The 226475-nt window shown below is 49.8% G+C and overlaps 58 protein-coding genes across 58 annotated transcripts; 29 read left to right on the top strand and 29 right to left on the bottom strand.

Annotated features, from left to right (window-relative positions):
* Positions 1-228: 228 nt before the first annotated feature.
* Positions 229-1216, bottom strand: LTR84_002432 (uncharacterized protein; the record flags this gene model as incomplete). The annotated part of the gene is made up of 2 exons (XM_064846042.1): positions 229-900; positions 959-1216. 2 exons carry the CDS (start codon positions 1214-1216, stop codon positions 229-231), a joined length of 930 nt encoding a protein of 309 aa, XP_064706267.1.
* Positions 1217-8733: 7517 nt separating this feature from the next.
* Positions 8734-10026, top strand: LTR84_002431 (uncharacterized protein; the record flags this gene model as incomplete). Its single annotated transcript, XM_064846041.1, has 1 exon — positions 8734-10026. The coding sequence occupies one exon, from the start codon at positions 8734-8736 to the stop codon at positions 10024-10026; it is 1293 nt and encodes a 430-aa protein (XP_064706266.1).
* Positions 10027-17377: 7351 nt separating this feature from the next.
* On the bottom strand, positions 17378-24115 carry POL2 (DNA polymerase epsilon catalytic subunit; the record flags this gene model as incomplete). The annotated part of the gene is made up of 1 exon (XM_064846040.1): positions 17378-24115. One exon carries the CDS (start codon positions 24113-24115, stop codon positions 17378-17380), a length of 6738 nt encoding a protein of 2245 aa, XP_064706265.1.
* Positions 24116-24859: 744 nt separating this feature from the next.
* Positions 24860-27937, bottom strand: LTR84_002429 (uncharacterized protein; the record flags this gene model as incomplete). The annotated part of the gene is made up of 2 exons (XM_064846039.1): positions 24860-27735; positions 27784-27937. 2 exons carry the CDS (start codon positions 27935-27937, stop codon positions 24860-24862), a joined length of 3030 nt encoding a protein of 1009 aa, XP_064706264.1.
* A 1073-nt stretch (positions 27938-29010) lies between these two features.
* RPL30 (60S ribosomal protein L30) lies at positions 29011-29484 on the top strand (the record flags this gene model as incomplete). Its single annotated transcript, XM_064846038.1, has 3 exons — positions 29011-29086; positions 29148-29302; positions 29386-29484. The coding sequence occupies 3 exons, from the start codon at positions 29011-29013 to the stop codon at positions 29482-29484; spliced, it is 330 nt and encodes a 109-aa protein (XP_064706263.1).
* Positions 29485-32716: 3232 nt separating this feature from the next.
* On the top strand, positions 32717-34345 carry LTR84_002427 (uncharacterized protein; the record flags this gene model as incomplete). The annotated part of the gene is made up of 1 exon (XM_064846037.1): positions 32717-34345. The coding sequence occupies one exon, from the start codon at positions 32717-32719 to the stop codon at positions 34343-34345; it is 1629 nt and encodes a 542-aa protein (XP_064706262.1).
* Positions 34346-34983: 638 nt separating this feature from the next.
* LTR84_002426 (uncharacterized protein) lies at positions 34984-37242 on the top strand (the record flags this gene model as incomplete). Its single annotated transcript, XM_064846036.1, has 2 exons — positions 34984-36533; positions 36771-37242. 2 exons carry the CDS (start codon positions 34984-34986, stop codon positions 37240-37242), a joined length of 2022 nt encoding a protein of 673 aa, XP_064706261.1.
* A 762-nt stretch (positions 37243-38004) lies between these two features.
* On the top strand, positions 38005-39153 carry LTR84_002425 (uncharacterized protein; the record flags this gene model as incomplete). Its single annotated transcript, XM_064846035.1, has 1 exon — positions 38005-39153. The coding sequence occupies one exon, from the start codon at positions 38005-38007 to the stop codon at positions 39151-39153; it is 1149 nt and encodes a 382-aa protein (XP_064706260.1).
* A 52-nt stretch (positions 39154-39205) lies between these two features.
* LTR84_002424 (uncharacterized protein) lies at positions 39206-43003 on the top strand (the record flags this gene model as incomplete). The annotated part of the gene is made up of 1 exon (XM_064846034.1): positions 39206-43003. One exon carries the CDS (start codon positions 39206-39208, stop codon positions 43001-43003), a length of 3798 nt encoding a protein of 1265 aa, XP_064706259.1.
* A 741-nt stretch (positions 43004-43744) lies between these two features.
* LTR84_002423 (uncharacterized protein) lies at positions 43745-44779 on the bottom strand (the record flags this gene model as incomplete). Its single annotated transcript, XM_064846033.1, has 3 exons — positions 43745-44101; positions 44197-44578; positions 44631-44779. 3 exons carry the CDS (start codon positions 44777-44779, stop codon positions 43745-43747), a joined length of 888 nt encoding a protein of 295 aa, XP_064706258.1.
* A 2588-nt stretch (positions 44780-47367) lies between these two features.
* Positions 47368-49113, bottom strand: LTR84_002422 (uncharacterized protein; the record flags this gene model as incomplete). The annotated part of the gene is made up of 5 exons (XM_064846032.1): positions 47368-47741; positions 47792-48191; positions 48246-48505; positions 48680-49046; positions 49111-49113. 5 exons carry the CDS (start codon positions 49111-49113, stop codon positions 47368-47370), a joined length of 1404 nt encoding a protein of 467 aa, XP_064706257.1.
* A 2031-nt stretch (positions 49114-51144) lies between these two features.
* Positions 51145-52722, top strand: LTR84_002421 (uncharacterized protein; the record flags this gene model as incomplete). Its single annotated transcript, XM_064846031.1, has 2 exons — positions 51145-52316; positions 52374-52722. The coding sequence occupies 2 exons, from the start codon at positions 51145-51147 to the stop codon at positions 52720-52722; spliced, it is 1521 nt and encodes a 506-aa protein (XP_064706256.1).
* A 394-nt stretch (positions 52723-53116) lies between these two features.
* LTR84_002420 (uncharacterized protein) lies at positions 53117-54082 on the top strand (the record flags this gene model as incomplete). Its single annotated transcript, XM_064846030.1, has 3 exons — positions 53117-53129; positions 53184-53396; positions 53460-54082. The coding sequence occupies 3 exons, from the start codon at positions 53117-53119 to the stop codon at positions 54080-54082; spliced, it is 849 nt and encodes a 282-aa protein (XP_064706255.1).
* Positions 54083-61443: 7361 nt separating this feature from the next.
* LTR84_002419 (uncharacterized protein) lies at positions 61444-62563 on the top strand (the record flags this gene model as incomplete). Its single annotated transcript, XM_064846029.1, has 2 exons — positions 61444-61957; positions 62040-62563. 2 exons carry the CDS (start codon positions 61444-61446, stop codon positions 62561-62563), a joined length of 1038 nt encoding a protein of 345 aa, XP_064706254.1.
* A 3974-nt stretch (positions 62564-66537) lies between these two features.
* Positions 66538-67182, bottom strand: LTR84_002418 (uncharacterized protein; the record flags this gene model as incomplete). Its single annotated transcript, XM_064846028.1, has 1 exon — positions 66538-67182. One exon carries the CDS (start codon positions 67180-67182, stop codon positions 66538-66540), a length of 645 nt encoding a protein of 214 aa, XP_064706253.1.
* A 1590-nt stretch (positions 67183-68772) lies between these two features.
* Positions 68773-72238, top strand: LTR84_002417 (uncharacterized protein; the record flags this gene model as incomplete). The annotated part of the gene is made up of 2 exons (XM_064846027.1): positions 68773-71150; positions 71350-72238. The coding sequence occupies 2 exons, from the start codon at positions 68773-68775 to the stop codon at positions 72236-72238; spliced, it is 3267 nt and encodes a 1088-aa protein (XP_064706252.1).
* A 5799-nt stretch (positions 72239-78037) lies between these two features.
* On the top strand, positions 78038-79752 carry LTR84_002416 (uncharacterized protein; the record flags this gene model as incomplete). The annotated part of the gene is made up of 3 exons (XM_064846026.1): positions 78038-78247; positions 78348-78918; positions 78974-79752. 3 exons carry the CDS (start codon positions 78038-78040, stop codon positions 79750-79752), a joined length of 1560 nt encoding a protein of 519 aa, XP_064706251.1.
* Positions 79753-80326: 574 nt separating this feature from the next.
* On the top strand, positions 80327-82509 carry LTR84_002415 (uncharacterized protein; the record flags this gene model as incomplete). Its single annotated transcript, XM_064846025.1, has 6 exons — positions 80327-80330; positions 80378-80762; positions 80810-81008; positions 81062-82323; positions 82376-82428; positions 82496-82509. 6 exons carry the CDS (start codon positions 80327-80329, stop codon positions 82507-82509), a joined length of 1917 nt encoding a protein of 638 aa, XP_064706250.1.
* A 1140-nt stretch (positions 82510-83649) lies between these two features.
* Positions 83650-85807, top strand: LTR84_002414 (uncharacterized protein; the record flags this gene model as incomplete). The annotated part of the gene is made up of 5 exons (XM_064846024.1): positions 83650-83787; positions 83873-84195; positions 84254-85061; positions 85115-85250; positions 85308-85807. The coding sequence occupies 5 exons, from the start codon at positions 83650-83652 to the stop codon at positions 85805-85807; spliced, it is 1905 nt and encodes a 634-aa protein (XP_064706249.1).
* A 688-nt stretch (positions 85808-86495) lies between these two features.
* Positions 86496-87425, top strand: LTR84_002413 (uncharacterized protein; the record flags this gene model as incomplete). The annotated part of the gene is made up of 1 exon (XM_064846023.1): positions 86496-87425. One exon carries the CDS (start codon positions 86496-86498, stop codon positions 87423-87425), a length of 930 nt encoding a protein of 309 aa, XP_064706248.1.
* Positions 87426-88972: 1547 nt separating this feature from the next.
* On the top strand, positions 88973-89461 carry LTR84_002412 (uncharacterized protein; the record flags this gene model as incomplete). The annotated part of the gene is made up of 2 exons (XM_064846022.1): positions 88973-89263; positions 89348-89461. 2 exons carry the CDS (start codon positions 88973-88975, stop codon positions 89459-89461), a joined length of 405 nt encoding a protein of 134 aa, XP_064706247.1.
* A 927-nt stretch (positions 89462-90388) lies between these two features.
* LTR84_002411 (uncharacterized protein) lies at positions 90389-92371 on the bottom strand (the record flags this gene model as incomplete). The annotated part of the gene is made up of 8 exons (XM_064846021.1): positions 90389-91036; positions 91131-91188; positions 91246-91290; positions 91403-91421; positions 91501-91607; positions 91681-91850; positions 92059-92130; positions 92183-92371. 8 exons carry the CDS (start codon positions 92369-92371, stop codon positions 90389-90391), a joined length of 1308 nt encoding a protein of 435 aa, XP_064706246.1.
* Positions 92372-95206: 2835 nt separating this feature from the next.
* On the bottom strand, positions 95207-102259 carry CUT6 (Acetyl-CoA carboxylase; the record flags this gene model as incomplete). Its single annotated transcript, XM_064846020.1, has 4 exons — positions 95207-95950; positions 96001-101760; positions 101833-102003; positions 102068-102259. The coding sequence occupies 4 exons, from the start codon at positions 102257-102259 to the stop codon at positions 95207-95209; spliced, it is 6867 nt and encodes a 2288-aa protein (XP_064706245.1).
* Positions 102260-104641: 2382 nt separating this feature from the next.
* On the bottom strand, positions 104642-111262 carry LTR84_002409 (uncharacterized protein; the record flags this gene model as incomplete). The annotated part of the gene is made up of 1 exon (XM_064846019.1): positions 104642-111262. The coding sequence occupies one exon, from the start codon at positions 111260-111262 to the stop codon at positions 104642-104644; it is 6621 nt and encodes a 2206-aa protein (XP_064706244.1).
* A 3899-nt stretch (positions 111263-115161) lies between these two features.
* Positions 115162-115926, bottom strand: LTR84_002408 (uncharacterized protein; the record flags this gene model as incomplete). Its single annotated transcript, XM_064846018.1, has 1 exon — positions 115162-115926. The coding sequence occupies one exon, from the start codon at positions 115924-115926 to the stop codon at positions 115162-115164; it is 765 nt and encodes a 254-aa protein (XP_064706243.1).
* A 707-nt stretch (positions 115927-116633) lies between these two features.
* On the top strand, positions 116634-117619 carry LTR84_002407 (uncharacterized protein; the record flags this gene model as incomplete). Its single annotated transcript, XM_064846017.1, has 2 exons — positions 116634-116750; positions 116807-117619. 2 exons carry the CDS (start codon positions 116634-116636, stop codon positions 117617-117619), a joined length of 930 nt encoding a protein of 309 aa, XP_064706242.1.
* Positions 117620-117950: 331 nt separating this feature from the next.
* On the bottom strand, positions 117951-118979 carry PHB2 (Prohibitin-2, subunit of the prohibitin complex (Phb1p-Phb2p); the record flags this gene model as incomplete). The annotated part of the gene is made up of 3 exons (XM_064846016.1): positions 117951-118639; positions 118689-118757; positions 118811-118979. 3 exons carry the CDS (start codon positions 118977-118979, stop codon positions 117951-117953), a joined length of 927 nt encoding a protein of 308 aa, XP_064706241.1.
* Positions 118980-119441: 462 nt separating this feature from the next.
* LTR84_002405 (uncharacterized protein) lies at positions 119442-120377 on the top strand (the record flags this gene model as incomplete). Its single annotated transcript, XM_064846015.1, has 2 exons — positions 119442-119490; positions 119551-120377. 2 exons carry the CDS (start codon positions 119442-119444, stop codon positions 120375-120377), a joined length of 876 nt encoding a protein of 291 aa, XP_064706240.1.
* A 903-nt stretch (positions 120378-121280) lies between these two features.
* On the bottom strand, positions 121281-123551 carry LTR84_002404 (uncharacterized protein; the record flags this gene model as incomplete). Its single annotated transcript, XM_064846014.1, has 1 exon — positions 121281-123551. One exon carries the CDS (start codon positions 123549-123551, stop codon positions 121281-121283), a length of 2271 nt encoding a protein of 756 aa, XP_064706239.1.
* A 509-nt stretch (positions 123552-124060) lies between these two features.
* SUP35 (translation termination factor GTPase eRF3) lies at positions 124061-126172 on the top strand (the record flags this gene model as incomplete). Its single annotated transcript, XM_064846013.1, has 1 exon — positions 124061-126172. The coding sequence occupies one exon, from the start codon at positions 124061-124063 to the stop codon at positions 126170-126172; it is 2112 nt and encodes a 703-aa protein (XP_064706238.1).
* Positions 126173-127581: 1409 nt separating this feature from the next.
* On the bottom strand, positions 127582-129570 carry LTR84_002402 (uncharacterized protein; the record flags this gene model as incomplete). Its single annotated transcript, XM_064846012.1, has 6 exons — positions 127582-127608; positions 127669-127880; positions 127940-128201; positions 128252-129222; positions 129276-129409; positions 129464-129570. The coding sequence occupies 6 exons, from the start codon at positions 129568-129570 to the stop codon at positions 127582-127584; spliced, it is 1713 nt and encodes a 570-aa protein (XP_064706237.1).
* Positions 129571-130165: 595 nt separating this feature from the next.
* Positions 130166-132094, bottom strand: LTR84_002401 (uncharacterized protein; the record flags this gene model as incomplete). The annotated part of the gene is made up of 7 exons (XM_064846011.1): positions 130166-130356; positions 130412-130750; positions 130841-131095; positions 131146-131290; positions 131345-131632; positions 131689-131794; positions 131850-132094. The coding sequence occupies 7 exons, from the start codon at positions 132092-132094 to the stop codon at positions 130166-130168; spliced, it is 1569 nt and encodes a 522-aa protein (XP_064706236.1).
* A 1446-nt stretch (positions 132095-133540) lies between these two features.
* Positions 133541-134951, bottom strand: LTR84_002400 (uncharacterized protein; the record flags this gene model as incomplete). Its single annotated transcript, XM_064846010.1, has 2 exons — positions 133541-134825; positions 134902-134951. The coding sequence occupies 2 exons, from the start codon at positions 134949-134951 to the stop codon at positions 133541-133543; spliced, it is 1335 nt and encodes a 444-aa protein (XP_064706235.1).
* A 1370-nt stretch (positions 134952-136321) lies between these two features.
* On the top strand, positions 136322-138350 carry LTR84_002399 (uncharacterized protein; the record flags this gene model as incomplete). The annotated part of the gene is made up of 9 exons (XM_064846009.1): positions 136322-136427; positions 136483-136585; positions 136634-136745; positions 136794-136949; positions 137006-137222; positions 137348-137385; positions 137437-137556; positions 137613-137687; positions 137736-138350. 9 exons carry the CDS (start codon positions 136322-136324, stop codon positions 138348-138350), a joined length of 1542 nt encoding a protein of 513 aa, XP_064706234.1.
* A 498-nt stretch (positions 138351-138848) lies between these two features.
* Positions 138849-140147, top strand: LTR84_002398 (uncharacterized protein; the record flags this gene model as incomplete). The annotated part of the gene is made up of 1 exon (XM_064846008.1): positions 138849-140147. One exon carries the CDS (start codon positions 138849-138851, stop codon positions 140145-140147), a length of 1299 nt encoding a protein of 432 aa, XP_064706233.1.
* Positions 140148-153740: 13593 nt separating this feature from the next.
* On the bottom strand, positions 153741-154817 carry LTR84_002396 (uncharacterized protein; the record flags this gene model as incomplete). The annotated part of the gene is made up of 1 exon (XM_064846007.1): positions 153741-154817. One exon carries the CDS (start codon positions 154815-154817, stop codon positions 153741-153743), a length of 1077 nt encoding a protein of 358 aa, XP_064706232.1.
* Positions 154818-159108: 4291 nt separating this feature from the next.
* LTR84_002395 (uncharacterized protein) lies at positions 159109-160654 on the bottom strand (the record flags this gene model as incomplete). The annotated part of the gene is made up of 2 exons (XM_064846006.1): positions 159109-160481; positions 160600-160654. The coding sequence occupies 2 exons, from the start codon at positions 160652-160654 to the stop codon at positions 159109-159111; spliced, it is 1428 nt and encodes a 475-aa protein (XP_064706231.1).
* Positions 160655-161622: 968 nt separating this feature from the next.
* Positions 161623-166236, bottom strand: LTR84_002394 (uncharacterized protein; the record flags this gene model as incomplete). The annotated part of the gene is made up of 2 exons (XM_064846005.1): positions 161623-162452; positions 162501-166236. The coding sequence occupies 2 exons, from the start codon at positions 166234-166236 to the stop codon at positions 161623-161625; spliced, it is 4566 nt and encodes a 1521-aa protein (XP_064706230.1).
* Positions 166237-167186: 950 nt separating this feature from the next.
* SNX41 (Sorting nexin-41) lies at positions 167187-169334 on the bottom strand (the record flags this gene model as incomplete). Its single annotated transcript, XM_064846004.1, has 5 exons — positions 167187-167282; positions 167340-168536; positions 168598-168864; positions 168916-169187; positions 169253-169334. The coding sequence occupies 5 exons, from the start codon at positions 169332-169334 to the stop codon at positions 167187-167189; spliced, it is 1914 nt and encodes a 637-aa protein (XP_064706229.1).
* Positions 169335-169773: 439 nt separating this feature from the next.
* On the bottom strand, positions 169774-170457 carry LTR84_002392 (uncharacterized protein; the record flags this gene model as incomplete). Its single annotated transcript, XM_064846003.1, has 1 exon — positions 169774-170457. One exon carries the CDS (start codon positions 170455-170457, stop codon positions 169774-169776), a length of 684 nt encoding a protein of 227 aa, XP_064706228.1.
* Positions 170458-171204: 747 nt separating this feature from the next.
* Positions 171205-176058, bottom strand: LTR84_002391 (uncharacterized protein; the record flags this gene model as incomplete). The annotated part of the gene is made up of 3 exons (XM_064846002.1): positions 171205-173616; positions 173667-175015; positions 175068-176058. 3 exons carry the CDS (start codon positions 176056-176058, stop codon positions 171205-171207), a joined length of 4752 nt encoding a protein of 1583 aa, XP_064706227.1.
* Positions 176059-176369: 311 nt separating this feature from the next.
* LTR84_002390 (uncharacterized protein) lies at positions 176370-177152 on the top strand (the record flags this gene model as incomplete). The annotated part of the gene is made up of 2 exons (XM_064846001.1): positions 176370-177035; positions 177087-177152. The coding sequence occupies 2 exons, from the start codon at positions 176370-176372 to the stop codon at positions 177150-177152; spliced, it is 732 nt and encodes a 243-aa protein (XP_064706226.1).
* A 591-nt stretch (positions 177153-177743) lies between these two features.
* On the bottom strand, positions 177744-178683 carry LTR84_002389 (uncharacterized protein; the record flags this gene model as incomplete). Its single annotated transcript, XM_064846000.1, has 2 exons — positions 177744-178512; positions 178574-178683. The coding sequence occupies 2 exons, from the start codon at positions 178681-178683 to the stop codon at positions 177744-177746; spliced, it is 879 nt and encodes a 292-aa protein (XP_064706225.1).
* A 277-nt stretch (positions 178684-178960) lies between these two features.
* LTR84_002388 (uncharacterized protein) lies at positions 178961-179950 on the top strand (the record flags this gene model as incomplete). Its single annotated transcript, XM_064845999.1, has 1 exon — positions 178961-179950. The coding sequence occupies one exon, from the start codon at positions 178961-178963 to the stop codon at positions 179948-179950; it is 990 nt and encodes a 329-aa protein (XP_064706224.1).
* A 1176-nt stretch (positions 179951-181126) lies between these two features.
* LTR84_002387 (uncharacterized protein) lies at positions 181127-182194 on the top strand (the record flags this gene model as incomplete). The annotated part of the gene is made up of 1 exon (XM_064845998.1): positions 181127-182194. The coding sequence occupies one exon, from the start codon at positions 181127-181129 to the stop codon at positions 182192-182194; it is 1068 nt and encodes a 355-aa protein (XP_064706223.1).
* A 52-nt stretch (positions 182195-182246) lies between these two features.
* Positions 182247-182978, bottom strand: LTR84_002386 (uncharacterized protein; the record flags this gene model as incomplete). Its single annotated transcript, XM_064845997.1, has 1 exon — positions 182247-182978. The coding sequence occupies one exon, from the start codon at positions 182976-182978 to the stop codon at positions 182247-182249; it is 732 nt and encodes a 243-aa protein (XP_064706222.1).
* Positions 182979-183572: 594 nt separating this feature from the next.
* On the top strand, positions 183573-185041 carry LTR84_002385 (uncharacterized protein; the record flags this gene model as incomplete). Its single annotated transcript, XM_064845996.1, has 2 exons — positions 183573-183579; positions 183642-185041. 2 exons carry the CDS (start codon positions 183573-183575, stop codon positions 185039-185041), a joined length of 1407 nt encoding a protein of 468 aa, XP_064706221.1.
* A 6452-nt stretch (positions 185042-191493) lies between these two features.
* On the bottom strand, positions 191494-192896 carry LTR84_002384 (uncharacterized protein; the record flags this gene model as incomplete). Its single annotated transcript, XM_064845995.1, has 3 exons — positions 191494-192196; positions 192245-192490; positions 192538-192896. The coding sequence occupies 3 exons, from the start codon at positions 192894-192896 to the stop codon at positions 191494-191496; spliced, it is 1308 nt and encodes a 435-aa protein (XP_064706220.1).
* A 5453-nt stretch (positions 192897-198349) lies between these two features.
* LTR84_002383 (uncharacterized protein) lies at positions 198350-198751 on the bottom strand (the record flags this gene model as incomplete). The annotated part of the gene is made up of 1 exon (XM_064845994.1): positions 198350-198751. One exon carries the CDS (start codon positions 198749-198751, stop codon positions 198350-198352), a length of 402 nt encoding a protein of 133 aa, XP_064706219.1.
* A 691-nt stretch (positions 198752-199442) lies between these two features.
* Positions 199443-200996, top strand: LTR84_002382 (uncharacterized protein; the record flags this gene model as incomplete). The annotated part of the gene is made up of 1 exon (XM_064845993.1): positions 199443-200996. The coding sequence occupies one exon, from the start codon at positions 199443-199445 to the stop codon at positions 200994-200996; it is 1554 nt and encodes a 517-aa protein (XP_064706218.1).
* A 2163-nt stretch (positions 200997-203159) lies between these two features.
* LTR84_002381 (uncharacterized protein) lies at positions 203160-204863 on the bottom strand (the record flags this gene model as incomplete). The annotated part of the gene is made up of 1 exon (XM_064845992.1): positions 203160-204863. One exon carries the CDS (start codon positions 204861-204863, stop codon positions 203160-203162), a length of 1704 nt encoding a protein of 567 aa, XP_064706217.1.
* Positions 204864-205956: 1093 nt separating this feature from the next.
* LTR84_002380 (uncharacterized protein) lies at positions 205957-210135 on the top strand (the record flags this gene model as incomplete). The annotated part of the gene is made up of 4 exons (XM_064845991.1): positions 205957-206408; positions 206457-207933; positions 207989-208088; positions 208142-210135. 4 exons carry the CDS (start codon positions 205957-205959, stop codon positions 210133-210135), a joined length of 4023 nt encoding a protein of 1340 aa, XP_064706216.1.
* Positions 210136-211081: 946 nt separating this feature from the next.
* On the bottom strand, positions 211082-211651 carry NIP7 (ribosome biosynthesis protein nip7; the record flags this gene model as incomplete). Its single annotated transcript, XM_064845990.1, has 1 exon — positions 211082-211651. The coding sequence occupies one exon, from the start codon at positions 211649-211651 to the stop codon at positions 211082-211084; it is 570 nt and encodes a 189-aa protein (XP_064706215.1).
* A 243-nt stretch (positions 211652-211894) lies between these two features.
* LTR84_002378 (uncharacterized protein) lies at positions 211895-213964 on the top strand (the record flags this gene model as incomplete). Its single annotated transcript, XM_064845989.1, has 1 exon — positions 211895-213964. The coding sequence occupies one exon, from the start codon at positions 211895-211897 to the stop codon at positions 213962-213964; it is 2070 nt and encodes a 689-aa protein (XP_064706214.1).
* Positions 213965-215796: 1832 nt separating this feature from the next.
* On the top strand, positions 215797-216722 carry LTR84_002377 (uncharacterized protein; the record flags this gene model as incomplete). The annotated part of the gene is made up of 3 exons (XM_064845988.1): positions 215797-216025; positions 216093-216606; positions 216659-216722. 3 exons carry the CDS (start codon positions 215797-215799, stop codon positions 216720-216722), a joined length of 807 nt encoding a protein of 268 aa, XP_064706213.1.
* Positions 216723-218050: 1328 nt separating this feature from the next.
* LTR84_002376 (uncharacterized protein) lies at positions 218051-219479 on the bottom strand (the record flags this gene model as incomplete). Its single annotated transcript, XM_064845987.1, has 2 exons — positions 218051-218544; positions 219458-219479. 2 exons carry the CDS (start codon positions 219477-219479, stop codon positions 218051-218053), a joined length of 516 nt encoding a protein of 171 aa, XP_064706212.1.
* A 712-nt stretch (positions 219480-220191) lies between these two features.
* Positions 220192-221781, bottom strand: LTR84_002375 (uncharacterized protein; the record flags this gene model as incomplete). The annotated part of the gene is made up of 2 exons (XM_064845986.1): positions 220192-221711; positions 221763-221781. The coding sequence occupies 2 exons, from the start codon at positions 221779-221781 to the stop codon at positions 220192-220194; spliced, it is 1539 nt and encodes a 512-aa protein (XP_064706211.1).
* Positions 221782-223345: 1564 nt separating this feature from the next.
* On the top strand, positions 223346-224297 carry LTR84_002374 (uncharacterized protein; the record flags this gene model as incomplete). The annotated part of the gene is made up of 4 exons (XM_064845985.1): positions 223346-223388; positions 223445-223650; positions 223709-224018; positions 224095-224297. The coding sequence occupies 4 exons, from the start codon at positions 223346-223348 to the stop codon at positions 224295-224297; spliced, it is 762 nt and encodes a 253-aa protein (XP_064706210.1).
* Between the last annotated feature and the right edge of the window lie 2178 nt (positions 224298-226475).

Here is a 226475-nt window from a genome sequence, read left to right as displayed (position 1 = left end):
CGCCTTCCGTCTCCGTTGGCCATTTACATGATATCCCAGAACACCCCGTAATGTACAAATATGCGTTCTGTAATTGGTGCCATAGCTAGATAATATCTGAAGTATCATCTCAAACATGGCATCTGACTCCATCCAGCCAGTCCGAGTCCAGCCTCGTAGCATGCAGAGGCAGCGAACGCCTCGCACAACCTTGAGTGATAACATTGACAACTGAACCGAAAATTCAAATCAAGGCCTGAATCGTAATCGAAAGCCGACTTCGCCTCCAGGGCCATCGGCTTTCCTGATCTCACGGCCATGACTTCCCATCCAGGAGCCCGCGCCGTCACCCTCACAGCCTTCAGTCCACACCGACCGGCCTGCTTGCTGGACAACATACGTAAAACGTGCAATGGTGTCGGCCTCGCTGACCTGTTGTGCATTGAAGTGTTTGCGCACCGAGACAGCCAACTGGGAGGATGGCTCACGTGGGCCGAGGTATGTTGTAGAGGTTGAAGAAGGGGAAGACGGCGGGTGAGGCTGAGAGGGATCTGTACTTTGTGTACCATCAGGAGGCTCGATGGACTGGGCCAACGCAGAGCCCACTGTGCTTGACGTCTCTAGGGAGTTTACATCTTTTGACTTGTCCTTGTCCTTCTTCTTGTTCTTAGACTTGGCGACTTTGTTGTTGGTGGCGACGGAGGACCCGTTCAGTTGTTGGAGATCGACTTTCCTTCGTCGATGCTTCTCTTCACGAAGTCTACGACGAGCAAGGACTGCTGAGGGCGATCGGAGGGCTATTGACGAGGATTTGTGAATTATGTCGGCATGAGGATGGCAGAATGTGGAGGGGGCTTGAAGCCGGTACGCAATTCGATAAGTGCGGAGAACGGAGTTGGGAGTTGAGGTCCAATCTGCTTGCTGTGAAGAATGGCTGTCAGCTTGCTGGACCGAGCCAAAATGGAACTTTTGAACATACACGAGGAACCTTAGGGTCTTTATCAGCCACTACTGGAGCAGCTTGGGCAAGTGCTGTAGCAGCCGCAGCCGCAGCCACGGCAGCCCCGTTCAGAGAGGCTTTCGTGGTTGAGCCGTTGACTGCGCGATTGTTCTTGGAGGTCCCTGAAATGTTGGTGGGGACCAAATGATTCTTTCCGTCCTTATGGTTCGGCACTGTACTCGAGGTTTCGGACCTCGAGTCGTCGATGTTCAAGTTTCGTTTGTGAGCAGGAGCCATGATTTCGCGTGATGGGAATTAATCAGAGAACTTTGAGAATCGTGCAGAATTACCGCAGAGAGAGCATGTAGAAGAGGTCTTAATTCATTGCATATATTGGTATCGTTGTACACACGTGTGAGTCTGTCGTTGAGATACTTGCAGTATTCGAGCGTTGATGGTCATTGTCGGTCGTCCTTCAGCGTCACGGTGTGTCAGGGACACGCGCACCGGACTGCAGGCGGAGAACTTTAGCAGGTATGATATCATCGGCATTGTAAACTTTCCAAGTGAGGTCTTGGCAGGTACTCAGAGCATGACTCGACGTCGCCGGAGGGTACCGAGTTCTGGAGGCAGGTCTATGATTGCGATATGTGTAAGAAATGCAAGTCATTGAGCAGAAAGATCACCAATCTTTGTTCACAGTTCAAGTAAACGATTGAAGTCAGAAGCGGAAATTCAGCCATGGCGTCTCCGTCAATGGGTTCGTGGGTTCGTGCAAAACAGCGTGAATTACAAAGGTAACTGAGCGCGCAGACACTGCTTATCAGATTGAGAATTAATCCTCTACCATACTACGTGAAGTAGAAGAAATGCCGAGCATGAAGAGTTGCGGTGCAGTTATTGTCTTGATACGTTGCACATGATTACGTAGGTAACTAAAGAAGGTATAATTAAATTCAATTCGAACTTGCCTAGATATTTAGTTATACACTGGGCATCTCTATGCTATCTTCCCACTGCACTTATATCCCAGGCCATGCTGTATAACTCGGGTGATTTTGGAGAAAAAGAGCGCCTCAAAGCCTCGCAACTCACCTGAACTCAACTCTGGACCTTAAGTGAATGAAAAGATATGTAACTGGATGAAAACTCCCTCCCAAACAATCACTGCACTACAAACACGTCATTGAGGCAACACGGGGAGGCGGATATCATCTCCTAAAGCATGAAAATTTAATTCACACCATTCGACCATTCCCGAGATGCACCCGACCTATGTCCACCACATGTTTCGATTCACGACGTGGTGATGGCCATTGCAAAGTTAGCAGTAGCATCGAGAAGCATTGTTGGGTTCACGTCTTTGTCATGCTGATGCAATACTTGACGGCAATGAAGCCTGATGCGTAAACGTTGAATTTATCCCAGAGGCGGGCCTCAGGGGGATAGAGATTTCGCAAAGTCGTTATTCAACATGGCCACTGTCAATAAAACGTGTTCATCGGGCGGAAGGAGGATTCCTGGTCTCCATCTCAGGCTCCGCCGTCTCGGGGTGTGATGACCGAGCTCTGATTTGATTCTTGACTTTCACATGCAGCGGTCTGCGAAATCGCAGCGTCGTATATCCGTGTATCCCATGATAAGCTGACGGGCGAGGGAAGATAACGCGATTCACACTCCATATCAATATGGTGCGATATGGGATCTTACGAGTAGGTGGCCATGCGGGTCCTTGACTGGATGATACTGCGGGTACATCCGCGGGATTTGATTTCTAGAAAAAATTTTAATATTTTGGTCAGGCTGGGAAATTTGTTCGCATTTCCACGACCGCCACATTTCATCTCTAGTAGTGGTCAAGCCCAAAGAGGTCAACCGGAACGATGGAATGCTGCATATGGATATTGTGCTAGCAAGAAAGTCCTGCCCGCTGAGGAAAGTCGGACTCAGTCTCGCCTCGATTTGAAAATGTCGCAGAAAGTCGGCCAACTGCGCCGATAACACCAATACAATAGACAGAGCGAATAGTCACCTCGTAGCCTGACATGTGATATGAACCGGCAGGAGAGGTTCGTTCCTAGCTGTTTGCTGTATCAAACACCACCCAGATGCCCAGGAGTGTTTTGTTTGAGTTTCGGATAGAAACCTGTTCGAAACGCGAAGTCGCTTCGGTTCCGACGCAAGTCCGATCTGTTTTTTGGTATGAGCAAGCTGAACACGTGCTGAAGTAACGGTTGTCTTCCGTGGTCAAGGGATAGTTAGCAATCGATGCCTGCTGTGCAGTCACATTACGAGTTTTGGTGCAAGCTTGCAATGGTTACAATGCAAAGTTCGTGTTCGGAGCATGAGGAGAGGGCTGCTTTCGAACCGTTCATCGTCAAAGTCACCCACAAGGCGGGAACCCGATCCACGAGGAACGAGGCATCGGTTTAAAAGGGGCTTCTCGGAAAGGTCCCGGTGCAGAGCCTGATACTTTTGATGGCCAGGTCACTATTAGTCGCAAGCAACGACATCTCTCAACTGCGAGAGACACCGACAATGTTGTCCGTATAAATAGTCACTTGATTTCGTGACAGACCTGAAGCGTAGTTGTGTTGGAAGGTTTTCAGCTTCGTTCTCGGCCATGGTTGGCAAGACAATCTCGCAAGCCTCGGTGCCTTGTAGATAGCTTGGTACACCGTACGTGGGTAACTGGGTACCTAGCTCGAGTCGCCAACTTGCCACAGTATGTCTCCAGCCAGCAGGCTTGCCTCGGGTGAACCATTATGATCATCATTATTGTCTCGAGTTTGGGGGTGATTTTTGAGCTTTTCACACTATGATCTGACATGAGATTTCGGGCCGTCGGTTCCGCGTCTTATCGAGACCATTCTGTCCCGAAGACAAACCGAAAATGTACCTCCGGAGCACCTGCTTACCTAGGTACCTAGATGCGAGGTACGCAGTCCATGGGTATCTGATTGATACGGATATATCTGCTCCGTAACTCCAGGTCTGCTTATCTCTGCGCCGGGCCAAGGTGGGTAGGTCGATTCTTCAATGATTGTCGCAGAGGTGTAGCCTTAGGTACTTCCTACTCCGTACTTACTCCGGGGGTAAAGTCGCCGCAACTTGCAAGACTATCAAGCCCACTGGTCTCGCCCCATAATTCAACCATCAATGTGATCTCCGATCATGTAACAAATCGCAATCCCACGCTCTGAGCATGAGCTGATTGACTGATCCACCGATGCGAGAGTCAGACAAAGCAATTTGAAGCAGACGCCAGGTATCAGAATCTAGGCCTTCAGTTGAAGACAATCGGAAGACGGGTGGTCAAACTTTGCTGTGCTCCAGAAGCTTGGGAGGACTCTCCCCACAAAGCTGCCCCTGTGGGGAAACAAGCCACAACATCAGGCTGAATTCAATTCCAGGCCCCACTGGCGTGCTTATCAAGATTTGTCTCCTTGCCCTGAGATTGTGCATTGCGTGACTGCCTTCAGGGTGCTCGGACTTTGTCAGGCCACGCCCGGCTGCTGGTGGAAGAATGAAATTGTTGTGGGATGGCCGAGTTCCATGTCCCGCAACTTGAACAGTGGGCAATCGGGGCGTGGATGAGCAGTTGGCTGTGGCATATCTATAGCTCGTACTCTTACTTCATAAGGTTACTTGGAAGTCGAGCTTTTTGAAGGCGAGTTTTAGCCAGGACTCAAAGGACCGATTGTAGGCACAGGTCTCGATAACGATAGATCTAGTCTTGCTTGTAGATCACTAGGCGTACTACGGGGTTCTAGGTAATGTAAGAGCCTGATAAGACCATTATTCGAGGTGAAGTACGCCGATCCAGCGACCGATACAGAGTATGATTCGCCAATTGGCAATCAGTAGCTTGCCGCTTTTCTGCTATCAGGCAACAACCGTGGGGAAGACATAAACAGTTACGATTGCTGGACGCATCCATCCAACGCCATGTCTACGAGTAGGCAGCAGAAAGTGGGAGATCTCGATTCTGTCATGTGTCGAGGGTGTTCACTGGACGGAGGACTTTACGAGCGCCCTGGTTTCCGAGAGCATATTCGAATCGATAGGTAAACATGTCGCCATTGATGTGGCTTATCACGATCAACCGCCCTTTCATTTCGATTGCCAAACGCATCATGGATGAGACAACCTCCTGAAAAAGATTGGCAAAATTGGTTGGTCCGGTCATCGCCTGCGTCACCTTTTTTTTGGAGAAGAAAGCACCCATCAGCAAAGCCTATCGATCACGCATGCCTGGGAAAGATGAGTCTGAATAAGAGTAGCTGAGTCAGGTCGTGCCTCAGGCTTGATCACTGGAGCAGACCCAAGGGGCATCATCCCACGGAGTCGACAGGTATTTTTGGGGCCGAAACTTCCGACTCAGGCCGGATCTGTTTTGATTACAGCGTGGGATACTTCGGATGCTGGTCTTCTTTTGTTTTTGGAGGCGGGCTACTACGAAGTCATCAACTAGCATAACGAGGTACTGGTTTCAGGTCAGGCATTTTATTCCGGATGGGAGTTGGGGTGTGCTGATGAACACATGGAATAGTCTTGTACTTTTAGAACCCTCGTGCATTGTACACTCTAACAGCGAGCAGCCGGGGGTGAAAACAGCATGTCATAACGATGTTACATTCCTCTATGTTGATCAGCGGGAGAACAAAAACTGCGTTTTGGATAATCGATCGTGATGACCATACGTTTATTTTGGATGACTCGAAAGCCGATGCAAACCATGATGACAGCGATGATAAATACCAGCGTGGGGATCGTCTTATAACTGTCAAAGACCCAAGGGGACAAGGCGCCCGCGGAGGATTGCGGCAAAGGACATTCGGGGTGGCTTGCTGATGCATGCCACCTCGGGTCGCATCATTGTTTAGTGACTTGGCGAAGGGGTAACCGAAAGCGTTTCTAGATTTTACCCCAGACCCAGTTTGCAGTTCAATGCCTTTGCTTTAGATATAGGTTTGTGCCCAACAAAAACTCCTTTTGCTGTTGATCTGGATCATGACGAGGCGTCTGACCATGAGCCCAGCGCTCAACGGATCAAAAGCGTGAGTCGTGTCTAGAATGTCATAGACTTTGTTGGCTCGTGACGGAGACGGTAAAGGCCAGGTCACGGTGTCGCAATCCCAAAATTTTTTAATCTGTGACATTTGGCGATGGCTGAGCTAGGTACGCCAGATTAACGTTCCATTCCAAAGTGTCGGCAACCCACCAAGGTGACGGACTGGGGCCGCCCCATCCACATGCATCTGAGCAGGAATGCTATCACCCAATAATAGGCTTCCGCAGGGCCGCGTGTGAAAGCCTCATCCCACAAGGAATTTTTTCAAAGACTTGGATATTAGAGTCGTCCGTGATGATAGACTCGAGGGACTCCCGGTCTCGGTCACTAGGGAATGTTCACAGACCATTCCTCCGGTCGGTAGAGGGATGGCATTTTTCCTTTTAAGCGCTTCTGGTCCGAGATGTCTGTGGCGTGTAGAATTAAACATTTACTGTGGCACAGCAGGAGGCTCGGTCTGAATCTCAGAGGCGCATTCTGACATGCATGGGCTTTCTTTCCTTTGCTTTCTCATCGATTACCTTCAGGGCCGTGGCGTGGCGGATTGAAGGGCATCGTTTCCATGTGAAAGTTTCTGGCCTCTTGGCTGGATATGAATATACCCGCAGTCGTCATCATTATTCTATTTCGTACCATGGACTCCATAGCCTGAGGAGTGTCGTGATTTGAGCTTGGACGTGCCCGTCCTATTCCGAGTCGTTTTCGTGAGCTGGAAAAGGCCGGGTTTTCAATTGATTTTGTCTGACAAGAGACATGCGCCTCTCCACATGTCACTCAAACCCCGAAATCAGGCCCGTATTTGCCCATGGGTCGCCAAAACGGTACTTGTTCGGCTGCGTTTTGATGCCCTCAGCTTTACTCCTTTTCAAAGGTTTCAACATTCCAAGAGAGTCCCACACTAAAGTCAAGCACATGCATCTTGCGGTGAGTGTCCGTATATACTCCTATTGAGCGAGTTGGCTCAATCAGACCTTGGGAGCGAGGTATTAATTATTTTTCTCCCCGGGAGTGGCCCATCCAGCTCCATAAGCCTCAACGCCAACACCGAGCATCACGTCATTCAAGCACTGGGAAAGAACATTCAGGCACCGCCGCACCACACCCCTTGGAACACTATCCGTCCGGGATAATCGCACCTAGGCAGCCTAGTAGGGCACAGGGCGCCCCACGCCGAACAAGGCCCTTCCCCATATTATTTGTTGGATTGGCGTCCTTCCACTATCGCCATTGCCCGTATTTGCAAGTCACCGCCTGTGTCATTCTACTGATTTTATTGCGGACCAGCAGTGTCATCTCATTTGCCAGGTACCTATGTAGGTACTGTACGTACGCAGAACGAGTAGGGTGCCAGCCAGGGTTGGTACGAGTCCTGTATGGCAGTAGAAATCCACCGTGGACTGACTGGCGTTGGAGGTGGGCGAGGTATCACTTATATCAAGACCCGGTTGACCTGGGGAGAGGCCGCGAAGCAATAATGAGATCAATTGAATTACTAAGTACCTGAGTAGTAGTGCTAACAAGCCTATGCACCTCGCACCATCACTTACGTGTGACGGCTTTCCAAAAGAGCGACCTCGGCCACACTCGGCACTGGCTCTGGCACACCTGTCTCAAGGGCGTTCAAGGTACTCGTAGAGACATCCGACGCGCGGTACAAGTGACCCAAAGTCTCATTCTGTTCCTCGGCCCTGTTCTCCGACCGAGTTGAGCTCTGACTTCGGAACCAAGGCCTTTCAAGTTCTCAGAGTTACAACTTACAGCATCCTTGTCCCAGGATCTGTCAATAGACTCCGAGCCACTTCTCCATCTCTCGCACTGGCAGTAAACGACGGGTATCCCTTTCAGCTGAACCGATAAGGATTACGCTAGCTGTTCCCACTCAATTTGCCCTGGCCCAACCCAATCCATCCCCAAGCCTGGGAATACCCCAACCTTACGAAACCGTCACATCAGGGCCTAAGGGGAGGAGCGCTGAGCCTGGAGCCTGGAGCCTGAGCCTGAACCTGAGCCTGCCTTGCCCCGAAAAGCCGCACGGTCAGGTACCTACTTAGGTATCTCCCTTAACCGCGGGCATTCTTCGTACCTCGTACTCGGTATTATTGGTACCAGTCAATCCCGCCCACACTTGGTTCGGCACCCCCAGACTTCCCGTCAGACCTCAGCCTTCACTTCACCCTCACTCAGCATTTTGGACCCTCGCCTCTTTCTGCTTCTGCATCCTTCCGTCAGAATCCAAAGGAAAAGCAAAGACAGCCACCCACCTTGTCTCATCAGCACCCACCCCTGCTCCCCCCGGTCTCCAGTTTCCAGTCCGCATTGCCGGATAATTTCCATTTGCATTTCCTTTGCGCACAAACTGCCTGGACTTTTCCCTCCGAGATTCCAATCACCAGAACGCCCGACCGGCTCATCCCTCTCTCAGCCCAAAATCTCGCAGACCTAACTTGGGGAGTACTCTGTTCGTACCTACCTCATCTCTTCGTCACCTTCTTTCCAACCCCCCGACACATTCAATTCTCTGACCACACCTTACCACCACCGTCTGCACACCACACCACTGTCCACTCCAACCTGCCCACACTATTAGTCCACCTTCCGCATCATTTGCGCCTTCCCTCCCTTTCCGACCCCAGGTTGGCCAGACATTTGCATGCGTCACGTCGACTGCCCCTAGGGTAAAGTGGATGATTCACCCCACGATAAGCGATCTTCTCGGGGAACAATTTGTCTCCTCGCTCGAATGCAACGCTCTTCGTCTGCAGTAGACTTTACTGCTCTTCTCAACCCTTCTCCTCCACCTTCTTCCATTCCTGCTCCCATCTCTCCCCCTTCAGCAGACTTCGCCGCAGCCTCCTTGGACAACAACGCCTCCACCTCGACCCAGACAGACGTCGACATGGCTACCGCCGTCAGCCTGATGCCTACTGCTTTGGCCAACCCGAACAACGGCGAAGAGAGGCAGGACCTTCCTCGACCCTACAAATGCCCCTTGTGCGACAGAGCCTTTCATCGACTTGAACATCAGACGAGACACATTCGTACCCACACAGGAGAGAAGCCTCACGCTTGTCAATTCCCAGGATGCAGCAAGAGATTTAGCCGCTCCGACGAGTTGACTCGACACTCGCGCATTCACAACAATCCCAATTCCCGCAGGAATCAGAAAACTCACCAGGTTGCCGCCGCTGCCGCCCTGGCCGGCCTTCAGGACGGTTCCAACCCCAACTTTGCAGCCCAAGCACAAATGTTGCCCCCTCCCAACAAGGCCAACATGCCACGGTCGGCACCCACCTCAGTCGCTGGTTCTCCCAATGTTTCACCGCCTCATACTTTCGCCATGCATACTGGCCATAGCTCTCATCTTCCATCTCATCTGACTCCCTTTGGCCGAATCGACGACAGAGGAAATTCGATGGATATCAACCTTCTGGCCACTGCTGCTTCTCAAGTGGAGCGAGATGAGCATGTCACCAGAGTGCCCTATCAGCATCAGCACCATCTATTCAGTCACCGAAACTACAACAGCAATGGGCGTTTACCGTCTCTGTCGGCCTACGCTATCTCTCACTCCATGTCAAGATCCCACTCTCAAGAGAACCATGACGAGGATCATCGAACGAAGAGATCCAGACCCAACTCGCCTCATTCTACGGCTCCATCGTCTCCAACATTCTCACACGAGTCAATATCGCCAACGCCAGATCATACGCCACTTGCCACTCCAGGTCACTCTCCGCGTCTTCGCCCACATGGTAGCGATCTCCAGCTCCCTGGGCTTCGACACTTGTCTTTGGGCCACACTCCATTGTTGGCCCCAATGGAACCTCAAGCAGATGGGTCTTATGCTCACATCCCCCCTCCTCAGCATAGCGGCCCTTCCATCGCCGACATCGTTACTGGCACTCAGCGAAAACTCCCGGTGCCGCAACTTCCCAAAATCGGCCTCTCAGATATGTTGAACCCGCCAAGCGGTCTGAGTTCAGGCGAATCCAGCAAAGCGCCATCCGTTAACGGAGACATTATGACAAGATGACCACTTTATTCGAAAACGAACACATGAAGGCTTCAAGGCTTCCCAGTATTGCTTTACGCTACGCAGAGTTGTATCGGTTTCTTCACTCAGAATTTTATTTCTCTTTGTTGGAGTTTACAAGACGGTGTCTATTGTATCGATTTGGACGATCAAGCCCCATGAGCTGATCAGGTATTCAATTACGGTAGAATAACAGCAAGGAGCGAGGTATAGACGGATCAGGATTATCATGGAATGCGCCACACGATTGCGCGAAATAGATGGTGTTTATTGGTGATTTTTTTGGCAGAGATATTGGTTTTCGAGTCAGGCAACAGGCACTCGCATTCTGCAGAGCAGCCAATCCCACGTTTACATGTGTAATTTCAGATAGCCCAATTCAAAGCTTTACAAGCCAGATGCTGTGCCCAGCCAAAATTAGTGTCCCCTGGGTTTGTACTTTCATGTGAGGGTCAGGCAGGCACTGTGATCAATCACATGGAGCACTCTTGCTTGGTGAGTTGTGACCGTTGCCGTTCATTGTCCACTTTCAGGCTTATCGCGCCATATACTCCTCGGACTGCAAACCCAGCACCACCCAATCGAACAGTTATCAGAGTTCGAGTCATGGCAGTCTGCTAATTCCTTGTTCGGAAAACTGGAAATTTCCTTGACTTTTGACAGCTGAGTCACATTGCATCACTGGCGCCCGTTCAAAAAGCCTCTTCAACACAGTTCAACCGAACCCCGGACTCGCTTGGGACGGAGAGGCTGTCACTTTGGGGCACGGTCAATCCTGGCGATCCAAGGCAACATTTTGCGGTCGGCCTTTTCACACAAGAACAGGATGTCAAACATGGGGGGCCAACGACTAATCCTCAGATCACCTGCAGTACAGAGTACCACTAGGGATGTTCAGCTTATCAGCCTGTGCAACTAATCCCCCACACTATGCAGGGCTCAGATGATGCATCACTACACAATCACTATGAGGAAAGACCGCAATGGCCCAATCTTGCGCATGCATTACGATACTGGAATGACACGAGGCAATCCGGCGGTCAGAGGCTTGGAAGTTACTGCGTATTCGCGCTCGCACTGTCTTTGTCCTTTCTCGTGGCAAGATGATTGTCGCAAATTAGAGCGAGGTTTCCCCAGACGAAGAATCATCCAACATTTCTGCCGACCTCTGAAAGGCACCCAAGACGGGGTAATCGCGGAGCCCCGAGCTCTCGTGCCGAAGATCTTTGTGGAGTCAGAAATGCGAGGCTTGCTGGATACGAGAAGTCCTCGGGAGCATTCGAGTATCCGTGCCATGGACAGAAACTCCAGCAGCAAATTCCGTCAACCACTCCGTATTTCGTACGGCGCGAGGAGCATGTCTAATTATTCCTGGTCGATGATGCCAAAGGATGACAATGTCTCGTCATGGATAAAATTCTAGGCAGACAGCTCCGCTACATCATTGATCAATTTTAACGAGTGAGAGTGAGACACCGCAATATTGAATCCATCCCCGTGCTCATTTGGGCAAATGAATACAACGGCTTCTCCGATCATGCTGTGAGCATCTGTTCAACTACATCGGACTGTTTCCGTGCCTCGCAAAAGGGAGCGGGAGCATGGGCCATTCTGTGTTGTCACTATTACATGTGTTTCAAAGACTATTGACCGCCAGTGGGGACAAGGTTGCAAAGACATTTCTGATCGACACTTGGACTTATTAAAGCTGCTGGCCAGCAATACTCCATCTTTCCGGGGCGCCCATCCGGCATGACTATTGTATTGGCCAAGTCTCCATCATCCTCGACTCGACCTCGAGTCGGTAATGCTCGGATGACATGCTGATTGCCTGGTAGCTACCTCGGGACCGTCTCAGCACTACTAGAGACCCGGCTAGGGCCATGGTACTCATCATTACGGTTACGTTCCTCATGGGGGACCGGGTGAACTCTCCCTTGGTGCGTTCCATAGGCAGTTCGCGGCAATATCGGCATAGATACCTTCTCGATGCTCCCCAGCGAGCTACTTTCTGTGCTGGGCTCTAGTCGGGGACATGTCGATCTTCCTTATCAGGTGTTCTATGGATCCAAAAGCCTTATCTGTATCAACCTTTGGAATAGTCTTTCTCAATTACTCATGGTTTCAGGGGCCTCCATGAAAGACGAACCAGGTGTACTGTCGGCCTTGGTCTGTGGTGCAGTACGTCAAAAAAGCAGATTGCAAGTGCGTGATTGTGGACACAAGGTTACTGTCCCTTGGCCGTAGGACAATTCTTCGGACTTACTCTAATCCGTGCAGGCTGCAGCTTGCCTTAGCCCCATCTTTTTAACAAGTAATGGTGGGGTATGTAAGTACGATACATTCTGCGGAGAACCTTGATGGAAATGAACTGATGCAATCCATCATTGATTCTAGGTAGGTTGTTTCCATCCATCCATCCATTCATCCATCAGCATGAGATTCTCACAAGTTGTCCTGCTCACACGTCGTAAGTCATGACTCCCAGCTGGTCTAAGCAGTGGAACTCATCGAGCTACGACATTAATGACCATGGCGAAACACTTGGAACAATACCTTGTCGAGTTCAAAGTTCGTCTCCACTTCTGGAGTCACATCTCCGTCCTAGTTACATGAGTTTTATCTCTTGGCTATGCAAATAACGGCTAGGTTCGTCTCCGAGTTGACGGACAATCGAAGCAATTGTTGGCGAGGCCACCGATGAAGTTCAATATCAGTTGTCACGAAGATAAACAAAACTTAATAGTCTTTGCGAGGTTGCCTCTCGAATCATATGCACGCCCAGAACGGATCTCCAGGTCAATGTCTTGCTTGGACCTTAGCGTTCAAGTAATTATTACCCCAGTCAGGCTTTTTTTACATGGAACATTACCACTCGCACCCTTCAGATTCTCCTTCACAAAAGGTCACTCGGTCCGAAGAGTCAAGCCGTCGCTCGGGAAACCCTTCTTCCCACACCAAGGTTGGCTGCTCGAGCCATGCTACGAGTAAGTCCCAGGTGCAAGCAACGACCTAAACCTCAAACTATTTATCTAGGAAATGCTTATTCAACCCGCTTACTGATATTGACGTGCTCTTGTCAAATCCGAACCTCATGCGGTGGAGACGGTCACTCGTGGGCGAGTGGTCCAACATGATTTCTCTTGAGCAAAGTCCAGCGATCGGCTGATTTATCTCTCGGCCTTGAATATGGAGAAAGTCACAATACTGTCAAGTGTGGATCTTCGCGTACGAATGCGAACGGTCTTCTTGGTGTGAACGACCGCAACAAGAACGATCAAATGTTCGACAAGTCAAGTGTTTTGTACAGCCAGGAAAGGTTCAATTCTGTGTTTATTATCACACAATAGACGCTCCCCATCAAAATGCAAGCTGAGTAGTGCAAGGAAACTGGAATCCGTTATGATGTTTCCCCTGCATGACGAGCCGGCCCATGTGTAACGTTCTCTTTGACTGATCCATTTATTCGACATGTCACACTCATCCTATGGAGTACTGGACAGATTGTTTTGGAACTCACGTACGACGTGCTAGAAATCAGTCCTGGCTCTGCCCTTTACAAATATTTCAGTCTTTGACTGAACCGTGATGAGCAAAGTCTATCTCATTTACATGTCCTTGTCATGCAAGTGTGAAGATTTCAAGGCACACAGACTTTCATACACTCTGATTTCATGAAGACTGTACCTCCTGGGGTCTCCTGTCCTGTCCAACACAGTTTTGATAACCCTTCGCGACTGACTCTGACAACTGCAAGAATTGAAAATCCTGTCGATAGACTGAACTTACACCATGCTAGTGAAATTCTGGTATTGTATCAAAGTTCTTCCCTCGCGGGGAAGCGGCGGACAAAAGCTTTTCGTCAGCCCAGGCAGCTTAGGCAGCTGTTTCCCCCTGGAAGTTCAGTTGCCGAGGATTGAGGGGTGCCGAGGGCCCTAAACAGATGAATCAACGTCTACTGTTTACCCCGGATATGCGGGAGGAAATGGCTTCCGCCAGTTAGTTACTCTCTAGTTGACGTTATTGCGGGGGAAATGCCTCCCTCAACATTTGGACGTCAGAGTCAACCTTTTCAACACTTCCTCTCAGAGAACGACAAGTCGGCAAGAAGGGTACCACTGAACCAAGGGCCGAATCATTACATCGACCATTTCCCGTATCATCATCAAGACCCCACTACAAGAAACTTCAGGAAGATGAGTTCACTCTCGGCTGGTTCAATTGATACGCTCTTTGACTTTTTGTTGCTATCTAGCGTGTGTGTCTCGTTTCGAGCATGAAGTCACCAAACCTTAACAGAGTACTTTGTGCGCAGATCTGTCATCCCAAGTAAGACACGGAACAACTCCGTTGTCATATTTCAAACCCGCGTCTTTGGACGTCTTATCTCAAACCAGTCACTCGAAATTGCTTCACCGAAGAACGGAGGAAAGCTAATCCCGCAAGCGATCGAATGGGAGGATCCTAACTGCCAACCTCAAGTTTCCAGTGAACGAAAAACTGCGGATAATGCACAATGCTACGGACAATGAAAGCGCCCCTCTGAGGGTTTTCCGCAACTGAAGGATGCTTTCCGTACTCTGTTGATCCCCTACGCAGCAGTTGCGGCGTTGATCTGATCGTGCAAAATCGGACTGGGTTACGTGTGATTAGGTTCGACAGAACCCCCGCCTTGCCCTTTGGAGAACCAAAGAACATGTTACGATCGACGACTCTTCGGGCGGTAGCAACATGGCCAAACCCCGAACCTGGATATGGTCGTTGACCCTTCAATAATGATCAGTGTCAAGAGGACTATTATCAGCTGAGATGTTCAAGTTAAGGTCGGAAAACGCCTCAGCACATTCCCAGAAATCGCGAGATTTGTCTGACTGAAAATGCAAGAAGCTGAAATGCTCGCCCATCAAGGCGCGCATAGCTTAGAGGTACACCAACAGGTACTGTCGTGGTAGCAGCACATGGCTTCTGTTGACTAGCATTAATGTTCAAAGATGACATGATACGTTCTTTGCTAACCGAATCCCGATTGTCGCTTGGGGAAAGTTCAGGGCAGTGTTCTGATATTCGGAATCTAAGTTGCCGATGAGTAAGTACTGTCGGACTAGGTCAACCGTACGACAAGATACTTGTCCAATACTGTCTCAGCATACTACTCAGCTGGAGGTTGACGTTCTACAATTTTCCGCACAAAGCTTGATCTTGAAGGATGCCACGGTAGGTGTTGATTACTTTGAATTATACGCGTCGAATGCTTGCTCTGACCAGAACACTGGTCAGACACTGGCGTGGCTCGGTCAGATGTTCATCCCTCGGAAGGAATGTGCCTCCTACGAACCAATTCGATCGTGAACCTTTGATTATGAAACAATCAGATGCTCTGTGAATAGCCCAGATATCTCAGAACACAGTAAGTCAACCCAGGCCAGCATGATGGCACATGGCACATCTCCATTCTGCAAGCGTCTCCCTTGCATAGTTGCCATCTCTCCCAGTGTTACCCATCGACACTGCTTTTCGAGACAGAAGGGTCATTGGTCTTGAGAAGGCACGCTCCTACTCAACAGATCTTTGGGCATGCAAGTGTATGTGCTAGCACACAGCTGCTTGCTCTCCCCATTTCTCATATCAGAAGCATGACTGGATGAGTTTCAGTCAAGCCTATGCAAAGCACAACCACTCATCCTCCAAATCAAGACACCAGATAATTACTCGGGCTCTGGTTCTGTAACACATCCCACAGATGACATGGATCATGGTCTAGCATTATCCTGTGGTGTGGAGCCTCGACTGCATTCCTTGCACTTTGAGACAATCAGCTCAATGGCGCTGCGCTGGTCGAGGCGGTGTGGCGTACTCATCGCTGTTTTTCCTCTTTGAGGCGGTCAAGAACATTGGTCCGGACGAGTGGACAGTCGGGTTGCAGGGAGATCTGGTATCTCAACTGAATCGCACATCAGAGATATGTTGGGCAGTGAAATTGTTCTGACTTCAACATGCAGTTGGTGACCACCGGTAAATTGTTGCTGTCCGAGTCGGTTGAAAATGAGCTCGCTGCATATCGGCATTTAACCGTTGTCTGCAGTCCCACGCATTCGCCAACTACGATCCCGAGGGTTCGACCGCCGACCGGGCAAACGACTGGCACTCTCCTGAGTTTTCAGCCATGACTCTTGTCCGACAGGTAAGGTTTCAGAAATCGCTGCAATCGACTTGGCTATCCGCGAATCTCGACGCGCAATGTATTGAACTCACAACTAAAGCGGACTTCAATGTTGGATGTTGGATGTGGAAAGTGGGAATTACGAAACACTGCCTCTAGGCTCTGAGCACTTTTTGACAAGGCTCCGTCACGAGGCACTCGGCCTAGACTTAGGAGACTGCTCCGTATGTAGTCTGACTAACCCCACGAGAAGGATGATGATCAACACCAGAAAACTATATTTGCGGATTTGACGCTTGGCCCTTACCCCACGATCCGCGGATGCTTGCACTGGTGATGTTTGCTTTCATGTGACAGCTCCATTTCCCAACTCAACGACATGGTCGAGTGTACACAGGATCGAATTTTCTATTGGAATTGCCTTTTAACCATGGCAGAGGTAATTTTACTAACTGATACGCCAAATGATTCTGGCTTGCGAAAATGAAGCAGAAGCTCTGCATCGCCCAGTTTTAAGACCCAAACATACTGAGTCCAAATCGTCGACACTCACTGCCTCTAGCGAAACCTCCTACGGGCACATTTTCCTTCATGCTGTTAGTTTTGAGATTAGCGAATGCATATACCAGCCAGAGTCGCCGGCCGCTCATCGTGCGGCTGTTTGCACACTCAGGTCAACCATGTAAAGTTGACCATTTTTATTTTATTTTATGAGCTGCCCCATGGCTTCGGGCTAGAACGAGGCTGCCGAAGAGTAAACACCAGGATTCTTGATGTGGGTTCAGCACGGCGAAACATATAATCTCAGGGTCGAAGTTCGCACAAAAGTGACCGTGTGCGTTCAGTGCGGCAGGATGTACAATCCACCACACCACGGGTTTAGACTATCGACAAATTCAGACGCATTTGGGATTAATGTAGTTATCAAGACACGTTTATTTACACCTGTGCCACTCTCTCTTCCGGGGTCGTACGAGATGCACCGAGACCTCGGCGCTGAACGAACAACACACCCAAGAGACGCCCGAGAATGCAACAATGCAACGCAAACATGTTTTTGAAATCATCGAACATCAATGCTGTCATCACTACGCAGACATGACATGCCTCATGACTTATATCTCATGCAATGCCCACTCCCACTCCCAGTTCATTTCATCCACCACTCTAGTCCCTCACATGGTGCTACCATCATAACACAGACATGGTCTTCACGCCGTCCACAACGCCCTGCAGCATCCGCAGTCCATACGCGGAGGCGACCCTCTCCATGACCCTCAAAGTATTGGCGATGTCCTTGCGATCTGCGACGCCGGCCCACTCGCCACCGCACGTACAGTGGTCGGCGAACAGGCAATCGTCGCCCTGCAGGACGCCGCACTTCTTGCACTTGAGGTCCTGGGTCTGCCAGCCGAGCAGCGACGCCTGGATACGGCCGATCAGGGACTCCTCGAGATGGATCTTGTTGAATTCACTGTGGCAGCTGGTGCAGCGCCAGGGTCGGTTGACGGCGTCGTCTTCGCCGCCGTTGTCCTGGCCGCGTGTGGTGTCCGGGAGGATGTCTTCGTCGCGGCAGAGGTCGAGGTCGCGCGTCATGGTGCAGTTGTCGCAGACGAGAAGGTCGAAGCGGAGACTCGTGCTCGGGTTCTCGAAGCGGCTTTCTGCAGAGAACTCCTTGACGTCGAAGAGGGCCAGTAGGTCTTTGCGCAGGAGCCGTGCTTCCAGCTGTAGAGGCTTTGACAGTGAGATGATCTGCATTAGGCTTTTGACCAGTTCGAGGACTGGATCGCGAGCGTGTCGTTGGTCCGTAGCCTCCAATGAGCCGCCTGGCAGTGATGGGAAAGACCAGTCGCTGGCCAGCTCATGATGGAGTAGTTCCTCACGCTGACGACGGATTAGGCTCGTAATCTTTTTCTTCAATGGCTTGGAGAAGTCGTCTTGGAGAACCGTCGTAACCTCCATGCTTGTTGGATCCTCTGTCAGACTGATGAAACCAGAAACCAGTTGTGTTGGCCGAGGAGTTGCGGAGGCATCGTCAGGATTATTTGCCGGTCTCTTCAAATTCTGCATCAGATCGATGAAAGTCACGACCCAGTCGTCAAAGACAGGTTGAAGTGGCTGAGGTAGGAACTGAGATATTTGCCAGTGTACCACCGTTTCTAGATTGGAATTGTTCGTCTCTTCCGTTACGGTAGATGTACCCTTCCCGCCATAGTTATACTGGTCATACCAAATGAGTATATCCCAGTAGTCCTTGATCTCAAGCCCTAAGAAATGAAATAGAGGCTTCTGTTGAATTGACTTGAGAATGTACTGAGAATAAGCATAGGCATTGCCTACCTCCTGCTTTGAGGTCTGCAGAAGTAAGCGGGTTGGACTAGCAAAGACAACTTGCGAGCCAACGCGTCTGAAATCAGTGATGAGTTGTTGCATTGCCTTCTTCGACATCATCTGGACGTAGTAATGGAGATGTCTGTCGTACAAACAAGATGCGGGCGCCTCCACCCAGCGAACCAAGTGCGATACCATGGCATCTGCGAGTCGGTTTCCCCGGCAGGCTTCAGCCCACCATGATTTGACCATCTCACGGAGAACTTCCAATGCGGCCTGGGCGAACCCTGCATTTGTTTTGGTCGTGCTTGAATTCAGGGAAGATTCCTCATCTGCAGCAGGGTTGAAAGCGACGGAATCAGTAGATCCTTCAAGGTCATTAATAATGGACGAGGTCAGGATCGTGTTGATGGCCAAATTCTGTATGGATACATCGACGCACACAGATGTATAAGCACTGGGATTGTTGATCGAGGGCATTTCCACAACCTCAGTCAGAGGCCCCAGTACATCATCTCGTTCATGCCCAGCATGGTCGGGCCTCGGGTTGTCAGACCACCAAAGCACAACATTGTTTTTCTTGAGCCTCCTCGCGTACGCCAGATCAATGAGAAACCGGGTGTCATCCTTTTCCAGATTGCAGACTGGGACATCGCCGTATCTCGCAAGTTCCATCAAATGTGACAACCAATGGTTTACTGTGAAATAATGTGTAATCAGGCGCTTAAAGACGAAAGATTGCCAGCCAAGGGAAGGCATATCTGTGTCGGCCCGCTCGCTTGGTAGACACAAAATCGGATAATCTTTGGTGATGCGGATGTCATGAATGAGTTGTTTGCTGGAGCTTGTCTGAAGTAATAGCATAGTTGGCTTCGTCTCATCTGATCGCCACCTCTTGAGAGTCTCACTGATCTCTAAATGAGCTTTTCGTTTCGTTGTGACTTGAGAGACCTTAAAGTGTATGGATGCTTGATAATCGAACAAGTTAGATAACAGTGCATCTTCTTGCTGCCTCTGACGATACTGCTCAGCATACAGCTTGTCGGCGTTTGGCAGTTGAGCATCTCGACTTCGGTTCAGAACAACAATATGGCCTTCCGCTTTTGTGGATGAGAAGAGAGCGAACACTGTCCGATCGCCTGTAGTGACTTGATAGAGGTAGATATAACCCATCGAACTCGGGTCTTCAAGGTATGTGGACTGCGCATCGCTTCTCATCAAAGAAGAAAGATCAAACCCATGCTCTAACCCTTTGCCGAGTACACCTTTCTGGCTTTCATCGAACGAACACATGTTGCCTAATTTTAGCAAAGCTCGCGTGGCAAGAGGCAACTCTCGTTCATAGACCCCTTCCACACTATAGTGGTTGCATAGAAGAGCCACAGAATCAGCCTCGTGGAGATATGTGTCTTCAGACATTGTGAGTTGAAACAAGTGTGTGGAAGGATGACCATTTGGAAGAACATGGTTGACCTTCTCAACTTCGCAACCAGGGACTTCAACGTTTGGTATCTCGTCTCCTTTAAGATTGAGATAAAGTGTACGAGGAACTTTTATGTTGAGGCTATGAATCTTCTTTCCGATCAACACGAAAGCAGTGACTTCGCCGGGAAGATCACCTTGACGTAGTTGCAGGACGTGCCATGTGTTGATGAAAAGAAGTTCAGCCTGGTTGCGGAAAAAGGCACTGATTGAATCGGTGGCAATATTGGGACGTTCGCCAAATAATTGTCGTCGTCGAGCACGAGCCTGCTTCTGGACCTTCCACTTTCGCTTCTGGTAGTCTAACCAACCGCTGTAGTCCTCGTCGATTTCAGGGATGTCCGCAGGTAGATCAGCATAAGGGTCGACAAGAACTTTTGTCGTTTCATCATCAGCTTTTCTTTTGGTAGGTTTGAGGAGCTGCGTCTCAGGCTTCAACTCGGCATTCAGCGCATCTTCAATGTCTCCAGTGTCAGGGATTCGATGGTCAAGAAGATTGACAGACCGCTCGCCAAGAGGTTTTTTCTCGAAGATATCAGTCATCTTCTTCTGCTTGAATCTATCATCCTTTGCATTGATCCGCTTCTGTAGCCAGTCGGGATGGGCGACCCGTGGAACAGGATTTCTGACCTTCTGAAGAGCAGCGGGAATCGTGATCAGCTTCTGAATTACAGATCCGAGGCGTTCTAAATAATAGTCCCAATCTATTACCGTTCTTGGATCCATGTCAGCAGGGTCATCTTTCAACCATTTGCGAAGGAAATATCGTTTCACACTCTCTTCAGCGGAAAAGATTGCGACCGGTATGGCTCGTTCCGTAACTGGGGTATTTCGGGGTCTTGACGAGATGATGTACTTGCAATTAAGACCTTTATCTTTGGTCATTTGGTCACCTAGAAATTCTGCCAATCGTTTTGCAGTAGTAATAGAGGTCGATTTTTGGGATCCGTATTCCTCGAGTGTCTTAGCCATGCTTTTGTTTTCGCAAATGAGGTCGATCAGTTCTTCGTCTGCCAAAGTGGAGCCTCGCTGGTGTAGGACATCTAACCATCTATTTGCAACACGTGCAACGGCTCCGTATGTTTCTGCAAGCGTTGTACCTTCAAGAAAGAACTTGAAGATCTGGGTTTGGAAGATTTTGATGAGTTTCAGTTCTCCACGTCTCTTGACCTCGAACCCTTTCAATTCAGCTAAACTGCCATCGTGGTTGAAGACAGCATATCGTTTTTTTAAGTTCTTGTCTTCTTCTTTTGACGTGGGTAGAATCATGGCCTTGTAGGGTCCGTCAACTTCAAAGAAGATTGAGTTGTCGCTGTGTGTCTCATATTTGAATGACGCAGGCTCAACCAGAGTTTGATATTGGTGATTTGTGAACTTCGCGTGAACGAGATGATTCAACATCACACACGGGTATGAGATCGCCATCTTCTTGCCATTCTTCAGTGTGAAGACAACATTTTCGGGGAAAGTGGCTGGTAGCATGCACCAGATACCATCCGTGTCCAGTTCCAGTGGGCGTCCTATGCGCTCGACAAGCTCTCTAGCCATCTGGATAATATGTGCACCAGTCAAGCAAGTTACACCCGCCATCTCCATCGAATACCATCTTGAACCTTTTCGCATAACATAGCCATAAAAGGAGTTCAAAATGACTTTGTGCGCAAGCTGCAATGAGTCGTAGAGAATAATCATTTTCTTTGCCTCATCAACTTCGCTGGCCGGTGCCCCTGAAGATTTAAGTGCTTCAGTTTTCCCTTTCCACACCTTTTGTTGTCCCTTGAAATCATATCGACGATCCCGAAAATCTCGAACGGTGTTGACGTAGAAGGGATTCTCTCGTTGGCATATGATGGCTTCACGTTCTATGGTTTTCGAGTCATGAATCTTGTGATAGATCTTTTTGGAGTACTCCTGAAGTCGCTTTCGAACAGTCGCCGCCTGCTCGTCCAGACTCAAATCCTGGAAATTTCTCCTAGGGGCGCTGGGAAATTTGCCAGGGAACGTTTCGTTGACAACCGCTCTTCGAATCATGTTGTATTCATCTCGTTTCGTAGGAAGGAACTCGCCTCTCCACGCCCACGGCATCCGTCGGTCACAGGTCTTGCCAGGTCGGTTGAAATCGCATGCCGCACAATCTGATTCAGATATCATCGAGTCGGGTTGTAGTCGGTTCGTAGTCATAATATTAGGATACATAGATGCCACGTCCAGGTGGTAGATTAGAGGGCGTTCGCTTCTGTTGGGTGTTGCTTTCAAGTTGTTTAGTTTTTCAATAATTTGTGCTCGGACTTCGTCATAATTCGTCACATCGTCAACGGATTTCTTTTCTTCAACAGTTATACAAAACTTCAATGCTGCATCGAGATCCCCGATAAGCTCATCAATCGCTGTGGGGTCAATCGCAAAATTGACAGGTATGTCAGCTCGAAAAACACCGGCTTCGATGCTTTCTACATGCCCACCAACGTATGTTTCCGAGTCGAGCAGATGTCCTTCCCAAAAAGCTTCTCTCGGCTCTTTATGCTTATTTGGTAGCACTATATTCTTTTGATATGCTTGCACCATCAACAGCATTTCACAGAGAGTGCCTGTACCTTTCCGTAGGGTGTCGTCTGGACTGAGTGGGATGATAGTACAGAGAGAGAAGATGAAGGGATGTACATATTTCATGTACAAATAATACGTGGCAACGGCATCAGATACCGAATATTCTGCCAGTATTTGTGGGTGTTCACTGGCATAAGGTGTCATCAGTTCTGGGTCGAGTTCGTCAGGATCGTAGCCCAGCTTCGCGACTGTCACCGCTTTCAGACCGCGACTTCCCTGAGGTAAGTAACTGTCCCTGTTGACCCAAGCAAAGCAATCCATGTGGACACAATAGTCACTTTGATATACGTCTTCGCTGTTCTTTCGAAATCCAATCTCTGCGTACATGTCAATTCCGTTGACGCTCGCTCGGGCTTCCACAAAGGGCCAGTCGAAGAAATCGCCGTTGTATGTGGCAATCACCGTTGGTCTCGCCTCCTTAATCATGGAGAAGAACCGTTCGATGACTCTCCGCTCGTTAGGCTCATTGAAGACAAGGAAAGGTCCCTCGTATTCCGCTTTGGGTGTGTAATCGAAATCCGATATATCCTCCGAAACAATCTCTCGATTGGTAATGAGGAATCCCTGGCCATCTATCATGTAAGAAATCATCATGATTTGGTCAATGGCAGCATCGGGGAACTTGAGAGGTAACTTTGTGGTTTCAATATCATAGGCAAGCACCACTGGATCCGCTCTGGTAAGACGCTCCTCGAGGCAAGCAAGACTGACGGATCCATGTTTGGCCTCCACGGAATACCACTTTCCGATGCGTATATCTTTGTCGATGATGAGACGTACGTGATAGGGAACATCATACTCCCGAATGTCGACTATCGAATCGCTGGCCTCGACGATGCCATTTGTTCTTGGGTCGTTTGCTTGTTCTTCATCATATACGTCAAATCCAGCGCTGGCGCTGGCAACTTCAGCGTAGGTATCCATAGCATTGACCTTCTCTTTATTCTGCTCTGCAATAGGCATGACGACCTTGCGGACTGATAGGAGGTCAGACACATTCGCGAAGGTGAGCTGTAAGAATGTTCGTCTATAACCGAGAAGGTGATTGGGCATTTGTAGGTCTTCTTTCGAGAGGCGATTGACGGTTTTGACTAGCCCCTCAAACATTCTTTTGCACCATTCCTCCACTTCGGCTTCCCTTCCACGCTTGACAGCTAGCAGAAAGTATGGATCGTATTCCACGGTCGCTTTGAAGTTGTCCCCATCCTCGCCGATGAAGTAGAAATCAACACCAGCTCGACCTCCTGGCACTTTTGAGTCCTCTATAGAAGTACTGTGCATGTTGTAAAGCCATCCAACTCGTTTCTTGCCGGAATCATATCTGCCAAATCCCATGGATTCGTCGATGCTGTTGGCCAGCCGTATGGCTTGGAACTTTTCATCTTGAGATGTACCCTCTGTGGCACGCAAGGAGGATGAGGTTATTGTCTTCGTTCGTTGTTTGAACCGGGAGTTGTCTTTGGCAAATCTGACATTGGACCCGTATCTGCTGGGTTTCCTGACAGGCATTGTTATTCGACAATGTGCAGGGCATAAGATGTAAATGGCATGCAGTCGGTCGCGATTAGATTGTCATATTCAGGCTATCTCGCAAAGCCACGACTACGAATAGCAAAAGGCGTATTGTTTTCGTGTCCGCACCGTGAGATGGTAAAGTTGGTGGTAGAATCGCGAACAATCAATCTGCCCGCAATCCACTCTGTCGACGCGTTGGAACGCGTTAAGTGGTTCGGCACCTAGTCTGTATTTGGGCTAGGCTGTGCAGTGGGAAAACTTCGGCGTACTTGCCCTTCAAGTTGATGAAGGCCACCAACCTTGTTCTACTCCTTCAAGTCCAAGCCGGATTCAACTCTGGGTATCTACCATATTTGCTTCCAAGACATGGGACCCTGAGGTTCTGGGACTAGAGAAGGCTATATACATGCGTGAGTCGTGTGCTAATCGGTCACTTGTGCAGAAGAATTGGTTCAATAGCTATGGCCTGACGATTTGAGCTCCACAATAATTACACGGGCTATGTAAAACTGTCCCAGTTGCCCAAAGCGACTTCAGAGACTCCAGAGGGCTGGGAATCTTTCTAGGACGATGAATCTGTGTTGGTTATTGCTCAATCACCAAACACTTCTATGCGCACTACCTCGGGCCTGGCCCATGGAGAAAAAGGACTTGTAAGGAATTCGACCGAGAGCAAACAGCTGAAGAGCAAACAGATGGACTGGGAAGTCTTCGTATTATCATTATATAAACGAGCTTCTAAGCCGCTACGGTGGTCGGAGGAAGAGTCTCTGGTGCAGAGTCGTTTTCATCGAGCGTAGCTGCTGTGAAGCGCAAACAATTCAGCCAATACTTCCTGCATCCATTGACGATCATGTGACAAAATGCATTTCTGCACTGATCAGTCCCATACTTAACCATGTCCACTCCATTCAGCCAGTCTGTATCATCGTCTTTATTGCAACCAGTCTTGTCGAGGGCAATACCAAGGCTGAGTGGGTCCTTGTCGTTCTTCCCAACGTAAATTCGCCCGCATTCGCCCGGGGTGTAATGCTCACCACCCTCCTCGGGCAGTATGAGCTTTTTGTTCACTAACTCTTGACAGAACCCCTCGTAGACATCAACAGCCTGTTCGGAAATCTTGAGGTCGGCCGTGATAAGACCGCAACTCCCAACACCATTGCCAACGGGGTCCCACGTTGCGCAGCGTTTGCGCACCTCGCTGAATGAAGAGATCGAGGCTGCCGCTGTCTTCTGCGTCGTGTGGGTGGCGCTGACAGGCGTTTTGAAGGGCACTGTGGTCGTCGGCGTCTTGTTGTCTTCTGTCAACCTTGAATGTGTGCTCTTTGATGTTGCGGGCACTGACGCCTGGGAGACCTGACCAGAAGTCGATGATTGACTAACCAGCGGCGTGGAAGAGTTGGTGGTAGAGATTGAGACTGGGGGGAAAGGAGATGGACTCGGAGGTGCTGACAAGCTTGTTGATGCACTTAGACTTGAAGACAGGCTGATCGATGACCACACAGTTGTGTTTGGCACAATCTCAGGTATCGTAAGAATAGGGAACTGTGTGACCCATGACGCAATTCGAGGCGACAGGCCTGCATCATTCCACCATGGGCTGGGAGAACAAACTTTTGCTGTAGTGCTGATTGTGATTATTGTCGTGTCAGTACCAGAGCACTGTGTGAAAACCGAGCAAGACGTCCCGCATGTTCGAGAGGTGGTTGTATCAATCGAATGAGTACAAGCAACATAACAGGTAGAATAAGTTGACCCAGAACAACTCGACGAACTCGACGAAGAATCCGAGGAATTTGTTGTTAGTGATGACTCCACTGATGTTGTCTTCGAAGAATGGTCGTTAGTGCCAATGCCCATTTCAGTGCCAGTCATGGACTTAGGTTCAGTCATCCATGACAATGTTGATGGTGGGATGGGAGTTATCACAGGCACTGGTGGCCATTCCCAGCCCCCATTGTCTGGTTTGTGGCACTTCGAAGACAGTAGACATTTGATTGAATCCACTGCAAACTCAGTAAGTCCATTGAGACCTACTGGCTTACAGAATGGGCCTATGCACAGCCAGGTCCAAGACGGGAACTCCACACGAACTCCGTTCTGCAGGTATTGAGTGCTTGTTGATAGTGTCGCTGTCCATGTTACATGAGTCGCCTTTGAGCTGCTGTCTGTACGGGTGATCATCTCATACGTAGAGTTCCATATGCTGGGGGAGATGGTGGCGTAGGTGAGCTCCTTTGGGAGACTGAATGCCACACTGGTGGAAACTCCTGGAGGTGTAGTAACCGAGCATAACCAGCCCAGAGGACAGATTGTGCCTTCTGGTTTTGACTCCTTACAAGCCTGCATGCCATCATAGCAAACTGGACATAAGCAATAAAGGGTACTCTCAGCCAGTGTTGTAGGCATCGGACCACACCACGGGTTCACGTCGAACACGCAGGACATCCGAGATCCAGTCAGCATTGGAAAGACAGACACAGTGCCAGATACAGGAGGAACAAGTGTCGTGGGAGTTGTTCCACCTGGCACTAGAGAAGATCCACTTGAAGATGGAGTACTTTCAGCCAATTCAGACAAGCCGGAATCTGCCTGGGAATGTTCCAAGGTTGCAGTTGACTGGGAGCTACTCAATTGCGAAGACACCTGGACAATACTTGTTGTGACAGTCTTCACAAAGACGGTGACGAAAGTTGAGTCACTACGCAGAACCGTACTCGTGCTCGAGGTTGTGAAAGTTAGAGGCAAAAGTTGCTGGGATGATGAGGATGCGGATGGGTTAGTGAGACTCTGAGTTGATGAAGAAGGCTCACTAGGAGTTTCTGTCCCGATCGAAGCTTCGGAAATGGTTGGTGATGATGAACTTCCGTCACTGGCCTGGGTCTGGAGGGTTGTGGATGATTGTGCCGAAGTAGAATTGCCATTGCCCGTCACAAGAGTAGAGGCAATTTGTGCTGAGGAGGCCACCGTGCCATCCGTTGGCATACTAACTGAGTTTGTATTCATTGCAGTAGGGGTCTTAACCGAACTGGATTCTAGAAGAGAACTGCTTGAAGCACCTTCTGTGGCGCTAGCGCTGTTCTTACTCCCAGGTGTAGACATGGAGACAATAGACTCATGGTTGGGAATCGAAGTTTGAGAAGTGTCTCCCATCGGGGTTTGGCTCGAAGTTGTGGAACCAGCCGTATCAGAGGCCAGAGACGTATTTGTTGCCTCGGAGGCCTTGGTATCTGTATAAGTTTTAGGTGAAGAACTTTCGCTGCTCGAAGACGATCTTCCTGCCGAGTCTGAGAAGGAAGCAGAAGTGAACGACGAGGGAGAGCGGCTCAGTGTAAATGTAAACTTGTCACTCGTGAGAATAACCGTGGTGAGTATCTGAATGGATGTCGAGACATCCTGGTCTTCTGTAGAGGAGGAAGTCACCGAAACTGGAGCTAAGGGGGTAGACAGGTGCCCAGGGTTCGTAGTTGTAGAAGGCGATGAGGAGCTGGATGGGACATTTGGACTGGCGACAGAGCCTGTACTCGTTGACGATGCAAAGTATGTGCTGAAAAGTAGACCACTCGTCAAGCTACTCGAGGCTCCAGTGGCGTTCCAGTCTCTCATTTCTGTACCTGTTGGGCTGTTAACCCTAATTTTGGTTTCATAAGTCGAAGGCATACCTATTGGAGACGCTGACAAAGAGCATGTTGGGCATTCTGCAGTATCGCGCTGTTGAGGCACGAAACGCTTAAACCATGACGCGCCTGAGACGGTGATAAGGTGCAGAATCATGAATAGAAGGAGAAGAGGTCTCCAGAACGAGGTGGAAGACATGTTGGTACTTTTTCTTTGGAGTACGACCGGATATTGTTGGTTTCAGCAGGTGGATCTCCACTAAGATGGGACACCCTTTCAAGATATAGATATATGAGAAAGGTGGAGGTAGACAGGATCAAAATCTGCGAAGATATAAGCAGAGTAACCCAAGGCAGTGACATGGAAAGATTGCCGTTAATTGTGCCCGTTTAAAGTGTAGAGGAACTTCACAAGAAGTTGATAGGCAGCTAGAGTGAACGGGTGGTGACAGCTTTTCGTGCATATCGACCTTGTGACATTCTTATCCGGCTTGAAGGGACAGCCACTGTCACTGGAAAGGAGGGTTCAAGTGTTTGCTAACACTGCTCATATCCCTCGCACGTGGATCCCTAGAACTGGCACTTCTGGCACTATTCATGTGAATGTTCTTGCGTGAAGAAGACACGGCGGCCATCGGCATCATCAATAAAATGATCAAATCAAACAGGACTGTGATCACATGGTTATTGAGGGAGGGTTAGAGGAGTGTTAGACATTGTGTCTTCACAGGGCGTAGGTGGTCCCAGGGCTGGCACGTCACAATAGCGGCAACCTCTTGAATCTGATCCAATTCTTCTTAGTACTGCCGCCTACCTGTATCTTCTTTGTCCTGGAGGTAGAGACATTGGAAACGTAAAAAGCAAGCTGAGTTTTTCCATGGGACTATCAGGACAAGCTGGGGAATGATGAAAAGCTTGAACGGTGTTTGTGTTCAAACCAGACCATTCAGGCAATGCTGTAATTTGTTACCTAGGTACAAACACCATCACAATGATTAATTAGACATATAGGCAGGTCAACAATTGGTCCCAATGATCAAGCTTGTCCACTTCCCATTGAGTTGTGGTTCAAAGTTGAGGGAACTTGGATGCCATCCCCACTGAAGGCTTGCCAAGCAATCACGTGTGCCAAGATTTCTCATCACACTGCAGCGTCCAGAGAATTTTGTGATTGATTTTAGGTATTTTCTCCCTGTTCCCAACCACACCACTATCATTCCGCCGGAGCGCATTCAATTAATCCAAATCTACTGAAAAAAGTAGAGCGCAGCGATGGCCCCAAAGAAGGCAAAGAAGACAGCCGACAGCATCAACTCGCGCCTGGCGCTTGTGATGAAGTCTGGCAAAGGTAAGCATGCAAGCCGTCATCCAAACTTGAGCCAGCCGTCTAATTCATATTTTCTTCGCAGTCACTCTCGGCTACAAATCTACCCTCAAGACTCTCCGTTCTGGCAAGGCCAAGCTGGTCATCATTGCCGGCAACACCCCTCCTCTGCGCAAGAGTGAACTTGAGTACTACTCTATGTTGTCCAAGACAAATGTCCATCACTTCGCTGGAAACAACGTAAGTGATAAAACGAACAGGCCCTGCGAAGAAGCCTATCCAGGCTTTGGAGGGATCAAGAGCTAACTTTTGTAAAATTGCAGATTGAATTGGGCACTGCTTGCGGAAAACTTTACCGTTGCTCAACCATGGCTGTGCTCGATGCTGGTGACTCTGACATTCTCGGTGCCAGCACTGCATAAGTCTCTCAGCCTTCATGAACGGGTTAGACAGTTCAGTCCATTGCTTGGTTACTGCATGCAGAGCCATTCTTGAATTAAGTCAAGCAAAGCTCTGAAGGAAGGGGAAGCAACATCTGGGGACTCTCACCCTTTACGAAAGGATCAGGTTGCAGGCCAGAAGGGGGCCTTTCACTGTATTACACCGATAGATCAATGGATGAATTCTATGCCGTCTCACACCCAATTCTTAGCCTTGTCGCGTTGACTCATGTCCATTCGGTAGCAATCGATTCCGGGCACCGAGAGTTTTGGTCCTGCTTACGGATATGTACAGACTCACTCCACAGCAAATGCCGAACTCTACTTGTAACATCACGGTGAAACTCATACATTGGGGACGTAGAGCCAGGTGACCCGTACCTGAAACTTGCTGTCAGTGCCACGAAGATTGCATCTGAACCTCGCCAAATAGAACTTGAAGGAGCCCGAAAGAGAGCCAAAGAAGTCCTTTAGGGGCCAGTCCCGGCGGGTGGGATACCTAAAACGTAAAGAGTGACTCAGTCAGACTCGCCACATTGAATCTTGCCTCTGGTCACGTGAAGCCAAGACTTGTCTGCGCCTGCCCACACTGCGCTCCAATTTGTCAGCCCGATCTTGCCCTCACGATAAATTACCACTTCGCCCATTCATTCCAACTTCATCATCGACATCATATCTCTACTCTTGCTTCTGGAATACCGTCAAAATGGCCAGAAGACCAGCAAGATGTTACCGCTACTGCAAGAACAAGGTGTGTACTTTTCAGACAACCGCATAACCACATCCGACTAACATTCCCAGCCATACCCCAAGTCACGATTCAACCGTGGTGTCCCCGATCCTAAGATCCGAATTTTCGATCTCGGACGAAAGCGTGCCAATGTCGACGAGTTCCCTCTTTGCGTTCACATGGTCTCCAACGAGTATGAACAATTGAGCTCCGAAGCCCTCGAAGCTGCCCGCATTTGCGCCAACAAGTATGTATTACAAATCACATGAAACATTGAAAGAAAGAAAGCAATTCTAACCCTTACACCAGATACCTCGTCAAAATTGCCGGCAAAGAAGGTTTCCATCTCCGCGTGCGTGCTCACCCATACCATGTCGTCCGAATCAACAAGATGTTGTCTTGTGCCGGTGCCGATAGACTGCAAACTGGAATGAGAGGAGCGTGGGGCAAGCCCAACGGAACTGTTGCTCGTGTCAACATTGGTCAAATTCTCCTGTCCGTTCGCACTCGTGACAACCACCGCGCTACCGCTATCGAGGCTCTTCGACGATCGATGTACAAGTTCCCTGGTCGCCAGAAGATCATTGTCAGCAAGAACTGGGGTTTCACGCCACTCAGACGCGATGAGTATGTCAAGCTCAAGCAGGAAGGTCGTGTGTTACAGGATGGTGCATATGTCCAATTCTTGAGAAACAAGGGTAGCATTCAGGACAACATCAAGCGATTCCCAGGTGCCTACGAAACCGCCAGTGAGGCATAAATGTCTGTTTTCCGATTTACGACCAAGATACTCAAGGCGACTCGGATAAACGAGCAGCGGGCATGTGTATTTCAAGGACCAGGGATGAGTTACGGAGTAGCTAGCATTTTAGAGACGAGAGCGAGTTCGTGGAGATGACTGGGTTTAGTCATACACTTCGAACTAACCTTATCACAATGAAAATGCAGAATTCTACCGTACAGTGTTGCTCATCGCGGTAAAACTTCCCTTGTCTGGACGCCTTGTTGATCTAAAGGAAAGAAAGACCTTTTGGGTGGGCTCGGATTTGATAAAGCTCTTTGGCTAATTGTCGGATTTTGGTAAGAAGGGAAAAGCGCTGAGTCAAGGCGCATGCCGTACCATGGCATGCCACAATTGCTATGCCAGATTGCGTGCATCCGAAGATGGTGACTGCCACCATTAGGAGCCTTAATCAGCTCGCCGCTGGTAGGAGGATTGGTCACGGACGGGTAATATGTCCTAACAGGTAGAATATATCTAGCTGGGAGACGAGTGGAGAGAAGACACAATTTGAATGCGTGATAATGAAGTCATACGTTTTTGCGGCATTAAATTAGTACTGATTGTGGCCTGAATGAATAAACAATACATCGATCAATAATCGTTCCATCCGAATCACTCAGGAAACATATACTTAGTAGACGAGAGGCGAGAACAAGGGGACTCCTCCGGTGAGATAGGATAAATTCTGGGTAAGGAGGCAGGGCTAACTAGTAGAGGGACAAAGCGCCTGAAGCTTAACCCTACGGAGAAGAATTGCAACGCTCCTTTAACCAGGTACTCACCTAAAGTTGGAGGGCATTGGGGCCCAAGAGGGCTTTGAACCTCTTGTAGCCTCTGAAGTTTACCCCCGTGGAAGTGCTCCCCCATCGGTAAAGACTGGTCCACAGCCATCTATGATCTATCCGAGCTCGTCATGCATCATCCGCATCACCCCATCATTCTTGAAAGTGACATCCCATATCAATGACCCACGCTTGTTATCTCACGGGTGTGTAACCCGACGTGCCCAACCCTGTTGATGATGCGCAAATAATTTGGTCACAGGTCAAATGGTTTCCCAAGAACAGGTTAATCCTGCCGGGCCCTGTTTTCGCGCCCTGTTCACCCGGGGCCAGCTCGCCAGCATCTCGCTGCTTGTTGCTGCATCTCATCAACCGATTACGAGACGTGTCACCATTTTGATCCCCGTCTATCAGCTCAACCTTGAACCGATACGAGTCCAGGGATAAGAGCGTCGACTTTCATATCCCCTTTACGAAGGATCTGTACATCCAACATCTGCATCTCACCTTTACGCCCCTTGACACATCTCTTTTTCCAACAACCTACCTGGGATCTCTTTGTTCTCTTGAGAAAGAATATCGGGTCATAATTTTAGATTTCCTGTTTGTCTTTCTCCCCCGCCAAATGTAAAAATCGTCCGTGTGACTTCTATTTATCCAATCCGAACCCGATACCCACTGGCAATCGACAACACTACGGATAACTTCCCTCCTCCCTGCGTTGATCTCCTGAACCGGAGCTGGACCTCCCACTGCACCCGCCTCAACGCTTGAGCCACACCACCCCAGGCCTCTCGAAGCGTCCGGACATCTCTGAGATCAATCTCATCACAATCTCGACGCCATTGACAGAGTCCAACTTATCTTCATTCCTACAGCCTGCCTCATCCTGCGCCTTCTCTGGCGGGGCGGCTCAACATGGCGTTCCAACAATCCGCTGCTCCACGTCCTATTGTCATCAACAATACCCCTCGATCTCAAGATGCCATATCTCAAATTCACCAAAGACCAGCCATAGAGGATTCGCAAGAGTGGATTCTCTTCACTCCTTCCACTGCAGACTCAACCATCACTCGGACACATACTACTCATACTATTGGGGCTTCGAGGATTAGCGATGTATCATTAAATACTGCAGCAAGATCATCTTCGATCCTTGACGAAGATGCTACGGAGGACGGTGACCTTGACAGTCTCGATGATGGGTTACATGCCTTCAGAGAGCCTCCCTTATATCCCTCACTTTCCAACCAGACTCAGAACCCACTCCTACCGGCCCACGATGGTCTAGGGACTTTTCAGGCTTCGAGTCCGCCCGTTTTGGAACAGTTATGGCAGCATGAACAATACAACCCCAAGAGAAAACATGATGGGCAGCATCGAAGGCCGTCAAGCATTCAAAGACGGCTTGACACCATTGATGAAATGGAAGCTCAAGCGAATGAAGAAAAACGTATGCGAATAGAGAAGTGGCGTATGGAACAAAGTCAGGCTTTGATAGAGGAAGTGGAGCGAGAAACTCGGAGACGACTACGGCGGGGTTCACGCCTGTCCTCATTTCAAGATACGATGCTCTCCGTCAATGACGATGTACTCGGATCCACGCCCAAGCAAAGTGACTATCTCCCTGAGACTGCACCAGACGCTGAAGAATCGGAACCTTTTTGGCGGAGGATCACTAAGAGGTTTATTCGCGATGTCATCGGCATCGACGAGCCACTGTTATCAGTCATCTTTGGCGAAAGTCTTCCAGACGAGGCAGAAAGCTTACCGCTCTCTGCCAGTGGTCAATTGCCAACAATTCCAGAGCAATCATCAGACCTTCAAGCTGCGGGTGATGCTTGGAGAGATCGCCTTCTCCAACGAATAGCACGCGAACTGGGTGTCTTTGTCCATCAGCTATCTCCACACCCCGGTGCATTTGGCACTTACTCTAGTAGTCCCGATTATGCGGGCATGCCGGTTTCAATGCCTCTACCGAAATCCACAGAGACCACCAGTGTTCCTATGGCTCAGGTTCATATGAAGGACACGACGACGTCAACGTTATCTCCCAACTTTCCCCCGACATTGCGAGATCGTGCCCATGCTGAGAGTTGGGGTTTTGAAGAGGAACCAACAGCCTCGTCTTCATCAGCATTGGACTCATCACGACATCTTCAGAGGGAACGGGAGTACTGGGAAAGGGAATTAGACTTGAAGATGGTCTTCCGATACCTGCGCGACCGATTTGCCACCAGAGCCCCAGGTGTGTCTTTACCGCAAGTGACCAGACAGCCGGTGGAAGATGCCGCGACCCGCGCTGCAATTATACGGCAGCATCACCCGCTCGTAGCTAGAGCGCATCAGTCTCCTGTAAGGGCGAGGAGGGATTCACGAACAAGTCTCCGAAGGCCACAAAGTAGCTGTGCAAGCGAAAGTGTACGAAGCAGCAGGAAAGCATCGATAGCAAGGAGCGGATCAAGTCGGAATTTCTGGGACATTGGAGGAAGCATTGGGAGTGGGACCAGTCTTGTGGCAAGCGGTGGCGCTTGGGGTGAGGTGTAAAGACTTGATTTATCTTTCAACGGGCGAAGCATCATGGGCGTCTGAACGACCAGACAAAGTTTACGAACTGTATGAGTACGATTATGGAACATGATTTTGCATTGTGGGTGGTCAAATACTGGGTACATACATCTCATTTCCTGGCCGAACTGGCCATTTTTATAGTGGAGAAAGACGATAATACTGCATATCTCTCGGGAGAATTCAGCCAAATTCAATCCCTTCTCTCTTGGTTCAACATCCGCCCATATGAAACTATCGCCTCTCCCATCTCCATGACTTCTTTTGATGGTTGGAAGGCATTGCAGTGTCCAGTAACAGCCGCACTTCAATTTCGCCACCGTCTTTGTCCACGATAGTCAGGTGACCGTTGTTGAGTCACATGATCGCACTCTGATTGGACATCAGCCTAGCTGGTGGGGTATGTTTGGAGTTTGTTTACAATCAGTTCCCTTCTTTGCTGAGGTTTGTCGCACCTGCATCCGTTTTTTAAGTTGACTCAACTCGTCCATTCCTTTCCTCCTTCCTATTCTTGTGCTGGTCACCTCCTGGTCGCATTGTGATCGTCGCATCCACCATCGGTCTCGTTCGACGCCCTGAATCCTGACCTTGAAACCAACCACCCTGTTCTCATCACCATGGCGGACGACGACGATCTCTTCTACCTGCAACCGGGCTTTGATTTTAATAGTCTCACTGTCCCGAGATTGCGCAACATATTGGTCGAGCACAGCATTGTCTACCCGTCTGGTGCGAAGAAAGGCCAACTAATAGAGATAGTTGAGCAAGACTTACTTCCACAAGCCAAGAAACTCCTTCAGCGGCAAGCCAGAGTTCGTCGAACGAGCAAAGGTATTACGGATGTTCCCAGCAGTCAAGACAGCACCTTGGATGACGAGGGTGAAGATGAAAGACAACTTATGCCTCCTCCACCAGCACCAAAGACTCCCCGCAGCAGGAAGAGCAAATCCGACCTAACATCCGGTTCAGTCGCAGCGGCGGCGGTACCCACACCTTCTACCTCCCGAAGATCCAAGACACCCAGCCGCAGGAGCACCACCAGAACCCCTCGTGCGTCGGATACAGAGCCGGAAGTGGAAAACACAGTACGCAGATCTCGCAAGAGCGCTCCAGCACAAGCCGTCTTGCAGCCCTCAGTCAAACTTGAAGAGCCCGATCGGCGACTGAAGCGACAATCCCGGGAAATGGAAACCAGCCCATTTTCCGATGACAACCCTTTTCAATCAGGTTCCAGTCCACCATCTGGGTCGAAGCGATTGTCCTCAGTATCCCGAAATCGTAAGTCACTTGCGTCTGCCAGTGAAAAGAAAAGCCCGACAAAGCGGAGACAAACTACATCCCCACCCATCAAACAAGAAGAGTTCTCCCCACAGAGGACTGCGATAGAATTTCCAGTTTCCAGATTGACTGCGAATTCGCCTGATGGAATTCCGCTTACAGAAGAGTTCACCCCTGATGCGGCTCGAGAGCTAGCAGAGCAAGAGAGGAATGGACAGGTGGCTCCTGTCAGGACCTCCGCCCTCGTACGCCGGAAGAAGCAAACACCTCCTAGCACAGCGGCAAAGTTGGCACCATGGACTGTCCTTACTAGTATCCTTGCAGTGGTGGGTGGACTCTATCGGCAGGAAAAAGTCAACATAGGATACTGCGGTGTTGGTCAACCCCATTGGTCGCTAGCCGAAAATCCGCGAATTCCAGCTTGGGTCCACGAAAACTTTGAGCCACAGTGTGAACCATGCCCTCAACACGCAATCTGCAGTTCCAATATGGAAGTTGAATGCGAGCATGATTACGTTCTCAAGCAACATCCACTCAGTCTCAACGGTCTAGTCCCGGTACCGCCCACGTGCGAGCCTGACAGCGAAAAGGAGAGACGCATCAATAACGTTGCCGAGCGAGTGACCACCGTGCTTCGAGACCATCGTGCTGCTTACGAATGCGGCGATAAGATCAGTAGCTCAACATTGACTGGCGTGACTGATAGCACGGACACGAAAGAAGTCTCGACGCTGTCAACATCTCAACCGTATGTCTCTGAGGAAGAACTCAAGAGTGTGATCTCGAAACAACGACGGAAGGCGATGGGTGATCAAGCCTTTGATGACCTCTGGCAAGGAGCCATTGGCCTCATTATGGGCAAAGATGAAGTCGAGGTGACTCGTGATGGGTGAGTTTCATTATATCTGAATATCTCCCTTTCTCATATACTTTTCCTATCATACGTCTTTGCGATTCACTGACTGACCAAGCGTCCCTGGTTCCTCTAATGCAGATCCGGCAACCTCCTCCTCTCAAGCACCTCCCTCGCCAGACTCCCCCTCCTCTGCTCCATCCGAAGATCGCTTTTGGGGGCCATACATGAACGCCGTAAATCAATTGTAGCATTGATATCCCTGGTTTTCAGTCTTCTGTATGCACGAAGCAAATTGGTCGCTCATCAGCAGGCCACCGCTCAAATACCAACCTTGGTGGCAACTACACTGGATCGACTTGCCACGCAAGCGGCTTTGAAGGAAGATGGACGCGCCTCTGAACCGTACATTAGTGTTGGCCAGTTGAGAGACGATGTGCTCAGGAACGTCTTCAGCGCCTCTGAGCGAGAACGGGTGTGGCAAAATGTCAGGAAAGTGGTCGAGGGCAACTCTAACGTCAGAGCTTCAACCAGAGAAGGAGGCAAAACTGGCGAGTGGAGCCGTGTCTGGGAATGGATCGGTCCGGTCGACTTGGCACCGGGCCTGGAGGGAAGGCGCTCGGGCGGTCTTATTCGAGATTCCAGTGCAAATGCCAGCGCCAGGGCAAGCCCTGATAATGCGGAGGGGAGAAGCGGCTTGGGTACAGAGTTCAGACGCTGGGATGAAGGGCGAGCGATTTATTGAGTTTTTGTGTTGCTTGACGAGAGGACCATGACCCTTTTCTTCTCTACACTTTTTCTTTTGTTCTTACATATTTTATCCTGATTGCAGAATAAGGGGCAGTGAGCTTTCTTTTTTTCAAGCTAATAGCTCGAAAAGGGACCGAATGCTCTCCATGTCCACGAGCTGGGTATGTTCCTCGTCTGCTTCCTCTATTTGGACACTATGTACAAGGTCTTAGAGGAATTTGTGCATATTCAAGTGATGTGCGATCACTATTCTCCTTCTACTACTATAGCTGAATGCTCATAAGATGGCCCTTTACTGCTCACCACCATTCCTTGCTCCTGCCCCCAAATAGCCATTGATACATACAACGAGTCGTCTGTAGAATCTCGATCTTTCAAGCTTAGCCTAACTGAGGTAGGCGTGATTTCGTCGAACCCAGCCACGTGAGCTCCAAACCACAGCCACCCTGGGCATCTGAAACACATATTGCCGCTCCACTACTTTTCAGCCTCACTATCATCGGAAATCCATGATTGATCACACTCCTATGGAGCAGTATTGTCTCCATGCTGTCTAATTGAGTTGATTTCGACCACTGTTTCTGTCGCGCAGTTCTATAGACCCGAGCGCAAACTGTGATCCACTGATGCTTCCGATCCAACGACGGCAACTGCCACGACGCTACCTCGATCTACCTTTTAATCAGGCTGGCCAAATGCCTATTTCTCAGTAACCCTGCTAGACGGTCATTGCTGCCAGGATCACTTGATCCGCAAGATGTCAGCCCACGACTATCATGTGGGCTGGATAGCAGCACTGCCACTTGAGGGTGCTGCTGCAATGGACATGTTTGACGAAATGCATGAGCATATCTTGCAAGGGGCTCAGGACGACAACAATTATATTTTGGGACGAATCGGTGCGCATAATGTTGTAGTCACCATACTACCCTATATGGGGGCCGTCCCTGCAGCCGTCGTTGCGGCGCAGATGCGAAACAGTTTTCCATCGCTTCGATTTGTTCTCCTAGTAGGTATTGGTGGCGGCGCCCCAACAGAATCCCACGACATCCGCCTTGGAGATGTGGTCGTGAGTCGCCCGACTGGGTCATATGGCGGTGTGATTCAATATGACTATGGGAAAACTCTACACGATGGTCGATTCAAGATTACGGGTTCGCTCAACCGCCCCTCTGCCACACTATTGAATGCAACCTCGAGTCTGGAAGCACGCCATCGACGTCGAGGAGCATCTCAAATCAGCGCCATTCTTGAAGAAGTATCTCGGAATGACAAGAATCGTTATAAAGTCTGCCACCCCCCACACAATAGTTTCGATCTACTGTTTGAGCCATCATATGCTCATACGCCCCCAACCGCTCGAACCTGCGACGAGTGTGACCAGTACCGTCTCGTACTCAACCGACCTTTTCGCACTACATCCCAGCCCGTGATTCACTATGGTTTAATCGCATCGGCTAATCAGGTCATGCGAGATGCATTGACAAGAGACCGCCTCAGCGCAGAACTGGATGTTCTCTGCTTCGAAATGGAGGCTGCTGGTCTGATGAACTATTTTGAATGCTTAGTTATTCGAGGTATTTGTGACTATTCAGACTCCCACAAGAACAAAAACTGGCAGGAGTACGCAGCAGCCACCGCCGCTGCTTATGCTAAAGAACTGTTGACAATCATCACACCAACTCCTTCGTTCCAAGCGAACATGGTTCACAGGACCTCTGACCTTGGTATGGCGGACGGTGTGCAAATAAATCCAGCGCTAAGTCAATCGCAGCCGCCTCACCCACTTGCAGGTTCAGTCGCGGCTATGTTCAAGAGCAGAGCTCTGGATGCAACATATGCACCTGGACCCAGAGTCACCCAAGTCGCTGCACAGTCAGGTAAGGGCGTACGTTCATGGGCCTAGAAAGTGGTGACTAACTACCCCAGCTTGCCTCAAGTCGCTATGGTTCACTGAGATGGACACTCGCCGGGACAATATCGAACGCGCCGCGGAGGGAACATGTGCTTGGCTAACAGAGCATGTCGAGTTCCAAAAATGGTTTACCGAAAACTGTGGTCTACTTTGGGTGACCGGAAAACCTGGAGCTGGCAAATCTGTCCTCATGGATAAGTTAGTGACCACTGTCAGCAAGAGGACGGACGACACGGTCATTGTAGCATCGTTTTTCGTCCATGGACGTGGTACACAAATGCAGCGGTCACCCATCGGGCTGTACCGCTCTATCTTGCACCAGATATTGGCCCAGTCTGAGATCCTCAGAACCCAACTAACCGAGCTTTATCTACTAAAGCTAGAAACTCAAGGAGAGTGTGGAAAGTCTTGGAACTGGCATGAGAAAGAGTTGTACGATTTTCTTGACTCTCGAGTCAAGGAGTTCACCTCGAAAACAATCACCATCTTCATTGATGGTTTGGATGAGTTTGGCGAAGAGATGGCGAGGAAGCTTTCGAAAGAGCTCTGGAGCCTGACGAAACCCGGCCGTGGAGTTTTCTCAGCAATCAGGTTGTGTATAGCCTGCCGTCACTATCCTGTCATGGACTTCTTTGGTTCACCACAGATCTGTGTCGAAAATCAGAATTCAGAGGATATCTCCAAATTTGTTCAAGCCACTCTCGCAACAGTCTTCACCGAAACAAACGCCCAAACTCATATCGAGACTGAAATTTTGCACAAGGCTGCGGGTAACTTCCTCTGGACATCACTTATTCTTCCACAGATTGCACGCAAGGGACTGAGTGGATACGGCCTCGAGACACTTCGAAAAGAAATTCAAAATAGCTCTCCCGAGCTCCGGCAGATCTATAAGGAAGCAGTGGATAAAATCCCCAATTCTGATAAGATATATGCCTTGCACCTCTTCCAGTGGGTTTGCCTTGCGGAGGAGCCTCTGTCTCCAGTCCAAATGCGGTATGTCCTATCGTTTGATGCTTCGGCGCCCGCGAAAGATCTTGTGGCTTGGGCAGCGTCAGAAAACTATGTTGGCACAGATGAGCAACTCTTGAAATTGATTAAAGCGCTGTCAGGTGGTTTGGTTGAGATCACTGGAGGTGCCGATATGCAGACTGCCACTATTCAATGTATCCATCAGTCTGTCAAGGACTACTTCCTACAACAAGGTCTACAAGACTTGGAGCAATCTATGGGACAAGAACAATCCAAGCTTGGGTCAGAGTTTAGTCTCGCACGAGCTCATGAACTCATGTTCAAGTGTTGCATGCATTACATTCTTACCAAGGAAATCATCCAGCTTGCCGCCTACGAGGCAAGAGAGAAAAAGGCTGCATACCCCCTTCTTCAATACGCTGTCACTAGATGGCCATCACACTTGAAAAAGGGCGATCTTGACGGCACCCTGGAGAAGAGTCTATTGAAATACTTTCAATGGCCTAGCACAATCCGTTTACACAAGTGGCTTCAACTATGTTCACTAGATGCTCGGGCTTGCGGACTTCAAGAAGGAGCACATATGTTGCATGTCGCAGGCTATTATGGATACTCTCACCTCATTGATGCACTTGTTGCTCACAGGACTTACAAAAATAGCAATCCAGATGACCGGGAATGCCGCACTCCACTCATTTATGCGGCAGCTAACGGACATGTTGATGCCGCAAAATCGCTTATCCGCCAGGGAGCAAACGTCAATTCCATAGACAATCAGCGACTAACACCATTGTGGTGGGCTGCAACCGGAGCACATCTCGAATTGATGGAAGTCCTTATTGAACACAAAGCAGATCTGGACATTCAAGATATTTGGGGTCGTACGGTTTTGCTATGCGTTGCAGCTAATCTGAATGAAGATGCAGTGGATACTCTGCTATTCAATGGAGCTGATCCTAGTCTTCAGGATGATATGGGCCGATCACCACTGTACAGAACACTCTATAATCTTTTCGGAGAGGATCCCAAGGAGGCCGCTGCTGCCAGCAGTATTGTCGAGAAGTTGCTCGAGCATGGTGCACAGCCAAGCAAGAAGATGTCGGAGGACGACACCATGCTGCGATTTGCGATACAGCAAGACTTGCATACCATTCTCGATCTCACTTTGCAACTTGATCAATTTGTAAACGACATCGGACGACGAACATTAGCTTTCTTACACGCTTTGTATATATGGAACCTCCCAGTCGCCATCAAAATTATGAAAACAGGAATCAGCGAACAGAAATTCATTGACACTACCGGCTACACTCTCATTAACTACACTCTCTTAATCAACTGCCAGACTATTACAGAGGCACTAATTGAAGAGAAGGCCTGCGATCCGAACGGGCGAGGGCTACTGGGGATCACACCACTAATTGCAACTACACAATTGGGACTTATCGAGATGATGAGATCTTTGATTCAAATAGGGGCCTTGGTGGACAAGGCCGACTCGGATGGCAGAACGCCTCTTTCATATGCGGCAGAACTTGGCCAGATAAATGCTGCCCGATTACTGCTTGAATATCGTGCCAACTTGAACATCAAGGACAACACGGGAAAGACTCCATTGATGTGGGCAGCCGAGTACAAATCTCCGCTTATGGTCGACCTACTCCTCTCGCATGGCGCGGATTCCCGACAGTTAGACAACTTGAAGCGGTCGGCACTATTTTGGGCGGCGAAAGGTGGCAGTGACAGTGTAATCCGATCATTAATCCAAACTGGCCTGAACCCGGAGCACCGGTGCGTACTTGGTAAAACAGCACTCTCCTGGGCTATTATGCATCATCAGCTAGATGCCGCAAAGATTTTGATTGATACTGGCGGAGTTCTTGATGCCGTTGATGCCACAGGGCAGAGTCCACTCTTGTGGGCCGTTGCTGCCGATTACTTTGCCGAAGTCGAACTACTTCTCGAACAGGGTGCAAATGTCGAAATCAAAGACAATAAGCATCAGACCGCACTACTAATCGCTGCCAACAAGGGCCATACCAACGTTATGAGGATTCTTCGAAAGTATGGAGCCGATCCCGACGTACGGGACACTGAAGGTTTCACTCCATTGTTGATTGCTATCAGGAATGGTTTAACTGATGCCATCGAGAGTCTTTGCAGCGCCAGTCAATTGGATGCCAAGGATCCCACTGGGCGCACAGCTCTTTTGTATGCTGTGATGACTGGAAACGAAGCGGTGGCCAAGTGTTTATTGAATAATGGAGCGGCTGCTGATGATAAAAGCTATCAAGGAAGAAGCGCACTTTCCTTCGCAAGTCAGTATGGCTACGAAGGCTTAGTAAAATTGCTGGTGGATCATGGTGTCAACATCAACGGCCAAGATAACAGCGGCCGCACTGCGCTCTGGTGGGCTGCTGCTTATGGCAGGGACGAAGTCTTGAAGCTGTTGCTCGAGAAAGGCGCCGATGTTACAATTCCCAGCAATTCCGGTGATTCTCCATTGACAAAAGCTGTTAGTGGTGGCAATACGAACACGGCATCTTTCCTCCTGAGGCACGGATCTACAGTAAATCTCTCGGACGTGGAACTGAGCTCTTCACTTTTTGGATTGGCGACAGACAACGGCGATGCTAAGATGGTCACGATGTTGATTGACGAAAGCCTTAATTGCTCCTCGGTAGTTTTGCCTACTGGTCGAACGCTTCTAGCATGGGCTGTTAGATACGGCTTTCTTGAGGTTGTTATGGCTTTGGCTAAACACGGAATTGATCTCGAGGCTCCTTGTGACGATCAAGGTCTGACCGCCATTGACATGGCATTCGAACGTGGCCACAAGAACATTATAAATTACCTCCTAGGACTATGAGCCAGGAGCGCTGTTGTACCATTCATATTCGGAGACATTCATTGTGGCTATCTGCAGTATAACGGGGATACGACTGGTTTTCGGACAAAGCATGTCTGGCCCTAGTGAAAGCCACCAAGATAACACGGCGCATTAAGTCAGTGAATAATAACTCTCCTCCTTCTCGATGTCTGTCCCCGCCATCCGAACAATCTGCCGTTAGCAACTGCCAGCGAGAGACCTCTGTGTCACCTTTACCGGGAGCCGTCACCCAATGAAAATCGCGTCCCATCTCAAGTCAATCAACACCATCTTTCCTGTTGGCGGTTAAATGCTATGCAGATCTTCGATCACCATATCTAGGTGTGGTGTGCTGCATCTGACACGGAATTAAGGCTTTCCAGTGACTTGGAGTTCTGCTTCTCTGCCAGCACGCCCTGCCCCTGACTTTGGCGATTGGGACTGAGTACATGACCTTTGAGGGATGCGGATTGACCTGTTCCTCAGTGGAGACTAGTTGTTCCACTCGTTCTTTGATTTTGAAGCTCAAAATTCCAAAGCTAGGCTAAGACACAAAATTCGTTTGGTACATAAAAACTTCAGACAAAATCTTGGAATTCATCTTCGACATAAATCGTCATCAACTTCGTCCAACGAGGGGAACGCTTCAGAGAGACTAAGGTGCCAACACAAGGAGTGATGCAGGCATGCGCATATTGCGTGCTATACTAGTAAACAGGGAAATCCCATCACATGGTCAATTCATGCGTCGAAGATAAAAGGGACATCTCGCTTGGCAGCCGCAGTTGAGTTGCCAGTACTGGCAGTGGCTGCACCTTCCTGGGTAAAGACAGCTGAGCCTCCAAAGGGGCCTGCTGGCGTTGAGTTCTTGACGCGAACCACACAAACATTCTTCACGCCTGCCACGGTGCCCGAGCAAGTCATACCAGCCGGCATCTGTACCTTGATGGGGAAATCGGTCGTGGTCGTGCCGCTAATGCCGGCAATTGCACCTGGGACGTCTGCGATCATCTGTGCTGGCTGGAAAGCTGCTTCGCTTGTCCCGCCCGATGTGGGATCGATGGCGGCTGTCATGGGGCCTGCTCCATCTTGATTTACCTATAAAAGAACTTTGGTTAGAGAAAGAACGATGATGCGAGCTGGGAGCTGGGGAAGGCTCGAAAGGAATGTCTGAGGAATTTAGAGCGGCTTACCTGATGCATGACCATGTCGATGACACCATCGGCACCGACCGTAGGAAGGCCTGATGTTGCGCCTTTTCCAGCAGCCTTGGCAACACCATCCTCGACAGTGCCCTTGGGAGTCTTTGTCCCGGATGCTTCACTGGCTTTACCACCACCGCTGGCCCCACCTCCACCCAAAAGATCGCTCAGGCCATCAAGAAGAGCGCGACGTTTGCTGCCATATCTGCTTCCTAGAAGGTTGCGCTTGAATCTCGCGGCAGCATTTGCTCCGTTACCCATGAATTTGGCAACTGCTGCGGCAGCATCAACTTCACCACCGCCACTCGTCTTGCCTAGAGGAGGTCCATTCCTCCGGATGACTGATGTGTCAGCCTCCGATCCACATAACGGGCTGTTCCGGTTAGCCACTGCTACGTATTCAAATGCCTCTCGAGGTGGCATACCTTGCACAATCACGAGGCGTGCCATCAATGACACTCAGTCCAGGCATGGTCACACCATTGGCCCCAGTGATGGAAGTTAGAACGCAATGGGAAAATGCCTGAGAGACAATTGTCGCCAGGACAACAGCTGTAGATGTTCTGAAATGCATCGTGAACAGGAATGTATAGCGAAAAAGGGCAACGATTGCCTTATGTGAGATCTGTGAGAAGAAAAGCAAACTTTTGAACGACCTATGACCTGTGACCTGCACTGGGATAAACAATGACTGGATGTACTGGTGAAAGAAACTGGGCTGAAGAGACTGGAAGAGCTGTTGATGATCGATCGAAAAGCTTGGATGAGGTCAAGCCTTTTAAACGATAACCCGAGAGCTTAGCGTCGTCGAAGCCTCTTCAACAGACTTCCGATTTTTCTAGCACTGGTTCCAACTGGAAACAATCTCAGACACTCGAAACAGAAGATCTCCTCGTCCAGCCTCGACGAATGTACAATCACACACCACGGATGCAAGCCAACACTGCCACAGAAGTCAATGAAGCCATGAGGCTCTGGACTTAGTTGAGTCTATGCTTCTCGATGCCTCCTGATGGTGTGCCAGGTTCGCTAATCGTCGGCTTCGCCTCGCTCGCCCGCCCAGGCAAGACGATGCTCAACAATACGAAGTATAACATGTGTCACACCATAACGGAAGATAGCGAATGGGAAGGCTAAATAAAATCCGACAACCGAGGTCCATGACAAAACTGTGTTGTTCGAGACATTACTGTAGACCTGATACCCCAAATCAGGGGTAGATGTAGCAGGTCCACACCGAGCCTACGAGATCGACCAGTGCCGTGTTCGAATCGAGTACATATACTAAACTCTTCGGGAAACAGTTATTGCCCCCTGGTCAGTAGTGTGTTGTTATTCCCAGTGGATTATTCTCGTTATCAGGAACACAATCAGGCGAGAAAGCTTGAATGTTAGTCGGGGGTGGAGACGAGCCGTTAAGCGAGAAAGTGAGACCGGGGACTAAAATATGACGTCTGAGTAGTGTTTCTCCCCTCGACGCTAGGGGTTGGAGCTTCAGCGTGGGTTTGAAAGCGTTCCAACGACTAGTTGATCACCAATCTGGAAGCAGTCGGCATGGCAGTCAGAGAAGGAGACACCGGACACCGGGATAAAGTAAGTGGAGCATCGCGAGGCAGTGTATTATGAGACGAGATGGTTACTCCGTAGAAGCCCCCATATTCTGGCTAGCCTCGTTGACAAGGCTTAATCTTTCGCTAGACGTAACGAATACGAGGCATCGAGTGGTGGTCTAGAAGTGAGAAAGCACGACTTGTGACTTGATGTAGCTCTGTTCACATATGAACAATGTCATGAAGAGCGTACACTGGGCGGAGAGAGCCCCGCGCACTGCTAGGAATCTCTCCATGGTTAACTTGAGTACAAGGGCCAACGAAGAACAGGCAGGGCCTCGGTTTCTCGCATCTCCCGTCCAAGGCTTTCGTCAAGAGCGCTGCCTCGGCGGGTTTCTGACACTGCGTACACTTTACCTATCTAGTTAGATATCCGCACTCTCCATTGACTGACTCGCCTCCTCAACATAGCGAAGCTTCTAAAAATAATCGAATTCTGGTGGATCGGATCGCCATCACGGAGAATTTCGTGCCTAGGTATCTAGTTAACCCAGTTGTAACAAGCTTTTGTTTCAGCGGAGCCCCGGTGGCTGTCCCGTGCTCCTTCGGGCTCGCCCCCTGCCGCCGCCAGCCTTTCTTAGGCGAAACAACACGAGACGATCCCCGCGAACTTTATTCTGGGCGGGCAAGAAAATGCTGGGCTTGGTGAGGCTTGGGTGAACTCAGACGTAGTCAATGGTGTGGATATCTATGAGAAATCGGTTCGCGTTCGCCGAACTCGCGATGTCGGACATACCACGTATGGTTTACGAGCTATGCTTTTTTTGTGACTATCACTAGCCTATCTGTAGTACGAAGTACTCAGCTCGGCCGTCCACTCCTATCATCAACGAGGAATAGCTCAGTGTTCGAGCTTGCTACTTCGCGAGGCTTACTCTTTCTCGTCTTATTCCTGTCTTCTTTGGGACACGTTCGCGACGGCGAGTCTGGCTAATAGTCTTCCAATCGGGAAAAAGTGAAACGATACCTTGTCATGGCCGTCAGATAGCTGTTCCTTGTTTGCCGGATTGATATCACGAGGTATATTGATGTGACGAAGCCAAGTCTCATTAGAAATGTTGTATTCTTCTTGGTGTTCTTCTTGCTGGTCGATCTGTGTGCATACTGGTTCAAGTGCCCTTGCATCCATGTCAGCTCACTTGTGCGACAAACCTCGAGTCGGTAACTCTCTCATAAGACTCAGAATCTGCTGCAGGTCTTGTGATCATGTACAAGACCAAGTTGGATACACCACATAGTCTGGTACTATTGACTCGTCTTGCTGTATGTCTTCATGTGAGCCATACAAACAAAATCCAATCTGGTGCAAAACAAACGTCGGAAGATAGATGTTGCGTTGAACCAATGACTTGGATGAAAGAGAGAGGGAGGTGGTCTGGGGATCATCAAGGCACGTCGTGCTTTGCCCTCCAGAGAATTATGTCTCTGGCGATCTTCTTCATCTTTCCATCGTACATCGCGTCGCTTCTGGCGAATGTTGTGGCTGCCTGGCGTCCCCGAGGCTCGCCACCCAGAATATATCCACGCAGATTTGATGCTACCAGACGTCTGATTATGTATGAATGAGGGTGCTGGTCCATTTCCATTCCGTGGTCGAATCAGTTGCGACATCATGCCACCAGCACTCAGTGACGGCACCTCCAACGTCGTAGACAAACATCTGGCTCGTTCCATAAACATCATCGAGGTAGCCGACTGCAGCAATGGCACCACCGGGACTGTCGCCGTGGGGGCAATCGCTCATTGGCTTTGTGTAATATGCACCGGTTTCGGCCGCGCCTCGGTAGGCTTCCACAACTTCACCACTTTCCGAGATTTGCTTCACTGAAACGAACAAGTCAGATTCCTCGGTGTTCCAATGTAGGCAAGACGCGAAGCTGGAGGGTCGTGTTAGGTTGTACTCCTCACTGAACTCGACGTCGTAGCCTGTGCGATTGTTAGCTTCAAAAGCAGGCGAATGGAGGCTGATTATTTACTCGTGAGTTCCTCTTCTCCCACAAGGCAACCCATATCCCCACTTTCATCGATCGAGAAGACGCGTTGCAAAGGATTATCGACATCGATCGGCACCACACTAGAAAGCCCTGTTCCCTCGCTGATGGTAGCTTTCAATAGAGTTGCATTCGCCCAACCTCCCAGCACTGTACTATAGGCTTGCTCATAAAGCGAGTTCTTCTTACTTCCGAAATAAAGACGAATTTGATCTCCATCCGCACTGGATGCATTTCCCCAGTGCACGGCAGTCAATCCAGCAGTTTTTGAAACATCCGAGCTTTGTATCACTCTGCGGCCGAGCCACTCACATGCAGTGGCGCTTGTGCATCGGCCAGTCAATTCGATGATCTGACTATCTTCATCTATATAATAAAGTCGAATCTGGAGAACTTGTATTAGCATGTGGAGGTCCGTGGCCATTAGTCAACAACACACCTCATCAGCATTCGAATATCTCCATGAGATGGCTGTCAATGATGTCGTGGTAGCCGGTAAGTTGGAGAGATTGAGGGCTCCGTGTACAGTCCAGGTTGACTGGGCCAAGACGTAATGGGCGATACTGTTGTTATCGCTCCGCAGTGAGAACATATGCGTATTGTTGCCAGTATGAGTGACAGCCAAGCTAGGAAACTTTAGAGCACCTCTGTCCACCACGATAGCGGCTGTTGGCGAAGCTGTAGCCGTAGATCTTGAGGCTGAAGATGTCAATAGCGTTGTCGTCGAAGAAAGAGGAGCACTTGAAGAAGACGAAGCACTCGATGATCCTCCAACGGATGCACTGGGTCGTATGGAAGTGAGCTGGAGTTAATGACCAAGCATGAACGACATGAAGAAGGCTTACGGGGATGACTGCGTCACGTCAGACTTACTGGCAGCTCTACTGCCGAATATACCTCCGAGGACCGCGGCCAATACAACCAGCACTAATAATATCAGAAATATGAAAAATGTCTGCCACCGAAGGCCCAGGATTCTGGTAGATCTATTTCCCACAGAATCGTCCGCGTAGACGGCGTGGATGTTGAATTTTCCTGTCAGATTCTGGTCATTGGGATGCACGTAGGTGGCATGAGCTGCTGGCCAGGACTTTCGTTGATCAGGTGTTTGATGGGCTGAAGGCAGGAATTGCGACCACTCATTTTGATCCTGCTGTGAAGCATAATGTTCGGGCAAAGTGGCGTCATATCTCGAGTGATATGAGCTGGTAACATTCAGTAAGATGTCGCTACTGTGAGCCTGGAGAATTCTTTCAGTAAAAGTCAACTGTTCGCGTTGAAGCTGAAGAAAACACTACACATACCATTACTGGAGCTCAAATCTGCGTTTCAGCCTTGCAGATCGTTTGATTTTGGCTATCGAGCTAGACAACAATTTCAATGCCGATACTTCACTATTCTCCAAATTCCAGATAATGTACCAGGCAGCATGCGGATAGTCACAGGACCTGGAAAATTTGAGGGAAACCCGAAACCTGCGATGCCATGTGATTGATATAGGGAAGTCGAGGTCGGTGAGGGGCAAGCAAGTCTGGGGCCAGGACTCGACATTCTCAGAGCCGCAGTGGCATGGCAAGCTCTAGCAAGATGCTAAAAAGACTAGTCAGGTTGCCAATCATGGGAAACAATCCGTGGCTTGCTTCGTAGTCGTTGAAGTCCCAGTTGACGGTCTGCATAGAACACAACGACGGATGGGGTATGGACAGTGACTAAGATTTGGACTACGCAAGTGGAGCCAATATCCTATGTTCTTGAGTTGAGCTTGGACTGTACGACAGCTGGCGAAGTTCTGGAGTCCGGGTACTTTCGCAGCAATGGTGCTATCGCCAGCCGTGTTGAATATTCGAGCAGGCGCTTTTAGGCGGCTTGCCGAGTGAACTGGTGAGCAGATGCAAGAACTTTTGTTATACTATTTTGCTTGGCCTTCAGCCTCCAGTCCAATATTAGACTGAGAATGTAGCCCACACCCTGCACATTGTGTCGGGAGCGATGCCACTCTTTGCCTAGGTCTGTCTCAAATCTCGACTATTCGCCAGACAGCATGTTTAGATCCAATCACGAACCTAGACTATCAATTCGAACAGCACCAAGCGGGGGCTGGTTTAGATCGTGATCAGACTCAGCCTTGCGGAAACCGTTGAGAAGCACGGCAAGCAATGTCATGCGCAGAACGAGCAGTGCAACTCGTCTGAAGGGTCGATTGAAAGGCGCGATACTGCGAGAAGTCGAACGGTTTATCTTCTGTACATGATATTGGAATTTCGCCGTCATGGACGTGAGAAGTTGGGAGTTGATCGAAGATAGCAGAGCGGGAGGCAAGGGGGCTCTTGCTGCCCTGGGAGTTCCCGCGCTTGCATGGGAACAGGGGCCAAAATGTTCGTGGGCAACCCCAGCCTGTTTGCGCATGGAGAGTGCTTTTCTTTATCTCCCTGTGGCCATGCGCATCCATTTTCCATGGATACCTTTCAGAGCTGTGAAGGTTGAACGGATATTCCAACAGCTCGCGAAGTTCGATGGTTTATGACTCTTGTCGCAGATCTATGTGATGGATTCCTGGCATCCAGAAAGGTATCAGATAGATGTAGTTGATGTGCAGATGAACCATGGGGTACTTCCCTCTTCTCCTCTGTGTCTAAGTACCTAACTAATTAGGTGCGGACCCGAGGCATCGAGTTATGAACTTATTGTTAGTTAAGCAGAGGCCCGAGCGGAATGCAGCTAGGGTTGATGACCCTGCCGCATCGAGCCGATGGGGCCCCGGGCCGCGCGCGCTGGTTGTGCCGCGACCAAGAAGCAGAGGCAAAAAGTCTCTTTGCCCGCTAGTTTTGGATTGTTATTGTGATTGACGCAACGTGCCTCTCAAAGTTTATGCATCTCAAAAATAAATTTCACTTGACCGTCATGAGTATTTTCTTTACTGCTAAATAATGATCAAACAGACTGTTGGCAATCAGCAGATTCTGACTTAGCATGCCCTGAATGGAGCGAGGCCTCTCTCAACATTCAGTCGGGTAGGCTTTGTTGATCTACACTGGGGTCACTGAGAAGAACCCCGTATAACATTTTCATCATCATGGTAGGCGTTCAGTCGATGCTGATTACAGTACCTGGGGAGTTTTCTGGCTCAGAGATAGATATGCCAACGTACCTGGACCTTGCCAAACATTTCTATCGAGATTCGGAACTAATGTCCGCACGGGTCCTACGGGCTGACATGTGAAGGAAAACTGAGACTGTGGTACCTGCATAATGACGTTTCAATTTGTGAGAAACATATTTATGCTGCCAGTCCTCGTTCCTTTGAAATTCATCAAGGTCAATCACTTTCACATGTGAGGATGGCGTTCACTCCGATTCTGTGGCTCTACAATTTGCTGCAGTGGTTCCTGGACAAGATTTTCTCGCCCACACCACCAGCACCGGGAATACGCCTACGTCGTCCTAAGATCGCCGTCATTGGAGCAGGCCTGACTGGTGTCTCGGCCGCTGCTCATTGTGTTGGCCATGGATTTGATGTCACGTTATTTGAGGCCGGAGACGAGTCACATCTGGGTGGTATCTGGTCACTAGTCAACTCGACGTCCGGTCTTCAGATTCATAGTCTCATGTACAGGTTTCATCCCTCGATCAAATGGGAAGGCGGCTATCCGAAGCAAAACCAGATAGTGGACCAAGTTCGACAGGTGTGGCAACGCTACCGTATTGCAGAAAAGACAAAATTCAACACTCGGGTGGAGAAGATATACAAGGATAAGTCAGGGCGTTGGATCGTCAACGACAGCTCCCAAGGCCGCTTCGATGGTATTATACCCGCCATAGGAACATGTGGTGATCCGAAGATGGCTGGCCTACCTGGCCAAGAGGCTTTTCATGGAGAGATCTATCACTCTTCGGACCTCGACAACAAAGATGCCAGGGGGAAGAAGATTCTCATCATCGGAGGAGGGGCGAGCGCAGTGGAGGCTCTGGAATGGGCAGTTCAGACCGGGGCTTCCAAGATCAGCGTTCTTGCTCGCTCTGAAAAATGGATAATTCCTAGGAACGCCTTTATTGACACGCTTCTTGCTTTCAACATATTCGGTCAAGAGACTTTTCTCTCATGGATCCCAGAGAACCTGCTCCGGCTTCTGTTTTATCGCGATCTGAAGGATATCGCGCCTCCTGGAGGGGGTCTTTTCACCGAAACACCTATGGTCAACTCGGAGATCTTTGATCAAATTCGAGCGGGAAAAGCAGATTGGCTTCGCGGAGATATTGAAGAAGTTCGTGAGAATGGCATTTACTTCAATCATCGAGCTCAGGGCGTTCCAAAAGGTGGCGTTGGGAGGCACCGCGTCATTGAAGGCGACATAATCATTATGGCAACTGGCTACAAGAGGCCAAGTCTGGATTTCCTGCCAGACGAGGCCTTTCAGGAAGGCTTTCTCCCGCCACGATGGTTTGTACAATGCTTCCCACCCAATGCACCTTCTATCTGCGCAATCAACTCGACGTATGTTGCGGCGATCGGGTAGGTCTCCCATGGGAACAATATTTTCCGTAGGGTTAGAACTAACAGTGCTTGCAGAACTGTGGGATCATACCATATAGGGATCTACACTCGGATGTTATTGATGTTCCTCGTCGATCCCTTAACAACTCCACGGCCATGGTGGATGAAACGATGGGTGGAATTCACCAGCACTGTCAAATCACTGGCTCCGACCGACGCGTTTGACTTTTTCACGTACTCGGAGCTGATCTATTGGTTTTTGTTCATTACGTTGATCAATCCTTTTCGGTGGAAGTGGTTCTTGTTTGTGTTCTTTGGGATTGGGAAGAGTCTACCTTGGAAGATTGTGGAACAGGAGGATCGGCTGCGGAATGGTCTTGGTTATGAACGTAGCTACTTGGATGCCTCGAAGGATCCTAGCTGATAGTCTGAGCTCTTCCAGCGCGCAGTGGCCAAATAGATAGGTCCTCAGCCTACTGTGTCCGGAGAGGGACTTCGCGCCTTGTGTCCTCCCTACAAGCATTTACGATGGAGCTCGAGGTGATGACGAGCGATTGCCACGTCCAGAAAACATGTGAAGGAATAAATAAAGTGACGTCATCCTTACTCGCACGACGAAGTTCTATCTCGAGATTTGCTCTTTCCATAAGTCAAATGCCCAAACGTGAGGAAGGTACGATTGGATAGACATACACAAATCACTGCGGCAAATTCATCTTCTGCTCATTCAGCACCTCCATTTCAATTTCAAGCCTCGAAAACCAAACACTTTCTTGACCTCTGCCCATTAGAGGCACCGACTTGACAGTCTTCTCATCATGGATGATCCAGGTAATCTCGGGCTTTTGGACCGACGTACAACCATGGACTGACACACTGCACCAGTTGCGGAAATTCCAGATATCATCCGAACCTTATGCACGGCACCCTCAGATATTCAACGAGATACCATAGAATCTTACTTCACATCCACGGCTTCTTTTACCCACCCGTTCTGCCGGACAGGCAGTAGCCCATGGTCAAGATGGCTCATCACCCAGATCTATCGCTGGTACAAGATTCTCAGTCCCGAGATTGATGTTTCGGTCGACAGTGTCGGTAAGTCCTGAACCATCGGCATCTAAACCTTCAGAGCAACACGACTGACAGGACTGACGCCAGCATTTGATCCGGAGAAGCTACTGCTTTACGTTTCCATTCATCAGAATTTCAAACTCTGGGTTGTTCCATTTTACAATGCACCCGTCAAGCTGGTCACAGTTCTGCAGCTGGTCAAGGGTTCGACCGAGCCTGGCCCAGAGCCAAGCGTGGTCTATGATCCCGTCCTCTCGAAGGGGAACAACCTTGATAGCATCACGAATTCAGCGATGTTGCCGGACTACGAGCGAGCAGACACCACCCTCAACAAGACTAGGAAGAAAGTGGTCATCATTAGTCCCCTGAATGCCCAGAAAAAGGCGACCGCCATACCAACTCACAACAGATTCAGCGTTCTTACCTCTCCTCCATCTCCATCTCCTACTCTCGCAAGCTCAATCTCTGGGGGCGACACCTCAGGCGAGCAGTATTATATCCAATCACAAAACGACCTCTACCAGACGAGTGAATGGATCAAGTTCCTCGTGCCCTGGGGTATTGGGGATTTGCTCATGGTTCTCTGGCAGTTTTTGGCCACTTTCATGTGTGTCCTTGGTGCGCTGGCCTATGATCTGATCGATACCCCACGAAGGGCATATGGTGGAATACTTGACCTTGGCAAAGAGACCACGCCAGACACTGACTAGTCTTATGTAGTCGTCCTTACTAGCGAGGTTGGAACACGCTTGAAATACCTTTATCACACACCTCCTGACACGGCAAGGCGGTAGGACTCACATTATCATTGGGACTAGCGCCGTTCAGCCGCAAGCCAAAAGCTGGATGGTTTCAAAGTATTGGTACATGGCTTTGGAGCCCTGGAACATTGTGCAAAAGAGGAAGGGAGGTTAGACCACTTACATATGATACCCACGAATTGTGATAGGACTGATAGACTTTAATGCGTAAGCATTGTGCTGTACAATGATGACATTGAATATGAACAATCTTCCTCAATTGATCATATGCCTGTAAGAAAGAGAGCCCAGAGGATAGAAAATAAAGCGCAGTTGTGCTTGAGTTGCGCTACAAGCCATGCCGCCCTGTCGAAGAGAGGAGACAGCAAGTCGTTTCTCATGCCTCCAACTCATTTACCCGCCTCCACTAGAAACTCATTCGATAACTCCAGAGGAGTGCAAGATAAGGAGATGGAGCCCACCACTTCAGAACGTCTCATGTCGCCCTCAAGATTCCCTAGATCTTGGTCAAGAGACAAAGAAATGCCAACGGCGGCCACGTCTCGACTCTGCGTTTCTGCCTTGCTTCCGGTGTGTACATGGACCGTGATGCTCCCGTTTCAAGTTTTTGTATCAGGCTCCGCCAGGGCTTTTTTCCAGCTTCTCAGTTCTCAGGTGTGTCATGGGTACGAGTCCTTCGCTTGCTGGGGCTTCCAATGCTGGATGGGGATGTGAGTTGGTGGCTACGCTTGTGTGTTCCAACCCACAGTCTCAAGTTTGAAGGGCTGCTTCACTTCAAATTTAACTTCGAGCGGGCCGAGGAAGGGGAAGGAGATGATGAGGACGAAAGAGGCAGCCTTGCATGCGGGAATGCATGTGGACGGAGATTTTGTCGATGACTCTAGAGGCGGCATTTTGAGAGGAGCCAAGAGTAGCAAACACACTGCCGCCCTAGAACTGCAGTATTCATGCGAACAAAAGACAAAACCTCCAGAGGGGATGCAAAGAAGACGCAATACCGTGGAGATCGCAGGCGCTCTTTCAGGTGCAACGACGAGCGGATCAAGAACAGCGGGTTCTAGGTTTTGAGGTGGGTTTCGGGGACACTGGAAAAGCGGTGTGATAGGCGAGAAGTAACATTCATCCCATCGCATAACGAGAAGGACTGAGAAGGATCGCGAGGAAACATGCTCTGACTTGGGACGAGAACCAACTTCAGTCCAGCAGACGACGGCAGATGTGCTCATGCTACTAAACGACAGGAGTTTAGTGCGATTGTAGACAACGTACGGCGACCAAAGCTGACTCCGACACTTGTTGGCCGGAGAGAGGGCCCGGCATCGGGGTGACGCTACCGCAATGCTTTGGATGTGGACTGTATGGCTCAGTGATAGTCCACAGCAAACCTGATCGTGGCTGTGCAGCGGTGTCATTGGTAAGGCGGGAAACCCACAAGCTCATTTTTCAGCGAATAAATAGGATTTGTTCCAGCAACCCCGAGATGTTGTGATTGGACTGTGACGACGTAGTTCAACTTCTGAATTTATACTTAGGGAGCTGGCAGCAGGGAGGCTCGGCTTGACCAGGAACAATGTAGTGTTCGCAGAAATCGTTAACGCCAGGAAGCAAGATGTCAGTGGTTGTTTTGCTCAACCGAAAGCCTCCAACAGTTGCCGCACAATACCAAGCGAAGAAAGGTGCCAAAGACACAACAGACTGGTGCGAAGCTCAGAGCGGATCGAAGACATACCGTTGCCGTCCCAAGGACCGCGGCGGTGGCGTTTGGTGCAAACACACCCATGACACGATCAATCATCATCACTCGGTGGTCAAACCAAGTAAATTGAGAGCTGGGTATGACAGCACGCTAAAATGACCCAGATGGATTTCAGGTACTGACCAATGTGTTTGAGAGACGATTGCCAGGCCTCGTCATTGATTCATGGAGAAAACGAGCAGTACCTAAGTAGATTGGGCAGCCATGCAGGACACGCGGAGCCAGAGTGACACAACCCATGCAGAAGAAGATGATCATGTGAATAGTGATCAAGAGACGACTGCATTAGGTCCAGAACACTCACACCGCCATGCAGACCTGCTGTTGTCGAGAGAGAAGAATTGGCCAGCGGTGAGCATGAGGAAAGTGATAAGGACTGTGGTTGCTCTCGGTTGGGCCACGAGAACAACAAGAAGCCGCCTCGCTTTTGGAGAGTCCCCATAAGAAGCGCAGTCAACTGGAGAGATCCATCCAATGCTGATGTATCCATGGCCGAATTGCATCGAAAGGAACGACAGGTCTGATGTCCCCTCTTGGGAAAGATTCTGGTGGTACTTCGCATCGGAATCATTGAGGGAAGTGACTTGGAGTGCATCCTGGGCGGCAGGGGCGGCAGGCAGGGGCAACTGGCAAGAGCGACCAACAGGGGATACCTTTTTCCGAGCCAGCTCTTGCACCTCAAAAGTTACCAACACCCGAATTCCGCCCTGTGAGACTGCTACCTAGTCAGTCAAAGGCTGATTCCGCAGCCCGTTCTGTTTTATCACTGCCACCCGCTGGCAGAAACACAAGGCGCACCCCTTGGCTCCTTTGAGCGAGCCCTAGGGCGACTGGCAGGCAATGGCCTCGACTCCTTCATCACCAATTAACTAAATTCACCCAGTTTAGCACGAGCAAACCCCAGATGTACGAGTTGTGTCCTCCGTCTGCAGTGGGCGCCTCACTCCCCATCCACTTTCCATCTTGCATCCTCTCCTTCTCGTGCAACAGGCAACCTCCAGCACCTATGAGCCACACTGGGCTTTGGTGCATTTGCCACGATCCCAACCTTCTCGCGCCATGTTGATTCGAGGATTACAAGTCCAAATCTCAGCTGCGCCGGTGTGAAAAATCTGCCCTGGTTTGCCTAGTATTGAAACAAAGCAACCACTTACGAGCTGTGAGATTTTTAAGAGCCACACATACACAGCTGATCCGGACCTTGGGATGTACACCGCCGTATTGTCATGAGGCAGTCAACCAGATCCTGTGGTAAGTCGTTGGTGAGTCAAGCTGGTCAGTCATAAAGAAGGGACAGGAGCCAAAATGGTCGTGACAGACCCAAGTTCGATGTTCCATGTGATTTGCAGCCCATCAATGCTACCTATTTAAGAAGCAAAACCCTCTGTATCTCTCGGGTGGGAGTCTTACAAGCAATCATCTTCCAAAATGTCTTGCCGTCCACAAATGACACACATGCGAGTGAAGACGTTGCACGGTATACCGATGGACGACTTTATCGACACACCTTCAAGCTCAGAGTTCGTGGGGTTGAACCTCTGCCAAACCCCATTTTCTGACTCTTGCTTAGAAAGTCCTCCTCCAGAAGAATTTCAACTCCAGCTTCACAATCGTTGGCTGCCGAAAGCATTGCGGGAAATGAGCCATCACCAATAGATTCAAGACGGGCCTCTCAGGGTTCCACACAAGGTACAATGAACCGGGTACCGAGCGATAGTAAGAGAAACATCCCTGAGAATTCATTGGACACCAACTGATCTGGGGCAAAGGCCAATCCATGCGGAATTATCCTTCTAGCAATAGAATTGGTGTTGGACAGAGAAATCCCAGGTTTCCATCTAGTCACATGGCAACTCAATCTGGACATGCCCACAATGTTTCTCACGATCTTCTCCATACAACTGGCGGCCGCTCCGATACTCCCGTGTCTCTTCCATCCACCCTCGATGATGCTGATCTTGATGACGCTGACCCAGCCGATGACGCCGCATACGAGGGCAGTGGCCAACAACATATCAACCATAATCGAGGTCGATAAATGCAGACTTGCCTGGTCTGCCGGAACAAACCCGAGAAGCGATGCACATCCATCTCGGCGATCTTCTTTTATGCACACATGTTACCTGGTGTTGTTGATAAATCTCTTGCCATCAATAGGTCACAGAACTAAGGACAATTGCATATCAACAGGATCACTGGACAGAATTAGAAATATCCCCATTGACAGGAGACGATTATGGCTGTACCAAGAATGTTTTTATACGCCATTTCTGATTCAAAGTTTTAGACCCTCGTGCTCTTTTTCGCGTATGGTTCTTGGTCCAATGTTTGTTTTCGAATTTGTTTTCTTCACAGGCGTTTTCGATTTGGTTGACAAGCAGGGAATTCATTTCACGCACAGAATTGTTGGTGGGAATGCTCTGGATTTTGGCCCTTCACTAGTACAAGACTGAAAATGGAAACATCCTGTTCACCTCGCGTTCCTTCATTGTGATGCCTGAAATCCAACCCAGATTTTTGGTGACTGACGAGTTGACCCTCCAGAGCAGATCGAATCACGTGATCGACAAACAAATGACAATTAGTTGAAGAACGCCTACAAGGCAGCAAGAGGAGCAGAACTCGGGAATGCATAACGAATGAAAGTTGGTATGGCCTTCAGATACACATTGAATGCATCCCTGCCAGGTACCCTTAGGTAGCCAACTGTCTAGCAAGCCGTCACTGTAATTCACGCACCTCGGGTTCTGCCACCTCGATCATGTCACACCATGACATAATCTCAGTTGCAAAAAAGAACACAAGGCTGTCCTGCAATAGGGGAACGGCCGATCGCTGCCTTTGAGCAACAGTGTCGTCGAGTATGATGGCTGGTGCAGAAAAAGAGGTCTGCCTGACGGCCCAATTTTGCATGTCATTACGCCGTACGGTTCCGCGGGAAACAGAATCTCGTGACTTCCTCAACGAACGAGACGCTTCTTCATCGTGAACACTGAACAAGACAACCCACCTTGTGCCATCGATCATGTCGTTCCCAAGCGCATGTATCGCATCATGGTATCAATCATACGTCTCTTGACAGATCACCGAATTAGCCCAGGCCATGATTGCTCAGACTCTGAACCGCCAGCGTCTGGCCTGCAAAGGTGATCGAATCCTGTGTAGACATTCGAGGAGCCTGGCCCATCACTAGATAAGCTGTACTTCCCCCACCTTGAGCATGAGACAAGGGTTGTTTTTGTTCTGTGCGAATAAGAGAGAAAAAGTGTTGAATTATTGCAAACAGCTTTTTTGGCGCCGATCATGTCTCTGCGCTGCCTGCAATACATCTGAGTTTTGCACCGTGGTTGACATGACCGGGTCGTGACTTTCACCCTGACTCTGATAGATCGTTTGAGATTCGCGCTCTCTCCTTAAGGTGGCCGGTATGAGTGGCAGAGGCTTGAGGATGGACGGGAAGTGGTGTATTAAAGGTCAGCAAGACTCCTACGGTCTCGGTCTTCGCTCGTGGTTAATACATTTGTAGTTTCCCACTTTCTTCCTCTTAGATTTGAACTCGCCCTGCGCTTACCTGCTCGCAAGGCAAGCCGACACTTGTATCTCTGTAAGTTCCGCCGACCTTTAGTCCTATTTACGTCGGGAAGTGTCGATTCGGGCTCTGAAGTCGATGAGGGAAGGCATCAGGTAGGTTGTACACCAGGAATTCATCGCGTGGACCGGTCATGAGCCCTAAGATGTCAGCTTGTCGAGCTTCAGATGGTCAGCTGGTATGGACAAGAAAAAGAGTGACTGTTTATCTCTGAGTGGTCGCACCACGAAACGAATACCACCTTTCCTGCGCGCCGGATACCTTTTCCAAGAATCCAGAGGACGACTTGTCCATGGTTTGGCAGCGATTCGCTCCACAGATCTCAAGCAATACACTGAGGATATACAGAAAACTGCTGCCGAAAATTCGCAACATCAAGCTACGAACGCGTATGCGACGAGGCGTCAAGTTGAACCAAGTTGAAAGCTCTTCTATCCGGGGTGAGAAAAAGTGGGCGGAATCTTGCTACTTTTCCCAGCCTTGCGACGCTAGTTGGAAGGGGGTTGTGCCCCGGATATTCTAGCCGGGGGATCACTACCTGCGCCTTTCCAGACTTTTGCGTGACTCTCCAGGCTTATACTGGTCTTTGTAGTACTTTGTTTTGTTCAGAAGCATTTGGGCTTCGTGTCGCGTTGTTTTGAGACCCCTTTTCCCAATTTACAATACACAGTGGTACTTCGCAGTGCCTTCGTAGTATCGAAGTGCTGAATACTCCAGATCCAGCGAACCCTCACAGCTACGTTGAAAACGCTGGAACTCCAACCATGCCTCTTAATGAGTCTCAACTTTTTCAATAGGCTTGCAGTAGGCCTTGCTCTTTGATGGAACCTGCTTTTCGTGACAGAAACAGCCCGTTTAAACAACCTGCGACACTCAAGCTAGAACACAGGGAGGACACACATCCATCTTTTTCAAAATCGTTTGGAATAGATCGAACCAGTCCCAAAGTCGAAATTTTACGACCCTTACGCTTTGAATGTCGACTCGAGGCCTGAGATTTGCCCTCCGAACTATAACGTGATGCTGGCAGCAGCCGCAGGAACGGAACAAAAGACCATCCATCGAAATACTAGAGCTTGGTCAAATGAAGCGTAGAAGCACTGCCCACCACGGAACCAGAAAACATGCTCACGACCGCTCATCTTTCTCAGGAAATCCATTACCATTACCTTGGACTGAAAACTGGCGCAGCACTATCCTCAACAAACTGACGAAATCGAGAGGAATTCGCTCACGCATTTCAGGCTGGCTGAAGAGAAAAGAGACTGACAGATCTTGGGGGGAACTATCGTCCTTTGCATGCTGGAGCCTGACTGAAAAGGACTCAGTACCAGACATCGGGGTGAAATCGACCCCTGATAAAAGAGCCGGTATGCTGCGCTAAGTGACGATCAATGTGTCTATTGAGCGCGATGTCGTCTGGATCTTTCTCCATTCTCCATTCCCTCGTTGCTTCAGATCCCACTTTGATTCTGGTACGATATCTCCTCGTCATGTAATAGGATTTGGCATTGAGTTGTGTTCGACTTCATTTTTCCAATGCCCTTGATCTTGACTGTGACAGTCTACTAACCTCCCGTTGCTAAGTACTGCCCTCTTTCGAAAACATTCTTCCTGTATAAACAACAAATATAATTGGTGGTGAGAAGCTTATTTTTTTTTCCAACAGACCGAAGAGGATCGTCCAATACAATATTTTGTTCTGGAAGGTTCATTTGTTATTAATGTATGGCATGAGGCGGAAATGCTTGACCTCGGTCGATGGTTGATGTCATGTCGTCACGACTCTATCGGGACGAGAACAAGCGATCCACCACAAGGCGTTGCGTGGTTTACCACAGATATCTTGAAGTAATAAGGCAAACTTTGAGGCATAATTTGCTGACTTCAGTTGTTCTGTTCTTCGTCAGACCGATGAACCTTTCAACTTGAGGGTTTCTAGCGGTTGGGCGTTCCTCAACAACTATGCCTTCGAACGCATCACGACCCAAAATTTCCCACGAACAGGACATCAACAACGTAGTCGGTGCGTCTATCTTCTTCGCGTATATTGTGGCTGCCTTAGCCTTGACGACATTTTTGACGTGGGATCTGATTGTCGCCCACCGACGATGGAACACTTGCAGCCCATCACGACGCGGAAACGGACAGAACCATGCTCGCGAACTCGATAGGAAAATCAAGACAGCAACCTCTTTAGCGGTCTTGAGCTTCACGACACTGTCCTATCACATGCTGCATTTCCTGATCCGGTCTCATCAACAGTGGACACTGAGACAGGAGCCAATTTTCTCCAATATCGTTACAACCGACAGTGTTTTCAGTACAATGACAAACCTTCGTATCTGGGAATGGGCAAAAGGATCAACACTGTTCGAAGATTTCGCACGAGTCATCTGTTGTGACCCTCGGCGGTTCTGGTGGACTCATCTCGTTCTACTGTACTCATTTGGTTGGAATTTGTACATGAGTGTGAAAGGTCAGTCACACAGAATTGCTATTGATGCTTTGGAGGTACGGTCGAAACATCAGATAACACTGACAGTCACGGTGGCATCCAGGGACCCGACTCCAGATTCCTCATCTATGGGCATACCTCCTGCTTGATCAGATCTTACCGGTCTCCTTCACTCAAAATCTCTTCGTCGTCGCCACAGCACTACAGGTGCAGCCTTCCTCTCCGAGTCAAAACTGGCAAGCGCCCGGGTCAAAGACCCAAGCGATAATCACTCTTGCTTATCTAGCGAGTCTAACTGCTGCGCGCTTCTCCGTCGACATACCATATTTCCTGCCAAACTTGGTTGTCAGTCGCCTTCTACTCTTCGCCCCATTTCTGCTTCTCCGGCCCGCACTCCAGGCTCGAAACCCGCAGCAAACTGAAATCGTGGTCAGTATGTGGTCAAAGTACCGCCATTCAATCCTTGCGCTGGTCATCGGTGGTATCGTCATGCAAATCGTCCACACCGCCATGATACTCCCGGTTGTTACTCCGCTGGCCGCCGTCAACGATGACCCAGCGACTAGTGCGCTCAGCTACGACTTCCTCCTTGGGCTTTTCAGTCTCATTCTGTGCAACGTCGTCTGACTTATTGATTTGGCGAGACGCCTCCCCGAAGAGAACACTGGCTTTTTCTTCTGTCAGTTGTTGACGAATGGCTCCTTGGCTTTGGATTTTGTGGGTGAAGTGTCTCCTTGATACTCCTTTGCGCTAATGCCAATATTGCAATGAGCACATGATCTCCTGGCAAGAAGACTACTTATAGGCCTGGTCATTGGCGTGATGCAGCAATGAATGGGGTGGAACTTGACAAGGTTGTGGTGGATGTCCATCGTCTTGCTAGCAAACGTTGCTGCTTCTGGCCGTGAGTCAGTCTGAAATGGACTTTCATTCACCAGCACCGGATATAGCAAGCAGAAAGAAGGAAGTCAGCCTAGCACAACAGGCACAACGCTACCTAGCGTACTATTCACGGGGATTTCCTCCAGGTGTATTTCGTAACTACTGGATATTTCCACAAACGGCAAACATTTTTTCCAAAAGCAACAGATTCATCGCCCAGCAACGGAAATGCAAAACCACACGGCTGTCATCTAACTGGGCCCGGGCTAAATCATTGGTGGACCCCTGTAGTAACACCGCTTGTCATTCGATAAGAGACCATGGGGAATTCGACATGCGGTTTGTGGAATCCAGTAAGGCCGGACTTGGATGTTCTTCCCAATGATTGCACATGGAACGCGCAGACACATTTGTTTGTACTCTGGCATTTCTTCGCAAGCGATTAATATGGAACGATCACTTGCATGGCTGGCAACGTTTACACCAATCATATTGGCCATGACTTCACCTCTTAAACGGAGGTTCAGAAAGTTGGTTTGCTGCCCAGTACTCAAGTCATTCACCAAATGAGACTGGAGTCTAGAATCAACTCGTAGCATCCAATCACCTGGGCCGGCCCCGAATATGTTGGAGATCTACAGACATTCGAAGACTTTGATCATAAGGAAGATGCAGTTGCAGTTTTCGGTTTTCCAGGACCCTTTGCCTGCAAATCTGGTTACCGTACTCCGAGGAACATGGTTCTGCTCTCAACAATGCAACTAGTGAGTAACCCTTATGCAAAAGGTAGTTTTTTCAGCTCACATCTTTTACTAACCATTCCCTCAAGACTAAATAACTCGGTTTGCCAAAACTGTGACCAAAATGTTCTCAAACAGTGTGGTTGCATGCTGGCGAATGATTTTCGGTTCATGGCAATACGTCCGATTGGTTTGGAGAAGGACTCCGCACATCGCTAGCCTTGCATGATGGCGATGCCCCTCGGTGACCCTGACACTCGACCACTTGCTCTAGGCAAACCATTCCTGTTTGCCAGTTTTGATCGCGATCAAGTCTCGCATACTGATCATCTCTCTCGAGTCACATGTTTGTATTCCGCAGAGGACAACGGAGCGTGGCCCATTTCTGTATCTTTGCGGTTGGTGGAATCCTGCTGAAATCTGCTCACTGGTTACGACGTTTTCGCGACAACCGAAATAGGCCTTTGGGAACCTAGGTATGCTGCATGCATGGGCGCTACTTCGCGCCAGAATTCAGAATTGGGATAGCTTGGTGAGAGAATCTTAACCCCAGTCCGCGAGCAAGAAATCTGGGTTTCGGTAAAGTCTAGTTGGCTGAAATTTCTGCTGGTAGAAACTCGCTGTAAATTTGGTCAGAATAACACTAGTCATCATTCGCTGTCACCGCATACCGGAACTGTTTTCCCAGATCTCGTGGGGCGCATAGCGCAAAGTGTTCAAACACCCCGGGGCTCCAAGGCGTTTGTCCGTGATCTGGAAGTGCCAGCGAGCTAGCAATACGAAAGCTTCGGAATCGAAAATGTTATGAGACTGTCCAATTGGACTAAGAGCCCTCAGTATTTCTGCGGTCGCGCGCATTAGGAATGGTAGGAAATCACCTGCCAATCTAGGAGAAATAATTCCGATTCACGATCTCCCTGACAGTCCTCACTCAGCCCAATCATATGAATTTTCTCCACGCGGCTTCGCATTCGAGGTTCGTGAGTATGCCTCGACATCCTGAGGCGTCACTGACACATTGGTTGCGATACTTGTCGATCGTGCTCGGTGTGTTTGTTACATGCCTGGTCAAGAATCCTTATCTCCATTCGCACAGTTCTTATTAGCCAGTGCACATGAATCACAATCCAGGATGATGCAGCAAACATGCAATCCAGTCGCAGGTCTCGAGGCGGATCTTGGCTGAAGAAACCAACTCATGGCCTGTGAAAGAATAACATCAATGCAATGCGTTCGCATCAGATTCTCACACCCCAGCCATGGAAATCAGATAGTTTGGAAAAGCTTCCAGGTGAGAGCCTCAGTACCAGTCAAGCTCGATAAGGCCTTGGGAATTAGGAAACAAATTTCTTGATGCTGTTGTGGCCTTTTTGGAGGCGACCGGCTCTGATTAGCTAGTCGTGGCTGACGGTGTCTGTGCAATGGAGTCCTTGACCGTGTCAGGGTGAGACATAATAAGAGAACATTGTGATCCGGTAGGCTGCTCTTATGCACTTCACAGAGCCCTGTGCGCGAGTGGAAGGAGCCATATCACGTTGGATCAAGGATCGCTATACACTGCGGACAAGAGCAAAGTATCTAGGCATTTGCAGCTTGAATCTAGTTGAAGCTGACGCGGGGGGATATGCATATAGATTAGGCCCAACGCTGTTTGTGGCAAATCGAGGAGCCGTAGATAATGCTTGGATGTTATGTCTCGGCCGTGCGACCACTCAAGCGACTATTGCTCTACATGCCTACCCAGGGCATACAAATTCAATGAGAGATAAGGTGAAAGAGTCAAATGACATACATAGTGCTGATACCGGTTGGAATCTCCGGTTTTGACGTAATGTCATCGCTAAACACAGTGATCGTCGATATAGAATGACGGGTTTGCTGGGGCAAATAAAACAAGGATGGCTCGTCTAATACTGGTGTGGCAATATTCCTAGTTGCGACTGCTGGCACTGCTGGCTAGGTAGGTGCCCTGATTGACACGGACAGCATCAAAAAAACTGGGGTTGAGGGGTCATGCCAAATTGGCAGTCTTTTTAGCTCCTGATTAAAAATAAAAACAGGTAATGAGCGGTAATGAGCGGTAATCACCAAAGCCCGCAGCAGCACCACCTGGTTGTCATTTTCAATGACTACCTAGGTATTGATTCAACATTGTAGTAGCGGTACGGGAACAGATTACTCCAGTTTCTGCACCTGTCAAAATCAATCTCATCAGATACTTCGTCACGCGGAAAACGGTAATATGGGCATCCATAGTCGCTCGTCGATAGATTCAGCAACTGTTGGGCGAGGTATGACTGGTACATCATCTATGATCTGAGATAGACCGAAAGGGACCATCAGAAAGAACGGAGGAGTTTTATCTTCCGAACATCTATCTAGAGTTTGGAAGCGTGCTTACTTCATGTGCCTTTCGAAATGGGATACTTGGTGGCACATTCCAAGTCATGGCCCGGAACTTTTCTCCACGCCACTTGTAACGATAAGTTTGACACCGTCGCAAACGAAGCAACTGTGGATATGGCAAGCGCGGTCGATTCGTCATTCCTTATCCTTGCAGAAATGATCAGTCTGGGTTGAAATTTCAGTGCGTGGGTTGGTCATACCTCGTAATCGGCCATAACGAAATTCATTCAATGGCTCCCTGGCCATGCAGTGAACGACCTCACGATATGTCCTGGGGTGTGATATCGGCAAAAGTGATCGGATTCTTGCCGTATCTGAAATATGGCGCCAAAAACCAAGGTCGCACTCTGAGGACCATTCAAACAGCCGAAGGCGAATATGCGCTCAGCTGATCACTGGGTGCCACATCGCGCAAACCACAAGACCTTGCAGCCGAAAATAAAGACTGGAATATGGAAAATTGAGTCTCTCCAAATTTCCGGGGACACTTTGCATCCGGTGATACGTTCGCAATTTGTGAGCTTCGGTCTCCATACCGTCTTTCGCGTTCCCCTTCTCTTCTCTGTCCGATTGTTACGCATTTGGCTGCTTGTCAACGAGAAACATACTTCCGCTCGCTTCGCTTGATTCTGACTCTAGTGATGCCGGTGCAAATGTGTCTTCCCTGGAAGGAATCTCGGAAAGTAATTGGGTGGGCGAGGGAAGTCCGCGTGGACCGTCGATCACAAAATTGATCTCATCGTATGCTTGTTGTATTTCTATGTTTGCCCGACATTCGTTTCGTACGTGAGCAGCGATTTGCGACAAATCAACCCCGCTTCGAATGACACGGTACAAATCTCTGTTGGCCTCGTCGTCGCCGACTCTGATGGTGGCAATGATGCCTCCAAGTAATTGTCTGTGCCGTTCGAGGTCTAGTTGTGTTTCCGCCAGGTCTTGCACATTGCGTTGATTTGCGATTTTTCTCCTCTGGTCGGAGCTTGCATCGTATACACACGGGCTTCTTCTAGTCGCACACGCCTCGCACGGGTTGCCACCAGTGCACTGTAGATGATCAGCTTGGTGGATGGAGATGGGTCTGTTGGGGAGTGCTACCCTCGTTTTCCGTTGTTTGCATGCGCCACATGCTGTGGAGATTTTCCGGGGTTTTTGTGAAGATTGGTGAGTCGGTGAGCTAGCGCCACCCTGGGAAGGTCGAGGTGCCAGTGGTTGAGACATACGGTGGTTTATCGTGCTAGTTGATTCATCGATTTCGTTTAGTCGTACCCCGTGAGGCCAGCTATTGGGATCGTAAGGTCGTTGAATAGATGAGAATGGTCGAAAACCGAACAAGGTGGTACAGAACGCAGAAGAATGAAGCGGTAGAATGGAAGAGAAAGAAGTGAACAAGAACCCCTACATGCAGGCAGGTTTTGAGGGGGTTCACAGAGAGAGAATGCCCCAGCGAGTGGACAGCAGGGAGGGTAATGGTGGACGGACGAGATATCCGGTTAGGGATTAAAAACAGGTGCGAGCGGCGCATATATAGCATATCCCAAGTGCGTCGTAGGCGGATGGTACCCACAAAATAGCCCATGTTGGAGGCAAACCCGACCACGCGAGGTCGATCCGCGAACCAGAAACCAACAATATGGTCTCGTTCTAGTGCTCGTCTGTGTATCCTCACGCAAAGGGGCATCTGGGCACTGATGGCTAGAGTGACATGATTGAATGCATCTTGGGATGAAGCTGAATCGCCACCCTGGCCCATACCATATCGCTCCAGACCCTCACCAGTTTTGAATTTGAATAGAGAGGCCTCTAACGGGCGGGACTAAGAACATCTGGATTGCGGGTCTGGCCATGGGGGCTCGGGCCTGGACAGGGAGATGTTGAGTTCATTCTCGAATAGTCTCCGAAACTATGCAGGATTGGGTTCTAGAATCTATGCTTTCTATTATGTTGAGGGCAGGTTTTCTAACGAGTGTATACATAGTCATTAGGTACAATTCTACTCGGGAAGAAGAAGGTATTTCAGCCCCAAACATTTGCGTATGTCATGCAGTTGTGCTCCTGTCGTAGCCGCTGGTGAGACGGCCGATGGGTGTTACCTTGAGCGACCCATTCCCGTTTCTAACGACGACGAAGATATGTACTTATCGCCTGGACATCTTCAGATGGCGATTGTTTGGGACAATGGTCGGGGCGAACCTGTGACAGGACATGGATGGCCTCGGCAGTATCAGAATTCCTGGTCAGACGAACTGTATGAGTAAGGACGTCAGTCACATCCGCGGAGACAGGATACACTCCTTAGGCACCTAGGGTAGCCGTGGTGGGGAGACGGCCGGGGACCATGCCTAACATACACGAGGGACAAACTTGAATGCCCATCTTCAGATTTTGAGGGGCTTGGCGTGTTTGTCGTGCTTTTCTACGGTGGAACATAACGCCATCCTGGTGCAGCCGTCTAAACTTGAATCTCAATCCCGTGATTCAAGCCCAAGCTTACGAGTACGGGTAGACTTGTGGAGGGCACCAATTATATGCACAATGATGCAGCCTAATGACTTGAACCACTAGTTACTAGCACTTAATATTTTTTCTGTTTGCTCTTCCACATGCAACGTCAATCTTCCTTGGACATCTTTCGAGTGGAAAAAAAAATCAATCTCCTCTCATCAACCATCGATAACGGTCAAAGGGTCTGCAAGACCCTGCTTTGACCACTCTCTCATCCATCTTCCATTGAGCCTCCAATTTTGCTCTCAATCTATTGCTCCCTTATTGTGAACCCTCTAGCAGCCCCACGCGCGGTCCATCTGCACCATGGATCAGCAGAAATTTCTCCAGCAGTTGGCCATTGTTCTTGATCCCAAGAAAGGCAATGTCAAAACTGCAACCAATATCCTCCAGAATGAATTTTACAAGCAGCCCGAGTCCCTACTCTTCCTAGTCCAACTCATCATCTCCCACGACAGCACCGAACTCAAGCAACTCGCTGCTACCCAAGCCAAACCTCTAGTCTCCAAGCACTGGACCAAGATTTCCCCCGAGCAGCGGGAACATGCACGCAATCAACTTTTCCAGGCAACATTGTCCGAGTCCTCTTCCCTCGTTCGACACTCTGCCTCTCGTTTAATCAGTGCTATTGCAAAGATTGACCTGGATGACGGCGAATGGCCAGAGTTACCAGGATTACTACAACAGGCCGCAACGAGCACAAAAGCAGCCGAACGTGCAGTGGGTGTCTATGTTCTATACAGCATTCTCGAGACCATTGGCGATGGTTTCAGTTCCAAATTCAAAGAACTCTTTGCCCTCTTCAGTAAAACCATAAGAGATCCTGAGAGCTTGGAGGTTCGAGTCAACACCATGCTCGCAATTTCCAAAATGGCCATGGTGGTTGACGCAGAGGAAGACCACTCTTCGATCAAATCGTTTCAGAACATCTTCCCTGATATGGTTGCAGTGCTCAAAGACACCATTGACTCGGGAAAAGATGACTACATCATGTTGACCTTTGAGGTTTTCAACACTCTATTGACAGCCGAGTATCAATTACTCTCCAAACATTTCCAAGATCTCGTGGCTTTCATGACTCAACTAGCCACCAACACTGAAGCGGCAGACGAAACAAGAACTCAAGCCATTAGCTTTCTCATGCAGTGCGTGGTGTACAGACGACTTCGAGTCCAGGGTGCCAAGATGGGCGAGCCACTGACCAAGAGCATGCTTCAAGTCATTACCGAGATCGATGATGCTTCGGCTGATGACGATGATATCACTCCAGCCCGCTCAGCCTTGGGTTTGATTGATACCATGGCACAGAGCCTACCCGCAAGTCAAGTTGTCGTCCCCATCCTCGATGTTCTACCACAGTACTCCAAGAGTCAAAATCCTAAATACCGTCAAGCTGGTATTCTAGCCCTCGGATTCGTTGTTGAGGGCGCTCCCGACTTTTTAAGTACACAACTGAGTTCGGTGCTTCCACTTCTGTTCACCTTGCTCGAGGATTCCGAAGTCACCGTCCGACAAGCAGCTCTTCAAACGACAGCCCGACTCGCTGATGACCTGCCCGACGACATCACAAAACAACACGAAAGACTCATACCCCTTTTGGTGAAGAACCTAACAGCAGCTATGAGCATCTATAATGGCGAGGAAGAAGGACCCGCCATCGACATCATGAAGTCCGCTACAAGTGCCATTGATGCAGTTGTTGATGGCATGGATGCTGGTGATGCCGTCTCATACTTGGACCAGATCGCACCACTGTTGCAAAAGTTGTTCAAGCACCCGGATTCCAAAATCAAGGCTCTGGCCGCTGGCGCGCTTGGGTCATTGGCCTCTACAGTGGAGGCACCTTTCCTGCCATACCTTGCCGATTCCATGAACGCAATGCAGGAGTTCATCACAAAGAAAGAAAGCGAAGAGGAACTCGAACTACGTGCCAGCTGCACAGACGCCATGGGCGAGTTTGCCGTGGCTGTTGGTGCGGCTGAATTCAAAAACTATGTTCATCCTCTGATGCAAACTAGTGACGAAGCCCTACAATTAGACCATTCCAGATTGAAAGAGAGCACTTACATTCTCTGGGGATCTCTCGCCAAGGTGTATGAGGAAGATTTCTCTCCATTCCTCGGAGGCGTCGTCAAAGGTCTTTTTGACTGTGTCGATCAAGAAGAAGCCGATCTCGAAGTTGAACTTGGTGACAGTGCAAAAGATCTCCTTGGAAAGGAGGTCACCATCGCTGGACGCAAAGTCAAGGTCGCTGCCGCCGATAGTGACAGTGATGACGATGCCGAAGATGGTGATATTGAAGATGTGGATATTGATGAGGACGATGACAGTGACTGGGGCGATCTTGCAACCGTCACCCCGATTGCGCTCGAGAAAGAGATTGCTATAGAGGTCATTGGTGATGTCGTTTCCAACACAAAGACTGCATTCTTGCCCTACTTCGAAAAGACGGTCGAAAAGCTCCTTCCACTGGTTGAGCACAATTACGAAAACGTGCGCAAAGCAACTCTCAGCACTTTACATCGAGCTTATGCCGCGCTCTACGATATTTCTGAAGAATCTGGGCAGCTACCAAAATGGAAAGCTGGTCTACCACTCCAGGTTGAGCCAACACAAGAACTGCAGAAGTTTGGTGAAATTCTGATGGCTGCTACCCTAAATGTGTGGCCAGAAGAAGAAGACGCGTAAGTGTTCCAATTTGTTCCCCCTTGCAAATGCAACCATTTACACCTCAACATGATGAAGCTATTTCGTTAACCCAGCTCACTCCGACACAAAATTGTGCATGAAGCGAAAGCGATCTTCAACCCTCTGACTTCTTTACCTCACTTTGTCAATCTTAGAGAATTACTTTCTGTGAATATAGCTGACAAAGAACTGCAGAGCCACTGTTACCGAAATATCGCGAGCCCTTTCCGAGAACCTCAAGATGACCGGACCTGCACTACTCTCCTGTCCTGATGTCCTGACCAAGATCGTTCAAACCGTCACTGATCTTATCACGAAGCAACATGCATGCCAAATTGATGCAGCAGAAGGTGCTATGGACGAGGAGGATCTTGAAGGCACAGAGATGGAGTGGGTCATCGTCGACAGTGCAATGGATGTCATTTCTGGTCTCGCCGCTGCTTTGGGACCAAACTTTGGTGAGCTGTGGAAGATCTTCGAGAAACAAGTCCTCCGATATGCTAGTGGTGCTGAATCTCTCGGCCGAGCTTCAGCCTGTGGCGTCTTAGCAGAGACCATCACCGGCATGGAGGGCGCAGTTACCCCATACACATCATCGATCATGACCATTCTGTTGAAGCGCTTGGGTGACGAAGACAACCAGACAAAGTCAAATGCTGCATACGCCATAGGCCGATTGGTAGAAAAGTCGAATGACGATGCGACCGTTCTCAAAGCATACCCGCAGATCCTCTCGAAACTCGAGGGCGTTCTTCATGTCACAGAAGCACGGTGTATGGATAACGCTGCAGGCTGCGTCTCACGGTTGATTCTCAAGCATAAGAATAAGGTTCCTGTTTCTCAAGTTCTGCCAGTCCTGGTCGAAAGCGGTATCCTTCCCCTGAAGGACGATTACCAGGAGAATGAGCCTGTATGGAAGATGATTATCCAGTTATACCGTGATCAAGATGAAACGGTCCAGCGACTGACACCCAAGTTGGCACCTATCATGGTCAGCGTGCTAGGCGAGCCCGAGGAGCAATTGACCGAAGAAGTTCGTGAGCAATTACAAGCCTTGGTTGAGCATCTGAAGAGCATCCACTGAGTTGGCTTACACTTTCAAGGAGGAGCATCAGAGGTCGGTTACAGGTTTTCTTTCATGACGAATTAATGGTTTCATACGACGAGACGTCCATGAGACGATAGAGCCTTGTTAGAGGTATGTGATATGAGAATTTAGGTATGAGTATGCCATGCGGTAGAAAGAGGGAGGATACCGAGATAGATGCTGCATACCCGTTGTGGATACCCCCCAAATGGCTTGAAAAATGATATTTCTTCTATTCCTTCATTCCATCACAAACATGGCTCTCTTCTAGACGATCCAATCCCCTCACCCACTTGTGACGAACGCACATCAAAAGTCGACATGCAGCCATCCAGTGCTCTTGCCGTCCCTCGTCCACGTAGTTATTTACGCCCGACTCGTCGGATCCGACCTTTTTAGGCATACCTGCCTGATGCCTGCCTGTAGTTACTGACTAGTGAAAAGTGTGGGCCGGTGGAATGCAGGAAGTCGGACGAAGGAGGCCTTGGATGCCTGGTTGCTCATGTTCGATTGCCCGTCTTCGTGTACGAAGTATCATTCGTGGGGATCAGGCTGATGATGATCGAGATGAGTCATTCGGCGCTATGTGGCACGATACAACTTCAGCAGACGATGGGCGATCGTCATTGTGAAGAATTGTTCGTCGCTTCCCATACCAATCCGATCCAGGGAGCTGGTGAGTTAGTCGGCTATTTTGGTCGTTGATTTTTTTTTTTGGAAATCGCAGTGTCCCAGGAAACTGATATCATGAAGGCTAATAAGTGAGCCACGCTAACTACGCATCGTGGTCGGTTCCCTGGTGGACGCGCATCCGAACACCCCAAAGATGCAATGGAGGCGAGGCGCTGCAGAAGTCATTCCTCTAGGATGACAACAGGACGGTAAGGACGGTTCCGTCGACAACGTGCCTGAGCGCAGGTGCCTGTCGGATCCTGGAAGGCCTGGTAGGATTCGCAAGGGCTGAGGAATGGTCATCACGGGCCACGACTCAATCGGATTCTATCTCACTTGAGACCAACCAGTCTTTGTGGAAGCATTGTTTGCTCGACCAGTCTTGAATGAAAGACTTTCTTGGGGAGCGGCGTCTAAATCACGATCTGGATCATCGTAACGCTTCATCATTTTTCACCACTGTCTCGTCCGGCTTCTTCTAGTGCTTTTTGCCTCGATTCCCTAGGGCGTGAAAAGAAAAAACTGGGGAAAATGGAAAGAAAAGAAATGACTCAGTATTCAAAATCCATATTGAAAAGCTCTACCGAACGCCAGAATCTCAAACCAATTTTCGTAGAATGATTGCTTAATCAAACTTCTGAGTTAGCAAAAAGGGAATATTGTAATATGCAATCCGATAGCACGCCGCTCTCACCATCCGTAGAAGCCTTCTTCCTCCCCTCTATCCAGCACATTCCTCGGTCATTCGTGTCTAGATGAGGCGTTGTCTATCCTTTCTCCAAAAGATCCTGTTCCTCGTTCCTCATACGTCATTTGTCATCATTGTGATCTGTATACCAAGTGACACAGCACCATTTCATGCGAGTAGAATCGCTTCTTTTCTCTTTCTTTTTTCTTATGGGAGACTTGTATCCTGAGTTTCCAAATCCAACCAGTTAATATTTTCGGAACCGAACTCTGAGTGTCGTGAACCATTCTTTTCAGGTGTCGATGACTCCTTCCTAGATGTATAAGATCCTCAGGACTCAGTAATTCTGCACAGCCACTGCAGCCGATGGGTCCGTAAGCGGTGTGCTGACCGCGCACAACCCGGGTATTTCGTAGTCATCTGATCTTCGTTGCTCGTTGGTGATTAGTTGACTTGTCCGTCGAATCACATATCAACAGAAGCATTCTCTCAAATCCCAGGAACCCAGCTCCCAATGTTCAAGCACTGTGTATTTGCGAGGCTGAGTGAGCCAAGCTCCTACATATGTCGTTTGGTGCTAAAGAGCCGCTAAAGAGCAAATTGCGCCAAAGTGGTATTTTCTTTTGCTCTGGGGGACGCGATTGTTTGGAATCAAAGACTGAAGTCGAAGGTTGATTTGACCAAAGTTCACCAATACCTGATGCTATTCGATCTCAGAAACTTGCCTTATTTTCCCAGGCCTGATGCACTCACTCCCGAAGAAGTGTAGATGCCTGGCTCATAGCATTTAATGATTGTATTAGGCACCTGGAAGAACCATTCAGCCAATGCAAAAAACTTGCACATATCATGGCCGATGACTTGGACAAGAATGACCAACATAATCCAGCATTGGTTCCCACATTGCGAAAGGATTCAAGTTTGCACTGCCCACTATGCGTACGACACCTGTTTAGGATTTCTTTGGGCAACCTTGGAACAATCCGGAAGGTTGCGGCCGCTGCAGCAGTTGTTACTGGCGATGAGATCAGGTGTGAATTGCAACGCTTCAATCTCAATTTTAAGGAAATTGTGATGTCTCTGTGAGGTATTTTGTTGATAATACTTATCGAGCATCGTCTCCGGGATTGTGATAATGACGCTGTTTGATGAGTGCAACGTGATGCATCAGCCAGCGCCCTGTATCACTTGATGCCTGAAGCAACGCCATGCAGCTGGAGTCTGTCACTGCAGGTGAGCCTGGAAAAGTGCGGTACAAATGCAAGCATGATGCATGCAAATACGGGTCTCTGACGCCTAAGGAGGCCGCTGGAATCCTCGGCTTCAGCTAAGGCTCTCTTGCATCACGAGGCGAGGGTAAAGTTAAGCCTGGACCAATAGTGCAGCGCCCGTGCAGACACAGAATTCTTGAGCCGATGTCTTAGTGGATGGACTAAGCTTAGGTTGGCGGCCTTGATTGGTTGGCCGCGGCTAGTCGAGCCCGATTATTGTTGTCAGAGTCGTATGCCTATCGGGTGTGGGGGACACAAACAGGGAGAGGAGTTTCAAATATGGTGGCGTCTGCAATCTGCCAGAAATCCCCTTCGTGCTTTTTAGGGCTCTCGTCGCCCAGTTCTGTGCATCCTGTTGCTGAGAATCTCTCTCACCCTCATATCGCCGCCAAAAACTCGATTTTTCGACTGGATGCGCCCTTCTTTTTGCTTCGGACTCGCCTAAGCTGTGACTTGTCGGCCATTGCAGTTATGACCTCTTCATGCTGTCCTCAGCACCCACAATCAAGACGGTTTGTTTTTCTTTTTTGGATCACTAAGTCGTCCCTGAGAAGCATATACGTTCGGCATGGTCTCTGCACAAGGCTCTCGATGCGGCTCTGATATGATGTTCAAGTTGTTGATGTTTGTTGGTTGCCTTCTTGGCTGTTGAAGGTTGCCTGCGGCTTCTGTTCCGCCCATTCCCACGATGCGTGGGCGTCCAATTTCGTCGGAGGTCTCCGACCCTGCCAAGCCGTCTTTGGTCGCAGGCCGCGCTCTGTGATGCGCCGTGGTAAAAGACCTGGCTCGGGTATGGTCATGCTGGCAAGAGAGGTTTGAATGATGTTTGTGTGTTTGCTGATTTGTTCAATGAAAGAGAACTGTTCTAGTCTCCTGATCGATGAAGTGTCGTCCTGTCATCGTCGCTGCTCCCTATATGCACCCCATGTCCTGATCCGACGCCGAACACTGTTCAATATCATGAGCATGATCCATACCAGTATAGTGCTAATACTCACAATGAAAGGATAAGGAAAGAACTGCGGACTCGTCACCTCCCACTTGTCGTCGCTACTACGGTTTCGAAAACGCTTGTTCCACTTGGTCGAGCACAAGATCCAGTCGAGCAATGGAGTGAGATTGCCTTTCTCGAGAATTTTGGCCGACACTATACATACTATCGATGCGTTCTTCGTTCAATCTTCGCTGCATCGCGGCAATTCCGTAGCACGCGGTCTGTGTTTGGGCGGAGGAACCTGGTTCGCCAGATTGAGATTGCGATGCTGTTGTCGATTGTGTTCTGTCCGAACTCGACCTGGTTATTGAACTACCCACAGACAGGGTCAGTCACGTTGTACGACACGTTCAACTGCTCCCTCTTGGTCGAGATATTGCCTGTGACAGCAAATGTGACCAACACCACGACTCAAGCAGTTACCACAGTCGAATACCCCCATCGAAGACAATGACGGACGGGCGAAAAGAGAAATGTGGACAAACATTGACTCAAGGCTATATGAAAGAGGGGTTAATGGAACGTACCTCATGTTGTTAATTGGGTTGGTGCAGGTGTGTGATCTGGGAAGATCGCTGGGTTGGGATGTCTTGGGGCGTGGTATTCGCGGCGTTGTTTGGAAATTATTGAAGGAAGGCGATGGCGGTATGCTCCCAGGGTTTGACAAGTAATAGATACGATGTGGTATTCAAGAAGACAGACAATGTGGAGATTTGATCATTGACCAACAAGTGTAAATGCGTATGGAAGTGCGGCTGTGTAAGAAAATGTGAGGTTCCAGTTGTGAAGTCAAGATGGTGGAAAAGAGGAGGAGTTGGGGTTCTGAGTGCTGACAAGTCCCCTTGGGCGTGGGCGGAGGAGGAAAGTACGAAAGTACGGGTACTCTCGACACCACGCCTAACACCCTTCCACGCCTGCGCTGCACTCGACTGACTGTCCTGCGTGCAACTGTACTTTCTTCCCATGGCATACAACTAGTATCTAGTATCTTTTCTCAGCGCATGCCATGTCTTAGGTAACTAGAAGCGTGGCTACACTAGCGATCAATGTCCTAAGTTGAGGACTTATTTCCAGTCGATAGTCAGAGGGCTTGAACTTGATCTGGTAGAGTCGCCACTGTTGACCTCTTAACCCACGTGCGGTCTGCCAGGTGCGGCGCCGTAGCAGTTCGTGGCCATCCCCAGAGACTCAGAGCCCAGACTGATGCACTTACGCGGTCTGGGAATTTTTGTAACACTCAGAGATCTCATCCGCGTATTGATCTTGTGCCTGACAGTATGGAAGAATGCTCAGCTGTGCGATCGACGGTTTACTTTTTTCCATCTGGAGCAACGATCGTCATATGCGTGGTGACGATGGTGACGAGTTATCGCAAGGGAGCCCCCGACACCCAGCTCCCCAGACAAGCACCCGTACCAGAGTCTAGGCACACCTAAAGTCTTCTCCTTCAGGTGCGCACTGCTCACTGCTCAGTCAACTTCTGCGCTTCACTCCATCTTCTACCTGTCTTTCTGAACAGTTTGCAAGTATATGTCCGCCATTGTGTACAAGTTTCATTCATTATGGCTCCAACCCTCTGGTGCAACATGTAGAGACAGCGTAAGATATGCACTGGCCAAATGCACCTCTTTTTGGTGCACAACTGCGCGATCGCGTTTGAGGTTGTCCTTTCACGCTCAGAGCGGGGTTCTGTAATCGTTATCTAGCTAACTATGTCAAGCCTCAACGTTCAAGGTGCAGGGTGCGCCCGAAGCCCCCACTGCACCGCCTAACCGTTGAGTACCGATTGCCCCTATAACAAATTACGTCTACGAGCGTGCCAAGGATAAAACGTGACCAAGCCACAGCCTGGCATATGGGATGATATGGGCCTTTGTGGGGAGGCCTAACTACCTTAAGTACATAGCCACCAACTGCAGGGACTAACTACATGATTCGAACTTTGCCACTTGGCGAGGCAGAAGCACAGCATGATCTTCTCTACGCTGCAAACGATACACCGAATTCTGGCCCATAAGGATTTCTTGCCCAAGTAGGTCGCAATTCAGAGTCCTGAATCCATCTCCATGAGCATCGTCCCTCCTGTTCGCGAATTCCATCCGGCTTCTTTTTGAGCTTCGAGTCTCGGACATGTTAATTTGCCCGCAAGGCTGAACTTCTCGTGAGCAACCATGCCAAATGAACCCAAAGGTACAGAGAACGAGATGCCAACAGACGTCGCACTGGCCTCTCTACAGCAAGTGCTTCTCGCAATCAAGCAAGCCGAGGAGACTCGTCGTTCCAGAAATGTAGCCAAGCGGTTGGAGGCCCTAATAGATTTCGTGCATCGATACACTGCTGCTGTAGACGCCACGGTCCAGGGCACTATCAATCCGGTGTCGGTGGCTTGGGCACAACCTAGACCTCCTAAAGCTCCTGCTACAGCCAGCAGACGCTGGTAGGACCAAACATCTTCTTTCGTCTGTGCTGAACGCGAAACAGTTGACTCCGTTTCATCGCATCATATACACAGGGCCAGATGTCAATAGAAAGACTCAAGAAATCATTGATACGGCAGTTGCATACGATAAGAATGTAGACAAACTAAACGGCTTCCGTGAGAATGCGCTGTATGTATCCATAGCCAAAGGTAACGCACGGATGGTTCGGTGTGTCCTGAACACCAAATGCCGTGATCAACTCCAGATTCCATCTGGCGTGCACGGGCTGCGGCCACTGGAGCTGGCGGTTTGTTTGAGTGCAGAAGACGTCGTGGAAGTTCTACTGGATGCGGGAGCCGACGTTGACTCGACGCACGGTAGGCTTGAGGAAAACTGTTTCCATCTGTGCAGTCGGAAAAGCGGAAGTGTGGCGATTGCGGAGCTTCTCTGGGAGCGTTGTCGAAGATGCGTGGAAAGTAACAACAGTCGACTGTTCGACAAAGCCAGGAAGGATGGAAGAATGCCATATCATCTAGCTGTGTTTCAAGGGCATTTCGAACTTGCAGATCGGTATGGCGCGAAGGGGGCAGTTGTTGAGGCCGGGCTCTCAATCATTACTTGGAAGTTTGACCGTATAAATCACCCCAGCACTTTTGTCTAGCGATATGATGCTTACATTCTCGTTAGAAAGAGATAGGATCCTACCGACCCAACAGATGTTGGGTGACTACCACCGAACTGAAGACGTGGACGTGCCAATCATGGACCTCGTCCTAGGAGATCGCCGCACATCACCTTCCTACATATGCGTGCCAGTGAGTATTCTAGGGTCCATGCTCCCCTACAAGACCGACCACACTATGGCACGGCTCCATGATCTCTTTGGCGGCCAAAGGCAGACAAGACCGAACTTTATCGTGTGCCCCGCCTGTGGCCTCAACGCATTTCATTTTGTCGTTGCAGAATTGTACGAGTCTTTTGAAGAGCGTCGAGCCTGTATTGACAGCATCAGTTCTTCAATGTCCGCAGATGCCCCACTCCTCTTCCTGTTGGAGAAGTACTCATTGCCTGTTCAAGTGAGTCATCAGGACACCAATGGCTGGACGGCCTTGCACATTGCCGCGCTAAATGTCAACTACCAGGCCACCGCGCTGCTTCTCGAAGCTGGAGGCGATCCAAATATGTCAACCGAGTGTGGTTGGACGTTTTTAGATTGCGCACGTATCGCGAGGGACAAATGGAAGTCGAAATTGCCGAATATTCACATGTTCCCGGTGGGAGAAGATATGAAGAATCTGAAGTCGCTAAGCCGTCGGGCGGATGCGGTTGTGACACTGTTAGAAAGCCGCGGAGCGAAGCATGAGCTAATTGCGGGTGGGTATTTGACGAAACTCAAGCAAGTAGTTTTTTCACCGAAAGAGTGGCGGCGGTACACTTACTTGGATGCGATATACTGGCGTGTGTAAAGGACAAGTATCCAGTTGTATTTATTGGAAATTTGTACAGGCCCATGGGCAGTATAGAATAGAACCGACTGTGTACAACGGGCTTCGGTGGCTGCCAGTGGTTCCATCACCTCGAAATGGGTGGAGACGGGTAAGCCCGCACCTGGGTGCTCTATATAAAATAAGGATTAGGTACCTAGGTACTTACCAAGCTAATTGGTATCGAGACGAGGAAAATTCATTGAGCCGCATCTTCGAAACAGGAAAATGATGGAGGATGACGTCAAGTCGGTCGGAATGAAATCAGTGCCAAGACTTGGCAGGAATGGCTTGTCGTTCAATTCGTCCACTGGCATGGGACGCGCCTCCCCTCAAGACTTTCGCTTAAGGAATCTTGGAAGGCTTTTGCTGTCTTCTTTCGTACAAGCCTGTGTTGACATCAGAGTACCCCGTACACGGTACAGATACTTACCGTGTCTCGGTTTCCATCTTCATCTTCACTTTTTTATGACCTGAAGCGTTGAACACACCTCAACCTTTCCCCATTCAACTACTTTCTCTAACATGATTCTTGACACTCTAAACCATCAATAACATGCGTATGTATCTTTTCTCCTTGCGTTACGCCAACTCTGACCCGGTTTAGATCGCGTACGGGCATGGGCTCATTCTTCTGCTCACAAAAACAAGTTCAATCCTTGGTCGCAAGATCTGGAAAGTGATGCGGCTGCAAGAGAAAAGGCTCAAGATGATGAGCAAAAACCTTCGCGTGGTGCTCGGTTTTTGGCAAACGTGAAGACCGCGCTCTTCCACAGCTGGGTCAACGTCTTACTCATCTTCGTCCCCGCCGGCATCGCAGTCCACTTTGCTGGAGTCAATCCCAATGTCGTTTTCGCCCTCAATGCCATTGCTGTCATTCCTTTGGCGGGCATCCTTACCTTCGCAACAGAGTCCGTTGCACACAGACTCGGTCCAACTCTTGGCGCTCTTCTGAATGTGTCATTCGGAAATGCAGTGGAATTGATCATCTTGTGGGTTCCAAATCTTCTGCTACGACGTTGCTAATTCAAGTGCATAGTGTTATTGCACTCGTCAAAAATGAGTTGCGCATCGTCCAAGCAGCATTAATAGGCTCACTCCTAGCAAACTTGCTCCTCATTCTGGGCATGGCATTCCTTATTGGGGGCCTTGAGTTTCAGGAACAAATCTACGACAGCACAGTGACACAAATGTCCGCCGCACTTTTGGCATTAGCTGTGCTTAGTCTCCTCATTCCCGTATGTTGACCGTTCCATATGCTGTCATGTTTTTGCTAAGCATCGAATGGTAGACCACTTTTCATGCTTCCTTCAATGACTTGGACCTGGCGGATGAACGAGTCCTGAAACTCAGCCGAGGAACCTCAGTCATTCTCCTCCTGATATACTTTTTGTATCTCCTATTCCAGCTCAAGTCTCACGCATATCTTTACGCTGGTACCCCACAACACCGCATTGACGAACAGTCTGCTCCGGGCTTTCTTGCGCGCTTCGATTCCACCACTTCATCGTCTGCGAGCTCTTCAAGAGCGTCGACTGCCAGTACCGGGTCTCGCCGCCGAGTTCGAAAGAGCATAAGAGCAAAACTTGGGCGTAAGAGACAGGTCAAGACAGAGGACGTTGAGGCTGAAGGTGGCGATGCTATTCTGTCGGAGGAGCCCGAGGCACTGAGTAATGCTGAAGGAAAACAGCCTCAATCTGACAGAGATTTGGCGAGCGATGTGCGCGTGCAAGGAGAGAACCACCCATCTCCCCACCAAAGACCTGGTGTCAAAGACAAGAGAACCAACCCTGGAAACAGAGGCCTCTCCTTCCGTACTCCTCCCGTCTTTCGATCTTCGACTCTACCACCTGGAAATAATACCGGCCAAGCGATTACCGCACATCCCCTACGACAGTACCGTTCAGAACCAGGTCATAGCCGACGGGGCTCCTCGGCTGGTGAACATTTTAGGAGGCAAAATTCACCCATGATTCCAACCAAGCAAGAAGAAGGCGAGGCGCCTATGAGTCAAACCGCTTCTATCATGCTCCTTCTGGCCTCTACAGGTTTGGTAGCTCTGTGTGCGGAATTCTTGGTTGGGAGCATTGAGCATTTGGTGGAGAACTCACCAGTCTCAGAGGCTTTCATCGGCCTGATCATCCTCCCAATCGTCGGAAATGCGGCCGAGCATGTGACCGCCGTTACTGTCGCGGCCAAGAATAAACTCGACCTTGCACTGGGCGTTGCACTTGGGAGCTCGATCCAGATTGCCCTGTTTGTGACACCTTTTGTTGTGATTCTGGGTTGGATTCTCGACAAAGATATGTCGCTCTACTTCAGTCTCTTCGAAACCGGGTCTCTTTTTGTTGCCACCTTCATCGTGAACTTTCTGGTGAGTTGGGATATTCCGTCACTGTTCTACTATTGTGACCTGGTCTTTGGCAATCTGATGACAGCTTCCCACATTCAGCCAAGACAACCGAAGACTGACATGAGGTTATTACAGGTGCTTGACGGTAGGAGCAATTATCTCGAAGGGGCGCTTCTGTGCGCGTGTTATATCATCATTGCGTGAGTACTCTTCAGGATTTGTGGGAAGCAGAGGTCTGACCGAACTTTCTAGTGTTGGAGCATACTTTTTCCCAGATGGCCAAGACCAGAGCTCCTTGACTCGAGGTAAGTCGACCCATTTTTCATCTCCTATTTCACATGAACAGAGTCCTTAACACTTATTCTGTTGTAGGGCCGGGAAGTTAGGGTCAGTAGGACGATGATCATGCATTGTATTCCTAGGCGCAAGCATTCAAACAATATTTAACGCTTCTTAAGTACATTTGGTGGAATGCAACGATGGAGGTATGCTCTTCTAGCGCATCCATCCTTCAAATGAGCAGCTCTACACCTCAATGATCTACAGCCCAAAACACGGGTGACATGCACGTTCTTCATGGTGTTGAGGACGAAATCGAGGCCTATTCCACCCGCCTTTGTGCGACTCCATGCAACTACTAATACAACCAAAGAGCCGTATCATTGTTGATTCGGCCGAATCGCCCAAGCGAGGGTGGTGGTCGGGTAACAGTGATAAAACAATGCAGAACAGAACGATGTTTCTACTTAGCCAAGCATGGTGGCGAACAATTGGCAGAACTCGTGCATAGCTGAATGAGCACAGCCTTTCAATTGTCTCAGGCGTAAACAAGCTCGCTAACGCCACTAATACCACAACCTGCACTCGTAGAAGTTCTGGATTCTGGATGCAGCATGATCACATGGAAAGTGAAATCCCTAGCCAAGTTTGCTATTCCGTTTATGACGTCGCCTTTCGTCCCAGCAGACAACTCGAAGTCAAAGTCTGGCTCCATATTTTAAGCTCACGATTCTCCGCGTTTTTGGAGCATTGTAAGAGGTTAGCCACGCGAGCTCGGGTATGAGATAGCTCTTGACAACGCCTCAGCTCCTTGCCAAATTTAGTGATTTTTTTTAAATCTGTGATACGACTTTCTAGAATTCTAATCGCAGCGGCTATGCGATTCGCACCGTTTGGTCTCTGTGAAGTTGAGCTGCAGACTTGTACCTTAGAAGACGCCGTCTCGATTACTTGCGTCATTCCTGAGGTGTCGAACCGTGTTATTGAACTCTCTCCACTCAGCTTGGACCACCCAGTGCCGGCGTTGAATCAACACGCACCTCGCATGTGTTGAGCTGTGTAGAGGTAGATTTTCTTCAAGTCGCACCCAAATTCTGGATCCACTCAGCAGAGGCTGACTGCAATCAATGGCACGCTATCGAAAGCATATTAAATACCCTCGATGGGTCTTTTTATCGTCCAATGTCACTCGCATTCATCATTCATTCCACCCAGAGGGTTCCTGATTCTTGCGCGCACACACTACAATGATGTTCTATCTGCCTGCCCTTCTTCTCGTTTCTGCGCCCATTGCAAACGTGGCCCATGCGCAGCAAGGAGCTGATCCCTATGTGCCTACCCAAGCCAACTGCACCCCTGATGTTCAAGTCAGAGCAGCAGAAAAGGTGCGTTTTTTCCTGAGATACGGATCCATCCAAGGACTAGACCGAAAAAAACATCCGGAAGCGGATGGCTAATGCTGGTACATAGGGTCTCTCCCAGGCCGAGCAGGACTGGAGACGTCTCCGCCTGGAGTCAGTCATAGAATCTTTGAGCAGCTATCTTACTCGAACCAATTTGACGGGATTCAACGTTACTCAATACCTGTCCAAATTGAATGCAACCAATGCTCCAGTCGTGGGCCTTGCGATCTCCGGTGGTGGCACTCAATCCGGAGTCGGAGGCCTTGGTCTCTGGCAAGCATTCGACGCTCGATATCCTCCAGCCGTCAAAGCTGGGACCGGAGGGCTCACACAATGCCTTTCATACCTGACAGGGCTGAGCGGTGGTGGGTTCTTGACAGTCAGCACATTGTGAGAGGGCCTGATGATAACGTCCTGAGGCCTGTTAGCTAATGCTATTTGGCTCCAGGGCCAGCAACAACTTCACATCGATTGAACAACTTCGAAAGGCGATCAACTTTACAGAGGACTATCTCGTGGGACCAACTGGAAACGAGACAGAGTATTATGACGAACTCTTCGAGAACGCCGGCGCCAAAGCTGAGGCCAACTATTCCGTTTCCGTTGTCGACGTCTTTGGGCAGCAGTTTGGCCAGTATCTCCCTAGAGAGTGGCGCTATCGTTCATATTCCGATATAACCAGCAAGAACCACTCCTTCTCCCTCGGTACTGGTCCGATGCCGATAGTGTCTCTTGCAGAGGTCATCCCTGGTCAATCCCCGGAAATTGGTGGGATTATGTATCCCGGAAACAATGCGACCAATGCGTTCAATCTGACCAGCTATGAGATCACTCCCTTCGAATTTGGAAGTTGGCTCGGCGGACGCATTCAAGCATTTATGCCGACCAAATGGCTCGGAACATCCATGAACCGTGGAGTGCCTCAGGCGAATGACTCTTGTGTCACAGGATTCGACAAGTTCACATTCGTCCAGGGATCTACCGCCAACGCTTTCAATTTCTGGTTCATCGATGCCTGGTACAACATTCCTCTGTTCGCCAAGCGGTCTCTTCAAACCTTTGGTCTCCACAGAAGGCAGAGTTCTTCTGGCGGAATAGTGATCCCAGCGGATCAAGCAGATAGCCCGCTAGTACAGCTCGTAAATGGGACCGCGGAAAACTTCGAACAAACTTTCAACGACTCGTTATGGGCTACATACCCAAATCCATTTCAGGGATACAATGCCGCCATGACGGATGTCACGGAGTTATTACTAGTATGCTTCTTCTCCGCCTTACCAGAAGCCAGAGCCAGCTAACTTGAGAATAGGTCGACGGGAGTGAAACCGGCGAGACTATCCCTCTGCGACCACTGATTGTTCCAGAGCGAGAGCTTGACTTCATCATTGCCTATGATGCCAGTTCGGACGCGGAGTACTCATGGGTGAACGGCACGAATTTTATCAGTAAGTGCCTTGTTACCACAACCCCGAGAGAGATGATCTGCACTAACCATCACACAGACACTGCGATTTCAGCCTCAGAAGGCGGAATTCCATTCCCTCGCGTTCCATCGTCGAGGACAATGGTCAATCTCAACCTGACACGTTTCCCAACCTTTTTCGGATGCAATAGCACGTCCGAGCCCGGTTCGCGGTCTCCTTTGGTCCTGTACCTCCCGAACACCGCCTGGACGCAGTACTCTAACTACAGCTACATGCAATCATCCTTCACAGACAACCAATTCGACCTGGTGATGAACAACTCATTCAATGCCGCTACTTACGGCAACGGCACAATCGACAAGACCTGGCCCGCGTGTCTCGCTTGTGCGGTGATCAAGAAGAGTGTGATCCGAGCAGGGCTGGAGCTACCAGATGTCTGCAATACATGCTTCAAACGTCATTGCTGGAATGGAGACGATGATGATTCTGTCGTGGCGCAGGCCACGAAAGATCAGACTCCGATTTTGGATCCGGGGTTGAGCTTCTCCGAGTGGAATAAGACTTGGTATGCCAAGTAGATGGGTTTTTGGGCTATCGGCGACGGTTATAGAAGCACAGATACAGACCAAGCAGTGACATTGAGCTCTTAAAATATACTCTAATATACATTATTTCGCGCCTTGTGTCGAGGAAGGGGCATACTTTAAAATGGAAGCCAATGCTCTCCCCGACTCTGGCCGTTATAAGATTCTCGGAATACCTTCCCTTATTTCACATGATATATGGAAGCGTCATTCGGCTGATCTCCGGATAATCGAACACCAAAAAACACATGAGACCTCACTCTTCATCAGCTGATGGCCTATTGGATCTTGAAATCCCCAGACATCCATCAGATCCAGCGATAGACATAGATTTACTTATTACTTAATCTGCGAAGTGATCTTTTATCGTATTTCCATTTGAACGATATTCGTTTCCTTCGGGGTGTTAGATTTAAACCGGTCCAGATTTTCACCGCTACTTTCTCGTCCACCAAGCCTCCCTGATCTGCATGTCTCGCAATTGTTGAGAGTCACGGATGGGAGCAGGAATCAATTATCCACGCTAGCTTCTAGAGCTCTCCACTCTATAAATTTCTTCCAACAGGGTTTGTGCCAGTCAAGGCCGTTACTCACGGATCACCACACAGGGGCATTGGTTGTCACTTCCCCAGCCCTCGAGAGCACCATCTCGCTCTCTACCAACCCTCCTCTGAACGCCGAGATGCGGCTCTACGCAATAGCCGATCTGCACCTCAGCTATAAACAGAATCGCGAGGCCTTAGATGAACTTCGTCCTCATTTAGAGGACAGTTTGATATTATGTGGAGATGTGGGGGAACGCTTAGAACATCTTGCCGATGCTTTCAGAGTCACAACCAAATTGTTCAAACAAGTCTTCTGGGTACCTGGGAACCATGAGCTTTATACATTACCTCGGAGAAAGCCCGAAGAGGACTCAGATAAGGAACTGGACCAGGAGTTGAGGGGTCAATTCAAGTACGAGGAATGTATTCGAATGGCAAACGAGTGGGGCGTCATTACCCCTGAAGATGAATATGTCAAATGGGAAGGAGAGGGTGGTCCCTGTTTGGTATGTCCGATCTTTACGCTGTACGATTACAGCTTTCGACCTGCCCATGTCTCACGGGAAAAGGCGTTGGATTGGGCCATGGAGGAGAATGTTTATGCAACGGATGAAGCACTTCTACATCCTGACCCCTACGAGACTAGAGATGCATGGTGTGAGGCACTCGTCGCGAAGTCTGAAGAACGTTTGGAAGCTGCTGCTTCAAGAGGCATTCCCCTCGTCATCGTCAATCACTGGCCATTGCGAGAAGATCTCGTCAATATTCCTAGTGTCCCAAGGTTTAGTCTATGGTGCGGTACCAAGAAGACTGAGGATTGGCATTCACGATTCAAAGCCACCGTTGTGGTGACGGGCCACTTGCATGTGCGTCGCACAGATTGGATAGATGGTGTGAGATTCGAGGAAGTCAGCTTGGGCTACCCTCGACAGTGGCAAGGTGCAAAAGATCGAGGCCTAGGCATCAATGAACTACTCAGAGATATCTTACCTGGTATGAAAGAGCCAGAAGTCAGTCACACCTTGTGGCGACAGTTTGGTCTTCCCTCAGACCGGACCGACGGCTGAAACATGCTGGAACCGCACACGAAAGCCTTGGAGTGAACCACTACAGGTCATCACGACAATGTGCCGGCTGAGGCCATACTCTTGGTCCGCTTCACAAGCTGCGGAAGCCAGAAATACGTCCAGCTGCCTTGGGTACATTGGACCTAACTTCCTCGAAAGGGTGGCACGCCTGGCCGTTTCTCCTTCGGAGACACCAACAGTGACTGGCCAGATCTCAGAGTCACTTTACTGTTGAGTCGCTTCTACAGATAACTCGGAGAAGCCACGACTGTGAGCTTACCGCCCATTGATTCTGTGCCCACTCATCAAGCGGCATGGTTGAGGATGATGGATCCCCTGAGAGATGCTGCTTGTACGAGTCAGGTAGATAGGAACATTTGGGTATACGAGAAAGTAGCTCACGAGATAGACAATGTACAGCAGAGATTTGCAGACTTTGACGGCCAATGAGAACGCACTTATCGTCCGATCCATGGGCTTCAACTTGAGTTGAGGTCACAGTGTGGGATTTGCCCAGACGGCCTGTCGCCATATAGCACTGGTCTTGATTTAAGCATCTCCCCGCGATACCTGTCCGAATGTCCTTCGGGCCATTCTGTGCTGCTTAAAGCCCTGTGCATTGTTCCTGTAGCGTGGATGTAAGCGGCCGGATCACATCCGGTTTGGCTTACTTCTTTCGTCCGGTCGTCCTTGGCTTACTGAAGCAGGTTGTAGCTATGCCCCTTTCCCAAGATACCTTACAAACGAGTACAAGATTCTTGGTTCCGCAAGATATGACGTTGTCTTCCTTTTTAATCTTGAAGCAATTAGCCTACTGTCATGGCTTGAACACAGGCTTCTATCTAGCTATGCAGACCGAACTCGGACTTCCGAGTAAACCACAGCCATCTACCTTCTTAGCCTGGAGTATAAATCCGGCTGGAGGTCACCTCGAGAGACGCCCTCTGACTGAACAAAGCCTCCACAAAGAAGGTCGATTTGAATATTGGCAGGCTTGACAATCATGTACTCACAAATAATTCGATTCACGCTCCCCAAGTTCCAAACGATATCAAGCAACGAGTTCCGATCTCTTCGAAACGTCGCTCTCAAGTTCTGCAGCTGTCAATACTTTGGCTATACCGTTCCAACCTCATCGACACCTCTACCAAAGCGCGATGAAGAAATATGCTGGGCAATACGTAGGTCACCATTGGCACGAGTCTCAAAGACTTTGGCAAACTTCAGCCTCGTCATGGCCAAACCCAGATAGATCCTGATTCAGCTGCAAGACAAATATCAGGCTAACAATCCTCTTTGCCCAGAATGGAACGACTCAGCTTCCAACACGGACAGATCTGAGATAGTTTCCCAACTTACACAACTTTCTGCGACGGCTCCTACTTCCCTCTTGCTGCAGTTTGAGCATGAGAAGCTGGTCGACCTCTCCAAGGCCATGGAAGCAAGTGTTTGTGAGTTTGTATGACTCCCCGTGGCCCAAAAAATTCCATCTCTAGACTTTCATTTTTACTTGAGATCTGGTCAGCCCTGAGCTCAGCACGCTGACCATGGACAATACCCTTCAGGCCATGTGCGCCTTCGTACCTACCACTCCATTCAACGACCCCGAGTTCAAGAAATCCACCCACAAAACCTTTGCAGACTGCTACCAGATGCGAGGTTTTGTCGGAGGACTGTGGGGATACGTGCTTGACGGCAATGACACCAATGGCGTTGAGCTCAGTAATTCCGAGACCTCGCAATCCCAGCCAGATGACCCTCTCACCGCGACGCCGGATCTGCTGAAGGACGAGGAACGTCGGCTGGCGTTGTATTGTCTGGGTTGGGAGAGCATAGAGGTGAGTGTTATTGATCCGGTCCCATCAGGCTTTTTGATGGCTGTCTCATCCACCCGACTCTAACGTTCAATGAAACATCAACAGCTTCACCAAGCGGCGACCAAAACGCCCTTGTTCGCTGAGGAGATCGACAAGCTCGCCCCGTACTTTGGCCCAGGCACGGGCGCCTTCTATGTCAGTTTCACCAAACACGAATGAAGGATATCCCCTGTCCCCCCCCCACTCTGTCATTATTGCAAGCGGAGCGAACCTCGAAGCGTTAAAAGGTCTCAAATCGTCAAAATGTGGTAGAATTGTACACGACAACACTGCAGTATCTTGTGCTCATTGGTGGATTGTCGTACAGCCAGTGAGCTGCATACATATTTTCCAGGATTGGATCGAACAACGGATGGACATTGCATCATCTACGAAAGTTTCTTATTTCTCGACATCATGCCTGTCTTCACATTGTCATGCAGTAAGTTAGCTGAGTTCGTACAACCATGCACGCCAGGCCTGGGCCAATGCTTCCAATCCCTTCGTGCACTAGGTAGGTACATACAGTTAGTAACGCCGGTACGATGAAATTCAACCTGGTTATGTTTGCAAAACCCACGCTGATTGCCTCGCGACCAAGAATTAATGTGAATGTGGCGTGCCAGGCATGGATGAAACGTGACATGAAGAGGTTGCTACATGTGTAGAGAAAGCTTAAGCCATTTGACATTGAGATATTAAGTATTAAGTACTACTAATGCAACTTGGTACCGGGACCAATTCGTAGGGAAGGGATCGATGAATGTCCAATAGTGTGATGACCAGATTTGAGAACAAATGGCAGTAGATCATGATGATCACAAGGGGCCGACGATGATAGATAACACATATCCATTCATTCGTCTTTCCAACCCTCAAGTCACATTGTCTTTGCTCCAACTCAATATTGATGTTGTCCTTTTGCTCTTCAAGATTTTTCCAGACGCAGCCAAAGACTCGCTGATGCAGATGATGACACTTCCAACAGGACTGAAAAGAGTTTCCGCTGCCGGCTCGACCACGTAATGTCAACAAAGTGGAAGAGGGTAATAAGGAATGTGTTTTTGGAGGATTTCATCGTCCATGAAATGGGGTTCATGAAATTGATCAGAGTAGAACGATCGCACCAACGATAGCGCCGGCGATGGCCAAGCCACCAGAAAGTCCATCGCGGTGTGCTGCGCCAGTGTAAGCTGCTGGTGCCGCACTGCTGGTACCGGTGGGCGCTTGAACCTGGCCGTCTGTGATCTGAGATACTGGGGCACCGGTTGGAGCTTGTGGCTGGCCGTCACTAATCTGAGAGACGGGCGCACCAGTTGGAGCCTGTGGCTGGCCGTCACTGATCTGACTGACGGGTGCGCCAGTTGGGGCTTGTGGCTGGCCATCGCTGATCTGGGAGACGGGTGCTCCTGTAGGAGCCTGTGGTTGTCCATCGCTGATCTGGGAGACGGGTGCTCCTGTAGGAGCCTGTGGCTGTCCATCGCTGATCTGAGAAACAGGCGCACCCGTTGGGGCCTGTGGCTGGCCGTCACTAATCTGAGAAACGGGTGCGCCAGTTGGTGCTTGAGGCTGACCGTCACTAATCTGAGAGACGGGCGCACCAGTTGGAGCCTGTGGCTGTCCATCGCTGATCTGGCTCACTGGAGCTCCAGTAGGAGCTTGAGGTTGACCATCGCTGATCTGGCTTACTGGAGCACCGGTAGGGGCTTGAGGTTGACCATCGCTGATCTGGCTGACTGGGGCGCCAGTGGGTGCCTGTTGTCACATAAATCAGCATCTCGTCACGGATGACCTCTCAAGGTAGATATGTATGAGAAGCTGAAAAGGGCATCATGGTAACATCACTCACCTGAGGTTGTCCATCGCTGATCTGGCTGACGGCTGGTGCACCAGTTGTCGCCTGAGGTCTGTGAAGTGTTAGCAAAGCTTTCGTGATGGCTAGAACATTCAATGTTAACACTCACTGTCCATCAGAGATTTGCGAAACAACAACTGTTGAAGCTTGAGGCCTAGGATAGGAGATACGTTAGATAAATTCCTTGCAAGCAATAAGTAGAGTAGTCTCTCAAACACTGTGCCATGTATCGCGGCTAGATATGGAGACACGCAATGAGAACATACTGTCCATCTGATAATTGAGCTAATAAAGAAAATAGTTTGTCAGCAAATGGTCTCTAGTATGCTTCTCAGATCCTGGACAAAGGAAGTGAGATACTTACTAACTGAAGCAACCACAGTACCGGTGGGAGCTGGAGGAGCGGGCGCCGGAGCGGGCGCACCAGCGCTGGGAAGTAAAGCAACGAAATACACGGCAACACAGTGCTCGCTGCAGAAGATGATCAGTAATGGATTTCAGCCAAGGAGTAATGGCTGAATGGGATCTGTAGAAAGACACTTACGCCCAGTCTCTGTCGTAGAGATTGTAGAAATCTCCACTTAGACATTGGTACCAAATGGCAGAGCCGCCCAAAGCGAGACTGTTGTTTGAGCAGAGAGAGAATCCAGTAGTATAGATTGCACCGGCCTGAGGAGGAGCATCAAATTGGAACTGGTAGTTGGCGGCGATGTACTATAAGGAGCATTAGCAGAAGCCTTGGTGAGAAAAGCCAAAGGGTATGAAGCAGAGATGAATGTTACAGAGCATGCTTAAGCCTGCTCCAAGACCTTGGTAAACAAGCACTGCATATCTCTTGGAGACGGCTGAAATGAAGCCACAGACTCTCGAAAATAGGGCACTATGGAATTTCGAGAAAAATAAATCTTTGGAATCCACTTACTCCCGTGCGACCAGCCTGGTCAAACAAGTTCGAATCGGTAAGCGTCAAGGTGAGAGGGCCATCCAACTGGCGCTGTTTTCATTTGTCAGTCTAGAGAAGAAAATTAGACAGTGGTACCACAAACCCTTTCAAGATCTCTCTTTGTGGACGAAGAAGAGACATTGACGACGGTGATTTGGAACGTTCCGGAGTGGCTCGTTTGACAGCCTGATGGAGCAGGGGCTGAAGGTGCAATAGCACTGGTAACAGCCTGGGGATAGGGTGAGGCCAGGACAGAACTGGCCAAAGCCAGGAGAGCGAGTGTCCGCTGCATGGTCAGGTGTATGTACACGGTTTTTCCTGACAAGTAGCTCGAATCACACAATTATCAACGATTGACAAGGTCAGCGAGGGTCAGCAGGCAGTTGATGAAGCGATAGACACTGAACGATTGACCGACGACAACACTTTCTCTGTCAAGCAATGAGAGAGGGGAAGATTCACCAGAGCTCATGCGGGCGAAGCTGGCATTTTGAAGCTCAAAAAATATGCTTCGTGGAGCAATGTACAGCGAGTTGGTTTCTCCACACCTCGGTCTCCCAGCGGGGAAAACTCACATGCATGCCTTTCTCGACGGACATTGTAGCAGAGATGGATGACGATGACATTGAACGAGAGATCTTTACATGTTGTTGCATAATGTATTCCCACCTACTGTGAGACATACATGTAGCTCCCGGCAGTCCATGCAGGAAGCTTACCAGGGTGATGCAGCATTGGACGTGATCGAGGCTTGAAGTTGACCAATGAAAAATTCCCAAGCTAGATGATGTATGCGAGTGCTGTGGCTCAAAAGCAAGCATCGATGGTCGAGGGATAACAGTTCCGTTGACTGCTTGCGAGCAAGCTTGAGCAAGCTTGAGGAAGATGTCGAGAGAAGACGAGGTGATCAGCCCAGTCGAGGCTGGAAATGGCCAGGCAGGTCGCCAAGAAGGGTGAGATGGATCGAAAGTGCGTGTCGTGCCTTACGAATGCAGTATAGAATCAGACCACAGAAGCGAGTTGCAGGACACCCTCAGAGGGATCTGTGTGCGTTAGGCAGTATCCATCTGTGTGGCGTTCGAGTTCGAGCACAGACCACCAGGGTGCCTTCTCCAATTGGGATGTACAAGGTTGTCATGACTGGGAGAAGCATGCAGTCACGATGCTGTTAGTTCTCCGCAACGGACTATCATTGCTCGGAAGAGAGCGGCCGGTGAGTGAAAGTCTCTGCATGGATGCAGTCGACATGCAGCCTCAACCACGCAATACTGTCTAGTTCTGACAGGAACCTCCCGGGCATCTTTGGAGGGCACATTCGTATCAAATAATGGGCAGCATGGACAAGATTTGATAGCTAGAATTTTGGTCAAGCTTTGAGCTCCACGGGTCATATCATGCACGGTGGTCAGTGGCCCATTCGAAGCCTTTTGGGCGTCAACTGCACGGACACCTCGTACTCCACGGGCATGTCGCTGACTGCCAGTACTAGTACTAGTCCCAACTGCAGTCGTGCCGTGTACGAGTAGCAGTGATGGAAGTGAGGTTGCATTAGTGCTTCGGCTACCAAATGCTTGCAACCCCGCCTTCTGTGCTCGGTGTTGCTTGGTGTTTGGCTGATGATCACGTGCTGACCCACTCATATCGTCATCACTGGCATCACTGGTATTCTCAACACCCCTCACCCTCATTCAGAAAAAAAGAGTGCGGAGGACGGTGGTTTCACAGGGGCGTTACGGGTCTTCCGGCTTCATCTGGTTCAAGTTGTTGGGAAGCGCTCGTAGTTCCTGGGTCCACTACTACTTGGGCAATGCTCGATGTGGAGACTTTTTTTCATGTCAAAGTGCCTGCGCCGTGTGAGACACTCTCGGCAGCAATGCTCGTTTGCCCGTGGAGGACAAGCTACAACCCGACACTCATAAGCCTTTTTTTTGTCTCCGAACATTATCTGTCATAGAACTATGTGCTTGTAATTCGGGGCATTGTCAATGAACACAAGCCATGGGCCCCAACCCTAAACTCTTGTCTACTTTGGTTTAGTTCGTCACAGCTGCCCACCCGAAAGCAAATTGACGGTCACGAGAGCAACAAAGGTGTTGATCATCGGGCGCTCATGCTACCAGGGCCGAGCAATAACTACCATTCTGTGCTGTCTAGTGCTAGTGTTTCCCATCTGCAAGATAGGGTTTAGGAATGATCGCCGCAAATGCTCCAGGATGTAAATAATAAAAACTGGTATCCTAGTGAGTGTTGGTTGCCAGCTTGGCCCCGCGTACGCAGATCAGTTTGGGCGGAGGACGGTGGGAGCAAGCATTGTCAGAATAGTTTGTGAGTCTAGACCGACGGCCCTGTGCAACCAGATGTTGACATGGCGTGGACACCGACATGACGTCTTCGAACACACCAATCCAGGACTGATTGCGCATGGTCGCCTCTCTGAACAGGAACGATGCGTATGTAGTGCCAGTTCGTGAAGAAGAGAGTTCGTCACGTCACGAAGGTTCATACTCGAGTTTTGACTGGGACCAGGTCTCCGGGAGTTGTCGTCCTCTCAAAGCCATGAGTATACCAATTTAGAAAGCGTGGTGATGGAGTTCCGTACTGAATGAAGTTGCCATGATCTCGGGGATTTTCGTGTGCGATTTCGAGTTCATCGCGTTGTTCGTGAGGAAACACCACAATTCCATGCCATGAGATAACTAGCGTTCGACAACGATGATACATGTTGGCAAGCAATGATGCAAAGTCCTGTTACGTGCAAACCTTGCCATCGTCCAGTTTCTGCAAAACCAAGTCAAGGCCCACTGCATACGTAAGTACCTACTCATGTCAAGAACCACCTGGAGTATCATCGGATGATACTTGAGCACCAATAGGAAGAACACACCAAGATTGGGTATAAAGGCTTGCTACAAAACACTAGCTAAGCTGGAATATAGTAAAACAAAAGCTAAACCACAAAACTCCATACAAAGCCTGTAGCCAAAAGGGAAACAAACAACACCACATCAGTGCATAATGCTCCCAAGCCAAGGCGCACAAATCACGCTGTCGTTAACCCTCTAGGCATCACAGCAATTCGTCTAGACTGCCGACCGCCATCTCTTTATCCATGCTTTTGTCCCTTCTTTTATGCTCCAGTAAGATACTTGACCAACTGCTCCCTCTCGCTAGTTGGAACAAGGCTCAGCACCTCTCGTACACCCTTCAATCCACCTTCCTTGTTGCTCATCAACAATTCCGAAACCTTCTTGCTAATGGCTTCGCTCTTGAGAGCGTCGATCTTGGCATACACCTCCTTGCGATGACTCTCGTACCACTCAGCAACCTTGCGGTCATCCTTGTCGAACTCGACATCAAGCATTCCGGACCAGTTCTTAAGGATGGCCAGGTTGGTCTCCTTCTGTGCAAGGCCGTTGACAACTACTGGGCTACCGCCTGCTGCTTGACTGGTGGTGAGCTTCTTCAACAGAACTTCCTCAGACAACCTTCGTCGTAGACGCCAGTAGAAGAATCTTCGGGCATTTTGCCATTTCAATGCAGATCGAATGGTTCCCTTGGCTTGCATTCGTCCTGCACGATCGTGGAGATCGGCAAATTGGATGGCAATCTGTTGGTAGATGGGGCCAAGCAATTGCTCACGTTCGGTCATTTTAGTCTTGATGGCATTCAACTGTTCAGGTGTCAAGCCCTTAGCAAGAGATTGAGCCTTGAGTTCGCCATATGTAGCATCCAAGCGAGCCATGGTCTCAAGTTGCTTCTCGCGACGATACTTGATACCAACAATGCCCTCGGGTTCGAGCACACCACCGCGGGATTCTTCATCAGCATACATTTCCATTTGCTCGGGATTAATGGTAGGATCAACGACGACCTGAATGAAATTAGTCTCAGAGCACGAAAAACAGGGGTAGATTGACTTACCCATGAACCACCACGTAGTTCTCCGAACGGAGGAATGTACACAAAGACAGGTTGCTCATATTTGACAAGACCATCAACGATGTACGAGCCGTACTTGAGGACCTCGTTGAACATGTCGCGCTGACCACCAGAGAAACCACGCCAATTGGCTAGGATCATAACTGGGAGTTGCTCGCCATAGTTGAAGTCTCTCAAAGCCTGTGCAGTCTTGAAGGCGGAGTTGGGGAACCATACACCACCTGCTTCTTGAACGACTTGCTCAATGGAGTCTGCGTTGGCAGGATCAGCAGGGCTGATATTCTCCACAGTGCGAGTCTCAACAGCGATGACACCCATGGGAATGCCACCAAGTCGAGCACGACCAATAACCACAGTCTTAGCCCACCCACCAAGAGACTCCTGGAAAGAGTCACGATCGAAGAGACCGGACAGAAATCCTTCCTCATCCTCCTTACCGGCAATGAGATGACGGACATCATAAGGTGCACGAGGCGGTGGGCAAAACCCAATGTTACGATCCCATGGATCTGCCGACGGGCTGACAGGGACAGGCTGGCCCTTCTTGTCGGGAACAAAGGAAAGCCAGTCGACAATCTTTTCCACACCCTGGAAGTCATCGTTGGCAGTCATATGAGACACACCATTCCTGTACATGATTTGCGTACCACCAAGCTGGAGGTTTGAGGTATAGACTTCCTTGCCAAGAACCTTATTGAGTGCAGGAGCACCGGTAAGGATGATGGGCTGGCCCTCAATTTGGATGGCACGCTGACCAAGTCGCACCAAGTATGCACCGATACCAACGGAACGGCATGTGACAAGCGTAATTGTGAAGATATCTTCGTATGCCTTGGAGGTGGCACCTGCAATCAGACCAGAGCCTCGCAAGCACTCAACACCAAGACCATCTTTGGCACCGACGATGGTGGTGATTCGGTGACGCTCCTCACCTTCTTCGGTGATGGCCTCGGTGATGACCTCTTTCTGGCTAAGCTTCTTTCTCTTTTCAGGCGTCAGATACAGGTACTTGAAGCCCGAGGATGGGTTCTCTTCATCATTCCATGCGACAGAGAAGTGAGGAATGAGCTCATCGGCCATACCGATACGAGCGCCAGAGTTGGCAGAAAGGTAGATACGAGGGATACCAAGCTTGCGAGCGAATTCTGTAACCTTGTTGAAGAAGTTGTCTTCAGTTGGGCCGAATGAACCGATTTGGAAGGTGATGTCGTTGGCGACAATGACAAACCTTCTGCCTCTTGGGTATTCAGGCGTCTTGGCTGTCAGTAACCAAGCAACCATACCACAGTTATTGGTACCAGGCTCACGGGAAACTTCAGCAAGGTTGTCGGAATCATCGAGCACCAGCTCATTGTACTCGACACAAGTGCCAATCTCAGGTCTCGACTCCACTAATGAGGAATGTTTGGCAACAGCTTTGGCCCAGCTGTTTTGAATAGCCTGTCGGAAAAGCTCGGGGAAGTCATAGACGTATTGAGTACCCATAAGATGAGCCTTGTAACGCTTTGGCTGTAACCACTCCTTGGAGGCATATGGAGTTGACACAGATCGCAAGTGCATGGCGCCGAGCTTGGTGGTGCCACCAATACTCTCGAACACCCACTCACCAGTGCGTGACTTCTTTTCAACATAACTTTCGACCTGGACCACATACCCTGATGTGTTGGTGATGATAATTCTGAGAGGGTAAGGCAGCCCTGAATCTGGATCGGTACAAAGGATTCTGATTTCAGCGCCGGTAACTCGGAGGCGAAGGAAACGTCTCGAGAAACGTTCCAAGAAGCCTGCAATTTGTTCCTCAACATCCCGAGGTTGAAGGTTGAAAACGGGCGTGAAGTTGATGAAGATATGGTTCAAGTCCGAGTTGTTGTTACCAATGATCTCAAGAGCATCACAAATATCGTTCACGAGACGGTCAGTCTCGGAGATGAGATATTCGGCAGTTGGAATCTCGTCCTTCAGGCGGCCAGGACGGACAACTGCACGGGTGAAGTAGCGCTTGTCAACCACTTTGTCACTGTCAATACCCTTGCCAGTTGCTTCGTAGACATGGATATTCCTGTTCTCAGTGAAAACAGGCTTGATCTTGAATCTTGACAATCTTCCAAGCTCCAGCTGGAAAGCCAAAGCAGGCTCATTGTTACGAATGCTCTGATCCTCTTCGTATGTAGGGCCACGGAAGGTGAAGTATCCAGGGTAATTTCCTTCCTTATGACCACAGATGAAGGTGACGCGGCGTACCTTGCGTGCGAGCAGCTCTTTCTTGTACTCGGTAACAAGGCTCTCCAGACGAGGCATGATTTCTTCATCATTCAAGTTCTCAATATCGCGGATGGCAATGTTGATAACATTTTCCAACTCATCCTCAGCGTTCGCATCTGCTTTCTGAGGTCTTCTCTGGCTATCCAAAGTTGGCATGAGGTATGTTTGGCTTGCTTTCTTTTCACCACCCTTGGGGAAGACATCCAATGCACGTGCAAGGGTCTCATCGGCTTCATCAAGATAGTGGCAGGGGACGATGACACCTTTGCGGGATGGCTCGTCGCCACCCTGGACCTTGTTCAGATATGATAGATCACTGACAGAGGTGATTCGCTTGAAAGGGCTACCTTGGGAAGAAGGTGTTGCTGAGCCGGAGGGGAAGGACGAAGCCAATGGCAACCCAAATTCAGTCTGTCCAACTTTTCGGAGAACAAAGTCCCAAGATAGGAGGAATGGTGGCTCGGAATCATTGTGGTAGGTCACCTCTTTAACAGTATAAGCACGGTAAGCACGTCTGATGTACACCTCAAGTGCAGCAAGGCCGACCCATGGGTCACTGTGGGCGAAGAAGAGAGGCAGTACATCGAACACGGTATAACGAGAGTCGACAACTTCTCTGATGACGTCCAAGTCAGGCTCTCGGTGCTCCCAGCCAGATTCTCCATACTTCGAATCAACGACTGAGGACTTCAGGATGTGCTCCATTTGGGATGATCGTTCCTCGAGCGAAGGCATGGCGCACAAGATCAAAAGCTCGCGAGCTTTGAGGGCCACCTTAGCAGTTCCCCGGGACTCCAGCTCAGTGAGTCGTCGCAAAGAAGGTCGGAAGTACTTGGCAACGTTTCCGACATTGGGTTGATTTGGTCGGTAAAGGTCAAGAATGGCGATGACCAGGTTGTTCTTGGCTGAGACCCGGGTATGAGACAAGACGGTATAGACCACGGAGGCAATGTCATCTTTCTTTTCTTCTCGAAGTTTCAGAATGACATCTTCGTCTCGGTGGCTGCCAGAGGCAAACAACCTCTCCACCTCCCAGTACTTATCAAGGAGACTGGCAAAAACGGACAGCTCATGGACCTTCAAGCCATCGGAAAACTTGGTAATGACCTCTTCCAAAGGAGCCAGCGTGGTGTGAAGAGCAGCACCTTCGGCGGCAGACATGTTCTCCTCAATGAACCGATTAATGGCCTTCTGCAGCTGTTTGGCAGGAAACTCGGCTTGACGAGAGTGGGCCCGGTCCACGATTTGCTCGAGCTGGGCATCTAGTTTCTGTGGAGTTCTTGAGTGCAGAGCTGATGATCTTGCGAGCCACTCTCCGTATGGAAGTTCAGGATCCCTTAATACGGTAATGAGCTCTTTCAGAGTCGATGCCAAGATAACTTGATTGTCAAATCCAAGTAAAATGTTCTGAAGAATGCCGTCAAGCAGAGCGAATTTTTGAGGAGGCTTGTTACCAACAATCTGTGGTGGGCCGAGATCAGGTAGCTGGCCAGTGAAAGTCTCAGCGGTCTTGACTCTGGAAGGATCATCAAGAGAGAGGATGCCAAGAATATCACCAGCTTCCAGAGTGGCTCCTGGCTGCTTGATGAATTGTACCACACCATCTTCCTGTGCGATAAGTGGCATGTACATCTTCATGACCTCAACTTCGGCAAATGCTTGACCAGCCTTGACGTGTGCACCATTGTCAACACTGAATTTTACAAGTTTACCAGGAGAAGGTGTTCTCAGCTGAGTAGGGTCGTTCTCTTGCTCGAGCAAGCAGGTCTTGCTGTCAACACTCAGGCGGATAGCGGTGGCCTCTTCTTTCCAGTAAAGACTGTGAGATCGGCCAGCCACAAGCATGAGCAAACCACCATCAGCAAGAGCTCGGACACCAACATGGCATTTTGAGCCATTGATGAAAATGTGGTAGCTGTCAAGGCTTGCCCTGGTGGCTGTGAATTTATATCGTGATCCCTCATAGATGAAATCGATAGGGAAGACCGTCTTCAAGATGTCCTTGGAGGGCACTTGACCCTTCTCAAGGCCTCTCCGGTACTCAGCAATGCTTGCCTCACTGGCGATGTGGGCTTTGGTCAAAGCACCCGCTAGGACTGCAAGGATTTGATCTGGTCGATCGGCAGTCAGTTTGTTGGTAATGAGCTGATCAAGCCAGCCTGTTGTGATAGTATTGTCTTCAAAGGCGGGTGTCTCCAGGAGCTTGATCAGGTATTCGATGGTATTTCTGAAGTCACCACGAATGGACAACTCCTTCAAGGCAACAACCATGTGTTTTCTGGAAGCAGATCTGTTCTCTCCGTAGGCAAAGATATGACCGAACTGACTGTCGGAGAAACTGTGAATGCTGGAAGCAGAGCTGACGGAGAAATAACCCCAGACGTTGGAGCTTGATCGGAAGTTGAGATCATGCATAGTACCACCGGAAGGCTTGAAGCCCTCACCAGGATCTTCGGAAGTGATACGGCAAGCTGTGGTGTGGCCTTTTGCTTGAGGTCGTCGTTGAGTCTTGGAGCTGATTTCATTCTTGAAGTGGAAATCGATCTCAGTTGCCCTGTGAGGGTCCACACCGTACAACAAGCGAATGTCACGAATGCGGTGAAGAGGGATACCCATGGCAATTTGAAGTTGAGCAGCTGGCAGATTGACTCCGCTGACCATCTCAGTTGTAGGATGTTCGACCTGGAGACGGGGGTTGAGCTCGAGGAAGTAGAATTTGTCGTCAGAATGCGAATAGAGGTACTCGACAGTACCTGCGGAGACGTAGCCAACGAGTTCTCCCAACCGGACAGCAGCTTCCTCCATGCGGTGGAAGGTGTCGGGGTTGGCGATTGTGACCGGAGCTTCTTCGATAATTTTTTGATGTCTGCGCTGAACGGAACAATCTCTGCCAAAGAGTGAGATGTTGTTTCCGTACTGATCAGCGAGCAGCTGAACTTCCAGATGCCGAGCATTTCCAGCCAACTTCATGATGAAGATTGGGGAACCGGGGATCTCACTGGCTGCGGCGTGGTACAGAGCAGGGAATTCCTCCTCATTTTCCACCTTTCGGATACCTTTGCCGCCACCACCTTCAGATGCTTTGACCATGACTGGAAAGCCGATCTTTTTGGCAGCCGCCAGACCCTCTGCTACGGAGTGTACGCATCCTTGGTCATAAATATCGTCTCTGACAGTCACAATGCCTTCTTTGTCAACTTCGACTGTGTCAACACCCTCTCCTGACCAGGGGATACAGGGAACTTTGGCGTGTTGTGCGACAATTGTGGAAGAAATCTTGTCTCCGAGAGACCTCATGGCAGAGCCAGGGGGGCCAATAAAGATGATCTTTTTGTGGGAAGCTGCAAGGGATTCTGGCAGTTTGGGGTTTTCTGAGGCGTGACCCCAGCCGGCCCAAACTGCATGGACGTTCATGCGTTCGGCCACATCAACGATCAGCTCAACGTTTGCATAATTGTTGTTGTTTGTGCCACCAGGAACCTGTGTCAAACATGGTTAGCCGTAGCTCTTTCTGTGGGCTGGTGGTCCCATCTCTTGTAATTTTCTGCGTACCTCAACATATTGATCGGCCATACGAATATAATCGGCATTTGCCTGCAAATCTTCCGGAGTGGCCATGACAGTGAATTGAATGGCACGCTCGTCGCCGAACGTCTCGTAGGCCCATTTTCGCACGGAACGGATTTCCTTGACTGCGGCAATACCATTGTTCGCAATCAGAATCTGGATTTTCAGGGTCAGTGTTCTGCGTTCTTGCGCGGGGACAATTGGGAGTGTGACGACTTACCGAGGTGATGGCAGAGTGACCATCGTGCTCCTGGACGAAGTCTTTTATCTTGCTCGGAGGAGCTTTTTCTAGTCTGCTCCCGCCAATGAAGTGGGATGCAATGGGGTGTTTTGCCTGCCAGGCGCTGGGCGGGCTGCTGGTGAGCGAGGCTTTGCGAGAGCCATTGACGCCGTTGGGGGTGGGAGGAGCCATGATTGCAGGCTAGGTCTATACCATACAACGAAGGTGGTAAAAGGGCAAAATGGCAAGAAAGAGGGGTTGAGGAGTTTGGTTCACCAGTGTCGAAAATAGGAGACCGGGATGACGCCGATTACTTTGGTTGTACCGATGTCCCAAACACAAGCCCAACGGAAAGTCAAGAGTGAAGAGGGGTTGGTGTAAGGAACGGAGTGGTCGGTTGAGGGCTTCAGAGTGAGGAAGAATGGAGAGAAGGAGGGAGGGAGGGAGAATAGAGAAATGGTAAGAGAGAAGAAACAATGTGCGTGAGACCGTGACGGCGTAGGGTAGGTATAATAAGATGCGGTTCAACTGCAGTGTGTGTAGCAGAAAGAGCAGCGTGTCCCTTGTTGGATCTCTAGTTCAAGGTGGTTCTACGAGTACGGATACAGTAATGCAACTTAGTGGGAAACCATCACGGATAGTGCTGCCCATCACCACTCAGTCCCGTCACGCCGCCTCTGCTGGAGTCTGCCATTGCCAACCAGGGAACGAGTCAACACAGAAGGCATCGGGACACAGCATTGTGTATTGAGGTCACCAGGACCTCGTACTCCGAGAGGCGCTGGCACTGGCACTGGCACCTTGACCCGTACGGAGAAGCTCTTGGGCTTCGGGGGGTTCACAAAACTTGCAGGTGCAGTTTTGGTTGGGAATCGAAATAGGCGCAGGGCCAACCGGGGCTGGTTGGCCCCTAATTGGCCTCAGCGGCCTCGGGTTACCCACAGGCGTCGATCGTGCCGCTCACCATTCGTTCAGCAGCCACCCCCGACTCCACCAAAGCTCCCCCTAAGATCCCCATCGGGGCCATTGTTCAGACAAACTTCTCTCAACCCCATCTCCAACAAAAATTTCATATCCATCCCCTTCAAGCCGCTTGTTGAGTCCAAGCAAAATGACGTGGGACCTGGAGTATATCAAGTAATGTGCAACCAGAAGAGCCTTGTCAATTGCCACTGTCTCCCTCGGGAGTAGATCCCATGCAACTGCTGCCCCAAAATTCCCCGCGGACAGATGGGAGTCCCAGTCAACGTCAAACAGAAAAAAAAAATAATGAGACCACGAGAACCATTCTTTGGAAACAAGTGCCAGTAGTGGTGAGACCAGAAAACCCGCCGACGTTGCGCAAAGCTGCATCCACCGGCCACATTTCGTATATCGTATATCAAACCATAGACGCAGTGATGGTTCAAGCCCACTTGGCCTTGATCTATTATTGATCGCCCTTGCTCCGTATCCGTAGTTTGTCGTCGATGATGCTATATCAAATTTCTGGCTTATCTTCTTCAGCCTCAGCTGGGGACTCGGGATGCCGAGACGGGTTTAACCAGGTGGCTCTAGCGTCCCTTTTTCTCGTCCCGAGATCGTGTGGGCAATGGCGTTTTAATTTCGGACTCCGTCCTGCCAGCCATTGTTCAAAAACTCGTGGGTGACGGGCTAAATTTGGGTGTTGGGCCCCCAGCACCCACCGGGTCTAGCGTGGGCAGAACCCTTGGACAGGGGTCTGAAAACTGATTTTGCCTGCACTCATCACCATCATGACAGGCTGTCAGATCGACTAAGTCGATGATGTAGATGGTCTTCAGGCGCGTACTGTATACATGGTGAGCTTGATCTCCTCGTCAATGGGGTTGGAGAGCCTCACGACCACAAAGCGTGTGTTTTAGAAGGGTGTCTAAGCTCAGTCACATGACTGCGGGTAACAAGGCTCGATCCCCTTTTCCATCTTCCCACATTCGGAACAGTGGACGCCCTCCGTGGTAGGGACACGCTGTGTGACGCAAGAGGTAGGTAGACACAAAGAAATCTCGTAGGGATGAACCCCTGCCAGAGTCCAAAGGGTCTATTTTATGTTAAAGAGGTGCAGTAAACTCTCGTAGTGTGCTAGCTGTCGCTGATGGTGTAGTCGTCACCGTCACCCTCGTCGCCATTCTGATCACCGTCATAGCTGCTTTCGTTAAGACATCTGGGCTCTCCGTTGCCATCGGTACCGTCGTTGGCGATGTAGTCGATGCCATCGTGCTCGTTACAATCTACGCGGCCGCCACCGTGAAAGAGCTTCCCACGCGACAGGCAACGAAAACAGGACAACCGGGTGCCCTATTGAACACCAGGCGCCCGGAGAATATCTCACTTCAGCCTCACTTGGACCCTGATCAGACCCTTGTTGGACCCTTGTTTCAGATTCTTTCACCTCACTCCAGCCTCACTTCAACACTCACAACGCGACGTTGGCACACTCAAGCATGGAGGGAAATTTCAGGAATGCGTGGTTAATCATACAATCGAGATAAATTGGTCTATCTATTCAAACAATGCCCTGTAGGCTTTCTCCAATCCTCCCAACACACTCCACAGCTATGGTGTCTCCTGAAACTTCTTCACGACCATCTTGGTCATCTTCTCCTCAATTGTCTTTGCACCATAGATATGGTAGACCTGCACCTTCTTCTTCTGTCCGGGGCGATGAGCCCGTCCAACTGCCTGCACCATGGTGTCCCATGCCTGCACCACCGAGTCTCCCACAAAGGGGGCCAGAAACACCACATGGTTGGCGCACTGCAAATTCCACCCCGCCGCATCCTCCGAATCGATTTGTAGGAGGAGGACTTTCGGCGCTCCTTCCACCTTCTGCTCCGCTTTTCGCTTGAACCTCGCAATTGACATGGCCGAGTTTCTGGTACCGTCCTCGTACGAGATCCCAGCAGTGTGACAGGCTACCATGAATTGTGTCTCCATGTCTTTGAATTGACCGAAGACCAGGACAAACTCATCATCAGGAATGGCCTTGATCATATCCACGGCCTTGATCATTCTGGTGACCGTAATGAGACTCGATTGTTGAGCATCAGCGCTCTTTGAGAAGAAATCTCCAGCCCAGACCTGTCCTATTTCCGCAGAGCAGTACTCGTTCGGGCATCTTTCCAGCGCTTTTGGTAACGACGCAGGACATGCGGCACAGCGGACGATGTGGCCACACACTCCTGAGATCTCGACCTTTTCAATCTCATCCGAGGAATCGGGAATATTCCCACAGGCAGAGCATTTGTCAAGAGCTTTCTTCTCATTCACAGCTTTTGCAACAATGATGAATTGCAGACGCCGGCAAGTGTCGACGATATCTCCAACCAGATTATCAGCCTTCACGGTGCGCTGATCCACCTCTTTACGCTGATAGTGAGGCACGAGCTTGCCAAATGCATCTGTCGCCTGTTCTATCCGTGCTTTGATCTTCTCCTCTTGTTCTTCTTTCTTGACGACCCCTGGCTTCTTTGCTGCTATGGTCACATGAAGCTTCTCGAAGGCTTGTTCGTTTTCTGATGCATATGAAATCAGACGATCAATAATAGGTATCACTGATGGATCCAGGCTGTGCAGGTCAAGACGGTAGAAATCTTTGAGAAAGACTCGGAATGATATGTATGAATCCTCCTTATGAGTGCTTCTCTTGCAGTAGAACAGTTCCTGTAGCTCTTGAAGAAGATCTTCGGAAAGCTTTATGATCTTCTCCTTCGTTTCCTTCAGAATGTCTTCGGGAGTGATAAGCTTCATGGGCTTCACGGGCTTGTTGTGCTTGTATGGCTCCGGCTGTCGACTAGCCGCGAGGTCTGTCATGGAGCAAACTGATGCCGCACGAGGTCCGGTATGACTCTCACGAAGAGCCTCACGCAATCGCTCAAAAGTCATTTTGTTTCTTCTGGCTGGAGTCAAGTTGACATTGAATCGGCAGTCATTGTAGGTCATAATGTGATTGACCTCTACATGGTCAACAAGCTCCGGGATGCTACCTATGAAGAGCTGCAACTCATGTGACTTGACTTGTTTGGGTTCTGAACAATCATCTTGACGAATAAAAGTGTTGGAAAAGTCTTGAGCACGACCATAGAGATACTTGATGAACGCAGGTGATCCAATGCCTTGGTGTTCCGCAAATTCTTCAGAAAGGGACTTCAGACGATCGGTTGGTGAAGGCCCTCTTGTGAAGCCATGAGTACCTTTATGTTCATCAAAGGTCGAGATTTTGGTGCCCAGAAGCTTTGCTATCGTGTTCACAGAATCGTAGTCGTGGATTGGGGGTGTACCAGAGAGCATCCATCGGGAGCTAGATTTGATTCTGAGCAACGTGGACAGCGTGAGCGGCTTTGCGTAGGTAAATTCATCAACAACCAACCGCCGAAAGTTGAACATATGGAGCACGGGTGCAATGTCTTTGTTTTGCTGAAATTCCTTTGCCTCTTCTTCGAAGTCGGCCTTTTCCCCTTTCATGAAAGCTTCGGTCGAAGCATCAATCCAGACCTTGTTTGCCTCTTTGGGAGCTTTCACAATCACCTGAGGAACTGCACTCTGACCTTTGGACTTCTTTTGTGGTGGGCCAACGCTACTCGTCTGTGAAGAAGCTGAGGAGACGGAGGAAGCGGAAGAACAAGAGGAGCTCCGCTTCCGAGTGCCAGGTACGGCAGCATTGAGCATTGTTGCCTTGTACTCGGCCTTCTTACTTTTGCGAGTCTTGACTCCACTGAATCGGTTATAGTTACCAATCTTACATTTGGCATGGCTCCACTCTTTCCAGAACCCATTGATGTCTTTCCAATCATCAGACGCTTTAATGAATTTGGAAAGATTGCTCAGCGAATCGTCGAGGTATTCGTCAAAAGCTCGACCAGCTTTTTCTGGCACATTCGGGGCACAGGCAACCATACGATGCTCCTGCCAATAGTCATTGTGCTCGAACACGCTCAGAGACACCAGGACTATTCGGGCTTTGCGGATAGCACCAACAGAGAATTTTGTGATGTTCCTGGGCTCCCGGAGAACTATCAATCTTCCGGAGGTTGAATTCTTAGAGTATGTGGCTCCCATAACTTCTCTGATCGTCTCCTCCCATTGCGTCAACAGGTTCTTCGGAACGATGATGAGAGTCGCGTCTGTGGAGATATGTGATTTAATGCTCTCATGAGGGAAGAGTGGTTTCGCAAGGTCTCGACGGACCAGCTCAAGGGTGGTGATTGTCTTGCCAGACCCAACTTTATCTGCAAGAACTCCTCCACGGACTACCAAATTTCTGCTTGCCTTAACTTCGAGGCGCCATCCAAGAGCTGGAATGCATGTCTCTTTCAGAGCCTCTTCGACCCAAAGTGACTTTGAACTCTCACAGTCGATCATCCAAGTCAGAGTTTTTCGCTGAGAATCCCATAGTTGCTTGAAAAGGCGTGGATTCGAAGGCGCGAGTGCCATCTCCATGTTGCTGAGCAATCTGAGACGCGGGAACTTTGGCCGAGGGGAAAACGGGGGATAATAACACAAACGCCATTGTGAATAGATTTTGTCTTCACTAAAAGCGAGCTCTGCTCTTGCGCGGTGCAACAATGCCACTGGATTGAGTAGAATTTGCAAGGACAGTTCGCCTGCCTTGCAGTGGATAATGGCCAGAATAGGAACCGGTCTTGACTTCAGTGCCTTCTCGTAGTCATGGGCTGCCTTAGCATCTTCTATTAGCTTTTTCTCCGGCTTCGTCTTACCGTCCCCAACTTTCAGACGGAATTCTACCCATTGGAGTCGCGGCGGCTTTGGTGCACACACAACTTTGAGTCCTTCGGCTGAATGTTCCTCTGAATTCGTGTGCTGGTCGGGCGTGAAATCTGGCTCCGAGCAGCTTCCAGCATGAGACTGATCACTGAAGTAAATCCATCCCAGGGCAAGCTGGGGGACCTTTGCCGCAGCTATTCTCATCCAGCTGAAATCCTTGAGCGCTCCGGGCTTATCTTCAAGCGGTACAATCGTGGATTTGCCTTCAGGGTATTGACTGAGGTGCTCTCTTGGAATCCATTTCGCAAGAAATACTGTTGAAAGTGAGTCCTTACAGTCCCCAGACTGTGTAATGAATGATGAATCTCGTTGAACGAAGAATTTTGCAGGCGATTTCATAGGCTTCAAGCTTAGATTGCCGACCTTCATCCAGGTGTTGAAAAGCACACCTGTAACATTTGTCGCCTGTGGCTTTGCTTCAGACTCTCGGAATGTCGGAAGGTATCGGTCTTTGAGTCTCAGTAGAAGATTGCGGTCGTCTGTAGATATTAGGCTCGGGGGTTCTTTGCTGAACTCCATTCGATCATGAATGGCATCCTGGAGATGACCAGACTTCATATAGAAGAAAACAGGACAGTGTCGAGACCCTCCGGGACTCTGTCGCACATACAAACGACCGTATGGTGCCGGACACTTCTCGACCAGCTTGTAACTCCCGATCACATTATGTAGAGACTCTACCTCGGATTCTGAGAGGTAACTAGTACTTTCCGTGGCCGACACCGTTAATTGATCAGGGATGCGGAGCTTCGGGAAGAGGTCTCCTTGAAGCCCCAACTTGGCTTCCCAAGCGACCTTGCAAGTGTTGCTTGGTCTGACCTTCAGGCCAACCGGACCTCCAGGACCTCTCCAAAACTCCCAATTGCCATCGAAACAGGTGAGCTTCGGATACATTCGTGCGATTGGGTGTATGAAATTGTCTTTCTCTATGCTGTTATTCACTAGACTTGATGTATGCTTTTCAAAGAGCAACCAAACTGGCCGAATTTTGAAAGCTTGCGGAAGTGCTAAGTTTGAATGGTGCGCCTTGGAGGTAGCTTGGAAATCCCGAGCGAATTCGAGCTCTAATCTGGCAATTGACGACTCGAATAACACTTTCCACGTAGCTCCATACTGGACACCTGTGAAATGGAATGCGAGGTTGAGAAGTGTGCGTCTTCCATCACTTGGGTCGAGGAAGAATTCATCCTCAGTGTTCTGATTTTCATCATTGTTTTGAAGTGAAAATTTGACAGTTCCAGGGAAATTTCGGATCAAGCGTTCGATGAAGGCATCTGTCGCTCCACGACTTGCGTGGTCCACCTTCAGAATTTCGAAGTTGTCGTGAGGAGTTCGACTGCAATCTCCACCGTTACAAACGGTATAGAAACATGTGTGGCAGTACTTCACATCAGTAGTAGTATGCTCACCAAGATTTTCACATGCGCACAGGCGTTGTGATGCTTCGGCCTCTTTGACAATCGTTTGCCATGAGCTCTGCGCAGACTGATTGACATTTAGACTTTGAAGACTCTCGGAAAATTCCAGTACAGATGAGTTCTCAAAATTCACATCTTGATACTCAAGAAAACCAGTCTTCCCGATAGGATCACGCACATGGTTGTCGATGTACTCTTGAAAAAGGTTCAAACTCGAAGCTGGGGTACGTCGTCGATCAGTGGACAGTTGGTGGCAGGCTATCAGAGTGCTCAGAATGGAAGCGCCAATGACTGTGGTCGTCATTGCATTGCCTGCAAGGTTTGTGAGTTGTTTCAACGTGGCTTTTGTAAGATCTAAATTGTCGATCGGCATGCCTTGAAGCGCGAGAGTTTCCAATCCAACAAGGGGGCCAGCTCTTGATGTTTCGAAAAGAGTGCCACTAGGAGTTATGCATCCGACAATACCCCAAGCACGATTGTCCGTTTCTCGATCCACATTCTGAGAAATATCAAGGACTCGGGATTTGCTCGTGATGTCGATGTCTCGCTCAGATACACTCCGAAGCATGGTTATATCAAGCATATCCTGTTCACGTGTTGAGGACCCGAAACTCCACTTTTGCCACGCATGGTCGCTCAACTTGCTGCGTCCACCACTTTCTCGATTGGTGAAAGGACGCTTCGTACCGAGGAATTTCTCAGCTCGCTCTCGAATATGACGCGTCTGGCAGGATTTCCAATCAGTATTGAGCTTGTTGACCTTTCGGTCTTCTGTCATCGCCTTGGCAATATGCAAGCGAGCATCATCAGCGTCAAGGAGGAATTCGGTGTATGGAGTCGATGCACGACGTTGGAAGCGACCCATGTAATCTAGCCAACAGTCGTAGAGGTCTTGACACACATCTTCAACCTTATCACGCCCATAGAGTTTCGCGACTCGATCCATGTCCACGGCAAAACTGTAGCCTCGTTCACGCGTCTGAGGTATGTAGAAGTTCTTACTGTCAACTCTCACAGTTCGAAAAAAGTAGTTGCGAGGTTCCCAGATTTCGTTCTGTGTTTTCCAATCTGCATTGGCAACATTCTCAAGCAAGATAATTACTGGACGATACTTATCGGCATAGTCGGCAACTCCAGTCAAAGTGTTAGTAGACTCTCCATGTTCCTTGTTTGGATTGTTGTTCAGTCCAGAATAATCGACACAAGATGACCCAGCGATCAGTATGTGGACATCCTTGGGTATCTCTGGAGTTGCTCCATATGCGTTGCGTGGAAGCTTTTCAGGATTGTCTGGTTCGGCCTTATGGTCGGTGAACTCGGTGACGTCGTGGAAGATGTTTGGAGGAGAGAAATTTCGTTCGATGAACGCTTGCTTGAACGGTTCAATCTCACAGCTTGCGAGATGGTTGAATTTGAAATATGCCTGTCCTTGACGTTGAAGACTGCGTTGAACCATGTTCAAGGCGATCAGAGGACTGTCAGTCCCTGAACACATGGTAACAATGCGAATCCTAGAATTGTCTTGAATGAATGGCGATTGTGCTTCGTCCAACCCAAATTCCCGAGCCTTGGTAGTGATATGGTCAAATATGTCATCGATATTTCTTAACGGGACGGAGCTATCTGGTACAAGCCCGTTCCATGTGTTCTTGTTTCCGGCTTTCTGCTCATCTGTGTTGAGAGGTCGATTGGCCTCTGGAGCAGTTTCAGGGTCTTCAACTTGCAGTGCACATAGCAAAGGATTATCGTCATGAGACTGCTTTCTTGCTTCTGCAAGGACTATGTGATACAGAGCAGAGTTTCCATTGCCTCTGAGAGTCTCGACTTTCGTCTCTTTTTCTGGAATACGAAGGCTCGGCTTGGTGGCTCCGTAGATCCTCGCAGCTTTCTTTGGACGAACAAAACCTTTTGGGACTGGGTTTGGTAGAGCTGATGTATCAGGGCAGTCTGCCCCGGCACCTTTACCTGCGACCATGCCTCACGACCAGTATGCGGGGGCTTGCCCTGGAAGGCAGGTTGCTAGGATTCTGACAGAGCAAATATATTGGGGGGAAGAATCGTTTGCATCCAAAAAAGTGTCGCTCTCTCAGGGCTGGCTTTGCGTTTGACTGTTGATATCAGTTGATGGCACCTAGCTGGTCACTGAGTTAGTTGGGTTGAGCATCTGTAAATAAGATACCTGAGTCATACAGCAAGGTAGAGAACCAGTTTTTGTTCTTGGTATCTGAAGTAGACAGTGAAACAACTGTTGAGAGGCTTGGGATGTGGTAAGAATAGAGCTTCAAAGCGCTAAGTTGGAAGGATCTTGTCGCCCTGACGAGAAAGAGTGCGAATCAGGGCAGCCGCACTTCTTCCTGGCTTTCTGAACGGAGACACCTTTTGTCTGGCGTGTGATTTGACTGTGGGTGAATTCCGGTGAAGGAGGGAATGTATGCTCAAGAACTGCGACTGGGTTCTGTGTGCTTGATGAAGGGTAAAGACTTGAGGAGTTCAATGAGGCAGAACACCTTCATTGGAAGGCAGCCTTCTTGTTATCCAACGACAAAGTTATCCAAGAAAGAGATAATAGCGTTCCCTCTCAAGAAAGAAGAGATAAGGGGGCTTCAGATGAATGAATAGAGTAGACGTGATACTGTAATAGAAGACCTTCAAGGCAGGATGATGAAGCAGTGTTGAGATTGGTGTGTACACTGAAACGGAGCGAGCCTTGTGTGTGAAAAGTATCGCACTAGCAGATCGTAGGACTCGGCGTGTTTGCATTTTGCATGGCTGCCTCCAAGACGCGGCTATAGATGACTGCTCATCTCCCCTCGCCTTAGACAAGACAAATTTCTAAGTGTCAAAGTATGCCATACAAAGTCTTTTCGCAATATGAGAAATCCCGAAACGCCATTGACTTTTGGTGGGCTATTCGCTCTATGGCCGACATAATCGTTGTTCATGATCAAACTGCACATAACCTGTCTCAGCGTACAAAGACTTGCATTCGCAGGTACAAGTCTTGTCAAATCGTATCAATCTCCCAGACAAGCCAGAACACAAAGCAGTTCATTCAGCACAATACACTGGCAGCATTTTCTCCAAGAACCTTCGCAGCTTTCGGCCGACTTTGAAATGAGTCTGTCATCTGATGGAATGGCTTGTTTGCTTTGAAAACTTGATCAGAAGATGTCACGTTTCCAAAAGACAGCCTCGTCAGTGTCTCATATCCCACAAAGACCTCTATGGGTGGAACAGATCGTGTTGCCAGCGTCACTCCCTTGGAAAGCTTGCAATGCTAGAGAGCTGCCGTGCAGGGCAGACCTGAGGTGAAGAAAGACAATAGAGAAGAGCTGAGTTGTTGAACACACCAGGGAGTCTGTAAGAAATTGGGCCCTATGGTTTTCTTTGAAACGTCTGAAGATTGCAAGACATTCACAGCCATACCCAGAGAACACCAAGCCATCGAGCGTCCTCCAAACGGTTTGGAAGTCCCAACCGGACTAAATCCCCCAAATTCTCTGATCGACGGAAAGAACACCAGAGAACCCCTATCAGATCCCGTGAGGAAATAGCGCCAGTCCACTGTTAAATATCGAGGGGTCCAATTCGTTATAGAATCTGGAGCTCACGAGGCTGCCGAATGACAAGGCGGAACGAAAAAGGAGGCCGGTGGAGCCCGTGATGCTGCACCGATTGGGACAATTACCGAAGTGGAGCGCTTGGCACGAGCTTAACACAACCCCATTCTTTGAACATCGTCATCGAAAGATCATGTCTTGTTTGGCACGGCAAGACACCCATCTACCATGCCAGTTGCACATGCTGTGGATTTGAGAGCACTGCGGTAGTTTCGAGCTTTGACAGAACAAATATGCCCCCGTCACAAAGGAGAAATGCTTGGGGAAGATAATGGCATCGCCGCATCGATGACTTGGCCTGTTCTTCGAGATTGTGATCGTCTTTAGTCCATCACCGCCGTTTGGCGTTTCTCTGATCAATGAGACTGACTGCATCATACCGAAATATTTGAGGTAAAAGAAGCCTTCCAAAACACATAAAGACAACTCAAGATGCGGAATCAATTCTCGAAGTATTAACCCCAAGTGCTTGATTTTTTTCTGGGCAACGCGTACTCCTACTTTTACATTCCAAACAACCCAGACACATGGTATCCTGCCGGGCGCCACACAGGTTCTGCTGAAATCAATCAAGTCATCGATGGCAAGTTTCAATTGTATGTGGCCTCGGCACTTATGCACCATGGCCGCGGCGATTGCAATCTTTTATTGCTCGCCATCTGTCAACGCCTGCAACTCATGCTGTACCACGACCACGGATATGCCTCTCTAGACCTGGGGGTTTGTTCCCTGCGATGATGCCTTGGGTCGTTGCCGTCGCCCAAATCTCTATTGAGCACTTGATTCGATGGTCTACCGAGTCCCATAGGTAATGGTGCAGATACCATGGGGAATAGGGATTATAATCGCATAGTTCGAGGCAATGGGCCAGAGGATGAAGGGTTCGGAATGCTTCTCGTCTGAATTGAAATGGGACTCGACTGTGCGAGCAGAGCACTGAACATCTGCCCTTCAGTTTCACTTATTTCTCATTTGAAGGTTGAACATTGAGAAGGACTGACAAGCCGAAGACGTGGCAGTGGAAATCGAGTCATGAGAGAGTATGGTAAGATGGTCTTCAAGTATCCACATGTGCAGAACAATTGCATCCATGCACATTCCGTGGCTGCTCATCTTCGGTTTCGATCAGCCCATCCGATCAAACCAAAAGCAGTTTGAAGCAGGGGCCGGGCTTTAGGTGACTGCTGAGGCTCATAGGTGTATCGATCACCCATGATTGGGGTATTACGATGAATCATTGTGCTTCTTTGATATTTTATGTCATCTCTGTCTGAAGGCAAAGTGCAAGAATTTTTACAATTCTCTAGATTGTGCGCCTAACATTCATCAAACTACAGGAAGTGAAAGTCCCTGACACTGGAATTTGGGGTTTGCAGATGACGTCAGTCTGTCAAATGGCAAGAGCACTCAGTGGGAAAGGGTTTGGTTATGAATCTATTGTCCTCGGAGGGCATGCATCTCAAGGGTCCAAAATCGAAACAGCCGACCAATCTAACTTCGTATCTACCATTAAGAAGTCCATAGGTTGAACTCATACATTAGATGAAAATGGCAGAAGCGATGTCTCATGTATTGCACACATGGCTTGTCAGTAAGGGAAAGAACGGACAACAAGTGCACAGTCATGAAGATCATTTTTCAAGTATTTCTCGCCTTGGTTGTGAGCGCCCAAGATCTGTATCTGAAGTGCGGTCATTGCCTTCCTAGCCTCTGGACTTTTATGATCTACGAAAATGATAGTTCTCAAGTCATTAGCAGATCAATTACTGACTACTACTCCACATAATCCTGCCCAACTGCGGCTGTCACACGCACACACTGACAATGCTGAGGGAGAAGCTGATGGTACACCCGAGGTAAATTCTTCAGAAGGTCAGCCAAACTTGCCTCCCAAACTTCCGGACCGACCAGTATTGAAACGACTGGACAATGTGAAGCTTGCAAGACTTGAGCGGCGCTTTGCACAGGGTCTACTCGTGGGCCTTTTCTTCCCATCGCTGTCAGACCCCAACGAAGGCTTCTCGTGCTGCTTTCGCTTGTACCACCACCAGCAACCCATGGTGATGAATGTCAATGGCAAAGTCACAGCGAGCCAGAACCACCAGATGCCATCGACCTCGACACGATTACCTCCCGGTGAAAAGAAGATACCGGCGTCTAAGACTGTGGCGGTGAAGGTTGCAGGGAGGAATACCATCGTCAATGCCGCGATTGCGCTCATGCTCGTACTATCTCGTTTCATATCGGCGGCTATTTAGATGTTGTTGGCCGCATCCTGCTGAGTGACGAGGTTGTACACGAGGCTCATAGTGCTATCCTTGCGATTCTTGTAATTAAGGAACCATATCTTCTGTTTCCGCATTGAGTCGATCACGTAGTCGACAGAGTCTCTCACCTGCTGATGACGAAATTGTTGCAGCATCCCGGGGAACAGCCGGGCATGTGCATCTCTGATCCCCGTTGCTGTAATAATGCAAACATCTGCGTTGCCAATGTGCGAATCGGCGTTCTGGCTAATGACCTGGAGCTGTTTGGTGAGCTCCGAGAGCTGGGCTCGATCGCGGCTCTGCAGACTGCTTAGTTGGTCATCGACTTTATTGATTTGAGTCCACATGTGTTTGGCTTCAGTTAGTTCCCGTAGATAACAAAGGAAGAGAACCATACCGGCACTTGTGGATGTTACCTCCAAACATTCGATATCGGTTGCTGCGGCAAAGTTCTCATGGTGACGGAAATGCTTATGGCATTGAACGCTATCGAACACTTGCTGGAGAGATCGAAGGTCTGCTAGTGGATAATGGTGACTGTCAAGTGACCAGTCAAAATCCAGTTCGGCTTGAACTTGGTGATCTTGAACTTGGGCATGACGAGAGACGTCGTTCATTTGCTTCGAATTTGGTCTGGGTACGACCTCAGTGCTTGTGACCAGGGTGGCTTCCAGCCGAGAAAAGCCAGCATCGCCAGTCTCTACCCGGTTCAGTTTCTCGGTGTGAGCTGCCGACAGTATTGTGCTCGCCATTTGTAACGACAAGTATTTGTTTCGATCGATCGACGGGCAACGGAATTGGACATGAGAGTTATATCATGCGCGCATTCGTATGTAGGCGGTGAAATTAGGCACACAAGTCCTTGTTTCAATACAAGCTTGCAGAGCCTCAAGAATGAACAAAGACCTAACTCGATTGAGGCACAAGGTTCTCGATAGGTCACCAGGTGATCAGCAAAAATCATTGCTTGCACCCAACGGCAACTGCCACGAATGGGTGTGACGGTGGCGTGTCTGAAAGTGAAAGCGACAAGTAGTTAGAGCCTCAGGTGACAGACTGGGCCACAGGAAAAGGTAAGGCCAAGCAAGGAATACGAACAATGCATTTACGAGTCCCAAGCCGGAGCAGACGGGTACAGAGTACCTCGTACCATCCCTGGTGCCCTGGATCTAGGCGTCTTCAGCAGGCAAATTCGTACGAGCACGGGGTCAAACCTCCTGGGACTGGCAATTAAACCGTAAAGCAGAGCACTCTAGGGGGGCGTGGGGGACTTTAAGACAAGTCAAAAGCAGGCAGGGCGCCTTATCCCAAGCGTTATCTACCCCGGCTACCGGTTCACAACCCCATCACGCCTGCAGGGGGCTCTCGACTGATCGTCACATTATCGTTGAGACGTCCTCCTTAGGTCGACGTGGCCTGGGATATACGAAGCAGGCGTTTTGAGTCTTAACTCGAACCGATGTCTTTGGGTCTGGGCAATGACGAGCTGCTGTCTCGATTCGACAGCCTTGTCGCAAATGGGATCATCACTCACCACCCTTCTCGGGTGACCGAGTTCGAACAGAAAGGATTCCGAGTGCGTTGTCACGGCATGGCGCAGCCAGTAGTCCCCTTCACTGACACGTTCCACAGTTCAGATACGAAGTCACGAACTCACTTGCGGGCAAGAAGGCTGCAGAACTGGCTTTCATTGTCCCCGAACTTAGGGAACAATCCAACAGTCGTCCTGGAACACCCCCACAAACATTCGGGCCAGGGAGCGATATTGGCAATGCTCACCCTGATCTGCTGGTCTCTACGATCAACGATACGCATCTGGTTGTGATGAACAAGTTCCCCGTCTTTCGACCGCAACTGCTGCTTTTGACGATCGATTCATTTCAACGCCAGCATCAGCCTCTCTCCCTAGCTGATCTGCAAGCAGCATGGACGCTACTGGCCAGCACAGGCAATCGATTTTATGTTATGTTCAACGGTGGCTTTACCGCGGGAGCCAGTAGGCACCACAAGCATCTGCAGGTGCTTCCACACCCTGATGCACCAGGGCTAGACATGTCTTGGTGGGGTCTATTCCCAGATCGCGAACAAGCCATGCCTGTGTCTTCAGTTCCCTTCATTCATTTTCTACATCGCTTCAGTAAGCCTGCCGTGACGGCATTAGAAGTCTTTGATGTATATCTACGGTTTCTTGGCGATCGCAGACACGTTTTGGCTCTTCCGGACGACCAGGTCGAGGTCCCGCATAATGTCGTGATCACAAAGCGGTGGATCGTGGTCATCCCGCGGTCGAAAGAGAACATTGATGGCACGACTGCAAATAGTGCTGGTATGATGGGCTCGGTCTGGTTGAACAATGAGCAGCAGCTGGAGAAATGGATTGCGCAAGGTCCTTCCTGGGTTTTGTCGCAATTGGGGCTATCGGCAGGAGAGCTGCCCACCACGTAAAGTTTGGACGTAGATGCAATCAAGCAAATTTAATCTCTCAATTTTGCTGCAAGGAGTTAAAATTGCACATTCAAGGAGAGCCTGGATTAGTGGCCACGACCAATCTGCAAATCAGTCCCAAAGTGTGTTGGGCGTGGACTATTAGATTAGCTCTGAGGCAATCGCGAGAGAGAAATCAAACGCATTTCGAGGATGGAGAGGGGCCGAGGGAAGAATTGTTACATTTCGACCACCTGTCGCTAATGACAGCCTAATAAAAGATGTAAAAACGGCGATTAGCTCAGGTCCTTTTATACATGAATTTGCACGATGCTTTTCCACTAGAATCCCTTTATTTTCGTCCCGACTGGTTGTCCTCGGATGCACCGACATTGAGGCCAAGACCTTGAGCGTCAAGGTACAATTTGTTCTTTCCACCACTCTCTTGAAGAATGGAGGCAATGTTGCGTGCGTTCTCAATCTGTCGCAGTTCCAGATAACTTCTGCTCTTTTTGATGGCCTCACCAATCAACTCGGCGGATCGGGCTTCACCCTGGGCGCGGACGACTGTTGCTTGTTTCTCTTGCCTGGCCTTGTCAACCACGAAAGCGGCTCTTTGAGCCTCCTGCTGTGCGACCTGCTTGGCTTCAACTGCTGCGGTGAATTCGGGGGAGAAGGAGAGATGGGTGAGAGAAACATCGTCGAGCATGATGTTAAAGAGAGCAGCCCGTCTTGTGAGGTTGTCTCGGACCAACCGAGCCACATTTTCTCTCTGTGTAATCAACTGACTGGCATTGAATTGTGCGACCACGCTCTTGAGCACTTCGTTCACAATCGATGGCAGGACTCGCTCGTCATAGTCTGTGCCCAAGGTACGGTATATCTGAGGGAGAGCTTCGACTCGGGGCCGAGACAGAACACGGCAGGTAATGTTGACCATCTGTAAATCTTTTGTTCCGGTGAGGGAGGCAACGTTTCTCGGTTTTGCGCGGACATCATAGTCGATGGGTGTTTCGAACCACGGAAGTCTCAGATGAGTTCCTGACTTTTGTCAGTGATTGTGTAGACTTAATATGAAGTATCGACGAACCTTCATTGTAGATTTCCTTGCTCACCCCAGATATTCTGGTGTACTTGATCGCGCGGTGACCACCGTCAACTGTTGGGAGTCAGTTATACAAGCCCATTTTCGCGGATCACATGGCGCCTCACCGTTGAAGATTGAGTTTGAAAGAATAACACCACCGACACCAAGAGCAATCAGACCTAGAATTCCTCTGCTAGCTCCGGCACCTCCAGGAACGCCTCCGAAACCGCCGCCACCGCGTTGTTGAAGGGTCCGTTGTAATCTTTGCAAGTGTTCCCTGGGATCGTAAGCCATGGCTGCTGATCGAGGACGAACCTGAAGATTGAGTTGATGAGCGAGCGCAACGGCGAACAGGTTGGAGGAGCAGGCAACTTGATGGTGATCGTAATTGATTTTGGAGACGGCCGAATATGGACTACTGGGTGACTAGTCCGAATCAGGCTAGTGACTAAATCCTGTCTGACAGTCATTTCACACATAGAACTGGTTGGGCTCACCTTGTCAGACGCGGCTGCATTACGGCGGAGTACATCGAGTACGTTGAAGTGTTAAGTGGTATGCACAAAGGCTGGCATGTCTCCGCCATCAGTTTCCCTGCCTGCATCTGCATCTGCATCTGTACTTTTCCGCGTCTGCTTTGTTCTCTGTTCTCTACCCTTGGGCTAACCTGGTCATTCGCTGTTCTTCCGGTCTGGGACACTGTTGATCATTCAAACGTTGCACAAGCCATTTCAATTCCCTCTTGACTTACCCACCATGGCTCCAGGTCAAAGCCGCAGTGTTTTCGTGGGAAACATTCCCTTCAGTAAGTCCCAATCTGCCCAAGTTCTTTCGATTGTATCAACCCTAACTTGACTTACCACAGACCTGAGCGAGGAGAACATTGTCAAGATCCTTTCTTACGCCGGAACCGTTGTCAAATTCAGACTCATGTCGAACCCGGACACTGGCAAATCGAAAGGCTTCGGCTTTGCTGATTTCGCCGACGTCGATGCTGCCGCAACCGCGGTCAGAAATCTGAATGACTACGAGATCGACGGTCGCAAGATCCGTGTTGATTGGCCTCATAATAATGAGAAAGACTCAGTCCCTTCCAATTACGATCAGACTGCTCAGAACAACGATGCCTATCAAGCCGGTGCTTCCAGCGCTCTCCCTCCTCTTCCACCTGGCGTGGATCTGCCTCCTAATTTGCGAGCCACCGATGCCATTTCACAGACTCTAAGCTCTCTTCCACCTTCCCAGCTTTTGGATGTCCTCACGCAAATGAAAGCCTTGGCCATCTCTGATCCCGCAAAAGCCACTGCCCTTCTCAAGACTGCACCACAATTGTCCTATGCCATCTTCCAGTCCTTGATCTTGATGAATCTGGTTGATCCGAAGGTGCTGGCACAGGTTGTTGAGCAAGCTACCAGACCTACCCAGCCTGCAAACATCCCTCCACCACAGCCTGCTCCTCAACAATATCCTGGCTATCCCCCTCCAATTCCTGGTCAAATGCAGCAGCGTCCTCATCAGCAATATGCACCAACCCCAGTACCGCAGCAAGCCCCACCACAACCCCCGGTCCAGCTGTCTCAGCAAGAAATGATTCAACAAGTCCTTGCCATGGATCAGAGAACCATCGACTCCTTGCCTCCCACCGAGCGAGCACAGATCATTCAGATCCGCGCACAAATGGGCGTCAGATGAAGTCACCATTGTGACAAGTTGCGCTCAATTAATGCAATTCCGCCTCGTCGTTTGGAGCCTAACTTGAACACTAAGTTCGACTGATGCCATATGCTCAGCAATCGTACGGCCTCTATCCAACCTGCGGACTCCTCTGGTGAAATGTCGCGCCATGTGCGCGCTTGACGAGGATCAAATCGGGCTGGACGAGACTCAAAGCCTGCCTACTGAATGTTTCGCCTCCGAGACCTCCTGCCGCCATGGTCAGTTCACACAAATCGACCCGGTCTATTGATCTAGTCGCCTCAAATCAAGATCATAATGCACATCGTTGCCTCTCGCTACATGTGGATGGGGGCAGTTCCTGACGGCCCACTAAAGATCTACCGCAACTCTCAAGTCGTGAGTGAAGATGTACAGCGCGCCAACTGAGGAATGAATGAACGCCCGAGATTCAGAAGCGAGCCGAGGTCGATGATGGGAGGAACGCAGAGATTGGAAGAACCACGGAAATTACCTAGCTTGGCAGACATGAGGCTTCGAAGACCTTGGAATTTGGAAGGAAGTATCTCATGATTTTGATATTGTCTATCGATAAGACACCTCTAGCAAAGTTACAACATCCCGTCTTTCTTAAAAAGGCACACCGGGGTATCAAACCAACTCTCACAATATGAAAACCTGTTGCTTCATGCATGTAGTGTTTCCTCCATTGTGTCTCAATTTTCGTGTCTTCGTTCCCATCCACTTGAACACTCTGAGAAGGTGAAGATGTGGACACACCACTACCTGGATGCCATCAGACTCGAGCCTTGAGCCCCCAGACACGGTAGCCGGTCGCTCAATCCATTATCAAAACAAACCCTCCCTTCAAATACACATGCCACAGCACACATGCATTTACATTCCAGGGTAGCTTGTCGGTTATCTTGAACCATGGCCAAAACTCTTGCTGGCGCTACCAGCATTATCATCTGCACTGCCACTACCAGCGCTCATCGGACTGGTACCGATGCCTTCGTCCGTTAATGCCGTCGACGGCCGCAGCGGACTACCCTTGAGATTGTTACTGATCCCACGCACACCGTCTTCTCGCTGCAACCACGCGGTTCTGCTCCCAGTACGGGCTCGACTGGAATTCTTGCCATCCGCGTTATTCGACGAGGCCATTGGGATAGGTGATGGGGAAGGCCGCAGCCCCGGACTCGGGCTTGGGCTTGGCGAGGCCTGGAAGTCCGCCATTGTCGGTATAGATCGTGCACTCCGGTCTACCTCGCGTGGACTCCAGGATCCAGTACCCGAACGAACATTTGGTCCACTTCCACGTCTGGCCAGCCCGGCGCCGTTCAAGCCACTACCTCCGATGGGTGTGCCTCTTGCGCTACCGCTTGCGCTTCTCGGCGTGTATTGTTCGCTCACGCCGTCGGAATACCCAGCAGGCCCCTCGGCAGCGTAATGGTCCAGATACTCCTCTCCACGGCGCTTGACGGGGCTTTCATCGTAGGGGTCCCAGCCAACACGGCGACGAGCATCAGCACGGAGGGTCTGGCGATAACGTTCGTCGCCGCCAGCACCAGTAGAGGCAGACTCCTCGAGGAAGAAGTTCAGGAGTTCGTCTGTGATGCTGAGATGGCGTTGTTGTTGGAATTGTTGTAGGGAGGTCAGGCGGAGGAGGAGCTCGAGGAGGGATAGGGACGTGCGGATCTGGTTGGCCCATGGTGGTTGCTGTGATGTTGGAAGGTTCTTTGATGGTGAGGCTGGGGAATCGAGAGACTGGGCGGATGAATTGGGATTGAGGTGCATTTTCGAAAGAGAGTCCACCAGATGAGAAGGGGATGGTGATTGAGGCAGCAAGGACCGGGAGCTGATTTCTTCTTGCGTGTCGAGTTCAGATTCCGAGTCACTAGCTTCGGATTCTGTGTAGACTTCAAGAGCAACCCACTCGGGGTCAAGAGATTGTGGCAGGCGCCAAGGGTCGTGGTTGTCCTCCTGATACTCCCGGGTAGCATAGTCTGATTCAATAGATTTCTGGATGCCAGATCCTTGGACAATGTGAACCTCATCGTCTCCTACGGCCATGGCGGCTTCCATCATTCTTCGGGGCGGGATGGCATTCAGGTCTCTTTTAAGGAGAAGAACTGGATGATTACTCTCCGCATCTGAACCAATATTGAGCACTTTACTAGTGTCTGCATAGAAGATCTTTGAAATTTCGTGGATTGGGATCACTTCACGGACGCCTGCAAGCTTCACATCGTCGAACGGTCCAGGTTGCGCCTCGGTGTCTTCAAAATCATGATATCTATCATCATCAAAATCTTCAACTATCATCAACTGATAGGCGTACTCGTCGGCTCTTGCGTCTGCGTGCATTATCACAGACGAATACAGATCCGAGGTCATACCTGGAGGGTTAATATGAGTTGAAGGTGTGGCGTGCGGCACCGAACCCGCATGGCCGACGTGATCAAGTGGCACTCGGCGCAGTTTTAGTCTGGCTTTGTGAATGACTTCCTTCCAGGTAGTCTCTCTGATCTCTTCTTCGTTTTGTGGGCGATCATGGCCGGCAAAGAGCATGTACACGCTCAGGGTGAAGGTTGGTCCAATTTGTACTGCCTCACTTGGATGAAGTGCATATTGCGTATCGCCAGCTGTGATCAAAGTGCTGGCCTGCAACAGTCGAGATGGAGAGACAGTATGAGGCAACGAGGTTGACAGACTGGCGCCAGATGTAGTGATAGCTAAGTTGATAAGCGGGACTGCATCTTCGATCTTCTCCAGAAGTTTTTTAGTGGCAGAACACAGGCTTTCGAGTTCGAGCTCGTTCTTTGTATGTGCTTGACTGTTGAACTTGGCCTTCTTTGCTGCTACTTCAGCTGCATTTGCAGCAGCCAGTCTCTGTGCCAAAGATTGAATATCCAGACGTAATTCCTTTGTCAGTGCCACAGCAGACTCCAAGGACGTATTCCCTCTAGCAGCAATTAGCTCGATCATATCGATGGCTGGGGATACAATTTGAATTTTGGATTGAAGACGTTGCTGTAGCTCATAGAGTTTGTCTCGAACCGCACTCTTTGGTGCATTGGTCATGAGCTTTGCAGACTGTCTGATGGCGAAGGATGCCGTGAGCCCAATCCCTGAACGGATGGCATAGTTCATAGCATGTTGGGTAACCTTTCCGAGGAAGAGGTCCATCCTGTTGGAGCGACAATTGATGCTCAAGATTTCTGTTAGCAATGAGGATTTGCCTACTGAAATTGCGGGCGGTGTTAGTCATTATTCGCATAGCATTGTGCTCCCTGGGTGAATTTGTGGCATGACAAGACAAGTTTCAGATTGGCTGGTATAGGCACCTGTTCCTCCGCTATAATTTCTTGGTGAGTATTGGTGTGAACTGTCGCATCAACAGTGGCCACGCATTGGCAGACACAATCGACGTCATCAGGAGTCATATCCAGCCTTGCCAAGCCATGTCCCGATACTAGTCCGGAAATGGACTAAATCCTCTCTCGTCCAAAAATGCAGCCCGACATCTTGTGCCTCTAAATCCAGAGTCGCCTGCCCCTCCAAATTCGAGACCAGAACCATTTCCTTCCTCGCCAAGTTGATTGCTCTGATAGACTCTTCGACCAGAGTCCTTTCGAGTCTCAGCCTATTTCCACATCGCCTTCTGTCTCTTGACCAATTTTCACCAATTTTTCACCATGGCAGGCAACTTTGATTCTTGGGAAGATGCTGCCGCCCAGGACGATGATCTTTCCAGGCAGACTCAGCAAAACCTGAATATCAACGCCAATACTTTCAGGCCAGGAGCCTCCTCATTCCAGCCTGGTGCAACCTCTTTTCAACCTGGCCAACAATATCAATCGAATGGCTACCAGCAGCCCTACGGCTATGGCCAGCAGCAGCAGCAGCAATTCAATCAATATCCACAGTACCACCAGCAGCAGCAGCAGCAGCAGCAGCAAAACTACAACCAGTATCCTCAGTATCAGCAGCAGCAACCGAGCTACAACCAAAACTTTAACAACAGCCAATTTGCTGCCTACAATCAAACGCCCGGCGGCTTTCAACCAAGACAAGGTGCTCCCGTTAGCATCGCAAAACGTCAAGATGCTCAAGCAGCCCCTACACAACAGCCGGCCGCTCAACAAAGTCAGGCTCAAGCTCAGACCCCGACTCCCGCTGTTGCGTCAACCACCAAACCGGCCCCGTCCGCCGCACCACTTAAGGCTAAGGTCCTTTCAATTGGTGTTCCTACATCCGCATCTACGACTCCCAAGAAGCCCGCGTCCCCTACTACGAAAGAAGCCCCTATCAAGGAGACAGGCTCCAAAGTTACAGCTGCAAAGGCAGTCGAGAAGACTGGCGAGAAAGTGACAGGGAAGAGTTCTCCTGCGCCCTCCTCCGGTAAATCCTCTCCCACACCAGGCGAGCCCAAAAAGGGCCAGACCGCAGAAGAACTTGCTCAAGAACAGTCTGCGGACGTTGATGCAACGGTCCTACAGGAGATGTATGGTAAAGAACATGTGAATATCATTTTCATCGGCCATGTCGACGCAGGCAAATCAACCTTGGGTGGTCAAGTCTTAATCCAGACAGGCATGGTGGACGAACGTACACTAGACAAATATAAGCGAGATGCTAAAGATGCCGGCCGAGAGACGTGGTACATTTCCTGGGTCCTCGATCTCAATAAAGAAGAGAGAGCCAAAGGTAAAACAGTCGAGGTTGGCCGAGGGTTCTTTGAGACCGAGAAACGAAGATATACCATTCTCGATGCTCCAGGCCACAAGACTTATGTGCCAAACATGTTGAGCGGCGCCGCTCAAGCAGATGTCGCCATCCTAGTCATTTCCGCCCGAAAGGGCGAGTTTGAGACCGGATTCGAAAAGGGTGGTCAGACACAAGAACACGCAATGTTGATCAAGACCACCGGCGCCAAAGAACTCATCGTTGCCGTCAATAAGATGGACGATGTCACAGTTGAATGGTCAAAAGAACGATATGATGAGATTGTGGGTAAACTCAAGCCTTACCTTAAGAAGCGAATTGGGCTTGACTCCACTTTCCTCCCCATTTCTGCACAGACCGGCATCGGCGTCAAGGATCGCATCCCTGCGAGTGTTGCGAGCTGGCACAAAGGGCCATCTCTCCTCGAATTCCTCGATAACATGGCTAAGATTCAGCGAAACTTGAATGCACCATTCATGATGCCGATTGGCGCCAAATATCGTGACATGGGTACAATGGTTGAGGGCCGCATTGAGGCTGGCGTGATCCAGAAGACTTCAAACTACATCATGATGCCAAACAAAGAAGATGTTGGTATTTCTGCTCTCTATGGTGAAACGGAAGAAGAAATCCCCCACGCCACCTGTGGTGAACAAGTCCGTCTACGTCTACGTGGTATCGAAGAAGAAGATATTATGCCAGGCTTTGTACTCTGCTCTCCCAAGCGTCTCGTACACTGTGTACGTGAGTTTGAGGCGCAGATCAACATTGTCGATCTCAAGTCTATTCTCTCTGCCGGCTTTAACTGTGTTTTGCACGTTCATGCTGCTACAGAAGAGGTCACCTTTGCAGCCTTGCTGCACAAGCTCGAACCGAAGACAGGACGGAAGAGCAAGAAACCTCCGCCATTTGCGGCCAAAGGCCAGAACATCATTGCCAGGTTACAAGTGACAAGCGGTGGTGGCAAGATCTGTGTTGAAAGATTCGAGGACTATCCTCAACTTGGTCGATTCACTTTGCGAGACCAAGGCCAGACTATTGCCGTCGGCAAGATCACTCGATTGATCATCGATGACGAGTAAATAGGTCCGCTTTCTGCAAATCCTTCCTGCATGGCCAAAGGCGACTGAGTCGGCCTTCTAGGCACAGTATGGATGTTCCGAGTTTGAGGCATGTCACCTGGCAGATGAATGAGTCACGAACAGATTTCAAAATGATGATAAAAACAGCATGAACTCGAATGACAAAAGATGAGGATGCATCTTGAGTGGATGCATCAAGATAGGTTGGGAAGGTGATCGACGACTGGCTCGATGGGTGAATGGATGTCCTCGTGACATTATGACACGTGTTGTAGCAGGCCTGCAGAACTTCAGCGACTTGATCGTAGACCGCAGACAGGACTGCGGCCGACAAAATGGGTAGTTGGACGCGGGAGTGCATGAATGGTGGTGCAAGAGATCAGCATCTGTTCTCCTGAAGCGACGCAAAAGCTTGTGACCGATCACACTGAGCGCGATATAGTGTACGAAATGTCCAAAATTCATCCACAAGCATAATTGTACATGATGAGCCATCTGAAACAACAACAACCCAAAACAACGTGTATGTATGTCGCATCCCTATGTGACCTGAAGGCTTGAAACATGTCTCGAGAACGATTTACGTCTTCCGGTCACTCATCTCTACTCATGCCCAAATATAAATATCATGCCGTTAGTCGGGGCCAGCGATATGGGTACAGACACGTACACCTGACCACCTACCTAGGTATTATCTCAGATAGGAATAACACAGGTCTGATACTGAATAGTCCGATCCTGTATGTCTGCAAGGCGCGTTCCAAGAAATCGGGGAATCAAGCAATCAATCAGTGTGTTCATATAATGATGGCAATAGGAGTGACTAGAAATACAATTTTCAATTGCGGCGCGGGTTCGAGAGTGTGGTTCCTTCACCTCAAGGTTTCTCAGGCATCTCTCATGTAATCAGGCCAGGCAGCAGAGTACAGAGGCGTGGCCCGCGACAGCAGGATAGCAAGAGCATCCATGGCTCAGAAAGGCAGGTCTCGACCGAGGAAGCCATTGATGTCGAGATCTTGCGAGGATGTCAGTGAGCCTGCTGGGTTGGCTCCAGACTGGGGGCATCGCGGCCTCTTTTGTCTTGCGCTTATCGTACTGAGTTACTCGGCTCACGATGCCCATTAGAAATCTCACTGGTGCTCCATGTATCCATTCGCCTGCCATTGTTCTTATGACCGCATTTTCTGAGGTTAGGCAAAGCCATCTGTGTGTCAGAGTTGTCACCATTGCCAGTTTTATTGGTATCCGACCGAAATGGAAACGATTTGCTCGTTGCAAGTTGATTCCTCCCGCTAGGAAGAATCGCCCAATTTTCCAAAATTACATCCCACCTGATAAAAATGTTATGCACAAGGTCGGAACGCGTTTTGAAATCCCATAGTACATGAATGCATACTTCCTCCGTGATTTTACCAGGCACTGACGTCAAAGCTCGCCTGCCATGGGAGTTAGCAATGGGCTGGAGGGTGATCATGTGTTAAGAGAAAAAGACTGACTTCATCAAAATACGTCGTAACGACGGTTCGATCAGCAAACTTTCTGCCAGCAAGTGCTTGTAGAGCCTTCTTCGCTGATTCAGCAGTATCGTACTTGATGAATATCTTGCCCACTCCTGCAGATTGTCGACTGCCTCCTGAAGGACGAGGTATTTTCAATTCAACGATTGTGCCATATTTCTGACATTCTTCCATCACATCTTCGACAATTTCTAAAAGAGGTTAGCAAAGCCAATCGGCACAAGATATCTGGACATGAAGAAGAGCTCACCTTCATAATCCTCATTGTCAATGAGTTCTTCAGCTGTCACCATATTGAGTAATTGTAGGACTCGGCCATCCTCAAAGTTGTCCGATGTCGTTCCTGCAAACATGGACATTGCGTTCACGCCCATCTCGAGTCCTGAAGCTTGAGTGAATCCGATACTAGCTCGCTGTACCTTGATCTTGTGTTCTCCCAAGTCCATGCCGTTCAGTCCTTCCACAGCTATTTCTGTGGTTGAAGGTTCGGTATATTCACAGAATGCAATTCCCTGGGAATGATTAGTGGTCTTGTCAGTAGCCACGGCGAGTTAGCACCTACCCTTGATTCTTGAGCATCATTGTCCCGGACCAGAACGAATGCCTTCAGCTCTCCAAAAGATTTCAGAAGCTCGATAACTTGGTCGTCCGTCAGATATAGAGGCAAATTCGTGATTGAGATCTTATTCGCAGTGTCAGGCACTTCAGTCGAAATCTCTCCTTGAGTGTAAGCATCCTCATCGGCGGACGGGACGATGTAGTCCTTCGGACGACGAATGCTCAAGCCTTTGACTCCTCCGTGGCCATTGCCATTCATCTCACTCTGATGCTCTTCCATAGTGATGCCGTCCAAAGCCAAGGCCACGGTTGCATCGACAGGCTGTTTAAATTCCACCAGGGCGAAAGTGCGGTCATCGGAAATATTGGCTTGGATGCACGGGTCAGTGACCTTGGTAACATTAAGACCATTCATTTGTAGATTGAAGAAGTTCTGCAAGCTCTCTTCAGTGACTGAGGCAGGGAGGGAGGAAACAAAAAGTCGTTTGGATTGGCGAGAGTTGGAAGGTTTGAGAGCCGTGGCACTGACACCACTTTGAGGTTGATTCATGAAAGCCTGCAGGCGACTGGGGTCCATCTGCTGCTGGCGTGGAGCACCAGGCAGAGGAAACATGCCAGACATTTTGGCTTGTTCGGCGGTGACATTCTCATAGCCAGGCGGTTTGATGTCCCACTGAGTAAGCCTCCTCTTGCGGTCCAATATCGAGACAGTATCGGTTAGATCTGGGGTGGGTTCTCGCTTCTTGGGAGGAGGGCTGTTCTTGCGACCCCGGGCTTGCGCAGCGAATTCATCGTCTTCTCGCCCACCTCCACCACGCTCTCGATCTCTACCACCTCCACCCCTTCCACCTGCGCCGCCTCGTCGATCATCGAACAGATCACGATCTCTGCGTGGTGGTCTTTCATCATCGCGACGCCTTGGGTTTCGCTCTCTGTCCCATTCACGCTCCTCTCTCCGCGAACCGTATCGATCTTCTCGTTCACGAGCGCGGTAGTCTCGGCTAGAAGAATAAGAGTCTGCCTCATACTCTCGCCTGGAGGAGCGGTGGTGGGGAGATCTGGAACGTCTTCTTTCACCACGGTCGCGGTTTCTGTCTCGGTCGCCTCCACGGTCTCCACGGTCTCCACGGTCTCTGCGATCTTCTCGTTCGTACCTAGCACCCTGCAAAAGTTAGTGCGGGAATAGATGCCCTCTTGGAGGAATCTGGACGCGTACATCATGATGGCGAGAGCGACCGGAGTCTGCCTTGGGTCAGTAAATGTGAGCTTCTGAATCATGAACAAAGATTGAATACCTCTGGCGGAATAATTGTCCCCGTTCATCGTGCCTTCTGCAGTCGCTTTAGGATTGCGACAGGTACGGGGCAGGAGGACGTGAGGATAATGCGATCCACGGTCGTTCTAAAAGCGTTAATGCTTGAAGGAAGGAAAGCGAAGATGCGACAAGGACTGAAGGAAATATGGTCGCTGATCTGTCGTATTTACGGATTGTGACTAGAGAACAGTGAAATGATTGAAAAAACAGCCTCGAAGCACACATGCATTGTACCGCAGCGCAGTACGAAGCGCAATGGCAGTTCAAGTTTCTGTGCCCAGCCTCCAGCTGAACCCTTAAAATGTTACTAGCAACTTAGTCGCTACTGCTGCCCGGATCGCTGCCTTCAAATGGCCACTAGTGGAGTTTTAGCTCTTAGTGGCCTTGGCATCCTTACTTCCTTAACTTCAGTCTTTGAGTTGGTTCAGGCTCTCCGTTGTCCGGCTCCGATCAATCATACTCTCTTTCTATCTCACTGATTGTACCTAGGTACTTGGACTCCGATGCTGTATCGATACAACGAATTTACCATGTGGATATAATGCAAAGCCCACTGAACCCCATTGCATGCTCAAACAGATCAAGAATGGGAATCAAGGCTCCTTAAATTCGCTTCTCATCAAGAACACGGATGAACTCATGGTAAAACTTGACCATCTCCACCAACCCTTTGACAGGCATCCTTTCATCAACTGTGTGCATGCGTGTTCCTCGAGGATCGTGACTCGCACGCCATGGTGACATTCGATATATCTGTGTTGACAACTCCCAGTAGTACCGGGTATCAGTATTGCCTACCATTCGGTTAGACTGACATCTCTACACACACACAACATCTGACTCGCTTACCTGTGAGAAGCTCCGGTGCTACTACGACATCGTTCCCAAACACTCCTCTCAATGTACCGACGAGCCAGCTAAATCGGTCATCCTCCGCATCTGATATGGGAGACGAGTCGAGCTCGTACTGAGCGTCAAGGATCAAAGTCCCTTCTTCGAGGTCGTCCTTGAGCCTCGAACTTGATCTCTCAGAAGAAAGCACTGAGCCAAAAGCATTGAACTTGAATCTTTGCTGCTCAGCCCATGGCTCGAGGAGTCGTATGTAGTGATCCTTGACTGCTTGCACAGAATCCTGAACAGCAATCCGATGATTGACAACAACTTGAACGCTTTCCGGAAGTGAATTTACTAGACCGTGTCAATACAAGTTGGGTTTCAATGGTGCAAATTGTGATATCGACAACCTCAACAGCGGATATTCCAGAGTGGTTAGCTTACCCTTGTCCCCTCCGGAAATTACGTCGACTGCAGTTGATGTTCTGACCATAGCTCGCCTTTCACGAGAGGCGTCCATATACTCCAAAATCTTTTCATTGGCGTCTGGACCTAGTATGGCAGCACGTAGTTCTTCGGGCATGGATTTCGATAGCCGTGCGGCTTGTCGCAGGTAGGTTAGAGTCGGGTTCTGTCTGGTAATCCTCGACTTGAACGGCTGGTCCTCAATGATACGTATTATTTGAGCGAGGTAACCAACTGTTCCAAAGTCAGAACTCTTCGAAGCTAACTGCTCGTCTTGCACTTACTGCCAGTGTGATCTGGTGGAGTTGACGAATGGCCGCCGGGAACATGCACGGAGACTGTCACATCGATGTAGCCCTTCTCAGCAGTCGCTGGCAGAGCAAAGTCTGTTCCGAAGCGATGCTCAATGCCAGCGATACCTTCATCAAACTATAATGAATCGGTTAGTGAGGTCGATTGGTTGTCTTGGTTAGAGATGCTCACAATCATCTCCACACCATTCTCGCCGTACTTTTTCAACAGCAGCTCGGCCAGACACCTGGCGCCATAGCTCTGCTCAGCACCACCTTCCTCATCGAACCCAACAGAGATTATGACAGTCCTGCTTGGATTGAAATTGCACTCGAGCAGGCTGTCAATGGCTGTCAACATGGCGATCAGGTTGGATTTATCATCCTCGGAACCACGTCCCCAGATGTACTCTCCATCATAATGACCCTGAAATGGTGGATGTGTCCACTCGGCTGTCGTCGATGTCCCCGCGGGAACAACCTAAAGCGACCCAATCAGTCGGCAACGCTCGCCATCGAGGTCGTGAACATTCTTACATCAGAATGTGCCATGAATAGCAATGGTCGCAGGCGACTCTCCGAGCCTGGCCATGTGTATAACAAGCCATGTTCATTGACCGTTTGCAACTCGAGTGCTTTATAGCTAGCATGTCCTACTTAGCACACACAAATTCCACATTCACTGGTCCCTTACTCACATGCGCGGGAATGTCTTCCGCAGGTATTCCGAGTGTTCGTAGAAGACATCCCACCGGGAATCCTCCCCCACATGGCCCATGCTATCGTAAGTCACGGTGGGTATCTGGACCGAGCCCGTCAGGCGAGCCGCCACTTCATCCCGAAATACATCCGTGTCGAAGATTGCGAGATTTTTGATGGTAATGTCTGGCCGTGTCACGGGGTGGAAGACAGGCTGTTGTTGGAAATGTCGATTCAAGACCATTGCGCAGCGGACCGTTGTCGCAGTAATGGCGACACCAACCCTAGTCGATACTTACTCCTCATCAATATCGTGCTGCCCGCTTCGAGCTTGTTGGTGTGATATGCGTGCTTTGTGTTTGGCCAAAGTTCCTGAAACCCCCGCCACGTGCTGTGATTTTATGAAAGCCAGGCAAAAGAATTTGAGCAAGAGGACACCTTGAAAGACTGGGGAACGCTGAGTTATTATCTAACGACATCGTTTGAACACACTATCAAGGTTCACTGGTCTTCGGCAAACGGTCCCGTCCGTGTGGAGTTTTTGGAGGCAACGTGAATGGAGCCTTCGATTGATAAATCATCCATCTTTCCGCCGCCGTGTCACGCCTTGGACGGTGGTTTCTAACAATGTCTGGTATTATCATTTCTCCAAAAGACCATTTAAATCTGCCTATCCTCGGGAACTCTCCACAGATGCCTAGAATAGAAGGTGTGAATACTTCGGCTGGAAGTTGATTCGGACTTGCAAAGATGACGACGGCCTTCCCGCCTCTCTCGATGGAATGCCCCTTTAGAGACTAGTGGGATCCTACCAGTCAAGAAGCAATATCATGATTCAAATATCTACGGCTCATAGGTATGTCAGCAGGTGTTATGGACCGACGAATATATAGAACTCTCGCAATCTCGATGCTAGGGTTGAAAGCACTGATATCGGCAGTTTCTTGGTCAACTACTCTGAATAGATTTATCGCGTCCGAGGCCGCACTCAGTCTGTACAAAGGGATTTAAAATCATCGAAATCGGCACAGGAAAAGTCGTGATTAGCGTTTAAAGGTCAGGTAGCACTGGGAATGGATGTAGTCTCAAGCAGCTTAACTGGTCCAACATCATTCATCGCACCTACCGAGGGCTGCGCTGCAATCCTTATTTTCTGACCGAGTCTTAGTTTCGTGCCGTTTACCCCAATCTGGTAGCGGCTTCATATCACAGCGTATGATACGATTGCGGAGACAACACCTGCTTTATCATTGAATTCCACTCATTCTTGCGGGAGTCAGTTCACGGGAGCTCCACAACTCATGCTGATTCTTTAGCGTTGCCTTTTCCACGTAGCTAAAGAATACTCCTACTCTGCAGTTTCGTGGCAGACCGTGCTCTTGTGTGGGCGTGGAGCATTTGATACCAACCATCAGGAATCCTGCACTCTCACTGTCCCGTTCGGTCACTTGGAGGGGCTGCGCATCGCTTCGCAACTGCTTCTTAAACACTTAAGAGAACCAGTAACCGGCCCTTCTGTCATTCCCACTTCTCATTTTGGTCCGCAATCCCAACAATGCTCTCCTCACAGTGTACCGACATGTACATGATAAGCGCGTCCTAGGTTGCCTAGTATGGTGCTCCCGTGAGGATGGAGAGCCTGCCTGGTAATCCTGCGGGCTATCCCAAACCTGTTGTACCAAGGAATACTTCAAACAGCAACTATTCCCCGCCCTTCAAGACGATATTGGTTGGCCAGATCAAGCCAATCAGTATCTGCTTTGGACCAGAAGACTTGTAAAAAGTGCAAAACCTCAATGTAATGTTTGAATCCCATATCTCGTGCTATTTTCCCATACAGGTTTTCGATAAACAATTGACGCATGGGGTCCCCACGACACTCTGTGCCCGCAATCAAGGCTGGCCATGGCAGATTCTGCATGCATGAATGAATATCCTCGAGTTGATTCAACGGCTCAAATAACGACATAGCTGAGGCTTCCACCTCTGTCGAGGTAACGACGTTCTTGAACAGCAAGCGATAAGTGTATAGCAGACCGGCGTGATGATATATATCAACCAGTCGAATGAAGTCGCGCTGTTTTTCGTTCATCGGCAATTCTAGTGCTCCAGCTAGCATCAAGGTAGATCCACGGGCGAGTGCAAACAACGAGCGAGCTAGCTTGGGTGACGATATTATGCCTTGATGATTTGGAGCTTCGGATGATCTCCATGAGGATGCTGTGACATCGTGGAGGAGATACAGGAAGTCGGAAAAGATGATTGTTGCGGGATTGACTTCGGGAAGTATGATGTCGTTTCTGCTCGCGGGATCAAGAGAAGTCGTGCATGCTAAAATGTCATATATAGAGAGTTGATTGCGGAGAAAGCGAAACAACCTGTTATTCTGGCGGTTCGTCGTGGCAAGAGCGTTGACCAAAGTGCGTGCAGCTTGCCTATGCGAATCTGCTGCATTACCTCCTGCCTCCGATTCGGCCATTTCATAGGACGCCAAAGTCAGCATTGAGGCAAGCATCCATTCTGCAGTGTCGGCATCTATCTCGCTACCAAGGTCGTGGCCTGCAGCCAATCTACCGGTGACTTGCCGGATTTGGCCCGAGATCATTGACACAGCTGCGTCACGAGCATGCCCCGAGAAGTTTGACTCTTCGTTCCGAGTCACAGCCAAGTGTTGAGACGATATCGCCAGGATTGCCAAAAGAAGCACAGGTTGCCGCTGAGCCAGGGGAAGCACCAAGCGTCGGTATTCATTCTTGTCGGAGTCGATCCATACCATGAGACCTGCAATATTCTTGTCATAATGGTCGAGTAATCGATTTATTGTATTCTCGTCCGGTAGATCTGGAACCAGGGTATTCAAAGAAACGATCGCCAAAGGAGGCTTGAGGATGGTCGTGTCGCTGCTGACGGGGTTGTTTTGTTCTGCAGATGTTGAAGCCCTGGAAGTACTAACCGTGTTTGAGTTGTTCAGACGTCTAGGCTTATCAACGTTGGGTATCTTGCATCCTTTGAGATGTCCCCGAACAGCTATTCCATCGGCCCATCTCAAACGTGGACCATAGCCTGGACATGGCAGACTCTTCTTTGCGCACTTCTGACATTTTGGCAGTGATCTATCGCATCGAATTCTCCGCCGTATGCAAGTGGAGCAGTCTTTTGGCAAATTAGTAAGGACAACTCTATACGATGAAAGCCTCTGATCGAGGTTGTGGCTTTGCACCTTGCGGTCCAGTAGTTGGCGGGGATGGAGGTTCCTCCACCACCCGTTCATCAGTTCGCGTGGAGGCCATCTGTTACACCGAGTGAAGAGAGAGGCCCTCGTGTCAAGACACATTCCATCGCATCATCTTGGATGGATTCTTTACTCAACCTCCAGGGCCATCGTCAGTTGGATGCTGTGTTCTTGAGACAGGATGCGCTGGTCAAGCTTATCAGCCGACAAATTGATGAAGGAAACACGTGATTTACAACAAACCCAAGGAAGCGTCTGTCCTCGTTTGCTGGTGTCAATTATCAATAGGTCTCTGAAACATGAAATGCATGTACCACGCGATGTGCTAGTGTAGTCTGCAGAGAAATTCACAAGTATTGTGTTATTACGATGACCATTCCTTGGGGGTTACGCTGATGGGCAAATTGCTTGTTCAAGCCCCCAGCCAAGTGCACAACGGCCAGCTCAGACACCAGGGATAAACAGCATCCACTGGCCCCGGGGAAGTGATCATCCGCTGGCTTAACCGAAGATCATTTCAACCACCCACAAGGTCTGGAAAGGCCCCTATCATGCCGAGTGCTTTCCAGAATGAGGGGCATGCAGATCTGAGGATAACGGGAGTTGAAATAAGTGCTAGGGCCCCAGTTTCCTCTTGATAGGTGGTGAAAACTAACTCTTTTCTGGGCACTGTTGAGAGAAACTCGGCACCGTCCGCCTGCTATGCTTAGACCTCAATGAAGCTTGAGTAACCCTCACAACTGGTTTACCAATAGGACGTGCAATGGCATCAGCCGTTCCGATCCTGTTGAGGCTTGATCTCTCTAGCTTGAACTCTTGCGAGTCAGGTAAAATGCAGAACTCAAACCTTGACTGGGCTGCCACAATCAGGTATTGATTGTTGATTCCCGCACCCCTGCTTATCTTCTTGACCTCTGAGGTACTTCGTCCCCAGTACACGACTAGTTAGCACTCTCTGCAACCAATCTTCTTTGTTCACTCTGCTCCGAACGATGACCAGACTGATCGTTATCCGGTTGTGGATTTAAGTCATATATCCTTGGTCTGCTCGCAGGTGCCACAAGTTGCACACAGTACCTCGCAGAATCCACACCCAGTGCCGGACCTACGTGACACCTGGTAGTCGATCAAGGAGGTCAGATCCTAGTCCATGAGTCGAACATCAAGCAGTATTCCTGCGCTGTTGCGTTTTCATAGCAATTGAGCAAATCTTCCCCCTATCCAAGCCTGACATTAATCATGGAATCCCCCAAAGTCGAATCACCCGGCACCAGCAGTGATGAAAGTCTTCTCATCAGCCTCGGCCATAAGCCAGAACTCAAACGAACACATACATTCTGGAGCTGTACGGTTGCATGCCAACGTGGAAGACGTTGAGATTACTGACTGTCGATGTGTAGTAATGGCTTATCAAACCACAATCCTCTGCTCTTGGAGTTGCAACATTGTCATGTACTATTACATCTTCAGTCTTGGGGGTCCGGTATGCCTGATTTGGGGAACGTGAGTGTTTAACTGCCCGCTCCCTCCAAGATCACTTGGCTAATCCAGGCGTGGGATTGGCAGTGCGGTCGTCACCATTGGACAAACCATCGTGATGGCGTCTCTTGCAGAGTATGCGAGTCTTTGGCCGACCGCAGGAGGACAACAATTCTTCGCCCAGGTCAGCAGAACGTCTTTGAACAGATAACAAACACTGAACAGATGACAGGTTGTCGCACCTGAAAAGTATCGTCGTTTCCTCTCCTATGTCATAGGCTGGTGTGTCCTCGTGGGAGAGATTTCGACAAGCTCCAGTTGTGCGTTGAACAGCGCAGAGATTGTAGCGGCGTTGGTAGAGATCACACATCCAGAGGTTTCCTGGAAGGTTAGTGCAGAAGGTGCGATGTTTCGGGGGAGTAGAGCATGCACTGACGATGATAGCCTTACATGACCTGGCTCATATACACGGCATTCCTTGTCGCCCCCGTGCTATCTAACCTACTACCGAAGTACCTACCAGCGCTACAAATTTTTGGAGCGTTCTTCAACATATCTAATGGCTTCATCTGGGCCATTGTATTCCTGGTCATGGCCGACAAGAACAGTGCGCGGTTTGTCTTCTCGGAATTTATCAATACCTCGGGATGGGCTTCGAAGGGTTGGGTGTTCATCCTCAGCATGTATGTTCCGATCTATGGGCTATATGGCACCGACGCCGTCCTTCACTGCAAGTGATCCTAGATCAACAGCAAGAACGACCGTCGAGACTAACTTGTATTGCAGTGGTAGAAGAGATGAAGAACGCCTCGCGCGATGCACCTGTAAGCCTTGCTCAACATCCCATTTGGTGTCTCATGCTGACGCACTCTTAGAGAGTGATGATCTGGTCCATGGTGTGGGCGGGTGTAACAGCCTGGCTCTCTGCCATCGTCATGTGCTATACCGTTGGGCCAAACTGGGAAACGTATATGGAGGAAACCTCGGCTTACGTGGTATGACTCCGTGCAAAATTAAACAAAGATGACAACTCTAACAGTTACTGCGACAGGCGTGGTTCATCGATGTCTTGGACTCCACATATGGAGGTGGAATCTGGTGTGCGGTGATGATGATGGGCTTGAATGTATGTCGAGTACCAGAGCAAAGATGCATGAAACTGACAACGAGGCAGTATCTGATCATCGTCAACATCAACACTGCGGGTTCTCGACTGGCTTGGTCCATGGCCAAGGATCGGGCATTTCCCTTTTCGCCCTACTTTGCCACCATCAACAAGAGATTCACCATGCCACTGAGAGCCATGATGGGTGTCACGGTTCTCAATTTATTGGCGGGATTACTTGTGCTTGGCAGCAAGCTCGCTTTTTATGCCCTGATCTCCGCTGGTGGTATCACCTTACAGATTTCATATTGCATACCCATCCTCTGCGTGGTAATGAAAGGCCGCCAACATCTACCACCTCGCCCTCACTTCGATCTCGGCCGATGGGGTTATACCGTCAACATCACGTCGTTGTTGTGGAGCGTTATCGTCACGCTATTCTACGTATTTCCACAATACGTGCCAGTGGTGGGGGCAATTGAGAATATGAATTGGGCGATCGCGATGCTGGGAGGTGTGTTCCTTTTTGCGGGAATATACTGGTACTTCAAGGGAAGACACGAGTATCTGATTGGAAGCAACTCGATCTTGGACGACAATCTCGTCATGCACGGAGAGGCAGTCATCACTGGCAGGGAAGCAGTGGCAGCATTTGGACAGTCGAGGTCGGATGCAGAGAAGTAGAATGGAGCTTGACCCAGTAAAGAAGACGCATGCACACCAAAATGCTGCCTGAGAGAAAGTGGCTCAGGGAGAACACTGACATTTCCATGGTATATATTTCATTGCAGGATGTCAATGAGGCAGAAGGCTAGCGATCTTGGATCACCTATCATGATGATGCAGATTGGGTATATGTCGCAGCCCCGATTGTCACACACTCATGTCTCTGAATCGCTCTAGATCTCCGATGCATAGAGATATTTGTTGTGATTTTTCCCAGGTGATGGATACTAAGATATTTTGGCTCATTAACCCGTCCGAACAGGTCGATTCAAGGCGTGTCATCACCGTGTTCTGGGCACCTCCTAGCGCGTCTGATAAGGTTTGGAGACCCAGGCCGATAAGGGGCGAGTAGACTTCCCCACAGGCTCTTGCAAGTCACTTGTTAACAGATTCAGACAAATCTTTGATCCTCCACCTCCACCTCCAACAGCCAAAGGTTGCGACAATATTGACAAGATGACACGAATAACCGAATGGCGCAAACTCCCCGTCACACTGAACGAGCTCTGCCTCGCCACGACACTGCGCTGTGGCCAATCCTTTCGATGGCGCCAATGTGAAGACCAGACGTGGGCCTGTACGCTGCGAGGGCGGATTGTGCAACTGGCGCAGGAACCCTCGCACGTCCAATACCGCTCGATATGGCCGGCCGCTTCTGGAGCACCCCCAACACCTCCATCCTCTGTGCCACCCACGGTCGACGAGAAGAGCGACGCCGATGCCGACGACGACACCGAGAGCCTCCTCCACCATTACCTGAATCTGGGGCCTAATCTCGAGGGCCTCTATGCGCAATGGTCGGCCGCAGATGCCAATTTCAGCAAGAAGGCACCCAAGTTTACGGGGGTGAGGATCCTAAGGCAAGATGCGTGGGAGGCGCTCATTGGCTTCATCTGCAGCAGCAATAACAACATCATAAGAATATCGCAGATGGTCGACAAGCTGTGTACACATTACGGGTCATTTATTGGCACCTTGGAGGGCCGGGCGTATCATGACTTTCCTGAACCTACGGCACTGACAGGCAAGAATGTCGAAAGTCATTTGAGAGAGCTTGGATTTGGATATCGCGCAAAATACATCTACCAGACGGCCAGGATGATCGTTGAGGAGCGAGAAGAGGGCTGGCTAGAGGGTTTGCACAACCCAGAAAATCCAGCCTACCCCGGCAAGGCTACCGCGGGTGGCGAGATAAAGCCTGAAGGTCGAGACGGGTATCGCGACGCACACGAAAAACTACTGACGTTGCAGGGAGTGGGACCCAAAGTCGCAGATTGTGTGTCATTGATGGGTCTGGGCTGGGGAGAGGCTGTTCCCGTCGACACCCATGTCTGGCAGATTGCGCAGCGGGACTATAGATTTGGCAAAGGGAAGCATAGAAGCTTGACCAAGGCCACGTACGATGCAGTGGCCAACCATTTCCGACAGCTGTGGGGAAGAGAGGCCGGGTGGGCGCACAGTGTCCTCTTCACGGCGGACTTGCGGACATTTGCAGAGAGGTTGACGGTGACAACCAAGATGGAGAGTGCAGTGCAGGGAGGTGTTGCAGTGAAGAAGGAGGAGGTGGAGGAGGAACTGCGCCTGGAGGTTGTGGAAAAGATGGACACAGCGGAGACGACGGCTACGATACGGCGGGCGGCTATCAAGCGAGAAGCCGATGGCGATGTAGTGTCGGAGGACTCGAAAACGATGGTGAAGCTGGAGGAGGTTTCTACAACAAGTGGGGGGCGTGTGAAACGGACAAAGCGCAAATGAAACACATGGTGGGAAGAACAACTGACAAAACTCGCGACTTGTGACAGGATGGAACGATCAGTAAGAAGGAAGCCCCTGCCATCAGGTACCTAGGTATTTAGTGTACGATTACGAGTGTGCGTCACTCACTTGGTGTGATTGAGATGAATTGCTACATAGCACGTGCTTCTGATACCAATAACATGAAAAGGTGATGGTTTGTTTGATTACAAAGTGCAGAAGCGTGTCGTGGAGAATCAGAATTGATAGGATGCATAATGGCGGTCAGGTGTCTAAACGCATGTATAAGGAGTTTAAGGAGCACCATGGCCGTTGCTGGCGTTGCTGGCAGTTTCTCAGGTGTCGTTCATGTTGCTTCAGCACTGACACTTGGCCGAGTAGAGCCTGAGGTGTGTTTAGCTGCAGCACGCAGGTACCGAGTAGTGCTTCGTAGTCGGAAACAGCCACAGATTCGGAGCCCAAAGTGGGTGTCATCTCCTTTCGGGAGATTGCAGCCCAGCACCCAGCATTCTGACTTTTGGAATGACAACCAGTTGAACATGTCGAATCTACGAGGCACTCCAGCAACATTTTCGATGGGGTTGAGGATATGTGGTTGGTTTGGTGGCCTGGATGGACGATGTGCGTCGAAGCTTCTTTCTTCCGTGACCTGGTGGTTGTCCAGCGGATGGAAATCAGATGGAAACCTTGGAAGTGGAAGAAGATTGGTAGATGATGGAAATAGGCTGGATTGGGGCTAGCGGAAGATTGCAGCAGGCATTCCTCCTGGGTGCCTCGGGCCATGACTGGGTGGTGGATGCTGGAGCAACCCCCGCTTGACAAGCCTAACACAAACCTAGTCACACCTAACAGAACCAAAAGGCTGCCAAAACAACGGCAAACAACGAGTGAGCCCCAGCCCTATCCCGGCTTAACCTGAGCCTAAATCCACTTAGACCTCTCCCGCATGCCATTGTTCCTGAACTCGCCTGTTGTTTCGTTGACTTGGACCACACTAAACTGCTGCAAGTCGCTGCAAGCCACACTGAACGGAGTTCCAATTACAACTGCCACTGCCTTTGCTCACGCCTCTCACTCTCAGGCTTCAGGCTTCAGGCTTCAGGCTTCAGGCTTCAGGCTTCAGGCTGTCCCTGTCTGGTCTCTCCTTCTCCTCTTTTGCTTGCATACGCTACGGACAATCTCAAAGTCAACTCCCAGTTCCTCTCCCAGAATACCTACACTTCCCACCACTGAGAGCTATCTTCAAACCTCACCATCACGACTGTCGCTCTTTCCTCTCCGTCGTCCTTCAGGTCCAGATTCGAATCCAGGTCCCATCTTTCCTTTGTACAATTCCTCAAGGATCAATACTCCGTCTAGATTTCTCACCCAACTTCAAGTGCCAGTGGTCCTGAGGCCTGCCATCCACTCCGCCTCCCACTTGTTTCAACTCATCCCTGCTCTTTCGCAATTCCATCCGGGTCAAGTCCTGCACGCGTCTCCGTCGACCGTCATCACTATCTATTATTGAGCCTGCTAAAATAACATCCACTACTGCAGCCTCTGCTTCGTACCTGATTCTGCTTCTTGCGCCAACTCCAGTCTGCAGAACTGCGGTCCCAACTTTGGAAACACCATCGTCACCTCAACCTCACCCAATTCATTCGGCACATACACCCTGTCCGACACCTATGTCTTCTTCAGTACACCATCGATAACACCTTTTCGCGTTCTTGCTTCGGCACAGTCGCATTTCTACAATGCATCTGCTGTCGCGGTTCGGCCCACGGGCTTCCACCGCCCTTCTATTGCTGGCAACGCAAGGGCTGTCTCAGTCAGTTCCCAATCCGAACCTCAATTTCGACTCCCTTGGTGAGGTCACTCTCGCTGGTGATTTCGATGCAATCGCCGTCTATTCCGCCCTCGGCCAACAGCAAGGCTTCAATAGCAATGGAACACAGTCGATTTTATCAACTTTGCCCAGTGGAGCTTTCGATCTCCTCGCCTCTACCGACGCCGGCATCTCGGCCATGTGCCCACTCATTCTAAAAGATGGAACATTGTCTGGTCTCGTGGTCGGTGGAAACTTTACAAGTATTGGCGGTGTGTCTGCACAGTCAGTGGCTCTGTTGGACACAGACTCTTTAAGAGTCACACCAATCGAAGGTGTCCAAGGCATTGTTTCGGCTCTCTATTGCGACAAGGATACCGAGACCGTTTACATTGGCGGCGCCTTTGAAGCTCAAAACTCTTCCAACGCCATCGCATGGAAGTCTGGGAGCTTTACCAACCTTCCATTTGCCGGATTTGACGCTCCGGTCACGGCCATCACTCGAGCTCCCAACGGACACATTGTCTTCGGTGGTTCTTTTACTGGCTTGGGTAATATTTCGTCATTTGCTTTTACTGATCCCCAAACTCAGGTCATCAACCTTGGGACCGCCAACGTTACGGCGCAGGGAAACACCACGCGACAGGGACTGGGAGATCCGAGGAGCATCTTGTGTCCCACCAACAGCAGTGATGGCTCCACCAGCTTTCTCCTCGCAGACAACACAGCTGGTTCATGGCGTGCCGATCTAGCTTTTGGCTTCGAACCCACCAAGCTTCGACTATGGAACACTAACCAGGAAGGTCGAGGAACAAAGACGTGGCGCTTCACCGCGCTTCCTAATGGTGGCATCATGAACTTCACATACATCAACCCGGAGAATGGAGATCGAGAATTCTGTGATGCTCGGTGTCCCTTGTTCCAAAACGCTTCCGAACCATTCCAGGATTTCTTGTTTGTGAATCTTGTAGGCATGGACAGTTTTAGGATCGATATATCAGATTGGTTCGGCAACGGAGGTGGTCTGGACGGTATTGAACTCTTCCAGAATGACATCTTCTCCTATGCCATCGAGGCCTTCAATGACCCCACTTGCGAGGCAGAAGGTTTGAAATCAGTGGCCACAGCCACTGGACCATGGTTTTCCACTCCATCTCGACAGAGTGTCTCGGACTACTTGAGCGCGGTTGTCGGCCCCACGACTGTCGACACCACTTCAATTGTTTTCCAGCCTGATGTTCAGCGCAGTGGAAATTATTCAATCATCATCTACACCCCGGGTTGCATCCAGGACAGCTCATGCTCTGCTCGCGCCGTGGTTAATATCAACGGCACACTAACTGCCGGAGGAGATCAGACATTCACCTCAGCAGTTTTTCAAACCAATGACTTTGACAAATATGACCAAGTCTATCAAGGATTCGTGGATGCAACCAGCTCCTCTTTCCGACCTTCCATCACCCTCACTCCGTCAGGCCAACAACAAGACCAACTGATTGTTGCGTCACGTGTCAAGTTTGGCTTCATCTCCTCCACTGGAGGATTGAATGGCCTCTTCGATTATGACCCTGACAGTGATGTGATTGATAGCGACTTTACCCAATCCGCTATCAACAATGCAGGGACAACCCTCGAGCCCAATGCCCATATATTGGCACTCGCCACTCGAGATAACACCATTTATGCCGCGGGGAATTTCTCGGACGACGTTTTCGAAAACATCATGTCCTTTAAAGACAATAATGCTTCCTCTTTGCCTGATGGTGGCCTCAATTCAGCTGTCACATCGTTGTACAGCTTAGACGATTTCTTGTATGTCGGCGGCAACTTCACAAACACGAATCAGGATAATGTCGAAGGTTTGAATAATATCGCAGCATATCAATTCTCTAAAAATGTTTGGGTACCTCTTGGTGCTGGCCTGGATGGATCCGTCGAGGCTGTCGTCCCTATGCAGCTCAACGTCAGTCAAAACCAAGTTGAAACTGTGATCGCTTTTAGTGGTTCTTTCACACAAATCGAAGCCTTCGGTTCAACCCCAGCAATGCGTGCACCTGGTCTAGCCATCTGGGTTCCCTCCAGCAACGGCTGGCTTGGAAATCTGGACATTCCCAAGCAGGCTTTTGCTGGCCAACTTTCTTCCGCAACCTTTCTTCCCAACAACACATGGCTTGGTGCGGGAACATTGCGATCCCTTGGTCTGGCTATCAGTGGAGCCGCAGGAATGTTGTCTCAAGATGGTAGGGTCAACCTACAACAACTCCCCATCAATATCGCTTCAAACTCACCCTCTTCTCCTTCCCGGAAACGAGCAGTTCTGGACTCCCAGAACATCACTGGCGTGATGAGTGGCGCATATTACACTGAAAATGGACAGAATGTTACGATTTTTGCAGGACACTTCTCAGCCACCGCTTCCAACGGATCAGCGATTGAGAATCTCATGTTTTTGAATAACTCAAACAGTAATGTTGTCACAGGAGCTCCACCCGCAATCGATTCCGAGTCGACTATTTTGACAGTGGCAGTAACAGGCAGCACTTTATTCTTAGGTGGCAGCATCCGTGGCCGACTCAATAACATGAATCTCGCCGGTATTGTGATGTATGATTTGGCCACGGCAGATTATAGAGCAATCCAGCCGGCATCTTTAGAAGGGGATCAAGTCATGGTCAACACAATAGCGCCACAAGATGGAACGTCCGCCGTCTACGTTGGTGGGTCATTTGATAGTACTTCTCAAGGCCTATCTTGTCCTTCCGTATGTATGTACGACACCGCAACTGATCAATGGAACCCTGTGGGAAGCGGACTCGAAGGATCCGTATCAGACTTGTTTTGGGCTGGAAAAAATCTGCTCGCCACTGGAAACCTCACTGTCGAAGGCAATCAGACGTCTCTTGCCCTGTACAATGTGGACGATCTACGATGGACGGTCATTGACAATCCAGCAATACCCGGGCCAGTCTCTGCTTTTTGTCCCGCCGCGAATGATGAAACCCATATGTGGGTCGCTGGTACCGCATCAAATGGTTCAACATTTTTGATTGAAATTGACAACGAGAATACACGGCCGGTGATTGATGTTTTCGGCCCGGACACCACCATCCATGGACTACAAATCATGAAAGTGACTGAAAACCATCAATCATCTGACTTCCTGGCTCGAGATCGAGCACTACTGGTAACAGGTCAACTCAACATTGCCAATTTCGGGAATGCTGCCGCTGCATTGTTCAATGGCACAACCATGCAACCCTTGATACTAGCATCTACATCCAATGGAGATCCTGGAACCATCAGTCGAGTTTTCACATCCAAGAAGGACGACTTAACCTCAAACAGTAAGTTTACACTATAGTGAGATAATGAAGTATCCTTTCACTGACTGAATTCCAGATCGTGGACATTCTCGAGGCATTGTTGTACTCGTGGCGCTTTGTGCAGCTTTGGGTACTATTTTCCTCATAATTTTGATTGGTATCATCCTCAATCGGATCCAACGCCATCGTGCAGGCTACAAGACTGTACCGAGCGTTCCATATGCTGACAAGAACTCCAACATACACCGAGTTCCTCCAGAGTCACTTTTTGGGAATCTGGGTCAAAAACAGCCTACTGCACCAACTGTGTAGTGGGAAAGATTTCTTGTCACACATGCGAGTTGAAGAACAACAGGATTCTAGATATCGGATGATGCCACGATTCTCACGACTTTAATGATCTACACACTTTCAACCACCTTCAACCCCGCCAAAGAGCGGTGTTGGAACACAATTATCTATTTCCTTTTTCGGGTTTTAAACCGCAATCGATACCCTTTCTTGCGGATATAGCGATTCTTTTTAGAGCAGGGCGGAACAAGTCAATTTGGTTGATATGGGTACGGGACGATATTCTTCCACGTCATCAAATAACAGGCTTGCATGGCGCCCAGGCGTTCTTGGTCATTTGCAAATCGAATCAGACTTCACGTTGAGCCTGGTATGCTCGATTGTGTCGATGATAAGCATTTATCGAACTCAAGGAGAGTTTTTATTAATACAAGCATCCGTGCTCTGGGGTATGGGGTAGAGGGAGGAGGACTTAAGGGAATAGCCAGCCTAAGAATGGGCTTGCTGTGGGATGAGAAACCCTTGACTGGCGACTGGGGGAACGAAAAACTTATGTAGGAAAGTAGATAGAAGACTCAGTGAGCTATCGACTCTTGAGTAAAGACCTTGGGTCAAAGCTAATGTAGTAATTCAAAAATGATAACACAAAAAGATCAACTTGTTTCATCCCCTCAGCGGCTTCATCTCGTAGCTTGATCGACAGGCAATGACCATCGGCTTGTCCATCTTTCAGCACCTGCAGTCTACCTCGTTTGCAAGTTCATGCTTTGTATCTACCGCGTTTGCCTCGGGCATGGATCGGATCCACCACAGCACCAAGAACATGCCACCAGATTGCCTTGTGAGAGCAGGTGCAAGCAAATGTTCCCACAAAAGAAAAACGCGCACCACTTCCGCCGGGAATTCCGCCTGGACGAATCGAGTCTTGACTCTTGAGCCTGAGGTTTAACTTTACTTTTTGTTTGTGAAGCAAAGTGTGTTGCCGAACCGAACCGCCTTTTTGACATGCGGGGGTTCATTCCTCCTGCAAAGTTTACCCCATGATTCTTTTGGGTCTCCGTGGGTCTCCTGGGCGTGCGGGGCCGACCTGACGACCACCGCTATTCAAGAAGGACGAGGTAAATACCTAGGCTAACTCGTTGTTTGTGTGCTTACTCCACGTTCTTCAAGATATCTTTGTCGAACTCTGAAACGACAGTTTCCTCTTGGGTTCTTTCCCGTCAGATACGCGGATATATGGAAACACTAATAGCTTCAGTGATACCTCTCTTGTAATTGTTGCACCGAGGCTGACGTGGATGAACGGGTCGTGAACGATTCTCAAGAAACCGATCAGTGGCTCAAAAAAGATATATATCATAATACCCTACCCTTCCCCTTGGACTAGCGCGAGTCCAAAGAGTCGATTTGCCGAATCTGAAGCACCAACATCAGAACATCACAATCATCAACCAATTCAATCGAGTCTCAACGGCGAGATCCCGACCATGATCCAGAAAAGCAGTCTCTCGGAACTCCCACCGTTCCCGGAAGATGTGCACACGGCACCGATCGCGACCGTCTCACTGGCGAAGCTCCTGAGCCACGACGAGACCTCGAGCGCGTCGGCACTCGTAGCGTGCCGGACGCACGGCTTCTTCTACCTGGACCTGCGGTCGACAACGCTGGGGGACTCGCTGCTATCGGAGGCCGAGGAGCTCCTGCAAGTGTCGCAGCAGGCGTTCGACCACCCGGTGGAGGACAAGCGGGCGTACGCGCTGGTCAAAGGGGTGTCGCTGTTCGGGTACAAAGAGGCCGGGGTGGTGAAGCAGACGGACCCGGAGAAGCGGCCGGACACGACCGAGTTCTTCAACGTCAGCAAGGACCACATGCACGACGTGGCACCCTCGCGCAGCTACCCGGACGAGGTGACGCGCAACAGGCCGCTCTTCCGCGCCTTCACCAAAAACGCGCACGAGGTCGGCATGGCGGTGCTGCGCGTGCTGGCGACCCAGCTGGGCCTGCCGGGCGAGACGTTCACGGAGCGCAACGTCTTCTCGCAGGAGTCGGGCGACCACTGCCGGCTGACGCGCAAGTTCGCGCACGTGTCGGACGCCCACGCCGTCGGCCTGCCGTCGCACACGGATTTCGGCAGCATCACCATCCTGTTCAACTGGCTCGGCGGCCTGCAGATCCAGTCGCACGACCCGGCCCGCCACGGCGAGTGGGCCTACGTCAAACCCCTGCCGGGCCACGCCATCATCAACCTCGGCGACGCCATGGTCACCTTCACCAACGGCATGCTCAAGTCCGCCAAACACCGCGTCGTCCCGGCGCCCGGCGACCAGGTCGCCGTCGATCGCTACAGCCTCGTCTACTTCGTCCGGCCCCACAATAGTGTGCTGATGGAACCCGTCGAGAAGTTCAAGAACTTGAATGACAATCTCAAGGTCGCCGGTAAGTTTGAGCCCAAGGGCGATAAGATCCTCACTGCTGGTGAGTGGATGGTGCAACGGGCGGTGCAGATGGGTTCGTGAAGGATTGTCACATGTATATGTTGTTCTGCTGGAGTCGATTTGATTGCTGTGAGTCTGTGGAGATGATGTGGTAGGTGGTGACGACGACGACGACGACGACGACGGATCTTGGGACTAAGGAGGTGAAAGTGCACGAAATTGTTTCTGGCCCCTTTTTGAGACATTTTGATTTTTAGACTACTTGGAAACGAAAATGACTCACATCTTCATCTTCCTGATTGTATCATCAGAAGGAAAAGACTACAAAGAATCTCGCCGGTCTTTCTCGTTTGGTGCTCCCACGGCAATGATATTGATCTCTCCCTTCGATGGTATCTCGTGGGACAATACATAATCTACAAGCATCAGCCGTTGCTATTGCCTGCGACGTTGAACGTTGCGCTCACTGAGTTTTCCAGTAAAGCATCGGAATGTTATTCGAAACAATAGCAATGGTGCAAGAAGCAACACCTTTCTCTTCTCTTTATGCATGCGTTAGTCATAGATTGGAGCCTCCATTCTTGTAGACTCTCATTGGCAACGACACGTTAGATCAAGACTTCGAGTAGTTTGTACGTCGTCCCTACTGGGCCAGTGACGACCTCCGAACATAATGCAGCACTTATCAAGTCACGACAATACTTCCGTTGCTGCATCGGTAATGCGCACTGGGTTCTCAGATATGATACCTTTCTGAACGAGCGGTGCCTAGTTAGAGTAGGTCGTGTCTTATATGGGTGTTTCATCTGCCAACAATCGATAGCAGGCAGGAAAGCCGAATCGCTGGTAAACTCCAACATGGCTGGAAACTCTGCGTGTATCGATTTGATGGCCAGTCAGTCCGAGTTAGCCTCCATAAGCGTCGTGTCGCAAAGATATCGGAGCCTTCAAATCTCGCCTATGTTCGCTGTAATTTTCGGCGATGTTTTCTCGTATCCTGTCTGCAGCTAATGGATGTGATCACGGGCGCTGTGTTGTTGAGACTCCCCACGAACTTCGGCGAAGGCGATTGGGGGTTTTGTCACGATTGCCTGGTGGCGCTTCAACAGGCTCAAGGACTGGACGACTTTGCACTGATCTGATACTCACTATCCATGTCATGACTTCACTGAGACACCAGTCAAGTCCTCCGGAAGCCCGACGTCTTAGTGCAGTCGAAGGATATCGTTGTCTTGCATGCACCGGCCTCTTGATCAGTCCAAGTTCCGTGCCTCCGATCGTTCTCCCCAGGTGGTGTGTCGCTAATCTTGGACCATTGCAGGAAGATTGTGGAGACAGAGCTCGACATTTTGGATCGAACGCGGTTTCTGCAGAGTAGACTACTTCAGCACCTCACGGGCATCAGTTGCGGAAACGAAAAACACGACTAACTCATCAAATATCGGGTGTGCGTTATGCAAGCCATTCGAAGTCTGATAGTGGGTCGGTCTAACCTGAGTTCACGGAAGGGCGGCCTTGTCGGCACGAAGCGAGGAAGCAGGCCTCCCTTATTTTCAACGTCCATTGAGGTCTTTGCTCCATTAACCTTCTTCTGGTGAGAATACCTTCCGCTCTGGGACTTACGGAAGCATATCTGCAGTGTAGCCTCCTTGTGATGGAATGAGATAGATTGGTGCAATCATGAATTTCTTGGCCCAGTGAAATGCTTATCTGCTGCTTTCGTCCATCCCTAGAGAATTGAGGACTACTTGCCGGTTTCAGGAGTCCGGAACTGGGCGAACGTCGGCATGTGGCATGCGCCTATTGTTGGCTATCAATCTAGGAGTTAGTTAAGCGCAACTCTTTCCTTGAATATCCCTTTCGGGAGCGGGACGAGAGGTTTCGCCCACGTTCTCAATGCCTCGCTGCGCGTTAGAACTCCAGAATTCGTTTTCCAATCAAGGTTGAAATTGTGCGCGACAACTCGCTAGGTAAAAGTTGACACACAGAGGAATATTGTGGCTCGATCTAGCGTGGCGAGATAATTTCCTCGGATCAAGCTTCTTTCGGTCTGGGAACAGGCACTGATTGCCCAGTACGAAAAGGCAACTGGACGGCTTAGAATGACCGAAGCTCACCCATTCGAACGCTGCTCGGAACTCCGGAACATGGACCCTTTGCATGTCCTATCTCGATAGGGCGTATCGAGGACGAAAATGGTCACACGCTTGTCACTGTGGATGGTTGAACAGCTTTTCGGATCACATGTGAAGCTAATGGGAACGATGCTGCCTGTCGACAGAGTTCACTGCCGAGGCCGGGTGTGATATGAGATGCAGATCTAGATCTTGACCTAGACCTGGACGATCAACAACCAACCCGCACCCGGCGGTCATGGCTACGCCATCTGTTGTAATTCAAGCTCGAAATTTCAACTGGATGCTGGTCAAGTGGCATGACGAGGCACAGAAACGATAAACGACATGCAGAAGGGAGGGGTAAAGCAATCGAACATGGTCCAGAAAGGCATTGCGTCTCTTTCTGAGTACGTCGTAGAGTCTGGGAGGATGCATGCTCGATCGCCCGGGCTTGACCTCTTCCTTGTAAACGTTAAGCAAGAGAGATTGCTGTGCAAGCTAGATCCCAGCAGAGCATGTCACTGGTGCAGTTGAACGCCTATCCGAGGTTGGGGGTGCAAATAAAGTTTCGCTTTGCATACGGGGATGCAGAAGTGAAAAGTCCTTCGATCATTGCTGTATCTGTTCGGAGTGGAAGTAGTACCTCCCCGTGCAAGCAATGTCTTTCTGTCAGTGTCTCTGCAGATGTCAAACGGTCAACTTGGTACCCAATAACAATCCGCCACGCCAGTTTACTCGTACGTACTCTCAGTGCCAATCAGGTAGATTCTGACCTGTTGGAGACGCGGTCTCGCCCATTGTGAATTATTTGCATTCGTAGCAGTTTGAAGTTCCTTGATTCCAGATACTCACCACCAGATTGATGCCAGGGAGAAAGGCAAACCCAAACCTTGGTAGTTTCTTTTTCTGCATCACTGGCGAATAACAGCTGTACTTTTCTTTGTTTCGTGTTCCCTCAGGTCGAGCTTGTTTTCTCCTCGTAGATTGGGAAGCGCATTGTTGGACATTTCAGGACGGGGCCGCGAGAAGGCATCCTAACCATCTACTTAGTCTGGTAGTCAGAGAACGCCTCAGGAAATCTGAGCTCCATCTGGAGTACGAGGTTAGCCAACCTTTAGAATAGCTCCTTGTCGTTCTGTCTTTCGCTTGTCTCAAGTTACGGTAATTCGGTCGGATGGGCCATCCGATCCCAGTGATCGCCGGTGAATTCTCGCACATAATTCAAGTCACAAAGAAGAAACGAAATTCCCATTTCGCAATCCCTGCCAGTATGACCAGGAATACGAACCAAGCGCAATGGGAATAGACGGATCATTTGAGGCGTTGCGCGGTCAGGAGAGAATTCCAAGGCAGGCTCTGTCTCATCAACCCAAATGGCTCTTGTAATGTAACATAATTACTCACAAACTTCAAGATCCGCGATCGAAACGAAGAGAAAATTGTTCCTTGACCCAAGAAATCCTCAACTTCGGATCCGTGTACCCGAACTTCGGGCGCCCCACCGCCTAAGCTGGCTGACGTTTCTTGAATGCCAACCACGCTACTCGGCAACCTGGTAAAGCTCACGGGGGATCATCCGGGGAAGCCACCAGCTAACACCCCACTCGAGGTTGGAAATTTTGTTGCAGCTGCGTAGCAACGAGGCTTACCTGGCCCGTACTGAGTTCGTACTTCGTAATCGACAAAAAAAGACGCTTCTATCACTCTGGTTTCTCCTCCGCTGAAACGTCACAGGCTTGGGGTGACACAGGCACATGCATGTGTGACAGAGATGGTGATGCTCAAGACAGATTGGCACGCGCTATACCGAACCAAGGGCCAAGTCCAGTGAACGAGGCAGCCACTGACCGTAGATCGTAGGAGTTGGGAAACTCGGGGGGACAAACTCTATTCTCGGCGGACTGATCCTTTCTGCAATATACTTGTAGGTTGGCCGTCGCTGTTGTGCCTAGTCCAGATGAAGATGCACGTTCGAAAATCGTGGTGACGGAATTGGCGCTCCAACGATTCAGGGAGCATGACAAAAAGCAAAACCCCATGTTTGCAAATCCAAAAGGCGCGAATCGTCGATTGAGAACCGACATGGGAAAAACTCTATTCACCATCGTTTAGCTGTACGGAATACGGATACTCACAGGTCAAAGGGGCATTTGAGATTCCAGTCCCTGGAAGAGGATGGTTTGGATGGCTGGCTTCGGCGGGGAGGACCACCATCTCCCGATCTCTCAAATCTCATTTGAAACGACCCTCCTCCCAGTTTAGTGATTTGGTGTGTTAATAACGTTATTTGATACTCGGTTACACTTTTGGTATTTCGCCTATTCCTGCTTCGGTCCCATCCGTTCGAAAACAAATCCATCTCCACTCCATAACAGTCCGTCCCTCGTACACCGCACTCTTGGTCTTGCTTGACTGGGCACTCTTTCATTTAAAAGCCACGGGCGGAGGTGACGGAAAGTGGGACCGATAGGGACGCACCGCCGAGTTGGCAATATCCACGTTGACTCCATAGGTCGGTATCCTGTGCTTGTATCCGTACTCGGTATTCTGTATCTAAGTAGGTACTGTAGGTACGGGGCGGACTGAGACCACTTCTCAAGGATCAAGTGTCAATGCTCTGTCCCGGGGCGGCACTAGTTAACTAGTCATGTATACGCATGCTTTTTCCAGCACATCCGAAGCCTGTGTATCTGATTGGCGTAGGGCCATTTGCCCTTTGCATTAACAAGGCATCGACCGAGTTTGAGTTTTGAACGGCATGGTGGGTATGGTTGGATCGTCCGGTATGTTTTCTTGGCCCGAGGTGACTTCTACCATCTTGGTTTTTGTTTTTCTCGCTAGCATCTCATCTCTTGGCGTGAAACCGAAGACAGTTTCCTTCTTGGTGATGGGTTACTCGAACCATACGAGGCGATCAGAGTCAAGCTAGGAGTAGAGTGTCCAGTACTGTATGATCCAAGCACTGCTGGGAATTGCACATGCTTTCCTGGAAAGATTGAGAAGGTCGCTAGTATAACATACACGCTATCGTTTCATTTCATGGTATTATAGATCAAAATTCCCCATCCGTTATTCTCTTGAGCGGGCTATTTGCCTCGCTTGTTGGTGTGGATGCTGGCGAATCCAGTGCACACTGTCCCCGAAATTGTCTGAGATTCGTGTTGATCGATGTCCTGCTTGGCTGGTGAACCGAGGGTCGACCTTTGTTCTGTTTCGATTGTGCACTGATGGCATACATGCAGAAGCTTGTCGTCCGCTGACCACTCTGCGCTTTCCGTAGACATAATCCCTGCCAACGTAGTATGCCAGTAGAACATGTGCCAAATGTTTTATTTGGATAGTCCTGGTTCAATAGGCCCCAAAGATCGATCATCAAGACCAGTTGTCCAAGAATCTGCATCTCTCACGCTTTTGCTCTTTGCCCTTTGTGATTTGAGACTTGGTCCGAATCGACCCTGTGTTCGGGCACTGAGCTGAGGAGGAGCGACCGACGAAGCTGTAGGTGAAATGCTGGTGTCGCACACTCGTATGTTCGACCTTTGCGAGAGACTTCTAAACTGGTATCCAGGCTCGGGCATAATGATAGGATTTATTTTTCGTGTCATGTCCAATCTCAATCAGCCGCGAGAATGCCTCTGCTGATTGTAATATATCTCCTCCTCTCTCGCCGAAGGTCGCCTTCCATAGACGACGTAGTACTTGTGATACGTATGAACCTCCTTCATAGCGAATGCCTTCCTCACGTCTGCCAGCATGACTTCGATTTCTTCCCTTGACCACTTGAGCCCCTCGGAGCTGAACAACTTGAGTGAGAAGCCTTGAATTCCAGACAGCCAATTTTGCAACCACCATTGTCCGATACGTTTCAACCGTTTGTCTTTTGGCCAGGGTCCGATGGGAATCTTGGAAATATGTTCGTGGATATCGACAAAGCCTGCTCGTTCCATCCATGTTTTGATATCGGGACCGACGCGGACGGGTCTCGGTGGGTAGATAGCTTGTGTACAGGCATAATCGAGGTTCTCATCCCAGACTTTGCCAGGCCAATCTCTAGGTATCGTGTTGTCATCGGATACAGGAGAAGGATGAAGTTCTTGGCACTCTATCCAGCCCGTGCCTGGGCGAATGTATCGCTTGGAGTTTCTAATCAGATCCTCGTATGAGGTGAGACTGCCAGCGAGGAAGCGAATATGGCAGTAATCAACACTTCCAAAAGGACGAACCCAGTCTTGTTCCGAGCAGTCTTGAATCTCAAAATGAACATTGTTTGGTACATCTAGTGGCTGAACCGCAGATAGATCTGTGCCAAATATGGAAGCCTTGGGCAACATCTCCGAGTCGGCCAATTCCATTGCCCAAATCCCAGTTCCAGTACCCAGGTCTAAGACAATTCGAGTGTTGTCTGGATCGAGGGGTGCAAAATACAAGCGACCGTGTAGCTCATTGAGGATGTTGTGCTGGGCATCCAGGCGATTGTTCTCGGCTTCGTCATTGGGGAATAGATAGGCACCCTCTTTGTATCGATGGTATCTTCTTCCCCAGAACATAGGATAGTCGGTAATGCTAGCTGTCAATGACCTTGTCTGACCATTGGCTCCCATGGAGGAAGAGGGGGAAGATGAACCGGGTGCTAGTGGTGAGTCCATGGTTTGAATGGGGACGCTGATGTTTCTTGAACCGGTGGCATCTGACATGATCCAGCAGAGATATTTAGAGCAATTGAATGGCGATGTAGGCAGCAAGCGGGCTGAGTTTTCTGTATCCCTCCAGGAAAGAAACTCGGGCGCTTATTTTTGAGTCAAATGATATTGAACACGATTTTATCAGGTGGCGTCCAAGGATCGGGGACTTGAGAAGAAAGAAGCCGGTGGAAGGGGAAACTCGGCCTTAGGCGTGTTTGCGAATCAAGTGCAGAAAAGTCGGGAAGAGAAATCCAAGCGTGGGCGTTGTGGTGGCGGCTTTCGCTTAGACTTCTGATCCTCAACTTGTAAGGCAAGGGTGGTGTTCTTGACGACCCGGGAAGACGGGTGGATAGATGGCCCAAAGTTTATCAGCAGTGTGAGCGGAAAGTCTCGATATGCTCGAAAAGCATAGGAAGCAGCAGGCGTGACCCGTGTTCTTAGCGAGGTTGCTATGCAGTAGACTGGGCGGCAAAGGGATATAAGAGTTTGCTGCAAGGGTCCGGCAGATTAGTTTGGGATTGGAGGGGTAAGAGGTCGAATTCGGTGGGGAGTCACAGGGAAGCAGTTAGTCAGAGGTATCCATCAGAGGATCAAGACGTTGAGAAAGTGGAATACGGATATAGGATTGTGTTGGAGCAAAGAGCCGTGGTTGTGGTTGTGGTTGTGGCGACGACAAGGGGAGGAGCCGCAGAGCAGGGGACTCGTGCTGGCACTGGCAGACTGGCACGAGGTGGATATTGGTGATGTGTTGTCTGCCAGTGCAGTTGCCTTGGTGCCAGTGTGGTGGTATCTATTTATCCGTACGAGTTATCCGTACTCCGTTTTTGGGAGGATTTGCAGAATTGGGAATGCAGATTGCAGATTGCAGATTGTGGACTAGGGTTGCAAGCCTGAGGGCCGGTCAGAGGGGTTTGGCGTGTTTCCTCAGCCGAGCCGGAATAGATTGAGCCAGAGGTAGAATCTCGGTAAAAAACCAGTGAGGGAAAGATACCTCGTATAGATATATGGTGAAACAGACGAGTTGAGTAGGATCACAGGTGGGAGAGACGAGGGATGGCTTAGATATAAAGTACCTACCTAGGCACGGGTAGGTAGTTATGGCAATCATTCCAAGAGGGAATTGTCGACAGATCTATCCGTATTCCGTCCGAATAAATCATACTGACTCGAGTTCGAGTTGACAAGTTCCAAAGAGGGGAAATGAAATGGATCAACAGGAATGGCGTTATCATGGTGCAGGGACAGGCAATAACTTGGTTAGTCGAGGGAGAGGTATCCGTAGGGAGCAGGGAATAGGGAGTAGGAGGACTCGTACTCGTAGCCTTAGGCACCAATCTTGAGGTACTGAGTAGTCCCGACCGTTTGGCACCGCAAAACCCAGCTGGTTGGGTTGATTCATGCTGTGCAACCAACAAAGTCGCCCAAGCCCAAGGCCTGATCCTGGTCCAGGTCCTGGTAGCTTGAGACTTGACCAGGCCACCCAGAGCGTGGGATGTGACCTGAACTGCCCTGTACGGTTAGGAGTTGAAAAGGCATTAACTACCAGGCGTACGAGTAACGAGGCACCACCCCGACGCCAGGCATCCCCCACCTACCTGTGTACTGCATACCTACCTAGGTAGGTAGCTATGCCCTAACGATCAATGAGTAGTCTCGACACTAACTACCTAGGTGCGGAGTACGAGTACTTCGTGCCTCAGGTAGCTACGGATAGGCACGCCTATTATTATTGAACCAGGCCAACCCTGGGGTCTCGCCCATTCAAGGTTAGTTAGTCCACCAAAGTACCAAGCCTACGGACACTTGGTTAAAACCGTGAATTGAAAGCCTGCGACCGAGTCATGTAGGCCCAAGGACAATCCCCCGGGGCGATCTACATACAACATGGCACGATCAGCAACGTGAGAGACTCGCACGAGTCACCAAGCCATTCTTCACATGGGTTCTTCAGCCTGACCCATGTCAGCATTGGAAAGGGCCCACTACCACAAACGGCAATAGTCATATTCCAGGACCTAAATCCCTAGGTATAGTGTTTAATCCGTCCGAGTTTTTCAGTCGTCCGAACATTGACGTTACACAGAGAAGAGACGAACCAAGGCTTTGGATCAGCGTACATTGGATCGGACGTCCTCGACGTTTTGTGTAGCGAAAAGAAACACGAATGCTAAGACTCAGTCGACTGGCAACCCTCGCTGGCACCTCGTATTTGGTCCCGACGGCTTGGTTCACTACTAGGGATGGTTTCAATTCACCGTTTCGTGCCCACTGGGTCCATTACAATTGTACAACTACCACCTATATAGGTCTCAACTTTGGTGTGCCAACGACACAGAATGTATTGGCCGCTCCACTGACACACTCTGCGCTACTCCTTTACTTTCAGAACGCCTGAATCCTGGGGAAAAGAGACAGATGGAGTCAGGGAGCAGGAGAAAATCCGTGTCCACCGACTGGAGCCTCACCGTTACATCGCATCGCAGGTCATGAGGAATGTCTGACTTTTTTCTTGTTTTCTCACTCCGTGCCTTAGACTCCAATTTTCAAAACAGTAAACTACCTTAGATACTTAGGTACCTACTCGTATTTAGTTGAATCAAGTTCTGCTGGTACCAGTTCTCGTCTTCCTCCCTTCTTTTACCCCTCTTACTAGATTTCTGCAGTCATGCACGCACTACGACGAAGTAGCTTACAGACCAGGCTGGCCCCCACATCAGTCTGCAGAAGACCCCATCAAGAAGAATGCAAGGCCCCCTCCCGGCCTGGCCTGGCCTGGTCATGTATGGCCTCGTCTATCCTTACATATACATTGATTCACAATCCGGACCAACTTTGACCATTCCGTGACCGGCTCTTGGATGGAGGAAATTCCTCGATTCTTCACCGAGTACTTCAGGTATCTATCTATCTATCTATCTCTCCATCTATCTATTCCGCAACGGGTTTGTACTACGATCACGTCCTAGTTCGCACCATACTCGTAGGTAACTTAGTGCCTCGTCACGGTACCGAAGTTGGTTAGGTTTGCGCGAATGATAACAACGACATTTTTCGTCCCCAACGCCAATAAATGCCGTTTCTGTATCCGCTGGCTCTGAGTCGGTGCCGTCGTGTGGACATACATACCTAGGTTTGTACTAGACACTCGTGGATGAGCATTGCAGCGACATCGATACGATACTGCAAGTACTCCGTACTCCATAGCTATATAGCTATCAATAGTATTGGTCTCTACTCGGTAGTTGTGTCAATCCCAACACCCATTTCATGGCATGGCATGGCATGATTCTGATTCTGATTCTATCCCTCCTTCACACACACACACTCTCTCTACCCACGACCGCAAAGATAACATCCTAAAAACATCATCTGATCTCATCTGATCTCATCTCATCCCCCTCCCCTCGCCTTCGCTGCGATTTCCCCACCACTCATCCCACCGACCAGAACATGGCCACCAGGCACGGGAATTCCGTCCTTCGGCCTTGAAAGAAACCCGGCTCCAAGCCATCCTTTACCGAGCTCTTCTGCATGCATGACTCAAAGCTCGCTATAGACATCAAAGGTTTTAAAAGTACCTAGTTGAGTACCTACCCAGTGACACAAGGTCCTTACTTGAAGTACTATGGTGGTACATTTTAGGACAAAGAGAGTTTTTGTTACCCGGCCTGGCCTCGGCCGCACGGACCGCTGTATAGCGCCCGGGGGGTCGCCCCTTCAGGTTCTTCATTCAAGTTCGTCCCCTCGTGCCCCTTACCATTCCCTGCCTCATCCCCACCACCATCGCCATGCCCTTTCTTCACTTGGGGCTCCTAACTCCATTGAGATTTTTTTCTTCTCTATTTCCCTCAACCACTGGTGCCCGGGCGCCCATCGAATGAACAATGTGCATGGGTGTATAATACCCACTGCCGTGTACCACCACCGACCACTTTGCATCGGAAGAAAAAGAAGAGAACTCAATTTAAACCCCCCGTAATTCCATAAAAGTCAAACATCATCCCACTGGGCCCATTCACTTTTTGGTTTCCGCCCTTCATGTGTGCCCGACCCCGAAGTTTGTTCATCGACCATGCATGCATGCATGCATTCATGCGCCTTAGCCTTTTCTATGCCTTGTCCCTGATGGAGAACCAAGCATTTCAAAGCTGGTGAGACAAAAGGAAGAGAGCTCCAGCTCCATATTCTGCAAGGAAGCCTTTCTTTCCCCTGCTCCGGTCTGGCTTGCTCTGGTCTGGCGTGTTGCTATCCTTTTGCCTGCCTGCCTACCTACTAGTCTTCTTAATCACTCGGCCTCTGGCTTCTACTTACATCTCTTCTCCACAATCCCAGCACCGTGCTCGTCGTACTCCTTCTTGGAAATCCACATCTGGTGGAACGTGCCAAGGGACGAGACGATGCTGCCGCCGATCCACGACCCAAACTTTCGTTCCACACTCATTCCGGATGCCTGAATGCGGACTCTAGCCGATGGGTACATCTTGGTGAGTTCCTGCTGGAGACGGTCGGGCAGCCCGCGGATCAGTGAACTGCCGCCCGTCACCACCACGTTACCCAGTAAGAATGGTCGGATGTCGACGTCGATCTGCGCCAGACAGGCACGCACGATGCCAGGGATGGTGCTTGTCGCGTCCGGTGCCGGGTAGAGCGTAGCGTCGAGCGAGCCTGCAGGTGGTGCGTAGTAACACTGTGGGTCGAAAAGTGACTCGACTAGTCTGAAGCGGTCACTCGAAAAGGTTTGATTATATCCATCAGGAAACTCAAATGGCTGGGCGAATTGTTGTTCCCGCGTGGTCGCTTCTCCTTGCCCACGGAATGGAGCTTGAGGGCTCGTCCAAGCCTGAAGAGCCAATTCCTTGAATTCAAGTATCACTTTGTCTTCCTGGTACCGACGGAAAGAGGCCGATGGAGACTTGAAACCCTCAGGCATGGTCTTCAGAATTGCGTTGGCCGGCTGGCCAGCATCGACCGGTTGTTTGGACTGAATCAGGTAGTGAGGTGTGATGTTGATGGCGCCACTCTCATTGGCAGCCAGCATACTGCGCACTTGCGATGACAGGTAATTGCCTCCGATGTTGGCCTTGGTGACTCCTTTCTTCAAGACCATACCATCGTGAACAGGTGTCACCGAGACCTGAGAAGCACCAAAATCAATCACCAGTGCACTCGGCCGTCCAGCTGCAAAGGCACCCATGACTCCAGTACGACCCAAGTAGAACGCCGGCGCGGCCCAAGACTCGAGCGCAATCTCGGTCATCTTCTCCCTTGCCTTTGTAGGATTCCACGACGGCTCCGTCATGAACAACGGATGGTCTTCTAGACATCTTTCCGTATCCACCGCATCAGCCATGGCCTTTTGCAGATCGGGCACGGCACTGCTGTCATTCAACCATTCCTGTAGAGCTCGGTTCGGACGCACCCCGGTGAGCTTATGAGCGAACGAGTATTTCCATAACGCCTCGGCCGCGTCCCAGTCTTCCACGATGCCATCTGAGCCTAGGGGGTTCTTGATTTCGACATTTTCGCGCGGGACATCGATAACGTGGTCACCGAAGAGGCGCTGGTCACCTGTTGCTGCGTAATACGTAGGCACGATGGACTTGGGCGTGTCTTCTCCTGCGAAGCCTACTCGGGTTGTGGCGTAGCCGGGGTCGAGAACAATGGCCGAGACCTCATCTGCAGGGGAACATTCAGCACGAGTCAATCAGAAAATGGCTGAACAACAAGCGGTATGCGCGTGGTCCGATGAGGTAGGGTTGGACCGCAGGTAAGTAAGGCTGGTATGCAGACATACCTCCAGCATACTCAGCCTGTTTTGGCTCGTCTCTAGATGTCAAGGCGTTGGCCATGACAAGGGTAGTGTGTTTGTCGGTGAGTCAAGGGTGTCAATGGGATGAGGTGGGATGAATATGAAATCAGGGTCTGGTCGGGGGCGCGGTCGATAAGGGTGCTTTAGGAGATCGAGATTCGTACTATCATTATCTTGATCCGGTCATATGTCGCGGACGCTAGCTGCATCGAATGAACGTGTAGGATGTTGAATTGAACGGGCCGTCGTCTTTTTGGTAGGAATGTATTTGTGTACAAAATCGAACCCCAGAGAATTGGAGATGCTACGAAACTGCGGTGCAGCTAGTACCTTTGTCTACCCGCGCTAAATGAGCTAGTGTGCAGGACTAACCGTTTTGGTGCTTATCGCTAGTGGCGTGTCTAACTCCGCTTTCTTCAAATTCCTCCTGCAGTATCAAGCTTAATGATACATAACCAGGAGTATAGTATCCATACTCTACAAATGTCGGATGGGTGAGTTGGAAGAGTAAGGGACCAGGGGCGGAGATGAATTTCCCAGCGGCGAGACTCGACATGGTCGGAACATCAAGCAAGGGCCGTGCCTGGCTATTGAGTGATTGGAATCCCTGATACTGGCTTCAATTGATGCTAAGTTGTTCTGTCGAATTGGTCTTCTATGTACAAGCATTGCATTGATTCTCAGGATCGTTGCAATCCGCATGCCTTAGGCTGGCCGGTGTAAAAGGGGGGCGGTTGTTGGCCTGGCGTGTTTTGGGGTTGTACCCTTGTCAGGTCCTTTTGTCCTCATGCCAATTGTGGATCGTCCAAATGCCTTGATTTTCCCCCTCCCAGTCCGGAATCGTACTCATATAGAGTGAGAAGACCCTGTCATTGTTCACCGACTCACGCGTACACATCAAGACCAATCGTGGTCGACATTGCCCATGGCTTTCGCCCTCACCAATGGAAAGATATAATCGGACCAGGTACTCGCTTTGGAATACAAATATGCCTTTGTGATGGTTCGTCAACGAGTTTCCGGCCGAAATTTGAGCTCACCGCTTGGTTCTAACGGATCGGCTTTCAATTCCATTACAGGTAGGTCATCCTCGTCATCATTGGTCATGTCATTCATTCCAGGGATCTCCGGAGGTGGTGCACTTTCCCTCATGTTTCGGTTGCCATAGTCCTCGTTCATAACAGGCTCGCTGAAGATAGGATTGTCCACTTCATCGAGATCATCCATGGCAGTGAGACTGTGATGTGAACTACCAACACCACCTTCCACGCGTGTGCTGTCGTTCGAACTATGACCATCTCCAAACATGCCATCTTCCGAAGGTGCGGCGATCCTCGCCTTGTTGCTGAGGTTATCAAACGACCAATTTGGACCTGTCCAGGGAAGTTGGTGAGCAGGACTTGGGCCATACGCCATGTCAACTCCTTCGTCATCCAGCATCTCCTGCTCACTGTATGAAGGCAATTCGTCATTAATGGTTGGTCCGATCAATCTCGGTAGACTTGCGGTTTCTGCTTGTTGATCGTGACTCTGATTTTCCTCTTCCATGGCCGAGCCAACCACTCCCACGCGGTGACCTTGACCGGCTGCTAAAGCGCTCGACAACCCATTGTGGGAGAAGTCGCCGAGACGCCGACCTTCCCCCGTCATCGGGGAAGGTTCACGAGAGGCTGAAGGATTTTCAGAGTCGGCTTCCACGTTGTCGCGAGCCATCATTTCCTCGATATGTGGCCCGCCTAAAGGGTGACCGGGTGGAGTCTCCCGTCTGCGGTAGAAAAGAAGATATGCTGCGCTCGTTACCACAGTTCGATCATCTGAACGTTGAGAAACGTGAGAATCTAGGTTGGTTAGCGAATGAAGAACAGCATCACAGCAACTCTACTTACCATTGTACTCGTACCAGTTGTTGTTGACAGAGTTCTTCGCGTACGCAGTGTAGTGACCACCACCGAGGCCTCCATAGTGATTGTCGACAGCAATCAGATCATAGACGAGACTCTTGTCTTCTTCGTGGTCTCTGACCATTCCGGTGAGGTCAAGCCCCTCTGTTGGATATTCTACTTTGACTTCCAGTTTGTCACGGAAATTCCGATTCGAGCTGAATCGCTTCAGATGCATGACAAGGATGTCTGGGACCTTCCACAATTCGTATGTTTTATCCGCACGACGATGTTCTTTGCAGCGTGGACAGAACCAGGCATTTTGTTCCGACAGGGTTTCAGCTTTGCCAAATTCTGCTAAACAGTCGTCCAGGGAGATACCATTCTTCTTGCGACTATTTCGCTGAGTGCGTTTCGCAACTAGCTCGGCATCGTGGTAAAGTTCGACAGCCTTCCAGGTAGGTGCACCATGAAAGTCCTTGGCATCATCTGTCTTTCCTTCCGAGCCGCTGAAGAGGGACTCAAACGCATCTGCATTCCAGTCGAGCACGATGGCTTCACCGGGTCGAATCAATCCTTTACCAGCAACTTTGGGCTGTGGTTGAGGTGCAGGTGGCGGCGTCCGCCGCTGTGTACGCTTTTTATTAACATTACTCTTGTTCCGCTGCTGCCGTTTCCCTCGCTTTGATTTTGGATTCCTGGCTTTGTTCATACGATGCACTGCAAGTCCAGAGTCCGAGTCTTGATCTACCGGCATTGGACTACCATTTGACTCGGAACCCGTCTCGTCACTGGAGGCGAGGCTTTCATCATGTTCAATATCTCCTGCTAACTCATCTTCGCTCGTTGCTGACCCACTATCTCCATTGGCAACAATGAGTGAGCCACGTGTTTTTGATGGTCGATGAGGGGACGGTTTGGGGATCCGAGTTTCAATGTTGTCGTATTCATGATTTTCGGAAATCTGGTTCCATCCAGTTGGGATACCTTCCCCAGTAGATGCCACATGGATGGTGAAGAGGCTTTTCAGCGATTGGGGGACCTGTGTGCCTGGTCGATGGAACCAATCACTCGGTGAGGTTAGGGGCTGAGAAGTTGTTTCTGGTGCTTGGCTTGCATCACGCATTGAAACATCAACAATCCCATCTTCGCCTTGTAACGAAGCGGCTGTGGTCGGGTTGGAGTCGGAAGTGGAGACGTCATCTGCCATAAGAACCGTGTCAGATCCTTCGGGGGTGGTTGCAGTGTCGTCTGAGTCGAATTCAGCATCGAGCAGGTTGGTTGTTGTCATACCCAGCACATTGCCAAGAACGCTTTTCAACACTCCATCAAAGGAGGCACGCTCCTCTCGGTTGAGAACGAGATAAGTTGGTTGGGCAAAGAAGGGTCTACTGGCCGCTCGACTAGTATTTTTAACCAGTCTATTGTACACGGGGACCAATAATGATTCAGCCTCAGGGCTATCATCCTCAACCAGGTCATCATCTGTGTCTCGTGACACAGTGTATAGGGAGAATTTCTTAGCCTTGTTGGGGTTGTAGTTTGTTGGGACAGCATTCAACTCATACACACAGATGATGTCGCCCGGTTGAATATTTGATTCCGAGATGACAATATTGTTATCAAAGATTTTGTAAATCTTATTCTTGTAAGACTCTGCAACCAGCAGATTTTGGACTTCGGACCCGGTCCGTTTGGCAACAAACTCTTTCAAGGTTGATATGCTTGAGTGCTTGTCGATATCAACGTCTATCCGGAAAGGACGTTTGTTTAGAGGGAAATACAAGACCTCTTTGGCCCAATTGTTCTCGACGGGAAGTTGCAAGGTCAAGTTGTTGAAGGGATCAAAAATGATGCTGACTTTATCACAGACAGGGCAAGTTAGCGTCGACTTGTACATTCCAGCAAAGAGATCGGTGACGACCGAGTCGTTTCTAGCTTTGTAGATTTCCCAGTTCTTCTCGGCGAACGCCTTGAGTGCAGCAGTGTCATGCACCATGTCGTCTGTAGAGTCCGGCTTTTCGACATAAGGCTTTTTGAGAACTCGATTGAGATCTTCTTGTAAACCGTCAAGCAAAAAAAGCAGAAATTCTTGAGAATCTTGCTGCTGATAGCCAGAAAAGCTTGGCCCATGCCTGCCTATCACAGCTTTGAATTTACCGGGATTGGTCGAGGATGAGTTCTCGTCATTGATCTGGTGCAGGAGATTGGCATAAGCCTTGGCTACCTCTCCCCTGTGCCCGAGGACATTGGTGACGTTCAAATCTCTCTTCCACTCGTCAAGCAAGAAGTAGTCGGTCAATTCCTTGACACTGCGGATACACTGCAAGGCAGAATTCATATAGCATGTATTTCCCAGATTGCTCAACCCAGTAATGCCACGGGGTCGTCCGGCCTGCTTTTGTCGGCCACGAGTTACCATTCCAGGAGCAGGACTGGTCCTTCCACTTGCAGTAAGATTTTTGGCGGTGGTTTTCAGTCCTTTGATCGACAATTTCGAGTTTTCGCTCGGCCACTCCTCTTTGCCTGGTTTCTGTTCCTCTAGACAAATGACTTCATCTCTTCCAAGGCCAGCCGTACCCAAGGACAGGCTGCCGTTGTATTTGGGGTTGCCAGTCTGATCTTGAATCTCTAGAAGTTCTCGGTGTTCACCAATAGCCAAAGACGCAAAAGTGTTGACATCAAGCAACATCCTGTCTCCTGCACTTGCCACGATTTCGGCTCCGGGGGCGGGAGAAGCACTTCTCGAGGCGGCAGGTGTCAGTACACCGGAGCCGTTTGAGTTTTTGAGGCCACCGAGTATCCTCCAGACTCGAACTTTGGTGTTGAGATCAATATGTACCAACTGCTTACCCTCTTTCAGCCACTGCATGAAAGGTTTCTTCTTACTGGCGAGTAGTCGTTGAGGAGTCAGGTCTTTCTCCCTTTGAGTCTGGCTGGTGTGCTCACTGGGAACTTTGAGGAAGGAGAAGATGGGTGGATTCAACTCGTAGATGACATTGGCCACCTCAGCACCATCGGCTTGGGAATCATGGGCATATCTGGTCAAGACCGGGGAATCTTTGGCTAGGCCGTACCATGAGACGATCAGATCCCAAGCCTCTTGGGGGACAATTTGATAGTCATCGCCATGGGACAAACCAGGGCGGAGGGGTACGTAGGGTTCTCCGGCTTCGTCCAAGAGTTTGCCAGAATCTTCAATCACCATGGCCAAATCCGAATTGTCCACGGGGCCAATGTCTCCCTCGGTGGCAGATTTGGGGATGCTGGGCAGTTCGGAAGCGAAGAGACTCCGGGCCTGGACACGGACCAGCCATTTGTAGGAGACCAGATAGCCCTTGTCACCTTCTTGCGGGTCTTTCAGGGTGAGTTCGGTGACTCTACCCACTTGTTGGTCGAGCGAGGGAACCGAGGTGGCGGAGGGAGGAACGGCATATGCATCGGTGTTGAGAGAGGTTGCAGCCGTGGACTGGTTGGAAGGGCTGGGAATGAGAGAATCGGAGGCGGAACTGGCACTGTTGTCGGAAGGGACATTTTGATGGTGGGCGCGTGGATGGCTCTGGTGGGTGAGGGTGAGAGAGTCATCGGGGTCTTGCTTTTGGCGGTGTCTTTGGCCAGTGTCTTGTTGTTTGGCTTTTGTGTCTGGGCTGGCCTGAGGATCTGAAGGAGTCAAGCCGCGGGAGTCCTCGGGGTCAGCCATGTCGACGTCGCTGTTGTAGGACTCTCTATCTTGAGCTCCCATGTCGGAGGCGGGCCTCTTGACTGCTGGAGATGCGGAACGCAGGTGGCGGCTTAAATCATCCTTGGATTGTGAGAGAGAGTGTTTTTGGGACGCGGGCATGTCCCGGTGGGGAGTGCTCGGAGGGATAGGTAAGGATGAGAGGGAAAGTCTAGTCGCATGCAAAGACCATGGATGGGCAGGATGAAAATAGTCCCAGTATGGGGTATTGGTAAGTGGGAGTCGACGTAATGTGTGGAATGAGCCTTAGTGGGGTGGCAGTGGGAATTCTAGAAGTTGAAGATGAAGTCCTTGCAGTCCGAAGCCTGAGCCTGAGTACGATTGAATTTGCGGCGCAGTCACGGTGGGAGGAAGTGCCAGTGGCAGAGGCTGTGGAAGGAAGCCACGAATAGCAATCGCGGAAGCTGCGACCCCAATAATCAACCATCCACCGTACCTGCCTTTACTTCAAGTCCTATTCAGGCACTGCAGGCGCTGCAGGCAGGAAGTCCCAAGAAACCCTCAGTCACAAGTGATTCACTGATCACTACTTGGGTAGGTACCTAGGTACCTTGTCACAACAGTAGTTCCGTGCCTACCTAGGTAGTGAGTACTGTAGCATCAAAGTCCGCCTTAGAGTCACGACGCATTTTGGTCGACATAGGCAAACCACTGGCACCCACCACACTGTGCGTCACCCCGCTGTAACTACCTGGGCAATAGGATCGGATTCTCTAGCTCTCATGCATATTGTCACCAAGACCTCATCTGATTATCAATATGGAAACTTAATCATTGGCCATGTGAGCGTGACCATGGCGGCCACCTGACTGAATCGAGGCAAGGCACCAGGCTTCCATTCCTCATCACCCATTACTAGCATGGGGGCTATCTACCCACACAACGGATAAAGGCAAGGCACTTCACAAGGCTGAAAGATATCCTAATCTCTGCTTTCAGTAGACCGGCTGAGTTCATGGGGCCACAATTTTGTCCACTTCTTCGCGTGCTTCTGACCACGTCTCCAAGTTCTTCTTCGCCCACTCAATGTGACATCGAGCATACGATATCTGCGAACCAAAATCATTAGCATGCACTCCAAGAGGTCTCCTCTTGACATCACTTACCATGTATCGCTGAATATCGTCCTCTTTCTCCTTCTGGAACCTCTTGAGGTCCTTCAGTACACCCTGCGTCGCATCCTTGACATCCTTCTCGGACACTTCTAGTGCCTGCTCCAGCTGTGTCAAGCTCTCTCGGGTCTTACCGATCTGATCACGTCGAGTGCGTTCAGGATCCACATCTACAAACCCATTGACTGCGTGTCTGAAGCTGCCAAAAATCTTGTTGGTCACAAAGTTCCCACTAGGAGACTTTCGGTGAGATATTGGTGAGGTCGGCCCGGTCTGGGTTTGGCCTTGACCTTGATAGGACGAAGGAGGCGAGCCTGGTGCATCGCCATGTGTGGGTGGGAAGTCGGAATCGACCGATTCAGTCTCTTCGTGGGCCTCTCGGCCACCAGGAGGTGATTGTGCCTCACTTTGACTTCGAGCCGATGCATTTGAAGTCGATCGTCGAGGAGGGCTCGACAGCGTCGTACTATTGGCAAGATATGCATCAATTCGTTTGGCCTCAACCTCGCTCCTCTCCAAAGAATCAAGGAGATACTTTTTCTTGTCCAAATCTTCCCGGGTCATCTCCTGCTGCACACGCTTCAGGACACGATATCTCAAAACATTGCGCACAACCCCTGCAAACTGGGCACTCTCCCGCATGGGTTCCGCAAATGTGGCGCCAAGGCTCAAGGATAGCTCCTCAGTCGAGATATATGTGCTATCAACCGCCTGCCCTACCCGCTCAATGGCTGCTGCTACCATAATGGACTGTTCCGACAGCGAAAACCCATTGTACCGTGCTCCAAGTTCTGCAAGGTCGGCCGAAAGCTTGGTCAAATGCTCCAATGTGCGCCGGTTGACTTTCTCAATGCTGCCTTGCAGTAATAGTTCCAGTTCCCGTGTAGAAGACTCAAAGTTGATAAAGTAGGGATCCAAGTCAGTCTCGCTCAACTTGTCTGCTGCGATAGGAAAGCGGCCAAAGATCTGCGGACCGGGCACGGTATGGGCAGCACTCGATGGCCACGACTGATCAGGCGGGGAGATAGGTGTTCCACTAGTCGACGTCGGTCCGCCAGGCCTGATTTTGGCAGAAGTTGGAGGAATGGGCAGCCAATTGTGAGCGGGAGTCGGATTCGCCGGGTCTAGTGGAGGTGCTTTCAGGTTGTTCTTGGGAACTGAGGCGACTGGGTGGGCATGTAGGACCTCATTCTATGATCTGATCAATGCCATTCCAGCACTGGGAGGCTTGGGGATTTGAAGTCTGACTTACCCAGCTGGAATTGGGATCTAGAAACCGCCACCAGACGCCATCTTCAACAACATCTCTCATTCTTCGACAGCGATTGAGGAAGACTCCGAGCATGCGCTTCCGTAGATCAATAATGCCCGCATCTTCCTTCGCTCGGGTCGGTTTGGCGGCGTAATCTGCCATTGAATGCTTCTCGGGGATGGGTGGGATGACCAAAGTCGGGTGAAGATTGACCAGAGCAACACGTAGCGAGCTGAATTCCGAGTAGCGCCTGGCAACTTCAATGTCCTGGTGCTGGAGTCAGCCAACAACGAATAGACAAGATGGGTGGCTGCCTACACCCGTCCGTATCTTGTAGACAATGTAACCTCCATCAGAGCTCTTGCCAGCGTCAGTGATGACTATTTCGAGATCAGGGTTCTCATAGAGGATCTGTTGGACTCTCCCGTCATATCCGCCCTTAGGGGGGACAGGTGTGCTGTCTTCCTCCTCCTCTGGATGTGCCGCGTCTTCCTCGCCATCATCGCTGATGTTGCTTGGTCTGGAGAGAAATTGGGGCGGCTGATTCGGAGATGGTTGAGAGGAGGGAGGGGTAGACGGTTGGTTTGAATCTGTGATCTTGGTCAGTCGCGGCCGCTCTCTTATTGGACAAAGCCGAGGGGAAGTGAGCAAGTACATGAGGCGGTGGTGGGATCAACCGTAGGGTCCTGGTTGTTGAAAGACCCATAAGGGTTATTGTCCTCGTCGTCCTGCCACATGTTTGGAGTAATTTCAGCAGGTCAAGGAGGAATCAGAGCGTGTGACGCAGAGGTGGAGGGACGGAGTGGTCCATATTCTGTCTCTGTCAATAGTCGTGGTGGAGCAGAAGCCAGGATGCAGGTTGGGGAACGGGAAACAGGCGACGACATGAGATTCAGTCCCAAGATGCACTTGGCCACGTCATTGGTCACCCACCACCCACCGCCCACCTCCCACCTACAAAACTACGGTATTCCTCTTCATGATTCTCACTCAAGCTATCATCACTACAAGAAAATTAGTTGTGACACGCAAAGAATCCACAGACAGAGATTTAATGAGAGTTCATAATTCCCATATCGACATTTCCAGGGACTCATCCTTAGCCACCACTGTCTTGCTTTACAGTAGCTATTCATTCCCAGCTAAATCCTGAGCCTCGTCTGGTCTCAGTACCACTCAATGCTGCACTCCATAGAAACCCCCATTTGGCTGACTGTAACCCGGACCATAACCGTATGACATCAGAACACCATTGACATGAGTAGGCTGAACCATATTCATCGCTGGTGGAGCAGGCGGTCCAGGTGCTGCTTGGGCCATGGCCCCCTGACCCATCCATGGCCACCATCCATGAGCAAGCCAGACATTGTTCTTCCGCATGAAATACCAATAGACAACTCCGAATATCAACACTGCTGCCAGAATAACCCCGACGATCAGTCCTGCGCGTTCCCTGGCCGTCCAGTTGTCCCAGACTTCACCCCCATCTGACTCGTTGCCTGGCTGGACCACGTAGGTGATTGGAGTGGGTGTTTCTCTGTTTGTGGCTGCGACAGGAAATGGAATGATCCACGTGGAGTAGATTTCCCCTCGTGTGTTTTGCAGGTAGATGTCGAGTTCAGTTAGAGTTACTGTGGCAGATGCTGTCGTTGTGGTGGGGAGGTATCGAGTGGTGAAGGTGGTAGAGGTGGTAGAAGTCTGTGGGTCGTCAGGCGATGTGATGGTCAAGGTTTGTCCTTGAGTCGCAAATAGTGTGGTGGCAAGGTGTGCCGTGGTCGTGGTCGTCACATCGCTGATGAATGTGGGTGTGAGCGCAACCACTGTTGTTTGAGTTGCGATTGTTTGTGCAGAGACCGACATATTGACGCAGGCAGTCGTTTGGAGAGAGAAAGCAAAAACATGAAGATGAAGACGAGATCTTGTTAAACAGGTAGGAAGAAGGATCAAAGTACCAACTATTATTCTTGGTTGGTCCTGGATATGGTGCGCAGTTGAATGTGTGAATTCTGCAAGTGCTTTTAGACCGTGGTGACAGTCACGGGACTATAGCAAGGGTGAATGAGGAAGATGGTCACCCAGAAGAGTGTTTTGGCTGGTAACCTCTCGAGACACAGTACTCTTACAATTCATCTGAAAGACAGAGTTCTAGGCCGCCGCCGCCCTGGCTTCACCTCGTTCTGCTGTCTCCAAGGTTTCCTGCAGCATGGGCATCCAGAAGTACCACGCTCCCCAGGCACATAGGGGCAAAATCAGGGCAAAGCAAAGGAGAATCCCGATCGCAGGTGTCATGTTGACGGCCTATCCAAATGAAGAGGTGGAGAGAGTCAGATGGGATCCGGTGTCTTGGCTTAAAGCCTTACTAGTATCAGCATCATCAATCATGATAACAACAGAACCAGCTACTACTTACTGTTCACAGGAAAAGACACAGATATCCAATAGTTCCGAGATGGGACCGTGATGGTATCCAATGCTGAGCTGAACTTGTTATGATATCTGCTTTGATTCTTCTTTCCAACCAAAACTTGTCTTGTTGATGGGCATCCAAGTTCGATGCCGGAAACAAAGGGCTGCTATCTCAGGTGTGATGGGGAAAGGCAATTCACCTCAACGTGAAGTTTCCAGTGCCTCTTTCACTGCCTTGGTAAACATCTCATCCGCCTGGCGATCACGACAAATCTGCCGAGCCTGCCACAGTCCCACTAAAACTTGTTCTTGCTCGGCCCTGCTCAACCTAGGGCAGATCACACCAGCTATACTGATGACTTTCATAAAGACAACAAGGAAGTCTGCGTCATATGTTGGTCCAAATGGATGCAGGGTGGCCCGTCTACCATCAGGGTCTCGTAGGTCTTCAGTCACTCGCTTTCCATTCGCTCCAGCATCCTCTTTCGCCTCCGTTGCAGTCGAGCTAGGCAGGAGGAAATCTACGACAGACTGGAGTCCTTCCAAAACCCATGTAGCAATAAGGTCAAGTTGCTGCTGCGTGAAAGCATCAACACATCCCTCCAAACCCCTCTTCCATAGCTGAATCTCTTGCACATCATCGATGTAGAGGTTCTGACTTTCCTCAGCAAAAAGATCATCTTTGGCAAGTAAGAGCTTCTTGAGCTTCGATGCTACCGGCACGGCAAAAATGTCAGCCAGGCTGTAGTGCAAATCAGAGATTTCCGACGCATTTTCTCTCAAGAGCATGACATGTACGATTGCACTCTCGGCAAGTGTGAGCGTTCTTCCATGCTCTTCAACAATCCTATCCATCAGCAATTCCCTTGCAGCCATCGTACAGAGGCCTAACTTGTGCTGTGTTGGGTCATTGTGCCCAAGTAATCTTGCTGCTGCTGAAGACGCCTCAGCCCGGACATCTTCATCGTCGTCGTTCAACAGATTGTACAATATCATCTTTGAGCGCAGTAGTACCTGTTCCGCTACCAGTAAGGCCGGCTGCTGCGCCATCAGTCGAAAACATGTTGAAAGCGCACTGGCTGCACTCCACCTGGTAGGAAAATCCAGGACATCCCTCGAGGCAAATTCAATCATGCTGACCCAGAGGTCGAAATCTGTGGCTGTCTGTCCTTGGCTCTCATCTTTGACTGTTTTCGGCGCGAAGAGCCGATACGCATCAAGTCTCATACCAATATTTACCCCTTCTCGTGTTTTTGGCTCCACGAGTTCGCTCTTGCCCAGAATTGAACATATCTCTGGCAAAGAAGAGGTATCTAGCTTGTCCATGCTATCAACCAGGCAGGTTGCCACAGTATCAAGTACCCTAGCTGTCACGCCGGAATCCTGATGGAGACCACGCGTGAGATACGCAAGGAATTTAACCCCGTGAGGAACCTTGGACCAGAAGCTCTTATGGGACAAAACCTCCATCACGTAGCTCAGACAGTCCGAGGATGAGACAAGATCACGGACAAGTGAGGAGTCCTTCAAGTCTGACCCCGGGGAAGCCTTCGTAATAAGGAGGGTATAGACTCGGAACAGGAGCAGCCTTTGGTCCAGGTAGGGAGCGTGGAGAGAGTTCCTCTGGCTCTCTAAAGCGATTTTTGCCGTGGGTATGGCCATTAAAGCATCTGAAGGCCACTGGTGCTCCAATACAAGAGCTGCCGCATCATTCAATATGTCGAAAATCGCAGCGTGTATGTAGGGAGAGCTTTGATGCGCACTTTGGAAAATGTTCGTTAATTCCGTAAGCTCAGCAAGTGCATTGTCCAGTTCATCTCGCTGGAGATAGTTCGCCGCAGCCTTCAAGATGTACCTAAAGCAGAGTAGAATTCCATGAGCAGTGTTTTGCGACATGTCTGACCCTATCTCGCCAGGAGCGCTTCTTAATAATAGCGACAAGCTCCCAATGATCACACGTCTAGACAGTAGTAGCGCAGCATGATCTCGAATTGCCCAGTTGGCATGAGACAGGTGTTGATAAAGTGCCTTGTCGACGATGCTATTCTTTGCGTCCGGCAGCGTTGTGTGTCCCAATAGGTCTAATGCTGAGAATAAAGTTTCTGCTGATTTGGCCTCGGATACAGCAGTCCTTTCCGTTTCTTTGTCTGCCTTCTTCAGAAGACTGAGCGCAATCTCGCTAGGAGTGTCACGAATTTCCGAAAGAGATCTTGTTGTACCTGATTGGACGGCAGCTTCAGGAAGTTTGGCACTGAGGCGATTGATACATGCTCTCAGTAGCATCAGGCCGCAGTTGCGTATGGCCCATGTTGAGGATGAAAGGCTTGTTGCTGCTAATTCTAGGATTGGGTTGAGGAACTGAGTGATAATAGCAGAAAATCTTGAAGTTGTCAATATCTCCTTCAAGCAATTGAGAGCATGTACTTGTGGCAATTTCTGCTCATCCTCCAAGCTCTTAGCGCTCGTTGCTTGAGCCAAAGAGATGAGCTTGAGCACAGCTGAGGAGAAGAAAGAAGGATCTCCGGGGCTCAACAGTGCTGAGAACATGGCCGGCAGCCCAGCTGAACGGCGCGTTAGGCGGTCGCCTTGCTCGTCAATCTGGGATAGGGAGACCTGTGCATTATTTAATAACATGTTCAACTGAGTGTCATGTTCCTACTCACCTTGTACCATTTCTGATTAAGAGAGCGGATCTTTTCATTTGGGGACAGTCGAGCACGATCACAACATATACCAAAAGTCTGTGCAACAGTTGAGAAAGCACCACGATGCCGGAGTGATATCAGCTGGTCCAAGCAAATGTCTCCTATGACCGAGTGTAATGGAGAGTCTAGTTCAACAGCCATCAACAATGACTGTAGAAGCAGACTGATTTCGTAAGCTAAGACCACACAGGAACCCAAGAATGCATACCTTGAATCTCGAAGTGCTCTCCATGAATAGGCCAATAAATCCTTCGGACCTTCCTTCCCTTCTTCGTCCTCGGCTTCATAAGCGGTCTCCGGGGAGTCGACACAAAGAATTGATCTCACCATTCCCCATATGGCAACGCAGTCGTCAAGGACTGTCGATTGAAAAGTGGTAGGTATTATGGTGGCTTGACTTTTCATATCCTGAAGCCGGTAACAAAGTGAGAGCAGGGATCCATGAATTGGGAAGCGAGAACTGGAGCCTAGCGTTGTAGTTTTGGATAGACACTCGCGCTGCAGCCGCAGTAGTGTTGTCAACCTAGAGGAGTAGAACCCTTGATCATAGCACTCCATGACACCAGGAACCTTTTCATCCAGGGTATCATACAAAGCCCACAGTCTTCCTAGCCCATCTGCATGATCCCCTCGGACCGTGTCGACCGCAAGAAGACTTACCGAAGCAATAAAATCATCGTCTATAATGCTGGCCAAAGTCATCGGGGACTGCATTTTTAAGACTTTCAGGAGTGACGCAGAAGTACTTCTCACATCCTCGAAAGGATCGAGGATCAGACTGGTTAGCGATTTGAAGAGGACAATATCATACTTGTATATTCCAGGATCTACCACATGGTCAATGAAGCAGCGTAGGGAATGCAAAGCGAGGATGTGTCGCTGATAGGAGATGTGGCCTCCAAGTTCCGATTTGAGAAATTCGTAAAGATTGAGGGCGAAGCTTCGATAGTCTTTTAGGATGATTTCGACCATCTCACCCTGCCTTTTACTTTCTGGTGTTCTTGATAGAGCTGCATGGCTCGCAGATATTCGTTTCAAAAACCTCCTGGTGACACTCAAGATTTCGCCCCTTTCATGGGCATCGGCATCGTTATGTAAGTATTTGAGACCAAAAGAAACCGAATCTAGAATACCACGAGACACCGCGGCATTTGCAGCGGGTGATATTGTCATTAGACCGTATGCCAATATTCTGAGCTCGGGGTTTCGAAGAGTAAGTAGATACTCGAAAGGCCGGTTGTGGTCTTCTTGACTTTTTGGCGAAGCCACAAGTTCGGATACCGCTTGGTTCAAAATACCCGCCATTTCTATAACAGCTGTGAGATTTCTGGGGCTTACAAGGGATTTGGAATCGCTTACCATCTTCGGACAGTATATTCTTCGATCGACCAACTTTCAGTGCAGCGAGAAAAATTGACATTCTGGTCTCATCCTCTCGACATGACGAAGAGTAATCATTGACAAACACCAAGAACCTTTTCTTATCACCAAGAATAGCTGGCAGTACGTTTTCGGCGAAATCGCCTAAGGTGGCCTGGTTTCTGGAAAGGAACAATTTAATGGCTTGCTCGCCCAGGCTTTGCAGTTCGGACGTGGCAGGATCATCAATTTGATCATTGCACAAGTAGGAGTAGAGCTTCAGAGCAGATGTTCTTGTGTCAAGGTCAATCATTGCGAATATTAGTGCAAAGAAGAAGGAGACCATGCTCTCAGGGCCCAGGCTGAGAAGATCCTCAGTTGAAATATTATGAAATGAAAGACATTGATTCCATTTTGACTTGTTGTCCTCCACTATCTGCTCAGTGAGCATACTTAACAGACTTTTTATTGGAGTCTTCCGGACCAAACTCGACAGCATAAGACAAGACTTCTTCACATCAGATCGAGGAGAAGCCAGAATTAATGCTGTGAGAAGCGGTAATGCGGATCGTGTCAGAAGTTCAACGATAAGATCCCCGGTGATTCGGGGTAACAGACTGCACAGAGTCTCCAGCAACTGAAAAGCAGGCTTGTTCTTGCCATCGTCAAATGCTTTGTGGACACACTGGAGGGCTTCCAACCATGATTCCTTGGACAACACAAACTCACAGAACTCGGGTGTTTTGCTCGAGACACCTTCGTTGAGAAAGACGCAGAGAGCGTTCGATGCAGCAGTGACATGCTTGTCAATGACTTGCGGGCTTCTCGCAGTAAGCATCAATGTTGAACACAGTGGAACCACCTCTGCAGCAAAGACACTTGAGAGTTCCGGACTGCGTAAATAGTCCCTAAGCGCTCCCTTGCCCAAGCTCGAAAGAAGAGCATGACTTAACGGGGGAGGTGATACCAGTGCCTCCGCGATTGAACTCATGGCTTGTTGGATGGACATACAATGTCACGAGTAGACCTACAGAGTAGTAAAGACATTGAATTGACATGTAGCTAGTTCTCTTTGGTCATGGTTATGTTCAAGGGGTCCTCCTGAAGAAATCTTTAAACCAGGATCGGAAGAAAATCAGTGTTGACTCGATTGGGTTAGTGCCAAAATCGCCTTTCGATTTATTTCGAGTTCCAACTTGTTCGGTCACCCGCTCAGCGTTGATCAAAGACGACGTTGTCGACCACGCCACGACTCCCTTCTTTCTTATCTCTTTCTCCTTCGTCTCGTAATAACAGTCCATCATGTCGGTGTGGGACGCTTTCAGCGGTCGGAAATCCTCCAAGCAGCAGTCACCCGAGCCTTCTCCTGCAGCCTCAGGTTTTTCCTCTTCTCCGTCGATAGGTGGCTACGCAACTGCCACTTCACCCTATGACCCCAACTCCGCAGCTGATGCGTCCTCATTCCTCGGGAATCTCTCTCTTCCAGACGCATCAAAGCTGCATCCGCTTGCGGGACTGAATCAACAGACACTAGACTACCTTTCGCTGGACGAATCTCAACTCTCAGATCTCCCGGGCTCCAGGTCATTATTACCTTCGCGCGGATGGTCGGACGATCTCTGTTATGGCACTGGCGTCACATACCTATCTGCATTGACAATTGGAGGTACCTGGGGCTTAATTGAGGGATTGAACCGGACGCCGGCGTCTGCACCTCCCAAACTGCGTCTAAACAGCGTTTTGAACAGCATCACTCGACGCGGCCCGTTCTTAGGTAATTCGGCCGGAGTTGTTGCCATGGTCTACAACGGTTTCAACTCAACAATAGGGTACTACCGGGGCAAGCATGATGCTGCTAACAGTATCGTGGCTGGCGCACTGAGCGGTATGCTTTTCAAAAGTACAAGAGGCGTGAAGCCCATGATGATTTCTGGCGGCATTGTGGCATCGATAGCAGGCGCCTGGGCAGTGAGTGGTTGTTGATGCAACTACTGAGACACGAAGCTAATTGATCTATAGGTGACCCGCAAAGTCCTTTTCGAGTTGCCCGACGAGCAACCTATGACATCTGGTGCGACTCTTTAATTCCCTAATCAACAATACGCCTTTCGTGCACCGACTCCGTTCGACACCCACGGACCGATCAACCAGTCGTCCCTCTTTTCCTCCACTTTGTATAAATCTATGGTCTTCCGTGCACTATCCTTTACGAATGATGGCCGCATATTGACATCTCGACTATTCTCTTGTCGACCCAAAGATCTTCACTCAGAAACGTGTGTTAAGCATAGCGGGTTATTTGAACCACAGTATCGGGGCGTTTCAGGGCCGGTGGGGGCAGTGTATGATCAGAAATGACACGGAATGTTGCGGGTGGGCCACTGCCGTGTCTTAAACTATCGAGAAGGACGGTTTGATCGGCTCAGAAGGATCTGACGCTGACAAGTCTGAAGGCAATAGAAGTTTCAGACGTCTCATCAATACTATTTTCTAATGATTCTTCATTCTACCCTGTGGTAGCACCTTTCGTGCTTGCCTTGGAGTGTTTCCTGTTGTTGTACAAACTATTTACACAGCGAATCTGTCGAGGCCCGACTGAGCGAAGTGCGACCAAACTTTCCAAGGAGTGCCATAATTATACTATACATGATGTCCGATCATCAATATGCAGCTCCTTCAGAGCATCCCTTTTCTCCAAGCCTTCGCCGCCAATGCTTCAATGAGCTTAGTATCGACAACGCCTCTTGTGCCTTCGTCTTCGATGGCCTCGACCACCGCATCCGCGACAAGATCCGCCTTCAAAGGCTTCTCTACTGCCGCACCAAACAACCTGGTCAGACTGCCGCCCACTAGACTGTTGACGGTGCTGCCAACCATACCGGAAGCCGCAATTGGGAGGGTGAACTTCCTGCTGTTGTCGTAGAGAAAGCCTGGCCGGATAAATATTGATCGCAGTTTGACCAACTGACTCGCGATCGTGCCTTCCGCCTCTCTCTTGGTTGTGATGTATCTCGTGGGGAGCATGGGAGCACCGGCCGCAGCGGAAATATAGACGAACGTGGACACATCCTGACACTGACTCTCCTGCGCCAGTGCGATTGCACTATCCCGGTTCATAAGCTCATAGGTGATCTGGCCATCGCTTTCACCTGTACCCAGATCTGCGCCGGGCTCGCGGTTCAGTGGGTCGGCTGCGCTGCCAGCTTTTGTGGAACTAAATGCCCGTGACAGGCCGGAGATTATGGATTCCTTCCCCGAGACAACGCCCTTATAGTCTGCTTCAAGGAGAATTCCCATGGTGTGCACCACGGCGTCAGCATCTTTGAGGTAGGAGGTGTAGGAAGCTGGCTTCAGAATGTCGCCTTTGGCCCATGTAACGGAAGTTGACCATGAGGGTGGCATGTTTTCCGAAGTCACGTATGACCATGTCGGTTCACCTGATCGGCTTTTATAAGGGGAGGACTCAGCATTCAGTGGAAAGGTAGAGAAGGCGTGGATCAGTTTACCTGATTGAAGTAACATCCCACCCGCGAGCCACGGCTGATTTGCAGATGCGGGAACCCAAAAACCCGTTCCCACCAGCAACCACAAGCTTCCGTTTGGCTGCTTGAGCCATGGCTGGATGATTCAATGTCAAGAGTACCGTAGTAAAGTCTCCAACACAAGCTGAAGACCTCCGGAGTATGGTCAGGACGAGGAGTTGTGAGTGGACTGACTGCTGCGATACTTTTTTTGGAGAATGTTGACGTAGTGTATCAAAAGAGGGAATTTTGCCGAACATAAGGCTGAACTTTTGATCAAACTTGATCCAACTCGACATACTCTCTCCTGTTCGAAGAATAATCAACATCCATCATCTTCCGACTTCTATTTATTCGCATACCAATAACAAGATGCCTGTCGCTAAGCGCCGGAAGTTAAGCGATACCCACGTAGACACTCCCGCCGCACCCATGGAGGCCCAGCCAGAACCAGATAAAATAACCGATTCAATACAAGACTCATCGAATTCAAACCCGACGCTCCAAGGAAAACCAATAACAACAGAGGAGACCACGGAAGTAAACGTAGCGGAATCTACTTCGACCGCACCCGCCGCTCCTCCACCCAACACAAATACCAATTCCGATCGTCTTGCCCGCTTCGCCGCTTTGAAGTCGCGAGCAGCGGCTTCATCAAAATCCAATCTCGCCGAGACCAAATCCGAAGCTCAGAGGGCAGCAATTGATTCTTCTGTATTAGCGAACCTCTCCCGGCGCAGCGCCATCGCCTCACACAACCTTCTCAAAGCCGATACGGAAGAAGAACATGGCGAGGGCGGATTCGAGCGCAAGCGCGCCTGGGATTACACGATAGAGGAATCCGAGCGATGGGACGAGCGGATGGAGCGGAAAAAACTTGCGCGCGACAACGTCCACTTCCAAGACTACTCTTCGGAGGCAGGCAAGATCTACGACAAGCAGATCCGGGACCTGGAGAAAGCGGCGCGGAAAGACAATGGCAAGAACAGAGAAGACTACGAGGCCCAAAAGGCCGAAATCATCCAGAATGCGGCGAGGACGGGTGGCCTGGAGATTGTCGAGCTGGACAACGGGGAGCTCGTGGCCATTGACAAGGACGGCCGCTTCTATGCCGACAACGACAGCACGGGATTCGTCGAGCAGAAACCCAAGCGCGAGAATGTTGACCGGCTGGTCGCGGACTTGAAGAAAGCGGATGATATCCGTATGAAGAAACGGAAGGACCGTGGTCGTGAGGAGAACGACGGCGATGTCACGTATATCAACGAGAAGAACAAGCAATTCAATCTCAAATTGGCGCGGTTCTATGATCGGTATACGACCGACATCCGGGAGAGCTTTGAGCGAGGGACGGCCATTTGAGGTCTTGCTGGATCCAGGGTCGGAGGCTACGTGAACCGCTGTGACTTGGAAGGCCAGTATCACTAGGTGGATACCATGCGAGTTTCACTTGAAATGGAAGAATCTTTTCTTGGACAGCCATTCCATGCTTCGCTCTCATTTTTACATTCGTCCTCCACTAACAACAAGGCCGATAATCTTTCATATTGCGGAACAAGAAACACCCACCTCTACGACAAGAAAATCTCTCGGCCATACCCGCACTCACACTAATTCACCCCCGAGTATAAACAGTTCAGATGTGGGGAGCCTCAAGTGATCATGCAGTTCAGGCGATCAAACATAAAGCCAGTATCCACTATGTCGCCCCCAAAGTCAATCAATCCACGATAGAAGTCAAATAGAAAGGACGTTATGATCTACTCTCTAGTTCTGTATATCATTCCACTTAAAGTTAGGTATCTTGTGCATGCACATGATATTACCGCTAGCCATGCAGATGCGTCAAGAGCAACCCGGGAAATTCGTAGGTACCTGATAATCCTTCCCCCGCTATTGAGACTAGAATTAGTACCATGAAAGACGACTTAAGATTCATAATACATTCATTACAACCACATTACACTACCCACCCCTCTTTATGGAGGCTTAACCTCGAAAGATATACTGTCACGGGATATCCGAGACAATGTAGGTATTCTACCAGAGTTCCTAGAACTCCTGCTATACAGCTATCATCCACTCCTCTTCACCGCGCGCCCTGTGATGCGGGGCAGCAAAAACCCTCACGAAAGATTTCGGCCAAAAAGCCTAGTATACCTATCTATTGCCAGATGCTGCGAATTGACAACTTCCGGTCCCTTGGTTGCTCGGCTACTCAGCGGAAAAGAATCAGAAGGCAAGTTCAATAATCATTCTCTGGGGACGCTTTACAAAACCGAGCCGATCGACCGCGAAGTCATTTTGTGCCTCTATCCTGTTCTTGACGACTTGGAATAGACCTTGGTGCGGGAAACGTCAATCCTGTGGATTGCCATACAGGATCACGGGGCGTGCGCGAGATAAATCACGCACTAAATCTTCCATCGAGATCTGCGCGGTGAAACAGTCACGCAGATTCATTGACTATTCACAACTAGCAATTTGACCCTTCTCATCAGCGACTTGGTCTGTAGACGGAAATCGAGAATAGACAAAATGTCCAGGTCTATCGAACCCATAATAGTGATTGGCGCTGGAGTCATCGGGCTCTCATGTGCGACAGTCCTTCAGTCACGATATCCCCAGGCGGTCATCACAATCGTTGCCGCAGAGTTTCCAGATAGCAATGTCCCCTCGGCGGACTATGCGTCTGCATGGGCGGGTGCGCATTATCGACCGATACCACAATCAACGGCGCAACTACGCGATGAAGCACAACTTGCATTTCGCACGATGGAAGTCATGAGGAACATTGCCCGAAACTCTCCAGATGCTGGTGTTGCGACCATGCAGGGTATAGAATATGTTGAAAATCCTGGGGATGACGTGTCAGGTCTCAGAACAGGCGATGTGTACGCAGGTCCTGGTGATGGTTTTCGCATCTTGGAGCAGAGTGAGTTGCCAGTAGGTGCAAAGTGGGGATGTGATTACCAGACATACGCCCTTAATGTTCATGTTTATTGTCAATGGTTGTTGGATCGATTTGTCGCCAGAGGGGGCAAAGTGTTTCAATATCACTTGTCGAGAGCAAGCGAAGCATTTGACCTCCTACAAAGAGATGGCGGACCCCCGATAAAAACCGTGGTCAATTGCTCGGGTCGAAACTTTGATCAAGATCCCAAGATGAAAATAATTCGGGGCCAGACGGTACTAGTAAAGCAGCAATATTGTAAGACCATCACTCGCCAGAACCGTGATGGAAGTTGGATATTCCTAATACCAAGACCAAGGCACGGTGGCACTATCGTTGGAGGCACAAAGGAGATAGGAGACTTTTACGAGAAGGCAAGGCCTGAAACTCGTTCCAAGCTCCTCCAAATGTGTGTCGAGGCATTCCCCGACTTTGTCGGTTCCGTGGAGGAGTTCGAGGTAATCAAGGACAATGTTGGCAGGAGACCCTGGCGTGATGGAGGCGTCCGAACGGAAGTTGAGGCATTCGGCCAAGACAGAAGAATTGTCCACAGTTACGGCGCCGGTGGGCGAGGCTATGAGCTAAGTTGGGGCATAGCTGAAAGGGTTGCACAATTGATGGGAAGGAACTCCAATATTCCAGCTCGACTATGAGGTTCTTTCCGGCAGTCAGAGTAGACCATCTTGTCGCACGATAGGCCCGAATTTATTTCTTCTTGATCGGTTTCCCTTCAGTCTCTTGCAGTTCCTGGAGGCTGCTTTCTAGGGTCAAATTCTTTGCTTTCTCCTCTTCCTGTAGCTTCTTGACTTGCTTGACGGCTTCACCTAGTCGATCCAATTCTTTACTTTCCTCCTCGCGGCTGAATTTGTTGCCAGGACCGCTTTTGGCGGGGATCTCGGCTGTTGGCGGCGGTTTGGCTGCTTTCGCACCTTTGGTTTTAGCCTTCGACCCACGGCCACCGCCTGTCAAGATATCATAAAAGGCCTCGACGGGTTCGTTGAACAAGACTTCTTCGTAGCATACACTAGAGATCAATGCGCGGTCTTTCTTCTGTTGTTCGATATCTCCAAAATATGGGTGAAGTTTGAGGCCGTGCCAAATTTGTTGTGGCTTTTCGTTGCTTTCAGTCGCAAAGTAGAATTTGATGGCAATTTCGAACTCTCCCCAGCCTGTTTCTTCAACCTCAAACGGCGGTTTATCAAGCATGCGTACACTACTAGCGTAGGTATCGTGCAGTTTGAATTGAACCTTCTTCAGCCAGTATGATATATCATCGCCATTAACACCACGAACGAACACCTTCCACCGATGGGTGTGATCGGCTGGAGCGTCTTTGGGGCGGTTCTCGGGATCGAACGGTAGGGCTTCGGTTCCGTAGACAAAAGGACGATACACTTGGACGCCTCTGACACGCTTCGTGCCGCCTGGAGCTGGCATACTAAGAGAATGAGTGCGACCGCTCGAGGAGGGAGATGACAGAGCGGACTTTGTTTCGTGAATTGTTGACCAGCGCTGGAAGAGGGTAATCTGAAGGTGTACGGCGGGCTTCGTTCAGGGTATTTGGATGTCGTTCGCCATTTGACACCTCTGCTGAATTAATAAAGTCCGGCACTTGAGATTCAAATGTTGGGTCAAGGTTCAGGATGTTGTCACATCCAGTTGAGACATGCACATCCAACTCTTAAGTCCCGCATTGCAGTTAATCCTCGGACTTGGCAAGCTAGCCAAAGCAGCAACTACGAGTATGCTCAAATACCTAGGTAGTAAAACAGCGATATATCACGTGATCTGGTGTTATCAACGTGTCAACCTTGAGCTTCTGGATTTTTGTCGGGTGTGAACATTACTTCATTGATACCAACCTCACTTCTGATACTCAGGTCCAGTGCATCTGACCCAACAAGTGTGTGCGTTGATATATCTGCCACTGTTCGTCGCCAAAACTTGGTCGCCGACTGCCTCTAATGCATTAACATGTGGTCGCCTCACTCTTGATGCGTCTTCTCAAACATTGCGCCCAGTTAAGGCGCAATGTGTTGTCTCTCTCGTCGTCGCTGAATGCGACTTCCTTTCGCTCTCGGCCTTTCTCATCCACTCCAGGTCTTCCCGCAAAAGCCCCACTAAATCAACGACTCTCTAAATGGGAAGCTAAGAACAGCACCCAGGGTGTTTATCGTAAAATTCAAAAACAGGAATCTGCGCATCATGACTACTCTACCGACGATGGCGATATTCTTTCAACGCTCAGCAATATGGGCATCGTGAAGTTCAGAGTCGCTGAACGCATACTTCGTTTGCACCGCTCGGAGCTCCTTGCCGCTGGCTATCCTCCTGCACAAGCCGCTCAGGTGGTGAGGGCCAGTTCCAAATGGAAGGCGGATTATCTGGCTGAGATGAGTGCCAGCGAAGTTGCCATATTGACCGACCCTGCAAATCTTGGAAAACTATTCTATGTCGCTGCTATGACCGACCTGTCCAGGACTAATCAGGTGACATACTTAAGACTGGGAAGTATGTCTCTAAAAGTGGCTTTCGAGTTAGGTATTGGGGATGCCGCCATAGAATTCGCAAAACTCGAGCTCAGAACTCGTGGCGTGGCCGAGATGGGAGACCCAGATGCACTGTCTAAGCCTGTCGACCTGCCTCCCAATATTCTGGATTACATTAGACGTACTGCCATCGCTAGAGAGAATTGGCGCTCCATGTCTCTATACCTGGATCACTCCCTAAGGAAGCCACAGTCATCTACGGCTGCCAAAGCTCTATATCAGCTTGCGGTCGACCTTTCGACCATGACCAGACCCAGTTTTAATACCATCGATCAGGTCATCCCTTCAGAACGACTTGAGTTGCCCTGGTTTCTGCTTCAGAGAGCTGCAGACCAATACTATGCTCACTTACCTTCTGACAGCGATGATGCAGCAGAAGTTCAGCGAACTTATGCGGAGGCTTTGAACACCGGCAGAGATGGTTGGAACGATAGTCGAGCTGCCGAGCTTCTTCTTCGAAATACCGAAGAGGTTAAGCCTGGCTCCCCAAGATGGGTTGAGTTGCTGACGCAGGCTGCAATGCAAGGTGATCCAGACTTTTGCTTTAGATTAGGTGATCATCGCCTCAAAGAGGAAGGTTGGCACCCAGAATCTAGAAAATGGCGCAAGCCGAGTGACAAGACGAGTCTCTGGTGGATTGAGTTGAGTGCATATGGCATGCGACATTTCCCAATTAGGGCGAGACAGCGCTACCTCCTTCTCGCGGTCCTCCTCCGGGAAAATGGCTTCAGAGAAGATGCAACATCGTATCTCGTTCGAGGACAGGCAGCATTGCGAGAAAGCCACTCGCCAGATGCTGAAGTATCAATACAATGGCTGCAAGATACCATTGATGACTGGGATAATCCTGAATGGAAGATGACTTCTACAATCCTCCTCAATGCCGAACCCCTATACAAGCAGCAACGCCAGGAGACAGCTCAACACAAAGCCCACCAAGGCCTCCGATGAATTACCACGTGTTTTCTACTCTGCCGCCAACCCGGAAAAATACTACCTAGGCGAAGTGAGCTTCCGCTGTTCTACAGGCGATGTCAACCCTTGTTCCTGTCGAGGTTTACGCACCTATTCCCGCGTAATGTTCCGTCTTCAGGTTTTCAAATGGTCATATGTGCGAAAACACCACGAATTTAAATGAAAAATAGACAGACCATGCGACTAGGGGCCTAGACGCGCTTAAAATCGCACAGACAACTCAAAAGAGGAAGAAGAGGCTCGTCGACGCGAGCATCAGAAAGAATTGGCCACGAGAAAACAACGCGAAGGCCTAGAAAAATATGCCGAAGAGACTGGAGATATGAACGGTGATTCAGAGAAGAAATTCAAAAAAAATGTGATAGAAGTAGCAAGTTCACCTTCATGCAGGAGTTCTCAGGCTCTTTTCGTCGAAATCTAACTTGATATCCGAGATGGGTTTGCCCTGCTGTTTCGAGACTGAAAGACGCTTGAAGTGAATGGTATTTCTCCTCAAATCTCCAACTTCAGAGCCGCCTGAAGTGGATTCTTAATAATCGGCATAGTGCATTATATTGAAGTCAGCTTCTTACAACTCGTTGCTACAGAAAATTATCCCGCGGTGTCCAGTCTCAAGACCTTTTCTTTATGGTGGCTAGCGACCACCAGCGTGCACGTGCCTTGCAGACAGGGCTGCTGGAAGGTCCACAGTGCATCAATGGCGACCATCATCCCCTCAAAACCCCAACATGTCATGGCCATCCGAAATCCATAAGTCTTCACCTCTGTTTTAAGTTTCTAGTGGAGTTTGGGAGCAGGAACCCCTCTCAAGCATGATTCATGTAACTTCCAACCTTAACATGAATCATCATCATAATCAAACTTCTCCGCAGCGCCAAAAGTCAAACGTGCAGAAACCAGCCCGAATTTTGAAAAAGTATGCGAAGATATTGATGTCTCTCGGAGGTGGTCTGGGATGATCACTAACCAGTGCTTCTTTTGGTCAAGAGCTCATTGCTTCGGAATACGGCATGAAGAAACTCTCGAATGGTCACATTATACTTTCGCCCTTATGTCGGTGAACCACCGAACAGGCAGTATTGAGCTTCACTAAACGATCTGCCAACATCCTGCCATTATCCGTACGCCCACAACAGGGCTGAAATTGAGACTATTTTGGCATCGCCTCCAGTCCAAGCAACCGTTGCTTGTCCGAATGGATCGCATCTTGCAGTGACACATTGTAATCCCAAGCTAAAAGAAGGTAAGTTCTCAGCAGTGTGCAAATTAAGCACAGGACATGTTTGATCCGAGGATGATTTCAAGTCCAACTGGTCCAAGTGTTCCATTCTTCTAGAAGACAACCATTACGTAGCTTTGAGAAGCGTGGCGTTGGAGAAACTGCAGCACTGAAATACGTACCTTGGCGAATCTTGGACACCTACTGCCAGACAAATACTGGGGTGCTTCAGCCACATCGGATAAAGCAATCCCTGCAGCGACTATGACAGCAGAGGCAACTGATGCCGACTGCCATCCAACAGTCAGGAAGGATCAGCGTGGAAGGGGCAGATGCAACTGCCCCGAGAGTCCGAGACCATTGGTGAAGGCAACTTCCCAAAGTAGGATATCGAGAATGGGTGTGCCTTGTTGTCGGTGAAAGCTGGAGGGCCCAGGAAGGGAAGCACGTCCCATGCATGAGTGGGCCAAAGCAGCGGAAAGAATAATGGTAATGGTGGAGTTCAGAAATCGGTTTACTTTGATCGCGAAAAGCATCTGCCTGACTACAAAAACCCACGAGCAACGACGCACATACGTCGAATGGTGCCCTGAAATCGATAGGCAGTAGCACAGCCGTACGGGTACGGGTGCACGCGACAGGAAGGCTGACCCAGTGTGAAACTAGAATAGTAAATGCATTCCAGTAGTCATCGATGGAACGTTGACGATGATCTCTGGACCAAATCGCACATGGCCAAATGTCATTTCGATCGCGGTGATCACTTTGACTGGGAACCCTGCCGCTGGATCGGCGCTCTTAAAGTTCTTCGCCATGCTCTCCACGTCTTGTACTCAGCATCCTTGGGCCTGTGCGGATTAGTGGATCTGTACTGCCCCTTCAAGGAAGCTGGCAAAAGTCAATTCTTTCTTCTGGTACTGACTCAGTGGTTCAACCGCCAACGAAGGTTCTGTCACAGCTTCCGGCAACCTTGGCTAAGCCCGTAAAGGATACTGTACGACAGAATAAGGTTCACACTTCTTCATGCCGCAGAAAGCCTACGATTTGACTTCCAATCACCTCCTGCATTGTCTTGGACAAATGTATACGAAGTAAATCACGCTCGCTTCGAGTCATTTTCTTTTGGATCGTGCCAGTTCACGAGAGGGCAACCGAAGTTGCGAAGCTCCATTATCGTAACTCGTACTTCGTACGTGCAAGCTTAACTGATGTTTTGGGTTAAACGGCACCAACCGATCGTCCATTCGAGCTCACCTGGGCACCTGCTCATCTGTCATTGATCGAGGATAGATATTTGGTGAGGGATTTGACATCGGCAAGGCTTTGCCTATCACTCCATTTTGGACTTCTTTTTCCACGAAAAAGGTTTGAGAGGACCCTCTTGGTCTAAGTCTTGACGATGATCGTTGAAGGTACTTCGCATCTCATTTCTAACAATTTTGGGCTCGGCGTCCATATACTCATTCGTGAACTCAAACTGGGGAAGCTCACAATACCTGGATTTGAGGTCACCTCCACTAATCCTTGTGGGCAGGAGGACAAACCAAGTCTACAATTTCCCTACCGGTTGTTACTGATAATTAACCACCTTCATACCCCAAATGATAAAGTTCGAACCTTGACGTCGTATGCATATATCTGTCTGCGATCGTCGATGTCAGCTAAATCATGGCATATCCTATAGGTTGCGGTCTCAAAGTTATCGAGAAAGAAAAGCCACATCGTGGATAATCGTTCCATTCAGAACTGGAGACTGTGCTGGAGCTGTGGGAAGCTGCTGATCAACGTGGCCTGGACCTGGACCAATGCTCGAGACTGTACTGCAGTATCCGAGCATGTTGATCACTTGCAGCAGTTACGTGAATCAGTCTCTTGTTTCTCCAAATATATCATGTCTTCCCTAATTCCAAAAGGTCAACTAGGTAGGTATGGCCAAAAAGGCTTCATTACCCGGTGGACGTGTCTTGGTTGGTTTTTTAGACGTGTAATCGGCCTCGAAAGATCGAGTTGTTGATCCATGCGACCAACACTAGTGGACTTGTTTCCGCGGTCAATTCATTAAATCCACGTCACACAGCGAAGTCACTTGTGATTGAAACTTTACTCTCCTCGGGTCTGAACACAGCATGGATGAATGGACGGAGCAATTATCCATTTCCTCTAGCGCAGACACAAGGCTACAGACACCCTGCAAATCAGGATTTATCATGTTAATTATGGCCGAGAGCGAAGTGCACGAATAATGCAAAGTTTAGGACCCACGATCCGATATCCCAACAGGGACGTTTCTGTCGTCACAAGAAGTCACAAAGACGTGCGATACTCGGGAATTGCGATTGAGAATTCCACGTAGAAGAACTGAGTTTCGTAGGCATTGAACTAGATTCCGGCCTTACCTGCGCATCTAGTAGAGGAGAACTGTTGATACATTTATAGTACATCCTTGATCAAATCCGCTTCCTCGTCACAAATGTTCGTCATTGACTAAACATTGTAGCCGGAGGGTGTGTCTCTGTAATGCTATATCCAAATCACAGGTGACTGTTGAACTGCATTCGCAAAGACACCTCAGATTTACAGTAGCTCGTGTTAACTACCTTAATGACATGATTGACAACGTCAGAACTTACAGAATGAGACTCCTCAAGAACTTGGTGGATGTATTTCGTTTTGACAAGGCTACCGTTCGACATTTCGAGAAGATTCCAATTTCTACAATCGCGTGTCTCTTAGACATGAGTTCACACGATAAGACCTCTTAAAAAAGGACTCATGACTAGATCGTCTCCCTAGCTAACACCCGATTCTCAGGGAGCGAGCCAGAGTATCTCTCTTCCCCATCTCCTCATATCGCGAAGCCATGGCAGGGCAGAAACGAACAGCATAACCCTGATCTAACCATATCTTGCGTACCGTGTAAAATATCTCCTAGACCAAAACTCGCATGCAGAGAAATTTGCGTACTGCTTCAGTCCGTATCATATGTCACGTATGTTTCTCCTTTGCACTCTTAAGACGTCTACTCACGCCTCAATAAATACCTGGCCCATTTTTGGGGGATTCCTCCAGACTCGAGAATCTGGCAGACGGGCTTGGAGCCATACTCCCAAGCTTCGTCAATACGAACCTCGAAGAAGCAGAAGCAGAAGCAACAATCCGTAATACAAGGGGACCCCGAACAGCGGTACTCGAGGATGATAGCTGAGCAAGGTTGTGCCATTGGGCGATAAGTGGGGAGAAAAGACCCGTGGTTGGGGTATCCGTACGACGTTGCAGTTAGTCCACCACTTCGACACTGACGATGAACCCTGTATCATGTCCGGAGTACTCCGTAATATCGCTAGTAGTAGTTGACGCGAGCAAGCCTACCTCATACCTACTGTACCGACCGAAAATCAGGTTCCAGAAAAGCTTGCTGTGTTCCTTGCTCACAAATGTTGTTGTCGTATTTCTTGTCGAAACCCTTGTCAAAGGACTCCAAGGCTCGTTTCAACTCCCTGGGGCCGGGGCTGTGCCACACTGCCTAACTCACTTAATCGGTACATCCAAGATGCGGACTGGTATCCGTATATCCCTGGCTGCCGAGTAGGAGAAGGTCGGCAGCCGAGATTCCAGAAGCCAGCTCATCAGAAGGAAAAATGCTTGACGACATTCAAGGCGCGGATGCCAAGGCGTTTGAACGCGATTCCAGGGCCTGATCCCCGTCGTCCTCTGGAGGATTCTTGGGCAAATGATGCCGAATGCCATTTCCAAGTCCTTGCCTAGTTTACAAGCCAACCGGAGTAAACTTGCGCGGCCTTGGAGATCGTTCGAGCCGTGTGATTCTGGACCACATATGTTCGTGGGACAAGGTCTTCCCCAAGTGCCGACTTGTTGGGCCTCCACGGCGAATAGAATATCCGCAAAATTTGTAGGATCGATCGGTACCTAAGTAGATATGAAACTCTCGTCTGCCCTCCCCCACTTTACAAATGTTTGTGCAACGCTCGGCATATGCGAGTCTGATGGTGTATGCCAAATAATTTCATCCCGAGATCACGGCACATCATCTAGACTTTCGAGTTGAAAAGCCTCTTTTTTCACGGGGGGACGGTTTTTGGTGAAAGTACACGTCGACATTATGTATAACATTCTTGAGATCTTGGAGATTTCATGGCTTGGATTATATGAGTCCAGGCCTGGCGAACCGCCACATTTAGAAGGTCTAGGCCTCAATCGCCAGCCTTAGCCCCAGATTTACAAACATTACAGCATACTTGTTTCCCAGAGCCTCAAAAACTGCTGAAATCCATCATCATTCCACGCCATTATTATATATTACTAGTATTATGGGTAGATGGATCGTGTAAACTGCTGGCGCTCTTCGCGCTGGGCGTCTTGATGCACGGTTCCGCCGCCGCCGACATTGTGAGACCCGCACGTACCATGTTGGACGGAACAGTACTTCCAAAACATGGCGTGTCCAAATTTAGCCTTTCGAATACTTTCTCGGACCAGGGAAACCATGGGACATCACAACGCTGCAGCCTCTGAATTCTCTGCCTGCAGTCGGTCAAATCTTATGAGATCCCGCGCACCAATTGAAAGAATGTCTAGAGTTCGTCGAAAAATGCTCTAGGCCTTGAACGAGAGTGAGAATTTGTTTTTCTTTTTTTGGTTGAGTTTGGTTCATTTCGTAAGGTGGAAAATCCCGACCGGTTGAAACGTTGATGTGCCAATGCAAAGTTTGCTAAATCATCTCGTTAGACCCATATATTCACCTGTAACATTCTCGAACATCCCCGTCGCTAAGCCTTGCGGATGGATCCTTGGAAATTCGGGAATGATATACAGGTACCCACAGTTGGGGGCTGACATACATTGTTCAAACTGGGTGAAGCCTTGGTCGAATGAGTTCTCCATTATTTGGCCCCCCGGGCGAGCGGTTCCAGGAAAGAATGAGAGACCTCGAGCCATTAGCAAAGCCCTCTGGCCGGGAAGCTTGGAATCGCTCGTGGTTGCAGGCCAGATCAAATAACCATTTGTACCATGACTATTTCTAATGTGACCAGAGGATGATTGTAGAAGCTTGCTGTCGCATATCCAGATGCTGCAAATGTTTCCTTTGACTGTTTTTAAGGCACTGGTCGTAATCCTCCATTACCATTTGAATGCTTTGTTCACAATCGTGTGAATCAAATCTGCAAGCAAACTCCACAAATCCGGTTTATCAGGTCTGATCCGCGTCATCAGACTCGTCCTCCGAGACGCCACCGGAAGTCTGTCTCCTGCGTCTTTGTCCTTCTCGTAGACCTTTTTTCAACTTCAACGGAAAACCCGCACCACGGTCGAGTAAACCCTTCACCAAATTAGTACTTGGCTGGACTTGATCAAAGTCTTTGGCGTTGACAACTCTAAAAACATCTGTTGTGACCGTATCTATGGCAGGGATGACAGCACCTTGGGCCAGGTGCACGGTGTCCATTTTCATAAGAACAAACTGGAGTCGATATTCCCCAGCTTTGCGTACTGAGACATCGGCGAAAATGAAGAACGTCCCTGGGATTTGGTCCAGAGGTCGTGGCTGGTCTGGAGGACGTGAAGACGATACTGGCAAGAACCTTGATGTTGGACTTGGTGGAGCGGTCATAGCTGCTTCTGACCGAGGATGAGGGACCAGTGTAGGCGGATCAGGATCATCAGCTGTGTTGGTTGGGCTTGCGACAGTCGTGCCGAGAAGTAAACGTTGCACTTCCTTTCGTCCATCCTCAGTAGTTTGAGACATGGTGGAAACATCTCTGTCAGGCGTTTGTGCTGCCACTAATTTACAATGTACGACCCAGAACGGGCTCGACAACTCGGCCACGTCTTGTTTCGAATCTGGGTCAAAGTCTTGGATGTGTAGTTGCAAAATGGGAGGAGGGTCGATCGCTCTGAGACAGGTTAGAGAGAAAGCAATGAGACATTATGACGAACAATACCTTCGGTCCTTTCCATCAGGGCCTGCTCTTGCTGCTCTTGGTTGTTGTCTGATATGCAGACGACACCTGCTGGTAGTCAAACCGAACGTTTGGATCTGTGTTGGCTGCTCCATGGAGAAATTGTTGGGTGTTCCAACAGCAGTTGATGCATCGGATGTCGACTCTTTATTGCCTTCCACTGAATATAACGAATTTTCAGAAGGTTCACTGATAACAGCAGCGGCTCTCGAATATCCGTATGTAGGTCTAAATTTGTTAGTGGGCCCAAAGTAGGTCAATGGTCTGTTTCATACCTTGCAAGCCCCGCGAGGGGCGGTTGCTGTGTCCCAGTTGGGCTTATTTGTCTATGATCCTGAGACAGGAAGTGTTGGTGATGGTCCAGCTTGGAAGGTGGCGGCAAGGTTTGACGTGGCTGTGAGGACCGTGTCGATGGCAATGACGATATGGGTCTCAAGAGTGTATCTTGATACGATTCACCCTGTGTTATGTGGGAACCCAATGGCTTGAGCACGGTAAGTGTAGACTCAGACGCGGAGACTCGATTGTACGATTGCATCACCTTCTGAGATGGTTCATCAAAAGCCGCGGACAGTGATAAGTGGTTGGAAGTAGAAGATGAAACTGGAAGAACTAAGTGCACAGCGGTAGTCATGGTAGTCCGAGCATTCGTCCTCGACAGACTATTACCGTGAACTTTGGAAGTTGTATCCAGGGTATATATGAAGTAGCCTTTACTCAATCATGCAAGACTAAGAGATTTGGAGAAGTCTTTCAGAGGTAGGAACCAGGGCTACTACTTGGCAAGCGGCCCCGATGCTAACTAGGAAGAATTGGAACTGGCGCAATCGAGGACCAGGGGTGGGTGCCACAGACCAGGGCACAGGATAATAAAGAACTGGAAGAGAAGGCGAGTTGTGGCGTGATGATCACAGTGGCTGGCAAGACAGGGAACAGGGAACAAGTGGATGCCAAAGGCCATACGGATAGGTAATAGGTATGGACGAAAAGGAAAGGGTCTAATGAGAGGGAAACTACGAGTCTACGAGTAGTTAGATCGACAATGATCACCGAAATTCGGGATGGGACATGCGAGGTCACAGATCACAAACTTCAACAAGAGGGTTTCAACTTCAGACCCAGGTTATGGCCAGTTGGAGTGGGTTGTACTACGAGGTATGTACGGATACTATAGTAGTCCGTTGGAAGTGCAGGTGCCAATCTATCGCCTGATCCATTCTGCCCTGTTGGATTGAAAGCACCTTACTGCAGGTACTGGCCGACACTCCCAAGTATCAACCTACCAGGTGTGGAGTGTTCTGGGGCGGTTTTGGCATTCGTATTTCAGTTTGCTCTGGACCTGCGACTAGGCCAGTACGAATCTCTGCACCTGTGAGTCGTAACTGCGTAAGTGAGTTTCTTCAAAGTGACCGACTCCACTGGTTGAAGGACTTGGAGACCACCCAGGGCGGTAGAAAACTGGGGTTTGAATCCATCGACCTCGCACCTTGTAGTTAGGCAGGTCGAGTGCTTTGGGTATGGTGGATGGCTTAGGGCCGACTCCGTTCTCTGAGTTTGAAGCTGGGAAGCGTCTGGTCATGGTTGCGCTTGGACGTAACGGCATGCGACGGGTTAAGGAATTGACGAGCCTTATCTTGAAGGCTGAAGTCTGGAGCGTACTCTGTCGAGGGACCCAAAAGGTTGTTGTAGTGCGGGCAAATGTATGGTTGATTCGCGGAGTTTAACGAAGTCACCCAAACTGGCAGGAGCAGTACCAACCTGCTGGCAAGTCCACTACGACTCTGTGAGGACTATCTGTGAAGAGTGGAGCAGATTTGGCAACGAGAACCTTGAAGACGGTGGTTGAGACCGGAACGAGTCTGCCGTCAAGGCCTGTAAACAAACGCCTCAACGACATACCCAGAAAGCTAAAGTGCAGTGCCTTCATGAAGCAGCGTACGAAGGGTGAGAAAAGGCTGCAAAAAGCGCCAGTGAGTGGTACGAAGTACTCGCGGGTACGGCATTTGAGAAGCCGTGAACACTACCAGAGATTCACAGGCCAGGGATTGCACGGTGCTGCTTGGGGATGCTTTCGATTAGCCGTGGAGATCGTCAACACCCATTCGAACAAGGGCACTGGGCAAGTCGAAGCTTAAATGTGTGAAAGGCAGCTCCTGAGTCCTTAACTGAACTCCCTCTTGAGCGGCCAGCGTAGGAGCTGCTCTGTCCGAGGGCGGTGGCTGAACCGAGTGATCCAGTGTCAAAGGACCCACGAGTCACGGTACGGATTTCAACTCCTCAGGATTCCGTAAGGGCAGGGAAAACCTTGAACGCAGCCGGAAACGGATACTCACAACCTAACTTTTGTGAAGACCCCAAGGGGCCTAAGGCTGTCAGCATGCCTGAGGGGGAGATGCGAGCACGGTTTACGGAACACCTCGTATTGATGTTCTAACTGCCTGGCTCAGGTCCATGCGCCCACCATGGCCACCTCGTAAAGGGTTTCCAAGAGTCAGCAATCAGGCTCGGAGGTTTTTAAGGTTTTGTCGAGCTTGCAGATCCCCTAATTCCCTGACGCGGTCCAGGTCCAGGGCCACGGCCACGGGGTCGGTGTCGACGGGGAATGGGCAAGCGATCGGGGGATAGATGTTACTATGGAGTCGTCCTGTTGCCGCTCGTGCCAGGCGTGTGCTAACTCCAAAGCACGGATGCCCTGACCGTGAAAAGGCTCCATTTCATCACACCGACTTGGCATTGTTTGCAATCCCTTTGCATTGGAAGGCTACCTGGATTGCATCACTAGCTCACCTCGACATGTCAGATTGACACATATGGAGTAGTGAGTGAAAGGAATTATAGCGAGTGGTGGTTAGCCTCAAGTGTTACCTATGAAGTACTAGTAGATTCCCGGTGGGTGTGGATAATATCATAGGAGAAGCGGACTCGAAACGAGTGCTCCTTGGTCGAGAACATTTCAAGGCGAAGCTCGAGGATTCTTGGGCAATTCGTCACTGTTCCACCTTGAAAGGTAAACTCCTAACGTATGAGCCTAGCGGCTTTGTTGACGACGATCCAGCATTGTTGATTCTGGGCGATCGGCATGCCCAGCGACCAGACCTGTGCGGAGCACACTGACGAATGCATCTGTCGACCATGGGGGCTATGCGCTTGGGTGAGACGCGGATGACTAAGGGGCTTATAATCAGGTATTTCCAACTTTTCGCACATCGCAAAGCGAATGACTTGTTGATACTTGATGTATCATGTACTCCATCACAAACACACTGAAGTTTAATGTTGTTTGTCTTTACCGACTGGTTGAATGCCCCTACCGCTATCTAATGCACGAGGAGAATAGAGGGCGAGGATCATCACTGAGTAGCAACCTAACCAGCAACCAACAGATAGTTAGCTGGCCAACGAACGCTCCCGGGTGTGCCTTGGGCTAGTCCCCTTGAACCAAAAAATACAGATAGATGCCCAACGTCGTCCTTGATCACAAGCAATTGATTCGGTGTGCCAAAGAGGTGCTTCGGTAGAATGCCCTATATATACTAGGTATATATCTTGCACAACATAGAAAAGAGCAAACACCTCTGGCTCACTATGCACCGAACAAAGAAGATCTGATGCATGCTCACAACCTATCTGACGTCTCACGACCCCACTCCGTACCACCGTAGACTTGATAGGAGAAGCCGAAATCCTGAGTGCAACCTCACGAGAGATTCGTAAACACTTTGGGGAATCAGTACGTATCGCATGGGCATTCATTGGAGTCAGAATGGTGCGTCGTATTTTCGATGGCATTGATCGGTACGACTCCGAGTCATTGGTACCTCGGAGGTGCAGATTGGACCAACATCCTTTAGCAGCAGCAGCAACAGCAACCTCATTAAGCAAAACATTGACGTAGGTGCCGTGAAACCGGCGTTGCAGCTTGCAAAAGAATGGTACGAGGTACCCGTACAACGGGGGCATTGGGGGATAGTGTTGGTAGGTCTCAAGGGTTGGCAACAATGGATGGAGCATTAAGATTTCTCTTGCATTATCTCGGTTATCGCTTCCGACGCCCCGACTAGATGCAATCCAGCAAGGCGTACAATATTAAGACTACCCAAGTGTGCTAGCTTCTTGTTCCGAGGCCACCGGGACTCTTGGGCACAGTACCGCGCAACTGACTCCCCAATGTGGCATACAGTTGAGCAATGACGCCCATGAGCCAAGTCATGGGAGCCTCGGACTCGGGCCTCTTATTACTCAGGCCAAGGGGCCCAGGGGCCTCCTAGTTTGTCTCCCACTTGGTACGCGCCCGCAAGCTACTAGTACTTAAGGTCTTCAGTGGCTTGCTGAACACTCGAGGAATCTTTCCACTGGTCTAAAGAGCCGAGTCCTGGTGGCTGTTGCGCGTGCAGGCTATTCCGTACAGAGTACTCGGTATTCCGTCTCAGGCTCTCAGCAACCACCTAAAATATCAAAAAGGCCTTTCCACGCATGTCATCCAAGCGAGATCCCACGGACTACTTCCACATAGTTCGACTCCTGAAGCTGGATGCCTCCTGGCTAGTTGCAAACGTCCATGTGTCGAGGGCCGTCCATGTTTGAAGTCGCCTCCATCGGCTTGACGTAAAATACAGTCGTTGACTTGTACTGAGCTTCCCCCACTGATCTGCCTACTTAACACACCATGTACCTCTCCTACCTCTCTAACTGAGACCGAAGCTTAGTATACATCCCGCTGTTAGACTGCTGAGGATTTTCTTGATTTCTACTTCGGAGGGGAGGGAAGGGTCATGCTTGCAACTGGAATTGGCTTGGAGAGCGAAACTACCGAGTAGTCTACCACCTCTCACAGCGAGTGAAGCAGCATGATTTGAGTCGTGCGCAAATTGCATCCTGCTATGAGCCTGCAAGTAACTAGACACAGCCTGAGTCAAGAGGCTTCAAATTTGCGGGGCATGAGCAAGGTTTCTAGGCACCGCGACACCGTTGTAATGTGATATGACAACGCTTATCACCTGGCGAAGGCCGCAGACTTACGCCATAAGGTTGTCTGGACTCTCTGATTGGCCTACTGACAGCTATCTATTTCCAACCTGGGTCACAATGCAATTCGAAGGTATCCCTTCCCCGTAACGGTGCGTTGACGCTGAGACGCTCGGAACCAGGCAGCTGATCTATCTAACATTTAGACGTAGTCGAAAGCGACTTCAGCCACAGCCGTGCTTGTCCTCGGTTCATCAGCTGTGAGCCAGTGACTTCTGCTGCTTATGGAGAATCCACCGTGATGCCCTACAAGTATCCGTACCAGTAGGTTTCGTCTATGAGATTTGGACCTCGAGTCTAGAACCTGTGATGCTATTTCCGTGAGCAACAATGCTACAAAGGAGTAGCCCGATGTCTCTTAGCTCTCCTCGTTTAACTCGATAGCGGATCCTCTGTCTTCAAGACTTCACCAGCCTGTGAACTCTAATACATATAAACTTTCAGTAATACAAGGCCATTCGCACGGGGGCCCTACAAAACAAGCAAAACAGCAGGTTTCACTCTGTAGATCGTCATGCAGCGTTTCTTCATTTTGGCTTGCTTATTCTGTCCGTCCGAGGAACTAACATCGTGACTTACATCAGCTTCCTATCTCTGTTACTCATATTCCGAAGGTGCTCATTGCTCCCAAGTGTTGGAACTTTTAGTGCCTCAGATGCTCGGAGCTAGCTCACGAGACTCAACCAGGTTCGAGGTACGCAGACTAACAATATAGTGCGAAAGGCCACAACTAGAGTGGTTTCAAGTTTGAAGAATGGAAGGTAGGACGCCATACATTTTCTATTGGGATATGGTCATGGCAATATCAGTTCCAGATCGACACGAGAAATGTTCCTCGTAACCGAAACCATTATGCCTCCGGTCTCGATGCTGTCTAGTTAAGAACAGCCAAGATGAGGGTCGGTTGGTAGGCGATAATCACGCGTCTTCGCTTGCTACCAGATTTGACAACCTATTGACCTCGGGGCCACGACGGTCAGCCAACTTCCAAAACTCTGAAATAGGCCCAGCCACGTCACCATGGGACTTTTGTGTTGCATGGGACATCGAGATGGGTTCATCTTACTCAATCAGATTGCCATCAGGGTCACGAACGTAGACACTCCGTAGTCTACCTTGTGCACCTGTTCTTTCAACCACACGCCCCCCTTCAAGAACCTGGATCCCCTTCTCATGAAGACGGACAAGGATATCGTCTACATTGTCCTCAGCAAGGAAGCAGATATCCCCACTGCCTGGCTGCACAGTCCCCGCCTTTGGCTCGAATTCGTGTCCACTAACATGCAGATTGATCTTCTGCACTCCAAACTTGAGCGCATGCCTGGTAATTGAGGGGTCTTTTGGTGATGAAAAAGAACTGTGCTGCATGCCCAGAACGCTCTCGTAGAATTTAACTGTAGCGTCCAGATCTCGAACTGTCAGAACAAGGTGATCAAGAGATCTAACTCTGGCGATAGAACTCATCTTGGCCAGGATGAGCGACCGATGATTTCACTATTGACTGGCTATTGGTAGGCAACCCAAGAGCTCTTCCTTGGTAGCAGACAGTGCGTAGAAACCAGTTGACACGTCAAGTGACGATTTATGTCACTTTCATGAAGATGTTGTCAAGATCATCCTTCGCGCTACTAGTACGAGAAGAAGCAGAATATTGCAAAGGCGACTCTCCGCGCGGTGTTCACAGAACCTTGGCGGCCCCAGTTTCCTGCCCAGGTGGTCAAAAGTCGCGTATTCGGTCAACACCTCAATAGAAAGCACTTTCCGAAGGAGCTGTCCTATGACGTAGTCTCCGGTGGTAGTTCCATACTAGTGCTAGCGGTCCACTAGTGTAGCTAAGTATTTATGGGGTTGACTCACTGAGAATAAGTTTGGCGACAGAGAAAGATAAGATAAGATCAGATCTTTACCGCCATTACCGATTTCTCCATTGGCTCGAAAGTCTCTTCAGTCGACATGCCAGTACAGATATCAAGTTGATTCAATCAGATATTCTGTGCTACCCACCTGAGCTAGTCACGCAGGATAGTGATCAATCTCGTTGGCTTAGGAATTGGTCAGCTGTATTTACCACTGCTGCTCGTTGCTTCTAAGTTTCAGGGCTGGGACGGGTTTTCCAGAAACGCCAGCTCATACTGTGGTGAGAAATTTTTCCATTATGGTAACCACAAGATCTCAGGACAAAGGCCTTTCGACACCAGTCTCAGCGCCTACCAGTAACATTGAGATTCTGGTGCCATCCGCCTCACGATCAACTGCTAGAACGGCAGCTTCGCCATCTATCACACGCATAACACGCTCAACACCTCTACCGAATAACATAACAAGTGAAGATTCCAGCGAGATACGAACAGTGGTTAATAAGGCTAGAGTTTCTCCCAGTTCACTCACCGGTAATTCCCATGACATTCTCCCCAACTCGTCCTCTGGGGATCCAAAGATTGGGACCACAGCCGGTCACGAGGCTCCGCAATTTCCGCAACAACTAGCCCCAGACGAGCCTATTCAACCTGCTTTGCCAACAACTCAAGGGGTTCCCACCATCACTTCTGAATTGACGGCCCTGGAACCGGTAGTCGTCAAAGATGACGTTGAAAGCACATCTTTGCCTGAAAGGCTCAAATTTTCACCACCAGCAGAATCCGCGATTTCCTCTGGTACGCACAAGCGGTTTCGTTCCGAGGAACCTGAGGAACCTGCTACCCCTGAAAATAAAGCAGATACGGAAATATTCCAGACCCCAGCAGAATTTCCAGACCCTGAAGCGTCTGACGAAAGTGACGCTGCTCCGGAAGTTGTGACTACTGTTTCGAGAAAGGCCGCCAATCGGTTGTCCACAGGCCGGAAGCGAAGACGTCTAGAAGAGGTTGTTTTTGAGAGCAAAAAATTGCCAGACCACGAGTCGAATGTGGTTACTCCCACTGCAGTTCGGGGTCTTGTGCCTGAAGACAAGCTTACTGCTAATATTGACGTGGAGGCGGATCAAATACTCCCTGATCCTTACAACGTGGTAGCGAACACAAAACAGATTGCAGTAGTCAAGGACCAGGCGATCCTTGATCTGCACAATCCCGAATCCGAAGTCCCTGAGCCGGATGCCAATACATCACTCACTGCCACGACTGATGAAAATTTCTCGATTTTGCAAACCGGAATTGAATCTAGAGATCGGCCAAACCCTCAACAAACTACTGCCGTTAGCATAGCGCCTATCTTACCTGAGCAGGACGGAAGGACAGGGACGGAATCAGCAGCAATATTGTCCCACTCTGACTTCAAGGTGCCACTGCCTACGAAACATGAATCCAAGATCTCCGGACTGAACACAGTCGACATTGGAAACGCCACAGCGCTTGATGACACGGAAAGTGGATCCCATACCGAAGCCGGCTCGGCCACCTTGACAAACAATTCATATGTCACAGTACCTGAAGACACCTCCCTCGACAACAATGGCGAGACCACAAATTCAGCGTTTACAGACCTCCAACGGAAAAACTCGGCCATGGACATATCCTTACCCTTACGCCGACAAGAATCTTGCTCCAAGCACATGAGCGGTCGCCAAGCACGGCCAAGAAAGACCATGCCTGCGCCGTCACGGCAGACGACAGGTTTACATGATTATAGACAACGGTTACTAAACCGAAATCCAAGGACGAGCGCATGGGGACCTCCAGGCTTCCGGAGGACAAGATTTGTTGGTGCTTAAAGATGGATGACTAGGCTTCGGGCAGTTGCGAATCACAATTGGCACCGTAAATACCATTCTTACCAGCCAGCACACTAATATTCTTTTGCTCTTTTCTCAACATCTTCAAGACTCCTCATTGGGCAGCATTCATCCTGCACGAGTTCTGCGTTCTATCTGCACCGGCATGGAAACGGGTCCCCCAGCCGAGGTGTCAATATGTCTAAAAACGATTTTCATGGTTGTCTTCGAAGCGAAATCATCGTTGATGGAGTTGATGTACAGTTTAGCGAGTCCCAAGCCAATCTAGCCTTGAGCAACCCAAAAGAGTCAAATGCATGAGTCCACTAAAGGCGATACCTGGAAGATCGACAGTTGGAGTGCCTGAGCTCTGGTGCACAAATGGATCTTTCCAGAAATTCCGATGCAGCGTCATGCCCGAGCACGTGCAACATCAAAATAATATGGATATCAAGAATTCGTAAACCATTCCTCCTCTAGTTCAATCTCCCGTCCCAGCCAATAATCCCTCACTGTTGTCTGAATTCAGACCATGACAGGACGGGACCCGTATCCGACGAGCCGTACACAAGGAAGCACAGATGCCGCCCTCAGCACCAAATATTCAGCAACGGTTTCGGATCAATTCCGCCGAGCATCCTCGACACGAGGCTCTCAAAACTACTCTGGCCCCAGGTCGGAAGGCACAGACCAAGAGTGCCACAGCCTACAGGCCGTGCAACACAAACCTATTCAGGCCTAAGTGTACGAGGTACCGTACACTACCGTTGCTCGGCAAAGCCTCTGTCACTGAGGAGATCACTTTCAGACGATGTGTATGTTCATATGTTCTCGTACGTATCGTGCCGTGTCCACGTCCCAAGACGGACGGCACATCGCCAGCAAATGAGGTCATAGCCTATGCAGGACATCCGAATTTCATGTGGGATGGGAGAAGATGGGAGCAGCCGAGGAGCACCAAGCCTCCAACTCTGCGCGATCTGCTGCGCTCGACCATGTGGAGATGGGCACGGAATGGGGAATGAACATCCATGATGACACGGATGTCAAAGGCCCCCGATCCCGCCGTGCAAGACCGCTGAAACGCATATCGAAGAGCGGTAAAACCCCACCTAATAGTCCTGCGATCATGGATCACGATGGCTCCTTGATGAAACTGGGGTTCTCGTCCTCGTCAGCCTCCTCGGAATTGGGATTTCGGGTTTTCTGCCGCAGCGATCGGCGTTTTAGGAGGATCGATGCACATCAAATCACAGCGCTTTCCGCTGAGTGGCTTGCAGGAGGGCTGGCAATCGAACACACGGCCGCCTTTGCGCCTGCTTACTTGCGTAGGCGTGCCCCTTTTGAAATCCTCCGACGGGTGATGAGGGGCCTCGTATCCAGGTCCGAGTTTGTTCGGCGTCGGGGCTCGTGTGTCCAGACAGGTGCGAGTTTTGGGGAAGTTGGAGTAAAGCTCAGCTCGTTCACATTACGGAAAGCGAAAGCAGACCAGCAAGATGAGTCGCTGATCACATATTTTTTTATGAATATCGGGGCTTATTTGTATTGCCAGTCTCAAGCGAGACGGAGGACACTCAAGACCAAACACTTACGAAATTGCATCTGAGATATAAAAAAGGCAAAATACACTTTATCAGAAATATGTCGTACACTAAGTTTACAGGGGTCTATTCAAGTACGCTGAACGTTAAATAGCCGGATCTGGGGCGTAGAACTCTATGTCCCTCAAAAGTAGCCGATCAATACTCCGTACTGGGCCAGAGAATCCCCTTTTTCGATTGATTCTAGAAGCATGCTTGATTCGGCGCGAAAGAAAGTGATGAGTTGTATGTACCGTCTTTGTCATTCACCTGTAGGAACTATTAATACTATATCTTGGTTTGCTGTTTCCTTGCGTGGGTCAAACCCAGGCATCCTGTTTTCATTCCCCCTTGGGGAGAGGACATCTCCATACTGTGGCCTGGATCAAACATGAAAGATAACATCACACAGATGATACTATGGAAGAAGCCTCGGGTCATGGGTATCAAACGAGAAATTTCAAACCGAACTCCTGAACTCCGTGTCCTGTGGTCGTGTCATATAATGGAATCATAAATCTGTGAAACGTAAAATTGGAGTTGTCAATCCATAGTCTTGTACGTTCGAATAAATTGTGTGAACTCAATGTTGTCCACCTCGGCCAGTGACAGCACGCACAGCTAAAGCCTCGATGCGAGTGGCGTACACGTCCATGGCGTGCATGAGAGGATCTCCAAAGATGACTTGCCGTAGTTGATCATCTTTGACGATGCTGGCCGTCACGTCCGCGGTTCTTCCGCCCGTGGGAACGCGTAAAACTACCAATCGTCCGGCATTGGACAGTGTTGCAGGAGGAGGTTCCCACCAGATTTTATTGGAAGCCACACCGTTGGGAAGATGGAGATTAGAGCATGAAAGCTTATGAAGAGGGGTTTTCTTTGCATGATTCAGTGAAAGATCTAGGCGTGATACGGAAGCACTGAGGAGATTAAGTGCAGAGGTCGAGGACTTCAAGGCCTTTGGAGGTTTCGAGGGCAGCGGCGCAAGGCTGTCAGCCGAGGGGACAGGTTGCGAGAGCAGATCGACAAGGCTTTTAACATAGGCACGTTCCGCACGCACAACCGGGTCGCCTTCATTGATAAACGAGTGGAAGAGACACTTCTTCAATCTTCCATCGGCAGTGTCTGGTTTCTGTAGTGGTAGGAGAGTAACTGGAGGGGCACCGAAGGTTATACAGTGTACTCGCTTGAAACAACCAGTCAGGATGTTGAGTTCAGATTGAACAGACTCGGACAACATATGGGCGTAGAGTAAACTGGCAACTGCACCGCCTGCACTATGACCAGTGATCAGGAGAGAGCAGCTTGTCCGATTCGGATTCTCCTCCAGTAGCGTTCGGAGTCTGGATGCAATGGGTTTGACCATGGCTTTTGCGACCTTGAGAAAACCCGAATGACAAAGATTACCCTCGTCGTCAAGAAATCCTCGAGCTGATACTGGGCCAGTCTGTAGATTGATGCCCCAGTCGCGAATGCTGAGCATACTTGTGCCACGAATTGCGAAGACAATTGTCTTTTTGTCATCACATGGGACCGATTTGATGACCATTGCCTTTGTACCCAGCCGACCGTCTGCAGAGACATAATCCTTGCGCTCTGATGACGATTGCGGGGTATAATAGGCACTGGCAGAGTATTGAGCAGCCAGACATAAGAGAGGATATGTGGGCATGTAGACTCGTAGAGGTGGTAAAGACGCAGGCAAACGAGAGTTCATATAGTATTGAAGTTTATCAAAGACATTAACTTGATTCGATTGCTTCGATTGCTGCGGTTTTTTATTGTTTGTTCTCTTGTTGTTGGCTTGATGATTTGCCCTCCTCCCATCCCGATCATGAGTACGTGGTTGGGAATACGCAAGGACTGGAGAATCAGGTAAGGTGATGGCGAGCTCTCGCTCGTTACCAGAGAACTCGCCCTGGTCCATCAATGAGATGACATCGTCGAGTTTGTCCCCAATTCTCGCATGCAGATCAAATGCAGTCGCCGGCGGAACAGAATGACTGTAGACAGGAATGGACTGCTGAATCGGCTGAAGTTGGGCCTCTGGAGGCGACCAATTTGAGGTGTACAGCGGCTGTGAGGCATTCTGATGTCCCGTTGGAGGGAGAGAGTGTGTGGAGGCCAGATAAGGACGAGACTGCGATGGCCATTGATGTTGGTATGGAGGGGGTTGAGGGGCATGGGCGGGATAGAGAGGATAGGGTGTGGAAGTAGACGCATCCAGGTTCATGGACGGTGCTGGTTTGGCATGTCGGCGGCGTTTGATAGGAGTGAAGAAGGGCATTGTATCTGGCTGGCCTCACTTGGATCTGGATTTAGAAGGCGGGATGAGGATGTGGTGAATTCCTCAACATCTTGTCCTTCTCATCGATTTAGTATCTCACTGCGAACTTACAAAGCAGCAACTCTGGGAGAAGGTCTCCTATATGTCACAAGGTGCAATTGAGGAATCAAGCGTTTGCCTGGTAGCCTGGACAGGATCATGATGGTAATGGATATGAGGCTGCCCGGGAATCAACTTGATGGGCAGTGTCGGTCACGGCGCTTGCGCCACGATGGGTGCTCCAATCATGACGCGGCATCAGCGTTTCTCGCCTTGCAGGTTCCACGGGTTCATGCAGCCTTGAACGCTAAGATGTGCATATCAGAATTGAGGTTTGAAGGTCGATAAGTTCTGGTAGTGCAACTAGCAGAATTTCCTTGGAAGAGGTTTGAATCAGGACTTATGAGGTACTGTCGCTGATGGTGCCTCAGAGAAACCATGTCGGTAACAGAGATATGATCTTGGGAGTCTTGGGGTGCCCTCAGGCTATGACTCCGACCGGATCAGGCCTCAGTGGGCCCCACGTACTCGTATTCGGGGGTCCTTTCTGCTTAAAGACTAAGGCAGCCCCAGGCGTCTTGGGCCTTAGAGTCCCCCAAAGAGAAGCGCCTCTAACTACCCGAGGGACCTGCCTACCTACCTAGGTACCTACCTAAGGCATACCTGACACCTAACATTGAAGATCATGTGGAGGTGAATATCAAGTTAGTCGCTACCAATTATGCGAACTCTCGGGACAGATGTTATCTTCACAGCTTACGGACATCTCGTCCCTGTACTCATGAGTCGTACTTGAGACAGGGTTGGTACTGAACGCTGGGGGGCCGAGGACTCAAACGACCCTGCGCCGCCCACTGCTGCAGCTCAAATGTAACAGCCTTGGTTAGCTCCGTGAGGCTGACTTTCTGGCAGATTGCACCACTCGTCAAGATATGAATATTCTTTTCTCATGTGTCTTTTGTAGCATCGAAGTCATGTATAGATCTTATTTCCCTTTTCCACGGCGCACCCCGTAGCTCAATGAAGGTCAATTCCAGCTGATTCCTCAGGAGCGATGGCGGGCATTGGAGAGGCGAGCGCCATCGTTGGCGTTGCTCAACTAGGATTCTCCCTCGCCAAAACACTGAATACTTTGATCGGAGATTACAAAGATGCCCGACAAACACTCACCCGAATGGGTGCTGAGATCGAGAGCACCTCGTTGGCGATGGAACGCCTGGGTGATCTTGCGAAGAAAGGAAGGCTGTACGGAAGCAAGGGCGTCCTGGAAGCTGCTGGCCTCGCAAACCGGTATAGCGACGCCATTGTCGAGATTCGTGTCATGCTCAAGAAGAAGAACAAACCAATGAATCCCAATACTGTCAGCTCCGATGAAATTGAGCTCTCGTGTTTCGAAAAGATTCGCTTTGCCTTTCTAAAGCCCAGGTTAGAAATCTCGCAGCTCGAGGTTTCGCGTATCAAAGCAGACTTGACCCTGACTTATTTATCTTTGATTGCATTGACTGGGTAAGCTTCCACTCGTGTCCCTCTCTTACTCGTACTCACCCTTGGTAGAGATACCGACGCGGAGAAGAAACAGGCCTTGTCGGAGATCCCTTCCTGGACGAGAACTCTGAAATGGGCAAATCTTGAATTTGAGAAGGCCGTCGCTCGACAACATAACAATACGTCTGGTCCGCAACCTTTGATAGGCTTACAGGCTCTTCCGCCACCTTATGCTGTACCTTCACATGATCCCGGGCCTCGTCACTCACGTCAAAGACAGAGCAGTTTGATCCAAGACAATGCTCGGTACCCGGTTCACAAACAAAGCAGTGTGATTCAGGACGATGTATCTGCAGAACATCTCAAGCAGTATATCGAGTGGGCAGAGAATAAGCACGCCGAGGCTCAAAGGAAAGCGGAAGAACTGAGACTTCAACAGCTGCAACTTGAGAAGATGAAGAGACAAGAAGAAGAAGCTGCTAAAGAAAAATTGATTGCCGAGAAGGCTATCAAGCAGTACGAAGAAATGAAACGCTTGGAAGCCGCCGAACTTGCATATAAACAGCAGGAAAAAGACCATGATCTTCGACAGAGACTCCAGGCTGCCAATGTTGCTGAGGACGAGATCGATAGAATCATGCGCAACGCCCCATTGATGCTAGCTGGTCCAGGCCGGGATATGAATGTGGGTGTCGCACATACCCCGGGGGCCCCGAACGGTCCAGTTGCGTTGATATCTCAGGACAATGGCGGTCATAACAACAATACGTTGCGCAGCCAACAAGCTCAAGGTGTACGGAACCAGAGGGAAAGGTATTCGCAGCCATTGTCAACTCCATCGCGACTAAAACCGGCACCGAGTATGGAGAAACCTCTCGAAAGACCTGTTCTAGAAGCATGGTGTATCGATCAAGGATCTCAATCACGCTTCTGTACGCCCTTAGCCGAAGACTGGCTAGATGACTTCATCGCCAGTAAGACTTACAAGAAGAGCAGCCAACTCATGTGGGAACGCTACGCTCAACTACACTTATGGTATAGGAAGCAAATTAATGATGTTTTTGAAGAGAAACAACGGGACGCGAAACACAAATGGAGCATGATCTCTTTGCATCAGAGTAAACAAACGAGGTCGCCATTCTTGCTACGTCGACCTAGCAAGGACTCACTGGTACAGATGATACTCGTGCGGGTGCCATTTCACAGCGATCAAAAGTATAAAACCTGGCTTAATGAGGGGGAGGATGGCGGCAGGATCCTCCCTATACTTCCCTCAGCTCCCCTGCCTGGGCCACGGAGACCAAATATTGAGCTTTACATCAATGAAGACGTCGATAACGACATCCGGGACCCAGAGACAGTACAGAGTACTGGACATCCGGCAGATAGGTCTGATACAACTCCTGATGAACGAACTCCTTCTCAGAAACAAGCAACCATCATCATTGAGGTCTTCATGATTGATGGTGGCTACTCTACCATCCTTCCTATTGTTACGGTCGATGCTTCGTCATTGTTGGATGGCGGATACGAATACATTGAAACTGTACGATTTTGAACCACTATCCCCGCGACTTTGCGATTGGTATTGACCATCACAGGATTCAGATTATGTCATACAAGAATTGGTGAAGGGTTCAGAGCTTGACTCTCTCATCGATCAGAAGTACAGGTCTATTGCCGTCATCATATACGATCAAGGTAAAGCATTCAATTCTTATGGCTTGCTATGTCTCTTTTCTAACATTCGACAGATTTCCAGTCCATGCAAGCCGCTGAAAGAACATCGGCCAGACGATACATCAAGCAGCAGAATTTCCCGGCTTCCAACTTGATCCGAGGCCGCTTTTTATGTTTCAGATTTGTCCAAAGTGACGACATTGGGTTCAATGGCCTGCGTGGAGATTTCGTTAGAGACTCTCTGGAGGGCATGAATACTCCACACAAACGAGTTGAACTCTTGCCTTTGCGACACGAAATGCTGCCAGGCCGTCATGCTACCCTGGCCCGGCCCAAGGAAACCCGTTTTGATATGCAACGGAACAGGTCATATGTTCTGCCTTCCTCAAGGGAACGCGATAATTCGTTTGACGATTATGAAGCAGTGCGGCTTCCCTCTCCTGTCCACGATTACGGGTATCCACAATCGAGTAGACAGATCGTGCACCCATCCCGTTTCACGCCAGCAGCGTATGGCCCCCCAGCCCCTATACTTATCAATAACCATGTACGCAATGACGACTATGCGGCGGAAAGAGAATGGACTGTAGGCCCCCGAGCGAGCCTGTCACGGCAAAGGAGTCGGCACATGGCCCCTTCGGGCGCGCAACCACACGGGAGTTATGGCTTTGAAGCTGATCAACGATCAAGATATGCACAGGCTCGTGAGACGGCAATCACCAACCCCTTCGCACCTGGCGGAAGTCGGTCTCGGTCACGTCTTTATGAGATAGACGCCGACGTGCGACGCCGAAGGTCGCGATCACGCGGCTCCTTCTCTGATGGCTCATACGAGGGTTTCGCCATGCGGGGAGGCAACAAAGATTCTCGGCATTACGAATCCCGCGAGCGAGACAGATTCGACGAGATTAGGCTACCACGTTCGAGAAGCCCACCGTTGGAGGATGACCCATATGGAGACGTCACAATTGTTCGAGGCGCTTATGCACGAGGCCAACGAAGCCTCTCACCAGTGTATCGAGAAAGAGAGTATATATCATCACGCCCACCAAGGCCATATGGTTTCCAGGGAGTGGCAATGGAGGATGTAGATGATGGAGAGCAAGAGCTTCAAAGTGACAAGGATATCACTGCCATGCAATTGGCCAAGATCACGGGGGGAATGCCCTCCAACATGGAAACGACCACAGAAAACACGGCTACAAAGACGACCGAGGAACAGAAGCCAGGACCATTGAAACATGAGGCTGAAAAGGCGGGACCGTACCGGGAAAGATCAACCTATGTGGAAGATACAGTTGATGATGACGATATCGCCAACAGGCCCATTGAGGACCGGATCTATGAGATACACGAGGAACCGGAGCCACTTTTTGTTGAAGTTGAAGACGAATTCACCCAACGTCAGCAACCCAGCGAGCCTCCAAAAGCCTTCGAAGCATCAGCGTGGACTTTCGGGTTAAATGGCAAGAATGCCAATCATGGCACTACTGCAGCTCCTACTGAGAACAAAGGGAACAAGGATCATAATCAGTGGGATTGGTCGACGACGGCAAAATCCAAAGCTGTTGCAGATGACGGGTGGGGCGCGTCTTGGGGCACGACGTCCAAAGACAAGAAACAGAAGAAAAAGAAAAAGAAAGGCACCACCACCACCACCGTATCTGCAAACTCTCGTGAACGGCACCGCGAGGACAGTGGAGAAGAAGAAATGCCCACCAAAGGCTCTGCTAGCCGTGGTGCCGGGGCATCAAAGGCCAAGGATGATACCATTACCGAGGAGTCTGAGAGAGAAAGGCGGTCCCGGAGTGAGGAGAGCACGGGGTGGGCTGCAGGGGACGCTGTTCTACGGAGGAGGAGCAGGAGGAGGAGGGGGACGAGCACGACTGATGATGAGAACAGTGGAAAGGCAGCAAAGGACGCTCTTGTTCGTCATCGTCGGAGGGTGAGTGACTCGACTGACGATGAGAAGAACTGGTCATGGGCTAGCGATCAGAAGGGCCATTATGATGCTTGGGATAAGAGGAAGAATACAGGCAAGGAGAATTCTCGATATATTAGCGAATAGAGAAGGCCGACCTTGTGTGGGTTGGATATCTGGGGAACAGATTCTTGGAGGAACCTGGGTCGGGGTGGGCCGATGGATTTCATTTTTTTCTCTTTTGTGTCAACAGTACAGGTGATTCGGGTATCATTTTACTTGTATGGGAACTTGAATTAATAGAGAATCTTCCTCCTACCTCACCCTTTCCTAGGTCCACTTTATTTATATGTTGGACGGCCGCACAAGCACCTAATTGATATCTGACAGCTTTTCGTGGAAGGGATGGTGTGTCTCAATCAATTGGTCGTGTAAGATATGTAGGGGATCGACCATAAAGTCGTCCGCCTAGGCTGGTGGCACCTTTCTGCTTCGAATAATAAACCACGAACGACCATATGACCATCGCGTTCAGAACCAAAGCGTTTTTGGTTTTTTTGGTGGTTTTTTTTGGAACCCATCCTAACCTATAGCCTCGTGATGATACTCTGAGAGTGCCGCTGATCTTGAGGCGGGCTGGTCATCGCACCGAATGGTGCCTTGCCGAGCATATGATTGTGATCATACAATGGGAACAGGATGCATAGAGCTGCAGCTGAGCGGCTATGCATTGCCATGGGATGATCTTCTGATGAAGGAAACTTAAGAGCTGGTCTGACGACATTTGTTGAGATAATGTCGCCAAGTGAATGTTGTGAGAGGCGATAACTCGCCCCCTGTCGAATATTGTACGAAGATAACGCTATCGTGAAGGGGTCCTCCACGGTTGGTGTCCAAGTAAATTGCGGATCTTCTTGCGACCGGACGGTGTACAACATCACTCGATCACCTCTCTCCACCTCAGTCCTTTCTTATGGTCCTTTGCCGTCGAAGAGAGACTTCGATCTTAGACTGAGCGGGTTCGGTTGTTGTTGATGAAACAGTGTCGCTGGGCAATACCAGGACTTTGGTTGGCAAAAGTGCGCGAAACCACTCAGGTAGTGAATAGAGTATCTTCTTCTCTCAAATATTCGCCGACATCACCCTGGCGAAATGCCACCACCGCAGTGGGATCCAACTTTCTTGCCTCTGCAGTTGACCTAGCCGTCACTCCAAACCCGAGAGGTGTATCATCCATGGAGAGGATGACAACGCCAGAGTGTTCAGGACTGTCTTCACTCCACCTGCCAACATGTGCCTTGACGACATTCCCACCGTACAAAAATGGCATCTCACCGTTCGGTTTGACCCACAACTTGTAGCGGGCGTGCGGCGCGATCACGTCGAGGGCGGTAATGTGTAACCGGAACTTGCCTGTCTTCGTGAATTTCCCCACGCAGGTGCCGAGCGAAAGGAGATTGTCGCGGGCGATGGAGGTTGCTAGGTTTGCAAGGGACAGTCGGACATAGTAGACTCGGGACTCGTGGAGGCGGAAGACATGGCGGTCGTCCTTGTCGCTCTCTGAGGAGTGATCTGGGGCAATCAATTGAGTAAGGGATCGACCAGTGTAGTTGGCCAATTTGGTGAAGAGGGTTTGCGTCTCTACGTCTGTAAGTGGTCTCATCTTGGCTAGTAATATGATGCAAGAAGGACAAATTCTTCCCAGCTATTCACTTCTCACAAGGTGTGCTGTGGTATTGTTGATCGGGGTTGTCATATCGAAGCAGTTCCAAAAAAATTATATTGAAAATTGGAGGTGATCGGATAAACTCCGGATAAATTGGCTCCCCGCAGTCTCTGTGGGCCTCAAATTTTTATAACAATTCTCCCTGTCTTCACCTCTAATCAGTCCAGCAATAAAGCAGCAATGCCTCACGGTCGTCCTGCAAAGCGCAGGCGAGTTACGCCTCCCATCGATGACAGTGTTCCTTCCGAGACGATTAAATCAGGAGATCTATTCGCCCGAGCAGCTGATTGGGATCTGGAGCAAGAATACGAACAAAGATCGAGGAACAAAAAGACCAAAGAATCCTCTAGATTACCTGTTATCACCGCCGATGGGCGGATACAACAAAAGACACAAGAAAAGCAACCGGAGCCGGAAGAAGACTCGGATAGCTTCTTAGGCTCGGGGTCCGAAAATGAAGAAGAGAATGGTGGACAGGACGCTGAGACACCTCCCACTGAGCCAGAATCTGTACCTCAAATCCCAGTCAAGCAGCATGTGTTGGCAGCTAAGGAAGAGATAGCCCGCATAGCCGAGTTATTGAACGAGGATCCTGAAGAACACGCAGGCTCGTTCAAGAAATTGGCCTTGGTGGCTGGGCCGCAAGCGCCTGTACCAGTGAAAAGACTGGTTCTAGCTGCCCAAGCGGCAGTCTACAAAGATGTCATTCCGGGCTACCGAATTCGCGCGTATGAGGAAGAAGAGTTGGGCAACAAAATCTCAAAAGATGTTCGTCAGACACGGCAGTATGAGCAGGCCCTTGTGAGTGGATATCACGGTTATGTCAAGCACCTTGCGTCGCTAGCCAAGGGGAAAAAAGGTGAAGACGGCACTTCTTCACTACGTAGCGTCGCGATCAGCTGTGTCTGTACGCTTCTTCTCTCAGTGCCCCATTTCAACTTCCGTACCGAACTGCTGAATGTCCTGGTCCGTGAGCTGGCTGGGCGAGAGGCTACCCCTGATTACAATAAGTGCATTGAAGTACTAGAAAAGTTCTTTGCTGGTGACGATGATGGGGCGCCCTCACTGGAGGCTGTGACTCTGATCACGAAGATGATGAAAGTCAGAGATTATCGGGTACGGGAAGAAATCCTGAACACTTTCTTCCACCTGCGTCTGCTGTCTGAGCTCACAGCACAAAGTTCGACCACCAGGATCGACAAGCCAGAAGACATGTCAAAACTACACGGCAGAAAAGTCAAAAAGGAGAAATGGGAGCATCGATCCAAGAAGGAACGCAAATTTGCCAGGGAGCGTAAGGCTGTCGAAAAGGACATGCGCGAGGCGGATGCCATCGTGGACTACGAGGCCAAGGAAAAGATGCAGTCGGAAACTCTCAAGATGGTGTTTGTCACTTACTTCCGCATTCTCAAAGCACGTATTCCCCATTTGATGGGTGCCGTTCTGGAAGGACTCGCAAAGTATGCCCATCTCATCAACCAAGACTTCTTTGGGGATCTACTCGAGGCACTGAAAGACATCATTGGTGAAGCCGAGATCGCCATGAAAGGTGAATTGGATGAAGACGGCCCGACTGAAGATAGTGAAATTGAGATGGACACCCTGGCGACACGCAATCGCATGCGCGAGACACTGCTCTCGACTCAAACCGCCTTCACACTCCTTTCGGGTCAGGAAGCCTCGAAAGCCGCCTCAAGCCTCCAACTCGATCTGTCATTCTTCACCTCGCACGCATTCCGCACACTCTATCCACTCGCCCTTGACGCCGACGTCGAATTGGGTCCCAAAACCCTCCGCCTCGCCGACCCGCACAAACATAACACAAACGACACCGTTTCCCCAGTAGCCAACAAAGTCAACATCTCCACGCCCATCCTCTTGCTTAACCGAGTCCTGACATCCATCCTCCTCACACCCTCCCAGCCCCCACCAACACTCACGACCGCAGCATTCTACAGGCGTCTCTTAACCATCACATTACAGCTCCCAGAGAAGTCGACCCTGTCGGTCTTGACACTTATGGCCAAGATCGCAGACAAACATGCCCGCAAGATCGAGCCGCTGTGGTACAGTGATGAGAGGAAGGGCGATGGCGTGTTCCGCGGGGAGAGCGATAGTGTCGAAGGCTCGAATGTGCTGGCCACGGGCACCGGGATTTGGGAGGCCGAGTTGTTGCGCAAACATTATTGTCCCAAGGTCAGGGAGCAGATTAAGGCGGTTGATAAAGTCATTGCCGGGTTGAATCGGTGATTACATTGGATCGAGAGATCTACACGTTTGCTGTGGCAGGGGAATTCTATATTGGATGACCTACTTGGTATTTCATTCCACGGTTTCTTTCGCCCTCTAGTTGAAGTTCACATGGTTAATTTACCGCCTATTTTGGCACCGGACTCTTCGATGTTGCTGATGAATTAACAAGTCGCTGTCACTAGCATGTATACAGATCCCATGCAAGGCCATCAGCCCCCAGCACAGAGCAGCGTATTTCTTTCTGTTGAGCACTCTCTACACTCGATTGTTTGATAAAATATTGACTGCGATGACGTCGCTCACCCGATGTCCATTACCGAAGTAACTAAAACCACCCATGTCGATCTCATCGTTTCTCCGTAGATCTCTTTCCGCTCGGCAAACTGTTTCTACTACCCATGATAACGGCGATGCCGTGCCGTGGAAAGACAACCTTGATTCGACGCGTGTGCAAAACCTGAACTTCACCATATCAGTACGCCACCTGTGGCGCTATCGAGGCTGGCACATTGCGTGCGATTTGATAAGAGATGAGTATGAGTGGAGAATCTGGGACATTTGGCGGAAGCTAATGCCGTCCCTCAACTGACATCCCAACAAACCCATCTGAACTTCCACTCTAACACTTATCGCATGTGCTCTTTTTTCAAACCCACTCAGCCAATAAGCACCTCGTTCCTACCTTTCTGCGGGGGATTAGCCAACATTTTGTTACGCCGGTCCCAGAAATCCGAAATGCACGCGATAAAACCTTGGGGTGGCCTGGTCAGCGTCCTCGGAAGATTCGTACGGATTGGACTGCCTTCCAAGCATGGTACTTCCCTGTTCCACCTTGGCTGATGGCGAAGACATGGGCTTCGAGCACCTAAGCTCTCCTCCATAGAAACTGGGTTTGTGGTGTGACAGTTTTGACAAAGTGTTTCAATTTTTGCTCCTCAGCGCTTCACCAGTCGATCGTGCTTGCCGCTGTCATATCTGTTGTGATAACCAAAAGCTTTGACCCAGCAGTGTGGAAATTGCAAAGCAGCATACCACCGCGTGGCTGCCAACCTTCAATTCATCGATATTGTTTGCATCCACGACTTTCTCGTGACTCTTTCTCCCTCAAAACTCTTTGAGATCGTTGGGTTGCCTGGTACGCTATCTTTGGTATTATATCATGCCATGTCAGCTTGCTAACAAAGTCTCAGCATATATTCGACTTTCGCGTAGGGTTTCGGCTGTGAACACGTGCTTGTTCTAGATAGTGGGAATACGCATAGTCAGCCCTTTATCATAGAGGGTTGTTTGTGTCGAATATCTCGAGGGTAAGCCTTGCATTGATTGATTGCATATTCCCCCGGTGCATGTTACTTTCTACCTTCCAATTGAAATACCTATTCTCAAGAGACGTATTTTGTTCTTCAATGCTGCAGGCCTGATGGATGCCTTGGTTGTCGAGACGAGGTTTTCTTTGACTGTTCAGAACGCTGTTGCTTGGTCCGTTTGCCTTCTCTGCGTCAGGCAGGAACACCTCATGCCAGTTGATACTGCTTCCTGCCAGTCCGAGCATCACAGAAAGAACATTTAATTGGCACGAAAAAGACCGCCTCGTCATCGAGGGGAAGCAAGGAGTCATGTCCGTACGCGAGGCGATCCTACTTCCCCCACCTAAGACAATCTTTGCGTTGTTTTCACCCATTTTCCTACCTTCACTAACAACATCACGATTTTAGCCTTCGCCGCTCTGTTCTGTCTCTCTGATCATCTGGATTTTCGCAAATCTTCTCGATTTTATCAAACGGCCTCAGGAACTCCGTTTTGTTGCTTAGAGCAACTGCAACAACATCATGGTCTCTACCGTCATCACCTTCCGGAAAGCTGAGGTTCAGCCTCCAGTGTTTGTTGCTGGAAGTTTCACGAAATGGAATCCTCTCGAGATGAAAGTCAATCAGAGTGAAACCCCTGCTTCCGAGAATGAATTTTCATATGAAGCGGATCTACAACCTGGCGATTATCAATACAAGTTTCGCCTAGGTCCTGGTGACTGGTGGGTTCTGGATGAATCTTCACCATCTGGTAAGTGATTTTTCAAATCTTTCTCCCTCTGCTGATAATAGCCCACGCAAGACTGACTTTTCTGTAGCTGATGATGGCTGCGGAAACATCAATAACGTCCTGACAGTCCAACCAGTGGATTCGCGAGCTTCAGAGCCAGAGACAAGGAAAGGCGTCGTACCACAACTCTCCGCTGATACGGAAAAGGCTACGATATCTGATTCCTCATTAAATGCGGAGAGTAGCAAGTCAGTGCCGGTTGTGAGTGAAGACAAGGGCCCAACGAGTGTACCGGCAAATATTGGTCAAAAGCTTGTAAAGGAACAAGGTCCCAAGAAGGATGTCGCTGAGGATAAGTCTGAGAAGGTAAATTCCCAGTTTGATGGACACAAGGATGATCCCCTACCTGATATTGCACCACCACCATATTCGGTCGCGACGGAAAATGGTGCTGTTGGACTAACCCCTTCTCCGTTGAAATCAGAACCTGCCACTGTGGAGGGTACTGATGGCAGGAACAATGCTCGAAGTGGTGACATCAAAAGCTCTCCTGAAAGCAAACAAAGCAATCAATCTCGGTCCGATAGCTTTCGCGGTCGAAAGTGAGTGCTTCTCCTGTCTTCAAGCTGCATGATATACTAACGTGTTGGATAGTGTGGCACTGGTCATTGCAGTTCTCGTTATTCCAGTGGCTGTTTCATATCTTTGGTATCGTTAGAAGACGATTACCTCATCCATTCATGCCCGCAAAAGTACCAAATTGATTAACCCTGCTGAATGAATTGTTATGGCCCTTGTTCCCCGAATCACGTGCGAACCACCCCTGATGGAGCTCTCTTGCCACACGATCTTTCTTGTTGTTATCTCCCTACTATTCATTATATTTGCAATTCCATAGCATCTTCGAAACGGTATCAATTTCCCGGACCTTTTATGAAAATCTGGTGCCATTGCGTTCTGGGCACTTGATATATTTGTGTGACGTGTTTGTGTGGCGGCGAAAGGTCGAATATCACAATCGGACTTATCTCGTTGAGGTCACGACAACCAGTGCTGACGATGATGATGGCGATCGATTGGGTTCAGAGGCAATTATTAGCCTGCGCTGTGGTATATCTAGTCTTCACCTTTTCAACTTTCACTGGTTGATCGTTTATGAAACACCCGTCACAAGACAGTCGGACGTATTCAAGACTCATCCTATTGACAACGATATAACTCCTGATCACACTATCCAGGTACCTACCAGATACAACATGTACGTCTGCTGGCTTGTCTATCCCTCACTCACCTCTCAGTGATTATCCGCAAAGCGAGACACTTCACGTGCACCCGCCATGGCAGGGTGGGGAGAGGACACCCAAATCGAGTGACGCTGTCCGATTGATCATTCAGTACTATTCAAGTTGATGAGAAATTAATCCAAAGGGGGAGAAAGAGAGTACGACGGAACCGCGCGAAATTTCCCTTCCCTTCCTGTCTCCTCCTCGTCCCGCCTTGAAGCCAGTGCCCACCAGGTACGAGAACAGCAGCAACAACAAAAATAGGCGGTCTGCTGAACGAAAACGATCCCAACCTCAACACTACGACGACCACGATGACGGCCACAGAAGATTTGGTTGCCGTTGGACGGTGGGCGTTTGCTATCGCCCTCGTTGATCCCCTCCTAGTTGCGCGGTATTCGTAGTAGGGGCTGTGTTCTGTGATACAAGTCAGGATGCGGATCAGAACTGCAGGAGGCGTTATCTGCTTATTTACACAATCAATAGGAAACGCGACGAGGTTTTCGAAAATCTTAACTCTGAAGCGAGAATGACTGGCCGTACACTGGTTGAAGGACTTGAAGTTTGCTTGACAAGTACCTAAGGCTATATATATAGGTGGACAATAAATCTGTACAGATGAGAGCTCGCGGGACGACCTAACACTTCCGCCTCCGCAATCCGACTCATCGGCACCCGACAGATGTCCAAGCTTCAAACTGCTCCCTCGGTGCGACATTGCCGGGCTAGCGTCGGTCGGACACTGAGTGCATCAACCCAAGTTTTACAGTTTTCCCAGCGAGGCGACAGCACCTTTTGTTTTCTCTTTGGTGTCCTTGACCAGGCCGCTGATGGCGCGGAAATCCGGGTGCTTCGCATCGCCGAGCAGCTCGAACAGGATGCTCTCACTCGTGGTGACGACGGCACCTTCCCTGGCCAGCCGGGCGAGTGCGATGGGCCGCTCGAGCTCGTTGCAGCTCGACACGCCGTCCGCGAGGAGATAGACTTTGTGGCCCTGGCGCAGAAGGTCGATGGTCGTCTGCGTGACGCAGATGTGTGTTTCGATGCCCGTGATGATGACCGAGTGTTTTGCGCTCGACTCTACGCCCTTGGACAGGAGTGGAGTCACTTCTGGGACGAGCATGGAGAATGCGGTTTTGTCGATGACGCTGACGGGCGTCTTTTGCTCGCTGAACAGGTTGGACACTTCCGAGACCGTGTCGCCGAGTCGTGCGGCGTTCTGCGTCGTCGCTATAACGGGGATGTTGAGGATGGAGGCTGAGGAGCATGGTTAGTGAGATCATTTTGACGGGAGTTGAGGTGGGAAAGGCCAGGGGAGTATGTGGTTGCGAAGCGGGAGATGTTTAGGGGAAGAGAAAGATAAATCGGTTCCTCAAAAGGGAAATAGTGGTGAATATCGCAGCATGTGCCTCTGGGTCTCGAGGACGTCAATTGAGCATACCGGCCTTGACCATCTTCTCCGTCGTGGATACACTATTTCGTAGAGAGGATCAAGTATTAGCGACGTTTTCTATTTTTGATATTTGTGGTAGCAACGAGGCAGACATGTGATATCTGAGGAGCACGGGAATGAACGGGGTTGCGAAGACGATGTCAGACTCACACTTTCTCAAACTCCCATATCGCAGTTCGAAATTTCTCCTGGACATCGCAGATGCTATCAAGTGAGAAGAGAACAGATGTCAGTATAGGTTGTGTGCACAGAGACGAAACGTAGGGCAGGAATAGTCGACAACCTGTCCAGACAGGTAATGCTGCCATAAATAAGGCACGTTGCTGGATTGCTCAACGTACAATAGTACCGGGCGTTCTGGAAGAAAAGATGATGATTAGCGAGGTCAATCTGGAATAGACTATGCATCGCAATGAGGATGTAATAGGACGGAGCCCAGGTGCACAACGGGAGCAAATATGAGACAGGATGAGGATGTCAACATAAGGAACAGCCACGCGGTAGCTACCCATTATTCTCTGCTAGTCCAGTCGTATTGCCTTCCAGTCCATTCTGTGCTTGTTCTGACCATCTTCGGTACAAACATACAACATCATCGTTGACCAGTGGCCCATCGCAACATGGCCACAAGAGCAACTCCAGAAGAGGGCAGCAAATTGGCAAAGACAGAATGGGTGACCATGAGAAGGGAACGAATTCAGAGTGGACAGTACATACCAATACGTTTTGTGGTAGCCATGGCAGGCAAACGAACAAATATATGATAGGAGAAATTGATACTAAATACTACGAAGCGTGACACTCTATCGCTTCGGGTCGTGGAGGGGCACTGGAAGGGACAGACAGACAGAGGTAGGGCAAGAATATGAGAGGTCGTGGGCGTAAGGATCAATGTTCGACGCTTCCAGAAAAACTGAGACAGACGGATTTCAAGAACAAGCCTTGATAGACAGTAGTGAGCTCAAGGGCTAGGATGAAGAATCGTCCGTCAGATTCGAACGTCAGTACTGGATAGTCGGAATATTGTTACGAATCGGGCTAACGGGATGATTGATGAAGCGATTCAAGTGTGCAACTTTGGAGTGCGGGTGGAGGCTAGAAATATTGTGGAGACAACGGTGCTTGCACTCGCTGCCCTCAAACATAGATGTGAGGATTACCACATCATGGGAGTTGCCTGTTGTGAAACTTGAAGTCTACAAGGATTGTGTTTTTGAACATGTAGATTTGTTGCCTCGAGGCGTGCGCACTGCGTGCGTCTTTTCTGAGTCTTGATCTCAAGCTATGCCTGGAATCTTCTGAGAATAATACATAATCAAGGAGCATTTGCACATCATTTCATCCCACCAATGCAACTACATATGCTATGTAGGAGCTGATTCATCCTTCAGAAAGCTCTTGTTCAACATCCTGGATCAAGCCCGTTGGAGTCCACCAGACTGGTGGCGTCTTTACCCACTGGCTGTCGTCCGTCGCCCAGGGCCAGTATTGAGCCAACCGAAAGCGGTTCCAGATCCTATTGGATTCGACTTGGTGGTCGGTGTTGCTGGTGTAGCCTTGCTTGGTCCCAAATCAGCTTGGCCTGCTTGTCGAACAATATCAGCCGGTTTTGAGGTCATACTATCATGCCCGTCAGTTGTGAGGGCTGTGGAGGATGCACTTCTGTTCGCGTTTGCCATAGTTTTGCTTGGTCGCAAGACCTTCATGGTGCGAGTACTGCTCGGCTTAGCATAAGTTGATGGCTGTTTGGAAGTCGAATCGCCTCCCGCTCCGTTAGCAGTTGTGGCACGCCAAGAGGTGGCCCAGACTCCAGATTCTGATTTGGACAGTGGTGTTGCAAAAGACTTCTCGCTCCCAGTCGTGGATTTTGAATCTTCAGTCGCAACTCTTGAAGCATTCAGATCGAGACTCGATCTTGTCGAAGGCTCGTTCGTCGGTTCCAACCTTCCCATGTCCGAGTTGGTCGGAAGATCCACACCACTCGATGTGCCAGTCGTGGGTGACCCACCCTCTGGTCTTGCAGATCTCCCTGGTCGACCAATAACTCCGAGCTGGCCCTGATCGGAGCGAGTCATGGGAGGTGGTAGCACTGCTTCGATGGATGATGCCCGCTTTCGTGATGTTGTGCTCAGATCTCTATATGCCGCGTCGTCCTCAGGTCGAACTAGTGGAATGGCCAGTTGATTTCGCTCCTCGTCAAAGATCATCAGCTTGTCTTGAGACAATAAAATGTCCGCGTTGTGAATTCTCAATACATCACTACCCAAGATGATCTGAATTGAGTAGTCCGCCACCGGATGCTCATCAACAATGAATTTAACAATCAATGTAGGTATTTGAGGCACAGGACTGGCAGTTCGAGATGCTGCCGAATGGATCTTGGCTTCAGTCAAGAAGACCGGAAGTCGTATTGTTCGGATGCCGGCGTCATCAAATACAGAATCACTCAGATCCAACTTGTCTACAAGCGAAGAGCTGACAGATGATGAAGAAGAGCCAGAACATATCGCAGCGTAGAGGAGGGAGTCGTTTGTGAAGGTCTCGGTCAGCCAGCATCGAATAATGGCCGGACACGGTCCAAGGACGAAAAATCCAGGAGGAGGATTTCCTGATACACGAGGTGAATTGTGAATGGAACCGAGAAGTCGACTGGACTCCAAACCAAAACTATTTGTTCTTGCAAAACCCGAGGCACTGGCCCGGCCATCGGAGCGGTGCGACAGAGATCTTTCAGACATCGCATGTCCTCCAAGACCACTTCCGGTACGAGTTGGTAGCTCAATGGATTGCCGTGAAGACCCATAGTGATTATTTGCACTCTCGTCGAATCTCACCGAATTGGCCCTTGAAGCAGCAGCTCTCCTCGGATCGTCACTCGTGTCCAAAGTCAAAGAACTCATCATGCTCGTTCCCGGGTCCACATCGAAGTTTCGGAAGGCCTCAGCAGCGGGGTTTAGACCTGATTCTTTATCTGTTGATTAGCATTTGGTTGGATCAAGAAAAGAGTGAGACTTGTTCGTACCGTGATGTGAGGTACCCATTGCACCGGTGAAGGGCGAAGCTGAGCCCCACAGATTTCGACCCCTCGACCCCTCGGGAGTTTTCTGCTCTAGACGCATGATTCTGTCCGAGTGGTTCACCTGAGTTGCAGAAAGTTCATTCAGGGTTTCTTGAAGGCGCCACAGTTCGTCCCTTGTAGCAAATCCTTGGGTGGTATCCATTGCTTACAGCTCAATGCAAAGACAGAGGCATTGAATGGGCAGATGGCACATGAGAAGTGGTGTATTGACTGCAATCCTGGAATATGGACAGGGTCTGCGTGAGGCCTCTTCGACGAGGTCTAAGGCAGATGCGGGTGCCTCTGACAAGAATGCAGACCTGGCTTGACGCCAGCCACCCGGCGCGGCCTTCCACCTAGTTTGAAAACTTCTGAACAGCCTTCAGTGCCTCATGAATTGTTCGACGAGATATATGGAGGGCGTTTGTTGATCGGATGGAGGAGATGGTCTTGAATGCGCCGGAGCTTGCAGTGGAGGGATGTGTAGTGTTCTGGTGGTTGTAGGTTGTAGTCCGCAATGAACAAGTACGATGGGATGAAGAACAGGACCAGGTTAAAGGAGACTTGATATTTATGATGGCATCTATCAGGATGAAAAGACCGTGGGGCAGTTGTTGGATGGAGAGTGGGATAGGCGGAAAGTAAGGTTTTGGAGCAGATTGATTTGAGAGTTGACCGAAGTACACCGGACAAGGGACAGTTGGGCACAGATGAGAAGAAGCCAGGTAATCGCAAGGGATGTATTGAAGGGAGAGGATGTTGGAAGTTAATGTCGATTGGGGGAAAGAGATCTAGAGACAACAGTGAGATAGTTTTAATGATACATTAGGTACGTAGGTAGATATTTTGGAACGGGTGCTTCCTCCATCAAGTCCCAGAAGGACAGCGCAGCCTGAGCCTCAAGGGGCACTGCCACTGCCACTGCCACTGCCACTGCCACTGCCACTGCCACTGCCACTGCCACTGCCACTGCCACTCGAATTGCAGGCGTCACTGCTTACTCCGTACCTGGGAATCGCACCGAGTGCCAAGGGTTCCCTCTCGCACTTGCCCTCTTCGAGTTTGGGCTAGGATATGGTGATCACGGCGGACACCTGGACGCGACGCGGTCCTTTACAACCACGATCTGGTATCGGGCCACATAACGTCAGTCAAGATCATGATACTCCTTCATCTGAAGACAACCAGATGCTTTATTGTGTGGATATCAGGAACCAAAGCGCAGCTCTTTGGGTCTGTTGGGGGAAAACCCTTAGAATTCTGTTTCTCGTAGAGAGTTGAACCTATAAGTCTAGTATAGGCCTGGTAATATGGGTGATCGCCCAGGATAATACTCACCCTCGGCAAATGTCCAGGTCAATTGGTGGGGAACCGACATCGGGAAGTGCACCATTTGGATAAAGACACTTGAAAACTACCAACTCCGCACCGTGACGTCGAATATTATATCAATGCTGAGCCATTGAGGCCAGGAGCTGAGATACGCGTCAATTTCCATTGCTTCCTGAAACCTGATTCAGTTCAGTGGTCCTTGCTTGGTCGCAGAAATGCCGCGACGGATACTGATCACGGGAGCCACAGGAAACCAAGGTGATATCCTCACCACTCTAACGCGAGTCCAATCTTGCTGAGAAAAGAGTTCGCAGGAGGGTCCGTGGCAAGGCTGTTGCTGCAAAGTCCTTCAGATTTCACAGTCCGCGCGCTGACGCGGAATCCAAACTCGGAAGCCGCGAAAGCTCTCAAGGAAGCGGGAGCTGAGGTTGTGAAGGGCGACCTGACCGATCGAAACTCCTTAGGAGCGGCGTTCAATGGCTGCTGGGGCGCCTTCGTAGCCACAAATTTCTACGATAGTGTCAGGGAGCACATGGTTCCGAGATTGACTATCTAAGTGAAGCTAATGGCAGATTTAGACCATCACAAACGATCCCGCAAGTGAGGAGACTCAGGGCCGCCACGCAGCCCATGCGGCACTCCAAGCCGGTGTCGAATGCTTCGTTTGGAGCACATTACCATCATCCCTTGAGATCTCCAAAGGCAAAGTATTATGTGAGATTTATGAAGGTAAACATCGCGTCGACAGCTATATCCAGGAGATTGGTCTGCCCGCAGCTTTCGTCTTTACCGGTAATTTTTATGAGAACCAGGTCTTTCGTAGCCACGTGGTTGAATACGATGATCACATTGAATTCAAGCAGCCCATCATCAAAGGCGACGTGAAACGTAAGTCTGAACTCTGTCAATACGAACTTGGTCTCCTTCAACAACGCGAATTTGGAGCCCACTGACGTTCCCATAGTCCACATGCTCTGGGTCGAGCGCGATCTGGCTGCTATTGTGAAAGCAATCTTGACCCGATGGGAGACCACACGGGAGGAACTGCTTTATCAACATCTCTACGCGATGGATGCGGTGCGAACTCCACATGAGATATGCGCCATAATCGAGCAAGGTAGCAATTTCCCACCAACCTCGGAGCAAACAAAGCATGAAGACTGCTGACGGGGTCCAGTGACGGGGAAGCCTGCGAAATACATTGTCCTACCTAGCACTGGTAACCAAGCCCGGGACACCATGTTCAACTTGTACAACCTTACAGGCACGTACCCAGGGGTTAAGCTTCCTGATCCTAATGTATTGGCACTGGGTGTAGCGTTGCATGGGGCTGAGCAATTTATTCGGGAAAGGCTGGTGCCGCATCTGCAGCGATTGAAGGAGTCCAAGTAGTTCGAATGACTTGATTATTTGTCGCTTCTTCCATCGGTCTAGCGAGACTGGAGCGCTCGCATGGCAAGGAGCCAAAAGGCCACAGGCAATAGCACAACATGGTACTGGACGAAAATGCATCTAGACTATCAAAGTGTTCTGTCAAACATGACGGATCTGCCCATGTGAGAGGTGTTCATCGATCAGATATATCTCTTCGACGTTCGAGCTGATTGGCATGATAAGCTGCCAAATCGATCCGGGAGCGTATCTTACATCGATGGCAATCCTAGCAAACCCGGGTCTGAAGGTAAGCCATCCACTTTAAAGAGACACGAACCTGTGATAAGGAGGTGGTTTGCGGTCCTGTACAGCACGAACTTTGGCCCTATCCGAACCAGCCAATGCTGGTTCGATATACCAGACCAGTTAGTCGTGATAACCAAGACGTGGTAGTCTTTCTCGATACTCGTGAAGACCGGCCCTACCAGTATGCAACCAATGGAAGGCACAAGCTTGGCAGCTACTCTCATGCACTACTGGACATAGACGAATGTACTCCAAGACCACAAGTGGCTTGGACGTCGGAGAGTTGGGATGTTGATAACGGTCTTATTCGCTTCTATGATAAGATCAAAGCTCAGTCACATCTGATGGATCACTCGTCTCTCCGAGGCTGGGGGTGAGTTGGCTTGTCGTAAACGATAGCTCGATTAGATGCGGACCACATAGGGCGAACCAGGGTGGGAAAATGTTAGATTCGTACTCCGTACAGGTTGAAGTGGCAGAGGATCAACGTGTGGATTGATTGTCACATGATGTGTGCGCTTCCAGGCGCTCAACTCCCTTTCAAACCTGTAGAAGGGTACTCGATACATAGTCTAGACCAGCATTAGTGAAAGGGTCGAAACGTATGACGGATAACAATCGCCGATATAGAAGCGGACCTTTCAAGGATGGTCCAGATCGGAACTCAGAGTCGCACGAGTATGGGTAAGATCAATGCATGTGATGTCTGACCGAGGGCGGCGAAAGATAGCACGATAGGGCCAATGGACTTGGGTGCCAATAAATGATGTGCGGCTATCACGGAACAATGGTTAAGAGTAACCTGGGATGCAGAGCATACCTAGGTATCCTTCTGGAAGGACTTGGAAGTCTGGGCGTGCAGCCTTAGCTGCAAATCCACCGTAATCGTTACATACGAGTACAGATCACTCGCCACAGGGTAAGCTTCATACACACGAACGCTCATTGAGAAGATTTGTGTTAATTTCGTGTATTTGCCATCGTCGAGGGGTTTTGATGAAACGTTATTGCAGCTTCAGTGTTCGCCTGAGGTAAAGCAAAGCACCTTCGATCTCACGCAACGTTGAGTTTCTGAACTTTGTGGTGTGGCTTGAACGGCCATCCTCGGAACAAGTGTTTTGTCTCTCAATGCCTAGGCACGAGTCGCGCATCGATGCAAATTCAATTCTCCTATTGAATTGTTTAACCGCCACTAGCCAGCAGATTGTAAGTGATAGCAGAGTTACAGTCGGATAGCTTGGCATGAAACGGATTTCCGTGGCCTGTCCAATCAACGATGTCAAGGACAGCCGAGGTGCAAGAGACAGCATCGGAGTTGGCCATGGTTTCGGAGTGGAGGCGAGAAAAGTGATAGCACGACTTCCCCTTCCTAAACCCTATTGAAAAGGAGAGGGCAGGAAACATGGGGTTGATCCACGTCTCGTCTCACATGTGTATATGATTGGATCCAGGCAATACCAACCGACAAGGGAACTTGCACGCGGTGGGCGTTGGTAACACGAAGGATTTGGAAAGGATACTACGACTAGTCGATCATGACAATGCACGCTCCAGTTGTCGACGGAGATCATGTGTTCAATGTTACCAACTAATCAGCAATCACACAATTGCGCGCATTGTTTTTCAAGACACAGTTACTCTCCTTTCATATGGTGCAATCTGGGC

This window comes from Exophiala bonariae, assembly GCF_035927105.1.
Source record: "Exophiala bonariae strain CCFEE 5792 chromosome Unknown scaffold_13, whole genome shotgun sequence".
In the NCBI taxonomy this organism is placed as follows: Eukaryota; Fungi; Ascomycota; class Eurotiomycetes; order Chaetothyriales; family Herpotrichiellaceae; genus Exophiala; species Exophiala bonariae.
This window is presented reverse-complemented; position numbering and strand designations above follow the sequence as displayed.